The following is a 272,054-nucleotide window of genomic DNA, read 5'->3' on the forward strand; positions in this document are numbered from 1 at the left end:
GAACGTAAAATTGCAACTATGATACTACCAGGGAGAAAAAAAAAAAAAAAGTAGCTCTTGATTTGGATGTCCATAAACAGGAGTCTTGGACTAAAATGGGGGTGGGGTGGGGTGGCATTTGTAGCTTTGTCTCTTCCAGAAGCAGAATTTTCCTAACTCCGTAATAGTGGGCAAAGTGATGTAATGCTAATATTTAAAGAAGAGAATGAATCCCTTAGTTTCTCTCTTTTCAGCTTTCGGTCTTTCCCTAGTCTTCTGACTAAAGATAGGCCTCTTCCTATCCTAGTCATGTGTAACTTGCTAATCTCGCTTTCTAAGTAAGAAAGCTGTCTGTTTCAGCAGGATCTTATGACGTTTTGTTTTCACCGTAACTTTTATTAACTGCTACCTTCTAAGTATGGTTAGTGATTAACAAGTGAGTTACAATAAGACAAATTCTTAGATAAATAATAGTACAGTCGGTATGCAGATATGACAAAAATCCTGCCTGTCAACTGTCTGAAATTTGGGAAATTCTAAGAGTCATCAGAAGCCATTGATTAAATGAGACAATAAATATTTAGCACTTAGCACTTGCTTACCCCAGACAACCCCATTCACTCTTTCAGGCCTGTGTTGGACATTCGTGGAAGTGATATTCAAATGAGGGCACAGATGCTAATTAGAACATAAATGTACTCTTTCGGACGGTGAGCAGTGACCTAAGGAAGTTCAAGAAGATGGGTAAAGGAGCTGAGTGGCAGAATGGGGAGGTATTTTAGATCAGGTGGCCAAAGGCCACTCCAAGGAAGTGACATTTCAGCAAAAATCTGAAGAAAGAAAGGTTGGGCATCTGGGAGAAGAGCATCGCAGGCAGAAGAACAGCAAGTGCAAAGGCCCTGGGCTAGAACATGCTTGGCCTGTTCTCCAAGCAGGAAGGAGGCCACTGTGGATGAAGCGGAGGGGAGCCGGAGAGTGAAATGATCCAATGTGCATTTTGTAAGATCTGTGTAGCTGCTGTGTAGAATGGACTGTGGAGGCAAAGGCAGGGAGGAAGCCACTGCCCTGATGTAGGGGAGAGGTGATGGCTGCCACTCACATTAAGATGGGAGTCCTGAAGGTGGGGAGAGTGGAGTGGGATGGGAAGTCAAGTGGACAGCACCTGGGACTGGGTACCGTGCAAGGAAAGGAGAAAAGGTTATTCAAGGAGGCTCCCTCAATCCAGACGCTGGCAGGAAACAGCAAGAATTCTCTTTGGGTCCCATCAGGTTCAGGATACCTTAGTGCCCCACCAGGAGACATAGGGAGGGGGCTTGAACATAAAGTCTGGGGGCAGGGGGTAGGTCCAGGATGGAGAGGGAAATATGGGTGTCAGGGCAGAGCGGCATTTAGAGGCCTAAGACTGAATGAGACCACTACCAAGGGCTGAGTGTAGACAGAGCCCCTTGAGAAGTGTGCCCCCCCCCCCAGCCAGCAAGGGAAGAGTCAACCCTGTCAAGTCACTAGGTTGAGACCAAACTCCAGAGCTGAGGAGGGGAGGCTGACCCTCGCTCACAGTGAGCCACTGGAGGGAGGAACTATTTGTTCCAGCTCTCCAGGACGAATGAGCCCAGCGTCTGTGCACACGTGACATGTATGTCCGTAGGGCTGTAGGTGCTTCTAAATGGCGGCACTGTTCTCCCCCTGGGTTCCCACGATAATAAAATAACAACACTTCCGGTGTGCCAGGCATTCCCCAACCACTTTATACTTAGTCTCTCACTTCCTCTTCCTGATGAATCTGAGCGGTAGGGACTGCTAGTCTCCACAATTTATAGCGAAGGAAACTGAGGCCCAGAGAGACAAGGTGACTTGCCCAGTGCTGCACAGCCAGCAAACAGAGCTGGTAGACTGGCTCCAGAATCTGCGTTCTGACCCCACAACTCCGTCCTGTCCCCCTCCGGCCGTTTCTTCACTGGGGAGGGACCAGTTCGGTTGCATGATGAGCATGTAGGTTTTTTTCCAGTTTGGGCCTGTTTGGACAGTGCTAGTGAACGCTGTCCTGCAGCCTCCTGCAGCCCGCCTGAGGCTCCCTGGAGGATCCACTGGTCTAGGGATAGGTGACATTTTTTGTTTTCACAGCTATTGTCCCATCAATGACTGCCCCCACCCCCACTCCAGGGCCTATCCCAATAATCCAATGCCATGTAAAGGTGTGAAAACTGCAAACCTCATCAGAGTTGGTTATTGTGACAAATGTTGCCTATTCTGAAAGGTGAAATGGGGGTCTCGGGAAGGGGCGTATCTTAGAGAGGCTTGGGGGGGGGGAATCTCCTGTCTCCCACCGCATAACCTCCAGCCCTCAGACCGGAAACCGCCCCCCACCCTCCTACCCCCGGGAGGCAAGGGCGGGGACCAGCCAGGCAGCTTCCCGGGAGGAAGGAAGGGCCAGGACGTTCCTGCAACAGGATGCGCAGTGAGGGGGCCCCCTCCCCAGCCGCCAGGGACTTCCCGGGGCCGGCTAGGTTCTCGGGGGAGCTGCTCCCACGCGAACGCACTGAACTGCCACAGCGGGGGTGGAGCTCCTGTCCTCCCTCCGACGTCCCACTGGGGTGTTACGGGTCAGGACTCCAAGTGGGTGGCGCTAAAGTCTCCCATGTTTCCCAGGAAAGAATCCGGTGGCCGTGGAGGCGAGCGGAGCTAGATTCCCCAGGGAGCACCCTGCGGGAGGCGGGGAGTGGGGATCGGGGTGGGTGGAGGCGGCAGGAGGGGAGCCGGAGGCGGGCGTTCCGGGACCGGCCCGCCCTCCACCGCACCCTCCTCCTTCCACCCTAGGGCCTCGGGGTCAGGTCCCTCGGGGTCGCAGAAGCCTCGCGGCGCCGGAGCCAGCCGTCTGGAGGCGGGGCGGCAGCGTTCCCGGAGCCTCCCGCGGTCCTCACTGTCCGCACCTGCGGCTCCTTTGTCCTCCCAACAGCCACCCCGCCACCCGCCCTGGGGCAACGCCTTACAGGCCCTCTCTTAAATCAGCGGTGGGTGAATTATGAGCGTTTTGGGCTCTCGGGTGACTGAAACGGAGCTGGGTTGGACCCAAACCAAATAACTAGGGCTCTCACGGGTATTTCTAACTCTACAGCCGCCTCGAGGGAAGGCCCACTTCACAGATGAGGAAAACTGAGGCTGGGAACTCACCTTTCAGCCTGAGTCACACAGTTATACCAAGAGAGATCACAACAGGGGTGTAAAGAGCGCTCCAAAGCTCACAACCCCGCAACCCGTGCGGCCCCGGCCAAATAGGATTCAGTTGATCAAGCGGGGCGGGAGGGTGGGGATTAGATCTGCCATTCTTCCAAAGTCTCCGAAGGAGGCGTGGCCCTCCCAATTCGCCTGGGGCACTGAACCCAGCAATATCCACGCCCCCCCCCCCGCCTCAAATTCGGCAACCCCTCCCCCCGGAGTTGTAGAATGTCGAAGAAACTCCCAAATATGGGGGAGCTTAGGCAGTGGGAACACCAGGGCACCCGGCACGGAAACGCTCTGGCAAAGAAAAGGGGGCCCAGCCCCATCCCGCCCACTCTGCCCACGTGATAGCCGGTCAGACCGGTTTCTGGGGCCCCAGCAAGCCGCCACCAGCTCCTGACCCCTTAACCCTGCCCCTCCCCCACCAGGGAAGAAAACCAGACAGGCCGCACAGACTTTATTCAAATGGTCTTTATTTTATCTGGCGTTTCTAGCAGAAGACCAGATAGATGAAATTAAACAGAATCCACCACAGTAAAGGTAAACAGGCCTCAGGACGCCCTGGCAAGAATCTTCCCCTCCCCAAACTGGCCCAGTCCCACCAGGAACTGGTCCCAGCTCAGCGTTACAGAGCTCTGAACACCCGCACCGATTTTTGTGATTCAGACCAGGACCGTCTGGGTTGTGTCTGTGTCTGAGAGATGGTCACGCTTGAGACAGTGAACATATTCCCACCTCAAACACAACAGATGAGAAAACTGTAACCTGAAATTAGATCAGCACCCCCGCCCCCCGCCGCTATTCACCCGAAGATTCAGGGGCGCGGGGCACAAACCCGCAGTAAGCGGGGCGAGGTGACTCAGGAGGCCCTCCTCCCATTCCCCAGGGCGGTCCACACCCCAGACCCTCCTCCCAGGCCCCACACCCACGCAAGGCAACAGGAAGCTCCCCACATCTGCCCCATGACGCAACGATGACCGCTTGCACAAGTATGTCACTCGGTGGGGGAAGGGGAGCGCCTGCCTGGAATTATTTTCTGAGGTTGGAAATGCAAACACCAACTATTGAAAAACCTTGAAAGGGCAGCACAGCTCCCACTGAAAAATAAAGTCCGACCCTGAGGAGTTTAAAGAACCAAGCCTCCCTGCTCCCAGTCCCAGAAGGAGAGAGGGAAAGGTCCACGTCCCAGTCCGTTAAGACAGCACCTGTGGGCGCAGCAGGTCTCGGCGGAAGGCGCTCGCGCTCCCGGCTCGGGCTCCTCGGCGCCGCCGCTGCACACAGGCAGCGACGGCTCCCCGGGGGCAGAGTCCCTCTTCTGGCCTCTCCGCAGCCTGGGGGAGCAGCTCCTCTCCACGGTTTCGGCGGGCACTCCCCCGGGGATGGACCTCGCCTCGGGTCTGCGCTCTGCGGCCGACGGTTCGGCCCGCGCTCTGGGCTCCGGTGGCGCCGCTCAGGGACCCTCAGAAGGCCACTACGGCCCGCACGAGCACGTTCAGCATGCTGTCCGCGGGGCGGCAGGCCGGTTTCGCCTCGCACGCCGGCGGCGCCGTCGGGGGGGCGGCGGGGCTGCAGTTCAGGAGGCCGGAGAAGCGCCTCTGGAGGACACGCGCCAGGTTCGGGAAGGCGCCCTCGGCTTGCGCGGGAGGTGGCTGCAGGCGATCAGAGACCTCCGCAGAGGCTCCTTCCCCCTCTTCTTCTAGACGGGCTTTCTTGCTTGGGACCAGTCCGACGTCCCCGCCGTCACTCAGACTGCTGTTTCGCCGCTTTCGGCTGACTTTGGCGGGGCGTGGGGCACAGCGGGCCGGGGTCTCCTCGGCTGGCGGCGCCTCCCGCGTGTCCATGGGCTCCGGAGAGGGCTGCTCACCGTCGGGGGGCGCTGCCTCGGCGACAGCTTCCGCTTCCCGCGACTGGTGCAGGCGAGGATCAGGGGAGCGGACAGGCGGCAAGGGCACCTCGGGCTCGTGGGCTTCCACCTTGGCTGAGAGGTAGAGCTCTCGGGCGCTGCGCATGACCAGCGATAACTGCAGACTCCGGTGCAGCCGCAGGCCACCGCGCTGCATGCGGGAATGGTACATCTTCCACACCGACAGAGTCATGATGCGCTGCGCCTCCTTCTGCACTTCCATGGCGGCTCGACGGCGGGGGCGACGGCTGCGGGGACTCCCTGGCTGGGCAGGACAGGTAGCAGGTGCACTCCGGGCAACGCGCTCACTCACGCTCCTCCGCTCACACCAACCCACGCTGTGACACTGCTAGGACGCTCTGCCCCGGCGCCCGCCACCCGGGCCCTTTTGTACCCGGAGTGAAGTCACCGAGACGCCCCGCCCAATCAGAGAGCCGCATCCGGGCTTCCCAAGGCACCGCGGCGAGAGGCTCCTTAAAGCGACAGGGTGGGATTTACCGAATGGGGGAAAAGGGACGGGAGTAGGGGCGAGGAGGAGCGTCCCCCAGTCCAGGCGGAGCTCTCGGGGTGAGAAAGCTCAGGGCCCTCAATGCGCTAGCACGCAGGCCCCGAAGACGGGGGCCGCGGAAGCCGGGCACAGTCCACCCACGTGCTTGCGTCTGAAACCCCAGCTGGTTGTAGGCGGCAAGTTTCCCTTCGCGCCGGGGAAGACCGGGGTTCGAGCCGGTACATCCCCCGTGGGCACAGTTCCTAGCATCTATCAGGTGTCTAATGTTTTTTTGAATCAGTAACCGATTAATGTTTTTTTTTTTTCGATTAATGTTTTTTTAATAAATAACCGTGCTAACACTAGTAAGTCCTACCCGCCAGGCGCTGTTAAGGGTTTCCTTTACAAAATACCTCATTGATGCCTCCACCTCCACTCCGCAAAGGGTACTGTTATACCTGATTTCTTCAGGCGGGGCAATCGAGACACAGTGACTCGTTCAGTATTTGCTAAACGAACAAATAGACCACTGGGGTCTCCAGCTCCTGCGTCTCTCTAGCGTAAGCCAGCCCTCCTCAATCCCCTTGTAGGCAGCGAGGCGGCGGGCAGTGCTGTTGGCCCCAGGGCATAGCTGCCCACTCCACGGGCAGCGGATGTCTGCAGACGCCAGCGCAGCCCGCGCTGCCATTCCCGCGTTCCACACGGAACACCCCCCAGTTTCCCTCTACAAGAGCTCCACGGCTGGGCTGGGTACTCGCAAGACGAAGGACCCGGCAACAGGACGGGCCGGGAGAACACGTGGCAGCGCCCTTTGACTACACGGCCCTGCTCCGCCTTTGCCCCCCGGGACGCGAGGTTGGGGTAGGAGCTGTAAACTGAGCAACGCACAGAGCAGACAGATGGAAAACATCGGCCCCACCCTCCGCTACGCCCTATCCCTCCAAGAAAACCTATTTCCAGTTTCTCCAAAATAAGATGCAAAATTGTTCCTACAGCTCCATTCATTCGTGACAAGGGCCCTTTAAGGAAAGGCTCCTCTCTCTACCCCCCCGCCCCTCCCCCAGCCGCCGACGGGCGGGCAGAATCTTCCGGCCACTGGAAGCGCCAGACTTCCACGACTAAATTTGGATATAATGACGTACGGCAGGCGCGCGAGCCGCTTCCGGCTGCCCATATAAGGACAGGGGCCGGGATCTCCACTCTGAGATGTGGCGGCCTCCTTCCGGGCGGGCGGGGGCGGTGCCTTGGCCTCCGGGCACGCCCCTTCCCTCCTCCTCCCCCTCTCCCGGCCTCTAGGACTGGCTGTAGTCTCCGGCTTCCGGACCAGAGTCCAGCCTGGCGGGCTCCTTAGGCCAAGAAGGCGTGGCCGCCTCCGGGAAAACCCCCGTAGGCACCTAGGGGAGACCTAAGGGCTTCCACTGACAGCAACTCTGAGACCCTCCACAAAGACCTTGCCAACACAACGGGCGATTCGCTGAGGATCCCTTCATCTTTGTTCCGCCATAGAGACCCCACAAAAATTTCTCCCTACAAGGTTCTCTCCCAGGTATTCCTGCTCTCCCCGCCCCCGGGCAAACCACGCAACCTTGGAGAACCCTCACGCACCGCCATCCCCCTGGTCGCCCCCACCCCCGCACATGGGGACTCAGCAATTATTTGCTCTTAAAACTGTGCCTATTCAACGATCCTGCTACACTAGGGCGACCTGCTGAGGACGCCCCCATCTCCCCCTGCACCACCTCGGCGAATCCACAAGGACATCCCCGGCCCAGGCGCTATCTCAGACTCTGGGCAGCGAATCTGAAGCACAGGGGCACACAGACTCTCCAAGAACTTAAGACATCCCGCCCCGATCTCTCCAGAAACAGACCACGACCCCACTCAGGTGATGGCTCACCTCTGAAAAAAATGCATTTCCAGAGATCCCACACAGAGCGCCTTTGTCACGCAGGGGTCAACTCTGAGTCTGTCTCCAGGCATTCCTGGCCCCTCCCCAGATGGAGAACCCACACGCAGAGGACTTCCTTGTACCTACAACCCTCAGAACCACCACCACACCCCCTCCCGCGACTGCCATCTTCGCACCCAGAAAGACTTCACACACCCCAGGAGCATCTCTGGGGCCCCCACTCAGCCATTCCGCCCCAGGTCGATCTCGAGGCTCCCTTCCTCCGTAGGAAAAAAAAAGAGGAGGGAAGAGCCCAGTAGAGGAGTCCAAAAAGACTTCGCACCTCCATCCCCGCGGGAGAGTGGGGAGGACCATCATTTCCCTTCCCAATCCTAGACTGGGGAGATCTCCCAGGTCAGAATCAAGGTGCAGACTCAGCAAGTCTCTGAAGAGGATCTCTGAATCGAACGATCCCTTTCCCCAGCTATAATCTCTGATTTGAGGAAGGTTATTATTCACAATGCCCCAAAGGGAAACAGGTTGCGCAGCAACAATCCGAAGGGCTGGGTCTCGAACTGAGTGATCAGGAGCTCCGATCCCCCAAGCCAGCCAAACGTAACTGGGACATTGCCGGTGGCGGCGGGGTAAGCGAACGCGAAGTCATCTGTGCCCACAATAAAAATGGCCGAGAGAAGGGCGGAAGTTTCCGCACGTCGGGCCTCCGAAGCCTCTCTTTCTACTCTGGCGTACCCGCTCTCGATGGTGGTACGGATCACGTGACGGGGGCGGGGGTAGTGGCACGTTCCCGACTACTGGGAGGGAACCCGCTACCAAAGCCGGGAGGGGAGGGGGGGCTCGGCCTCGGGCGGGGGGAGGGGGTGTGACATGTCTCTCGAAGACCCATTTTTTGTTGTCCGAGGGTGAGTGACAGCAATGAAGGAGAGAGGAGGGTGCTCGGGCCTCGTGCTAGCTAGTGCCCGCGTGCCCGCCAGAGCGTGCTAGGCGGTCTGGGCACGGCCGTCAGGGTGCGCCGGCCAGAGGGTTCTAGTGGGAGGGTATGCAGGAGGGTATCAGGGTATCCTGAGACGCCCCACTGGTTCGGGGGCGCAGTGGCGGGCGGGAGGATCGCCGGCCCCCAGCCATGACCGCTGTGTGTGTTCCGGCCCGCAGTGAGGTGCAGAAGGCGGTGAACACGGCCCGCGGGCTGTACCAGCGCTGGTCCGAGCTCCTGCAAGAGGATGCGGCCGTCGGCCGCGAAGAGCTGGACTGGACGACCAATGAGCTGCGGAATGGCCTTCGCAGCATCGAGTGGGACCTCGAAGACCTGGAAGAGACCATCGATATCCTGGGGGGGCATTGCAGGGCGTCCTGGGAGAGCCCATTGCTGTGGCCGGGGGCGGCTGGACTCCTAGGAGGAGTTAAGGGCTTGAGGCAGGGACAGGGTTGTGTCTGGCTTTGGCCTTGACTCCTGACTCCGGGTTTACGCATAGTGGAAGCCAACCCAGGAAAGTTCAAGCTCCCAGCCGGAGACCTGCAGGAGAGAAAGGTGTTCGTGGAGCGGATGCGGGAGGCAGTCCAGGTGAGGAGAGTTTCCTGTGGCCTGAGTGCAGGGAGGTTGGGGTGTCTTTACTCACTCATGGAGTCCTCTCCCCAGGATATGAAGGACCATATGGTCAGCCCTGCAGCCATAGCCTTCATGGAGAGGAATAATAGAGAGGTAAGCCATCCAGACCCAATATCTTCACCAGAGCCTCTCAGAGAGACCCTCCCCTTTGAGAGTGATCCTGACCCTTCTGTGTTAGTTCACCTGTCCCCCTTGCATGGTCTATCCTCTCTACATGCACTTGTCTCCTGGCTGTCCACCTGCTAGCTCTTTCTGGTTGTGTACAACTGAGCCCTCTCTGTGTATATAGAGTCCTTCCTGCCTCCTGGTGTGGGTCTGGATGTCTGTTTCCTTTCTCTTTTTTTGCTTGGTGTGTTAGTGTTTCCAGGATGTATGCCTACTTTTCTGTGTATGTACCCAGGCATCTGAGCGGGAGAACTTGGCCTCTGAATTCCCCGCTGTGGTTGGCTTGCATACCATTTCCCCCCATGAGTGTGCCTGCTCATGCCTTTTGTGGCCACTCTCCCAGCCGCCTCTGTTGGCACACTTTTTCCTTCTGTGTCATGCAGCCATTCTTTGCATGTTATGAAACCCACCAGTCTCCATCCCATTGTGGGATCTGGGAGGGTGGGGGGCTGAGTTTGGAGCCACGTATCAGAGCCCACATGTTTTCCAGGTGTGCTGCCTGGAGGGTTAAGGTCTAAATTCTTAAATACATCTGTTTATATGACAAATGTTTTCCATGGAATAATTTGGTCAATCCTCATTCCAGCCCCAGGAATTTCCCCCATTTTACAGATGAGGAAACTGAGGCACAGGGAGGTCAAGTGATATGGCCTTGGGGTCACCTTGCTAGTAAGTGGTGGGTCAGGGAATCCAGGCTATCCCATTGCCAAGACTACCTTCCCAACAACCATCTAGATTTGCCACAGACCTGTGTCTGGCTCTGTTCTGAGTGGCTGCCTCTCCCTGAATCTGTGCCCTGTGCCACCATAGATGCTGACGGGCAAGCCAGCTGCCCAGAAGCCATCCAGAGATCTGCTGGACGCCAGCATGGCCTCAACTGCCTCCCGTTATATTGAGGAGCAGCAGGCCACACAGCAGGTTTGTGTGGGTGGTTGGGGAGCCCTGGGCAGGAAGAGCCTGGAAACGGCTCAGAACCCCTTGCTGATAGCAATTCTCATTCCTTCGGATCTGCAGCTGATCTTGGACCAACAGGATCAACAGCTAGAAATGGTGTCTGGGAGCATCCGGGTTCTGAAACACATGTCTGGCCGTGTTGGGGAGGAGCTGGATGAGCAGGGCATGTGAGGCCAGGATCCTGCTGGGGCGGGGGTGGGGCTGGGAGGGAGGCGGGGCTGGGAATCCTCAGTTGGCTGCACCAGTGTGCCCAGCACTTTTGGGGATTTACACCATCTTGGTCTCAACAGCATGCTGGATGCCTTTGCTCATGAGATGGATCACACCCAGTCCCGGATGGATGGGGTCCTCAGGAAGATGGCCAAAGTATCCCACATGACGAGTGGTAAGACCCCTTGGGGAGGCAGCTGGGCTGGGGGGTGGCAGGGGTGGTACCCCATCCCCCTGTAACCTCTGACCCTTTTGCCCCCAGACCGCCGACAGTGGTGTGCCATTGTGGTGCTGCTGGGGGTGCTTCTTCTGGTTCTTATCCTGCTCTTCTCTCTCTGACCCTGGCCCTCCCGAGGGCGCTGGTCCCTCTAGGTGGGAGAGCTGGCAAGGTCCTGCCCCCACCCTGGGAGAAGGTATTCCTTCCTGGGAAGCTGTCCCAGGGTTCTCATCCAGAGCCAGTGGGACCCTCAGGGCCACAGCCCCTGCCACTGGTCCTGTTTTAAGTGCGCTTAGGAGGTGGTACAGGTAGGGGAACCTCCGATACACCCCTCCCCCTTTCTACTCTGGTGCCCCAAAGCCATTTGCTCCTGTGCCTTCTGCATGTGCCAATTTGGAAATAAAAGCCCAGCCTTTTTTATACACGTTTGTATCCTATGGTGTTTTGATTTGTGGCTCACGAAGTGGGACTCCTGTTTTACACGCCCCACTTGCACACACTGTGGGGCCCAGGCGCATGCATGTGCATATGTGTGTGCATACATGCACACACGCCTTTGAGGTATTTCAGTGGTCAGGATTTGTGCGGAAAAGGCCATTCCAGTTTATTTCTGGGTTTCACCATGGATAACGTTGAGTAATGCCAACCCTGATTCTTCCTTGACTCAGTGAATCTTCTGCTTGTTCTGGGCCTACTGCAGGCCAGCCCCTTTGACACAGAGCTGAGCGGTCGCTTCTGAGGGGCCCCAGTAGCGCCGGGCTCCGTGGCTCACCTGGTCCCCAAGGCAGCGTTTGTCAGCTCTGGGGTTTCCGAGCTTGTCTGGGTGTAAAAGGATTCCTGTGAGCTGGGAAAACTTAGCCAGCGTGAACCTTAGCCAGCGTCTCAAGAGGTTCAAATCCCGTGCAGCGTGCGGTCAGACATCAGAACCACGCCTCTTGCTCGTTCATTTACACACCAGGAAATACTGCCTGTTACAAGAATGTCCTTACATCAGGCTCATCTGTCCGATCTTAAAAAGAACCGAATACGTACAGATTCCCTTTCTGATGCAAACCCATTGATGCTATGGCTTGGGTTTGCTTGATCTTTCTATAGTTAGTTCCAAGTCTTCCTGGGGTTCAAAGACAGGACTTCTGGAATCAGATGGTGCTTCCACTTACCTGGGGCAGCCTTCCTGTTACCTGAAGTGACTGGTCTTTCCATTGATACCACTGGCTCTCAAAACCCTACTTTCTGGCAGCTGGTTGGGGCGAGGGGGGGGGGGCTGGTTTTCTTGACACATCCAGGCCTCCTTGGGAACTGAAATCCTCTCTGATCATCTCCCCATGATGTCTGGATGTTCCCCTAATTGGGGAGTAGACAGGCCTGGCCAGGGCAGGGGAGGAAGCTCCTTTCCCAAATTATCTTCTGACTTGACAGGACCCCTAACATTGATGAATAACCTTCCCACGCTACTAGAAATATTTCTGAATCAGGGTACCTTACAGCCCATCTGTGTGTTTTCCATCAGACTTGAGAGGACATTTTGTCCTTCCCTATCCTCAGGACCCACAGCTGTCCAAGGTATTTTAAAGGACACTGGCCGAATCTGACTCACCATCCCCACTCATGTTCCTTCCGATGCTGGAGTGCACGGGCGCCCCGGCTCAGCCACAGTGAAGGGGGTGGGTGTGTTCAGGATGCAGAACTGGGACTAGGGGTGTCAAACGGCCACAGAAGGGGAGCGAGCCAGTCGGTCTGTCCTACAGCCAATTCAATAGAGGCCCTTCTTGGGGGTGATCCCATGGGACCCTGGCACAGGACTGAGAGCCCATGCATGTGCAGAAGAGCTCCAGGGCATCACGTCTATATACACTAGGGTAGCCAGAAAGGTGCTACTTAACAAGCCCCAACATGGGGCTTAAACTCACAATCCCGCAATCAAAAGTCCACACTTGCGAGCGAGCCGGCCAGGTGCCCCGTTCCAAGGGGCAGCTACTGGCAGCTTGGGTTTGAGCCTCTGAAGGAGGGAAACTGCCCCTCCCCCCACACACAGAGGTTCTGAGATGCAATGGCTACAACGGCAGTTCCCCAGCGCACACTGAGCCCGCAGCGAGCCCCACTGAGCCCGCGGCGAGCCCCTGTGTGCATCTGTCCCTCCCTGGGCCCCGCCCCCAGAGAGCGGCATGCGGCTGGGCTGTTACAAAGGCGTTTAGTTTATTCTCCTCATCAGTGTCACTGATATTCTCATGGTTCACATTTCCCAGTGCGGCTCCTCTCCTTACAGTAGTTAATGTGCAATCTCACTTACGGGCCCGGGGAGTGGGGGGTCGGCCCAGGGCGGGGAGGCCGTTGGCACTTCACACGGACAGGGCGGGCGGTCTGTCCTGCGTGAAAGAGGCGGGTGAGTGGGCGGCCAGGGGAGGTGAAGGGGGGGCCCCCACAGTCTCTCTCTCTTTTTTTTTTTTTTTGCGTTGGTTGGTGATTCTCCATTCGTGCTCCTCCCTGGGCTGCCCGGGGTTGGGGGGACCATGCAGCTCAGAGCAGGGCAGGGCAGGGGTGGGGAGAGAAGGAAAAGCAGCAGGCCGCCCAGGAGGTGGGGAGGGCAGGGCGGGAGGGACGCAGGGGTGGCTCCTGGGGTAAGGCACAACCCTGTCTTTGGCTCTCCTGGTGAGGAGTTTCCTCCCCTGCACCCCTGCCCACCCCCCTCCCCTCCCTTCCCCCCCAACACAGTCCCCGGGGCCAGGGGCACCTCCTGGGGTCCCTGAAATGAGGGGGCTCTCCCACCCCAGTGCTGCAGGGGCTCGGAGGAGGGACACAGGCAAGCCCCACCCGGGGAAAAGGCAGGGAGGGGCTGGGCAGGGGCCTATCCAGGACAAAGGGCTAGGGAGGGAGAAGACCCCAGTCCCAGAGAGCTGGCCCCTGCTAAGGCCTGGAAGGAGGGCAGCGCCTAGGACTCCTTCCTTGTGGGGTCTGGCTGGAGCCCCAGCCGGCCCCTCGGCCTTGGCCGGCCCGGCAGCTTGCCAAGTGACCAGGATATTGTGCTTTGGGATCGATGCTGGGGTAGGATGTCAAGGCCAGGACAAGGGCGTGGGGGAGGTGCGACTAAGGTGCTTGTGCTTTAGCTGGGGCGTCGACTCCCCCCATACACTGGGCCAGCTGAGGGCTAAGGTGCGGGGGCCAGGCCAGGAAAGCAGGGTGCCAGGACACTGGCCAGACCAGACACCCCCACATCCCCACAACAAGATGTCAGGAGCGACCCCCTTGCAGATCGGTGGGGGCTCCTGGGTGGTGGGGGAGGGCTCCAAGTCAGATTCCAAGGGTCCAGTCAGGGCTGGCCGCCATCCCCCTCTCCCCACCTCCTACAATCCCCCTGCCTCTGGAAAGGCCGCTGGGAGCAATGGGAGGAATGGGCCGGTCAGATCTGGGAAGAAACGAGAGGCAGTGGGGACAGGGCTAGAGAGGAAAAGGTGAAAATTGTGAAAAAAAAAGGACACCCAGTGTGGGGGAACAGGGAGTAAAAAAACAAAAGGAACCCTCCAAAGTTCACATGTAAAATTAAAAAAAAAAAAAAAAAAAAAAAAATCCCTCGCACTGGGCGAGGATAGAAAGAGGAATGGTTAGAGAAAATTCTGCAAACTGCTAAACAATGGAAGCGGGCCCTGCCTTGTCCCCAGAAGCTGGGCTCAGCCAACAGGCTAAGGCCAGGGCCACCCCTCAAATGGAACCCCGCTGGGGAGCAGCGGAGCAAGGGGGTCCTGGTCAGACCCACAGAGCCCAAGTAGAGGCCTGGCCGAGTCCCAGCCTCAGAACTGCGCACCCACACTCCATACACACGCACGCATTCACCCTGCCCCCAGCCCCCACCACGTCCTGCCTGTCACGTCCCCCAGGACCGAAGGGGACATCAGACACAGTCCTGTTGGTTTGAAAAATAAAAGGAATCTTATACTTCAATATTTCATTAGCTAAAAAAATGCTTTAAAAATTATGTACAGGGGCTGGGGCCGGGGGCTGGGGTGGGGGAGGGGGGCAAGGGCAGTAGCCCCCCAGCCTGCTCCCCTGACTTCCAGCCCTGGCCCTACTGCCTCTCATATCTTCATTTGTTTAAAAGCAAAAACGTCTACACACACACACACACACACACACACGCACACGCGCGCGTGCACACACGCACACACTTCTGCGAGCCCAGGAAACCTCTCATTCTATTCGCAGAGACCCCTGGCCTGCCTCCAAGAGCCCCCCACTTGGGACCTGCCCCTCTCAGGCCCCAGGGGACAGATGGGGGCAACAGAGGTGGGCGCAGGGTTGGGGGGGGAGAAGGGCGCCGGGCCCGCCACCGCCCACCACCTTAGGTCAACGGTGGAGTTCCTCTGAGCCTGGGTTCCCTCAGCTGTGAAATGGGCAGTCCCCTCCGCCTCGCCTACCCCAGCCCCCAGGTGCAGGGACAGACGAGGGAGTCAGGAAGGCGCTTTTGGAAACATGGAAGCACTGGGAGGTGGTGGCAGGAGGGGTCCTGAGAACCCTGGGGCCCCGGGCCTGGGGAAGGGGCCTTCCTGAGCCCCCCAGGCCGGCCCCTCCCCATACCTGGCCTGGTGAGTGGAGAGACCACTGCTGGAGGTTAGGGGAGGGGGAGCGCAGGCTCCCCAGCGGTGCCCGAGCATGCTAGAGAGGCAGCACAGAGCTCGCACCGGCTGCCGCCCTCTCCTAGCCCACTCGGATGGTGGTCGGAGGGTGGGATGAGGAGGCAGAGGGGCTGGGAGCATGCAGCGCCCCCCGCGGGTCCTGGGGAGGGACAGACAGTAGCTCGTGACCAAGATGGTGGGGGGGTGTGATGGGGCGGGTGGGGGGAGTGTGACGGCCCCGCGGGGAGGGTCCGGTGGTAGTTACTGGAGGGCCTCAGCCGAGGGGCCGGCCTCGCCGTCGTGGCTGGCCGTCTCGAAGCTGTGCTCCACGCCCATCATGTCCGGCTCTATCTTGCCCGTGTCGCTGATGAAGGTGGTGTAGGCGTCACCCTCGGCCATGAGCACCTTGAGCTTGGGGATCCAGCTCTTCCGCACGACACGGCGGGCATTGGTGCACATGTCAGCTGCGATGGCGTTCATCTCGCTCTCCTTGAAGTTGGGAGCGAAGTTCTGGCAGTAGTCTGTGAGGGCGGAGCGCACGGCTCAGGCAGAGCGTGGCACTGGCCTCTGACACGGACAACACTCAGCCACGTTGCACCTTAATCCCCCCCCGACATGCATGTGGCACCTCTGAACCCCCCTTCTGAGGTGAGAGAATGGAGGCCCCACAAGCCAGGACGCTAAACCGTACCAGTTGGCCCCATGCCTGAGATCGGCCAGGTGTGGGGTCAGAGAGGGTGCCCCAGTGCTCTTGAAAAACCTGGGTCATTTGCCAAAATTTAGGAATGGGAAGATTCCAGGTAAAAACCTAGACTTCTCTCCTGAACACGGCTGGGGAGGCTGCTTCATCGCTCCCATGACTACCCAAGGACCCTTGCCCTGCCCCCCACCATCTGACACAGGCTTACCTTCAGTGTCCACCCGCCCCCCAACAGTCCCTGCAACTGTGAAGAAATCTGTAACCTATTCCAGTCCTCTTCCTAACAAGTTCAGACTCAGCCTCAGAATCCTTCTTAACACCAATCCCCACCCATCAGGGTCAACAGCGAAGAGGACCACCTGCCTGCCCCAGACCCCACCCCAGCCTGACTCCAGAAGGCCAGACACTCACATTTGACAGCATGAAGGACGCGACTGTCCAGCGGTTTGCGACTGGGGTTGTTGGAGGAAGAGCGGATGCCGGTGCCACAGCTGTTAGCCAGCGTGTTCCTGAGGTGGGGAGCATGGGTGTGGGATGGAGTCAGGCCCTCTGCAGTGGGGGGCGGGGGCAGCCATCCTCCCCTCCATCTGGGCTCTGTGAGGGCCTCACCGGTCAAAGAAGGAAGCCAGGAGGCGCCGCAGCAGGACCTTGTGCCGCGTGCCCGCGCTGACGTGGCAGTTCATGAGCTGCGCCCTCGTGATGTACACATTGGTGCCTGGAGTGGGGAGCAGGAGGGTGGCCGGGGGGCCCCAGACTGCCCCGTTCCCCACTTGGCCAAGCCCTGGCCTGGGCCTGGCCAAGATGCCCCCTGACAACTCGCCCCCGCATGGCCTGGTCAGCGATCAGGAAAGGCCAGCTGGTGGTGCCACTGTCCACGGGGCACCTACAGCGTGCCGAGCCTGCTCGCGTTCGCATGGCTTCTGCCCACACAGCCACCTGGGCACCAGAAAGAACAGGCAAAGGAAGCTCACACCAAGGCAACCTGACACCAAGAGCCAAGATTCTTAACCACCGTGTTAGTCAACCCTCCAACGGCCCCACGGAGCCGCTCATCAGCCCGTGTGGCCAACAGTGCCAGTCAACGCTCATACCAGCCTCTGGTGTGGAAACCTGGAGGCCAGTCTCGGGCACATATAATGCAAAGAGGGGTCAGCTGCCCTAGGGCAGAGCAAGTGGTAGCAGGGGTGGGGTCGGACCCCAAGTCCAGCTCCTAACCACCATCCTACAAGCCACTAGCTCAGAGGACACAGAGGCCTGGGGTGAAGCAGGGAATCTGGGGAGGAAGTGATGCCGGCCCACCTGTCACCAGCTCCAGCTTCTCGGAGGGGTCACCCTCATCGTAGAGCTTGGGGTGACAGCGGTTGCCAATCTGGTTGATGAGCTCAGCCGGGAGAGACGCCAGGTCCTGCCGCACCCGGATGCGATTCCGGGACTCAGGGGCCACCTGCTCAGGGAGGGCCTCCACCTTCTCGGCTTTGGGGGCAGAGAGCAGCATGTGTTGCGGAAGGGGGCTGGCTGCGGGGGGGGAGGGGTGTAGGGGCAGGGCAGGGGTGGGGCGGGCAGGGCAGGCGCCTCACCTGTCTGGCCGACATTCATCATGCTGTACATGGTGTACATGTTACAGATCTGCCGGTACTGCTCGTCCGTGCCCTCCTCGCCAGCATCCTCCTCCTCGTCCTCCTCGTTGTGGTAGGAGCCAGGGCTGTCGCTGGTGTAGGCGCTTGAGGTGCCCGGGCTGGTCCGCTCTGACGTGCTGGGCCCGCTCACCACGCCCCCTGCTGCTGCTGCTGCTGCTGCGGCTGTGGCCCCCGCCCCCCCGGCTGGCTGCCCAGTGCTAGCCCCTGCAGCCGCTGCCACCGCCCCCCCGGCTGGCTGCGCCGCTGCCACCACTGGGGCCTGCTGGGGTGGCCGGTTGGCAGCCAGGTCCGGCGTGGAGAACTTGGCCATCTTGCGGCTGCCATTGCCACCGCCACTGCTGCCGCTGTCCCACAGCCGCTTGGCCACCGGCGTGCACTGCACGGAGTCCGACTCCTGCTGCTCCGTCTTGACGCGGGACACAAGGGGCAGCGGGGTGCCACAGGCCGGCCAGCTGGATGTCTGGGCCACGGGGCTCTGGGGCTCGGATGATGGGGCCTCCTCAGCGTGCAGGCCCTGCGAGTCGCAGCTGGGGGAGCTCACCTTGAGGAAGAATTCAGTGCCCTTCTCCATGATCTCCTGGATCTGTAGGAAGCCGGCCGTGTACATGAGCAGGAACTGGTCACCCACATTCATGCTCAACCGGCCCGTGTAGCAGAAGCTGAGGATCCGCTGGAAGGACTGGGGCTGCACGGCGGCCGGCAGCTCCACCACCGCGCTCCGGCTGCTGTTGAACAGGTCCCGGAAGTAGGAGCTGCTGGCGGCCAGCACTGCCCGGTGGGCTTTAAAGGCATGGCCCTTGACCACCACAGACACGTCACAGTACAGGCCCTGTAGCCGCTGCTCATTCAGACACTCCAGAATGCTGTTACCGAAGTTCGGGATCTCCATCTGCAGGGTCTGGGCCATGGCGGCAGCTGCACAGGGGACAGGGACAGAGAGACAGAGGGACAGGGTCAGGCAGCACACTCGGTGCCCCCCCGCCCCTCACGAAGCTCACGTGTGGCAGGGAGACACGTGGGAGCAGACATCCACATGGTGGGATTTGCCGTGGTGGGGAGAACTGCCGGCAGCCACCCACGCCCTTGGTCCCAGCACAGAATTGCCTCTGTGACAGACTGTCCAATCAGGCATGGCAGCTCCAGGGCCGGGTGGCCACAGCGGCCCCTTCCAGTGGGGGTGTGGGGGCAAAAGCGTACTTACACATGTGTGTTTGAATACTAAATGAGTCAACACAGTGAGAACTCTGTGAGTGTTAGCCATCGCTAGCACAGCACACACGGGGGAACTCTGAAGGGGACTGGCATCGAAACACCAAAGGGTCAGGGGCATCGGGGTCTTCGCACCGTGGCCGCAGTGCTGAGGACATGACCCCCGATCACGTTGGCTGAAGGACTAAGGGAGCACTCAGGGAATTCTGAGGCTGCCCGAGGACAGGACCCGTCGGCAGGGAAATGCAAATGCAAACCACAAGGAAACACCATTTCGTACCAGCTCGGCTGGAGAGAATCAAAAAGACAGACAACAAGTGTTGGCAAGGAGGAGATCGGAAGCCTCCTACACTGCGGCTGGGAATGTAAAATGGTGCAGTTGCTATGGAAAACAGTCTGGCAGGTCCTCAAGTGTTTAAACACGAAATTATCAGATGACCCAGCAATTCCATTCCTCAGAATTATACCCAGGAGAAACGAACACCTGTACCCACAGAAACACCTGTACGTGAGTGTCTATGGAACCACTCGCAAGCACCAGAAAGATGGGAACCCAAAGGACCATCAACTGATGAATGGCTTAAAACAAACAAACAAACAAACAAAACAAACAAAACAAACAAAAAACCCATGGTCTGGTCATATGATGGAATATTATTCACCCATATAAAGGAACGAAGCACTGATACACACCATTCTATGGGCAAACCTTGAAAACATGCTAAAGCAAGAAGGTGGACACAAGAACTGTGTATTATACGATCCCGTTTATGTAAGATGTCCAAAACAGGCAAATCCGGAGCCAAAAAAAGCAGGCTAGTGGCTGCCAGGGGCTAGGTGGGGTGTGGGGTGGCGAGCAGAAGGATGCGGGCATTTCTTCTGGCCGTAACTTAAAATGGTCTAAAATTGTGGTCACGTGCACACAACTCTGGATAATCGATTTCGAACACCACGGGCTGGAACTGTGTGGGTCCACTTATACACAGAATTTTTTTTCAATAGTACAGGACTGCAAATGTTATTTTCTCTTCCTTATGATTTTCTCCTCCCTCCCTCCCCTTTTCTTTAAAGGAATTTCTACACCCAAGGCGGGGCTCAGACTCACAACTCCAAGATCTAGAGTCGCCTGCTCTACTGACTGAACCCGCCAGCAAATCTTATTATTTTCTTAGTAACATTTTTTTTCTCTAGCTTAATCACATACAACACATACAAGATACAAAATATGTGTTAACGGTTATCAGTAAGGCTTCTGATCAAAAGTAGGCTGTTAAATTCGGGGTGGAGAGGACTTGAAAGTTGTATATGCACTTTTGACCTTGTGTGCGCACTGGTGGGCGGCGTTAGTGCCCCTAACCCACTCGTCATTCAAGGGTCAACTGTACTGAAAACCATTCAACTATACACTTTCAATGGAGACCATGCTACGTGCAACTCAATAAAGCCAAGGAAAGAGAAAAGAAAGAATCCACACTTGCCATGAATGCTGTGGTTCCTTTGAATTTTGAACCTAGTGATTCTACTGCTTATTTACAAAAAATAGATAATATTGGGGGATCCGGGTGGCTCAGTGTGTTAAAGCCTTTGCCTTTGGCTCAGGTCATGATCCCGGGGTCCTGGGATTGAGCCCCACATCGGGGTCTCTGCTCTGTGAGGAGCCTGCTTCCCCTTCTCTCTCTGTCTGCCTCTCTGCCTACTTGTGATCTCTGTCAAAATAAATAAATAAAATCTTCTAAAAAAAAAAAAAAGATAATATTTCCATGCTCAGAACAGAATCTGCTTGGGATTCTCTCTCCTTTCCCCCCTCCCCCACTCTCCCTTTCTCTAAAATACACAAGTATAAAATTAATCTTTAAAGGAAAAAAAAAAAAAAGGAGGGATGTCTGAGTAGCTCAGTCAGTTAAGCATCTGCCTTTGTCTCAGGTCACAATCGCAGGGTCCTGGGATGGGCCCCATGTCAGGCTCCCTGCTCAGTGGGGAGAGCCTGCTTCTCCCTCTCCCTCTAGAAGCCACTCCTCTGCTTGTGCTCTCTCTCAAATAAGTTAAAAATAATAATTTTTTAAAAAATAAAAATAAACTAAAAAAATAAAAAGGAACTGTCCGTGACCGTGCGCAGTGAGTGCAGGCACCTGTCAAATGTGAACTTCTGCTTCACAGCCTATTCCATCACTGCACATTCCAGCACATTCCAATCCAGAACTGGGCATGTCCAATAGTCTGAGTGCCCTCATAAAAGGGCTCTAAAGGACAATGTGGCTTTACGACTGTACCCATGGTAAAAGCGAGTCCCCTGCAGTTCTGTAAAATACAGGAGGCAGTGGTCCTGAATGGGCAGGATGGGTATGAGAAGAGTCGGGCTGGTGAGGAGAAAGGAGGAAAGCATGTGTGCAAAGGCCCTGGGGCAGGTACCAACTAGAGACCCCAGCAGTTTCCCCTCATTCCCAGATTAGCTTTCACGCGTCTTTCACATTTTCCACTCACTATTGAGTCCCTCCTGAGCCGCCTCCACAGGCTGAACACTGGGACACAGGGGCCCTACCTGGTATCACTGGACTCAAAATTATGCTGCACAGACTGATAGGCAAGTGCCGGCTCCAGAATCAACTCCCTCCTGGGAGCATGAACTCCAAACCTCTACTTCTCCATTTGGAAACAAATGTTGCTAAGACCAACCCTACCACACAAATTCAGTCTGTCCTCTCGAACTTGCTGCATGTGGTGGAACCCTGAGAGAGACACCAGCAAGCCCCACCCCTCCCAGCACCCATGCTTCCAAAGAGCTGACGGGTGCCCAGCAGGAAGTTCTCTGAACCCTCTTAGCAAACCTATGGGGCCAATTTCATACTCCCAGTTCTCAGATGGGAAAACTGAGGCCACAGGGAAGCCAAGAACTGTTCCAAGGGTCACTGGTAAGTAAGTAATACGGACAAGAGTCTGTGTAGGCACTGAAACTTGTGATTTCCCTTGGGTATGCCCTTTGCCTCCTTGTCATCATCAAAATCACGGTCACTGCCAGAAAAAACAATTTAGGGTCAACAGGGGCTAGGCGGAGACAGGGACTCTCCCATCAGAAGACAGCACACTTCTTTCAAGGGCTCAAACTCAGTGCCAGGTGGGCTCGGAGCTGACCCTGTGTGTGGAGACAGGAGAAACAGGCACTAAGATAAGGCAAAGAACAGAATCCAGAGAGCCTGCTCCAGGGGACTCGAAGCCCCAACCCAACTCCCAAGGCTGCCAAAATGAAGCTGCTCCAGGTACTGGAGCCCAAGTGACCAGAGTCAAGGAAGTCAAGGGAAAGGTTAGCTCCCATCCCTGAAAGAAACTTCTAGACCCCTCAAGCTTGGAAAGCTCATACTGGAAGGGGGAGGACCAAGGCAGGAGAGGCCAGCAGTGGAGTCAGAGCAAACCCCTACACCACACCTTGTTTCAGATGCCAATTCGTCCCCTCCGTGCCTTGGTTTGTTCATCTGTAAAATGGGGACTCATTTACCCAATCCACCCCAATAAACCACAAGGCACGGGGGACAAGCTTTAAAGAAAACTGGCTGTCCCCACATGCTGAGGTCTAGGGGGAGACACAGGGAGGGATACAACCAGGAAGAGTACGTCCCTGAGGGGCGGACTGGGAGTGAGGCGCAGCCTGGAGATTCCCAGGAGGCCGGTGTTGGCTTGAGGCTGGGAGTACAGGGGCAACGGGGCTGCTGGGAAGGGTATGGACAGGGGGTGCCTGGCCTGGTGAGGACAAATGTTTCTGAGGGAGCAGGGGGGAGCCTGAAGCAAGGGAGGTGCAGGCCCAGACCATCCTGGGGAAAATTCGCAGGAGCAGTGTGGAGAACGGAAACAGGTGAGACGCTGAGGGCTGGGCTCGTGGTGGCGGCAGGCGGCGGTGGCAGGGACGGGGAGAGAGAGAGAACACTCAGATCTGTGAGTGCGTGGCTATGAAGAGGGGGCACCACGATAGGAATAAGTGACTCCAGGGGCGCCTGGGTGGCTCATTCATTAGGCGTCTGCCTTCGGCTGGGGTTATGATCCCCGGGTCCTAGGACGGACTCCCTGCTTAGTGAGCCTGTTTTTCCCTGTCCCTCTGCTCCCCATGCTTGTGCGCTGTCAGAAAAACAAATAAATAAAAACTCTTCGGGCAGGGAGAGCGCAGTGGAAATGAACGACTCCAATTTGGGACCCAGCAGCTGGTGGGGGCTGCAGGGGCACTCTGAGGAGTGCTCCCAGCTGTGGTCCTCATGCCAGGTGCTGCTGCAGGAGCTGTCCTTGGGGTTCCCCGGGAGGGAGGGGAGCGGGTGCTAGTACTGCCCCACTGGATAGGTGGGGGCCGACAGCCAGCCTGCAGGGCCTGGCCCCTCACTGGGAAACTGGCACAGGCTGGCCACTCGGAGCAAGCTCAGCCGCAGGAACACTGATGTCCCTGTGGTAACAGGAGGGAACATGCACAGGAAGGGGCCCCCCGAGGGCGACAGCCACTCCACATTCAGGCTGGGATCCCCCAAGCCTTGTGAACCCCAGTCTCAGAGCCCAGCACCCAGGGCTTTCAAGCCTTTGGGAGGGGGAGGGAGACAACTGGTACAAAGAACTCAACCAGTCAGAGCCCAGGAACCCCCCGCCCTGCCCCCACAACAGTGCAGGGGAGTGGGGTGGCAGGTTTTGAGTTGCAGAAACCCTGCACGGCCCTGCTGCCCCTGCAAGGACAGGGGAAAGCAAGGCCTTGGCTGGTTTCAGAAGCACAGTGACAGGCCACCCCCAGGTTCCCCACCTTCCGCTCATCCCTGGGCAACTACCTCAATCCGGTCCTCTGGACTCCGAAGGAACAGCTGACCTGACTCTGCGCAAAGCCCCTATCCCACACCAGCCTGGGGTGGGGGGCTGGGAGGCAGGGAGACGACGACCACGGAGCCCTCATGGGCTCCCAGAAAAAGCAGGTCTAAAGTACCAGGTACCTGGCCTGGGTCAGGGTCACCTGCTACCGATGGAGCCAAGAGTTGGGGGTCTCTAAAGCATCCTACAATTCCGTGCCCAGCAAGCAACTGCATGGCTCTCCCACCCCAGCCAGGCCTTTGGCCAAGCTGTGCACGCTGCCCGGAGGCCCCCCCTAGCTCTCACTGCCCACATCCTCCTCTTCCACCCTCCGTCCCCCCGGCTCTGAGAATTCTCAAGACTAGAGACACCCCCCTCTGCACGCCCTCTGCACGCTCTCCCCACGGCCCATCCAGAGCCCTTATGCTTACCTCTGAGAACACTGAAACGCACTTGATTACAGACTCCCTTAGGGCACAACACCATTCAAATCCTCTCTCCTCAGAAGCTGGCATATTAGTCTGCCCATCTTCTGGGGTCCTCAGACCCCCCAAGGGAAGGAGCAGCAGCCAGTCCTAAACAGGGCCGAGTGGGCCCTCCTAGCATCGTTAGTGTCCTGGTCACAAATATAAGCAGGTCTCCCAGTGCGATGCAAGGGCCCAGCGCACGGTTTCCATGACCTCCCAAGTCACTCAACAAATATTTGCCAAGCGCCTGCCTGGGGCATGAAGAGCCTGGGAGCCTGGGGTAGGCCAGGACTGAGACAAGGCCAGCCTCCCAGGGCTCACGGTCCCATGGGGAACGTGGCCATACATTCAGAGTCACACAGATCAATGTGCTGCATACCCGGGCCTCTGACTGTGCCCAGAAGAGGTGACATTAGAGCTGGTATCTGCCGGGGGTCGGGGGATGAGCGAGGGAGATCTAACCACGCAGTGGTGGACTGGGAGCGCAGCCCTCAGTATACTGGCAAGTTGTGCAGAGCCCTGAGGGAGAAGCAGCCATGGTCCTTCCAGAAACTGAAGGTAAATAAAAGTGGACACTGAGCTCTATCCTTGGTCAACCTCTCTCCTCCCAGGGATCAAACCCAGACTCAGGGCCCTGCTCTGGACCAACCTGTGCCTCTCACCCCGATGCATATGTTGAAATGCTAACCCCCAATGTGTCTGTTATTTGGAAATACAGTCTTTGGGGGTAATTAAGATTAAACAACGACATAAAAGTGGGGCCCTCATCTGCTGGGACTGATGTCCATAGAGAAGAGAGACATTTCTCTCTCTGTGAGCATGCGCACCAAGGCCCTCTGGACCTGATCTCAGGCCTCCAGCCCCGACAACCTTGAACAGTGTCTGTTGCCTGAGCCATCCCGTCTGTGGGGTTTCTGTCATGGCAGGCGGACTCGAGAGGCTGGAAGTTCCATCCACTCACGTCCAACTCCCCCACGGAGCCCCGGACCTGGACTGCCTGTGGATGTCCTAGATACCAACTCCGCCCCGGTCCGCCAGCTGTAGCTTACAGCAGCTCCAGCCCTCCTTGCTCGGGGCAAGACCCTCAGACTCGACCCCAAACTCTTTTAAAACCAGTTTTCACCACCGGTTCTTAGACTTCCTAGCACACTGTCCTCGAGACGGCCGCAGCTCTTCATGTCCTCCCAAGCCATAACCTGGCTCGAGCTTCCCAAGACAACCTCTCCCAACCCCGACCCTGCACTTCTCTGGCTTGACCCTTCCTCGCTGGCACTGCCTACCGTCCAGCTACCCAGGTGTCTTCAGCTTTGTGTCACCTCCACCGGCGCCTGCCTCGCTGGTTCACACTGTGGTGACTGCTACCCCTAGACCAGATCAGCACACAACGGGTGCTTAATAGTTGTTTGCGGAATGAAGAATTACTGCAGTTACTACCAACCTCACTCCCTGTTTGGTTCCACTTTAACGTGACTCCAACAGTGGGCCTCAGCAGAGGTCTCTGAGCTTGGCCTGGAGTGCCATCCACACCACGGGGGGAATCCTCAGGGCCAGCGTGGAGGGGGCTGTGCAGACGGGTGCCCTCCTCTGGTGGCCGCACCAGCTGGGCGGCCTGCAGTCAGGGTCCTGCTCTGGGCTCAGCATGGATTCCCATCAACTGCTCACACTACTGTGGGATCGCGCTGGGGTACGGCAGGCTTGAACCAGAAGTGCTTTGTGTGGCTGGGTGATTCCTAGGAGTGGGGGTGGAAACTGCCAGTGGTTTGGAGAGGGAGCCCCACATTCCCGAGGCAACAGAAGCTAGCGGTACAGGTGTCTGCCACCATCACAGACCACCCTTCCCGCTGACCTTCCAGGGAACCAGTGAGCTGCCCGGGGACATGCAAGCCAATTAAGGGAAACCACCAACCCCAGCAGAAGGACCAAAAGCCCTTGGGAAGCCCCCCACTCCTTCATGTAGCTCAGCATGAGGTCAGAGTAAAGGAGGGGGTGGGGGACACACCCCCCTAGGCTGTTCAAGGAGCCTTCCTGGCCCAGAGCCATTTGGACCCTCTCTGGGAGCTGAACGAGAAGGCAGCTTAAGTAAACATTTGCTAGCGAAGAACAAAGCATTATCTGACTGTACAGATCCTTATGTCGGCATCTTTTTAAAAACTTTTTATGTGTTTTTTTGGGGGTAGTATTTACACCCAACGTGGAGCCCGAACTCACGACCCCAAGGTTAAGAGTCCTGAGACTCAGAGTCACATGCTCTTCCAAATGAGCCAGCCAGGGACCGCCCCCTTACAGTTGACATTTTTAAAGTATGTGTTCATTTAATTCATTCTCTTTTTCTCCAAAAAGCTGCCATTAAATCCACGGCAGGTGACAGGATTGTGACAGGGGGATAGGTGGCAATTAGCATCGCCCCTTCAATGCGTGGCACCTGGCAAGGGCTCCATGACACCTCTTGCTAGTTTCTGAGGTAGAAATGACTCTTCGCGCCATTTTCTGGGTTAGGACAGCAAGGCCCAGGATGGCACTGAGGTAGTGTCTGGCTCTTCTCCCAGAGTCTGGTGGTAACAGCAGCTGAGGCTTCCTGACCAAGGCCGGCCCATACCCACCTCTCACTCTACATGGTCCCATCACTCCAAGGCTTGCAGCCACTGTGACCAGATCCATTTTGTGGATGGGAAAACTGGGGCGCAAAGAGGCCAGAGTCAAGAAGGGAAGCCAAGACAGGCCAACGTGAGATGGGGCTCTTTGTCCTCACTGGATGTGTCCTCCCCAGAAATGGGGTGTTGGGTGCCCTCTGAGGGCCAGACAGGGTGCTGGTCCTTCTGCTGCTCTGGGAGAGGTCTTCTCCTCCGCCCAGCCTCCCGCAGCCACTCTCCGCCCTTCCTCCCTGCCCTGCCACCTCCCTGGAACCAGCAGTCCAGCCCAGTGCTTCTCCCTCTCGCCGCCCACTCTCTTGCAGCCCTGGGGAATCTGGCCTCTGTCTGCAGCAGCTCCTCAGAGAAGGAGATGGGCAGCAGCCCTCCCGCTCCCCACTGGCCCACCTTCCTGAGTTAACACCCTAATCCCCGCGTGAGCCTTCAGACTTGAAGGACCCGGTGGCAGCAGCCACACCAAGGGTGGTGAAGGGAGCATCAAGCGTGAAGGCCCCGAGGGGACACCTGCGCAGCCCAGGAAGGAGGCTGGCAGGGCTGCTGGGCACGTGGCTGCTGGGCTGGGGCTTGTTGACAGGTGCTGGGAGACCATGCCAGGGCCTCTCGGCAGGGCTTGAGAATCCGAATCCTTTTATCTTACCTGAAGTTCAAAGCTTCCTGCTTAAAATTGTGCTCCCCTTCCTCTACACTGACAGAAAACATTCACCCACAGCAGTACGTGCCCCCGACATCAGTGTTCCCAGCTATAAAATGGACTGAATGGCGGCACCTGCCACACAAGGCTGTTTCAAGGATTAAACCAGCAAGCAACATGGGTAGACTGATGCTTACCCTGAGACGGGTGCCCAGTAACACCAGCTGTGATTATTAGTTATGTCCCCTTCTGTTTGCCCCGGAAGCCCCTTACAGTCTCAGGCAGCAGCGGAGACATCCTACACCACTTGCTGGCTCCCGGAACCTCATGCCATTTCGTGATAAATGGGGCAGTACTTCCTGGGGGCTCCCCGCCCAGTGCCTTCCCAGTATCATCCAACACCCTGGACACCAAACTCTGCGTTCCTCCTGGTAACAACATAACAAGGATCCCCTGACCTTGGCCCTGCAGCCACTGGGACTGAGCATTCCTTGGGGAGGGGAACCGCCCTGTACATTTTTTATGCTGCCGAATGGCATCCCTGGGCTCTACACCCACCAGAGGCCAGGACCAGCCCCAGCTGTGACAAATAAAAATGTTTCCAGACATTGCCCAAGCATCCCTTAAGAGGAGGTAGAATCATCCCTGATTGAGAACCACTCTGGCAGACGTATGCCTGCCGGTTCCCACTATCAGAGGAGGAAATGGGAGATGCCAAGGTTACAACCTAGGCCCAGGGTGTCAGGGCCGAGCAAGCGGTGCTAATGGTGGGAGCAGACTGCCCATTAATACCATGTTTGCTCACCTTTACCCAACCCCTGCTTAGTTCAGAAAACAGAGTCGCTGTCCTCACAGAGGGCTCTCTCGGATCTCTCCAAGGATGCTGAGGCCTTCACCGAAGGAGGCAGCACAGCACAGATGGGGTGGCGACCACAGCCAAACACTGAGCCCAGTCTGCAACCACTACGAGACGGGTCCCACTTCACAGCCTCTGCAGCTCCAAAGTCTCCCCGGGGGAAGATGGAGGGATGGCATTCTCAGCCAGGAGATCCAGCAGCAGAGGCAGAAGATGGGCCTGCATGCTCCTGCCGGGCACAACAGACCCCAAAGGCCTGGGGCAGGGCGGAAGCGATCAGGGCGATGAGGAGCAGGAAGGACCCGAGACAGGGAACAAAGGCTGTTCAAGCACCGCCGACCTGTCTTCAAGCCTGGGAAAGAGGTTCATCGTCGCCTCCATCACTGGCTCCCTTCTCCATCACTAGCTCTGGCACCGAACCTGATGCACTCCGAGTCAGACCTGGCTGGAGCAACCCCCCACAGGTTCTCCAAGACCGACAGAAACTCAGCCGTCCTCACAGCCTGGCTCAGGCCCCAGACTTTAAAAAGCCTGGATGCAGGCCAAGGGGTATGGACTTTCATCTAGGGGCAGTGGGGAGATCCAGGAGACCCTGAGACTGGGCGCTTTCCTGAAAATGGCGCTAAGGGTCTTCATCTCCACACTAGGGTCACCCCTCACTCCTTCCTTATGAGGACAAGATATTTAGAGAACTTAGCAGAAAGCTGGCACAGGCTCAATAAAGGCTTTCAATGTGCTGTCCCCTCTGCCCAGAACGTTCGCTCCTCCCTGCCCCAGCTTCCCCCCACCAGGCTGACTCCTTCTTATTCAGGGCTCAGTTCTCCCACAAGCCGTCCCTGACCACCCAATTTGAAATTCTCCATCCCCCTCTCCCCACCAGGATGTTATTCAGGACTGCTCCCTTGGCCCCAGCAGGTAGCCGACACCCTAGGGATAGAAAACTGTCCCACAGGTCCTTTTACTTGTAGTACTTGCTATTCTGGCTTTCTCCAACGCCCCAGGTCTGTGTGCCTCTACATCCTCACAGAAAAGTAGCTTCTGAGTGCCTCCTCTAGCTCTAGACGCAGCTAGGAGCCACAGCCCTCCTCTGCCATCCACACACCCTGGTCAGCAACACCCAGCCCCAGCCTCTGTGACCAGAGGTAGCCACCCCCCCCCAGCCTCAGGACCCACTCCCGAGCCCCAGAAGCCAACCTAGGCCCAACCAAACAGGGAAAAAGCATCTTTAAGTGGGGCTGCAGCCCAGTTCCTCCCCCTCTCAGAGCCAGGAGGCCAGCCAGGGAGAGGAAGAGAGCAGGGCCCAGGTGGGGTCAGTTCTAGAACTACAGGGAGACTGGGGGGAGGCAAGGAATGAGGGTTACAAACCAGGCCTGGGTGATACCACTTTACCCAGCAGTCTGTGGCTCTTGTCTCAGGGGCTCAAGATCCAAAATCTGCACCCAGGACATGATGGTAACAATTAGCCCAGGGAGAAGGAAAGAAAACTGTGGTGGTCTGACCCAGGACCAAAGAAGGGAAAAGACAACCAGGCAACCAAAGCAAGATGCAGCTCTGGAGCCCAGCCTCATAACTGCCTCCCACTGCAGGCCTACAGTGACCCCTGACTTCCTGGCTCCCAGAAGACCGGGGTGGGGTGGGGGGGGCTGTGAAATGAGATGTGACCAAGCCTCTGAGAAAGAAGCTTCTGCTATTCCAGCCCTCTGGGACACACCAGAGTGTGTGGGACACCCCTTTGTCCACAAAGGTACAACCCTATCCCTTGGGATGGGCAAGAGAAAAGGCCTTGGGCACAGAATTCCCACCAGCCAATCCAGAACAGTAGGAGTTCCTCCGGTCATGCTCCTCAGAGGCCAGCCCAGGAGACTGTGGGTTTGAGCTGAGTGCCAGTCAATCCTGGTCTGCCAATGTCTAGCTGGGTGACCTGGGACAAGCCACCCGAGCCCTCACCTTCCTCCTATCAGGGAGACCTAAGCTGACCCAGTGGTGGTGAGCAATCAGTGAGCTCATCCTGGGGCCTGACCCAGGAAGAGCACCCCACAGGCAGAGCCCTGGGGCCAGTAGCCCCAAAGGCCTGGGCCAGGGTGTAAAATACTGGTTTTGATCTCCTCAGAGGCCTGCCTTCACCCCATCAGGAGCATCCAAATACAATGAACAGAGCTTTATAGGCTCATCTCTGGGATGCTGGTGCCTGGGAGGCCGTGGTATAAGATGGTGCCCGTGAGGTCCCATCCCTTAGGCTTGAGCCCCAAGGTTCTGCTCACAAAAAGTGAAGTATCCCAAGATACTCAGGTAAGGGCCGTTGGGTTGCCCCTCTGCAAATACATATGCCCCAGCTAGGTGTTCTAGACTTTCTCAAGCTGCCCACACAAACACCCACCGGGTGGGCCAGCACCTCGGAAAAGCCACCAGAGGCTTGCCCAAAGGGTAGGTCAGAGAGCCAGAGCCTGAGTGGGATGAAGAAAAGAGGAAAAGACCCCAGACCTGGTCCAGAAGTAACACCTGGTGGGGGAAGAGGGGGCATGTGCCTTTTGATCACACTAGTTTCTCGGGACGACCCGATTCGTGTTTCGCGGCCACCAACCCAGCGTAAAGGCGCTGCTTTCCCCCTCTCTCAAAGCTCCTACAGCAGTTCCTCAACCTACCCGATGGCCCCAGTATCTGGCCTCCCCCCCGCCCAACACCTCTCCAAGCCCTAACCTCATTTGACCCCTGCAAACATCTCTGGGATCTCCTATCAGCCCCCACCCGAACTAACTCCGCCCACACCCACCCTGCCCCACTTCCTGGGCTTCTCCTCAGCCGCCCCCAGGCTTGTAACCTGACCCACCCACCTCCTCCGGCGCCCGGACACTACCTGCGAGTCGGCCCCTCCCCGCCCCCCCTCCGGGCCGTTTCCCTCCGGCCGCGCCACTCTCCCCTCCTCCCCCACTCCGCCGACCCAAAGCCCGACTCCTCCTTCCCCTCCCCCCAACCCCCGGCCTCCCCGGGCGCCTCCTCACTTTTCCTCCTCGGGCCCTCCAACTTCCCAGGCCTCCGGCACCTGCCCCGGCCCAACCTTGCGCCTCCCCAACGCCGAAAGCGAAGTGGGGGGAGGTCTGGGCCCGATCCCACCACCACCCCCAAACCCCACGGCCCGGCCCGGGACTGGACGCTCAAGGCCGCTAGTAAGGGCCGAGCCTCTCCGCACTCGCCGGTCCGGGGACAGTGCAGGTTGCGGACCCGGCTCCTTTTCTGTCGGAGGAGAGCACCCCCAGCCCTCCCCGCTCAGCCCTCAACCGGCCCTCGGATGCCCTCGGGCCGCCCCGGCGAGACGAGGCCGGAACCGGGCCTGGGGCGAGCCGCCTCACCTGCGCCGTGGCCGCGCTCCGGGGGCTCCCGGCGGGCTCCGCAGCGGCGGCTGGGGCCGGGCCTGGGCCCGGGGCGCGCCCCCCTGCGCCGGGGCCTCGGCCTCCGCCTCCGCGGCCTCCGCGGCCTCCGCCTCAGCAGCAGCGGCAGCCGCGGCGGCCATTCATTGTGGGCCAGGCCGCCCCAGCCGAGCGCCGAGCGAGCGCAAGCCGCGCCGCCGCCGCCGCAACCCGGCCGGGGAGGAGCGGCCGCGGCCCCGCCTTCGCCCCGCCCCGGCCCCGCCCCCGAGGCGAGGCCAGCTGAGCGCCGAGAGGCTCCCTTCCTCCCATCTCCGTTTTCTCCCTCCATCTCCCGTTTTTTCCTCTTCGCCCTTCACGGTTTCCGCGAGTACCTTGGCTTTGCAGGAGAGTTCGACTCCCGACCCTGCCACTTTCTACTTCCGCGACCCTGGACAAGTCTCTCTGCTTTTCGGAACATTCATTTCCTGTAAAACGAAAACAACAATGAATTCTACTTACTGTGCCAGGCACCGTTTTAGACTCTTTATGGGAATTATCTCGTTTAAACTTAACACTAACATTTTTAGGTCGAAATCATTACACACACACACTTTATAGAAAGGGAGGCACAGAGATGGAAAAGACCTGCTCAAGATCACCAGTAGGTACATGGTGGCATGTGTCAGGAATCAAACCCCGGCTCCAGAATCTACAATAAAAGTTAACGATTTTATGTATATGCCAAGCCAGATTCCGTTCTAGGCATTTAACCTGCACTAACTCGTTTAAAACTCACAACCCCCCAGTAGCGAACGTTAAAAACTTCTGTCCATTTTGCAAATCGGCAAACTTAAGCATAGAGAGGGATAAGAACAAGTTGTAAGGCGAGCTGGGACTGAGAGACCCAGGCAGTGCAGACCACTACGCTCTCCTCCTACATCAGTTAGAACCTACCCAGCGGTTACTACGTAAGAGGGGCTGCTTTGCACAGTTTCCAGGCATTCTGTAGTTTGATCTTTGCTCTATATTGGAAGCCAGCATTCTTATTTAGCAGGTAAGGAAAGTGAGGCCCAGAGAGTTTAAGTAACTTCCCAAGACCATGTGGTAGGACTGGGATTCAAACTCATTAAATCTAACTTCAGAGCCTTAATTGTTCCGCAGAGTGCCCTGAAATAATGTGCTCACAGCACTCAATACACAGAAGCCGATCAGTAGGTGAATTTCTCCGCTTACCGCCCCCTTTCTGAGCCTCACCTTCCTCATCCGTAAAATGGGGCGAATGATGCGTCCCCTCCCGGGGGTGCCGAAGTGATTGAGGTTATCCACACTACTTTCCGAGCTTTCCGCCGTGCATTTTGATCCCGGCCACCCACTGTAGGTAGCATCACTGATTGGCTAACATCTATCATATGACCTGCCCTCCCACTGTGCCAACATGGCGACGCCCAGGTCCTAATCCGGGAAACGTGCACCCAGACTAATTCGGTCCTCTGCACCTCGAGAGAGGGTGAGAAAGGCGTGGGCGACGCGGGGAACGATACAGGTCGGGGTTGGGCCAGCTCGAAGGCTTCTGGCTTCTCAGAGGCCGGTCTCCCGAAAATGGGGTGTGGTGTCACCTTACCGAGGCCGCAGGGTCTTCTGAAACTTTATCGATGTATAGGCCACCTGGCTCGCAGACACGGCTCTCTGATGCTCTTCCTGTGCCCTCCCCCACCCCCCCGAAACAGGCTTGGCGGGCAGAGGCTTCCGCGGATGTCCCGTGCGAGAATCGTTCTGTGGCTAAGATTGACTCTTCGCCCCGCCTGCAGTCTCTATAGAGCCCGGTTTATGGAGGAACAGACGCAAGGGCTACGGAATCCGGGCGAAATGGAGAACGGGACCGAGCCTTGCGGAGAAGAGTGCGCATCCGAGGCTCAGGAGACCACGGTCACCGAGGGGGCCGCCAAGATAGCCTTCCCCAGCGCCAACGAAGTCTTCTACAATCCAGTGCAGGAGTTTAACCGGGACCTGACGTGAGCAAGGGCCTGGGGTCAGCTTGGCAGAGGGCAGTGGAACTGCAAGGATGAGGGGGTTGTGAGCTAACCTTCCATCTCCTGCAGATGTGCTGTGATCACCGAGTTCGCTCGCGTTCAGCTTGCGGCCAAAGGAATCCAGAGTGAGTCGAGGTCCAGTCTCCTGGTGGGCGGGGGTCACGCCCAGCTTTCTCCCTGCCCCGCCTCCTTTCCCTTAAAGTCCTGAAATGCTCCAGCCACACAGCAGGCCCTGGCCTCGTTTCCTTCAGGCTTTCCCCAGGGGCTTTGAGAAAGATTTTCTTCCCTGAATCTTCTGTTTCCTGAGAAATAGGGGGAGCTTTCTCAGGGGGAGCTTCACTATCCCCTGACTTGTGCTTCTGGGTGGCTGCAGTCAAGGTGCCAGGTGAGAAGGACGTGCAAAAGGTGGTCGTGGACTTGTCAGAGCAAGAGGAGGAAAACGCTGAACTGAAAGAGGGTGCAAACCTGGCCCCAGGAGACCAACCTCGAACAGCTGCCGTGGGGGAGATCTGCGAGGTGGGGCCTGAGCACAGGAGGTGGCACCCCCAGAGTCCTCCAGTAACAGAGCAAGGAAGGCTCCTGTGGTGGAAGAGCTGTAGGAAGTGGGTGGTGGGGGCTCCTTGGGGCCCAGCGGAGGATGGAGGGATCCATGTGAGCGGGGCTTCCTGGTTACTCCAACAGGAAGGCCTTCGAGTGCTGGAGGGTCTGGCAGCCTCGGGCCTCCGTTCCATTCGCTTTGCACGAGAGGTGCCTGGGCTCCAGTCTGTGGTTGCCAACGATGCCTCTGCCCGAGCCGTGGATCTCATACGCCGCAACGTGCAGCTCAACGGTGTGGCCCACCTGGTGCATCCCAGGCAGGCAGACGCCCGGTAGGTTTGGGGCAGCTGAGCCTGATGGCTGGCAGGCGCATGCTAGAACAAGGCTGCCTGGTCTCAAATCCTAAGTCTGTCATATTCTTCCTGTGTGACCTCGGGAGGATGCCTTAGTCTCTCTGAGCCCCAGTTTCCCAGTCTGTAAAATGAGAACGTTAGTATTACAGGAGTTGTAATACTAATGCTGTGGTGATTAAATGAGATAATGCTGTGTAGCCAGAAGTGTGGCATCATGGTTGCCGATTTAGACTCCCAACCTCTGGTATTTCTACTCATTCAGACACACTACGGGCACCAGTGCAGGCGCAGATATCCGGTCTACCCTGTGCCAGGCAGCAGGAAACAAAACGGACAAAATCCCTGACCTTGGGGCATTCATATTCTAATTCTGGGGCCCTTCAAACAACCGGCTGTGGGGACAGGTTTTTGTAGAGCCCACCAGCTAAGAATGATTTTGCATTTTTAAAGGGTTAAAAAGGGTACCAGTTGCAGCCCACAAAGCCTCAAATGTTTACTATCTGACCCTTTACAGAAAACAAAAAAGTCTTTGCTATGAAAATCATTTGCTTTCCTGGTTGTATTGAAACCTGATAGGAGGGTCGCCTGGGTTGGCTTAGGTCAATTAAGTGTTAAGTGCGGGGCCTCTGGATCCCAGGGTTTGGGGAAAGAGCCTTGCCTCGGGCTCCCTGCTCAGCGGGGAGTCTGCTTTTCTCTTCCCTCTGCCCGGCTCCAGCTGGGGTAGGGCAGAGAGGGCTGGAGGAAGGTGGTGGGTGGGCTACAGTTTTAGGCTACACAAGATGGGAGAGTTTGTCTTTGGTCACTTACAAAGGGAGCTATCATTCCAAATCCATATTTGATTACATGAGTTAATAGAGCTGTAAGCTGCTTGAAACGCGGCTGGCTGTCCTTACTGCCACTGCTACACAGGAGTCCACCAAGGCCCAAGGAGGAAGAGTCGTGAAGTTAGCAAATGGGCCAGCCAGGATCTGAACAGAGGCAGCTGGCCCCTCGGTCTGGGCCGGAACGGTCGCACCGAGTGAGAGAACACGCGTAGGGGACTGAGCAGGTCCCTGGGGCAGGGTGCTGAGGACCTGGCCTTCTCGCTCCCAGGATGCTGATGTACCAGCACCAGAAGGCGTCAGAGCGGTTTGATGTCATCGACCTGGACCCCTACGGCAGCCCTGCCCCCTTCTTGGATGCTGCCGTGCAGGCCGTGAGTGAAGGAGGTGAGGCCACGCTGCTGCAGGGGTGGAGAGCCTGGCTCGAGGTGCCACAAGAGTCCTCACGGCTCGGGCCCCCCTCACAGGGCTGCTGTGCGTGACGTGCACGGACATGGCAGTGCTGGCAGGCAACAGCGGGGAGACGTGCTACAGCAAGTACGGGGCCATGGCCCTCAAGAGTCGCGCCTGCCACGAGATGGTGAGGGTGCTCCCCGGCCTCTGCCACCCCCTGCAGCCGCTTAGCTTCCTCCCGATAGGTCCCAAGGCATGGATGACACGCATGTCTACAACCAGTGCAGCCCTAAAGAGCCAGGGCTGCCAGTTCTGGTCATCTCGGGGGGCTGGGGTGTTGCCCGGGGTAGGAACCGGTGCTTTGGTCATTTTTTCCCCCCAGTATCGTCTGTTTTTAACAATTTTCCAAAATTGCTTTTTAAGGCAGTTTTCAGGTCTGGGTCTGGCTTTGGGCTCACATCCTAACTTTGCCGGTGTCTTTGGACAACTAATCCCCTCTTTCCGAGCCTCGGTTTTTGCATCTGTGCAATGAGCACGATGGTGGGTGATGGGTTGGCGCGGGGATTCGAGAAGGCAGGGGCTGCCTGTGGGTGGCCATAGGCTGGAAAGGAGGATGTCTTGTCTTTGTTCCTTAAGGGATCTGTCATCAGGTCAGTCTGGGGAGCTGGAACACTGGTCTTTGGAGCACATCGTACAGCTCAGGGCCCGCGCGGTCAATGATAATCAGAATACACTGGGCTCAGGGGCCCGAGCACCCCTTAATTGTGTGGTACCAAAAGGGCCCTAAAGAGACACAGACTGTCCTGATTTTGTAGATGGGGGAACTGAGACATTCCCTTGGCAAGGGTCATGCTGCCAGGACATGGGGGACTGGGCTTGGGCCTGAGGGGGTCGTGAGCCTCCAGGGTAGCGGGGAGGCCATGGTGGGGGCGCAGCTGATGGCCGAAGCCCATTTCCCACCCCCCAGGCCCTGAGGATTGTCCTGCACAGCTTGGACCTCCGAGCCAACTGCTACCAACGCTTCGTGGTGCCGCTGCTCAGTGTCAGTGCTGACTTCTATGTGCGTGTTTTTGTCCGTGTCTTCACTGGCCAGGCCAAGGTCAAAGCCTCAGCCAGGTTAGTCTGGGGCAAGGAAGAGTGACGGATGGAAGAAGGCAACAGGACATTTTGGGGTATGGGGGGGGTCATGCTCCCGCCCCAAAAAAGGGGGTCTGATGGGGATGAAGTTAGCCTGAGGGAGGCGTCGGGGTGTGGTGATCATCCTGGGAACTTAGGGGTGCCCCTGCTCCCCAACAGCAAGCAGGCACTCGTATTCCAGTGCGTGGGCTGCGGGACCTTCCACCTTCAGCGCCTTGGCAAAGCGTCAGGAGCCTCTGGAGGCCGGTGAGCAAGAGGGAGCCGGGTAGGAAGGTGAAGACGGGGCATCCCAGGGTCACTGCCTGCCAACCACTCCGCTCTCTGCAGGGTCAAGTTCTCTGCAGCCTGCGGTCCCCCTGTCGCCCCCGAGTGTGAGCACTGTGGGCAGCGACACCAGGTGAGGCAGGGCAGGGAAACAAGGCGGGCACTGGGGTCGCGGCTGTCTTGACCCCTCCCCTCCGGCTGCTGTGTGTCTGTAGCTTGGCGGTCCCCTGTGGGCAGAGCCCATCCATGACCTGGACTTCGTGGGGCGTGTCCTAGAGGCTGTGAGCACCAACCCCGGCCGCTTCCACACCGCAGAGCGGATCCGGGGGGTCCTGAGCGTCATCACTGAGGTGGGGGCCAGGCCGGGGTGCGGATGGGGGTTCCCCGCCTATACCTGGCCATCCTTCCAACGTCTGCCCCATATCCACCCTGTTGTCACTCGCAGGAGCTCCCGGATGTGCCTCTCTACTACACGCTGGACCAGCTGAGCAGTACCATCCGCTGTAGCACGCCCAGACTCCTGCAGCTGCGGTGAGCATCCCCCGGGCATGGGGCCTGCGCCTGACCTCGGGGCCACTGGGCAGGTGCAGCCCCTCACAGACCAGGGTCTCCCGAGAAACAGAGACTCAGCATGCCTCTGTGCAGGTGCTGAGAGCAGGGCACGGGGGCCATCAGCCTTGGCAAGGGGGATGGGCTTATGGTTCAATAACCGGCCTCACACAAGCCACGTAGACACCGCGAACCATTCAGCTGCACCAGTCCCATCGAGGGGGCGCAGCTCCCCACCCGAACCTGCCCCCGCCCCCGGCCAACCGCGGCCCCTCTTGGTCTCCAGGTCGGCCCTTCTCCACGCTGGCTTCCGGGTCTCCCTCTCCCATGCCTGTAAGAACGCCGTGAAGACAGATGCCCCCTCTTCCGCCCTCTGGGACATCATGCGCTGCTGGGTGAGGGCTGGCCTGGCCGGAGTGGGGATGGGAGCGCCAGACAGTCAGGCCCAACGTCCCCTGATCTCTGAGCTTTTCCTCCCAGGAAAAGGAGTGTCCGGTGAAACGGGAGCGCCTGTCCGAGACCAGCCCGGCCTTCCGCATTCTCAGTGTGGAGCCCAGGTATGGGCTCTGCCAGGGCTGCCCGGAGGCAGGAGAAGCTCCCGTGTGCGCTGACAACACGGATGCCCCCCCCCCACCCCATGCTCATTCAAGTAGGATCCAGAATCTTCCCACTTGCCCTCCCCTTCTGCCCCCACCCTGGTCTGGCCGCATCACTGCCCACCTACCCCAGAGCTGTCGTCTCTGTCCCGGTCCCCTGGCCGCCCCGCTTGCCCCTGCCCCATGCCCAGCAGCCAAGATAGCACCTGTGAGCCCGAGTCCGCTCCCCCTGTGACTTCCACCGCACTCACTAGTGCACGCTCGGCACCACCTGGCTGCGATCTTCTCTGGCCTCCTTCGTCCCCTTCTCCCCACCCCCCTCCCTCTGGACCGGGCCTCCTCGCTCCGACTCTGCCAGGCACAGCGTTTACGAGAGCTCTTCTCTCTGCCTGCAGTGCCTGTCCCCAGGTCCCCTGATGGCGCTTCCCTCCCCCCCATTCACTCTGCCCTGCATGCCTTTCCCCGCCCCTACCCCTGGGTCCCCTGCTCTGCTTGTTTCAAAACTCTTGTACCCAAACACATTGTGATTTCCTTGTTTCTGGTTCGTACCGTTGTCTCATGCACTAGAACACTGGCTTTGCAAATGGCAGATTTTAGGCACACAGTAGGCCCTTGATAACTGTTTATTTTTTTTTTTAAAGATTTTATTTCTTTATTTGAAAGACAGAGATTACAAGTAGGCAGAGAGGCAGGCAGGGAGAGAGGAGGAAGCAGGCTCCCCGCTGAGCAGAGAGCCCGATGTAGGGCTCGATCCCAGGACCCTGGGACCATGACCTGAGCCGAAGGCAGATGCTTTAACCCACTGAGCCACCCAGGCACCCCTTGATAACTGTTTATTAAATGGCTGGGGCACCTGAGTCTTCCCGAGGCACGTGGCACCGCACCGAGGTTGGCGGGCCGTCTGTGCTCACCCGCGGGCACCTGCCCCTCAGCCCCGACTCCTGCCTTCCCAGGCTGCAGGCCAACTTCACCATCCGGGAGGATGCCAACCCCAGCTCCCGCCAGCGAGGACTCAAGCGCTTCCAGGCTAATCCTGAGGCCAACTGGGGCCCCCGGCCCCGCGCCCGGCCAGGGTGAGTGAGAGTGTTGTGACGGTGGGGCTTGTCCAGGGCAGGGGCAACGCAAAGGCCAAATGGGGTCCCAGCTCCTCCTCTCCCTGCACAGGGGCAAGGCAGCTGGCGGAGCTATGGAGGAGAGACGCAGGCTGCACCAGAATAAGAGAAAAGAGCCAGCAGAGGACCCAGTCCAGCGGGCTGCCCGGCTCAAGACATTTCCCTGTAAAAGATTCAAGGAGGTGAGGCACCCCTACTTCCCCCTGCAGCACCCAGGGATCCCCCTCCCAGCAAGAGGTCAAGGCCAAGGGGCAGGTGGGTCTGGGAGACCTGGGACAGGCGAGATGTGGAAGTGAGTTCCCCATCCACGAAAAGGACCCAGCAGAGGCTGCTGAGCTCTGAGCCAGGCTTCACATACCCCATCCTCCCACCAGGGCACCTGTCAACACGGGGACCAGTGCTGCTACTCCCACAGCTCCCCAGCACCCGAGGATACTGCTGACGAGGACCCCGGTGACCATCCAGAGACTCCTTGCCAGAACCCGCCTGGGCCTGGCATGGCCACTGGTCCAGGAGTAGACTGAGCTAATAAAGAGACGTCATCCCTTCGACTGTCATTTGTCTGAATGAGAAGGCCGCTTGGGGTCTGTCCATCTTGGGGGCCCTGCCCGTCTCTCCAACTGACACGTCTGGAGACTCTTCCTCTCTCTGTCTTTTTTTTAAGATTTTTTTTATTTATTTGACAGACGGAGATCACAAGTAGGCAGAGAGGCAGGCAGAGAGAGAGGAGGAAGCAGGCTCCCCGCTGAGCAGAGAGCCCAATATGGGGCTCAATCCCAGGACCCCAGGATCATGACTTGAGCGGAAAGCAGAGGCTTTAACCCACTGAGCCACCCAGGTGCCTCTCTGTCCGTCCTTTTTAACTGCCTGGAGAGCCCTGGGATTCTGGGGGTTTATCCCTGCCTGACTGAAGTGTCCGTGTTTCTCTCTGGGGCGCCTGGCCGGACTATCTGCAGCAGGAAGCCCTGGGCCACCCCATTGCTGGTCCCTGCAGTTCCCGATGCGGCCACGGGGCGGCAGCCGTGTGCTTGTGCCCTTGGAGCCTTTACCCCGCCCCCTCCACTACCCGCCCCCCGCCCCCCGCCCCACGCGCACACACACTGCCGGTCCCGTGGATGCAGACCGGCTCTCCAGTCACCCAACCCCTACCCTGACTCGCGTCGCCGCTTGGTTCTCTGGCGGAGCTCCCCACGGGGCCGCGGGGGCGGAAGCCGGACCGGAACCAGGCGCCTTGTGCATCCGCTCCAGGCCAGGTGCTTCCTGCTCTGCGGCCCCTCGGGCGAGCGCACTGAGGCCGGCAGGCCTGCTGCTTCCCCTCGCCTGCAGGACGGAGGGTTAGGAGGGTTAGAAGGGTTAGCAACGTTAACGGAGAGCACAGCCCCCACCCCCAAGTGGTAGCTGTGGGGCCTTCCCAGACACCTTTCTCTTTGCTTCAACCCCATCTGTAAAATGACCCTAATCCTAGAACCTTGCTTGCAGGGGATCATCAGTGAACGCACAGGCTCAGAGGAGCCCCTGGTGGGGCTGCTGGATCATTGGTGGTTCCCCGGCTCTACCAGATTCCTGGGAGGGCGGTGGTGTCATTGGGGCAGCTTCTGCTGTCACCCAGATACATCTGAGGCAAAAGCCTGACTGGCCCCAGTGGGAGAGCCCTGGAGGAGGGGACAGTCTCGTCCCTGCTAGGAAGCTAGCCGGGAAGCTAGCTAGTCCGGGAGGACCCCCCGCTTTGGTGAGGCCAGGCCGGTGAGGAGCTCCACCCCCACTCCCAGATACTTGCCCAACGCCTCTTTATCACTGTCCTCCCCTGCACCCCCAAAGTGGCCTATGATGGGGGAGGAGGGCCAGAGGCCACCAGGTTGGGGCTCTATGCTCCCTCCTGTGGCCTAGAAGATCTGCATCCTGTGGGGACACGTCAGGGACACCTATTGTGAACTTGGCCAGCCCTGGCACCCTAGGAAGTCTCTCCCAGAGGTGGTACTTCCTCTCATCCTCCTGGGCCTGAAAAGGTGGTGTGGACAGCTGGCCTGGGGGCCCAGGACACTGGCCGCCGCTGGACGCCCAAAGGCAGGCCGTAGGAACTGCCCTCCTGCCAGTGCCCCTAACCCGGGTGGGGGTGGTGCACAGCCCCAGAGGGGTGGCGTAAAAAGAGGAACCAAGCAGGGTGAGGAGAGGAGGGGCAGGAGAGGGCCCCTGGTCACGAGGCCCCCGCTCAGCCGGAAGGGGCTCTTCTCCACCCCCATCAGCACGGACACTTGGGCCAGGGCTGTTCAAAGCCGGAGGCAAAACCCGAGCGATACTGGAGGCCGCACCTTCCCTGCCTCAGTTTCCCCTCTGCGTGCAGCTGCGTACCTCACTCCCAGCTGTGTAGTGGGTCGGGGTCCTCAGAGGTCCCGGGGGACCGCTCCGTCCCTCGCCGGCCGGGGGCGGAGCTGTGAGGCCAGCGCTCGGAGATCCCCGCCCGCCGGTTTCCTCCGGGGTCAGCCCGGCTCCTTATCAGGCGCGGCCAGTCGGCCAGGCTCTTATCTGTGCCGGTCCAGCATCCTCCGGCGCGGCCGGGGGTGAGAGGGAGGAAACTGGGCCGCCGGGGGCGGGGAGAGGGCGGGCCGGCCGGGAGCTGCTCACTTTCCCTCGAGGGATCCACGCCGCCTTCGCCCCGGCCTTCGGGAGCCCGGGAAGAGGCGCGGCCCCGACGCCGCTGCCGGGAGGGGGCGGCAAGCTCCCAGCGGCCGTGAACGCAGAGGCCGGATCGGATCGGGGCCACGGAGCCTGGCCTGAAACCCAACCGCATCCCGACCCTGAAGGACAGAGCCAGGGCACTCACCAAACAGCAGGACCAGTGCGGGGGTAAGAGGAGAGTCCGCCTGAAGGTGGGGGATCCTGGGAGTGCCTGTATTCATTTGATCATTGGTTCATTCATTCATTCATTCATTCATGGGGGCACCTCCTTAGTGAGAGTTCAGGTCAGCTTCCCCAGGGCCTATCTACCTAGGAAGAGGGGGCAGGGGAGCCAGGAGTCCCAGAAGTTGCTGGATACTCCAAGCCATGGGGCCAAAACGTTTAAGCCAGGGTGCAAAGGCGTCGGTGGCGATGGGGATAGGAAATGGGGCGTGGGGGACATCAGGGAGGGCCAGAGAAGGGTTGGGACATGACTGTAGGTACTAGGCAGTGGGGTCAGGGTTTGGGGATCCTGGGTCAGCATTTTTTATCACAGCGTCAGCAGTGGGGTTACAGGACTAGTAAGGGGGATGTTTTCAGTGGGGGTGGGAGTCAATGGAGCAATTATGGGGGACTTTCAGGGTGTGATATGGAGGCAATGAGAAGAGCCCTCAGGGTCATAGCGGAGTCCCACATGGTCAGCTGAGGCGGGGTATCAGTGAAGGGTCAGAGTCCATTATAGAGGGATTCTAAGGTCACGTGGTATCAATGAGGGTCTCGAGATCAGATCTGAGGGTTACAGGGTCATCCTGGGGACACAGGCTCCATCCCAGCTTCCTTCCTCACCCCTCTCTCCAGACTCCAGCCGAGAAGGGATTCTGGAATAAGGGAAATTTGTTCAGAAGCTGGGCAACTGAGGTCCTCGTGGGTCACAAATAGCTCAGAGATTGGCCCTGCTGAGCTCAGGGCCGCCCAGAGACCCGCTAGTTACCTCCGGCCCTTGTGTCACATCCTCCTCGCATGTCCTGGTGGTTTCTGAGCCCACCTGCCTTCACGCACGGAACCACCCCCCACCACCACCACCCTTTCCCTCTCCTTTGAAGGCTCTGTTGGGCAAAGGGATGTGCTGGCATCTGATTCCTCCCTCCCCACTAGCTTCCTTCCCTCCCACAGGTGAGCACCCCCTCGGGGTCCATGTGCCCGCCCCAGGCCCAGGCAGAGGTGGGCCCCACCATGACTGAGAAGGCCGAAATGGTGTGTGCCCCCAGCCCAGCACCTGCTCCGCCCCCCAAGCCTGCCTCTCCTGGGCCACCGAAGGTGAAAGAGATGGGCCACCAAGGCTCCTCACCCCCAAGGCTGCCCCCTGGTGTGCCGGTGATCAGCCTGGGCCACACCAGGCCCCCAGGAGTAACCATGGCCACCACGGAGCTGAGCGCCCTGCGACCCCCACTGCTGCAGCTCTCTGCCCTGGGAACTGTCCCACCCCCCTTGGCCCTGCATTATCACCCTGACCCCTTCCTCAACAGGTCAGTGAAGGGCTGGGACCTGGGGGGAATCCAGGGCCAGGGTCCTTGCCCACAAGGCATTAGTGACCCACGACCCCTTACAGCCTCTACATTGGGCCGGCAGGAGCTTTCGGCCTCTTCCCCAGCAGCCGGCTGAAGCGGAGACCGAGCCACTGTGAACTGGAGCTGGCTGAGGGTGAGTATGACTTTGTGTGCACAGACAGCCACCTGCTGGGACTCCTGTCTGCCGCAGGGACACATGCAGGACAGCCCACACGAGGCCTCCAGTACTCAGGTTACACCCACGTGCAAAACCGCAGACCCGCGGCCAGCCCCACACAACCACAGCCACCCAACCAGCCACCAAGAGTCGTGGCAAAATGCACCATGGCATGGGGGCCACAAGATGACAGCCCCCACTAGAAGGCACAGCCACGCAGGAAACAGCCACAGGATAAGAACCACACAAGGAACAGCCACACAACCACAGTCACTTAGGACCATGGCCCCACAAGCGTCAGCCACAGAACCACAGCCACACGACCACAACCACCCGGCAACGATCAGACATGACCACAGCCGTTTAGGTATACCAGGAGTTCTCCCAAGACAGGACCACGCTGGCACCTAGGGGACCTCTCAGACCCACGTGCACCTCCAGCCACATATAGGGGCATGCTCCAGAATGAAGACCACAGGGACAGCTCCCCAGACTGACAGCCACAGGACACATGTCCCTCGGAATCTCAGCTGTTGACAGGAAGGTGTGGACAGAGATACAGAAGGCCTCAGTTGTCTGCAGCGGGGACCTGTGATGTCCTCATCTTGGCTGCGGGGGGGGGGGGGGTGAGGCGGGTGGTGGGAGCCGTGTTGCTCACTAGCAGGGGAGATATGCCTGGGTCCTGCCTGTGGATCCCTTGGATGGAGGGAGCCCCAGCCCACCGCCTATGTGGAAGTGCCCTCCCGAGGGCTCTGGGTGCCTGAAACGTGGGCAGGAGGGGGCGCCTCCTGGGCCACGGCGCCAACCCAACCCCTCCTGTTCGCAGGGCACCAGCCCCAGAAGGTGGCCAGGCGCGTGTTCACCAACAGCCGGGAGCGCTGGCGGCAGCAGAACGTGAATGGTGCCTTCGCAGAGCTCAGGAAGCTGCTGCCAACGCACCCGCCCGACCGGAAGCTGAGCAAGAACGAGGTGCTCCGCCTGGCCATGAAATACATCGGCTTCCTGGTGCGGCTGCTGCGCGACCAGGCGGCGGCTCTGGCTGCAGGCCCCGCCCCGTCCGGGCCCCGCAAAAGACCCGCGCATCGGGGCCCCATCGATGGCGCCCGCCGCGGGCCTTGTCGTAGGGCCGAGGCCGCGGTGCGCTCGCAGCCCGCGACCCCGGCCGGCCCCGACGGCAGTCCCGACGGGGCGGCCCGGCCCATCAAGACGGAACGAGCGGCCGTGAGCCCTGAGGTGCGGTGACCTCCGCAGCGTTGCTTCTGAGCCGAGGGTCACCGGGAACTCAGCCCAGGGCTGTCGAGGAAAGGGCGGATGATGCCTTGCGCCTGCTCTGGGGCGAACTTCCCCGAAGAGGGAACAGTGAGGACGTCCCCAACGGGGAAAAGGGTCCCAGGGGTCTGGAAGGGCGACTGTCGCCCCCAGGGGGCCCCCCAGCAGGCCACCTTCTTTTTTTTTTATTTTTAAATCACCCACCAACCGCTGGAAATAGCCTTTCCCGCGTCTCCCTCCCAGGGACGAGGTGCGGGAACCAACATGGCAGACAGCTCATCGGACTAAACTGGTGCCTCTTTTTTCCGGGCTGGGGTCACCGAGAGAGGTGGGGAGGGACGGGGGAGTCTTTGCCCTTCTCACTGGCGCCCCCTCCTGGAGACTCATGGATACACGCTCCTTGACCGCGTCCGCTGAGGCGCAGAACCGACGCGGCAACCCACCCACGGATCCCGAACCAGTCCCCGGACGAAGGCGTTAGCGAAGGCTCGGGCGCTCTTACTTTTGTTTTTCTTTATTTCTTTATTTCACATACACATTAGCCATTCAATGGAGAAGCCGGAGAGAGTCAGGCAAAGATGGTATAACAGAAGCGCAGTGACGGGGGCGGGGCGGGGCGGGGCGGGGCGGAGAGGGAACATACGGGCTGGCTGCCTACTTGCATTCCGCTAGGACACTGAAAACCCAGAAAACAAAACAGACAGTAAACTACCCTTGTTTCTTATGTATCTCAGTGCAGAGACGGGGGGTGGAGGGCAGAGAGAGGGGGAGACCAGGCTGAAGGAGGAGGAGCGGAGGGACAGGGGACGCTAAGGGGGAAGCACACCAAATCCATTAGTACTATATATAGAGATACTCGTATATACTGCGTTTCTTAGCCTAAGAAGAAACTTGTTTGACGGGACGGGCGGCCTTTGCGGTCCGCGATGCTGGTGCTGGTCGGGCGCACGGATCTCCCGGGAGGGGCCGAAGCGGGGCTGGCCCAGGCTGGCTTGGGGGGGAAGGGGGGCGCCCCGAGGGTGAGTGGGTGGGGGGAGCAGAGGCGGGGCTGGGGTGCCCCTCGGGCTCTCGATTGGGGGACGAAATTTCTCGTGACTTTATTGCTCCTTTATTTTCTCTCGTGTGGGGGGTCCGTTCAGCACGGTCGGGGTGAGGAAATGGTGGGTCGTCTGAGCCACCCGGCCCCTCTGGGACCCAGAGCGCGGCGTCCGCTCCGCCAGCACGGGGGTGAGAACAAGGCACTAGGTCGGCCGGCCAGCGCGGGGGCGGGTGTGTAAGGCAGTCGACGGGGCTGGTTGCAGGGTGGGGTGGGGCTGTGTGCGGGGCCGTGTGCGTGCGTGCGTGCGGGCGCGGGCCTGGGCGAATCGACCTGTCAGCTTGGCTGGTCCTGTCCTGGAGCTTCGAGCCTTCCTCGTGCTCCCCGGTGGGTGACGGGGGTAGGGGTAGGGGTGGAAGGAGTGATGTTGAGTCGGGGGCGCCGGGGAAAAGGGGGGGTAACTACCAACTTGCTGAGCGCGCTCCTGATAATGCTGGTGAGGGTCAAGTTGGCGTCTGGCTCAAAGAAGGGCGCTCGGGGCGGAGAGGGAGGGAGGGAGGGGACGTTTGTTCGTTGGCATTGACCTCTGCGGGGGAGGGGCTGGGGACCCCCCCGCCGCGCCCCCGTGCCCGGACGGGGATGAGGCGAGGAGGGGGCGCTGGGCCCTGGGGAGGGGGCGCCCGGGGAGACCCGCGGCCAGAGCAGCCCAGCCGCCGGGCGTATGCCGCTGTCCCGTTCCGTTAAACTCAACAAAGAAGGGATATGCGTGTTCCTAACAAGTGCAGGATATTTAATTGATTCATAAACTTATGTATAATAGTTTGTGGGTTTTTTTTAAAACGTACTTTATAATGTAAGAAGCACCAGGGTTTTTATGTTGAATTATCTTAAAAATAATTTTCTCTCGTCCTTTTCCTTTTTGATCTTGTGGTTTTTTTTTTTTTTTTTAATGTCCAGGTGTTTGTTTTTTTTTTTAAACTCTAAAATGTGAACGTTTCCTTCAGCCCTCCCACCGAAACCGAGAACGAACGACGAAACAAATAAAAACCCCAGATCATCCTCGTCAACGCAGGAAAACGACTTAAAAAAAAAAAAAAAAACTGAAAACGAACGAAAAAAAAAAAAAGGAAAAAACACTCAGCTTTCGTTATCCCCGCGCAGGGCGGGGCAGGCCCAGTTCTTTTAGCGTCCCCAGAGCCGCGAGGACATTACAACAAAAATAGAATTTTTCTTAACAATCTCTTAACATACAAAGATAGGAAAACTCTCTGATGCATTGCACTTGGTTCAATGAAAAAAAAAGTTCATTTCCCCCATATATATTTTTTGTGGGTTTTTTTTTTTTTCTCTTCTAACACGTCCCCACATCTCCTGTCGCCCTCGTCGCCCCTCGCCTGCCCCCTCACAACGACACTTGGGAAAGGAGCGGCCCCCACCCCCCTGCCCGCCCGGGCAGCCCCGCCGGGCGCGCTCCCGCCCCGGCCCAGCTGGCCTGCAGCTTCCGACCTCGCCCGGGCGGGCGCCCCGCAGACCCCGGCTCCCGCGGGCCCAGCGCGCCCGCGGCCCCGATTGTCTTCGAGGGAAGGGGCGCGTGCGGCCGGGCAGGGGGTCCCTTCCGCTCCCCTCTCAGCTCTGACCCTGTTTAGCCAACCAAACTGAAAAATCATTGCACTTTGACCGCGCGCGTCACGCCCGGCCCACCCGGCCCCCCACCACCCCCCCCCCCGCCCTACTCCCCACGCCCCCCCCACCCAGGCTCCCGCGGGATCCCCTATCCCCTGCTTCTCAGTCCCGGTCTTCCCCAGGGGCTGCACGCAGACGGGGGAGGGCCTTCGCTCAACTTCCAACAAAAGCCACTGCTGGGGCCAGCCACCTGGCGGCTTCCGGGTGACGAGACGCCACTCGCCGGCCCCTTCTGGCCCAGGTCAGGGCCCTCTTCGCCTCCCCAGCCAGCTGCCCCCCCTCCTTCCTTCCCTCCCTCCCTGCTGGGGCCACAGCCTCACAAACTAGATTCACAATAAATAAAGCCCACAACCCACCCCTACGGTGCAATGTTGGGTTGACTTTCAGAGGATCCTGACCTGTGCTTTGTGTTTTCATACAGTTAAGAAAGAGAGAGAGAGGCACGAGGACTCCAGAAGGGGGGCGAGGAAGGGAGATGCAGGGAGGGGGGAGTAAGGCACAGAAAGACAAGCCAGAGGGGCCAAGTCACACCCTGGAGGGGGGCTGGGCATGCTCTTGCTTCCCTCCCTCCCAGGGGGCTTCGGAAGACCCTCTGGACAGGTCCCCAACCATCCCTTGGTGGGGGAGGAAGGGGCTGCAGGGGGAGGGGGGGGAGAGCTACTTCCTGTGGTGTGTTACCAAATTGTCCCCAAGTTGCTCAAATGGAGGAGTTCCCAGTTGCGACGGCAAAAGACCCAAACAATGAATGCCCCACCCCTAAAGAAAGAGTAAAGACATTACAGCTGAAATCCAGAGAGAAGTGGCCAAGAGGCCCATATGGTGGAGAAAGGTGGGGTTGGGGGGGACAGAGAAAGCTCCAAAAAAACTTTTGAAAAAGGACAACACCCAACACCCTCCAAAGGAACTGAAAGTCGGCGACGATCAGGACGCCTACCTAGCGCAGGTGGGCGGCTTAGCCGGTGGCAGCGGCGGCTGCCTCGTCCTCCTCGCTCGGCTCCGGGGTCCCCTTTCTGCTCCACTCTCCGGCCCGGCCACAGCAGGGCTGTCTGCGTGAGGGGCAGGGGCAGGGACCGGTGGGGCGGAGCGAGGGCACCTGCATGCGGGGCTGGGGTGTGGGGGCGACCCTGGGGCCCACCTCCCCTCACTCGTGGCGCGGCGAGAGAGTGATTTTCCCGGCCTGCAGAGGGCGGGAAGAGGGGGCCTGTCCCAGGCTGGGACGGGCTGTTGTAGCATTCCGACTTTATCCTATGGACTGTACAGAGGGGTCTGGGGCCCTGAAACTAACCCCGAAGCTCAGGGTGGGGTGACAGGACACCCTCCATTGCAGGAGCAAGAAACTAGCTCCAGGGGCCTCTCCCTGCCCCCCCGCCCCAGGGGCTTGTAGCCCGAAGGTAGGGCAGGGAAACCAGGAAGGCACCGGCCTCACCTAGTCCAGAGCAGCTGGGGGAAGAAGCCAGAGGCCAAGGCAGTGGGGGCTGAGGGGGGGGGGCGGGTAGACAGGCAGGGAGGGGGCGGAGTCTGGAGGGAGAAACCCTCTGGATCTGCCCCCCATCATTTGTACAAGCTTGTCCCCCGGGCTCCCTAGTGAAGCTCCGGCCCAAGTTGGGGGTGGGGTTCCCCTAAAAAGGGTGAGAGTGGAGGACAGGCCCCTTTAGAACTGTGCTGGTTTCTTTGTTGGGTTGATTTTGTTCCTTCCCCGGAAGGTCGGGCGGGGTAGGGAGGGGAGAAAGGCAGTTCTGCTGCATCCTTTCTTTCTTTCTGTCCTCTACTTAACAGAGTCCGTTTGCATGTTTCTTTCTGCTTGGCTGCTGGTGCACAGCTCCCCCGAGACCTCTTCCGAGGGCTCTCCGAGAACTGGGCTGCTTCTGGGGGCCTGCAGGGCTCCCCGGGCTGGAGGAGAGAAGGGCTGAGTGGCTGACGACGTCTAATTTTTGCTTTTCGGTGGGGCTGGGCTGGGGGATTTTTCCACGTCTCAAAATTTCTTCTCCCCCCGTTTGAGGAACCTCTTCTTTACATTTTGTCATTTCTTTTTGTCGATCTTATCAGAGGAACCAGGACTGAAATGGGACAAAAAGAGGCCGTATTGAGAATAGCAGGGGCAAGTCTCTTCTGCGCCCACCTGGTCCGCAGACTGCAGGCTGGAGCTCAAGGCCCCTGGAGGGCTCACCTCCAGCAAAGCCAAGGACACCAACACCCCACGAAGAGGTACACCCCCCTTCTGTCGGTACCTCCTGTGGGAATCCTGTTGCCCCCAAGAGACCCTGCCCCCCAGTGCTAGGGTCCAGCTGGCCTTCCCGTGGGCACTGTGCCCAGCGGGTGGGACCCCCATGGCTGGAGCTGGCACAGGCACAGACCTGGGATCTGGCCATGTTTCCAATTGTTTAGGTTTTTGTATGGGTCCTGCAGGGTGGGGAGGATGCCAGGCTGGAGCTTTTGTCCCCAGAGGGGTTTGGGGAGTGGGGTGGGGGTGGCTCAGCTTCTTGCTGAGTTTTCTTTCTGTCTCTTTGGATTAAAAGCAGAAATTCCCGTCTGTACTCCCCAGCCAAGGTCCCACAGGCTGAAAGGCTGGGGAGGGGGGACAGCACATGGCTTCAGTCCCTAGCAGTCCCTGGCCTGGGGGAGGGGCCCCATAGCCCCCTGTGCTTGATCCTCTACCCTAGGGCACCTGGCGCAGGGGAAGGACCCCAGTCTCCCTGCGGCGGGAGGCGCTTCCCTCAGGGTGCCAGCAGGGGGAGCCGCCTTCCCACAAACCAGTCTCCGTGGCTCCTCATCACAAAATACACCTGACCCGGAGGCTGGGCGGCCTGGCAATGCCCTCCATCAAAGGCTCTGGCCCCACCTTGTGGCCAAGGGGCAGCGGGGGAGGGGAGGGAAGGGAGCTTTTCTCCTCTCTGGTCTACAGGACCTGTGCAGAACTACTAGTACCCTTGGGGCCAGAAAAGGGTCCCTGGAAATGTATATCGGGGCAACTCCCAGGCTCTGGGTCACAGATCTGAAATGCCGAGCAGGGCTAACCACAGAGCTGGCACTGGGTAGCAGCCCATCCTACCCGTGCTCCAAGCCCACACAGAGCCGGGTGGGGAGAGTGGGGCTGGCCTGCCCGAGGCTACATGGTCTGCCCACACAGCCCAGCCAGGACTCGCCAGGACTCGGACACAGGGGAAGGTTCCAAGTCGATGTTCCTACCCGCCACACGTGGCATGCTCTCAGGGAGCCCAGGGCCAAGGCTGCCACACTGGAGTGAGGCCCCCGGGGCAGCGAGATCAGCCAGCTTTTCAAAAGAAGCCAGAAGTCCGGACGGCATCCCATGTGAAAGCTGTCAGTGTTTAAAACCACTTGTTTGAGCCGCACAGATTATGCCCGCTGGCTGGACCCGCCCCTCAGGCTCTGGTCTGGGACCATGGGCAGTCTTCTACTGAGGGATGAACACATGGAGTTGTAGTGTTAAAAAGGGCCTGGAAGATTACCTAGAACCTTCTTCGACAATGGAAACGTTCCCTGTTTGCCCTATCCAGTGTGGTAGCCACGAGCCACATGTGGCGTCTCAGCAAGTGAAATGTGGCCGCCGTTACTGAGGACTAAAGTTTTCTCTAGTTGGTTATTTACATTTTTTTTTTTTTTTAAATTAGAGATAGAGCGTGTGCACAGGCAGAGGGAGAGGCAGAGGGGGAGGGAGAAGCAGACCCCCCACCACTCCCGCTGAGCAGGGAGCCTGATGTGAGACTTGATCCTAGGAACCTGGGATCGCGACCTGAGCCGAAGGCAGACGCTAAAGGGCTGAGCCACCCAGGTGCCCCTCTAGTTAGTTATTTAATTTGAACTTCAACAGCCACACGTGGCCGGCACCTGCCCCGCTGGATGGTGCAGATGGAGGACATTTGGAGGAATGGGGGCTTGGGGTTGTCACAATGACTGGTGCTGCTGGCATTTACTGGGTGGGCAGAGATGCCCAACTTCCTGCCACGTGCTGGCCCACACCCAGAGACCTGCCCTTCTGTGGCCGAGCTCCTGGAGGAACTGCCCAAGGTCCAACCCCATCAACTAACTACAGGTCTTTAAAGGGAGTCTCACGGGATACCTGGCACTGTGTAGGGGAAACCCAGGCCAAAGGCACCCCGAGTTCGGCAGAAGCTAAGTCAGCAGCCAGCCCCTAGGCTTCCAGTCCTGGCCTGAGAAGGGAGCCGCCTGGGGGAGCCCCTATCCCTGCGGTCTAAGGCCTCTGTGTTCTCTGGGACCCCGTTCGCAAGGGGAGACAACAGAGGAACCCTTACAGCGCTGCTGTGTAAGCCTGGCCCGCCCCCTCCCCGCAAGGGGAAGGAGGCAGGTGACAACGGGGACACGGAGAGCACGTTTGGCCCCTCTTTGTCGGACCAAGCCAAGGTGCCAGGCTGGTTCCCTGGGAGCTGCACAGGAGGGGGAAACCACCAGTGTTCAGATTGGGAAGCCCCTCCTGCCCTCCCCCTCCCCGCCCCGCAGACCAGGAAGACCCCAGTTCAAGGCCTGGAGTTGCAGACAAAGGTGGTTCCAGGATAGCTCCCCAGTGCCTCCCCATAGGTCCCAGGAAGGGGGGGGCATCTGCTGCCAAGCACAAAGTGGCTTTTTCTGCTCACCCTTTCTGCTTCCTGAGCCAGGTCCAAAATTGATTAAAACTAAGTAAAAAGCGCTGCCCAGGGAATGACAAAATTGCTAAAATTCTCTTTTCTTCCCTCATTCTATTGTTCTCTCTCCATCTGGTGCTCCAGAGATCAGCTAAAGTCACTGGTTACTGTGGAAACCGCCCCCCACGGTACCCCCTGCGCCCGCTGCAGCCGCCTGCCTGCCCCCAGGCCCAAGGGCTCTCGGCTGTTGTGGGCCTCGTCCGGCTCCAGTCGCCCCCACCGCCCCCACCGTCACCCCCAGACACACCTGCCTGCTGGGGCCCGGGGCTCAGGCTGCTTTGCAAAACAAGGGGGAGAAAAACTGTTTCCCAAACTTGCCTCCAAGTCTGCCTTGGCCCCAAAGTCCAAGCAAAGTGAGCAGAGAAAGTGAAGAGAAAGCACACGGAGGCAGGCGGAAACAGGGTGAGCGGGGCGGACTCACGGCAGTGGTCCCCAAGAGCAAGCAAGCAGCGGGGAGCTGGGGAGCTCGGAGTTACAGGCGCTGGGGCAGGGGGAGGGAGGGAGGGAGGGCGGGAGCGATGGAGCCCTGCCGCCTGGTGCCAGCCCAGCGCCAGGAGGGGAGGCCCGCCTGCTGTCCCTTCCTCTGGCACCCCCTCCCGCCCTCTGCCAGCAGGGCTCTCTCGGCCTCCCTGGCACAGAGCAGCGGAGGGGGCTGGCTCCAGCCCCTGCTCGGAGCCATTGTTTTTCTTCTCAACACCCCCAAGTTCAAGTTCATCTGGGTGTTACATCATGTCTGGTTGCTCCTGGAAACCAGACGGGTCAGACGTGACTCTGGGGAAAGGGGGTGGGAAGCTGGAGGGGGTTGAAGTTCCCCTCCCCTCCCCTCCTTGCCACTAGGGAGCTCTGAAGTTTGAAGTTTGACAAAGTTTTTTGGCTTTTTTTTTTTTTTTTTTTTTTTTTGGGGAGGGAAAGGAAAAGGGAAAAAAAACAAAACCTCAAACCACACACACAAAACTTGCATCCACCGACTTTCTCTGGACTCAGGCCTCAGAGCAGTAAAGGAGCCGGAGCAGCAAGAGGTGGCCCTGGGGCTCTGGGCTGGGGTGGATTTCCTGGGGTGGAGAAAGCCTCCAGGCCTTGGGCTCACAGGATGGTGTTTTGGTAAAATGCGCAAAAGAGAAAGAGTATTTGCATGTTCCTTCCCGAGAAGCCTGGGGCTTTGTTAAACGGGCCTCCACCCTGCTCCTGAGGTGGGTCCTCCCTGTACCCCAAGGCCCCGGGGCTCCAGCCTCTGGGGGACAGGCACAGGGAGGAGGGGGCCCACGTGCGTGCGAGAGCACAGAGGCCTGGACAAAACCAGATCCAGGGCATTCCAGCAGGAGGGCTGGAGTTTTCCTTGTGAGAACCGGGGACGGGCGGGCGGGAGCTGGACTGGAGATTCCAACAGCCCGGCCTCCCCTCTAACGGGATTCATGGGGACCTGAGGGAGGGGCCTCCAGGGTGGCAACAGGCCCTGCCCTACCCTGGGTGCCAGAGTCTCTGGGCAATCAGCCCACCAGGATGGCTCTGTCCCTCCTCCACCCCTTGCCCAGCCCACCCAAAGCCAAGGAAGAAGGGGAGGGCTGGGGGCCAGGGCTTCCAGCTGGAGAGGGAGCAGAGCAACAGGCAGACGCTGTCCTCTTCCTAACGGGGCCTCGGGCTACCACCAGGCCTGGCCCAGAGCGCCTCTAGCCTCAGGTCTTTGGCCGCCTTCCCCAGGGCCGGGGCTGTCAGAGCTAATTATCCAATTAGCTGATTAGCTAGGGGACCTGGGGGCTGCCTGGGGAGGCAGGCTCAGCTGGGCTTGCAAAAGCCTGGGCCCTCCAGCCCTGCCCTAGCCCCTTCTCCCGGATTGGCCTCAAGGAGCCAGCGCCTTCCCTCCCGCCCCGTGATGCCCCCGCCCCTGCCTCTTCCCCCTGTGCCCACATCCACCTCGCGGGTGGAGCCTCCTACCTGAGACTGCTGTGGGATGTTCAGAAAGTTGCCGTCCCGGGGTCCGATGCTGACAAACCGGTTGGCAGAGGAGGCGCCTGTCGTTGCGAATGCTGTGGGGAGCAGGGAAGAGAGGGAGAGACCCCGTGAGGCCTTGGGGCCTGCCCGGGCACTGCCCTTCGGGGCTGCTGAGAGAGGGAGAGACTGGATTAGACCACGCTGCCAGGGCTTAGGCTGGCCGTGGGAAGGACAGGCCAGAGGGGGTCCCATCACCCGCTCACTGACCAGGAGCACACACTGTCCCCCACCCCTAGCATTCCACCTCAGCCAGATGTCCTCTCTCCTGGCCCAGGGTGTGGGAGGGGCCCTGGAGGCTTTAGCTTGAGGCCCATAGACCCCGTTTTGTCCCCAAAGCAGGCACCAAGCAGGACTGAGGCTAGCCCTCGTTGAAGCAAGGCACCCGTGCTTTCCCACGGACTCTCTTGGGTCTTGGGAAGAGGGAGCCTGGGAGGGCGGGATGCTGGGGGCTCAGCCGGACCGGCCCCACCCTGCTCAGGGAAGGCGGGCTCAGCCAGGCCTCCTCTCCGACCAGGGCAGCTGGGCCGGTGCTGCATCACAGAACCACGCCGGGCAGTCCCAAGGATGGGGCTGATGGCTCAGGGAACTTGCAGGGGTCCAGTGGAGGGCTGAGATGGCTGGGACAGGGGCAGAGAGAGGACCTGGCTGCCAGCTTGGACCCAGCAGGCGTCCTCCTCCTCTGATGCATGAGCCAGAGCCTGTGGTCCCGCGGTCCCCAGGGCCTGACCCAGGCCGTAGCACAGGAGGAGGTGGCAGAGCCCCAGGGCTTGGGTGCCCATGAGCAGTTCTGGACCCTGAGGGGCAAACGGGCAGCCCAACACCCCTGAGCTCTTCTTGGGTTTTCTGGCTGGAACCCTATGGGAGGGAATGGGTTGTGCACCCCCAGCAGGGTGGATGTCCCCAGAAGGAACAAGAGTGTCACAGGCTGCCAGGGATTCCCCCCCAACACACACCCTCTACCAGATGATACACCCCAGGGACTGCATGCTCACCAGATACTGTCCAGGGCCCCCCCCCACCCCACCCCAGCCACTCTGCCGCCTAGTGCCTCCTCTCCCACCCTGCCCACCTCCAATGACCATGACCATGACTTCGTGTCTTATGGCGGATGCAGATGGGAAGATGGCATGAAGAGGATGGAGAGGGGGAAAGAACTCAAACCATGAGAAAGAAGGCAACAGAGAGCGCGAGACGGAGGAAAGTGAGATGGGCCGCCCCTCCCACTGCGGACCAGGCAGTCCTGGCCTGGGGTCTGCCGGCCCCCAGAGCGCCCGAAGCGCAGCCCACCCTCTGCCCACAGACGGCACACCGCCCACCCTCCACCTCTCCTGTCCTTCACACGTCGGGTCTACCTTGGGCCTCTCAACTCAGATTTTTTTTTTTTTCCCTTTAACAAAATTTGTCATTGGTTAAAAGAGAGAGAGAGAGGAAGAGAAAGAGATGAAGTAAGCCGAGGCCCAGAGCCCTCCCTTGTCCTTGGAACAGTCAACCTGGGAAAGGGAGAGGGATGAGAGGAGGAAAAAAAAAAGGAAAAAAAAAAGAAAAAAAAAGAGGAACAACGAGAAACCAAATGTGAGACTGAGGGGAGGAGGTCAGGGGCTGGCCTGCTGTACGGTTAGAGGCCCAAGGGCCCCGGAATGGAGGTGAGGGGGCAAGGCCAAAAGGGGATGGCAGTGGCGTCACCTTGTGGTCACATTGAATTTTTTTTGGTGTAGCGGGGCACAACGAAACAACAAAAATCAAAAAACAAAAAAAACGAAAAATGAAAAAAAAACAGCAATCAGGCATGAAGATGGCATGGCTGCGCCTCCCCGCCCCCCTCCCACCCTGGCCAGCACCCCTGGCCTGCGTGCCCCACTGTGCTCCCCCTCCCGCCCCCGGGAGGGGCCTGGGCCAGGGGCCCCCCGGCTAGGAGCCGCGGGTGGGCAGGGGGGCTCGTGGGGTGCTGGCTGGTGCAACTGAGGCCCTGGAGGCCATGACTGGGGGCTCAGCTCTGCTCTTGTCCGGGTGGGAGGCTCCATGGCGCTCTGGGTTGGGGGGCTCTGGCGGTGGGCGGGGCAGGGGTTTTTCTTTTTGCCGTGGAGACTGTTTGGATGGGCCAGGGATGCTGGGCGTTGTGGTTTCGGTTTCATCGTCCACTTACAAGGTGATGGAGGAGTCAAGGCGGCGCCGTCTGGGGCAGTGCTGGTGGATTTGGAATCAGGCATAGGAAGGGGCACAGGTCTGGCCACTGGAGGCGGCGGCGGTAGCAAAAATGACCCCGGGACTTTGCCCTGGCCGCTACCGTTGGGCTGCGAACAACATAAATAGAGTGACGCATGAAGGCACATCCCACACAGACACACGCTCCCCTGCGCGGCCACGCCAGCTCGCTCCTGAGAGCGGGCGCTCCCGGTGGAAGATGCAGGACGGGGTCGTCTCCTCCGGGGCACGGGGTGGGTGAGGGTGTGAGGCTTCTATTTGGTCTCTCAGGTGTTTCTCTCTCTCTTTTTTTTTTTTTTTTTTTTGTGGTCCTCTTTTGAAGTTGTGGGAGGGACGAAAGGGGGTGTCCGACGAGTGGTTTGTTATTTCTCAGGGAACATGTTTTAGGTATCAAAACATGCCACCTCGCCACCTAAGCAGCTGCCCCTAGCACGCTCGTGCTCTTGGAAGACCTGCCTCAGCAGGTAAGATGCGCCAGCTCACCCCCCACCGTCCCCCGAAAACAGACGCAGGCCGCCCTCTGCGGGCCCCTGGGGTGGGGCTGGCCGACCCAGCCAAGGACCACAGGCCCTCGGGCCTCTACCCCACATCACAGCCCAGGGAGACGCCGCGTGCTGGGGGTCTTGCCCCGGACTCCCGGCAGCCTGAGGATTGTGGGATGCCGGCCCATTTTCTACAGAACGGCCCAAGAGGAAAATCCATCACTGCCAGCCGCAGTCCCGAGGCTCTTAGAGAGGACTTCCCTGTACGGGGCTCTCAGAAGCCTGGGAACCTGGCCGCCAGCTCCATTGCTTGGCTCTATCCTGTCTTCTGCCTCAAACTTGAATCTCCTCCCTAAGCCTCATGTATGCCTTGTGCACATCAGCCTTTGGGATTCGGGGACGGAGGCCCCACAGGGAGGGGCAGAGGTCCCTGGCCTCCTGCAGGCACAGCTTTCTGGAGCTCTGGGCAGTGCTCTCGATGACCACCTGCAGCCTGGGCTCAGGGTGAGGGGGCTAGAGCTCAGAGTCCTAAATGGTCCCCTCTCCCGAGGGGCAGAGCTCTGCCCCCCCAGCCACCCAGGTGCAAGGCTCAGGGAGGCTCCCGTGCTGCCCCTTCTGTTGGTGGGCGAACCCCACGGAGTCCACCCCTTTGATGTCTCCAGCCGACCCAACTTCTATCCTCACTGGTTCCACTGGACTAGGACCACGAGACTTCCAAAGGGACTCCCCTGTGCTAACAGTGTCCTCTAAGGACACTCAGCGTCTCGGCGCCAGGCTCCGTACCGCATACTTTACCCAGGTGGTGGCCGATGCTCCCCCCACCCCACCCACCGTGAGGCAGCAGTTTTTGCCTGGGTCGGGGGTGACAGGGTGGATTCTGCCTCGGCAGGGGGCACTAACAATGTCTGGAGACATGTTGGGTAGCACCACTTCTGGGGGTGCTGCTGGCATCTGGGGTGGGGCGGAGTCTGGGGATGCTGCTAGACACCCCACAAGGCACGAGATGGCCCCCAGGATAAAGGCCCAACAAGCCAAACATTACTAGTGCCGTGGCTGGGAAACCCTTATTCAAGAGAAACTTGATTCTCCCCATTGCACAACTGGCAAAACTGAGGCTCTGCAGCAGAGTGGTTTATCCAGTCACCCAGCTGTGACTGGTGAGGCCGGAAATTCACAACCATGTCTCTCTCACTCCAGGGATCCTGGGGATTTTTTCCAGTGGGCTCATCCCAGCCCTCATCCTGAAATCCAAAAGCACTCAGGCTACTGCCCTCCCCTCCCACAGATGTGACTGCGTGTAACATCAAATAAGAGCCCCCTGGTTGGACCTTCAAGGCCCCTGTGGTGGAGCCCAGATGGGGTCTTCCACCACTCATGCCTCTACGGTCACCTCCTTCCAAGTACTTCCCATTGCAAACAAATTGGAGTTTCCAGAACATAGCCCAAGCAGTTGGGGGCTGCACCCATGCTCCCTGCAGAACCCTCTATCTACAACACCCCTTCCCATACCCCTTAAGTCCGGCTCAGAAAACACCATCCCCAACCTGGGACCAGCCAGATACCCTAAATCACCATCCGTTTCTCTCTCTGCCTTTTTTTTCTAGGGTGGTCGACCAAAGCCTTTGAAGCAGACTGCCTCCCAGGCTCCCCAGCAAGCCCGGGGACAGCCACCTCTGTGCGGCCCAGGCATGCTGCACTTTCAAACCATCGAGCCCCATGTCTGACCTGTGCCGGCCACACCCTTCTGAGCTCTGGCCACCACCTCCTATCACCTCTAAAGACCAGCGCCTAGGTCTGACATTGTCCCTCCAAATGGTTCCCTTGACTTGCTCTTTCCTGCCCACTCAGAGGTCCCCTGACAAAAGCAGGCAGGGGCTGCTGGTCTCTGCGTCCTGGGCCCTTTGTGCCAGGTGCCCTTTCAGAAGTAGGCAACTGCCTTCCTCCAGCAGGGCAGGAAACGCAAGTCTCGAGAGATCACAGCCTCACTCCTTTACTCTGTGCCATCCTGTGCTTGCCGCCCCCTCCCCCAGGGGCTGGGGCCCACGGCCCTCCAGGTAGCCCTGGCTCCTACAGGGCGCCCTGTGCCTCCTTCTAGTCCTCAAGACCCTGTCTCCCCTCAGGAGGACCTAAATCACTCATCGCTCTTGATGAAGCCAATCCCAGCCCAACACGGCCAGTCATCAAACACCGCTGGTTTACAACATTTAGTTTCTGGAAGCTACTTCCAACCAGGCTACGGTATCTCAGCTCTGATTGCAGTACAAGTTGAGGTTTTAAAAATCTCTCAAGGTCTTGTGATTTTGCGGTGCCTTGAAACCTCACGAGTTAAAAGCTAGAAGGAACCTGGAGATGGGATAGCTCTTCACTTTCAACAGACAGATGAAGACGAGGCCTGGCGGCTCCAGCGCTGATGCCTGAGGCTGACCTACAACCGGTCTTTCTGCCTCCCGGGGTCACACTATCCCATCGGGCCCTGTGACTTCTCCATCGGTTCACTTGGTGGCCTCTTCTCTCTGCCAGAAACACAGCTAACCAGGCATCTTCCTTCTGCCCTTTGTGTCTCCTCTGAGTGGCGTGTCCACTTGGCCTTGGCCTTTACTGATCTGGCTCTTCTCAAGTAGGGCCTCTTGCTGCAGTCCGAGGACGAGCACGGGGTGGTGCCTGGAAACCCTTTTGCAAATCGTAAAAATTTCATATGCGTACTTTTTTCTTTCTGCAAAGATGCTCTGTAACTTCACATTCTCAAAGAGGTTAGGAATTTACTCCTTCAGGCTTTAGATCAATGGTTCTCAAAGTGGGTCACCCGACCAGAAACAACATCGGCTGGGAACTTGGGGAGAAATGCAGATTCTCGGCCCCACCCAGGTCTGGGGAATCAGAATCAGGTGAGGCCCAGGCACCTGTGTGTTAGCGGGCCTTCCAGGTGACTCGTGCATGCTAAGGCTGAGAACCTTTGCTCTGGAGGCAGCCACGGACCCAGAGCAGCCTGGTACTGCCACTGGCGGTCACCAGGTCAGCTGCAGAGCCTGGGGCCTCTGGCTCCCTCCTCCAGAGCCTGCGGCCGAGCCCCAGAGAGCAGGCTCACTGAAGACACGCCCTTCTCCTCTCTGGGCACAACAGGCCAGGAGAGGAAACTCAGAGACTGCTCCCCAGCTGGGCTAAGCTCTTCTGTTCAACCAGATTGCCTGCTCGCCCTCCTGCCGGCAGTGTTTTATCCACGGTCTGCTCGGAGCAAGCATCTGCCTTCTGGACCAGATGAGCCCTTAATCTTGAACGCTCAAGTCAAGGGAGAGGCTCAGGACCCAGCCATCATCAGGAGGCTTAAGGACAGACTGACCCATACTCCCGAGAGTCCTGTGCATTAGCTTTGGCTCTTTGGGCTAAACTGGCCCCTCAGGTCAGTCTCATTTTGGTTCCAAACCCCAGCTGCCTCTGTGGGTGAGAAGGCATGCAAGGTGGGGTTCCTGGACTCTCGGATCCATATGCCAGACCCCAGGGCCCTTGGGCGCTGGGACATGGGCTTGTAGCTCCCGTAGACTCTGCTGTCATCTCTGATGGAACCGTAGTAGCTGTCAGGGGTCATGGCCACGTCCCCCTCCATGCCCCTAAAAGTGGACAGAGCTTGTCCAGAGAGGTAGGCAAGGCTCCGAGTGAGCTAAGGGGCTGCAGAGCCAGCGAGAGAGAAGCTCACAGGGAAAAGGAGACGAGGAAAGTAGAAGGAGGGAGAACAGGAGAGAGGGAAGAGGACCGGCTTCCGTTCTGGACAGCAAGAGCGAGGAGGCTGAGCCGTAACCCTGCCCCAAATCAATGCACCAGCACTCAGCAAATGCCCATTCTGTACAGGCCGCCCTGAGGCAGCACTGGGCTGTGTGGCCAAGGGCCGCCCACAGCTCTCCCTGGGCCACCTCTGGCATGGGGTTCCGAACGCCTCGCCCCACCACGGGCCTTTGAGCGACCTCCCCCCTGACTTCTCCCAACGGGTTTCCAGGCTGGACCAGCTGCGGAAAGAGGGGCTGGACCTTCTCACAGCGCCGTGTGCTGCTGGGACTCTAGAACCTTCCCAGAGGCCTAGAGACCTCCTTGTCCCAACCCGAGTGCTCAGGGACCCAGGGACTAAGAGAGGACCACTGTCCCACTGAAGGGTCACCTCTGACCCACCACTGTCTGGGATAAGCCCTTTGCTGAGTGGCCTGTGTTTCTGCTCATCAGGGCCTGGGCCCTAGGGCTTGCTGACAGAGAAGGGCGGTGGGGCAGCAGAACTCCATGGGCAACCAGCATCTCTCCTAGGCTGAGGAGCAGAAGGGCTTCCCTCCAGAACAAAAGCAGACCTTGGGAACCTCTTGCTGAGAGTTCTGCCAACGGGAGACTCCATGACCGCTTGAGGGGAAGGAGGGAGGGCCTTTGCTCCACCCAGGGCTTCTCACCAGGGAATGGTGATGCCCCCAGGGCACGCTGAACTCTGGAAATATCCTTGATCTTCGGGACTGGGAGTGATGGTGCCGCTGCCATTGAGTGGGTGGGGCCGCGGATGCTGCCCAGTACCCCACAGTGCCCAGGACGGCCCCGCAGAACACAGAATGGACAGCCCAGATGTCAATAGTGCCAAGGCGAGGAACTCTCCTTCTAGCACCTACACACTCCTTGTAGCCCTGAGGTTTTACGAGGGGTGCTATGAGGTCAGGAGCCCAGGCTGGGTTGGATAGATCACGGACACACTCTTGCGGGGGAACAGAGACTGAGGGGAGGGCAAGGAGCCCGAGCAAGAGCGAGGCGGGCCCGGCCACTGCCCTCGTCCCCAACTCTGGACGGTGACAGGCCCTGGCATTACACATGGACCCCTACCCCCAGATCCAGAAGACGGAGGTGTTTGGCACTACCGGCCCTCTGCTGCCCCAGCCCTAGGAGGGCTCCCGGCTTTTGGACCCTCTCCCTGTGAGCCCCGAGACAGACGGACAGATGCAGAGATGAGCTGTGGCAGGGCTCCGGGGGCCTGTGGACTCACCTGTCCGGTGGCCTGGCCCGAGCCGTCCGAGCACACGAACTGCACAAACTCCTTCAGCGAGTCCTGCCCGTGGTGGTGGTGGTAGCGGATGGTCGGGTGCGTGAAGTACGGGCTCGACTGCTGGATGATGGATGTGGAGGGGAAGTGCAGCGCCGACGCCGTGGCCCGGGGGCTCCCTGCGCGCATGTGGGCAGGAAGAAGAGGGCGTCAGGGCTTAGGAGGCAGAGGGGAGCGCAATGGAAGATGGGGTTGGTTGGGAGTTGGGATGCTGGTCAGACAGAGCCCTGAGGTGCCAGAGGAGAAGGGAGAATGGGGTTAAGATCAAGGCCAAGACCAGGCTGAGGAGAGTGAGGCACCGGCCTCCGGTGAGAAAGTTAAGGCAGCACCAGATAATTCGACAATCGACAATGGAGGTAAGCAATGTCTTAACACAGTACTTTCACAAGCTGGACCGGCGGAGCGCCCAGATGGCTCAGTCGGTGAAGCATCAGACTCTTGATTTCGGCTGAGGTCATGACCTCAGGGTGGTGATCTCAGGGTGGTGACCCTGAGCCCCACGCCTGGCGCTTCACTCAGCGAGGAGTCAGCTGGAGATTGTCTCTCTCCCTTGGCCCCTTCCCGCCAAACTAAGTAAATAAATCTTTTTTTTTTTTTTTTTTTTTTTTTACTACTTTTTTAAAATAAAAAGTCAAATTGGCAAACCAGGGCTGGTCAGCCAGCTGCTGGTCTTTGTAATCAAGTCTGATTAGAACCAGGGCTGGAGCTTGGGTGACGTGAACACAGCAAGGCTGGGCAAGTGCAAGGCCAGCCCCATCTTTTGTTTAAAATGCTGATAGCTGTTCCTCGCGTGTTGTTTGCAACGTTTCAATTATTACATTAAATATTATTTATCTTGATGACTAGGGTTTTGGGGCCTCCTGGGAGTGTCGTGGGGAGGGCCTCACTGGCTTCACCCTGGTCCAGGGCCTACGGGTGAGTCTGGGGGAGGGAGAGAAGGGACCAAGGGGTCCCAGGCTCTGGCTGGAGACAGGGCCCCGGCCCCTTTCCTGTGCAGGACGAGCCCCTGAAACACATAACAGCCGCTCCTGCACGCACAGGACGGTGGCTCTGGCCGCTGCTGCCCAGGCCGCGTTCCCGTGCGCTCAGCCCCGCGGTCCTTGCACACGCATCCTCCCCACACACAGCTCGCACCCCGGCGCCGGCCCCAGCTCTTCCCTGGGCCGAGTCCTCCCCCTCCGGTCTGTTTCCAATCAGCTCGCTCTTGCTCTCAGTTTCATTAGGGGCTGAGGAAACTTGGCTTCTCTCTGGAGTTCATAAAAGCTGAGCGGAGCTGGGCCTGCTGCCCTCCTGCTGCCTGCGCGGAGAGGGCCTGGGGTCCCCGCCCCCACCTTGCGGCCACCACGTCCTGCCCCAGCACAGGCTGCCTCTGGGCTCTCAGCCAGGAGGCCCCGAGGAGGAAGCCGGGAGGGTAAACCTCACTCTTCTCTGTGTCCTACAGACGAGCCCACAAGACGGCAGGCAGGCAGAGAAAAAGTCCAGGCCTCTTTCTGCCAGAAAGGTACCAGGGGAGGGAAAAAGCAAATGAGGGAATGGAGAGGCTGAGGACTCAGCTGCTACCACTTCCTGCCGGATGCTGTCCCCTCAGGAACACTGAGATGTCCCCCCTACCCTGCCCCCACCAAGCACCCGCTCCCGAGCAAAGCAAGAGAGCCCACCAAGGCAGTGGGCTTGCTCCTCTCCCTGGAGAACAACCCAGGTGCTACCAGCCCCTGGGCCCAGCCCTTGACTTTTGGCAAAAGGGCAGGGAGGGCCTGAGAAGGGAGCCCGGGCTCCCCTGAGTGCTCTTGTCAGCCTGTGCCCCACGGGGACCAACCCCGGTGCTGGGAAATCGGACCCCAGGCTCAGCCAGGAGCTCGGAGGGAAGGGGGAAAGAGTACAGAAGGAGAAGCCTTGTGCTTTCCCGCCCTCCCCTGGCAAGAGGCAAGGAGAGGCGGCAGGAGTGGATCTGAGGCCTCTGTCACCGAAGGCAGGTCGGGGAGGGCCTTGAAACAGACCCATGCTGCCCAGCACACACACATGCACCCATGCACACACGTGCACATGGGGAGTGAGAAGCAAGCGGGAGGCTGCTTGGGGACAAGGCGAGGAGGGGCTGCCGCAGAGGGAGGGCCCACTCCCGTGCCCACCCTCCGCCGGACCGCCGCCGCCGCCTACTCAGAGAGCTTGGGGCTGTCACTCGGGCTGTCACCCCAGCTCCTTCACCTGGCCAGCTGCCCCTAAGCGCTCCACCGCCTCCCCCACTGCCCCCACCCCCCCGGCCAGGCCCCCCATTTCTCACCTGGTCTGACTCCAGCAAGCACAGGCAGCGGGTGGTGAGTGAAAGCCATGCGCGGGGAGCTGCCCTGAGAGGAGAGGGCACTGCAGAAGTCCAGCTTTCCTGACTTCTTTAGAGAAGCCGGGCCTGGGGGGAGGAATCAGCAACACAGGGCAGGTTTAGCTGGGCCGGGGTGAGAGCAAGGGAAGGCGGGAAGCCAGCAGCCAGCTCCTCTCTCCTCTGCCCCCTCCCTCCTATCCCTCCCCCCACACACCCCCTTCCTGCCTCCTTTGCCCCATTCTGGCTCTGGTTCTTAGGCCCCGTGTGCCGCCTGGCCAGCTACAGGTGCTCTGACCCGAGAGCAAAACGAGACCCTCGGGTGCACAGGGTAGGAGATGAGCAAGGGGGCCCGTCTTGCTCCCTGATGAGCAGATGATGAGCTCGTAGGGCACAGGATGAAAAGGTGGGATGCGGGGGCGGGGGGCGGGGAAGGTGTGCAGGAGCAGCCCCGGGGAGCCAGCTTCAGAGTGAGGGGCAACCCAGAAGAGCGATGGGCTGGGGTCTGCTCTGTGGGGCCCTGGACTGGGGGAGGCTCTGGTAGGAAGAAGTCACAGCCCTTGGGAGGGACTGCAGGGGTGACATGCTATGTCACCCGACGAGAGAGCAGGAGGACCTGGAGGGACCGGAGGACCTGGGTGGCAGAGCAAGACAGCAAAGGAACCCCCTTCCAGGGGATCCAGAGGCTGGGCGGCTGCCTCTGCCTTATTTCAGGGCTTTGTTCTCCTCCTGGTGCCAGAGATGGGTGGCATTCACTGGGACAGGGGCACAGAGTCCCCCCCCCCCCCTCCGGCCTTGCAGCTCTGTCTGAAAGATCCTGATGCTGCCAACTGAGTCATCTCTGCACCCTGAGAGCATGATGTCCCATGGAGGCTCTGACACAGCAGGGGCCCTGGGCCAGGTCCTCCAGGCGAGCTTGTCCCCTGTCCTAGGCTGAGGCTGGAGGGCTCAGATGGAGTGGAGGGGATGCGCGGAGCGTCTTTCAGGCACAGACTCTGTCTGAGTGGGAGTGGGGGTGGGGGCTGCAGTCTTAACCGCGGAGGGAAGAGGTGGGGGAAGGGCGAACTCCCAGCCGCCAGCAGAGGTGTTATCTGGCGGCAGCTGTGTGCCACCTGATAGCTGGCACGGTGAGGGGGTGGGGAGCACCCCCACCAGCTGTGCACAGCTGTCCCCGTGGCCGCACAGCGCTTCCCCAGCTGTTCCCTGTCCTGCAGCTGGGCTGCTTAATTGGCGATTTGTCGCAGCACAGGGAAACAACACCGCGGGGGTGGGGGGCGGAGGAAAAGAGGGAAAGCAAGGGAGCTGGGGGTGCTGCAGGAGGATGCTGGGGGCCGTGCGTGGCAGGACAGCTGGAAAGAGCAGAAATGGCAGGCACCAGAGCAGACGGCTGAGAAAAAAGAGTGGGAGCCAGAGAGGGGACAGCTCCTTGGGCACCAGGTCAGGGCAGAGGGACGGGGAAGCTGAGCCCCAGGAGGCAGCTACAGATGCAGCTCTCAAGGCACTTGAGTCCTCCAGAGACAGTCACTTAACTGAGGCCCTGGCTGCGGAGTCTTCAAGGCCTTTTCAACCCCTTCTCTCTCTCCCAGAGAAGTATCTGGGCTGTGTCGACCCAGCTCCCTGCTTGCCACACAAAGCCCTGTGAGAGGCACCCAAAGACTGCCCGGAGAGCTGTTCCACAAAGGTGAGCTTTGCTCTTGGTCTATTCCCCCGGCCCAAGGTCTCGAGATGAGCTCTCCTCCACTCATCCCAGGGAGCTGAGAGAGGGTCCCTTGGACCACAGCAACGCAGAAGCCCTCCCCGCCCTTCTGCCTTGCTTTTCCTGAACCCCTGCCCGGCCCATTTGCTTGGCCCATCTCTGTAGAAGCACATCTGGAAAACACCAGGCAAAGCGACAGCAAGTCAGGCCTTCCTCTTCCTGCTTCCAGAGCAGAGCTCCCATCCCCAGGCCTGACCAGAGCGTACAAGCCCTGTGTACAAGCCCTGCACACGGGGCTGCGCTCCCCAGCACCGCGACTCGCACCTCAGGGACACACGCAGGTTGCACGAGCAGTGTGCCCGGCCGGAGTAGCCCACGGCCAGCCTCTTCATGCGTGTTATCGGGCATGCAGACACACAAGTGGGAGCATACATGCGCACTCCCCCTCCTTCCCATCTGGGTTCTCTGGGTCTGCTCAGGCCTCCGGTCAAGACTGGAAGTGAAGGTGGGTGGGTTCACGGAGAAAGGGGCAGCCGGAGGGTACTGGGAGGACTGACCCGGCTCCCTTTGCCCTTCCCTAGCTTTCCCGCTTGACTGGACAATGATTTGGTCATCCTTTCCTAGACTCTGCTCCTCTCTGGGATCCCGGGCCTTCAAACGAGCAGTTCTCAACTCAGGGCCTCTCCCCTATGCCAGAGGATATTCAGCGACATATCTGGGGACGTTTTTGGTCATTATACTTTGGGGAGGAGTGGGGAGTTGCTGCTGGCTGGTGGCTGGAGGCCAGGGCTGGTGCTCCACGCCCTCCAGTGCACAGGACGGCCCCGCCTCAGAAAATGATGTGGCCCCACATGTCCATGGTGCCCAGACTGAGAGAAACTGCTTCACACCAGGGGACCACAGAGCTGGGGTGTCCTCTCTAGAGAAACAGCAAGAGAAGGAGACCACGAGAGCTCGGGGCTTGGGGCCTCTGCTTTCCTTCCATCACACCCATGGCTCTGCTGCCCATGTAGGGACAGCCCAGCTCCTCGCCTCCACCCCCTCCTTCGGCCTGGTCTGCCCGCCTCTGGAAGGTCAGGAGGCCAGAAGACAGGTAGCGCCACCACAGCAGGGGAACCGGAGGGAGGCTCGCCGTGGAAGCTGAGCAGGAAGAAGAGGCTCCGGCTGCCCTGCTCTGCGTCGGCCCTGCAACGCCCATACCTGCATCCACATCGTTGGGCCAGCCACTGGACTGGCTGCTGCCGGCTGCTGGGGAGCGGCCTGTACCAGGATAGAAGACATCATCGACAGGGCTCTCCATCTCACTGTCATCGATGGACTTGGGGCGCTTGGTGGTGCTAGGAAAGAGGAGAGGGATCAGGTAGGCCAAGGGAAGACTGAGCTACAGCTACTCAAGCCGAGGCTCCCTGGCACTCACTACGTGCCCACCCCTGAGACTAGACCGGCCCTGGGAGTCCCTCAGGGCCCAGCCCACCTGTTCCTCCTCCTTAATCCCCTTCTCAGTCCATGAAACCCTCATCCACTGAGCTGCTTAGGTCAAAGAGGGGGCAAAAGCCTCCTCCCTTGCTTCCCTGGCCCCGCCTTCTATTTCCCATCAACCCCCAGGGCCACGGCAAGTTGAGAGGCACTTGCCAGGAACAAAAATCCCAAAGGGGTGCTGCAAAACTCAGACATCAAGATACTAGGTTATTTTATATGAAAATAGTACTACCACGAAGCTACTATAGTATTACAGCGTAATATTCTAACAAATTAAAGTGAATGCCAAAAACCTCACAATGAACCAGAAGTCCAAGTTTTTTTTTTAAAGCACAGGATCCCTTCCGGTCCTGAACAACTGGCCCTGACAAAGGCTGAATGTGTCCACCCCCCAACACCTCTCAGCTCCACCACCCCCCACGCCTCTCCCACACCCAGCTGAGGCCCCCCTCTACTCCAGCCTCTAACTGGCCGTCTGTCCTGCCCACACATGCTGTTGCAAGGGGCACTTTCTGGAACCCATATCCCCCGCATCTCCTGCTTCAAACCCTTCAGTAGGTTTTAAGTCTAAATATCTTCTAGAGCCTTCTTTGGGGGGGGGGGCGTCCCACCTGGCTGTCCACCCTTGGCTGGGATGGGGCTGCTCTACTTGGAGCCTCCATCCCAGGCCTGTCTGGGCTCAAATGTCACTTCCGCAACAGAGAGGCCTTCTCAGATCCCCACTGGGAGTGCCCTCAGGGCAGACCCATGCCTTGTTTAGGCTTATGTCCCTGGCACCAAATAGCCAGCGACAGCACAGCACGAAGCAGGAAGCTCAGGGGATTGGTAGTGTGGCAGGCCCTGGAGCTCCGGAGCCCACGCCCTCAACAAGGGGTGACCTTCTAAGGCTCCCAGGCCTTGGAGGTGCAGCTGGCTGCAGCACCTGAGATGGCCTGGGGCTGGGGGGGGGCAGGGTGCTGGGCTCACCTGGTGGAAGGAGGGGAGGTGATGGACCGCCGCCCCAGGGTCACCTGGTTTATGTTGTAGTAGCTGGGACTCTCCAGGTCGGCCAGTGAGAAGTTGGGCCCTGATGCTGTCGCAACAGGAGCTGGGAAAAGGCAAGAAGGTGATAAGGTTTGAGGGGTGGAAGCCCCAGCGGAGCCTTGTTTTATCGTCCTAAACAACTCCCCAAAAGCCTCCTCCTGGCTGGGGCGTCTTTGGGCAAGAGCCCTTGGTGGTGATTTTTCTCCTCCGAAGCAGTGGGGACTAGAGACTGGGCTCTCCAGGTGCCTCCGCTCCACCCGGCCCAGGACCAACGGGCAGAGCATCCCAGGAAACCCTGTCTGCCCCTTGGCCAAGACCCCACCAGCGGGGGGGGCCACACATGGGGTCCGTGTCCCACCTCCTTACACCCCCAGTCTGTTGAGCTCGGCCCTGGCTGGAAGAAAGAACTCACTTTGTGATACTCTCACCAGCTCTGTCACATTCCAGACCCCGGAAGTCACAAAACAGTCCTGGAAACTTAAGTGCCCTGAAGAGGGGAAAGAACAATTGAGTGAGTCAGGCAAGGTTGGAGGGTGCTGCCTGCCTGTGTCCCTGAAGCTCTCCCCACTGGGATTTGATTCCCTCCCCTCCATTCCAGACCCAGGCTGGCCCTCAGGGGCCCTCATGTCTACACAGAAGGGTGAGTAGGCTTCTGGTGAGCTCCTGCCCTTGGGGCATCAGCTGAAGTTCAGCTAAGGAATGGTTGAGTAAAGGGGAAGAAATGGAGGAGACGGGCTGCCAGTTTGGCCAGGGGGAGGGAAGGCAGGTAGGGGCAGGGCAAGCCACAGAGGCTAGACGTGGGCCCACAGGAGCGGGGTCGGAGGGGCACTGACCGTTGGGCAGTGGTTTGATGTCCGCATCTCCTTGCTGGTTTGAACTATCTGATTGTCCGGATTCTGCAGGAGACACAAAGGGGAAAAGGGGTCAAGATCAAAGTGTCCCCCACACACCATCCAAGCAGCTGCCCCTCCAGCCCTGTAAACACCTTCACAGCACCCTCTCCTCGGAGGGAAGCAGCCTAGGGACAACCTGAAGAGAGAAAGAAGGAAGTCCTATAGATACCAGAGCCAGCTCCTTCTCGGTGGCGGGGTGTCCTGGGCACTGTGGGGAGGTTGGCCGCAGCCCGGGTCTCCACACACCAGATCCCAGTAGCGCCCCAGTGCGACAGCCAGCACGGGCTGCGGACACTGCCCCATGTGCCTGGTGGCAGAGTCGGCCCCAGGAGAGTAGCAGCGGCTAAGGACCAGGGCGAGGACGATACCCATAAGAGAAGCCAGGGATCACCTCTTTGCACAGCTGGGATGAACCCAAGGGTCCCCCCTCCTCCACTCGGCTCCAGCTCCCAGGGGAGCAGCCCCTTCCTTCTCGCACTTCATTAATTACAGCCATTCCTACACCTCACCTTTATGCACACAGGCAGTGCCTGGCAACCCCGAGGGGGGAGGTCTGCCCTGACGCTGTCGCCCGCTCTGTGCCAGCCTGTCTGGGCTGTCTCATGCCCCAGTGCCACAGCTGCTCAGAGGGAGCCCCGAGACAAGGGCCCATTGTGCGGCGGGAGCTCACAGAGGGCTGGGGCAGGGTGGAGTGTGTGTGTGAATATTTTGCGGAGCTTGGGAAAGCCCCCCCACCCCCGCCCCCCAGGTCCTCAAAGCTTTGTGTGCCAGGGGCACAATAGGGACCTCCAGAATGCCTGCCCAGGCACGACAGCTGGCGAGAGGGTGGCAGAGGGGGGCCAGGGCAGGTTGGGGGGCAGGAGGAAGGCGAGGCATTTGGTAAAGAATCGACCGCTCAAGGGAAAAACATGGGGGGTGGCATCAGAAAACCGCACCCTGGTATCGGCCCAAGGCTCTGCCCAGCTCTCTGACCCGGCCTCCTGGGTCTCACCCACCACCCCACAGTCAGCCTGCCGGCCTGAGAGCCCCGCCACCTTACTGGCCTCACAGCCAAGCTGCTCACACTTGGGGGGTGACCAGCAAGGAAGTTCCTGAAGAACAAGGCCTAGGCCCAAGAGACTGCAGCAAGGTGGCCTGTGGCCGCTCGGCCACTCGGGTGGAAGGGAAGAGGGATGGCTGAGGGGGGCTGGTAAGAAGAACAGCATCCCCCTGGGAGCAAAGGCCCAGGCTTGGCTCAGGCCAAGTTCTTGTCCTCCTGCCTCAGTGTGACCAGCGGGAAAGGACAGGTTGCCTACAACAGGACAGTTCCAGTCCCCACTTGCCCCATTCTTTACCTTGTTCCGTTTTTTTAAGTCCAAAAAAAACCAAAAAACAAAACTCGTCACAAATCGAGAAAACAGAAATCTATAAGGAAAATGTTCATGAGGTCCCCTCAACCCCTCCAATTTGGGGCACATCCTGCTACACCGCCCTTTGTGCTCACGCCTGTGGTGTGTTTAGGGACGGGGAGTCCTACCCCAGGCCGCGTGTCTTTGCTAGTGGCACTCTCCACTCTGGAGAGAACCTACAGGACCTCCTCCCAGGCTCCCAGGAGGGCACCCTCTCTGTGCCACAGTCTTGCGGGTATCAATTTTGTCTTTCTCTCCTCCTGGCCTCTTTCTGGCTCTCTAGGTCTGATTCAACCCCCTCCCCCCCCCCCCCGCCAGTCCAGGAAGACTCAGGTGAGGGGCTGAGGGTGTGCGTGGTCCATTCTAGGACATCCCTAGACTGGGGGTGCCGCGAGCCTGCTTCATCTCCCACGGCTGCCCCGTGTGCCCCTCAAAGCTTCCGAAGGGCCAACCCACCAGCCCGGCGCCTGCCGCTCCCCTGCGGCCCCAGGGGGGCGCCTGCTACTGACCCCACCCATCCTGGGACCGACTCCGTCCCCACTAGCCTTCCAGGTCCGGGTCCGTGGCGTTGGGAGAGCCAGAGGCGTCCACTCAAGGGTGTGGTCCCGGGCCCCCCTGAACGCGGCCAGGTGGAGACAGAAAGCTGCGCGCATGCGCACATCCAGCCCAAGGACAGCAAGGCGAGAGAGAACCCGACAAAGAGATGGAGGTGGGCCAGCGACTACGGCAGAGACAAATGGGGCTCCAGGAGAGCGCGATAGACAGGAAATCCTTCTAAACCAGGACACTGTCCCGAAATGTTATTGCTGTTATTACTATTAGCTAGATGTAAAGGAGCAAGCGGGAGCGAGGATCCAGCGCGGGCGAGGCCCGCTGCCACGCGCCTCCAGGCGCTGCTGGCAGCCATCTTAGCCCTTGGCAGCCATCTTACGGCTGGCGGCCCAGCCAGCGTCCCCACAATGCCACCCCCGCCGGCCCCCGGCATGCTCAGCTCAGCTCCAGGACAAAAGGCAGAAACGCTGGAAATCTGGACCCAGCCAGCCCTGCAGCAGGGGCAGCTCCGGCCAGGGCCCCACCGGCCCGCTCGAGCAGCAGCCCCTGCACCCTGGCGGCCCGCACGCAGCAGGAGGGGAAGGGAGGGTTAAAGCAGGAGCCCTGGGGACACCATGGTCTGCTCAGAGGCAGCTGAAGCCCCTGCAGGCCAGCCCCAGGCCCAGGGGCTCAACTACGAACCCTGCCCAGACAGGACAGTAAGGGACGTAATGGGGCAGACCCTTGTCCACCCGGTGGGCAGACAGGGCAGGGGGGTGGGGGGTGCCGACAGGAGCCCATAGAGCAGCTGCAGGGCCAAAGAGCAGCGGGCCCTGGTGGACAGGCTCCTAGGGAGGGTGAGGAGACCACCCCCCACCCGCCCCCCCACCCCCAGAGCAGGGAGCCAGCAGGCTAGCTTTCTTGGGCTTTTCCAGGAGCCGTGCTTCAGCTCCGGGCCTACTCTAGACAGCCCTCTGGGATCAGAAGCCGCACCACAGGCCAGCACACCAGGGAGCGAGACACCCCAGCATCCTGACTCCTTTCCTTGTTGGGCTCCCCGGGGGAGGGGATAACCCCAGGCCTCAGGACACACAGGAGGAAGGTCCCTTTATGACACCCCTCCCCACGCCCCGCCTCATGGCTGCTCAGCTTTTATCTGGCAGAATGGGGCTTATCAGAGCCACCAGCTGAACAAACATACAAATCCACGGTTAGTGAGAAAAAACCCTCTGCCTGAACTCTTTATCTCCTGTTCACAGGCCCCACGCACTGCCCCCTGCCAACAGCGCAGGAGGAGACCTGACTGCTGCACAGCGGGGGCTCTTCTCTGCGCTGCCCCCCTTCTCCCCTTGCCTCGGACCCAGAGCGGAGCGGCTCTCCCCTGGCAGTCCCAGCCGGGCTGGTTTGCATGAGTGAGCTGCTGCCACGTGGGAGCCTCCCTCCAGTGTCTGCTTTCTCGCCAGGGATAATGGGCCAGCTGGTGGCCTGTGGGCCAGTGGAGGGGCAGGGACAGTATTGGCTAGCACAAGGCAGGCAGACAGGTGCCCAGCTCCATCTTTTATCCTCCCCCCAAACCCTCCCCGGGCCCACGCCCCCGAGGCTGTCACTCTGATTCTCCAGCCTTCCAGGGCCACATCCCCTAGGAGCCTCTCTGGCCTCGCCTCTCCTCTGCCTGGCTGCCAGAGCGGTGGGGCCCCTAAGTACACACCGCCAGTTTGGGGCCACCCTAAGGTCAGCAAAGCAGCCCTAAGCTCCCTGCCTGCACCTCTCATCAGAGGCTACTGCTGCCTTCACGCCCTAGCGACTGGAGATGGGAAGCAGCCGCCAGGGGCACCGCTTTGGCCCTGACCCAACTCAACCTTTCCCTCTATCCTGGCCTGGAGGACCAGAGGGCATCATCTCTGGTTTTAAGCTTCCTCGCATGAGGCCCGTCGAATATAGCCTCCTGAAAACAGTCCAAGCCTGTGTCCTATGCCTGGGCTTGATGCCCTGTGCAGACCGGCATCAGGATCCCTGAGCCCAGGCCAGGTTTGGGGTTGGAGAGAATCTCAGAGCCCACAGCTTATTCTCCACGCTGCCGGTGGTTAAGCCAGCCCACGCCACCCACGGAAGCATGCTCAGCTGACTGCCCTCTGCGTGGGACCTGTGCTACTCATGGGATCCACACCTCAAAGGCAGAGGCCACCTGCCCATAGTGCCTGAGGGCCCTGGCCACTGTGGAGGCTTCTGGAAGGGGGGACTATGCAGGGGGCAGGTAATGGATCTGGACTCTGTCTCAGCATGGCTCCTGGGTCTGGGGCGACTCCCTGTTTATCTGCACACATGTCATCAGTCAACCCCCTTGCAAAGATGGCCTTTGGCCTTCTGCAGTACCCAGACCCAGGCCAAGCTCAGCCAACAGCTGGCATGTGGGCCCCCCTTCCTTAGGTCCCTCCACAGCCCTGGAACAGCCACAAGGCCCCCCTCCCCAGGACTGCCTTTCTCTGAGCACCAGCTCTGCCTTCTCTGCCCTTGAAGGCCCCTTCCTTGCTTTACGGAGCTCTTCACCTTTTCCTCTGGAATCCCATTTCTAGTCTTATTTTTCTCTCGGCTCCACACTCCTCTCTCTGTCCTTCCTTCTCCTTCATGTTCCCTTTCTCCAACTTTCTTTCCTCTCCCAACCTTGCCTGTTTCTCTCTGTGTGTGTGTGTGTGTGTGTGTGTCCCCAGAAGGGCTCTGCCTCTTCGTGGGAGCCCTGGAGGGGAACCTGCAGCAGCCAGCAGGGGCCCAGTGTTGCACACGAACCCCGACTGACAGCACGTTATATATGTGTACGTGTGTTTCCAGTCACAGACAGACGGGCAGATATTTATGGCTCCCGTTAGGTAAAGGAGGAATTCCTGCTTGCTGCCGGGAACGCTCTGCCTCGGCTCCCACCCGAAACAAGCTCCCTCTGTGAAAGGGGCCACATGGAACTTGCTGGCCAGCTGCCTCCACGCACATCACTGACAGAGTGAGCGCTCAGGTGGCCAAGAGGAGGGAAAGACCCAGCTCAACCACACCCACACGGGCACACACTCAGGCAAGCACAAACACGCACGCACGTGCACACGCCACCAGCAATTTCCTGCCATCCCACAGGAGTAGGATGAGAGGAGGCACTGGGAACTGCGGGCCCACTGTGCACAGCATGCTGGGGGCTTAGCACCGGGCCGCAGAGGAGCCCACCTCTAGCTCTGCCGCTCCACTGACCTCTGGGCTGGAGCGGGCAGCCCCCAGAGTTCGCAGTTGGCTTGCCCTTCCCCAGGCTCTCCCAGGGGCTGAGATTCGAGAAGTAAGGCAGCGGTGTGCTCCGCTCCAGGGATGCTGTCCTCTGAAGGACTGATGCAATTCAGGAGCTGATCCTGGCCCTCCCCAGGGTGGCACTCCCCTCCCCCACCTGCCCCCCCCCCCACCTTTCTGTGATTCCGGAGCATCCAGGGCACTGGAAACCCAATCTCAAGGGGAACCAGAGGCCTGGCCCACAGCAATCAGAGCTGGAGAATGTAACTATTGTGCCTCTTGAAACCTAAGTCTGAGAATCTGAGACACCCTGAGGAGGGGAGCGGTGGACAGACGGGGGGCTAGGGAGATGGGTCACAGAGGGGTTCTCCCCATCTCTGCAAACAGGCGACTCAGGGACTGAGGAAGTCCTAGAGAGTGTAGGGCAGCCAGAGGGCGAAGAGAGGAGGGGCTCGGCCTCCACCAGGCCAGGCATAAGGAGCTTCTAGGATCTTTCCTTCCCTCTTTCCTCTCTGCAGACCACCCCCATGAGCCAACCAGCTTGTGCGTGTGCACACAGACCCTGGAGCCATCCCGCGGTAACCTAGAACTCCTAGGTAACCTAGAACACAGGAGCATGACCAGGAAGCACCGCCCTGAACATAGGGGCAAAGGGTGCGGCCAGGGACAAGATGCACACACGTGTCGTGTCACTCCCCTATTACCTTTCATCTCCCCTTTCCTCGCTTCCCTCCACCCACAGATCTGAAGGGGCTTGAGCCTGTGCCTTGAGTCACCTGTGCAGGGGAGGAAGGCTGAGGGCCAGGGAAGAGACTCAGTCACCCTTGCACGATCTAGACCTGTTCTGGCTGTCTGTGGGGCCTGCGCTCAAAAAGGCCCATGGGAGGAGGGTAAGGCAAGGCCAACAGCACGGGTCACAGGGAACACATGGGTGGGACCTTCCACTCTCAGTCCCTGGCCCTGGCAGCACTACCTCTCCCACCTCAACCCACACTGCCTCCACCAGCACCGCCTGTGGTCCTCGGGGAGCCAGGGCCAGATCTGTCTGCCGCAGGGCTCCCTGCCCAGCAGTGCGACCGCAGAAAGGGAGAAGGCAAGTCAGTGGGCTCCTCTGGCGCCCAGGAGACCAGCAGAAGGGGCCCCAAAGGCCAGACCCAGGCACATAACCCTGGTGCCTCCAGGGTGCTCCCGCGGTGTGAGCTGCTCAGCGTTCTCTGCCCTGCACCTGACGGGAGAACCTTCCTCGGCACTACCTCCAGCCCAGGAAGAACGAGAGATGGGGTATGGTCACTGAAGCCCGGGGGGAACCAGGGGCCCAGTTGTTCTTCCCCATGATATGACAGACAGTGGCCAAAATGGCGGAGAGAATGATGGTTGCACTGTGGTGCGGAGGCCAACACCCAGCAGGTGGATGGAGGAAAAAAAGCCCAGTCAGCCTGTTAGGGGCCTCTCCAAGCCCAGGCCAGCAGTTAAGCAGTTAATTCCCAGCAGTGAAGCCCTGGGAGATGTGAATTGACATTCAGGCTCCTCCTGGGTCTGCCCCTTTGCAGGAGACCCAGCACTGACCCCCAGCACCTCTGCCAGTGATCCACAGGCTCTCCGTGAGCAAGCAGACCCGGGACACCTTACATCTGGGGGGTTCCAGAGGTGCCCAGGGAGAGGAAGTCCTGTCAGAGCAGAACTCCCAGCAGACAGGGAGTGGAAGTGAAGTGGCTGCTACTGAAGGAAGCCAAAGGAGGGACCTGCGGAGAGCTGGAGGGAGGCAGGAGCTCCCCACCCCAGGCCTGCCCTTGGCCTACCCAGGAGATATCCTTGGTCTAGACCCCATGTCCACTCCAAGGGCGGGCCTCACCCCAGCACAGAGAGGGTAAAGGGGGCACACCAAGGGCAGTGGGGGATGGAGGTGGACAGCCAGCAGCGGTGGAAAGAGGCTTCCCTTGGTTCACATCCAGACTCCAGAACCTACCAGCCCAGTGACCTTGGTCAAGTTCTGAGCTGTTTCCTCCTCTGTAAAATGCAGATGCCACCTGCCTTCTAAGGCTCTTGGGCGAGGACTAAATGGGAAAACAGGTGTAAGGTGCTTAGCCCGGGGCCGACTCGTCAATGTCACCGTCCTTCGTCCTTCCACGTGGACCAGCATTAGCCGAAACTCCTCCTTCTCCCGCTCAGCTCAAAGGCTGCCTCAGGGAAGGAAGTATGGCTAACCTTCAGCTCCCCCTACCACAGAGGCGCATTATGACACGTTAAGAATGCCTTAGATTACTGGTTTTTGGTGTCTCGGCCTAGAGAATGCGACCAGGAAGCTGATGGGCTCCCTCAGGGCCTGGCCTGGCCCATAACCATCTCCAAAGAGGGGCAGAGAGGTTCCTCTGGACATAAAAGAGCAGGATGCCTTCTACGGGTGTGTCCCTCTCCGAAGTCAATCAGTGGTCTCAGGATGGTCCCCACACTGGAAACGGTCGGGGGAGAGGCAGTGAGAGGGAAGGCCAGGGGATGGGTAGGCCCACAGAGAAGGGGGAGAAAAGCTTTTGCCCCTGGACTCTGAGGGCGCTGGGCCCTGCCTCTCCTAGTCCAGCGCTAAGGATACAGAGGGCCGGGGACACCAGAAGTGTGGGTGCTGCCCCACGGGGTGGCCAGCCGCCTCTCCTGGGAGTGCCAGCTGGTACCACAGCTCGCCAGCAGCTGCAGCCACCGTTTCCAAGAGCGCCTGGGGCCGGGAGTCATGTAATAGCTGGGTCCATAAAAGTGCCTGCACCCCTAAAGCTTCTGTCCTCTCCTGCACCTGACAGAAGCAGACAGTGGAGAATGCCCATCTATATCGGCATGCCAAGAAAAGACTGGGCCCTGGGGAGGGGGCACCCCCATCCAGGCTAGGGGCATGCAGAGCTGCTCCCCAACCCTACCTGCTTTCTGTTTCCAGCACTGCCCTTTCTGACCCTTTGAGCTGCCCAAGCCAGGCCTGGCCAGACAACTGCCCCCACCTCCAGCTGCTCTTAGGACTATTAATAGTGTCCCCACCTCCCAGGGTCAGGCCTCACCCTCCCCCCATCCCCTAAATACACTTGCCCTTGGTCTAATTACTTGTAAAAGGTACAGAGTCCTCCAGGCACTAACTAACGCCAACCGGGGATGAAAAGGCGGGGGGAGGGGGGGTTGGTGCAGAAGTTCTGGAAGCCACCTGAGGGACATGCCTGGAACAAGCGGGAGTTTGGGGAAAGGAGGGAAGGAATCCGTGAACCCCAGAGCAAGAGAATGACAAAAAGACAAAAATAAAACTAAGAGAGAGGAAGGGACCAAGATAGAACATCAGAACCAGAGTAAAGTGGTTCAAAGCAAGAGGGCCGCAAAAGAGAGAAGTAGAAGGTTCCAAGAGGGAGGAAGAGAGTGGAGAGAGGAAGAAAGGAAGACAAAGGAGAAAGTGACTGCTTAACAAACAAACAAACAAAAGGAACACAAGGGGAGAAAACATTCCTAAGAACACTCAGCAGTGGCTTCCTAAGCGCAGCTCAGCTCGGCCCAAGCCAGCTGCCAGCACCTGATGGGGGGGCTCAGCGGGGTGAGGGACTGGAGTGGCCCCAAGCCAAGGAGCCTCTACCCACACACCTTTGCAATGTTCCAGGGAAGGGAGGTGGGGGGCAAAGGATCAGAAGAGGAGGCAGAAAAGGAACAACTGACCAGGAAAAGAAGGTGGGAGAGGTGAATCCCCTCAGAGAGTAAAGTCACGCCCAGCCCTGGGCGGAGGAAGGCTCCTACACACAGAGCCTCCTTGCTAACAGGGAGAGGGTCACGCTGGCCAGAAGATGGTGGGGATGGGAGAGCATCACGGCTCCCTGGGCTCCTCGCGTTCTAGGTTACCTCTCTCTTTCTGGCCATGAGCAGAGTCCTACCCCCGCCCTGCCTCCCACGGACCCTTTCCTTAGGAGAACCCAAAGGGTTTGGGGAAAGAGAGCCCACTAGGCCAGAGCAGGCCAAGGCCACCTGGCTCCCGTCCTCAGGTGCTCTGGTTTCCTCAGCTCCATAAGGCGCAGCACCTGACACCCAGGCTGGTCCCTCTAAAGGAGCCTCCTCTACCAGGGAGGCCTTCTGGGGAGACACATACTTGGGCTCATGGAAGAGCAGCAAACACAAGCACAAGCCATAATCAAAGGTCTAAGTGCAGAACTTCTGCCTGGAGGTTGGAAGCCAAGCAGCCTTTCCTTTAAATCCCATCTACAGGGGCGCCTGGGTGGCTCAGTGGGTTAAGCTGCTGCCTTCGGCTCAGGTCATGATCCCAGGGTCCTGGGATCGAGTCCCGCGTCGGGCTCTCTGCTCAGCGGGGAGCCTGCTTCCCTCTCTCTCTGCCTGCCTCTCCATCTACTTGTGATTTCTCTCTGTCAAATAAATAAATGAATAAAATCTTAAAAAAAAAATAAATCCCATCTACACTGGGAGCCTCTGGCTGGACCAGGGCTGGGGGACGGGGAGACTCTGGTTCTGGAAGGCTCAAGAGCCCCAAGGGGGCGTCTGGGTGGCTCAGTTGTTAAGCGTCTGTCGTGGGCTCAGGTCATGATCCCGGGATCCTGGGATTGAGCCCCGCATCGGGCTCCCTCCTTGGCAGGAAGCCGACTTCTCTCCCACTCCCCCTGCTTGTGTTCCCTCTCTTGCTGTGTCTCTCTCTGTCAAATAAATAAATAAAAATCTTAAAAAAAAAAAAAAAAAAGAGCCCCAAGGACTTAGCCACCAGGCCTCCCAGACCAAGGGTTCCCAGCTGGGAGCACCCCACCAAAGCATCAGTCCCCGGGGTCAAGGCCTGCCAGTGTTTTGTTCACTTGTGTATCCACCACACTTGGAAGTACAGTTGGAAAGAATAACGAAACTCTAAATAGATCCTTCTAGATCCTTCTTCCAACTTCTGACCACCCAGGGGATAGAAGCACCACGTGGCTAGCACCTTCCCTTCTAAAGAAGAGAACATTTTTCCTGCAGGTCCATCAACATTCAACACTCAAGGAATTGATGTGGAAACCTCAGTACCACTAATTCTCCTGCAAAGCCCAGCTGGGCCCGCGCCGCAGGACTGGTCACATGGACCCCCACACCTGACGGCTGTGGACTGACCAGAGAAAGGACGCAGAGTCTCCGTGTGGAGGGCAGGGAAGGGGAGCACACTTGCAAGCTTGCTCTGCTCCCTACCCTCCCCCACCCACAAAGACCTTATGGCAGCCACTGTCCAGAGCTACCCAGACAAGACCTGAAGAATTTGGACCTCTGACATCAAATCTCCAACTTACAGCATGGAAAGCCCAGGCTGGGTTGAATAACTGTGTAGGCAGGTGGCCTCCTGAGGGCATGAGATGGCTCTGGGTGTCAGAAAGAGTCTGGGATCCCAATCCTAGACCTGCTGTTTTCAGGTACCCAGTGTGTCTCCCAAGCCTCCTTTCCCTCCCTGAGCCTCACTCAGACAGCACAAAGTGAGCTGTGGGCAGGAATTTTTAGAGAAGAGCAGAGGGTAGTTTTATACGCTCTAAAGCGCCAAGCACACATAAGGAGGACATAGATGGGGCAAGGAGGCTGGCTTCCGGGACCCAATATTTCAGTTTTGCTGGGATCTTGAATAGCAGCTGAGGGTCGTCTTCCAGAAGCTTGGACCTGCACACAGTACCATGGCGGGCCACCTGGCAAGAGGCAGCTATCCAGACTCGGGGCTGGGACCGTCTAAGCTGCTGAAGAGACCGAAGGATACCGACCCTCCAGGTTGGCAGGTGCCAAACACCCCCGTGACAATGCCCTGAAGGGCCAAAAGGGGCTTTCCCCTAAGCGGAGCCACGGGGGGCAGCAGGGCTCAGGGGCCGCGCCCGCACGGACCGGCGCGCTGCACTCCCGGACGCCGTAGCTAGGTGGCGCAGCTAGTTAACACTAGCTGCCCTCCGCCGGCAGCCGCGGGGCCCGGGGCGGGGGCGGCCAACCTGCGCGCGGCCCGGCGGGGGCTCCAGGGGCCGGGGTTCCCTCTGCTCGCGCACGGGGCCTAAGTAGGAAGGAGGAGGCCCCGGCCAGACCCAGACGCTCGAACCCCGGGCTGTACTGCCCGAGGCGGCGACTCCCGTTGCTGCCGATACCGCTGCCAAGCACATCCCGTGATGTGATGTGAGGGCCGAGCTTCCCGTTCTCATTGATTAGGAACAGCTTGCGGTGCGGGGGCCGGATGGAAGGGGGCCGTGGAATGGGCGAGCGAGGAGCGGGGGGCGGGGGGGGGGAGCTGCCAGGTGCATGGCTGTGGGGGTAAACCAGTGAGCTCGGGCCCACCCTGCGCGACGCCACCGCGGCTCTCGGTCCCTACCTGCCTCCCCCAGGCAGCTGGGCTGCCCTGGGTGTGGGTGAGTCTGCTGCCGCGTGACCCCCAGGGCTGTTCCCAACACTCCCACGACGCCCCCACCTTTTGACAGCACAGACCTGCCCCTGCACTTGATAAACGCTTGAAGGGAAAGATTTCCTTCCGCCGCCCCTCTCAAAAAGTTAAAAATGGAGACTAAAGTCAGAGATCAGGAACCAAGGAGAGGGAGAAAAATGGAGAAAAGTCAAGAAGAAGAAGAAGAAAACAACAGCGCTCTCTGCAGTGGCGGCAGCCGTCGGGCAGGCACACCCTCCCAGGCGGGTGTGGAGAAAGGCCCCTTTGTTCGGCAGGGAGGTTAGCCGAGGTGAGGCCCGCTCCCCCCACCCCCCCTGACCCTGGGCCTTGCAGATCGCTTCTCAGGGCTCCGGACTGGGTCTGGCAGCTTCTCTGGCCCCCCAATCCTTCTCCCACTCCTCGGGCCAGCCAGCGGAGTAGCCCAGCAGTGGGGAGTGTGTGTGGGGGAGCACTGCTCCTTAACCCCGGGCCTTGTCCAAACACCAGTGGTCACACATGTGGGACACCATTGGGCTGGGTCCTCCAATGGGCCTTCTGGACGGGGCCACTACCAGCCACTAGCGATTTGCCCAGGCAGCTCTTAAGCTGCTGGGTTTTAGGGGGCAGATTCTGCATGCAGCAGTCCCCCAGAAAGACATGGCCAGAGAGGGTGGCACATGCTAGAAGATGGCACCCCAGGAGGCACAGGCTGGCTGACCACGCCCCTCCCGCCCACAATGAGGCCCTGGGCATCTCCTGTACCCATTCTAGACACAGGACCTTTCTAACAGCCCCGGTCTCTGGGCTAGAGGTGGCTCGTGTGGAGCTTCCTCAAAGTGAGGGCTGGGATCACCCTCAGATGAGAAGCAGGGCCTGAGCTCCTTCTGTTCCCCAAGCAGGGGCTAGAATGGGGTTGTAAAGGGGGACTGAGAATAGGCCCACCTCCAGAGCCTGCCAAAGCAGAGGCTGCAGAGGGAGCCTGGCAGCAGTGGGAGGGAAGAGACACTGAAAAGTGTCCCCTTTGCCCCGAAGTACACCCCATCCCTGGCTCAGGTTGGGGAAAGGACCTGAGGGATGGCAGGCCCCCAAGCGCTGTGTGTCCTCTGCCCATTAGGGCAGGGGTGCAGGCTCCCCGGAGCCCTCTGGCCTCTCAGGCAGAGCTGGAGGGCTTTAGGCTCAGCCAAGAAGTGCAACCCTTTTCCAATCAGCGGCACCCTCGACCTCCCAACCCATGCATGGGCAGCAGAAAACGGAATAAGGGACTGGCCTGGGCCAGACTGCTCCAGACCGTTCTCTGGCCTCCAATGTGGGGGATACCTATTTTTCAGGAGGCCCCAGCCTCCTAGCCGCAGTACCACAAAGCAAAGCAGTGAGAGCAGGGAGGAGGAGCCTTGTGTCGCTGGCCTGGCCCTTCCCAGGCCTCTGGCTTGGAAAGTGGGGGAAGGAGGGAGGGGAGAGGAGCAGCAGCAGCTGGACTCGCAGGGAGCCTGAACCATCCTGTCCAGGGCTGAAACAGCGGCAAGAAGCTGCAGCTCAGATACACAATGTCCTGCCAAACCCCAGTCCTTTAATTCAATTAAGCGCGGGACAGACTTCCCAGATTTTTCTGTGTGTGCGAGTGCATGTGAAAACCCTGATGCGTGTGAATCCCGGGAGCCGCGAGCATGTGTGCACGCATGTGGATGTGTGAATCCTGAGGGGAGAAGAGGAAGACGGAAAGATGCAAATGTTGGGGGAGGACAGAGGTGGGCCCGGATGGCTCCTGGGGAGAGTGGGCAGGTGTCTCAATCTTCTTGGAGGGCCGACCTCCAGACTGGGGTTCTCAGCCCCTGCCCCATGGACCGCTCTGTGGTGGGGCCGGCCTGTGTGCACTGCACTGCAGCACTAAGCATCTCTGGCCTCCACCCACTAGATGCCAGTAGCATCACGCCCCCTCAGTTGTGAGAACTAAAAATGTCTCCACCATTGCCAAATGTCCCCTGGGGGAAGAATCAGTCTGGTGGGACCCACCACTCTGGGGCACAAGATACAAACCGAGACTCAGACTCGAGACTGACTGTGTATTTACTACCGGTGCCTTGCCTCACCTCGCCCCCTTTGGGCGTAAATCCCAGTCGATTGGCTTCCCAAGTGTCTCAGGTTTGGCTCTTTTTTTTTTTTTTCTGAGATATTCTCCCCCACTTACACATCTGGCCAGAGCGACTCAGGCTCAGCAAGGGTTTTATCAGCAGCAAGGTGCTGGAAAATGACTTAGCCCCGGCCTCCAACAGGGAAAGGGAAAGCTGTCACGGCTAAAGTCAGGAGCCAAAGTCGTGCCCTGGGCCAGATCTGCAGCCTGAGCTCTACAAAGGCGGGGTGGGGGTGGGGTGGGGAGAAAGGCCGCAGGCAAGGTACCTTGCTTAGCCCCTGGAGGCCAACAGAAATCAGTGCACAACCCTCTCACCACCCTACCCTAGCTGAGCCCTAGGTCAGGCCTAACCCAGACCAACTCCCCTCCCCTGTTCCTGGGGTCACCTGTGGCTGTCCTGGCAGGAGTGGGGGGACTCCGTTCCAGCAGCCCTTCTCCCCACAGGCCCAGGGTGCTTGCCTCTCTCCCTAAGCCCTCCTGGAGCCTTGAACAGCCCCCTTCTGGGAGCAGAGCCAAAAAGACGGGAGAAGGATGTTTATAAGCTGCTAAAAGGGAAAAAGGAAAAAAGGGGGGGGGGTGGGGCAGAGAGGCCCAGGCCTCCAGGTAGTATAGACTGGGGACCCAGGTGAGGAGGGAAGTGGGGGGAACGCCTCCCCCAGTGAGCCAGACACCTAGCTAACCTGGCCGGGTGCTGCTTCCTGCACTGTCCTGCGGGACCACAACCCAGCATCACAGCCTCGGCTCACAGGGGCCTCTCACTCACCTGCCGAATGACAGTTTCCTGACACTCTTATCCCACCCCAAGGATGCTGAGACAGGACCGGTTTTAGCTCGCTTCTCCGGCTCAGCCTGAGAAAGGCAGAACCAGGGACGGGCGCAGGGCCCTGGGGGAGCCCGGGCTGGGGGTGTGGTGAAAAGAGCCAGGCTCGGCGGGAGCTGAAGCCGAGTCCCCAGCTCGTAGGGCTCGGCACACAGCTAATGGGAGGCTGGCAGCGGCAAATTGTTGTTTACTTTTAATTAAGTAAACAATGTCGGCTTTCCGCCTCCTCCCCTGCCATCCCAGCCAGTAATTTGGGGGATGACAATGGGGTTGTTTCCTTCCTCCTGCCTTCTTCCCTCCCTCCAAGCACTCCTGCTCACTCCCTGCTCCGCACAGTCTTTACAACGTGCCAGAGCCGGGTGAGGCCCCACCCAGGGGGGTGGGGGGACAGGAAGGTCCAGGGTGACCGGTGGCCTCTCTGGGGAGCAATCCCATGGTCAGGGTCACCTCAGGTGGCAAAGGCAGCTAAGCACCTGGATGTGGCCCATTCTCTCTCTGCCTCCTCCCTCCCCCACAATCTTCCTCCCTAACCACCAGAATCTAGGAAACAGGGGATCCAGAACCTCCAAGCGAAGTGGAAGTGGCAGCAGAGACCAGAGCCCCAAGTAAGAAAGTATTTTCCCAGGAGTGGGATGTGTCTTTCCCATAGGTAACCAGAAGGTGGACCTTCTGGTTCACTGGGGCAGGGCAAGGGCACGCCCGAGGCTGGTTAATCCGTGGGGCTGGAACTCACTGAGCCAACTGGCAGCAGAACAGTAGGTCCCAGCTTTCCTCAGAAGCGGGGCTGGTTTCGTGGCCTTGGTTTCTGCTATTCCTGTAGGTGGTTCTCCTGAAAGGCCAGAGTGAGTAACAGAAGCAAGCTAAGCTGGCCTTTCACCGACCGGGTCCCCTAGCCTGGGGCGCGGGCACTGGGCTCCTCCTGAGTGGAGAAGCAGGCAAGACGGGCCGGACCCTAAGTCTTCGGCTGGATTTCAAATTACTCCAGGTGGGCAAACTTGCGCACAGAACCTCTGTGGAAACACAGCGCCCCTCACACCCTTGCTCAGTCAGCCTGTAAATGGGTCCACCTCCCTGAGAACCCCTGCAGGCGGTGGGGGCCCCACAGATTCAGCGGAACTGAGCAGAAGGGAGAGAAGAATCTCCCAGTCCCCTCTCCTGCCTCTGCCTCCCAAGGATCAGGCAGCAGGGTCCGGAGCCAAGCCTGGCCCCGGAGCTCACTGGAGTCCCCCCTCCCCAAAAGGCAGAAGACTCTCTCCAAGGTGTTGGGGGGGGGGGGGGGGGGGGGGGGGGTGAGTCGTGTGCAGGCCCCGCTCCTCCCCCGGCCCCAGGCGGCTCCCCCACCTCCTTCCGAAGGGCGGGACTGCGGCCGCAGAGTTGGCTCGGCCTGGATGCAATTTCAGCCGCAGAGCAGGGCTCCCTGGCTGGAAGCAATTTTCTCATTAGGACCCCAGGCCTGCCTGCCCGTTGGTTCTCAGCCCTCACTCCCCTTCTGCGAAACCGCACCCCACAGGCCTCCCCACAGACCACTCACACGCACAGGGAGCCACACGTGTACCAGTCAGAGGGGCGATCATGGGGTCACCACAGTGGGGCCGCGTGCAGGAGAGAAGTGCTGGCTCAAAGCCATGGCCAGGGAGGCCCCAAGGGGAGGTCAGAACTCCTCACCCACCTCCTAGCCTTCTACTTCAGGCCCCCAAACCCAGACAGCTGGCCCCTCCTTGCTGCCAGAGGGAGAGAGGATACCAGACCCCGGACCGGGAAGGGAGGCTGGGAGACCCTGAGCCCAGTGGAGCCTCTGGGTTGGTCTCCTCGCGTAACACTCCCGAGAGAGAGACCCGAGCACTCAGCCGGCTCCAAGGCCCTTCTTGTTCAGCTGCGCCGGCAGCAGCGAGCAGATGGGCTCTCGGGAGGCGGACCCCCTCCCCCAGCCCCGGGGCTGCTCCGAGTGGAGGGTGGTCTCGGCGAGGGAGGGGAGCCGAGGCCCTGCGAGGGGCGGCTCCTTGCTCCGCAGACACATGTGGTTGGACTTAAAAAGCTATTAGGGAGCGAGGCGCTGGCGGGAGTGCGGCCGGCCCTCGCACCAGGGAGGGGGAGGGCAGATGCCGAGGCGGTGAGCTCAGCACCTCTCGCCTCCTCCCCCGAGGGGCCCCAGGACTCCAGGAGGACTCGGGGGACCCTCACTCAGCAGGAGAGTGGGGCAAGCCCTGGGGGAGCGCAGACAGGGCTGGGTCCTGGGGCAGATTCTGGGAAGAGCTGCTATCGGAGGACTGTAGGCCCGCACGTCGGAGACCTCCGCAGGCAGGGGAGGTGGTGCGGGGCCTTGGCTGGGGCCTAGGAGGGCACAGACAGGTCCTCAGCCTGCCTTCAGCTTTCTTGGGGTGACAGCTGGCTGTAGGTCGCCTAAATAGTGTGTGTGTGTTTGATGGGGCTGGGGAGGGGGGGATTATTAGGAGAGCACGAGAAGGGAAGGGAAAAGTGGGCCCCACCCATCACGAGGCCAGAAAGAACCCGACGGAAAGTTCCCTAGAGCCGCCAGCTTGTAAAAAGCTTCTTTTCTTTCCAAATTATGAACATTTTTTTTTTTAACAAGGGGGAGGGGGAACCCCAGAGCAGCAATCTAGGACTTCATTAGGACCGTGTGTGACCATGAGTAACTGGTGACTGGAGGTGACGGGATGTATCTGCCGACTTTTCAAAGTGGGCTATGCCTGAAAGCCCAGCTGTCCCTCCCCCTGGCTCCCTGCCGTCACCTTCCTCAGGTCCTCTTACTCAGAGATCTGGCCCCTGCCCTGCCCCATGTTTCGCCCAGATGGTGTCCCCCAGTGCTGTTCCAGCTTGAAGGTAGGTGCCAGGAGGGGCACGGGCACAGAGAGCAGGAGCGTGCCTAGAACTGGTGGACCAGGGTCTAGCTCTGTTCTGGGGTGGTGGGGGGGGGGAGGACTCCCCTAGGAGTGGGCCTTAGGTTCTGGGTCTCCCAAAGGACTGCAAGAAATGTCTTGCTCAAGGCTGTGGAGACCCTCTGAGCTCCTTAGCCATCCACCAAAGTCCCCACCAGCACCCCCGCCCACCCCGACCCCCACCCCGGGTGCATTGCCCAAGTGGGGAGCTCGAGTTACTTGGTGCAGCCACTGTGTGGCAGGCAGGAGCTGGGTGTTTGGGAGACAGTTAATCTGCCCCATAGTCCCATGGGGTAGTTATTTTCCCCATGTTCAGGGATGAGAACATCAAGGCTCAGTGGAACTGACTGGGATCGGTCAGAGCCGGGAGGGATGGAATGTCCACTTGCTTCTGATTGCTCCGCAGGCTCAGAAGGCTGAGCTCCTCAGGCTCAGGCTCTCCCTTCTCAGCCCAGATCTGTTGACAGGAGGGATCGGAGCTGTGGGAGGACCCTGGGCAGGGCAGCAGAGAGGGGACTGCTCTGAGCCCCGAGGAGTTGGGCCAATGGGGGAGGAGCTGACCACTGAGCTGGGATCCGTGCTCAGGAAACACGCAAAGAATGTGGCTGGCAGCGGGCCAGTGGGCCAGGACCACAAAGAGGCCTTTGTTTTAGGAGGTGTCCAGGGAGTGGATGGACAGAACGGCAGAGGTGGGGGCAACACCCCTTATGGGTGAGACCGGGGGAGGACAGTGGTGTCTGCACTGTCCCCACACACCACCCCCTCCTGCCTGTCCCCCTGCCCCTGGCTCCAGCAGTACTGGGTTCTCATATCAGGCACCAGACTATAGGGGAGGGAGCCCCTGGGGCCAGGTTACCCCTTTTCTCAGCTCCTGACCTCACTGAGCTTGGGGGTGCTCTGTCCCAAATCCAATCCTGAACCCCAGAAGTCACTTCCTTTGCAATGTGATGCTGCACTTCCTAGGAGCTCTTCGGACATGACCCTCTGCTTCTGCGTCCCCACACAGGCTGGGGGCTTTCAGTGAGGATGGGGGGGGGCTGTTGGGGATGGCAAAGCAGCCCCTGACTGACCTTCAGGTGGATTGTCTGAGGCACCAAAGTCACCCCATTCCCCTAGTTTCCCTCCTTTCCACAGCAAGGCAGTGGGGTGGGGAGGCCTTGAAACAAGCCGCACCCCTCACCCCAGCCCTGCAGTTGCAGGGTTTCTCTGGCCTCTTCTTGGCATCTGGAAAAGTTTGGGAAACTTAAAAAAAATTTTTTTGAAGAGTTTGTCTATTTCTCCCCAGCCTTGCCAGGGAGCCACAGCCAAGAGGAAAAAGGGAAGGAGGAGTCTGGGGGAGTGGGGCACAGAGTAGAAAGTCATGAGAGAGTAAGAGCACTAGGGAAAATGGGGCACCCCGTGGGTGACCCCAGCTGGATTTCTTGGACCTACCAGTATCTCAGCCAACAAGAAAGACCTCCACAAAATGTTGTCAAGCCCACCCATGCACACGAGGCCTTTGGTGGTCTCTCCCTCTGCTGGGGTCCCTCCAGCACCTCTGGGGTCCCCTGTTCAGCACATCCTGGGGCCATCCCCGTCACATGCATGGACACCCAGTGGGAGACACAGCCTGTGACTGTGGCCCCCACGGAAGGAGAGGTCGCGTTAAGATGGGCGACCAGGGGGCTCTTGGGTGGCTCAGTGGGTTAAAGCCTCTGTGTTTGGCTCCAGTCATAATCCCAAGGTCCTGGGATGAAGCCTCTATAGAGCCCTTGAGCCTGGCATTGGGCTCTCTGCTCAGCAGGGAGCCGGCTTCCCTCTCTCTCTCTGCCTGCCTCTCTGCCTACTTGTGATCTCTGTGTGTCAAATAAATAAATAAAATCTTTAAAAAAAAATGATGGGGCACTGGGGGCCATAACAGCATCTCAAAACAGGGATAAAGGGGGAAGGCAGAACTCTAGGCCTGTGGGATTTCTCCTTTCTGGGTTTCCATCTTGCTATGAGCAGGATGAGGGCAACATGGGAATCCTGACTTCCAGGTGCCAAGGCCATACTAGACAATGACAGAGGTCAACGTCCCTGAGCCCAGCTTTCTCCCTCCACCAGTTGTGTGTGTGTGTGTGTGTGTGTGTGTGTGAATTGGGGGGGGGTCCTCCCTACAGCACAGAGCAGTGGAGGCTGGGCTGAGATGGCCCATGGTTTCATCAAAAGGTAGGGGTAAGGGCACATTATAAGCAGAACTCTAGGCTCATTCCAAGAAAGGGGACCCATGTGTCAGATGCCTGTTTCTCCGAGAGGACCCAGATTGTCTTGTCTAACTTGTCTAAGTCAGGAGGGTGGCCCCTCACCCTGATGTGCCCCCCCCCACCGTCAGCGCCAGGGCAGGTTCCTTTGCGTGACTCCCAAGAACACATAGTGGGTCCCACATGGCAGTCCCTACAGTATCTTTTCCTTTCCTTTTTTTTTTTTAAGTAATCTTTACACTCAACATGGGGTTCAAACTCATGACCCCAAGATCAAGAATCGCATGCTCTATAGTCTGAGCCAGCCTAGCACCCCAGCTTCTGCACTGTCACCAGGTGACCCACGCCTGCTGCTCTGGAACACAGCAATGGCTCAGTGAGGGTTCGTGCCCCATCGGGAGGACTCCCCTCTGAGCATCCCGTCGAGGGGGCCAGAAGTTCGCCTCCTCAGTGTCCCAAGGATAGCTCCATCCCTGGAGACAAAGGTGCAGGCGAGCCTGGCGGGGAGTGGGCAGCCAGCGGAGGCTGGGGGCGGGGCAGCCCGGAGCACGCGGGAACCAGCGGGAAATGCAGATGCCCTGGGGCAGGCCCAGGGATCCGTGTCGCATCAAGCCCTCCTGGGGATTCTGATGGTGGCTCTGGTGTGAGACCCGCTAGCTAAGTGGGAGGATCCTGACTGGGATGGAAATTGGGAGTGAGGGGCGGGGGCACAAGGGCAGCCCTGCCCAGTCGGGAGGGGGCATCTGGTCCCGTATCCTAAAAAGCAGGGTAGAGAGCAAAGAAAAGGCAGAAGCAAAGTGGTGGCAGGGAGGAGGGGACCGTGGGCTGGAGGGGGTCTGTGGGGGAAGAAGAGAATCCCAGAGAGCAGGACAGGGGGAGCAGGAGGGCGGGGTGAAGTGGGGAGGAGGCGGGGCTGGGGACGCTCCTTTCCGCCCGCCGCACATCCAGGAGCCACCCTGCCCCCTCCAGGCACCTGCTAAGGAGGCAGCTCGCGCCGGTTGTGTTTCTTTAACCCCTGGGGCCTGTTGACACAGATTAGTATCGCTGGTCAGGGGTCAACAGGGAAGGCTCTTGAGGTCAAGACCTGAACAACTGGAGTTGTAATGAGCCACGTGGGGAAGAGGCCCAGGGAGAGGAGAGGGCTGAGGAGGGAGGCGGAGGAGGAGGAGGGCCAGGCTGCGCCTAAGAAGGCGGCGAGTTGCCAGGAGCTGGGCCACTAGGCGTCCAGCCTGCCTGGGGAACCTGCCTGTGTGTGGCTGGCTGACTAGAGCTAGACGCCCAGCTAGGAAAGGACCGGGTAGGATCCAGCCCCCGCGGGAGACCAGAGGTGAAGGGCGGCCTTACCTGACTGACTGATGCAGACCCCCCTCTGGTGCAGACAGCATCAACCCTGCTCTGGCCCTGAGTGACTGCACCCCTGCTCCTCCCTGGGCCTGCAGGGGGGTGGCTGCGGCGGTGCTGTGTCCCCTGAGCCGCCCACCCATCTGGGCTACCTGGCAGACCCTGGGTCGGGCCGGGTGCAGGGGCCACGCAGTGTCCTTTACACCTGCTGGGACCGCCTCATTCCCACCTTCTGTGCCAGGATCTGGGATCCAGCCACCCTGGGGCAGCTGCCTCCGGGCTCCTTGGCTCCACCCCTTCCCTGGCCTGGGGAAAGCCTGGGGCAAGAGTCTAGTCCACAACACTCAGCCAACAAAGGCCACTCTGGGATCACCTCCAGACAGGCTGGTTCAGACCAGAAGGAGAGAACAACCCCTCTGTGCTAAGAGGAAGAGGGGGGCACAGCAAGAAAGGGAGAGACCGGCTCACATGTGACTTGCTTGTTCACCTGTTTGGGCAAAAGGGGGCTGGGTTCCCTCTGAAGCTCCTGGCCTCCTGGCCTCCACACTTACTCTAATTGGTCCCAGGAGGCCCTGGAGAAGCAAATGTGAGGACACTAACACGCTGGGCCCCAGAGAGGGGAGGGAGGCACAGCGCAGGAGGACATTCATTCGTGTGTCCGCAGGGTCACGCAAGTGGCTCACCTGCAGGTCTGCGACAGGCTGGGAATGTGCACACCATGCCTTAATGTGACTCTAATCTGTCTGCTATGTTTGTTAAGCACCTATGACCTGCCAAATGCCCACGAGTACAGAACCCGAGAAGCTGCCCTGGGCAACGTCCCCTGCAGTTGGAAGGCGGTGCCTAATGAATGACGTGCAGAGCCTCCCAAAGAAGGAGCGCCAGGCTGTGGGGGTGAGAGGTGAGAGAGGAGAAGGCTGCACCAAGGCGGGGGGCGGGGGGGAGCTGAGCTGCCTGTGAAAGACAGTAGTGTTTGGACAAAGGGAGAAAGAGAAAGGACGATGGAGAGAAACAGGAACTGAAGCCCAGAGGCTTGGACCAATCCAGCACACTCAGGGCCCACAGAGGGGTCCGTCTGCTGGAACACAGCACGGGGAGGTGTGAGGGGAGATGATGCTGGAACAGTCAGCAGAGGCTAGAATGTGAGCGACTCTGGGAACCCAGCTAAGAAGGAGACACCTCTGGGAGATGGTATGACCAGCTGCCCGTTCAAGGGTGGCCGCAGAACTCTACAGGAGAGAGTTATTTCCCATCCTCGGTATACACTCAAGAGCATCAAAAACATATGTCCACGTAAACTCCTTGTACCCCCATGTTCACGGCGGCACTGTCCACACTCGCCCCACAGTGGAAACAACCCATCAACAGAAGAATGGATTAAAGACAGGGGGTAGATCCACGGTGGGATATTATTCAGCCAGAAAAAGGAATGAAGTCCTGAGCTCCTATGACAGGACCTTCAGTGAAAGAAGCTAGGGACAAAAGGCCACAACATGTCTGAGCCCCTGATAGGAAATGTCCAGAACAGGCAAACCATAGAGACGGCAAGCCGACCGGCGGTTGCCAGGGGCTGGGAGGCAGGAGTGGGGACAAACTGCTCACGGACATGGGGTTTGGGCGGGAGTGGTGAGAATGTTCTGGAACTAGACAGAGGTGGAAGCTGCACAACACTGAATGCACTAACTGCCACTGAATCGTATACTTTGCTTTTAAGGTTTTATTTTTACGTAACCTCTACACCCCACGCAGGGCTGGAACTCACAAGCCCTGAGATCAAGAACCGTATACTCTTCCGACCGAGCCAGCCAGGCGCCCCTGAAACGGACACTTCAAAATAGTGACTTTTATTATGTGACTTATATCCCCCTCAAACAAATCTGGAAGAGAGGGGAAGAAGCTGAATTTGGAAAGCAACAACGGTGGTGAAGAGACAGGGATTAGAGCCACCAGAGCGGCAGTGACTCGCTCCCGCGGGCTCCCAAGCTTGGGTGGCTGGGGACAACCCCCACCAAGCCAGGCATGGAATGGACAGAAAAGGGAGGAGCAGGGAGTGTCGTGAGGTCACTCTGGGTACTGTATCAACTGGCTGTTGGCCCAAGAGCTGGAAAAGAAGAGTTTGGAGAAATCAGTCCTGAGATGAGCCCAGGGATCAGCGGTGGGCGGTGGGGGGGAGTGGGGGGGGCGGGCGGATGTCCGATGTGCTCAGTGAGGGTGGCCTCCAGCAAGGTTCTTCTGTCCACGGGGCTCTCAGGCATAACTCGGGGCTTAGAACGGTGTGTAGTTCATGGGACTGTCGTGGGCTTCAGTGAGCTGGGGCTCAGTGACAGTGACAGCATCACCAATTATGAGGAGAGGAGAGGTGAGTGGGCAGACTCCGGGGAAACCAACCTTTACAAGGCAGATGGAGCCGGAGAACCTGGGCAAGGTAGCTGGAAAGAAAGAAGGCTGCATGGGGCGCCTGGGTGGCTCAGTGGGTTAAGCCGCTGCCTTCGGCTCAGGTCATGATCTCAGGGTCCTGGGATCGAGTCCCGCATCGGGCTCTCTGCTCAGCGGGGAGCCTGCTTCTCTCTCTCTCTCTCTCTCTGCCTGCCTCTCCATCTACTTGTGATCTTTCTCTGTCAAATAAATAAATAAAATCTTTAAAAAAAAATAAATAAAATAAAATAAAAAGAAAGAAGGCTGCATGCCGCAGGGCAGAGAGGGGGCCGGTCTTACTCTGGGTCCAGGGACCAAGCCGACCACAGGCAACTGCATATGGAAGCCAGGCCTGGGAGAACAGGCCAAGTGGCAAGTTCTTGGGTCCTTGACCAAGGAAGGACACACCAAGGATGTGTGGGCAGCAAGGCTCTCGCCCCCAGAGCCTCCTGAACCCATGCTTCCACCCTCCCTGCCTGGAGCAAGAGCCTTGCCCATGGTGCTGGGCCCCGGAGCTCAACACATGGCACCACTCTATGGTTTCTGGCACTGAAGAGGAATTTATTTCCTGGACGAAGCAGCCAAAATCGTTCTGCACCTTTGTTGGCGGGCATGGTACAGTCGGAGCCGACATTTTCTAACGGGGCCGGGGAAGAGCAACTCAAAATGGATTCAGGGAGGGCGTCGGCTGAGGAGCAGCTGAAAAGAGGGAGAGTTTTCCATGGTCTGGAAGGCTGATGGCGGGAAAACGGACGCAGCTGAGTCTGTAATGTCAAGCACACCAGGGCTTTTAGTGAGTTTGCTCTAAGTCAAATCCTGGGATACGTAAGCCACCTAAAGCTTAAAAGGGGCCAATCTACAGCAACAAGAAGTCTTAGTTAAAAAAATAAAAATAAAAAAGGCAGACCAGGGGGGCTGGCTTACCCCAGTCTGGAGAGCATGCGACTCTCAGTCTCAGGGTCATGAGTTTGAGCCTCAAGCGAGGGGTGGAGGCTACTTGAAAAAAAAAATTTTAAATCCATCAATCAATTAATTAACTTTAAACAAACAAACAAACAAAAAGAGTCCTGGGAGTGGTCTGCAGACAATTACCTAAGAGAGAGCCTCCTGTCCATTTATGGGTGGAAGACCGCCATTGTTCTGGAGAATCTAAAGTGACCCGCAAAGCCTGCGCAGGAGGGAGAGCTCCCTTCATGGCCCATCTCTCAGGGCCTCAGAGCGCCGGCTCCCTGGATTTACAGGCCCACTGCCCCATCCCAACTCTCTGAACAGCCAGCCCAGAACCATGGGGGCTTCTTTTCGGACGTTCTCCTTGGCCTTTAGAGGACTTGGGCCTCGGGCCCTCTCCTGATGAGGGCTCGTGATGTAGGCCAAGGCAATGTCCCAGGAGGAAGAGAACCAAGACCCCCAGAGGCCATCCCCCTCCTCTCTCCTCCTTCCTTCCTTCCCTTTCTCTCTGCTCTTGACATTCACACGCACGGAGACGTGCACAGACACAAAAAGACGCTCTAGTGCACAGGGATCCGTGTAGAATTAATGCCTCACAGCCTATTTACAGACATTTTACCAAACAAAACATCAACTCCCAATGTTTGACAGGAAGCCCCTCCCCTCTTGTCAGGAGCGATCCCTCCTAAAGGGGGTTCCCAGAGATGAGCAGCAAAAACCCCAGGAAGGGGAGAGGGAAGAAAAGGAGCGATTATGAGACGGGAGAAGGTAAAATTATAAGGTTGGAGCTGTCAAGGCAAAAGAAGGAGGGGGGGGGGTTAGGCAAAGTGACTCCACTATTAGAGACTCGGTGTGAAGCACAGAATTCACAACAGCCGAAAATCTTGGCGCTTTGTCTGTGGAATAACAGAGACTCGGCGGCCTGAGGGCTGAGAGGCGTCAGAAGCCGCCCCACACACAGCCCGGTCTGCTCACAAGCAGCGCACATCCCCTAAGACACATAGGACTCAGTAGCACCCACCACCCCCAGGGCCACCCCCACAGGCCACTTCCTACTGTACCTCTATCCCACCATCCTGTCCTCTCTCCCAAGGAGCACCTTGGAGGAGACCAAAGTTGGGAAGGAAAAGCGGAAACTGAAGTGGAAAGGGGAGCAGCAGTGTCCCCATCATGGACAGGAATGAATGGTGGAGGCAGGCTTCCTGGGCCCATCCGGAAAGGAACGCACTTGGGTTTACTGCTCATGCCTCTGCCTGCTCTGCTCTGTGCCTCAGAGGACCAGAGGTGCATTCTGGAGAAGCCAGGGTGTGGCTGGTGTCCCTGCAGGGGAGCAGGAGGGCACAAGTCCCTTTGTATCCCTGTACGCCCTCCTCCCAACTTCCCCCACCCAGAGGGGCCTGTCAGGCTCCAACGGCAGGAAAAGGTCTGAGTCCCTCATGCCCAGGCGCCTCGGTGGGCAGTGAGGACAAGGGCAGGGGGGGCAGTGAGAAAGGACAAGTGTCCCAATCCATGTCCAGCTCTTGCTGCCAGAAAAGGGAGGGAGGGGAATGCACAGAAATGTCCCCAGCCTGTGGTCCCTGACACCCACCAGTAGTCAACACACCGGGGTCGCTGGCTTGGGCTGCCTGTTCTCTCCCACTCCCGCCCAGGGACAGACTTGCTAAAGTCTCCAGTCCTAGCACCAGGGAGTCCTCGGGGCCTTCCTCTGGTCTGACTTGCCCACTGCCATCCCTTTCCTTTGCTCTGTCCAGGGTTCCCCACCCTGACACCTCTGCCATCGGGACAGGATCGTTCTCTGCTGTGGGGGGCCACAGTGTTCATTACAGGACACTTAGCAGCATCTCGGGCCTCAGCCCACTAGATGCCAGTAGTAACACTCCCCCTAGTAGTGATGACCAAAAATGTCTCCAGACATTGCCAGAAATCCCCTGGGGACAGAATCTTTTACACACACACACACACACACACACACACACACACCCCGCTGAGAACCGCTGTGCTCTAGGATCACCTGCGTCCTCTCCCAGGAGCAGGTCACACACGGCTCCGGGCTGGCACAGACCAGGTGCTTCTGTGTGTCCACACAAATCAATGGGGGGCTGGGGGCTGCAGAGTCCCTTCGGAAGAGAGCCACCACCCCGTCCGGACAAGTGCCACCATGTCTATACCCGCAAAGGCCTGTACCTTTAGGCATAGGGCCGCGGAAGGTCAGGGTGCCTGGGGGCCCTCCCTGTCCTCAGCCCTGTTGACCTCCCTTGTCATGCCAGCACCCACAGTGGGAACTCAGCCCCCGCCCCCCCAAACCTGCCCAGCTCCCGGGAAGGGCTGTTGTCCCTGTGCCATATCAAAACATGGGGCTTTTAATAGCAGCTTCCTGTGGGGCTGGACTCCCCCCACCCCTCGCCTCTCACTCAGCCCGGCTCCTGACGGTGCAGCCACAGCGCCCTGTAATTAGGGCAATTGTAATCTCTTTTACTAACAGGTAGATTAATAGCAAGGCAGGTTCACAAAGAGCCCTAGAAAGGAGCTGCTCACTGCGGAGCAGGCAGGGAAGGGCCTGACGCTTTGTGGCAAGTGCACTTCATGGCCCCACTTGCTCCATCTAAAGCGGCTCTGGGCCTGGAATCTGCTGGCTGTGCCCCTGGGCGACCCGGGTACTCACTGGGTGACAGGGGCTGGGAGTGGGGGGGCCGGGAACTGCGCTCTCCTTGGGCTTCTGTGGCCTCATGGGAGCACCAACAGTTGGAATCCAGTGACCCTCCAAGTTTCCCCTTCCGTCCCAAGGGTGTGATTCGCACTGACTTTTACACACACACACTCCAACCCACGCTCATACACAGACACCCACCTCCTGACGCTCCGACACACACGCACAGACACTCACAGGGTAACACATGCTGCACACTCACAGCGGAAAAGAACGGACGAAGTTTCATAAACACGCATCCCACCCACGATGGCACGGCCAAGGGCCCTGGAGGCAAAGGATGCCTGGCACTGCCACACGCAGCTGCCGCCGCAAGAAGAGGAGGGAAGAAAGGCTTCGGGGGACAGGCCTCTCCCCGTTCGTGGCTCTCACCACCGCTACACCTCCCAGGCCTCCTGCTGGGCCTCAGGGGTCACGGGGCGGCCCCCACCTCACGGGGTGCCATGGGACAGTCAGGCTCTGGGCAAGATTGGAGCACCGAGCAGAAGGGCTGGGGGACAAGAGGTCTGAGATGCTGCAGCCTCAACGGACCAAAGAGAAGTAGACAGTGACACGAGGCCTGCGTTCAAGGTGAGTGAACATGCGAGCGTGCACCGGCAGACGCAAGGGGGACCAAGCCCGAGGGAAGCACGCTCACACGCACGTGCCCCTGGAGACTTGCAGGAGGAGACCGTCCTGGCTCCGGGGTAGGGCACAGGGGGCTGTGTGTCCCAGCCTGCGTGGCCCTGGGGGATGCCACCTCTGGGGCACAGGATGGATGTGTTTGTGTGTGTCCCTAGCCCAGAGTGAGGGACTCGCCCTCCCTCGGCCTCCCCTTCAGTCACAGGAGGAACGCGTCTCCCCAGGCAGGCCGGGCTCCTGGCAGCCAACAGCGGGGCCGGCCTCAGCGGTCAGCAGCAGCTGCGTCCTCGCAAGCTCTCACGGCTTGCACCTCGGCAGTGGCGCAGGGAGGCGGCTGCCACGCAGATGATGTGTCCCACACCTGCTCACTGTCAGGCAGCCCCCGGGGCTCCCAAGGGAACGGACACCGCCATGCCAGAGCTCTGAGGACCCCTCCCCATCAGCAGGGCTAACAGAGAGAGGCCTAGAGTGACATCCAAGATTAGCCCTTACAGTGGACAACAGCATGTGTCCTTTGGGGATACGGAGCCAATGCAACACACATCCGTCGGTCGGGAGAGCATGCAAGTCTTGAATCTTGGGGCTGCGAGTTCAAGCCTCACGCTGCAGGGTAAATTGTACTTCAGTTTGTTTTGTTTTGAAGGGGCAGCCTGATGTAATATGTATGTGAAGTGTGTGTGATGTGTGTAAATGACCGGAGTGTCTTTCTGGGGCTCTGGGTAGCATGAACGGGGTACAGCTGAGGATGTGGACAGGAAAACCGTCCCACGTCATCTGCAGGAGCCAGATTTCCAGGCGGCAATTTAGCAATCCATATGAAGCATCTTCAGAAGAGTGTGCACCCTTTGCCTGGTGACTCAGCTGCCAGCAAGTCTTGTCTGAAGGTCAGACACAGAGCTACCGCGCTCGGTGCGTCAGGATGTCCATCCCAGCAGAATGCACGACATACGGGCTTCTTCCCAGAGAAGGGAGGGCATCAGCTCTGGCATGCTGAAGTCTCAGGCAACCATTTAAAAGGCATGTTTCTATTTTTTTTTAAAGTCCTATTTATTTAAGTAATTTCTATATCCTACGTGGGGCTTGAACTCACTCCCCCGAGATCAAGAGTCAGGCTCTTCCGACTAAGCCAGCTAGGCACCCCTGTATTTTATTTTTTAATAAGCATCTATTTCATTAATAACAAAAGGTAATTTCATTTACTTGTTTATTTATTTAGAGAGCGAGAATGAGTGGGGGTGGGGGCAGAGGGAGAGAGAGAATCCCAAGCAGTCTCTATGCCCAGTGCAAAGCCTGAAGTAGAGCTCAGTCTCATGACCTTGAGACCATGACCTGAACCAAAATCAAGAGTCACTTAACCAAATAAGCCTCCCAGGCGCCCCATAGAAGGTAGTTTCTCATTTCCAAAATGAAAAGGAAATAGAAGTCATTAGAAAAATGTTGAAAATTAGGGGAAATACAGCTAAGGAAAGATGCTAAACCACCAAAATTTAGTTTTTGAAAAATTGTGATGGGGTAGGGCACACGGTGGTGTTAAATTTTAAAAGCAGCACCCGGAAGTGTTTGTATCATAAACTCCAAATTTTAAAGAATAAAATATGTGCATGAATAGGTGCAAAAAATGCAACAAAAGGTGGTTATTTAACATTACATTCTGTAATGTTGACTTTTTACTGATCTCCCTCCGACTTCATGCTTCTCTGGTGTTTTTATGATGAATGGGCACTAATCTTATAATCAGAAAAATACCTTTTTAAAACAGAGGACCGATGAGCAATGGCGCACCTGCGACCATCGCCTCATCACAGAAGAACAACATGAGGCCACGGGAAACCACAGCCCCGTGGGTCCATCGGGATTCATGTGGAACTTTCCCGCTCAAGTGGACTCTACGCCAAATGACCCAGAGCAAGGAGGAGGGTGACAGCCCCAAAGCATGGTCACGCTGCAGCAGGCCACGCTCCTGCGACTGGGCCCCGGGGCCGCTCTCCTACTGGACACAGGGGACTTTGGAAAGGAAACTGGTCTCCAAGAAAGTAACAGGCGGGCACACGGGGCTGGAGAAAGCAGGTTCACGGCTGGGGAGGAGGAGGCTGGCTAGAGGAGCTTAGGGTGGAAAGGGAGAGCTGGGAGTCCCCTGAAAAACTAATGAGACCGACTCTGAGGGCTGAGATAATCAAAGGGGGCAGCAGCGGCCAGAACAGACTTGGGGATTGGCTCAGAAAAGTGACCGTGCGTGTGCCAGTGTGTGAGAAAAAAAATGTTCACATTTCTTTAATAATTTATTAAGAACTACACGCAGCCACCAGAGCCGGGTGCACGTGTACCCGCTGGGGGACAGCAGCCATCTTGGACGGGGGAGGCCAGGGCTAGAGGGGTCTCCAGGAAAGAGAGGCCTGGAGAGCCAGCCATGAGTCTACACCCACACAAGAGGACTGGAGGTGGGGGCTTCTGAGGAAAGAAGAGGGCGCAGGGTGTGGGGGGGGGGTGCCTCGGAGCTAGAGGCAAACCGTCCCGATGTCTGATGCTCCTGCAAAAGGCTCAGGGCTGCAGCCGGCCCGCGGGTGTCTCTGGAGAGGACGTGGGCTCCGGGGACCACGCATCCCTTCCGTCTCACAGGGCTGGCCAGAAAGACAAGAGCAAAGGCCTGGGAGTGGGGGCAGGGTGAACCAGGGCCAGTGGCCCACTCCGTGGTGGCCCCTGTAACAAAGGGCCAGCAGAAGGAGGGGGCCAGGAGGAGGGCTGCTCTTTCCCTATCTTCCTGACACCTCAACAGCCATAAAGCAGAAAAACACATTTTCTTTTTGAGAAAGGAAGTCTCTTTCACCCCATTAACCCACAGCTTCTCACTTGCCTGCCACATTCCTTCCAGCCCTCCAGAAGCTTCTGCCACTCCTCATCTGTCAGAATTCTCCCCTCCTGATGCCTGCTCCCCTGCCTTCACTCCCTTCCCTCATCAGCCCCTTTTCTGATTTTTACCCCATTCTGCGCCTTTGTGTCATTTCAGGGATGGGCACAGGATGCTTCCCAGCTGAAGGTAATTCGATATTCAAAATGGGTTTTGGGGTTGTACAACCCTAGTACGCTGGGCAAGAGACAGATGCGAGGGCAGATAAAACACAGTCCTAGTTCCAAGATTCCAGAAGCAGAAAAACCTATACAATTAAGTGCAAGTGTCACAGGGAAATGAAACTACCTAGCCACCAGCCGAGCCCCGGAGTCGAACTTGTGTTCAAACGGGGCCTCGCCCGGCTGACTGTTCACTTCTGCCGCAGACTCTCCAGAGGAGCCTGTCTCCTAATGAGACACAGAAAGGCAGGACTCGCCGCCTTGGGATCATGCAGCCTCTCCCAGAGAGGGTATGCCAAGGAGGCCAACACATGCCTCTGCCCACAGTCCACAAACCAGCGAGTGGGGCTCTGGCACACCAGGGGCATCCCTGCAGCCAGAGCTCTTTGTTGGAAAGGAACACAATTCAAGAGACCTTGCCAAGCCAGGCTGGCATCTGAGTAATTATATTAATGAATCTCTGAGTTAAAAAATCTAATATTAAATGGTGGCTTCGGGACCATCATCCTCGGTTACCGACCCACGTGGCCGAACAGTCCTGGGCAGCAGCATGGCTTAAACAGTCCGTGCGTGTGCATGTGCGTCTGTGTGCGTGTGTGTGTGTGTGTGTGTGTGTTGTTTAATTTAAAAGAAATGCTTGTATTTGAAACGGTGCCCAGAGATCTGTGTGCCGGGCCCACTTTATAAACCACAATACCATAAATAAGTGAGAGAAATCTGGCCCATCCTCAGGGCAGGGGCCTCTCATTTGGCCATACTCTCGGGCTGGCAATACCCTGAGGGTTACTAGTCCGCAGAGCAGCGGCCTTTGTGTTCGAAGCCAGCGCTGCTCCCCACAGAGTTCCCCTTGGCGCTGCAGGCAGGGCCTTGCTTGCAGACTTCTGGGCCCTGCCTCCCCAGTCCACGCTCGCTAGCATCTCGATCCCGAGTCCAACTCAAAAGTTGAGCTCCACACATACAAGGGACATACTGCAACCAGCTGATCCTCCGGTTCTGGCCAACTACCTGGTGCAGAGCAGACCAATGAGCCACCATACTGGCCGCCGTCTGTGGGTCCCCGCCCCCAGCAGAAACAATGACCCGAGTGGCCACACTATGCTTGTGGTCAGGGCCAGAGGGCACCGAGAAGACTACAGCCACGTGGTCCACTCAACAGGCACTAAACACAGGTGAGAAGAAGGTGCTGTGCTCTGCTGATTACCTTTCCCGTGCGCATGCAAAATGTAATCTGCTACAAGTGACATCGGGGAAACCCGATTTCTGTGACCTCCGTGTGTCGGCAGAGGCTGCAGCTCCCTCATCCTGTTCCACCGGTAAAGTCTCTTCTCAGTGGCAGAGTCCTGCCCTAGTTGCTGGGCCTAGGAGTGGGCTTCTCAGGAAACAAGTCCTGGCTCTGGACCCGGTACACTTGGGGGACCCGTTGGGCCGGCAGCCACAGCCACCTGCTCAGGTCTGCACAGGAAGTACTTGCCTGGAAGGTGAGGGAAGCAGGCAAGCTTTGCCTCTTGGAAACTCCTCGACAGGCAATAAGGAATTGCTGTTTAATGATTTCTCCATTATTATCATTTTGTAATAACAGGCAAAAGATCCACACCAGCACCAGGCTGCCTAGCAAGGCCTTACACTCGACACTGTCTTAGCCGCACAAGCCTCTGAGCTTTGAGGGGGAAAGACCCTCTCGGAAGCCTCATGATTCCCTAGAAAAAGTCTCCCAGCCCTAGAGCCCTACACATAACCAAGCAAAGCACAGGAAATAGAGCTGCAAGATATGCAGAACGGAGGCCGGGGGTGTGTGGGGGGGTGCCCTCTCCGATGCCAGAGGCAAGGGCTCTCTTGAGAAGCTCTGCTTACCCTCTCCCTCACGCCCCATGCCCCCAGGCAGGGCTTCTCAGCCTCACCACCTAGTGATGTTTGAGCCAGACGATTCCTTGTTGAGGGACTATCCTGGGCATGGGCTTCTACTCACTAGATGCCGACAGCATCCTCTCCCGGGTGTGCGAACCAAGCGTCTATAGACATGGCCAAATGTTCCCCAGAGGTCAAAGTCACCCCTGGTTGAAAACCACTGTTCTAGGGTGACCAACCATCCTGGCATGCAAAGGACAGAGGGATTTCCTGAGACAGTGGACTTGGAGAGCTGAAACCAGAAAACTACTGGTCATACTGTGACAACTTACTTGGTCACCCACCCTTCCTTCCTCCCAACTAACCTCCATCCTGCCACCTGCCAACAAACGGATTTCTTCCTCGGGAATGAGAAGAACACCTCTTCACCAGCCAACAGGAAACTACGTCTCATACACCAAAATAGAGGACAGCCCACCCCATAGCTTCTTCTGGGGCCAAAATATTATCCTCGCCTCCTGTGTCTTCCCAGGCGCCAACTCCCAGTGCCATGACTTCCAAAAGGCTCTCTGAGACGTGCTCCAAATTGCTCACATATTTCTTATATTACTAAGGCCAGAATTGGCCTAAAACCTCGAGTAGGGGAAGCTGTCCCGCCTTGGGGAGGACACGACTGGGGTGCAGGGTTCTGGTTTGCCCATGTTCAGCTCCCCTTAAGCTGGTGGCCCTAGAGCCATGGAGAGGTCACCGAGGACAGGGAAGAATGAAGAGAGACCATGGGCTCCCCCGTTCTCCCTAACAGGCAGCTGAGTCTCTCACAACCTGCTACACACGAGGAGGGACCCTGAGACCCTCTAAAGAAGAGATGAAAGAAAATGGAGTTTCTTGCCCTGGCACTGGTTGAACACCGAAGGGTAGATGGCCCGTCCTCACCCCACGGACCCCACCCTGCTCAGCCCCAGGCACGGTAACCACCCCTCTCCCAGCTTTCTAACCATTTGCCTCCTCCCTTTAAAGGCCTCTCTTTGCTTGGTCCCCCAGGGAGCGTTCTTATTACTATGGAAACAGTGATGTCAGGTGGCCGGGTGAGGCTGCAGGTCCCTCCCACCACCTCCTAAGTAGGTACCCTGTCTGCCTACGTCACCACTCAGAAATTTATAGCCCAGCGCCGGGTATTTATAAGGTGGCTCTGGTGTGACCACAGATTCAGTGCAGGGCTGGCAGCTATTTATAGTCAGAGAATATACACTTATTACACACACACATACACACACACACACCCCGTATTCTGGGCCACGTGTTATATAACTGCCATTATGCAATAACACCCATTATATAATAATTATGCGCTAATGGGGATATAATCTGCAGGCATAATAAGGACACACTCCTCAAAGGCCGCACTCAGTCAGCCTCCTGCAGGCCGCCTCCAGGGATCTCCTGATCTCTTGCATTTACTCCGCCCACTCCAGAAGAGTCACCAGGTGTCACCCTACTCCCGGCTGTCATCTGCAGCTTCCCCTAGACCAGCTGACCCAGCCGCAAAGCTCTCTCCAGATTTCCTTCTCCCAGTCTTATCCGTGCCCCTGGCCTGGAGGGAACACTCTTCTCTCTGCCATAGTTTTAAGCGCGACGCAAAGAATTATGATGTGATAAATCCTGGAAGGCTGAGGTACACTTCAGCCCCCCCCCCATTTAAAAAAATATTGTATTTATTTATTTATTTGAGGGACAGCGCGAGAGAGCGAAAGAGAGAGAGAGAACAAGCCAGCAGGGGTGGGGAGAGCAGAGGGAGAAGCAGACTCCCCGCCGAGCAGGGAGCCTGACCCAGGACTCAGTGTCTGGACTCCAGGATCATGACCGGAGCGGAAGGCAGATGCCTAACTAACTGAGCCACCCAGGCGCCCCCACCCCCATTTTAAGAAAGGAAAAAAGCAGTAGCCGCCTGTGACCCTGGAAGGAGCCTGGGATGCCAGGCTAGTTGACGAAGAGTCTACCCCACGCAGAGGTTCACTCTGGCCCTTCAGGAAAGAGCTGGGAAGCTGGCTCCAGAGAGGAGAGGCTGGGGCCAAGCAGGGCACAGCCAAGCAGGCCACTTCTCAACAGCCTCTCTTTCCCTCAGTGCCCCTGCCACACTGCCACTCCCATGATGGCTGAGCCTTTGGCGGGGGTCTCAGCACAGGCTGGGGCTCAGGCCCTGACTTCCACCATCCAGGTTACACAGCCGATAGAAATGCACACACACCCCCACACACACAGGATCTTGGCTGCTCAGACACTAACGCACATCCTGCTGGTCACCCAGCTCCCAGAAAGGACAAGCAGAAACTGTCACCTAGGGGGAAAAGAGGTCATGGACGTTGGCTCCACACCTAGGGTGACGGAAGACACGGGTAGAATGGGCAGGGAGTAGGAAAAGTCAAGACCGCAGTGGCACTCCATGGACCCAATCCAATTAGCCCAAACGTACCACTGGCTCTTAAGACAGTTATCTCCATATTTAAGTTATTTGATCTACGAATTGATAAAAAAAATATTAGAAGAGCCTACACAGATCAGGGAAGTGAGTTTCCCTCTGGCGCAGGAGGGTTGTTTGGGGAGCTTGTCTGTCTCTTTCATTTCTCTATTGTTTGAATTTTTTTTTTTAGAAAGAGTGTGTTTTACTACCGCAATAAAAAAAAAAAAAATTGAATCCATCATTTAAAAAGAGTAGCGCGGAGGCTCAGGTGACACTTCTGGTCTCTGCGTCCCACGTTGCAGAAACGAATGCCTGCTGTTCCTCGGGGTCTGGGACGGCACTGACAGTGTCACCAGCTTGTCATAAAGGCCTGCGTCGGCTGGATAGCAGACCCCCTGCTCTAGTCCCCAGATCAGCACCCCCAGGACACAGACCACGACGCAAGATACTAGGAGGAACATTCAATAGGACACTCCTAGATGGGCTCCTGATTCTTACAAGCGAGAGGAGCCGCCGGGCTGCTTGAGCCCAGGCTTCTGATGCCCAGGAAGGGAAAATGGCATACCACATGCAGAACAGAGGGGGCTCAGAGGTTCTGTTGCCACGAGACTGAGAGGAGAGGCAAGAAGTAAATGCGGACAAAGTTCTGAATCCCTCTCTTTCTTCCAGGCCAGAGGCTCTCTGCTGGGGAAATTCTCTCCCGATGGAAATGTCTGGAGCTACTTTGGTTGTCACACCTGGGGTGGGGTGCTGCAACTGACATCCAGCAGGTGGAGGCCAGAGATGATGTTAAGCACCCCACAGGGCACAGGACCGTCTCCAGGACAGAATGGTCTGGCCGGAAAGCCAGCAGTGTTGTGGTTGGGAGACTTGGCTCTACCTACGGGAGCTGTTGTTGGTGGCTGAGAGGGTATGTCTCCGTCTCACTAGCCACAGAAACAGGAACATGTCTAGCGGGCGCTAGCCTCTCACTACAACCCCACCTCCCCACATGCTGGGAGAGTGTTTATGCACACAGACCTGAAGTTTTCAAACTTTAAGGAAGAGGTAAGGCGAGAGTTTACGTGAGGGAGCATCAGAGACAATGTAGGGAAGATTACTGCAAGCGTCCAGCAATCATCTGGTTAATTAGGATAATTACATTCATTTTTATTTCAAACATTGATTCCAAGCAGACTCCCAGGAAAAGGGCGTGACAGAGCAAGGATCAGGGATCCCAAGATCCAGCCGAGCTGCCTGGCCCCAGGCCTGGACTTTCTGCCCACTCTACCTCCCCTGCCCCACACTCCAGGGAGGGGTGCCAAGAAGCCAAGCTGGCCACTGCAGGGTGAAGACATCCAGTGGACTCAACCCGACCCATATCATGCTGCCTCTCAGGTCGGAGGCAGGGGGCCAGCTGGTGGGGAGGCCAGTGTCAAGGACAGGCCAGGTGCCCGATCACTGTCTCCACCCCACGTGCTCAGCAGCTGGGGGAGCCCTTGAGCCGAGCCACAGGCTAGACTCCAGCCCCACGGTCTCAGCTCCTAGAGAGCAAGGGAGACCATGGGGACCCACACAGCTTTCTCCCGTGAGACTCTGCCAAGGCCAGCAATCCCCATGAAGTTCAAGGAGCAGTAAAGTCCACAGGTGGAAGTGCTCAGTGACCCGGATCCTGGGGTCCTTCTGCCGGCAACTCATCGCGTGATCCGAGTGCCACGACACCTCTGTACTTGGGTTCCCGTCTCTGTACGGGCCCAGGGATAATAATTCCTGCCCTGTCTATATCACTCAACCATTTTGAGAAGGGACTCAGCTTCTGGCGGCTGAAAAGGCTCAGCCAGCTGACAAAAATGAGCTAATTCCTCACTGTCTTTCAAGGTGTGGTTCAGACAGGTCATCTTCCAGAAGACTCCCAGGCCCCCCGGATCTGATTCACTGATCCCCCCGCACACAGAGACTGCTGTGTGTCACCTGAGCACAAATACATTCAGCCAGGAGCACAGATTTAAAACTAGAGTCGGTGTGAGAATCTGGGTGGTTAACACACACAGACAGGACTCAGCATGGTGCCGTAGTCAGAACTGGGCCTTTGAGGGAAAAAACGGAATTAAAGCGGGGAAGGGAGAGCAGGGGTGTGCCCCTTCCTCCATTGGACAGGGAACAAGAAGTTGTTGGGAGCCTGAACAAATGGATGCCCCTTAAGTTACTGGATGTCCCTCAGATAACAGCGAACAATGGTCCTGACCTGGGGCAGCCGCGTGCCAGGCCATCATTAAGACATCAAAAGTGAAGACAAGAGCCAGAACACCCCCCCTACACACACACACACACACACACACACACACACTCCCCAACAGACGGGCGCCACAGTGGCTGGTGGGGGGACACGTCACTTGGGAGACAAGCCCACAAAGAGCAACCCCAGAATATTTTTTTAATCCCCAAAGGGCCAGAAAATCAGTTAGTAGATATCCATCCGACAGAGTGAAAAACACAGGCACCCAGGAGGTGAGGCCCGTCCAGCCAAAGCTCCCTGTGCAGAGCAGCCCCTCCGCCCACTGGGACCCTCTTCTAATGCCAGCAACCCCTCGGCTCAAACATGCTTAAAATGGCGACGGCGGCCTGTGGGGCCGGCGTTTGTCGTGCTGTTTTCCACGGTGCCCTTGGTGCCAAGAAAAACCTATCATCAGAAATGCCATCAGCTATATTTATCTATCTCTCAGCCCCCCAGCCTCCTCCTCCCGTCTGCCAAGCAGGCCCCGCGGAGCCCCCTCACCCAGTGGGCACGCTTCCCTGTTGCTGACGCCCGTGACCACCTGCCCAAGCCTCACGCTCCAGCGTTCCCTTCCCGAGCCGTGGCACTGAGGCCTCCACACAGACACAGCCACCAACGGGCCGCCCCTCTCCTTACCGCATGCTGGGAGGCACCCACATGAGCTACAAGCAGGCACCGCGACAGGCACCGGTCCTGGTGTCTCTGGCCCCAAACCACTGGCGAGGGCAGCCCTCTGTCTCCTTTTGGCCTCAGCTCCCTGTCCTCAAAGTCCTCCAGGAGCCGGGGGCCGTGTCCTCTGGGAGGGGCACCATGGCTGCAGCGTCTCGCAAACCAGCCATCGTGGAGAGACAAGAGGTACGGGGTGGGGGTCTGGAGCAGGGGGGCAGTGAGAGAGTCAGCCTGGAAGGAACGGGGCTCGTCTCAGGCCAGGAGGCTACAGGACGCCAGGCTGCTGCGTAGACCTGTCACCCCTCCACTTCACTCCCTGACGGAGAGCAGGGAGACCCAGCCTGTATTTGAAGACACTTAGAATCTCCAAGGAATGTGCATGCTGGAAGGATCCTCATTCCCTTCCCATCCGAGAGAGGAACGGCATAATCTGGGACACTAAAGGGAAAACGGCAAAGTCAAGGTTCAGGACTACTCAAACCCTACAGCTGTGCCAAGGCCTCTACTAGGGACACACGGGACGTACGAGGCCAATACAGGACTGTCCCTGGGTGCCAGGCATGTCAGACCTTTCCCTACCCAAGCAGCGGGCTCTAACCTGACCTTTCCCACCCTGGGGCCTAGCACTGGATGTCTGAAGGTGAACCAACCACCATATCCTAAACCCCCACACCTCCTCCTCTCGCTTCGTGGGGGCAGCCCCCCCGTCCCTCGTCAGCCCTCTCCCCAGAAGACCGCCCATTGCCTCCAAGCCCCCAGCTCAGGAAGGAGTTCCAGGGAACAGACCCCTCTGAGAATGAAGCAACCCAAATAAAAATTTTAAAACCCAGAAGCTCTTTCTCTCCAGCCCCCTCCCCCTCCACTGGCAAATGAAAACAAACAAGAAATCAAAGAGGCCTTTTGTGCGAGCACCGCGCTGACACGGCTGGGGCCTTTGAAAGGACTTCTGAATCGGACACTGAAGGATAAAATAACTGAAGCGTGGCAGCTCCTGAGACAGGGGTGGGGGGTGGGACCGATGGGGCAAAGAGAGAAAGGGGTGGGGTGGGAGCCACCCTCTCTTCCTTGGGCAGAAAAGGGGATGCTCAGCTGGGCCCTACTCTGCGCAGCTGCTGCAGGACACCAGAACAGAGGGGGACCGTGGCGCTGCCCTCCGCCCCTCCGGCCCACCCTTCCCGGGCGCCCCAGGTCTCTGCAACACTAGAAAGTGGCAGAGATGAGCCCTGCCTCCCTCTTCACGGCCCCTGGTGAAGCCTTTGCGGGTCTTTCCTCCCCTCCAGCATGGATCACTGCACATTCACGCCTACGGGACAGCGCCTTCTAGAAGTCATCATGAGGCCCTCGCGCAAAACCTGCCAGCTGCAAGCAGGAGACTCTGTTCTTAGAAGGGCCTCGCTCACAGTAGGTTCACCAAGTGCGGATTTCATGAAAAAAGGAAATTCGACCACCCTGTGGCAGTGCCAAAAAGTAAACTGAATCCTCAGGAAGTAAGTCCTTCTGGGTGTCTGAAGCCCAGCCCTCCTGCTGCAGAGCGGCCCTGTTTCCTCTGGGTGGTGGAGTACATTTGGTCACCATGCTCAGGCATCCGGGTCCCCTCTGGCTTAATCACAGCCCAAGCTCTGCCGGTTCAAGCTCAGACAAGGGTGAGTCTTTCTTTTCCCTTGAGCTACAGCTTCCAACTGAGCCAGCAGAGTGAGCACTCCACCAAGAGCTCTGTGCATCATGGCCAGTGCGGACCCCTGACCAGCGGGGCAGACAGACAGGAGCAGATAGTCAAGGGAGTCCTAGAATGAGACCAAGCCAAAGGACTGGGTCTGGGTATTTCTGGTCTCCTCTTTGGGGTCACATCCCCTCTTGAGGCTAGCCTGACCCCCTATTACTCTTTCATCCCACCGAGCAAGACATCAGCATCCCCAGTCACATTGACAGAGCACAGGGGGCTTGGGTCAGCTTTACAGGTGTGCAACCCGGACAGTCACACATGCCCCATGCTTGGTTTTAATGCTATCACTGTTGTCACACTGCTATCCCTAAGCGTTTCGAACTAGGAGCCCCACACTTACATTTTGCACTGGGCCCCACAAATCACGGAGCTGGAAGGCCGGGCAAATCCTGTGGCTACCATGGGATCTGATCGTGCCCGGAGTTTGTGTGTTCTGTAATAAATGCTCCAGTTTAAGAGGGCCTCCAGGAAGCGGTAACCAAAATGGCAAGGGCTCGAGGAGCTGCGTCCAGTGCGGGCGGTGGGAGGGACTGGCAACGTTTGGCCTGGAGAAAGAACAGCCTCCTGGGGGGAACGGTGGAAAGGAACCCTGAGAGCGGGCTTCGGCCTCTAAGAGCCTGCCAATGTTACAGAAAACTTGGCTCTCACCTTGTGTCGTCCCTTACCAGAAATAAGGCTGGCAGGTGAAGGTGACAGGGAGGCAGTCTTGGGCTCACGAAGTCCTAACAGCAGTGACGGCGGCCGCCGTGAGCCATGGCCTGCTCTGTGCCCCGTGCCCGTCTCTGCACGTGTTAGCTGCTTTCATCCCCTTCACCAGTCTCTGGGTTGGACCAACAGAAGAATTTTACAACTGAACTTGACCTTTGCACGACACCAACGTCTCCTCCAGGGTGTTCTAAAGGGGACCTTACGTTGGGTTAAAAGATGATCCGCAAATCTTGCAAATCTTAGGAATCTGGTTCCCGGCCCCTGCAGTCTCCGCTCGCCCTGGTACCAGATGGTGCTGCCTCAACGACGCAGACCAGTGGCATTTCTGGGCCTTGAAAAAGGAGGCCGTGGGTGAGGTGGCACAGGGGCCACGCTAGGGGTCAGTCCCCCGGGGAGCATGGCGGGTGCTCCTCGGGCCCCTCCCACGCATGGACCCCAGAGCCTCCAGATGGGCCGAACGTCCAGCAAAGTCTTAGGGGCGTTGCTGGCATCGGCTGCATCTTGGCAGGGCTAACATGGCCAAATGATGCCCTCTCCCACCAGGGAAGGACCCAGATGAGCAGTCCTCCATCGGACCTGGAAACCAGTGCTCGCGGCAAAGCCCTGAGCTCTGACGCAGAGAGCAAAAACCAGGAGACTCCTACACCTGAGCAGGGTGACAACGCACTCGGAAAGGTTCTCTTAGACAATTTGTTAGGTGCTAATCCACTTTCCATGACAGGTGCGCTCCAGCCGTCCCGGGACCCGGAGGTGAGGAAGGAGGCAGCCTTTCAGAGCACTGCACCAACAGCCGAAGGGAGCGCCGGCTGCAGAGTCCAGACAGAGAAACCCTACAGGACAAATAACCCAGGCCCTTCGACAGCAACGACCCAAAAACTGCCAGAAAAGAAACCAAGATGGAAGAGGAGGACCACCTAGAGATTAGGAGTCTTGAAAGACCTATCGACCCACTGCACTGCCTGCACCTGATTTTTTGTTTGTTTTTAGAGCTCTAGGCCTAACATGGGGCTTGGACTCACGACCCTGAGATCAAGAGTCGTGTGCTCTGTCGACTGAGCCCGCCAGGCGCCCCTGCGTGCCCCTGGATCCCGATCCTGATCCTGACCCAGACAAACAAACAGAATTAGGAGATGATTAGGAAAATGTGAACACTGACTAGCCTGACCATACTAAAGAAACTCTTGATTATTTTTAGGTGTGACCGTGAAATCGCAGTTACGCTCTTCACAATTCCTTATCTTTGCAGATGTGCACAGATATATTTACAGCTGAACAGCTACAATGTGGGGCACCTGGGTGGCTCAGTCATTAAGCGTCTGCCTTCAGCTCAGGTCACGATCCCAGCGTCCTGGGGTCGAGCCCCACATCGGGCTCCCCGCTCCGAGGGAAGCCAACTTCTCTCTCTCCTGCTTCCCCTGCCTGTATTCCCACTCTCACTTTCTCTCCCTCTGCCAAATAAATAAATAAAATCTTAAAAAAAAAAAAAAGGAAAGAAAGAAAAGCTACAATGCTTGGATTTTCTTCTAAACAACACAGCGTGGGTGGGCAGTGGGGGTATGGATGAGTCGAGACTGGCCGTAAGTTGGCAAACTACTGGCCCCGGTGAAGGGGGTTCCTTCTACATGTGAAATTCTCCACAGTGAAAAGGCAGAGATAAAGGAAAGAGCCACCACCGGAATATCTGGACTCCACGGGCCTGCACTACCAGCCCGTCGGAGGAATCTGACAGCAAGAAGCTGCCATTTCCATTCAATAAAGCATTTTATCACTTACAGATTTTTTTTTTTAATTTTTAATCAATCTCTCCACCCAACGTGGGGCTCGAACTCACAACCCGAGATCGAAAGGCACATGCTCTACCGACAGAGCCAGCCAGGTGCCCCAGATTTTTCTATTTCCTAAGGCCGAAGCCTAGATCAGGGCAGGTCTGAAGATACCAGTCCACCCTCAGGGCCCCGTGGAGGGTTTGTAAAGAACTGAGCCCACCACCAGCCCAGCCCCGCCATCCTTCCCCACACAAGCAAGGGCCTCCAGGACCCACACTTCTGGCCCATCTGCGACCGCCCGCCTTAGGGCCACCTCTTTGGATGGCAGAACATCACCAGGGATACACCTCTCTTCCCCATGACAGTGTTCTCTGCTCTTCCTCAACATCCCCTCCTAAATGGAACAGACACATGGCGAGATTCCTTCCCAGCAGGAAGGCTAGCCCTCATGGAGGCCGGAACAGACTCTGGGTGGTCTTTGGGACCCCGCACACTGGGAGTGGAGCTCCCGACATCACACAGCCATGTCCTTGATTCCTTCCCCAACCACAGCTCCTCGTAAAGCTTCATGTGGGCAAAACAAGAGCACCAAGGGCCACGGATGACGACGGCACCTGCAGGTGAAGCGGCGCTCCCTAGCTGAGGACCGAGTCATACTCTTGCCATCAAACCGGGCACCACCGGCGCAGCCCAGACCGGGTCCTTTGGCCCAGTTTTAAGGAAAGAAAGGTACTTCCTTTAGAATCCACAGCAACTGTTGTCTGAGCCCTTGCGACCCCAGACCGCCTTCCCAGGTTCCGGTGGGAGGAACAAGTGGGGCGGGCTGCTGAGGGCATCGGAGCGCAGGGCATGGAGAGGGCTATGCTGTCCCATCGATGCTGTGTGGGGATTTAGTCAGAAGAAGACATCTTCTAGCAAACTGGGGTGGCCTGGGAGGAAATCCGTGCCTGCTCCTCGCATCCTCGAGACCATCTACCCCGGGCCCACTGTGGCCCGTGCTCCAACGACTCACCCCTGCTCCTGCAGTGAGGCACGTTTGAATTAAAGCCATTCCGGCAAGAAATCCTACCTTGATTGAAATTATCTGGAGTCCAGAGAGCCAGAGTAGGGATGAATTATTTTAAAATGTCCTCAGTTCTCCACTCAGCTTTTGTCCAGGAACTGGACCTCAGCCGGGACAGAAATGGCTGCGGCCACATTCGATGGGGCATGAATTCTCTCATATTCCTGGGCAAATGATCTCATTATGGCTTGGGGGGGCGGGCGGGGATGCCTCCCTTCTCCCGACACCTGCCTGGTTAGTCCAGGAGCCAGCAGGCTGGCCACAAACCGTCTCCTTCATCACACACACTTCATCCTAACTCAGCCCCATGCTGGCAGCAGTCAAGAATCTGGCCTACAATAAAAGAGGAAAGGGAAACAGCTCAGCTACAGAGATCTAGCTAGAGAGCAGGGCAGGGGGAAGCCAGAGAAAGAAGAGTCCTGATTTCCGTCTTAGAGGCCCCAGTGCTGAAGTCAGAAGGTACCCAATCCCCTCTAGAAGGTCTGCCTGGCAGACACAAACTCAAGGCTCCAGGCTCCCCCGAAGCTACAGCACCACCAGGCACACACCCTCCCCACTCTGACTTGCTGTGTAGACAGAGAATGAGAGGATAACTTTTCAAATCTTTCTTTAGTTTATTTTCCAGAAGGAAAAAAGGGCGAGGAGTGGAGAGGACTGGCGGTTGCGCATTCTTCACGAGGGGTCACGAGAGTCCCACAGGGCCAGGTGCAGGCCTAGAAAGATCCATGGAGGGGGCAATGGCTTCCTGCCAGGTCAAAGGTGAGGGGGTTTGTTCCCTGCTTCCAAACAACCACCAAAGCCACCTCTCATGAGAGAGAATGTGAACCAGCAGGGACAGAGGCCTCCGGCACCGCCTCTTCTTCCCCAGAGTTGTCCAGCACAGAAACCCTCAGCGCTCATTCTAGCCCAGGTTACCTTCCTGACGCAGTGCTAAAAGCTCCCCCAAATTTCATGTCTGGATTAAGTCATACCACTCCTCCCAACTTCCCAAACAGGCAAGTGAGTGACCACAGCAGAAAAGTGAGTTGCTTTTCTTTTTTATGAATGAACAGGAAGGAAGACACACACACACACACACACACACACACTCACTCACTCACACACTCACACACTCTTGCGGGGAAAGAACATTCACCAGAGTTGAAGTTAAGCCACATTCTGTTACATTTGCATAAAGAGAGAAAGAAGGGAAACAAGGGGGAAAAAAATACCGGAATGGTGGAAAGGAAAAACACACACACACACACACACAGAAAAAGGTTTGGTAGCCCTCTCATTACAAGTTGGTTGGGCATAATGTAAACACACTTCTGCCTTGCTTAATCACAGAGTGCCGCCCGTTTAGGTTTCAAAGGCGGCAGTAAATTGGGCGTAGCTGAGTGGAGGCTAAAAATTAACCAGCCATCTCTGTTTCAATTTGTAAGAAAACAAAAGCGGAAAGAAATTATAAAAAGGGAAAGGGTGGGGGGGGGGTTGGCGAAAGGACCGGAGGAAGAGAACGGCACCATCCCGACCCAAAATGCTGCGTCAAACTGGAAAAGCCAAGAGGAGAACTGGAACTACTCGGGACACAAAAGGAAAAGGAAAATTTGCAGAGTTTGGGGACTGTTTGTTTCTCGCAGACCACCGCTGCCCCTCCCTGCCATGCCGGTGCCTGGGAGAGCCTCTGTGCTTCCCAGCAGAGGGGTGGGGAGCCTTGGGGTCTCCCCACTGGAGCCAGACTGCGAAGGGACAGCGCAAGGAATCCTCTGCTCCTTTTCACTTTCTGTGAAGTCCAAGGACTTTCCTACTCTTCGGCAGCCAAATCCCAGCCATACCAGCTCCCGCCTGGGCATCTGGGCCCCAGAATCGGCCCGCCTCTGCCTTCTCTCCTCTTTTCTATTCATTCTGGCTCCTAACCGGGGGTTTTACACGCCCCTCTCTCCACCGAACTGCTGCCCACCCCGCTTGTGCCAAATCCCGCTTTTCCCCAGGACTTAGGAGGAAGCCGCAGGAAAGCCAGCACCTGGCTCCCGATACTTCTTCTGACTCATTTTAAATCTCTGCAACGAGTGATTTTTTTTTTTTTTTTTATGTGTGGTAATGTTCATCACCAACTCTCACCATCGTGGATAATTCTGGGGCAGCCTGGCCCCGGTCCTAAGACCTGCAGCGTCTTTTGGGTAAGACGAGTCCTCCAAAGCGGGAGACGCACGACAATCCGGTAGGTAGGGTGGCGAGGGAGCGAAGGAGGAAGAACCAGGAGGGTGGAGGGAAACAGAAGAAGGAGAAAAGGGGTCCTCCGCAGGGGCTTCGGCCCCAGGCAGGACGGGCGCGCTAGTTAGGCCCAGGGCATGGGTCCTTTGGAAAGAAGAGGCACCATACACAAAACCAATGCCGGCAGGTACACTAAAACGGGGAAGGGGCTTGAGAGTGACCTACCTGGAGTGTGGACAAAGTAAGCCAGATAAAGATCCAGTTCTTTGATTGTGACTCCAATGTGATGTGGCTGGACGCAGAGGCCGGGGTTCGAGCACTGGGGCGACTTGTAGAGCCGCTCCCCATCAGTACTTTCCAGGGGGATCCCCTTAAACAAAATCACCATGACCAGGTCCAGCCGCCACACCTTGTCGGCCTGGCGCAGGCAGTCAATCCGCCGGATCTTGCCCTTCTGGTCGGGGTTGGAGAGCACGCAGCAGGGGGGCTTCTTGCCGGTGATGGTCAGCACAAAGTCCTCTCGGAACTCGGGCCGGATGTCTTTGCGCAGCTTGGCCAGCAGCCGGGATGCCCACTTCTGCTTGATCTCGGGCTTCTCGCCCAGCAGCTCGTCCTTCACCGCCCGCTCCTCGTCCTTCGACATCCGCTTCTCGTGCTTCTTGAAGTACTTGCGCTTCCGCGCCTGCAGGTTGAACCAGGTGTAGGAGAAGGCGCGGACGTGAGGCAGCAGCGCCTCGATGAACGGGTGGAACTCATCCTGCAGGCGGCAAGCCGGGAGCATGCGGGGCGAGGGAGGACGGGAGGAGGGGAAGACGGGGTGAGGGGGAAAGAGAAAAGGAGAGAAGAAGCGTTAGAAGGGGGGCACCAGAAAAATCGCCGCCTCCTCCTCCGCCGCCGCGCCCCCCCCCCTCCCACGACAATGTTCTGTCGTGATTGTTCTACGAAAGTGTGGTCTGGAGCCGCCACCAGCCTGGCCAGCCGCTCGCTCCCATGTCAGCCTCGGCAGCCAGACAGAGGCACCCCGCGCCTGAGCACACACCTATTCTCTCTCTCTCCCCCTCACTCACTCACACACACGCGCGCACAGACAACGTTGCCGTCCACACACACACGCTGCTGGTATCCCCGCCAGGCTCTGTCGCGCCCATGACATCTCCATGTTCTGTCGCTGCCGCAAACTCCTGTCAGCTCGCCCCGACGCCGGGTCCCGGCTGCCCCGACTCCCGCGGACGCGCAGGCGAGGCGTGCGGGGGCCGCCTCGTGTCCCGACACCGGTCGGCTTTTGGCCACCCCCAAAAAGAGAGAACATGACATCCAGGAGCCGGGCGAGGAACCGGATTTGGCGTTCTCCTCCCCGAGCTGTTTGCATTCTCTTTTCTCCTGCTCCAATTGGAACATCCACCCCAGCATTTTTTTTTTTTTAATCAGATCTAAATCCTAAATATGTGATTTCAGCTTTGTTACCGACACCGATACTAATGTTAATCACAGTAATAAGGAACAAAACACTTCTTGTTAGCACAAATAAGGTGGTTGCCTCGGCCACATTAGGGTTAAAAGCTACGTGGGGCGTCCTGCAGCCCCTTCCCCACTGACCCCTTCACCCTCTTTCCCACTCAGTCAGGTGACAGAGGGCTGGGCTCCCGCTTTTTGTTTTTGTTTTTGTTTTTTTTTTTCTTTTTGCTTGTTTGCTTGTTTGAAGTTTAAATAATCATTGATTTCTGTTTACAAAAATAAAACTGGAAAAAATTAAATAATTACCATTGATCTGAAGCACCCGGCAAAGCCCAACGCCCGATTCTGAGCTTCTGGACTCAACAGAGTTGTGAGTTGGGGGCGGGTGGGGGGAGGGGGGAGGGGGAGGAGCAGGGGAGGAAGGTAAATGTTTTAAAGGGGGTTATTATTGGTGTTCTGGGGAATAGGGGCCGGGCTTGGGTGGATTCTCAAACCCTTCCCCCTCCTCCCCCCTCCACGCTCCATTGCACAGAAGGGGGAAATTAATATTTTTTTGAAAAGGAGCAAAAAGAAAGAAAGGTCAGGGATAGCAAGCAGAGAGAGGGAGCGAGCCGGTTGCCACACACGCCAGGTAAACAAAAGCCAACAAAAAAAAATGTTCAATTTCGCCTCCTGTGCATCCTCTTTCAGTTTAAAAAAGGGAGAGAGAGAGAGAGAGAGAGAGAGAAGGAAAATATGCAAAATTTAAAAATCAAAACCTACCTCCCAATCACCAACCCCAACACACAGCACACCCCACCCCACCCCCCACCCCACCCCACCCCCCACCCCACCCCCGTGCAAAACAAAACAAAAACAAAAACCAGGAGGGGGAAAGCAGCAGCTGAAGAAAAAGGCTTTCGGCTTTGGCAGCGGCACAGGGGTGTAAACTTCGCGCTGCCTCCCTCCGCCTCTGAGCCTGATCGCAGGCAAAGGGGGAGCTTGCAGATTCCCGGGGAAGAGGACGAGTTCGGACCGGCTGCAGACCGTCGCTGGCAGACGCGTGCAAAAAGAGAGGGAGTAAGGGAGGGAGGAAAGGAGAGAGAGAGGGAGAGATCGAGGGAGGACGTGGATGGGATGGTGGTGTGTGTGTGTGTGTGTGTGAGTGTGCGAGTGAGAGAGAGAGAGAGAGTGTGTGTGTGTGTGTGTGTGTGTGTGCGCGCTGGTTGGGTTTTGGATTTTTTTTTTTTTTTGCTTTTCTCTCTCAAACTCCCTCTCTCTCCCCTTTCATGCTCAATCCCCATCCATTTGCCTGTGCCAAAGCCAGTAAAAAGGGGGGGGGAGGAAGAGAGAGAGAGAGAGAGAGAAGGATCCACCTATTTGGCAGTGAGACATCCTCGAGCAGCCAATGGCTGTGTCCAAGGGGAGGAGGGAACCGGGCGAGCCGGGAGGGTGGGGAGAGCCCCCGGCAGTTGGAGACCAAAAACAATTTGCCCAATCGACAAGTTCACGTCTAATGAACAAGCAAAGTCCAGCAGTTATGAATTTTTCATTCCAAGCTCCCACTCGGGTCCATTGGGCAGCAGCAGCCAGCAAATCTGGGGAGGGGGGTAGGGCTGGGGGGACTAGGATTGAGGAAGACACGGATTTTTTTTTTCCTCCTTTTTTTTTTTTTTTTTTTTTTTTTAAGCCAGAAAAAGAAATAAATAAAGGCCTGGCTCGGGCGGGCGCCCCAGAAGGCCTTGGGGAGAGCAGCTGCGCCTTCTCTGTGTTTTGGTTTCAGTCTCTTTCTCTCAGGCCCTCACACTCTCTTTCTGGTTCTATTTCTTTTTTTATTTATGGAGCGCACAGGGGCGAGTGGAAGTTTTCCTCCCTGGCCATACACGCGAGCCTGCGGTGCTATGAATAGAAAGAGAAGAAAAAGAGCTCGGAAAGTGTCCATGCCAGCAGCACTTCCAGGGCAGGGACCTGGCGCCCAGGGTGCGGCCACCCCTTCCTCCCCGGGCCCGGCTGCCGCTGGCAGCAGAACTCCCAGACCAGACGGCCCCCCCCCACCCACCCCCAGGCCCCCAGCGAGCTCCACTGCCTCCCTCAGCCCACACCCAGCCACGCACGCTCCATTAGCGGTGACGAGGGATGCCAACGCAATGCAGCTCGGCTCGAGAAACTGCAACAGTTTATTAAAATAGCCTCCTGTCACAGCACTCCGCTGACAAGCACTACATGCAGCCACAAACACAACAGCCAATCCCAGGGAGAAGTGACAAAGGCAGGAAGACGGACACTACTTCCGAACAGTGACTGAGTCTTGCGCGAGGCCTCCCCCAAGCCCCAGCCACTCCATTCTTGGCTTTCTCCAGCTTCACCCTCTCCACTTGATCCGTGTTTAGTGTTTCTTGGTTGGAGGAGAGGCAATACTCACCTACCCCCCCCCCCAATTCAATTCCGAAGAAAGGGCCCAAATCCCTACGGAGGAGCAGGGTGCACCAGTGCAAAGAAACCCATACGAAAGGGAGACATCGAAGGCAGGAAACAGCAAAACGGAAAGGAAAGGGCTCTAGCTGGAAAAGCAGGACAACTTTGGGGAAACTGAGTCATGGGGAAGGGGCCTCCCTCCCAGCCAGGTGGGAGGGTGAGTCCGGGAGAGGGAGGCCTGGGGTGAGTGCCATCTCCATGGGGTTCTCTCTGCCTGCTTCGGGCCTTGCAGAAGCTGTAAGGAGGAGACAGTTATTAAAAGAAGGGCAGAGACCTGGAACAGACAGGGAGAGGCTGATCCCGCTCGGAGCTGTCTCCACAGCTGCCCTCTCCCCAGGCGAGGCTCAGCCCTCAGCTGGCATGGGGAGGGGGAAGAAAGGTCACTGCTCACTCCTGCCCCTTCCTTCCCCATCTGAAACCCTGTGCTCCGTGGCCTTTATGCTGGCAGAAAGGTTCCCGGAAGAACACCTGGGGTGTGAAGCAGCCCTGGGCTGGTGCTGAGCCCTGACAAAGGGAAAGACGCCGGCCAGCACCTGGGACCCGGGTCTGGGCTCCAGGTCCTGAGCTGAGTGGTCTGAAGTGAGCTCACAGCTGACACCAAGAGAAACAGAGGTGAGCCAGCAGAAGGCAGGTGTCATTGCGGACAGGCCTCTTAGAGTAGCGTTCAATAATTAACATCATGTTAATAACCAGCTTCAGTCCAATTAGCCAAAGATGTTAACTGAGTGACATAAGATACCAAACCCGGCCTCTCCACCTTGAGAGAAGCACTCTTACTTTCTAGAGTGGAGATGAGATGGTAAAAACCAGAAGTGAGTTTATATTCAGCACATGGGTGTTTTTCTGGCATTCTGATTTATACTAAATATTAGACACCAAACAGAAAATGGCCAACACGGGCCTCCTGGAGGATTCTGGCATATTCCGTCTCACAGACCACGGAGCCGGCTGGAAGAGATGCGCTCAGCATGGGTTGTACACCTGGGTGAGTGGTGGGGAGATGGCGGATGGGAGGGTCCATGCGGAAGTTAAGGAAACCGGACAAGATCCTCGATTCACTCTGGGGATGGAGGGAAGGGTCAAAGGTCGGGGGAGTGGCACAGAGATAGGACAGAGAAGCGACCCAGGAGGGCCAGTGGAGTTTCTCAATAGAGCCTCAGGGATCTACACAGAGCACAGTGCGCCCCCTCAAATGCTCCCTGAACAGGAGGAGCAACAGGCCCTTCCCAGGAGAGTAACACGGAAGGAGAACAATCGTCAATTGTCCTTCTCCTGCCAGTTGTCGTAACCTTGAAGGTGGGCAGAGTGGATTCCCAGGGAGCACTCTCCGCTCACCCTGTTCCCACAGGGGCCACTGTCTGGGGTGTGTGGGGGAGTTTTCTGGAAGAGAGGCCTGAGGCCAGGGTATTCCTAAGGCTTGGGAGGGAGGGGAGAAGGTCTCTCTCTCTTCTGTGGGCACACACAGAGAGGACTCACTCAGGTTCCATTAGAAACACTTGGTGTGCCCCTACCGCTGCAGCCTCCTCCTCCATGCCACTGGTGGTGGCTCTAGGCCCTGGACACGCCCCTCAGGAGCCCCAGACAAAAGGGGACTGTCCCCCTTTTGTTAAGAGAGTGCAGGCTCTGTTAGAAGATTACCTGTCCCAGACCCAGCCTCCTTCCCTTCTCCCCTCCCGCCTGGGTTGAGGGCTCAGAGGCTCCGCACCCTGCACGCGGACAAGAGCCAAGACACAAACCTTCAGACAATTCAAGGCTTCTCCAAGGGCTGAGTCACCCACAAGTGCAAGGGTTCAGGGGATGGAGGAAGCAAGGGGACAGGCAGGCCTCTGAGAAGGAGAGGGGAGGAGGGAAGAGAATGAGAGAAAAAAACCAGGGAGAGGGAGCCAGTGATATTGGTGACAGCAGGGAGCAAAGACGAAAACTAAATACAAGGGGGGAAAAATAATGTAAAAGCAGACAAATTGAGGGGAAAGGTATTTTCTTCACTTAAAAGAAAAATCAAGAAGCCAGAGATAAGACTTTTAAAATTAACATGGGGTTTTTAGTTTGTGGAAAGGAATTTTTCTGCCTTTGGGAGAGAAAGGCCTCTTTTACTGTCAAGTATATAGAATATGATTTTTTTTTTAAAGCAACAGTTTTCACTGAAACATTTCAGAAATACTCATGGCAGTTTCAGCCATCACTAGCAATAATGTGCCTCCAAAAGAAACAAACTGATCAGACCACAGAAAAAGAGGAAAAGAGCGAGTGAGCGAGAGAGAGAGAGAGAGAGAGAGAGAGAAAGAGGAAGAGAAAGAGAAGAAAGCCAAACCTGGAGAGAAAAAGCCAAGTTGGGCCCAAAACTGCAAAGAAAGAAAGGCAAAGATGGAGGGAGAGAAGACAGGACCAAAAAGGAAAAAGAAAAGAAAATTAAGAAAAGGAAAGGAAAGAAAAAAGAAAAAAAAAAGAAAACAAGGAACAAGGACAAAAGACAAGGGCTCTGGGTCAGGAGCAAAAAAGCAAAGCTAGCTAAGGAAAATGACTGCTTCTATCACAAGAAAGTAAAATGTGTGGTTTTCCAAAACTCCGCAAAACAAATGAAGTCTTGTGGATTACTTAAGGGAAAATAGGAAAATTCATACAGAACTTCACTCAGTATTCAAAAGTCTTCAAGGAAACAAACTAATTTTCCCAGCTTGAGACAGGTTTTGAAAGCGACCATACCTGCCAACAGTGAAATGTCCAGAAGCGTAAGTTATATCTTTAAAGACAGGGCCACTGTTCCTTATGTTTACAAAAATCCTATTTGTCCACAAACTACTTGCTTTGAGACCCAGATTTATTCTCTCAGACGACCCTGGACACATGCTACACATATAAATATATATATATATTTACGTATGTATGGCCATGCTCATTTGGATAACTATACACAGTGAGTGCAAATAAAACCTTCCTAGGACCAACCAGATATTTCAGTAACCATTTTACTACTGCCTATCTGCAGCCTGGGTGAAAAAAGAAGCAGGAAATTTTAAAAAGCCACAAATAGAGCCCTGATTACTCTGCCCAATTCTTGGGATTTTATAATTCATCCTTGGCCCCAACAGAAAGGGGTCAACTTTGTAACCCCAACATCTCCCCTCTTGTCCCACAGAAGAAGGGTCACAAGAAGGCAGGGAAGAAGGCAGTGTCCGGACTCTGGGGCAAAGGTGGAAAGAGAACTGTACGAAGCAAAAGGAAGGGGCCAGGCTGCTTATCCTAGAGGTAGGTGGGGCCTCCCCTCTCTGGGCAGGGGTGGGGGGAGGCGGGATGGGGCTCTGCAGCCAGAGTAAAATCATCCAAGAATCTGGAAATGCCAGGCATGGAAACCAGAAAATGCACATTGCGAGGAGGCTCACAGAATTTGGACAAAGCGGGTTTTTGGCTGACTTGGGCCTGTTTTCCTCTGCTCAGGAAAGGCAGCCCCACACGATTTTTCTAGCGTTCTCCGGCTTGCTGAATGGAACTGCCCCGCACCCCCATGCTGGGTCTAGGACACGGCCTGCATCAGAACCAGGCCGCACATTCCTCTCCTATAAAACCGCCTCCCTTTCCCTTCTTTTTCTCCTCCTGTCTACAAACTGGGAGCGGTGGCCTGGGATCGGGCCAACAGGCAGCCTCGTTCTGGCTCCAAACACTACCCTGCTCCAGGCACATCTCCCCTCACCCTCCTGGCACCAAATAAAATAGGGTAGGAATACAGGTCTTGGGAAGACCATCTATTCTCTTTAGTGCATCTGGGAATGGACTTTCATCCTCTACAGATACTAGAAAACAAAAACCCAAGTCCTTTAATTCACTATTTAGCTTGAAGCTTCCTTGTGTCACCAAATAGAAATAAAACCGGGAAGGCCAGAGCCCTGCCCTCCAGCTGGAGGGCTACGCGGGGATCCTCCTCCGCCGGGCGCGCTAGGCAGAGGACTGCCACGGGCTCTGAGGGGCAAGAGCAGGGCAGAGCCTGAGTCTCACCCACCTGGTGCGACTGGAAAGTGTCACTCCACGATGGCCAAGGCCGCCTGGAGGAAGGAAGAACCCCACAAGCCAGCTTTACAACTTTCGGGGCGAACTGAAAATACTGACAAAAGCATGGCAAGGGGAAACCAGCCCGTGAAGATGAGGTCGGTGCGGGATCCGCCATTCCCAGTAAAAATATCCAGAGGGCCAGAGAGAAGGCTAGAGCGAATGGCAAAATGTTGACTGTTTGCCCGAGGTCAGCTGTAACCCCGGACCCCACAAAAGGCTTGGGGATCCTCCAGGGAAGGTGTTCCTCTCCCTCCCCTGCCCCTCTGAGACCCTTCTCGTGGGCTTCCCAGGCCCTCTTCAGGAGCTCCGTCCCGATCCGAAGGGACACCCCCCTGCTCTACCTAGTCCACTCCGCCTCCCCAACTCCCGGCCACAGGACAGAAGGCAGAAGGGCCGCGGCAAGAGGAGAGTTTCTCCGATCCCCCGTCTCCTCCACCGGGCTGCACTGTCGCACCCTTGGCCCACAGAAAGCCTATTTCTTGCAGTTGCTGCGGCAACAGGCAGTGCCCAGAGCCGGGGGCAGAGAGCAGGGTGGCTAGGATAGAAACAGCCTGGGTTTTTCACTGCCTGAGGGCTCAGGGGAGCTGGGCTGGCCCTGTCTGGGCAAGCGGCTTCCCCAAAATGTACCATTTGAGGAGTTGGAAGGAAGACATTTTTCAATCCCTCAAAATGTGTTGCTCCCCCCAACTAATTTATTATCAGGATCATGGCCAAGAAAACTCGAGAATCCTCATTCCCCTGGTGGCTAGCCCCTGCGGAGGCTGGCACCAGGGTGCCGGGAGCTCAGGACCTGGCCACCCCTCGGCCACAATCCGTCCCTCTCCGGCTGGCTTTCTTTCTCACCCTCTCTCCCCCTCTGTGTCCTCCAGCTCCAACACAAACTGTTTGCACGGGAAGTCTCCCTCTATGACCCGATTCAGCACACACAAGAGAAAACTGTGGGCGACAGACCCAACGTCCTAACGAACTTGAGTTAATTAATGCTAAGGAAGAAAAGAGGCGCCCTCGCTCTGTTGAATCACGGTTCACTAGCCCTTTCAGTTTGCTGTGGGTGGAGGAAAAAAAAAAGAGGCTTTTTGGTTCAAATATTTTTGGGGGGCGAAGGGAAAACAAAAACACCGCAGAAGGGCCGTGGAGGGTGAAACTATAGTACCTGCCCAGAGGAGCAGAGGCGAGGGCAGCCGAGAGCGTTCTCCCCGAAGCTTCTGGCCTAAACAGTCCTGGGAAGGCCGAGAAGGGGAAAGAACAGGGAAGGGATTATCAACTAATAGACAGCCTGTTCAAATAGATTGCTCCAAAAATTATACTGTCATACTAGGAGAGACATATAGATATTTTTTTTTAAAGCCCAAACCCAACAACTCGATTTGAACAGACCCGTGAAGATGTTTTAACAGAGCAGAAAACCGAAATATGGATGGCATGCATACAAAAATTTAAGTGTGCAGAAAAAAAGAAGAGGTGGTAAGGGGGGGGCAGGGTGAACAGCTGCAATTTTGCTTTCCAGATGTTGACAGCAAAATGTAATTGGCAAGTAACTTCTTCCTTACCACTTTTCATCCTTTGGTCCTGAGATGTTCAAAATCCTACAGCTAGACCTGAGTCTGCCGGCAGTTTCCTGGCACTCGGTACACGCACGGATGGGTCTGGAAGCCTCGTGGGCCACACGCCTGCGAGCTTTTTTATCAGCCCACTAATTTTTACAAGCCCTCCCACCATTCTTTAGCGGGAGACCTAAGCAAAGCCGGCTGGAGGACATTCTTATTTAAATCATCATTTATTATCATTATTATTTTGTTAGGGAAGGCCTTTTCTTTTGAGACTGGGTCTTCCTTTTTTTTTTTTTTTTTTTTTTCTTTTTAAATAAACGTCTTAACTGAAATGCCTAAAAAGTAGAGAAGATCGCACACTTCTAAGCCTGGCGCTCGATACATTTTCACAAAGTGAACACACCTGTGTGACCCCACCCAGATTAAGAAATAGAACATTTTCAGCACCGCTGAACAGGACTTTAGCTTTTAACTTTAGAGTTCTCGGAGTTTCTAGGCCTTAGAAACAGCTCCTGCCCCCACCAGTAATGTCAAGTTCGAGCACCTATGTATACACATGTGTTAACAGAGCAGCATACGCTACTCATGTGACCACCAAACAAACAAACAAACAAACAAACTGCGGTGAAGAGAAGCCCCTCCAATTCTGCAGCGGGGTTTCGTGCCTCTCTGTCTCTGTCTCTCTCTGTGCCTGCCCGGCTCTGATCCCATCAACAGGGCAACCAACTGTGCAGCGGGGTAACAGACCAGCCGGGCGTGTGTGTCGTGGACAAACAGGGCCCACCGAGCTGAAAGCCAAGAGTCATAGTGACCAAGGGGGAGTGAGAGACTCCCCGTGCACCCCGCCCCGAAGGCAGAGACCTGGGCCCTCAGGGGTGTGGAGCATAATGGGTGAAAAAGTGGCTCTGCAGAGCCAGGGATTCCCGGAGGGTAAATGAGCACCCCATCCAGGCAGGCTGCCCTCATTCCAGTCCCCAAAAGTCTATCAGGGAGAGGAGTGAGGGGTTCCTGGGGCAGAGCTGCCCTGGAAGGGAGGCCCAACCCTGCTGCATCTGCCTCCCCCTTTCCCTGGCTCCAGCCCCAGCTGGCTCCCCCCTCACTTTCACTCGCACTAAATTTACTTTATAATTTTAAAATTAAATTTTAAAAAAAGCAGGAAAGAGAAAGCACTGAAGGCAAAGTACCTCCCACAATATCTCTCCAAGGAGGGGGGGGGTTCTGCTTATGTAAAAAGACAAAATGCAAGGGATCGTGGAAAAGTCTAAGCACCAAATAACAAGGAAAATCAAAGAGAAACACATTTAATTAAAAACACCTGAAGCAAATAAATAACTCCTTTGCAACTCGAAGCAGTGCCTGTGGGCACTAGTCCCTACCCCCATTTCTTGCTCACTTTTCCCTTTCCTTTCTCACAGGGAGCTGCGACTTCCCCAAGCACTACAGAAACCCCCTTTTCTGAGCCCATCCACCCCACAACTGGGGGAAGGGCCAGGGCAGCCACTTTGCATCCCACCAGCCCGAAGGAAACCTCCGAAGCCCTGATGAAGCGCCCTTTCCTCAATTCCCACATCTTCCCAAGCGATGCCCACCACTGGCCCTATACTCCGCTCTCCGGCCTCAAACCTAGGCCCGGTAGGTGGTGGTAGCACTGTCCTGGGGCTGGACGCCAGGCCCAGCCCAAGTGGGCAGTTCTCTCCCCTACCACGGGCTGCGGGGCTGCCAAGTCGGGCTCAAGGACCGAATTTTCACTTCCTATTGCGTATGGGGCCGAGAAGAAAGAACTGTTCAGCTTGATTTTAAAATATGACAAGGGATCTGAGCCCTCTCTAATCCTTCGATCTTTAGAAATACTTGATTCTTTTTTGTAGGGGGGAGTGCAGAGTAGGCATCAAGACTGCCTCTGAGACCCCCACACCCCCCACCCGGTTTGACTTTCCCACCAGCCCGCCGCCTGGGAAACGCGCCCTCGGCTGGCACAGGGGTACCAGAGCCCGGCTCCTTTCTTCCTTTCTTTCTTTTTTAAATCGCTCTAGCGCAAACCAGGCAGTGGGTCAGGGCCCAGAGGCGGGGGAGGGAAGAGGCGAGGGTTGTCTCTGAAAGAGGGGAAAAAAAGGAAAGCGAGGCTCCAACTCCAGGAGAAGAACGGCCGCCGCAAGTTTCCCGGCTTGTGCCAGTTTGGGGATTTGCGAATCAGACCGGAGCGGAGGGACAGGCGGGCGAGAAAAAAAAGCCCGCATTAAAACTAACCAGCTCTGCCTAAAAGCCCGCTTTTCACCCTTAAATAAGACAATGACGAGGGGAGAGAAGAGACGAGTTATTTCTCACTCTTTAATTATTCCAATGCTTAGCATTATTTAAAAAAAAAAAAACCACACACATTAGCCAATGATACATTCTAACCCTCAACAAAGCTGGTATTTTTCTCTGATTACAGACTTTGCCGCGGCAAACCCGGGCTCCGACGACAGAGGCAGCGCAGAAGCGCGCTCCTAAATGAGACACAATTTTATTAAAATCATAATAATTCCTTGCATTTCTATAGTGCCTTTTCAGCAGTGGATACCCCAGGTGCCCATGCCCGGTTCTACGAGGGAACTGGCGACCAAAAACTCAGTCGTGAGGCAGGCGAGGCTCGCCAGCTCCACAGAGTGCCACCGGCATGTATTTCCTTCTTTTTTTAACAGCCCGTTTCCATCAGCCTCTGTCTCACGCTTAAAAAAAAAAAAAAAAGTAACAAAACTCTTAAAATCTTAAAAATATATATATATTTTTTTTTAAAGGAGGGAAAAGATGACCTGTAATATAAGGGGAGGAGGGAGCCAAGTGTGGTCTGGGAGCCTGGGGCCAGGGAGGTGCTGCTGGGATGGGCCGCCTCTGGGTTCAGGGTGCAGGGTCAGCCGCTGCCCAGGTCACCTCCCCAGGCGCAGCTGGAGTAGGCTGAGTCATCTGCACATGGAAAAGTAAAAGGACCTAACACCACCAAAGCGCATTTAAGTAATTTGGACAATGAGAAGTCAGCGTTAATGACTGGTTTCCGATGGGCCGGTGGGAGGGCCCCCAGGGCACTTTCACTGAAGGCTGGGGTGCTGCTTGAGTTCCAGAGGGGCCGCTGGGTGACTTCCTCGGGACACCAGCCTTCTCCGACGGGTTAAGTCGGGCCCACTCTGCGCACGCGATCCTTTCCCGCTTTTCCATCCCTTACCCCCACAAGCCAGCCCACGTTGTGCTGCAGAATGCCTGGGAGAAATGGGAAAGGGGGGGACTTAGCACCCCAAATTCAAGAAGTCATCCGTGAGAGGAAAGGCAGTATTGACCGGAGGGGATCTGAGGGGAATTTTTTTTTTTTTTTTTTTTGGAACGTTGTTGGAGACTGCGCAACTCCCGCGGCCTGAAGGCAGGGGAGAGGGGAAGAGAAAGCACATTTTCTGCCACTTAGTCACATTTCTTCCCGGTGCCTGCTGGAGGCCAAACGCCCCCAAACCCAGCCAACCCTCGAAACAAACAAAAATCTCCCCTGCTAAATTTCCCCTCCCTTACTCCCCCCCCCCCCCCAAGGAGCAGCGGCTGGGAGAGAAATGGAAGGGAGGCCTGGGGTCTGGAGGCAGCGACGCGCGCACGATGAGGGGGGCAGAGAAGGGACCCTCTCCAGATTGGCGCCCTAAGGTTGCCTGCAGATTCTGGGGGCATTTCGCCCCAAAAGTCCTCCGCGCGACTAAAGAATTACAGGAATTATCAGCATCGCGCTCATTGCAAAGCCTTCGCGCGCGTTAGCCCCTGTCGGGGATCCGGATGGGCACGGAAGAGGGAACTTAAGCAAAGGCGGCCCACGGCCCCACCCGGAGCGCCCGGGGACCCGACGGGCCAAAACGCCGCCATTTGAGCCCCTTCTGGCGGAGGCCTCTGCTGCTGCAAATGGCTAGGGCCCCGGAACGTGAAGCCGGCAGGCCCTCGACGCCACGCGGGGTCACTTTGGGGTGGTCGCCGCGAGGGGTTAGGCCGTGCGCGGGTGGAAGGGAGCCCTGCCAGCTGGGCGCGGGGCAGGGGAGGCGAGGACCCCCGCAGCGACCGGGCCTGAGGCCCCGCAGAGGCGTCGTTCTCCGCTCTACTCCTTCACACCTGTTCCCGGTCTCCCGTCACCTGCCCGCGGAGGCAGTGGTCCTCAGTCCTCGCTCAGCGCCTGGCGCGGTTCCGCCCAAGTGACCCAGCCGTCGTGCGCACAGGCGCACAGACTCTCGTCTGGTCGCATGACGACGACGACGGCTTCCCGCCTTTTTGCCTCTGCGCGCACGCGCACGCCCAACTTTGCGCCCGGCCAACGGTCCTCTGGTGCCCCAGGGCCGGGGTCATCCGCACCATCGACGGGTATGTTGTCCCTGTCGTTTCCACCCCGTGGTGTGCAGTGCAGGTGACCGTGACTGTCAGCACCCGTGTCCTGCCTGCCGCGTGGAAAGAACACAGCCCTCCCTCTGCCTGAGGCCAGGAGAAGGCCTCCCCCACGACCTCCATCCTCCTGTGCCCCCACCCCCATTCCCAGCGTGAGCTAATTGTAGCAGGTCCGGGAATGCCACGAGGATAAAGAACACCTTTTGCACCTGGCAAGGGGCATATGCATGTGCTGGGGCTAGTGCATGGCCCTGGGGGCAACTTTCTGCAGGGGTTTGCAAAGGCACATGATGGGATGCACCCACTTAAGGTGGGGGGTGCCAGATATCTTCTGGGTGATGTTGGGGCATCAAAGTGCTACCGTTGGGCACTGGGACCATCTAGGGAGTCCTGATACAACCCCTGCCCCACCTCTGCTCAGCAATGTACTTCTATTTTAAGATACCTCCCACCCCTCCAAAATGCACCCACTGGCTCCTGCGGTCCCTGGTGGGGTGTCCAAGGGGAATCTGCCTCTGCCCCAGGCGCACCTGAGGGGAAGGCCAGGAGGCCAGGGCAGGGTCTGAGCTACCAAGCTGGACTCAGGGGGGCAAATGGAAGTTTCGCCCGAGGAGGGGGCATTAAATGGCCTCTTTGTGGAGAGGAATTGTGGGCCGTCACTCAGGATTAATTTAAGCAGCAACAGCAAACACACACCAAAAAGCAACGTCTGGCCGCCAGCACCCACCCCCGCGATTGTGTTTCGGGGAGTGCTGCAGGATTTGTTGGTGTGGCCCGGCCTTTAAAAAACGTGGGGCGTCCACAGAGGGAGGGGGGAAGGCTGATGCTGCCTGGCCCCATGTCCCTGCTTGGTGAAAAAGGGTTTGCAGGTTTGGGACCAAGCCGAGTGGGGGGATGGTAAAAATCCAACTGCAAACGTGGAGCAGCAATGGGGGGAGGTTCTATGTAAACTATATATATAAAGTACAAATTTCCAATATATATATATGTCACATGCAGGGGTGCCACTGAGTAGCAGCTCTGGGGCTCTCGCCTTCACCCCAGGGACATTTGGGAAGGCGGGTGTTCTAAGAGAAATCCGGCAGGGCGGTGGGGGGAATTAGGCCTCCGCTTCCCGGTCTCCTCCCCCAACAACCTGAATGCCGCTTTGGAGCCAGGTGCCCTGGGCGGCCTGGCAGGTGTGCAGCTCACGTGAAACACACGCGTGTGCAGGCTGGGGAGGTGTGTACCTGCGTGGGCCTGGAGCCACGTGTGCGGGCATCAGCAGTCCTGTAGGCTTGCCGACTCACCGGAGCCTAGCACACCCATGGGGGCACAGGGCAGTCAGTACCAGTGCTCAGAGCCAGGTCTGGGCAAAAGGCGGGGGAGAGCATGTGGTATGTGTGCGGGGTGTGTGTGTGTGTGTGTGTGTGTGTGTGTGAGGGGGACCCCATCTGATGTCGGGCAAGGGCGAGTTTATGGGCTTGTGTGCTCCTCGCAGTCTCACTAGGGGTTAGGCCTATGCGTGCATATGAACTGGTGGTGCCTGGGATCCCCCTGGGGGACCACGGCTAAGCCTCTGTGAGAGAGCCCGCCTGCATGGCCTGCTGGGTTGTCAGACACGGGCATTCGAGTGCCAGAGGGCAGCGGGATGCTGCCCCGGGGGGCCGCCCCCTTGGGTTTTCAAGCCCCCTAGGAGCAGCCATGTGTGCTGGGGCCACCGTTGAGGCCAGCAGAGCCTGGATGTAACCCCTGAGCAGGCCAGGGGGCAGGGCCAGCTGCCCAGCCAGCCTCAGCGGCGGGAAGTCACTGGAGGCGTGTTGGTTTTGGCCAACGCAGCTCAAACGGGGGAAGCCCCGGGGAGCAGCAGGGGTGGAACAAAGAAGGGGAAAGTGAGGGAAGCCGGCAGCAGGGGAGGAGGAGATTCGTCCTGGAATGCAGAGAGCCTTGGGGAGCAGGGGTGCTGGGCAGCCCTAGACTCTGGGCCCTGGCTTGGGGTGAGGGTCGTCGCCAGTGCCCACAGCTGCCAACTTCCCACTCTCCCACTCATTGTCCCCCTCCCCCAGCCCATGGACTGAGACCCTGGCCCCAGTCAAATGCTCCCGCACCGGGAATCCTGCAACCCCATGCACGGGTGAGGAGCCAAATAGCATTTGGGGTGGAGAGCAGGGCTCAAATTTCCGCAGCAGAGGGCAGACAGTTTGAGGCCCCTTCCCTGTTTCTTGGCTGGACTGCTTAGAACCTCAGTTCTGCCCATCCGGGGAATGGGAAGGGAACTCCCACAGGGAGGGCCAAGAGGGGGAGTCTCCGCTGAATAGGAGTGAGTTGAAAAGTAGGGTGACCTGTTTAAGCCTTGCTTGCCCCTGGGGGCCTGACTGAGTAATTTCTCCCTCCCCCACTTCCAGCCCCATGACCTTGGCACTTGACCTTGTGGCCTCTGTTGCCTCATCTGTAAAACAGGTTACTCATACCTGCCTCACATTGGGAGGGTTACAGGAGGTCATGTGCGCGCACATGCGCACACACACACACAAGCACACACGCGCGCGCGCGCGCGCACACACACACACACTCCGCCTGCTGCCCAGGCATAACTGCTGTGGAGTTGGTAGCTGTTATTTTTATTGTGAGGAGTCTATGGCTGTGACAAGCTGTGACGCTTGGTGTGATCGCGTGAGGCTGGCTGTGCGTGCGACTGTGCCGCTGTGTGTGTGTGCGTGTGTGTGACAGGTTGTGTGTGAGACTGTGCGTGGACGACAGATTGTGCCGGTGTGCGCACTGCCTGTGACAGGCTGTCACTGCGCGACAGACTGCGGGTGGCGGGGTGTTGCGGGTACCGACTGTGAGTGGAGATGAGGCGGTGTGTGGGGCTGGGGCTGGGGGACTCCCGAAAACCTCCCTCAGTGAGGCTCTGGCTGACAGTGGAAGGGGGAGGCTCTCAGGGTCCAGTGGCCCCTCAGGCCTTGACCTTTCTGTCGTGTCCAGTGGGACTCCACTTGCTTGCAAACCTTAGTAGGTGACCGGTCAGAGGGGCCCTATGATAAAGCTGCCCCTGCACCCGCTATTGTCAACTCAGGTCCCCCGGCCCCCCCGCTTCTTGCTTGAGTTCGGAAGACCCCGGGATTGGTCATCAGGGATCTCGGGGTGTGAAGGACCCCAGGTCTGGCTGGCTTCAGTGGGGGGCCTACACCCCAAGCCTATTTCCCACACTTTCCCTGAGCTCCAGGCCTGGACAGGGATGGTGGAGACCAAGAGAAAGGAGGGATATGGGGAAAGCTCCAGAAAAGCCAGGGGGAAAAATGGAGGGAGAAGGTGAGAAGACCGGAGACTTGCCTGGGACCTGGAGAACCTGGAGCTGCTTGAGGCTGGGGCCTCCAGTCGGGCTGGACACACATCAGGTTGTGTGGGTGGGAGGTCAGGACTGGCAGAAACACCCACTGATGCGGAAGGGCACTGTGTCCCAGGTTCCGCGCTCAGACCCCTGATCTTAGGGACGCTGCATATCAACCCAGCCAGAGGGGGAGAAAAGCCGGGGATTCTCCTAATTTGTGTGGGATTCTATTTCTTTTACCACCCCGGCCCACCTCTTCCCTTTACAGCTGGGGAAACTGAGGCTGAGTGAGGGGAAGGGACTTGCCCGAGCACCAGCTTGCGCCCAGGAGACCTGAGGATAGAGGACTTCGGGTTTGGAGAAACCTCGCAGCTGGAAAAATCCCAGGCCCTGTGGGCTGGGGGCAGCCCCCTGTGAACCCCGCCCGCCTCCTGGTGTGTCAGGATGTGTAGGTTTTGTGCGTGATGGCATGGGCTGTGGTCCACGGCTGTCGTGTGTCTGGTGTGCAAGCCACAGAATGATGTATGTGTCCCTCTGTCGGTACGGGCCTCTGTGCGTCTGTGTGTCCATTCAGGGCCAGCCCCTGCCACAGAGTGGGGAGAGGCATCGAAGCAGCCCCCCCCCCCCGAAAGTGTGTCTTTGATACTTGCAGCCTCGGCAGCGAAAAACAAGTTTCCACAGGGCCGCCTTGGGCTGAGGCCAGGCCGTCCTCAAATAACATTTGAAGTTACTTAGCAAACTTTGTTTAGTGCCGAGAGAGGCAGAGAGGCCCGGGCAGCGGGCTTGGGGTGGGGTGGGGGGAGTAAACCGGTTCCTCCGAAGTCCCTTGCCCCTCTTGGGGCACGAGTGCCCAACATGGGGCTTAGTTCCCCTCCCCAAAGCTCCAGAGAGAAGGAGCAGGAATCCTGAAGGCCCCGGGCGACCCGGGGGGTGGGGGGAAGATCTGGGCACCCCACAGAGAAAAGCCTTGCTTTTGCCAGTCCAGGCCCTGGACTTTGGCAAGAATGCCCACCCTGGTCTCCGGGTGGCCCAGAGACTGATTGTCCCTGGGTCTGGTTAGAAATGGAAGGGTCTACACTCTTCTGTGCTGCCCCCTTTCCAGAGCCCAGCTCTGCCAGCCTTGAGGCAGGTTGTACAAGCTGGCTCAGGGCCTGTGTCCCCCTCCAGACATGCATACACACACACACACACGCACGCACGCACGCACCCAGAAAGCCCCTGGTGCCCACAGAGCCAGCCTTCCCAAACCCTCATTTCCAGGGTCCTGGCCCCAGGCAGCAGAGAAGGCCTGAGAGCCAGCAATGGCGGGTTTGGAAGTGAGGTTGGTGCCTATGGGAGGGGGAGGAGGAGGAGATGCCAAAAATGGTGAGCCATTACAGGCAAGCAAGCAAGCAAGGGAAGAAACGAGCAGGGAAGATGGAAGCCAGGCGGGCATCCTTGCGGAGCTCTGGGCTGCAAAAGGGGAGCGAGAAAAGCAGTCTTGGGCCTTCCGGGGAGCAGGCATGGGGGGACAAGCCCCAGGTGGCACGGGACAGGCAGGGGGCCGGGAGGCGCCCAACGCTCCCCCACCCCCACCCCAAGCTTTGAAATGGAGACTGGCAGCAGCAGCCGCTGGGCTCTGCCCGGGCATGGGGTGGGGGTGGCGGGCGGGCAGGGCGCCAAGCCAAATGCCACCAGGCTGGGCACGGTGGTTGCCAGCCGGCAGCGCTGACCCCACCAGCTCCAGCCCAGAGCCCTCACATCTAGAACTTTGGGGGTGGAGGAATATGGGGGTCCCGCAGAAATCAGAGGTCCAACGGACAAAGCCAGGTCCCCTCGAGCCCGTGGGCAGGTCCCCAAGACCCTACAAAGATGGCGCGGCCTGGCACTGCCAAAGTGACGGGCTGGGGTAAAAATAAACTGGGCCCGCCCCGGGGGAGCTAAATCGAGGGGCCCAGGTGGAAGTGCCACTCCGGGCCACCAGCTGCCCCTGCCCCACCCCCAGCTCAGAGCAGCAGGGCAGGGCTGAGAACACCGGGTGCCCATCGAGGCCCAATTTCTGTACAGGAGAAACCCCAGCCATCTTGTCTCCCCGTCTTGGGCGGGCAGCATACGGTATATCCACAAACACGGATAATGGATGATCTCAGGCTGCACCAACAACAGGCCACGCACGGAGGCAGGCGGTGGGGGCAACCAGGTTAAGCCTCATACCCTTGACCTCCGGACTGCCCCCTCTCGAGAGGGAAAAGGGCCTGTGAGGCCATGCTTGAGCTGTGGTAGAGCTACGCTGAGTGGCAGGTCAGCGACAGGCCACGATGCCTCTCAGACCGCCTCTGCTAAAACAGCAGCTGCCCAGCTCTTCCGAGGGCCCTACCTGTCCTCCTCCTCGCACCTATCACTGTCTCAAGGACTGGACACTCCCTTGTTTTTCAGGTTCACTGTCTGCCCTCCCACCGGGGCTGGCACCTCTGCTGATTTTGCTCTCTGCTGAGCCCCCAGGGCCTAGAACAGGGCCTGGCACCGGGGAGGTGCTGAGTAGATATTTGTTGAAGGAATGCACAGGCCCCCAGCAGCACCCCCAGCACTCGGGCTCCAGCTGGGTGCCCAGCAAGGTGTGGGAGAAGACATCACGCCCCGTCGGGGGAGTGAAGGCAAGCCGGGCCAGTGGTGGTGCAGAGTGGGTGAGCCGACCACCCACTCTCACTCTGAGTCCTGGAAGGAAGAAGATCTGAAGGTCAGGGTGGTAAGGAGGGTTCCAGTGCTGACAGCTGGGGCAAGCTTCACATGGTGGGGGTGGGGGTGGGGAATGTACAGGCTCACTCTGAAATTTGGTAAAGGCCAGAAAAGAAGCTGCGATTCTGTCCCCATCAGGAGGATTTGGAGTGGTGGCAATCAGAGAAGAGGCTCAGGCTCTATCACCTCCGAGCCCTTGACCCTGGCGCTAGATATCTCTTCTCTTAGCTTCTCATCTATAAAACCAAGCACTTACTTCGCATTAAGCACTACTTTAAAGCACTTCCTATAAGCCAACTCCTGTCATCCTTACCATAACCCTGTGAGAGGAAACTAGAGGCACAGAGAGGTTCAGTGAGTTGCCCAAGGTCACACAGCTAATGAATGAACCAGGATTCAAACCCAGGAAGTTGGCTCAGAGCCCCCGCTCTCCTAATAACGTCCAAGTGTCCCAAATGCCAACAGTGCCAAACTGAAGAAACCCTGCCTTATTATACTGTCATCCGCACACAGAGTAGCGCACACACAGCCACAGCTAACCCCTGCCACGCCTGCCTCACATGGAAGGATTCTGGGGACAAGCTGGGAAGGCACTTAGCACAGGGTACAACACAGCAAGCATACAGCACGCTTTAGCTATCACTACAGTTTTTAGGACATCTCATTATAATCCCATAAAATGCTTTCTCCCTGTGCGAATCTGCCAGCCCTCGCTTTTCTTTCTCCAGAGTCAGAAATGAAGAGTCCATGGCCAGAGGATTAAGGAGACAGCCTCACGGAGGACAAGAGTTTCAGAAATTAGCCTCGCCTCCCTCCCGGACTGTCTTGATGGCTTCCAGAAGCAGGACAGTTAGAGTGGGGCCGCTGGGCCAGAGGACTGGGGTGTCTTGGGCCAGCCCAGGCATGTGGGTTCGCACGCTTTTTCCCCTCAGGTGTGACAAACCAGCACAGGGATTCAGAGTCCCAAATTCTATCTGGAGAGGTCAAGGTAGTGGAATTAGAGGCTCAAAGACAGCCAGAGGGCAGGCAGGCAGAGGGGAGGCCCGAGGAGGGCAGGTTCCAGCGCTCAGCCACCATTTCCAAACAGAGCCAGGTGTAACCCCGGCGTGAACGCCTGTGTGGTTGTGATGCTCATCCACACGCACTGGGGCAACTCCGGACTGTAACTCCACACCGTCTGTGCCTGGGCTTATGTATGGGGATGAGGTCGCATTTGTGACAACACCTGGGTCCCGACGAGCAAGACTGTGTGTGCGGCACTGACAGCATCTTGTCCGTGTGTGTGTGCACACACACATGCACCTGCGTGTGTGATGAGTATCCATTGTGCCCATGTGTGTGTCTGAGAGGATTCGGGCTGAATGTCGCCGCTTCAGCACTGTTGACATCAGGGGACTGGATCACCGTTGGTGGTGGTGGGGGCGTCTCGTGCGCTGGAGCGGGCGGGACAGAGTCCCTGGCTTCCCCTCGGAAGGTGCCAGTAGCCAGCTCCCCTCCAAGTGTGATGACCAAATATGTTCCCAGACATTGCCAAGCGTGTGTGTATCGCTGTGTGTCTGTGAGTGTGTGGCTGTGTGCATGTGCTCCTCTGTGATGGTGGGCGGGAGTGCATCCGTGCTCGTGTGTATGTTTCTGGGAGTCTGACAGTGTTAATTCGTGCACGTGCCATGTGCTTCTCGCCGAGTGTCTGTGGGTCCGTGCGACACTCCGTGGTCCTGTGTGTTGGGCCACAGCGAGGCATGTGTCTGTGCTGTGCAGCTCGTGACCTGTGATTGAAGGACCCCGTGTACCCATGTGCACGTCCCCGCAAAGGTAGCCCACGCTGACGTGTTCGGGTGGGGCGGGCATCTCTAGGTGTTTGTGTGGAAAGGCAAGTCCCTTTGTGTGGGGCCGCCCGTGTCTGTGCGCTCCTGATTTAGGAAGGTGTGCTATGCCCGCGCGTGCCGGTGACAGTGTACGACTTTGTGTGAGACGGACCCAGAATAAACCCCTAAGATGATTCTGCAGAAGCCAGTATGGGGGTGAAATCTCCGGATGCTTTGCCCCCCACCCCTTGGTCCCAACTGTCCCGGGACTGAGAGCCGCTTCCCCAGGCCAAGGGGGTAGGGTGCACCTCTGAGTTGCCCCTTTTTCCGTCTTGGCTCCCACAGATTCAGGTGGGGACGGACCCCTGCCCATGCCCGATCTGTGCCAGGGAGGCTGGCACAGAGCTTTCTGCCGGGGGGGGCAGGGTCCTCAGCAGTGATGGTGGCACTGCCCCCTGCCCACTGCTGGCTACCACCCCCAGCTCCCCTCAGGGTGGGGCCCCAGTAGGGGGAAAGCTCCCCAGTGCAACCCTGGCTTCCGATTGGCTACGGATCGCCGCAGTGCCCGCCACCCGCCTCCCCCCTCCCCGGCTGGCGCAGCCACATCGGTAGTGGTGGCAAACACAGCTCCGAGTTCTGGGCACAGCTGCGCCTCACAGAGGCCTGCCAGCCCCACCAGAAGCCAGACACCCCAGCTCCATGCCCCCGACCCCTCCCCACCTGCCCGCCCGGCCAGCCAGGCAGCACGGTCACCCTGGCTGCTGGCCCCCCTCAGGCTGCCAGGCCCCCTCCACCCAGCCCCCTCACCCATCAGGCCTGTGCCCCCTTGGCCAAGCCCACTTGGGGGGCCCAGGCCCCTACACACGGCCACTCCCGCTCTCGGAGGGGCTCCTCAGGAGGGGGGAGGCGGCGAGGAGGGGGGGCAGGGAAGGGGGGAGCTAGCCCTTCTTTTAGTGAACGCGCCCAGAGCTGGAGCCAAAAATCGAGGAGGAGAGATATTCAGACGGAGCCAAGACGCGTTTGGCAGGAGGAGAGAGAGAGGGAGAGAGGGAGCGGGAGGAGGGGAGGAGAGAGGGAGGAAAGAGAGAGAGAGAGAGGAGAGAAAGAGAGAGAAAGAAGGGGGGCCTCGGTTTCCAAATCTGAGCTCTCAGAGCCTCGGAGGGACAGCGGGTGGCATGGGAGGTGTGGGACCCAGGGCAGGCTTGATGGCGGGGGCAGCGGGGGCGGAGGGCTCAGGCCCACAGAGACAGCCGGACACCCCAGCTGGCCAGGCCAGGACGGACATAGGCAGAAGCCAAGATCAATGCGCACCCGGCAGACAGAGGGAGGCCTGTGGGCGGCCCAAACACACACCCGCACCTCGCCACACAACGGGCTTCTGTCCATGCCGGGCCAGGGGCACGGGCGGGGCCCACAGCGGGGCCACCGCGGCTGCCCGACCTCATGGGAAGCCATGGAGAGGCCGGCCTGCTCCCAGCCGCTAGCCTGGCCGCCATAGCAGGCATTTCACACGCTGCCAGGAAGCCAAAGGGGGCCAAGGAGAGGCGGCCCTCGTGGTGAGATACGCTTTGGTGGCCACAGGGACAAGCCCAGCACGCAAAATGCCACAGGCAGGTGACACCCGGAGACCCAGGCATTGATACGTTCGCCAACATAGGTCGACGTGCATGGGAAGCCACACCAATACAACCTTGGCTGTGACCGTCAGACAGCCAGAGAATACACTTAGTGGCACACTGACATGCTACAGGGGCACCATGACACAAAGACGACACTAGGCACCCGATAAACACAGGGACACGCACCCGCAACTCTATGGTTCCCAGATACGGAGAGATGGAGCTTGGGAAGACCCCTGGAGACACAGGCAGGCGGCACCCAATTACGGACTCTTGGAGACCTGGAGAAACTGGCAGACGGACCCGTGCTGACGCTTGCGCCACATGGCCACCTACAGCAAAATGGTGGCTCTCAAGCCCGACACACCAGTGAACACACGCAGATCCAGAAGAAGCCAGTTAGCCATTCATGGCCCTCCTCCTGGCTCCTTTGCCTCCACATCTGGGGCTTCGGGGATGGGAAAATGAACACACACCCTTCTTTCCCTACCCCAGCTCAGTGGGCGGGGGGGGGGTGCAGGAGCCCATCCTCTGCACTTTGTTGGAGGAAAACACAGGTGTCTATGCATCCTCTGCCTCTCTTGGTCCAGCTGGAGGGAAGTGAGAGACCCCAAATTTGTGCTTCAAGGGCAGATATAACAAGGACCAAGATGAAAAAAAAAAAAAAAAAAAGGCCAGGCTCCCAGCAGGTTGCAGATGGAAGCCAGCGATCAGACACTCGCTACCAGGGGAGTTACACTGGCGGCCACAGCTGTGTGCCCATCCCCTATGCACACCGCCAGTGGCTGCCTGACCCTGCCAGGTACCCACATAGGATCCCCCATATGCGTCCTAGCCCTATGGTGGACTCAGGTGATACCACTCATGTCCAAATGCAGAAGCAGCTCTGGAGCCATGCAGACGTCCCTGAAGTCATCAAGACCCACCCCCAACTCCAGGCTCTTTGCCCCTCTCACGTTTGGATGCTCCTACATGCTCCAGAACAAGGCCTCAGAGCCCAGCCTCAAAGTGGGCCTGGTTGAGGCTAGGGTCTAGACTAGGGAAAGGGTCAGGGTAACCAGTGGCCCCCAAAAAGGTATCTGGTCCCTGCGGGGCATTACAGGGCTCGTCCCTCCCTTCCTGTCCCCTGCCCACCCCTAACATCCCCTCTCCCTGCTTGAACCCCTGCTGCCCTCTGCCTGGCTGATAGGACTCCACCCAAGGGAAAGAGCTGGGCCATGAACCGGCTTCCCTCCTCCCAAACTCGTTTCTGGCTTCCTCCTCCAGGCAGTCTTCTAGAACTTCTATGGTTGGGAGGTGCTCCTCCCTGCCTTCCACCCGCCTAGAAGTACTCTTCCTTCAGTTGGGAAGGCCTAGGGGAAACCTAATGATGATAACCAAGATGACAAGTCATTCCATTTCCTGAACATGTGCTACAGGCCAGGCTCTGCGCTAAAGCCTAATCACAGTCCAAGAGTTAGGGGCTCTTATTACCCATTCTACGGACCAGGAAAATCTGCAGTTCAAGTCACAGGATTAGAAGATGTAGACCCAGAGTTCAAACCCTGTGCCATCTAACAACAAAGCCCAATTCTTGACTTCTGCACCCACAGCCTCCATCGGGGACCCTTGAAGCCTCACAAGACATTCCTGGCTCAGCAAAAACCCTTGACTCCAGCACCCAGCAAGAAGAGAGCATCCTGCCCGCCCCCCACCATTAACCCAGCAGAGCCCTTGGCCCCAAGCATGGCCTGCCTGGTCCAGCCTCAAAACATCGGAGTCCAAGCTAGCCCCCAGCACGGCCTGCCCCATCCCCGCTCATGCCTACACACACCTCCTATCCCAGAAGCGGGCATGAAGCAGGTAGGGCCAGAGCCAGGGGGAAAAGGCACCATTAAAAGGGGGCGCTACACTGTGCCAGGACAGGGAGCAATAGCATTGTGGGGACAGAAACGTGGCCACGGTGCCCCAAGGAGAGAGCTGAGTTGGGGGCATCGGGGAGGCCCCAGCCCACAGCCCCTGCCCTGGAAGGATTGTGTGTGCGGCTTCACAAAAACAGGGGTGTGTGAACATTCTGCTGCTCACGTGGCTGTGTGGCCCGAAATGTCTCCTCTGTGCACGGGTCCGTGCACACCCAGGTGAGCCAAGAGGGTTACGTCTTATATAAAAGCATGTGTCTGTCCATCTATCTGTCCTTGAGTCTGTGTGAGCAAGCGCAGGGGTGAACACACACTTGAGTCGGCGTGTATCCGAGTGTATCCGGGAGATACGGCTGTGTCTTCGTAAGCCTATGTCGATACACATATATCCCATCTCAAGGGGGGCGCGCCTGTGTGTTTGTGTGTGTGTGTTGGGGGTGGGAGCGAACACAGGTCCACCGTTTCCTGTGTCTGCAGGCTCCTCCATGGCCGTGTGTCTGGATGATCAGCCTGAGCGGGTCATTCATGTCCCCATTTTGGGGGTGGCGGTGATGTAATGTATGTCCTCATTCTAGTGTGTGTCTGTTTGCTGGGGAAGGGGTCCCATCCATCCACCCCCTCCTGTCTGCCGAGGACTCAGGCCTAGGGCCGCAGTGGGCTCAAGCAGCGCCAGCAAGCGCCCCGCCCAGCCGCCCTGGATTTCGATGCTTTTTCCAGAAGGAGATTCCCCCCCCAACCCCCCGCCCTTCCCCCTCGCCCACAGTGCCTTTCCCCGCCAGGGCCCCGCTGCTCCAAGCTCGTTCCTGCTCAATCATTTATTGACTTTAAAATCGAAGCCAATTCTGGTTTGAAAAAAAGGGGGAGAGAGAGCGAGAGAGCGAGAGAGAGAGAGAGGCCAGAGAGACAGAGAGAGTCCGAGACTCATGGCGGGGGGTGGGGGGAAGCAGAGACGGGGACAGAACCAAAGTCAGAGACAGAGACAGGGAGAGACAGGGACAGTCAGAGATATGGAAGGACAGAGGCTAAGAAAGAGAGACAGAGAAAGAGAGAGAGACAGAAAAGGGGCAGAGCAAACAGATATAGAGACAGAGACAGAGAAAAAGACAGAGACTGGCTGGGCAAATTACGGAAGCAGAAAGATTTGTAAAAACAGAGACTCTGGATCCAAGAGATGTGACTGTCGGGAGGGGCAGACAGACCCTGCTGACCAGCTGACAGCCGCCGCCTGCTAGGAGCTGAAAGGTGCCACCCAGAGAGACCATGCGCTCCTTCCTCCCCATCCACCTTGACACACTCAGGCCTGTGACACAGAGCTGAGCCCTTGCTCTGGGGTGTCACAGACTCAAGCCTTGGTCATGCCCCTGAGTCCGGTTGCTACCCCAGACCCTTCCTGGTCTTATCACCAGTGGACTGGCTGGCATTTTCTTTCCCAGGGTACCAAGTCTTACCCAGGGCTCAGGGGGCAGGCCAGGCTGCTGGGCGGGTAGCTGGTGGGGAAGGGGCGACTCAAGCATGGGGTCTTGACCCCACTAGGCCCCCGAAACACCAGCACGTAGTCCAGCCAAGCATAGCCCCAAAGGCAGCCACAGCTCAGACCCCGCTGGGTGGGCAGGGTTGTCATGGGACCCAAGATAGAGTGATTGGTCCATCAGAGGCATAGATCGGCGGGGGGGGGGGGTCCCCCAGGCTGCCACAGTGGCCAGAGTGCCTGCTTACACCTCCATGCATACTGTGATACATACATGTACCTTTGTATCCTCACCAACACTCACACCCAGTTTTGCACAGGAAAACCTGCTCCCTGGGCCACACACATGTCGGTACCATGCAGGCCTGCCCCCCCTCCCCCCGCCAACTCATAGAAGCCACATGCAGACCCCAAGATTGACACACACATACGCACTTGCATCTGTGGATCTAGGAGTGTGGTGCGGCCACGGCTGACACACAACCCCGACCAACTCGCTCGCCCCTCGCCACCCTCTGCCACCTGGTAGCAGCCGTATTCACTTGGACTCCCACTCCCATCTGTGGGCACACTTGGCAGAAGGCTGGCAGGACTCAGGCTGGGCAGAGGAGACAATTAGGACCCCAGGCCTGGCCTAAAGATTCTCCTTACACACGCAGGCCCTACTGGCAAGCAGGGCTAGGCAGTCCCCAGGTGTCCCCTCTTCTGAGTCCGCAATGCCCAGCAGTAGCCTGGCCCCCCGCAGGCAGCACTGCCAGGGCCACTGTGGGGCTCTGGACAGTTCTTGTGCCCTCTCAGAGCCTGGGTATCATCATGGCCCAGGGAAGGTGGAGTGCCAGGGCAGGCATCCCCCGCGCTTTTGCCGCCGCTGAGCGCCGCTCCGGGAAGTTCGCTGGAGGCGGGACGCGCTCTGCTCGCGCAGCGCGCCAAGGTCGGCTCTGTTGTGCCGGTGGCTGACCCGACGGCGTGGCCGCAGCACGGTCGGCGGCATCCACGGCTGTCTCCCGCCCCTCCCGCCTCCGGGCGGCGGGACGGGATTCCCCCGGCCCGCCCGGTCCACCGCGCCGCAGCCAGGGTAGCTGGGGCCGGAAAGTTTGCGCCGAGGAAAGTTTGGGGCGGTGGGGGGGCCGCGGCTGCGACGTCCAGGGTCGGCCGAGAGGCGCGGCCCCGGCTGGCAGCGCGCCCGTCCCTCCCTCCCCTCCCCTAACCCTCCGAAATTTGGGAGCCCCGCCATTTTCTTAGCCCCGCTCCCATGTGAGGCCTGAACAAAGACTTTGGGGCGACGCCCGGGCCGCTCGGCCGGCCCCGGGCACCCCGGCTGCACGCAGGGGCCGCCGCCACGCATACCGGCCGCTGCCACCCTCGGAAAAGCTGCGCCCGCCCCACAGAGCGCCGCGGGACCCAGTCCCAGCTCCGAGCCCTCGGGACCACCCCCTGCCACTCTGTCACCCCTGCAACCACTGCCAGTGGCCACGCTGCCCGGGTGCACGCCACAGTCGCCCACCGGTCGGCGGGAGTCCACCGCACCCCAGTCGAGCGCGCGCGCACACGCACGCACCACACACACACACACACACATACACACACACGCACTCCCGCTCCTCGCTCCGGGGGCAGCGCCACGCACGCAGCCGGCCACCCCCCAGAGCCCCCACCAGGAGTCCTCCGGGTGGCCAGGGTCGCACGCGCACCCTGACGCCCGCCTGCGTGCAGGGACTGCCCACAGCACGGCTTGCACCCCTCGGCCGCCCGCAGTCTCACTCCCCCCCCACCGGGCCGCCGCGCGCCCCCTCCGTCCGTCCTCCCGCCCGCCCGCCGGCCTCCTGCGCCCGCTCCCCTCCCCGGTCGCCCAGGGGCGGCGGCCGGTACCTGGGTGAGGCAGTACGGGGAGTACATAGCTGGGCGCCCAGGCGGGAGCGCGGCGGCCGGCCGCGGCGAGGGGAGGCCCGGCAGGCGGCGGCCGCGCTCGGGCTCCGGCTCCGGCTCGGCTCCTCCGGCCTCCGCCGCGCTGCGCCCGCCCGGCCCGCGGCCCCGCGCTCGCCGCTCGCAGGCTCGGCCCCGCCGGCTCCCGGGCCGCCGCCGCCGCCGCCGCCGCCGCCGCCGCCGCGCTCGCCGCTGCCTCTCGCGTCCGCTGCTGCCGCCGCCGCTGCGCGTCTACTCCATGCCGCCGCCGCTCGGCCGGTCACCCTCGCCCGCCGCCGCCGCCAACGCCGCCGCCGCCGCCGCGCTGTGAAAGTGAAAGTTTAGACAAAGTTTGGAAGCGGCGCACTCCGGGGAGAGGGAGCGGGCGGGCGGCGCGGGCGGGAGGAGGGGCGCGGGGAGGGGCGGGCAGGGCGGGGGAGCGGCGGCCGGCGCGCACACACACACACACACATGCACACACACATGCACACACGCGCGCGGGGGCGCACACCGACACAGCCACCCCGACACGTGCTGGCCCGCGTTCCATCGCAGACACACGCTGACACACAGCAGGGTTCGGACCCCGCCACACATGTCACGTACAGAACGCATTGCCACACGTTCCACGTTCCAACAACGAAGCACACACAGACACCTACACATACACAGCATAGACACACGCCCTGGTGCACCAGTCCGCGACCCACACGCTGACAGGCACACAGGCCCACCATCACACGATGATAACCTATACACATACATTCCAGCAATGAACCATGCTTAGACAGGCGAACATGGGCCTTCCACGGACACACACTGATACACACCAAGAGACACATACACCCTTGCGTGCTGACACGTACGGTTCACGCTGACACACTGACAGGCATGATCACACAACCACACTGTGACGCACTCCAGACATACAACTCCTATATATAGACACCCACAGGCACACACAAAGCCACACCGAAACATCCTGGCAGTAGCCAGCCGGGCACACAGAATGACACTAATAAAATGAAGATGTGCTAACACACTGTCAAACAAACATAAGCCATCAGATACCGGCATGGCATGCACATGCCCAATGACACAGGGAAGGAGCACACTGACCCTGATACAAAGAGATACAAAGTGTCACTGATACAAACTGACATTGGCAGTCACAACAACACAAGGACATACACAGGACACACCTGGTGCCCTGGGCCTTGGGTACATTGACCAGTAGTCCAGGGGATCACCCAGCCATGCACACAGGTATGACACACATACACCCAGGCCCTTCCCACACCCCAGCCTTATGGCCCTCATGCAAATACACACACACACACACACACACACACACGCACTTGTACTTGGCCCCGATCGTGGACATACACAGATCTAGCAGGCACCACAGAGTCCTGCAGGGACAGAATGGGCATGGAGGCCTCAGGTTCACGTACACTCTTGCCCCACCTCCACCCCTGTGAGACTCCAGTCTCTCATGCAAGCTCCTGAGCCCTCAGAAAGGAACGGGGGCAGAAGTGGGTACTGAGGACCCTGGTGTGGGGCAGGGGGAGCCCTTAGGTGACCCCCTGAGGTGGGCGGGGAGGCGTTGCCTGGAGCCCCTGGGCAGCTCCTGCCGAGACAAAGCTCTCTCCTGCTGCCAGGTACAGCCAACACCTTCTCACCCTCCCGGGGCCAAGAAGCTGTGGCAATGCTAAGCCCTGCATTGTCTGTGGGAGGGGTGCGGGTGCCCAGGTGTGTGCGTGTGCACGCGCGCTCGTGCTGGGCTGGCTGTGCAGGGCTGCCAAGGCTATACTCCTTGGGTCCCTGCAAGCAGACACAGGGGTGTGTGTGTGTGTGTGTGTGTGTGTGTGGTCATATTACATCACTGAGGCAGGATGACTGGAGTTGTGTCCTCGGGTGTCTGTGTGGGTCTGGGTGTACACTGAAACACAGGTCAGTGTACACCCAGGAGTCTCTTTGTGGGGACCAGCATTGTGTCGTGGTGGGTCTCTCTATGGGCTTGGGAGTGTCTGTGAATCAGAGATGGTAAGCACCTGCCAGGCCCCATGTCAAGCACTGGGCTCACAGGAAGAAACAAGACAAAAGATTCTGCCCTCCAAGAGCTGACATTCTAGTGGGAGTCACGTGTGGATGGGGCCTGGGCTTGGCAGGAAGTCCTGGAGACGGGGGTGCATGGGGGGAATGAACGTGTGTGCTTCAAGCTGACCACAGCGTGCACGGCGGCTCCGAGGGTCTTTCTGTCCGAAAGTGTCGTGGGCGTGTGACAACCTTGTGTATGTGTGGCAGGGATATGGGTCTGTGTGTCCCAGAGGCCGAGTGACCAAGGGGGCAAGTGGGCAAGAGTCCCGTTGAGTCTGTCTGTGATAGGGGTCTGGGTGGCAGAAAGTGTCCATGGGTGTTACTAGGAGTGTGTTCCTGTGGGGTGGTCTTTGTGGGTCGGGAGCAGTGATGAGGATCTCTGTGTGTGTGCGTGTGCCAGGGAGGGGGTCTCTGTGTGCCTGAGGGTATGTTTGGGTCCCTGTGTTGTCATTCAGCGCTTCATAGGTTCTGTCCCTAGAATGTTGTGGGTCCCACACGGCCTCCCCCACTATGCCACAGCCGCTCCCGATCCAAGGCCGTGGCAGAGGGAATCGATACGTCCTTAAAAATTCAAGGGCTTCTCGTAAACAGAAACTTTTAACACCGTTTAAAGTTTCAGGGCCTTTGCTGCTGCTCCTCCCCAGCATCGCTGCAGGAGGAAGATTGGGGAGGGGGGGGCAATTGTGAGAAATGGTTTGGAGAGAAGGGGCCAGGCTGCATGCGGGTGGGGGACCAGGGTGGGGGGGCACCCTGAGGGGCTGAAAGAAGGAACAGGAAAGGGATTTAGAGATCAAGGAGGACTGGGGGCTGGATAGCTCAGGAAGAAATGGAGAGGGCTGAGTATCTGGCACCTTTAGTATAGCTGGAAGGATTGGGAGAGATCTCGAGAGCCAGGCCGACCCCCCGCCGCCAGACCTCCTCTGCAAATGGGCATGAAGGGCAGCGCCCCTCGGAAGCCCCTCGCCAACTTGGGTCCGGTCCTCCCCCAACTAGACAGCCTGCGCTCCCAGCCCCGTCAGCCAGTCACGCCAGACCCTGGGGCTGGGGTGTCCCCACTCGCTGATCTCCCTCCTGGTCCTGCATCTGTCCCCAAACCTAGGCTCTGCTGGAACCAGCTTCCTGTACCCACTCACACCCGCACTCACACCACCATTCCATTTGCACATGCACGCACACCATCCATCCTTTGTTCACATACACACTCACACCGCAACATTCCTCCCTCTGCTCATACTCACACACACATGTGCACGCACACACACACAGGCAACACCTATCCTTCCATTCAGACAGACACACACACATACAACATCTATATACACACACAGAACATGCTTCCATTGACAACACACAGAGGCAACACCCATTCAGACACACACACAGAAACAGGATACCCATCCGTCCGTTCAGACACATTCACACAAAAAAGGACACGCATCCTTCCATTTACACAGACACACGATACAACATCCATACACGCATCCACAGGACATCCATTCTTCCATTTACACACACACACAGAGTCACACTACATCCAGATACACACACGACACCCCTCCTTCCATTCATAAACACACAATATCCATTCTTCCACTTACACACTCTCACACCACTGTGTGCATATACACACTCCCTTCCTTATATAGTCGCAAACTACATCCATTCATGTTCGCGCAAACAAAACACTTGACCCCAAGTTCATGCACATATCTGCACTCAGAATTCTCTGCATGCTGAACCACCTCCCCCTACCCACCCTGTATGCACGTATGCATGTGCGCGCGCACACACACACACACACACGCATCCACTCGGCTCCCCTCACTACAGCTGCCAGCTGGGAGGATTTTTATGAGGCAAAGGGGTGCTCTAAAAAAAGGGGGGCTGTCCTAGAGGACACCCATGCCTCCACCCCTCCCCACACAGAACTCAGGTCTTAGGGCACACCTGGCCTTCGAGAAACCGAGGGGGAGGAGGGCGCTGCCAGGAGGCTGGGCACAGCTGGGATGCCACAGCTGGAATCCCCCACATTCCTCCCTGCCGGGACTGCCCACCTGGCTGCAGCTGGCAGCAGGTGTGTTCTTACCATGCAGGTGCGCGGGGGAATGAGGAGGAGGGAGGATCGGGAACCAGGCCCATGGCATTACCTGGCCAGGATGCTGGGGGTTGGTAGAGGAGAGGGCACTGAAACATCTGGGCTCTGGCAGCCCAGGGCTACTGAGGATGGGGCCAGGCGTCACTGGGTTCTGGGGCAGCCAGGGAGGCCTCTTGGGGCTGTGGGTAAACATCTGGCAGGGTAGGCCAAGAGCCAGCCTGTGGATTGCGGCAGGATCAGGGAGAGGGGTGCTCTAGGCCTTCCTGACAAGTCTGGGAGTCCTCACTCTCCATGAGGGCCTAATGCCTCCCCTGCCCCCCGGCAGGGATGGTCTGTGCCCCAAACTTGGGGTCCTAGCTTGGTGCTTGCTGCCCTCACCCCAAGCTGGGAGTCCCTAAGGGGGTCTGAGCCCAAGGTATTTCGGGCCCTGTCTCCCGGGGCACACCCGGTCAGGCACCTGGGACCACGTTTCACACACAAGAGAATCCCGAGGACACACAGGCACACTTGGACACATGACCTCCTCTGGGGGTCGTCATATGAAGAGCCATCACCACATCCCGTCACAGGCTCACACTCTTCCAGAATAGCGCGGGCACGCGCGCACGCACGCACACACACACACACACAATCCCACACAGACCTTCCCAGATCCATCCACAGAGTAACACCAATAACACCCCAGGGACATACAAAGACCCTCACCGACACATAGACCCCCAAAGAGACTCAAACATACACTGACAGACAAAGACACACTCAGACCTTCCAAGACATAGTTACACAGGTTCCTGGAATCACCCTGAGCCTAGTTGCCTAGTTATACAGATACACACAAGGCCACTCAAAGTCACACAGGTACACACGCAAAATCTCATATGGGACAAGTCCGTGTGGTCCCACACACAGATGCTTCCCAAATCATCTAGACATGTGGCACACACAAAGTCACACAAAGATATACAGATCACACACACACACACACACACACACACACAAGGTTACCTACGATCACAAATGTTCAAACATAGAAAGAGTTGGTCACAGAAGAGTTGGTCACACCAACACCCAAAGACACACATAAACATCCCCAAATCACAAAGGGGACTGTGAGGCCAGCCCCCAGCCGCAGACAAGGCCCACAGGCACACATTCCCACGTGCTGCGTGTGGCACAGCCTGGCTAGGGCCGAGGGTAGGCCGGCAGCAAGGCCTCCCGCAGCCAGCACTCATCTGGAGGCAAAGGGAAGGAATTGGGAAAATGTTTCATTTGCAGGCAGCAGGAGACCCGCCCCCCCGCCCCCACCCCCGCCCTGGAAACCTAGCCTGAGCTCCTGAATGGGGCCTCTGTATGCTGCCACTACCCAGCTGACCCAGGGAGTAGGTATCAGGGGGGTGAGGCTGGCTGTGTCATGTCCCCAGCCAAGCCTCAGGGGCCACCCAGCCACATACCAGGGCCCAGGCCAGAGTCCCCCAGACCACGGGAGCCCTCCCCACACCCATCCCCACGGCATCTGGAGGCCACTCCCAAAACCCAGCCCACAGGCAGAAGACAGATCAACTAGGGATTGGCTCTCCAGGTGTCCCTGCCTCAGGCCCACGTGTGTCCCCAGGTTGGGCAGCTGGCAGTCTCGTGCCGTGAGGCCCCTTGCTCCAGCATGAACGTATGACAGCAAGGCTGTATGTGGCAGCATGGCTGAGGAGGTGACAGTGTAGTTGTGTGTGACAGTGTAGCAGGGCTCCCTGTGCAGCCTGGGGATGGGGGTGGGGCAGGCATAGCCCCTTGGCTCATGTCATCACACACACTGTCACACACATAGTGTCACTGTCACACCTTCTATCACACAGCCACGCACATAGCCACACTATCTCATCCTCAGTCACACTGTCACACACAACCACACTGTCACACATGCTGTCACACATAGTTACGCTGTCACACCTTCAACCACACACAGAGCCACACTGTCACACCTTCAACCAGCGACACTGTCTGTCACACCCTCAGCCACGCTGTTACACACAGAAATACCATCACACCCTCAACAATTCTGGTCACACACGCCTTCGGCCACATGGTTTCTGGTGTCCTCACAGCTAGCCTGACACGCTGACCCTCGCACTGCTTCAGCGTCACACTGACCAGCAGAGGCACACTGACACGCCCGGTCCGGGTGCCCCTGCAGCTGTGGTTGCCACGTGGCCACACAGAGTCACTGCTCACCCCCCCACCCCCGGTCACAAGGAGGGGAAGCAGATCTGATCACTTCATCCCCAGGCTGTGGCATACAGCTGTCCCTCAGTCAACATTTGAACCAGACCAGTCACTCCAGCAACACAACGACATACCCTCTCTGTCATGGTGTCACAGAGCAGGCAGCCAGCAGGTACAGGCCACTGCAGAAGTGCGCAAAGACACTCTGAAGACACACACTTACGGACATATACGCTATTGCAGGTGACAGGCACACATCTCACACTGCCGCACAACACCCAGAGTCCCTGGACAGAGCTACAAAGAAACAGTGGATGACAGCCGCCACCGCTGTTACAAGAACATCCTGTCACACAACAGTCGCTCTCCCCAGCGCCTGTCACAACATTGAGACAGCCCCTTAGCTGTCCCCACAAGCAGCCAAGCATTCTGACATGGCCCCCACAATAGTCACTAGGATACCCCCCAGCCTCCCAAGTCATGGAGACAGGGACAGAACCGTTCTGACACCACCCCCCCCGTGGCCCGCCCGCTGCAGTCAGTGTGCGGAGAGCCAGGGGGCTAATGGACTCGCAGCTGTAGGCAGTGGGTGCCAGCCCCCCCAACTCATGAATATTCATCAGCTGGGGCGCTCTTGAACCTGTGGGGAGTCGGAGGTCCCAGGCAGCTGGGCACCCCCTTCTGTGCCAGGAGGCCCTCAGGTGAGGGGGGGCTCAGCCAAGCCCGAGCAGTCCTCAGAGCCCACCCCTAGTTCCACACATAAATACACACGAATCTGTGAACACGGACCTCCAGACACACAAACAACAGTCCTACAAAGTCAAAACCACACCCAACAACATAGCCATCCACCGCGTGTACACACACACACACCTCAGACTTGCAAATAAAGGTGCATACACAATCACATGAACTCACAACCACACATAATCATACCAAAACCACAGACACAAAACACACGTGTGCACACACACACGACATGAAAAAGCAGAGGTAAACAAACACTCAGTCACACGACCACAAACACGCAGATACACCATCGCACCGAAACTACATAGACAGTATCACACACAGGCATGAAAACGTACACACACACACACACACACACACAGAGGCATACGATCACCTCCAAACTACAAGTTAATTCTCATGAAACACCCACATAAGTGTGCAAACATGCACCATCATGTTCATACATACAGTTCCACTGACTCTCAAACTCACAGACACACAACAATCCCCAAAAAGTGACCTCATGGACCATCTCTGTGTCTCTCTCACTTTCTCTTGCTCTCTCTCTCTCTCGCACACAAGCACGCACCCACCACAATCTAATTCGGCCCACCCCTGATGTTTTACAGGATGGGAAACTGAGGCACGGAGTCCCTGAAGGCCGGGTGAAGGGACAGTCTCTCCCAACTCCAGGCAGAGGCTGCGGCCGGGCGCCCCCTGCTGGCCCGGCCCCTTCTAGAGCGCGCGGGGCGGCGGCGCGCGGGGCGGGCACGCGCCTGACGTAACCATGGCATCCTCTTGGCACGCGCGGCCCGCGCGGGGAGGGCGGGGCGGGCGCGTTGCCATGGCGCCGACGGGCCGCGTGAATGGGGCATTGTTCGTCGCGGCGCCCGGGCCAGGCTGTCCAGGACCCACCCGGACCCACCCGGGCCGGCAGAGACCGGGAGATGGGGCTGGGGAGAGACGGGAAGACAGGGAGAGACAGGAGGAAGGGAGAGACCGAAAGAGCCGTAGATGCGAAAAGGAAGATACTTAGAAGACAAGGGGAAGAGCGAGCGGGGGAAAGACAGAGAGATGGGGGAGGCCTGTGAGATGGAGGAAAATGCCCAAACGAGGAAAGCCTGACAGAGGAGGAGGGCTAAGGAGAGGCAGAGCAGGGGATCAAGACGGAAGATGAGGGCTGAGGGGAAACAGAGGCCCACTGTGCCCGGCGCTGCGCCTGGCAACGGGAGGAGGCAGAAGACCAGGACCCGGAGACAAAGTCAGAGATGCTAGGAGGTGGGGGGAGCCCAGCCAGATGGAGGGTCAGGGAGACCCAGGAAGGAAATGAAGGGAAAGCTCCGTGGGTCTCTGGTCCCACCCACCTCAGTCCCTTCTCCACTCCCCTCATGTTTCTGTCCACTCCCCTTTCCACGACTCGCCTCCCCCGGTTGACACTCTCAGAAGACAAACCTCAGTCCTACACATCTCCACACACCCGCTATAGGGACCGTCGACACAGAAATCTGGTCCTTGGGGACACGACACGGACACAGTGACACCTACTGATCCATCCACAGACACCCAGAGACACTTACAGTCATGGCTACAGGCAGGCACACCCACGACAGGGACTCCTACCCCACACCAGAGCCCCACAGATGCACCATTACATGAGGACCCTGCCAGACATGTGGTCCTGGTCACACACGGTCACACATCACCACACAGGCTCACCCTCTAGGGAACACTGTCATACGTCCCCCGCCCAGATACAGAATGCTGTCATCTGCACACCTCTCCCTACATTCAGTGACACCTTCTATGACACACATGCGCTGTCCCCCTGGTCTGACCCATTGACTGGCTTCCTGTCCCCTAGTCCAGATTGGGGGTTCTGTGGGTCTGCAGGGTCAGTCCCCATGTCTCACATACAGACACTGTCGTTGGTGGAGATTGGGAAGGGAACGGAAGGAAGTGAAACCCCACCTCACTCTGCTTCAAAGAGCTGGGTCAAGCCAGGCCAGGGTGTTCCCCTAACTTCTGGCTGTCTGGGTCAACTTGGCCCAAACCTGGACCAAGGGTGTCCCCTGGTGGCCATGTATGGTCCCTGCACCCATCACGTGGGGAGATGGTGGCAGCCCAGTGACCCAGCCTGAATAGAAGGGCAGAGAGGACAGGCCCAGGCTTAGTACAGAGACCTGGAGAGACTTAAAGCCTGGATCCAGAAGCGAGAACCCAGACCCAGAATTCAGAGCTTGAAATGCAGATCCCAGAATTCAGAATCAGAGTTCAGAATCCAGAATCTGAATCTAGATGCCCGGATGCCAAGATCTAGAATCTAGATCCTAGAACTCAGGTCCCAGAATTTAAAATCCAGGTCCAAATGTCTAGGATCTAGAATCCAGACATTTACATCCTGTCTCCCAGAACCTAAAACCAAGGACCCAGAGCCCAAAACCCTCCTCGGAACCAGGTCCCAATATTCTCCAAGCCTCCCACGTTAGACCCTAGGCAGCAGGGGTTGGTCCCAGCTGCTGTCCCTGTGTATTTACACACACACACTTCAACAGGATCTTACAGACCCACACCCCAAAACCTACAGCCTGTGACCATCACACGTACAACGTCATACACTACAGATACACATGGACAATCACACACACACACACACACACATTTACAGCCTAGCAACACAGCATCACCTAAAGAAACCCAGAACTGCCATATGCTCCTCTCCCAGCACATGGACCCATGTTCTTCTGTGCACCCATGCAGTCTCAGAGCTCCCCCCCCGCACCCCCAACCCATCCCACCAAGCTCAGGCACACAGCCACCATACCCAGAGACACAAAACCCAGGACACCCCAGGTTCTGTGCCCTGCATCCAAACACACTCACAGGATTGTGAAGGCTGGCACAGGCATACACACATACACACGCACACACACACACACACACACACACACACACACAAACTCCCCCAAGCATGGAGAAGCCCCGCACCTTGGCAGCTATGCAGCCCCTGGGAACAGGACCCCTGGGACAGGGCTTGCCGTGCACCCCCGTGCCCACCCCAGCCCTCCCCTGCCTGGCCGGCTGGCGGGCTTTAATACAGATGCCAAACTCATAATTGTAACTGAGGGTGACAGGGTCACCTTGAGCCCCAGATGCTCGCGCGGTGACAGATGGCGTTGGCAAACCTGATTAGCGGCCCCCGTGCCAGCGCCTGTGGCACCTGCATCCCTTGCCCCTCCCCCGCTCCCCCAGCACTCATTACCCACCCATTACTGGGCCTGGGGGGCGGGGGTGGGGGCCGGCTGGCACTGCCCAGGAGGGGGCAGGGACTCCGGGGGCCCCCTGGCACTAAGGTTCCCAGCTGGCTCCCCGGCTGGCAGGAGGTGGGCACAGCTGAAGGGGGGTAGCAGGCGCCTCGTGCCTGCCAGAGAGAGGGGTACCTACAGTGCCAGGGCTGAGCTGCCCACTCGGACCCTGCCCGGGCTTTGGCCCAGAACCCTGGAGGGAGGAGGGATAGTGCGCCCCCTGTGGGCCCGTGCGACCCTCCCCCACCCAGGGCCCTTGAAGCCAGGCTTTGGGAGCTGGCGGCCTGGCCTGTTCCCACCCCGCTGTGCAGGCCTGTAGGGTCAGAGGTCACAGGCTGCCACGCCCTGCTGGCCCATCTGTTTCCTCGGGTCCCCTCCTTCTGCTCCCCTCACCTGGGGCCTTCCTTCCTGAGGCAGGAAGAGGGCTGAGAGGGGCCTGGCCACCCCCCCCAACCCACCCCACGCTCCGGGGGGCATTTGGAGGCAACCTTGACAGCGCCACATGTCCCTGCGTCTGTGCCAGACGGGCCCATCTGCTAGGGCCCTGGTTCCAGCCGCCCAGAGCCAGGCTGCCCTCCTGCGCCGCAGACCCTGTACCAGGCTACGGAGGGAGCACCCCTGCTGCCTACACCCCTGCCCAGGGCCACCGCTCCCAGGGAACCCTGGTTGGAGGAACACACACACACACGCACGGACACAGACACACACACACGCACAACTGGGCTTGGCCAACCTTCACGGTTCCTGTTTAATTCCACACTGTGCATGGGGCTGTATGGAGACTTAAGGGGCTGGGGCTGAAGGGGCAGCTGGGATCACATGGTCCTGCCCCTGACTTGGGGAGCACACGTTTCCCCCCGCGGCTCCGTGGGCCTCCCCGCCTTGGTTTCTTGAGGTCCCAAGAATGGGTCATCCCTGTGTCGCCTGCTCTGCGCAGGAGCATCCGTCCTCCTGGTAGCTGGGAGCGTGTCTTCCATTCGATGAGATGGGGTCCGGCCTGGTGGTTAAAATTCGTTGCCACGCGGCCTAGGATTCGAATGCCGGATCTGTCACTTATTGCTGTGTGACCTGAGCAAGTGACTTTGCCTCCTAGAGTCTCAGTTTCCTTCTCTGGGAAATGGGATGATACCAACCCGCATCTCCTTGGGCTGTTCCGAGGAGGACGTGAAGTAGTGGGTGTCAAACACTCAGCGCGGGACGGGGCAAACAGAGTGCTCCAAAAATGTGTGCTATGACTGTGAGTGGTCCACACCCCCACCTCCCCAGTGAGGATACATCTGGTGTCCCTGGAGCCCTGTCTGGCTGTCCCTGTGTCCCCGGTCTCTTGACCCAGTGCTCATGATCCAGGTCAGCGTCTTCTGGGCACGTCCCCCCCACTCCCGCATCTCCCCAAGGAGTTTGCGTCTGTGTGTCTGTCCATCAAGCGCAGATCACGCCTTCGGGCTGCACTGACAGCCTTCAACCAGCACAGTAGATGTCTTCATCCGTCGACGGGAGTCTGGGCGACTCGCCCGACACCACAGGAGGACAGGGGTCCGGCGCTTGCGAGCGGGCACACAGCTGTTGCAGAGGACGAGCGGGGTGGGCTGCGAGCTGGGGATGTAGAGGGAGGAGCAGCGGCCAAAGCAGAGGTGATTGCGGAGGTGAACTGACGAGCAGCCGGGCCGGGAGAGCACCTGGGGCCGGGAAATGGGTCAAGGGCAGTGGAGTCTGGGGCCCGAATGGGGAGAATCATCATCTACCCCCACCTCTACAGGCCCGGGCTCTGGTCCTGAATGCTACCTCCTGGCTGTGTGACTCGGAGCAAGCTACTTAACCTCTCTGGTCCTGTTTCCTCACCTGTGAAACGGTGGAAGTTCAGCCAGGCAAGAAAGAAATCAGTCTTGCCCTTTCAACAGGAGTACTACAGGGAAGGGCTGATTCTTCCGAGAAGGAGATGATGAGGAGGTCACTTGGGGATTGGCATCGGGAGGAGTCTGCTGCGCCTCCGGGGAGGAGGGATGGCAGGAAGGGGTGGTATTATAGGAGCCTGGGGGGATTTAACAGAAAGCCTTTAGCCCCTTGCTGGGCACACAGTTGGCCTTCAATAAACCTTCTGGGGTCCCCTCCAACTTCGTGGCTTTATCAACTCGTCCCCAGATCATGGTCCTTCTCTGTTTAAACCCTGCATTCCTGCCACCCTGCGACCCCCCCAATCAACCCCCCTCCCTTCACTCTGCCCCAGCGGCCCCAGCCTCCTCACTGCTCCTCTGGTACCCCAAACACAAGCCCACCGCTGGCCCGTTGCCCCTGCAGAGCCCTGCACCTGAGCTCATCCCGATTGAGATCATCCCGACTGCTCCTTCCTCAAAAGCACCCCCACAGGAAGTGTCTCCCCCTGGTCTCTATCCCTGTGGCCAGTCTCTTTCTTCACGGGCTGCTAGTAATTTATAGTTCTGTCTCTTTGGATGTTCCTCTCCTAGAATATAAGATACCTGGACACAGGGACGTTCTCTGCTTTATTTAGGCGGGCGGCTCAGCTGGCCCATCGTGCGGAAAGCTGACATTGCTGAGCCCTAACACCAGGCCAGGGCCCGCACTGCTCACCTTCGGTGAACTCACTCCTCCCACAATGCTCCAGGCCGGAACCTTGGAATCCTCATTTATATATGAGGAGACCAGAGGCTCTGAGCAGTCCCTCCCTTAATGAAGGGACTGCGAACCCTTAGAAATTCTTTGTGTCATCCTGGGGCAGTTATAGCTCTGGGAGAGGGTACACAGCTGGATCCCAAGCCAGGGGTTCCCTCTGCGGGGTGCAGTGTGCCTGCCTGGCTGCCTGGGGCAACTGGGGCAGGATTCAGGGCAAGGTAGCTGGTCCAAGGCCACGCAGTCACCCGCATGTCCCCTGGATTCAGCGAAAATTTGCTGAATGAATAACAAGCCAGGGGGTGCTGGGAACGGATGCCTTGCAGGGCATGGCTCCAAACACCTTGCGTAAATTCATGTCTATTGTTAAGTCTGTTGTTGCAAAGATAGGAAATGAGGCTCAGAGAAGGGAAGCCACTTCCCCCGGGTCACACAGAAATCATTAGTTAAGGCATAACTTGAAGCCAGGTACACCGGGCACCAAAGCTCGTGTTCTAAACACATGGTCTGAGTTCTCACAACACTTACAGAGCAGTGACTGGGTGCCCATACCCATACCTGTCTCGTTCAACTGCCCAGTAGCCCTTAAAGGGCAGATACTATCATTCATTCATTCATTTATTCATTCAACAAACACTGAGGGGTTATCGTGTGCCTGGCTCTGCTCCCAGGCCTGGAGATGGGGCTACGGAAGCAAACAAGGCATAACATAATCCCTGCGCTATTGGAGCAGACATCCTAGTGAGGGAGACACAATAAATGCAATTTCAAAATCAGTTTTAGATGTTAGGTGATGTGTTCCGCAGTGAGAAAAAAAGCAGGAAACAGGCAACAGGGTGGCAGGTGCTGCATTTTTAAATGATGCCTGAGTAAAAACCTGAAGGAGGTGAGAGAAGGAGCCACAGAATGCTCGGGGAGTTGGGAGGGAACGGTAGATGCAAAAGGGAACAGCCAGTGCAAAGGCCCTGAGGTAGCTGTGACATTGAATGTGTCCAGATAAAAAGCCAGGTGGCTGGTATGACAGGAGTGAAGTGGGTGAGGGGGAGAGAGAGGAGGCAAGGGTGAGGAAGTGAGAGGCAGAGTGTGCAGGGCCCTGTGGACCTCGGGAAGGACATGGCTTTTGCTCTGGATGAAGTGGGAGCCATGGAGGGTTCTGAGTTGGGGAAGAAGGGAATGTGACTCAGGTATGCGCAGGTGCCCTCTGGCTGTTAAGTGGAAAAATAGACTTGGGTGGGAGACCAGGTAAATCTCCTAGTTGGGTAGGAGGAAACTGAGGATAGGAGAAATGCAGATGGATGCCGGGCTTGACCCCAGATCTGTGCAGGACCCCAGCCTGTGCCCTCGGCCCATGCTGAAACTCCACCCTCCCCTCCCCCCACCCATCCTCACCTGAGTGTAGGGCACAGCCTTGCACATCTCCTGGGCCACTTCCTGCGGGTCCAGTGGCAGAGACACGGTCGGGGCCACCTCCTGCCCATGGTGCTGGCTACCTCTCCCCAGCGGCCCAGTTTTCTGCAGGCCCAAGAAGGCCTTCCAGCTGCTGAGGGCAGAGAACTGTCCCTGGGAACCTAGGGTCCCTTGGCCCAGGGCCCGGGTCTGATTGGTGGCATCCCAGAGCTGAGGTGGGGGCCCCAGGAGTCCAGGCCTCCAGGAGCCCGTGTGTAACTGGGTCCCACTGAGCAGGCTCAGGAGAGTGGTCAGCTGGCCGAGGAACATCCGTCCGTCTGTCAGTCAGTCTGGGACTGGGCTCAGGGTCCTGGGCAGTCAACCCTGCTGTCTGGTGAGTGGAGTCTCGGCCTTTCAGACCTGCTTTTAATGGCCTGCCCCCAAACTGGGCAGCTCTGGCGGGAGACACCACAGTGGGGAGGAAAATAAACCAAGGCCTGCTGGTTTCCCACCCCTCCCCCTCAGCCTGCCAGGGTTCTGGGTGGGGGCTGGGTCTGTGGGTGGGTGGGCTGTGGGGTCAGGGAAAGGCACCACCCGAAACACAGGGGCTCTGGGGCACAATGCCTGGAGGTTGGGCAGGGGAGAAGGGAGCTTCTTCTCCGGTCCAGGGCACCCTCCCTCCAGAGGGCAAAACCAGTCATCCCAGCCAGGCCTCCCAGTGGCAGCCTCAGCACTGCGACTTTCTGGCTGTGCAACCCCCTCAGCCATGCTGGGCCCCAGCTTCCTCTACTGTTACAGAGATCCTGTGTTCTTAACACTTCCTACCTGGGCACGTGGGATCCTTCAGGTAAACAGCTTAGAGCAGAGGCTGATACACTGTAGAACTACGAGTAAACTATGATGAACATCTCTAGAGCTGCTTTTTCTTTAGCACCTATTAGAGGCCAGGCATAATTCTGAGCCCTGGAGATCCGGGGGTGAGGGGGTGGAGGACAAGACAGAAATGGGTCCTCACTGTGCATTTGACATTTCAGTGCAGAAAACAAGTTCAGAAAACAGACAAAGATTCCAGAGGCTCCGGTGTAAAGAAGTTATTTAAATAGGATGTGCCTTACAGGTGTCAGGGCGGGGCCTTCTGCCCCCAGGGTGGTCAGAGAAGGCCTCCCCGAGGAGGTGACATTTTTGCAGAGCCTTGAGCTGCTGTTGGAAGTGGTGGGAACAGCCTGGTGGGGGGTGGAGGCTGGAGGGCTGGAAACGCAGAAAGAGGCTGGGAGCCGCGTCCCAGGCTTTGGAGCCCGGGGGATGCCTGGGGGTGGGGTCGGGGACTCCGAGACAGGCCCTGGCACCTCCGTGGCCCGCATTTCGCACCCAGGCGAGGAGCTGCCCGCGGCAGGGCCGTGAGAAGCGGCAAACCCGGTCCTTCCCGCGCCCCGCGGAGCTGCGGAGGGCGATGGGGCGCGCTCGCCCTCTGGCGGCAGCTCCAGGGACTGCGCGGTGGCCGCGCCCAGGCTGTCTACCTTCTGGATGCCCCCACCTGGCCACAGGTGCGAGGGGGCTTCCCGCTCACCCCGCTACATGCGAGCTCCTCAGCGTCCCCCCAGCCGCCCTCTCGCTGTCCTCCAGACCCAGCTGATGGCAGCTCCTGCCAGGTGCCAAGGACCCAAACTTTGGAGCCCTGCTGACCCCTCTTTCTCTGACGCCCCCATCCCCTCCATCTGATATGACGGCAAGTCCCGTCCGCCTTCAGAGTCTACCTAGAATCCATCTACTTCTCACTCCTCTCTCGTTCCCCCACCCGGACACAGCCATTATGTCCCACTTGAACCAATACTGTCCCTCCACAGTGGTGCTCCAGCTACACGCGCCCCCACGCCTCTCCCCCAAGTCTGTTGCCTCCACAGCAACCAGAAGGCGCCGGTGAATACTTGTGTCCAGGCATTTCTCTCCTCTGCTCAGAACCTTCCAGGGCTCCCACTTCACCCAGGGGAACAGCCCAAGTCCTCAGGGCAGTCCAGCGATGTCTTTCTGTCCCTTCCTATCACCACTATCTCAACCTCAGCTTTCCAATCCTCACCCCCTTTCTCCCTCCAGCCACAGGGGGCCTCCTCGCTGTTCCCCAGACTCACCAGGCATAATCCCATAATACTACCCAGTGGTACAGGGCTAAGGAAGCTCCTTTGTGCCTGAAAATATAACCAAGAAAAATTCAGTTAAAAAAAAATCAGAACTGGATGTCTAGTTGTGCCTGGATGGCTCAGTCCTTAAGTGTCTGCCTTCTGCTCAGGTCATGATCCTAGGATCCTGGGATTGAGCTCCAAGTCGGGGGTCCCTGCTCAGTGGAGAGCCTGCTTCTGCCTCTACGTGGTGCTCTGCCTACTTGTGCTCTCTATCTGTCAAATGAACAGATCTTTAAAAACAAACAAAAACTAGGTATCTATTGTATGCTGACCTTTTGAGAGAGAGGGACAAGAATTTACAGCTATGCGTTACTTGTGTTTGCATTTGAATTTCCATGTTGAAAAGAGCAGCAATTTTTGTTTTGGGGAAGGGCTTCACTTTAGAGTTTAAACATTGCTTTGGGGATGTCTGTGTGGCTCAGTTGGTTCGACTTCCCACTCTTGATCTCAGCTCAGGTCTTGACCTCAGGGTCTTGAGTTCAAGTCCACCATGGGCTACACACTGGGTGTGGAGACTACTTAAAAAAAAAAAAAAAGTTGTTTTGGGACCCCTGGATGGCTCAGTCAGTTAAGCTTCTGCATTTGGCTCAGGTCATGATCTCCCCAGGGTCCTGGGATAGAGCCCCACAACTGGCTCCTGGCTCAGGGGGGAGCCTGCTTCTCCTTCTCCCTCTGCCTCCCTCCCCTGCCCCTGCTCATGCTCTCTCTCTCTCTGTATCTGTCTCAAATGAATAAATAAAATCTTTTTAAAAATTTTTAAGTATACAAAAGGAAACAGAAGAAAAAAGTACAAATGAAAGCAATCTGTACGATTGGTCTGCTCCCTTGCTTTATAAGTGAACTATTTCAGGCATTCAAATAAGTATAGATAAAAATATAGGGCTCCTGAGTGGCTCAGTGGGTTAAGCCTCTGCCTTCAGCTCAGGTCTTGATCTCAGGGTCCTGGGATCGAGCCCTGCATCTGGCTCTCTTCAGCAGGAAGCCTGCTTCTCCCTCTCTCTCTCTGCCTGCCTCTCTGCCCACTTGTGATCTCTCTCTCTGTGTCGAATAAATAAATAATATTTTTAAAAATACGTATATATATATAACAAACACCCCTGTACTCATTACCCCAATTAAAAATTAAAAATTATGGGCGCCTGGGTGGCTCAGTGGGTTAAGCCACTGCCTTCGGCTCAGGTCATGATCTCAGGGTCCTGGGATCGAGTCCCGCATCGGGCTCTCTGCTCGGCAGGGAGCCTGCTTCCCTCTCTCTCTCTCTGCCTGCCTCTCCATCTACTTGTGATTTCTGTCAAATAAATAAATAAAATCTTTAAAAAAAAATTAAAAATTATAGATATGAGAGAAACTGGTGCTATACTTGTTCCTAATTCCTGAATTGATCAATTGTAATTCCAATGCCTGTATTCATAGTTCTACTACATATGTATCCATTCGGATACATAAAATTGTTTTGTTGTTTTAAATTTAATATACATGGTATTATACACACACACACACACACACACACATCCTTTTAACTTTCATCTACCCACTTCATATTGCTTCATTTCTACTCTGAAGAGTATTCTGCTGCACACCTATCTCCCAAATTTATTTCTCCATTGCCCATCACAATGAATCCTGCAAGGAACAATCTGGAATATGACTCTGCCCATTAAAGTCAGTTCTAATTGGGTGATTCCCAATTACAGTGGAATCTCTGGGGATGGGATCCAGGCACTGGTGTTTTTAAAAACCATGTTGGGGCTGCTATGAACCCCTAGTGTGTACGGTCATATACAGGAGGGAATCTGGTACCTCAGCAATGCTTCCGTGTCTCCTGGAAGGCTCATGGGAGAGTATCTGATTCTGGGATGGAGGTTAAGAACCTGCATTTCTTACAGGTTTCCAGGTCAGTGGGGGGTTGCTGCTGGTCTGGGGACCAAACTCTGAGAACCATGATCTATAGAGCACCTTTATTCTTTCTACTTCCTTTCCTTCTTTTAGAGAGAGAGCACAAGCAGAGGGGGAAGGAGCAGAAGCAGAGGGAGAAGCAGACTCCCCGCTGAACAAGGAGCCCAATGCGGGGCTTAATCCCAGGACCCTGAGATCACAACCTGAGCCAAAGGCAGACATTTAACCAACTGAGGCACCCAGGCACCCCAAGAGGACCTTTATTCTTTTTTAACATCTGCATAGTATTCCATCCTTTGGATATTTAGTAGTTTCGTTAACCAGCTCTCTAGTCTTGGACATTTATGTTTTTTTCCATCTTGTTACTCCAGAAAGAAAAGCTCCCTACTATGGAATATCATTCAGCCATAGAAAAGAATGAGGTACATATTAATTTGCTCGGGCTGCCATCCCAGAGGACCACAGACTAGGGAGCTTCCTCAACAGAAATTTATTTTCTCACAGTTCTGGAGCCTAGGAATCTGAGATCGAGGGGTCACCCTAGCTCATTTTTATTCTGAACATATAAAGCCTCTCTCCTTAGCTTGTGGATGACCATCATCTCCCTGTGTCTTCATGTGGTTCTCCTTCCGTGTGAGTCTGTGTCCAGATTTCCTTTTCTTTCCTTTTTTTTTAATGATTTTATTTATTTATTTGACAGAGATCACAAGGAGGCAGAGAGACAGGCACAGAAGGGGGAGAAGCAGGCTCCCTGCCGAGAAGAGAGCCCGACATGGGGCTTGATCCAAGGATTCTGAGATCATGACCTGAGCGGAAGGCAGAGGCTTCACCACTGAGCCACCCAGGTGCCCCAGGATTTCCTTTCCTTTTCTTTTCTTTCTTTCTTTTTTTTTTTTTAAAGATTTTATTTATTTATTTGACAAAGATCACAAGTAGGCAGAGAGGCAGGCAGAGAGAGGAGGAAGCAGGCTCCCCACCAAGCAGAGAGCCCAATGCGGGGCTCTATCCCCTGACCCTAAGATCATGTCCTGAGCGGAAGGCAAAGGCTTTAACCCACTGAGCCACCCAGGTCACATTCTGAGGTACTGGGAACCAGCACTTTAACATATGAATTGTTGAGGGGGGATGCAACTCAGTCCGACAGTACTGATACTGATACGTGTTACAGTACGGATGAACCTCGAAAACGTGGTGAGTAAAAGAATCCAGGGGCGCCTGGGTGGCTCAGTGGGCTAAAGCCTCTGCTTTCGGCTCAGGTCATGATCTCAGGGTCCTGGGATCGAGCCCCGCATGGGGCTCTCTGCTCAGCAGGGAGCCTGCTTCCTCCTCTCTCTCTCTCTCTCTGTCTGCCTCTATGCCTACTTGTGATCTCTCTCTCTGTCAAATAAATAAATAAAATCTTAAAAAAAAAAAAGAATCCAGACACAAATGGTCACAAATGACTCCGTTTATAGGAAATATGCAGAATTAGGCAAATTGGTAGAGACAAAGTAGACTACTGGTTACCAGGATCTAAGGGGAGGGGGTAAGCGGGAGTGACTTTAACAGGGATAGAATTTCCTTTTGGGGCGATGGAAATGCTCCAGAACTACAGAGGCGGTAGTTTCACAGCACTATGGATGTGCTAAAGCCACTGCATAGTTCATTTTATTTTATTTATTTTTAAAAGATTTTATTTATTTATTTGACAGAAACCCAGCGAGAGAGGGAAAACAAGCAGGGAAAGTGGGAGAGGGAGAAGCAGGCTTCCCGCTGAGCAGGGAGCCCGATGCGGGGCTCCATCCCAGGACCCCAGGATCATGACCTGAGCCAAAGGTAGAGGCTTAACAACTGAGCCACCCAGACGCCCCCATTTTATTTTTAAATAGTTTTTATTTATTTATTTATTTGAGAGAGAAAGAACACGTGTGGGAGGGGAAGGAAGAGGGAATGAAAATCCCAAGCAAACTTCCCGCTGAAGTAGAGCCCGGTGCGGGGCTTGATCTCATGACCCCAAGATCATGAAACCAAGAATCGGACACCTAACTGACTGTGCCACCCAGGCACCCAGGACTGCTAACGTTATTTATATATTTATATACTATATATATATATATTTATGAGGGAGAGAGATTTTGAAGCAGACTCTACCCTGAGCAAGGAGCCAACATGGGGCTCGATCTCAGGACACTGGGATTAGGACCTCAGCCAACACCCAGAGTCCCATGCTCAACTGATTGAGCCACCCAGGCCCCCCTGGATTGTTCACTTTAAAATGATTAACTTTAGGGGTTGTGGGATAGAGCTCTGTGTCAGCCGGGAGTTCAGCAAGAAGTCTGCTAAACTTTCTCTCTCCCTCTCCCCCTGCCCTTCCCTGCGCTCTGTCTCTCTCTCTCTCAAATAAATAAATAAATAAATAAAAACAAATCTTTAAAACAATTAATTTTATGCTACATAAATTCTAATTTTAATTTAAATAAAACTTCAATTTAAGGGAAGCAGGCCCCCTGCTAAGCAGAGAGCCCGATGAAGGGCTTGATCCCAGGACCCTGAGATCATGACCTGATCTGAAGGCAGAGGCTTTAACTCACTGAGCCACCCAGGTGCCCCTGAAACTTTTTTTTAACTATTATTTTTTATAAATAACTGCAGTGAGAAATACACTTTATGCTATGAACCAGAGGTGGCAGAATGTACTTTCCAAAGAGACCTCAACAGTATGCCCCACCCCCACACACAATTCTTTGTATGTGACTTTGAAAATCCTCTGACTGGGGGCACCTGGATTGCTCAGTTGGTTAAGCGTCTGTCTTCAACTCGGGTCATAATCTCAGGTCCTGGGATGGAGTCCCTCATCAGGGCTCCCTGCTCAGTGCCCCACCCCCCTTCTGCTGCTCCCTCTGCTTGTGGTCTCTCACTCTCTCTGTCAAATAAATAAATAAAATCCAAAAAAAAGAGAGAGAGAGAGAGAACTTAAAAAAGGGAGAAAACCCTTTGATTGCATGACAATCTTTGACCCCGCCTCCTGAATCTGGACAAACCTGATGACTGACTCCGCCAACAGCATAAAGCAGAAATGATGTCATGTGACCCCTGCGATTCAGTCATCAAAATGCCATGCCCTTCAGCCTAGAGCCCTTGGGACCCAGCTGCCATGTTGTAAGGAAGTTCAAGTTGGCTCACTTTCTTGAGGATATTCAGCCAACAGCCTATCTGAGACTTCAGCCAGCATCAACAACAAGACATGAATGAAGGGAGATGCCTTCTGATGATTCTGGTAGCCAGGCATCAATTCATTCAACTTCAAATTCTTCCTAGCTGAAGATGCAGAAAGCATAGAGTAGAGAGGAGCCATCCATCCCCACTGCACACTTCCCAAATCCCCCCTCCTTTTTTTTTTTTTTTTTTGCAAAACTGTATTTAAATCCTTGTTAGTTAACATACAGTACAATATTGATTTCAGGAGTAGAATTCAGTGGTTCATTGCTTACATACAACACCCAGCGCTCATCACAACAAGCCCTCCTTAATTCCCATCACCCATATAGCCCATACCCCCCTACCTCTCTCCATCCACCCACAATTCGTTCTCTATAGTTATGAGTTTCAGGGTTTTTTTTAAAGATTTTATTTATTTATTTGACAGACAGAGATCACAAGGAGGCAAAGAGACAGGCAGAGAGAGAGGAGGAAGCAGGCTCCCTGCCAAGCACATGGCCTGATGCGGGACTTGATCCCAGAACCCTAGGATTGTGGCCTGAGCCAAAGGCAGAGGTTTTAACCCACTGAGCCACCCAGGCGCCCCTAGTTATGAGTTCCTTATGGTTTGTTTTCTTCTCTCTTTTTTCCTCCCTTCCTATGTGTTCATCTGTTTTGTTTCTCCAATTCCACATAGGAGTGAAATCATACGGTATTTGTCCTTCCCTGACAGACTTATTTTGCTTAGCTTAAGACCCTCTATCTAGCTCCATCCACCTCACTGCAAAAGGCAAGATTTCGTTCTTTTTGATGGCTGAGTCATAGTCCATTGCAGAGACACACACCACATCTTCTTTATCCAGCCATCATCAGATGGGCACCGCGCTTGGGCTCTTTCCATAGTTTGGCTTTTGTTGATGTCCAAAATTTTTTTCTTTTTTAAGATTTTATTTATTTATTTGACAGACAGAGATCACAAGTAGGCAGAGAAGCAGGCAGAGAGAGAGGAGGAAGCAGGCCCCCTGCTGAGCCGAGAGCCCGATGCGGGGCTTGATCCCAGGACTCTGGGATCATGACCTGAGCCGAAGGCAGAGGCTGAACCCACTGAGCCACCCAGGCATCCCTGATATCCAAATTCTTGACCTACACGCTCTATGAGCAAAATCAAAATGGTTGTTTGGGGCAAAGTTTGTTAGCGCCATTTGCAACTGGAACACTAGCATATATATACATATGTATATATATATACACAGTATATGTGATAGAATACAAGTTTTACCGAAGGATATTTACCCTTACTACATGTGATACAATCTGATATTTTTATTTTATTCTATTTTTTCTATATAAATAACCACTATACACCCAAGGTCATGGGAACATTATTCACAACAGTTAAAAGGCGCAAGCAGCTCACGTATCCATCAGCGGATGAATGAATTAACAAAATGTGGTAAATACATATGATGGAATGTCATTCAGTCTTAGAAAGGAAGGAAATTATTTTTTTTTAAGATTTTTATTTATTTATTTGACACAGAGATCACAAGTAGGCAGAGAAGCAGAGGGGGCCAAGCAGAGAGCCCAATGCAGGGTTTGACACAGGGCTCGATCCCAGGACCCTGAGACAATGACCTGAGCTGAAGGCAGAAGCTCAACCCAGGTGCCACCCAGGTGCCCCGAAAGGAAGGAAACTTTTAACACAGGCTGCAATGGGGACATTATTGAGGACGTTATGCTAAGGGAAATAAGCCAGTCACAATTAGGCAAATACAGTATCCTTCTCCTTATAGGAAGTCCCTAGAGTCGTCAGATTCATACGAACAGAAATAGAATGGTGGGTGCCAGGCACTGGGGGAGGGAGGAATGTGGACTTAGTGTTTAACAGGGACAGTTTCTGTTTTGCAAGACGACAAAGTTTTAGAGCTCAATGGTGGTAATGATTGCACAACAGTGTGGGTGTGCTGATTGCCACTGACTAGCACACTTTAAAATGCTGGCTCCCTGCTGAGCAGAGAGCCAGATGCGGGATTCGATCCCAGGACCCTGGGATCATGACCGGAGCTGAAGGCAGAGGCTTTTAACCCACTGAGCCACCCAGGCGTCCCTAAATAAATCATTTTTTAAAATAAAGAGTTTTCTATGGGAGAAAAAAAAAAAAGAGTTTTCTATGAACCATTCTCCCCTTAATTATAAACCTGGAAGTAAATAAATAAATGCTAAGTTGTAACCCAGCTCATTGATTTCCTGAGTCAATAATGGGCCCCCTGACCCACAGGGTGAAAAACAGCTACACAGCATGTACAAGAAATCTCCAGGGAGTCGTGCCTGGGTGAATCAGTCATTATGCATGTGCCTTTGGCTCAGGTTATGATCCCAGGGTCTTGGGATCCAGCCCTGAATCAGGCTCTCTGCTCAGCAGGGAGTCTGCTTCTCTCTTCCCCTCTACCCCCAAACCCGCTTGCGTGCGTGCACTCTCTCTCTCTCCCTCTCTCTTGCTCTCTTTCTCTCAAATAAATAAAATCTTGTAAAAAAATAAAAATACATATTGCATAGTGTTTTCAAGATTCCAGATAAGTAGCAAATGCATAAAGTTTGGTCTGGTCCTGGAAGAATAAGCTAATTTCAAAATAATTGTTACTCCTGAGAAGGGTGGGGTTAGGAAAGGGGTGGTATTTGTCGGTGGAGGCCTTACTGCCTGTCATTGGAGACTTCCACAGTAGGGGGCAGGTTTTATTAAAAAGAGTTTTTTAAAAAAGGATCTGAAGGTGGGTACCTGAGGGGAGGGGGGTAGATGGGGGTAGAGCGGGGTGGAGGGGTAGAGGGATGGGCAAAATAAGTGAAGGGGGTTGAGAGGTACAAATTTCTAGTAACAAAATAAAGTCACAGGGATGACAAGTACAGCATAGGGAACATAGTCAATAATATTGTAGTAACATTGTATGGTGACAGATGGTGACTACACTTACCGTGGTGAGCATTTTGTAATGTGTGCAATTGTCAAAGCACTACATTGAACACCTGAAACTAACATAATATTGTATGTCAACTACACTTCCATTTAAAAAAAGATCTGAAGCGATCTAGTCAAAGTGTTAATATCTGCTAGCTCTGGGTGATGACATATGTGACTGTACTCATCTGTCCTTGCGAAGTAATTCGTTAACACTGTAAATGACAATGTCTAAAGCACTGCTCTAGGATACACAAGAAACTAACACAAGTCAGGAGAGGAGCTCAGGCGGGGGTCGGGGGGTATAGAAGACAGGTGGGCATATGATTTCTCACTGTAATCCTTTTTGTTGGTTGTATTTTTTTTTTCACTTACAAAGTATAATAAATCTACAGGAAAGTATGCAGCCCACACATACACAGCTTACAGAATAATTATAACTCAGGCCATCCTGTAGCCCAGATCAAGAAATAACATGAGGGACCCCTGGGTGGCTCAGTCGGTTAAGCATCGGCCTTCGGCTCAGGTCATGATCCCAGGATCCTGAAATCAAGCCCCACATTGGGCTATTTGCTCAGGGCAGAGACTGCTTCTCTCCCTACCCCTCCCCCTGCTGGTGCTGGCTTGCCCTCTCTGATAAAATCTTAAAAACCAAACAAACATTTAGTACAGTCCAAAAGCAAACAGAACAGGAATGTCCAGCTCAAGGACCGGTTACCCAGTGACCCTCTCCCCCCACCAACATGACCACTTCTCCAATAGCCCCTCACACCCATTTTGATTTCCAGAGTGATTGCTGCCTTGCCTTTACCCCTAAGGGTTTGCATCCATAACTATACCAGGATTTTTCCACTTTACATAAAAAGGACAATTTGTGTAAACTTTACACAGTGAAAAACATTCCCTCATGAAAAGGAATCCCTTGGGCCCTGCATCCTTTGTTGCAAATGCTGTCCCTGAGGATTACCCACTTTGAGATTACACCCAGATGTCATTTCTACTCTTGTATTCCTGCGCAGTATTCTGTTGGTTGAAACATCAAAATTTAGGTCTCCATTCTGCTGTGAACCGACTCAGGTGCCCGCTGTTTCCAGCTTGGGATTGACATAAATGATATATATGCTGAGGTTATAAATTCTGGACATTCTTCTCCAGGCTTGCTAGTTCACCCGGGGAACCGCAATTCGTGTGTGTGTGTGTGTGTGTGTGTGTGTGAGAGAGAGAGAAAGAGAGAGAGAGAGAGATAAAATATATATAACATAAAACGTACCATTTTCATCATTTTCAATGTACTGTTCAGTGCTATTAAGCACGTCATGCATTTCCAGAACCTTTTCATCTTCTCAAACAGGAACTCTGTCTCCATTAAACGCGAACTCCCATTCTTTGTCTCCTCTGTCCCTGCCAACCACCATTCATTGTACTTTCTGTGTCTATGAATTTGGCTACTCCAAAGTCCTCATATAAGTGGAATCACATGATGTATGTTCTTTTGTGACTGGTTTATTTCACTCAGCATAATGTCTTCCAGGTTCATCCATGTTGCAGCATGAGACAGAATTTCCTTCCTTTTTAAGGCTAAAATCCCGTTCTGAAAAGATACTGTTTAATTGCTGCATTTTGATCAAACATTTTAAATATTGTTAAATATAAAAAATTGAAAGGCAAAAAGTAATAACATGTTCACAATAAAACTTAAAATAAAATTTCTACATATATACCTTAATCGTACTTTTATATTTTAAGTAGAAATTTAAATATTTAAAATTGTCTAGGTACGGTTTTAAACAATTCTTTAAAATAAAAATCTTGAGGGACGCCTGGGTGGCTCAGTTGGTTAAGCGGCTGCCTTCGGCTCAGGTCGTGATCCCAGTGTCCTGGGATCGAGTCCCACATCGGGCTCCTTGCTCGGCAGGGAGCCTGCTTCTCCCTCTGACTCTGCCTGCCACTCTGTCTGCCTGTGCTTGCTCTCCCTCTCTCTCTCTCGGACAAATAAATAAATAAAATCTTAAAAAAAAAAAAAAAAAAAAAAATAAAATAAAATAAAATAAAAATCTTGAGATATTAAAAATAAAATTTAAAAGCATAAAATAAAGCATAAAAAATGAATACTTAATGTTATAAAAAATATTCAGGTTTTAAAATGAAATTTAAATATTTAAACGAACATCTTAAAAAGATTCTAAATATTTAAAATATAAAGTAACTTAAAAATAAAATTTAATATAAAGTAATACGTAGATTAAACTTCAAACTGAGATAATATTTAAAATTTTAAAAAAATAGTTAAAATTCAGACACTTAAATTTTTGAAATAAAAAATCAAATGCTACCTTAAATGTATAAAGTTAAAACTTAGTGAGATTTTAATAAATAACTGCTAAAATAAAAATTTTAATTCTACTTAAAGATGTATAGGACATTTGTTACTCCCTCCTCTCCCCTGCCCGGAACTTAGGCCGCGGGGACGCCCCTCGCCCCGCCCAGGCTGCCTTCGGACCTCGCGCGCAGGCAGTGCTGTGGCCACCCCGGCCGGCCCGCGAGGACCCCGCACAGCCAAGATGGCGGCGCCCGTGTGGCGAACGCGGACCCTGCTAGAGCTGCCGGCGATTCTGGGCCGGGGCTCCCGTGACTACCGGGCGCCTCCGCCCCCGCGCCGCTCGCCAGGGCCCTGGTGGCCGGACCCGGACGACCCGCTGACCCCGCGCTGGCAGCTGGGGCCGCGCTACGCGGCCAAGCAGTTTGCGCGGCACGGCGCCGCCTCCGGGGTGGCCGCCGGTTCGCTGTGGCCGTCGCGGGAGCAGCTGCGCGAACTGGAGGCTGAGGAGCGCGAATGGTTCCCGAGCCTGGCGACCATGCAGGAGTCGCTGCGGGTGCAGCAGCTGGCGGAGGAGCAGAAGCGCCAGGCCAGGTGTGTGCGGTCGGGCAGGCGGGGGTGGTGGGCCGAGGACCTCCTGTGTGCAAGGCCTTGTCCCAGGTGCTGAGCACATAGCAGAGAACAAGATAATTTTAAATGGCGACAGGGAACCATTAGGAAGATAAAACTGAAAAATGTGTGTGCCAGAGAACGACTTTGGTTTGAGACCTCGAACCTCTCCAAGTTGATCCTTAGAGACCTGAATGACTAGACATAGCAACGGGGAGATCCTAGGGAGTGTTCCTGGTAAAAGGTGCAAAGACCCCGAGGTAGGAATATGCTTTAAGGAGCTGCCAGGAGGTCATTGTGGCTGGGGAAGGGTGGTGGGGCCTGGAGTCAAGGGCAGAGGTCAGACTTCAGGAGACAGGTCTGAAGGATTAGACTTGAAGAATACAAGACCAGGAACATCAGGATGGTGTTGCTTCTTGGAGGGCAGGCAAATTGGTGAAGGCCAAGCGTGTTCCTGCTTTTTATTGTTCTCGTCCTCACAGTAGCTCTAAGAGGAAGAGGGCATCACCCTCATTGTAGAGATGAAAAACCAAAGCCTGGGAGTTTGTGGAATCACCCAGGCAGTAAAAGGTGAAGCTAGAATGTGAACCCCAGTCTCCACCCCATCCCAGCTAGATAACTCTGCCATGGGGGCTTTAGATCTTTCAGCTTCACCTTTCTAATCCTTAAAAATGGGACTGTGACTGGGACCTACAAAGTCGTAGGATTGGAGAGAAAGGTCCAATCCATTTCTTGCCTTTACAACAGGGCCTGGCATACAGTAGGCGCTCAGTGATGTCTGCAGGATCAGAGTCTGTGCTGTGGGAGTGGCGATATGGTGTTCAGCTCTCTGGCTAAGGCAGCTCAGTAAAATGCCGAGCTGACGGGGTCTCCTCAGGGTGTTGACTCTCCTGTGCTCAGGGTCACACACAAATTAATTCATCCCTCCTGCCTGTTACTCCACTTGTCTGGGACTTTTCCTGTTTTAATGACCACCATAAGTCTTCCCAGTTTTTCATCGGGGTGGGGGTGCTGTGGGTGGATGGATGCTCCTGGGTGTTGCCATCTTCGTCACTCTACCCTCCCCTGCAGGGAGCAGCTCATTGCAGAGAGAATGGCCAAGATGCCACAGATGATTGAGAACTGGCGGCGGCAGCAGCAGGAGCGCAGGGAAAAGGAGCAGGCCGACAAGGAGCGGCGGGCCCGACTGCAGGCTGAGGCCCAGGAACGCCTGGGCTACCATGTGGACCCGAGGAGTGCCCGCTTCCAGGAGCTGCTGCAGGACCTGGAGAAGCAGCAGCGCAAACGCCTCAAGGAGGAGAAACAAAGACAGAAGAAGGAGGCACGAGCTGCTGCACTGGCTGCTGCTGCGGCCCAAGACTCCGAAGCCTCGGTGGCACCCAGTTCCTGAGCTAGCCTCTCCCAATAAAATCTGCTGCCCGACAGCCCCAGCCCTGGAGAGCTGTGTCTTCTCTCACCATGCCCCTTCCTGGCCCCCGCAAACACTTGGGGCCAGGGACTCCCCCACCCTTCCTGGCTCTGCTCACTCAGGGACTCTAGGCCATGCCGACTAACTGGGGCTTCAGGGGGAGAAAGGGGGATGCAATGGGGAAATAATGGAGGAGCAGATGGCAGAGAAGAAGGAGGCTTCTGTTTACCAACATTAATCTCCAGTAATTAGCCAATTACTAGTGGGGGAAGTGTAGCCAAAACAGACTGTAGTGGTGATGGCGGGGGGTAGGGAGAAACAGCCCTTCCGAGGCTAAGTTGGGGCTGGGGCCCACTGCCTGGGAATGAGATAGCCTCAAGGGGGTGGGAGACACTGGGAGCCCCAATCTGCAGAGGCTGACAGACCACTCTGCCCCTTCTCAGCATAGGCATTATCACCTGTGCCCAACTAGCCCCCAGACCCAGACAAGCTGGAGTAGGAAGCCCCAGTAGGCACACACCACAGGACTGGCTTTTAAAACTTTATTCACTTCAAAACCTTTATCAGAGACACGGTTCTGTCCTGGGGTCAAGGGGGTGGCTTTAACCTCCAGAACAGCTCTGATGTTACTGCCTCCCCAGGCAGGACAAACCAGGCCTCAACCTCTCCAGCAAAGGGATACAGGCCAGAGACCAAGGCCAAACTGGGGAGGGGGTCCTTGGGCCTCTTGAGTTTACCCCAGATGGAAAGGTTGGGGCACTCCAATGGAGGATCAAAGTTTAGGGCTCCAGCTTCCCCTCACCCTGGAAGAAGGGAGGGAGGTCTCAGGGGCTCTTCAGGGGAGGGGGAAGCAAGCAGCCGCCTCTCCATCTGGCTGCAGGGAGCTGGGACAGAGGCCAAGAGGGGCCCATCTGTCGCCTCCAGTCCTGCCAGTTTCTTAGAGCAGGCAGGGCTGGGGCGGGGGATGGGAGACAGCTGTCTGGCCTAGGTCTTCTCAGGCCAAGATGGGAACGGGGGCCACTGGAGGAGGATGGGAAATAGGTTTTTTTTTTTTTTAAGGTTTTTGATTTTTTTCCACTTCTTAAATAAACATGAATATATATATATTTTTTCTTTTATAAAACTTTTGTGGAGTTGGGGGGTGGGGAGGTTGGGGGGGCGGCCTGGCCTCCCTGCATCACTCGTCATCAAAGTTCTGACTCAGGAGGAAGTTGGCAGCCAAGTTCTCGTTTTTTTCGCAAGCAAAGTAGGCCTGGATCACCAGGCTCTCCGGGAAGCCCAGGGCTTTCAACTGCAGGAAGACGGGTGGGTATGAGCAGGGGCTGGGGGCCCTGCCCACCAGGAAGGTCACCCCCCAAGCCAGGCCTCTTACCCTCTCTATAGCTTCTTTCTCCTGTGGTGTCACCTGGATGTAGTTCATCTGCGGGGCCTCCTCACCTATGGCGCCCCCCTCACCCTCCACATCGGAGATGTCTGCCAGCTCCCCGGGGGGCTCATTCAGCATCTGGATGAACTGCTCCTGGTGCCGGCTAATTTGCTGTGGGAGACAGAGGGAAAGGGACTGTGAGCCCCCGCACCTGATGCCCACCAGGGTCCTGATCACCGCCCTGCTTTTTCATCCCCTCAGCACAGATTCAGAGGCGGCCTATTCTGGCCAAAGAGCAACACGATAGTGGATACAGGCCTGTCCCGGTGGAGCTGATGCTCCAGAGGAGGGAGAGAGGCTGTAAGCAAATAAATGGGTCATTATTTACAATGGAAATAGGGGGCCTGGCATACAGTAGGGCCAACACTGGACTCTACAGAAAAAAATCCACAGGGCAGGAAAGAAAGGCCTGTGATCTGCAAGATGGGAAGTTTCCTCCAGATAGAACAGTAAGTGCAAAGGCTTGGAGATTGAAATGCACTTAACAAATCCCAGAAACAGAAGATTATGTGGCAGGAACGAAGGAAACAAACAGCAAAAAAGGGACAAAACAAAGAGATGAAAACAAAGACCCGACCTACTTGCTTCTAGTGTCTTCTAGAATGAAAGGACACCCCAGTGAAAAGAGAAAGACGTGATCTGTGTACATGTCAAAAAGACCTAATTCATCTGGGTGTTGCATACCTGCAGGTTCCGCAACTCTCTACAGTTCTGTTTTGATATATGTCTGACTTTAACTTCACCTCGAAAGGGTTTTTTCAAGAGTCTGGCTCCTGGTGGAGAATGCACTGTGTGGGCGGTGCCCCTCAGGGAGCAGCGGGGAACTGGGCGGGGAGCCGAGATGGCCGCTGTAGGGGCTAAGTGCAGGGCCGGACAGAGTGAGATGTTCTGAGAAGACAGGGGATGGCGGACCCCAGCAGGCACAGGGCTGAGGCTCAAGCCTTCTGGGGATGGGGAGGGCTGGGAGGAGGATCTGCTCTCAAGTCTTAGACGTCTACAAGGCCCTTTCATGTTTGCGTCAAGTCAGCCATCGGTTAAGTGTGGCATTTGGAGGTTCCGGTTGGTTACATCGATTTGGAGGCGTATCACTGCTCAAGATGGTAATATAGGGAACACTAAACAGAAATGAGGATAAAGGCGTTGCAGCCCGTGCCCTGTAACACCTGGAGAAGGTAAGCAGGAGGAGGCAGCAAAAGGGACTGAGTGAAGGAGCAGCAGTAGATGACAGGCCCTAAACCAGGCCTTTACAGATGATCCAGAAAACCCTGTCACCTCCAGGGTCCACTGCCCCTCTGCTTAGGAGCCTTCAAGGGCAGGATGGAACCTTGCTGAGTACCGTGGTCCCAGAGCTAACTGGGACACACCAGTTCTCGATGGTGCCATACAACCTTGTAGGCACTTAGGATGCACTAACTGTATGTGAGGCCAAGCCAGAACAGAAAGACACAGAAGGTAGAGCAAAGGACCCAGAGGCAAACACACACCACACTAGCTGCCACACTGCTCCAGACTCCTGGTATCTTCCTCCGTGAGATGATAAGAACAGCACCCACACCTCGTAAGGTGTTTGAGAAAATTACATGAAACCAGGAGGATCATTAGATCAAGAGCAGCAGGGGGCTGTCACTAGTCCTGATTTCCAAACACAGAGAGGGCTCCTACATACCACACTAGGCGAAGCTAGCTTTCTGGGGCTGTGGTACCCACAGGGGAGTGGAGGTGGTGCCTACCCTGGCTCTCTCCACCCCCAGGGCCGCACCTGCAAAAGCTGAGGATTCTCTTGGCCCAGCTGCTGAAGCAGGGCAGGCAGCAGAGCTGGGTTCTGCTGAATCACCTGCCGCATGTTCTGGAACTAGGGCTGGTCCCGCAGGAACTCCAGGGGGTTCTCTCCTGCTAGCAGAAGAAAGATGTATAATCAGACAGCATGCTGGACTCCCAAAAGCTTGGGGGCCAGTGTGGGGAGGGCGGAGTCTGACACCTTGACAGCAGACACCCAACATACACATCTCCCAGTCCACTTACCTCCTTCTGTGGCTGGCTGCTCCGACACCTGGCTCTCCTGGACAGAACCATGTTCTGGCTCGGGGCTCCCAGGAATTCCCTGTCAGGGGTCCTATTTAGTTCTAATGCACATCAGAACTGCCTCCCTTCTGCATACTCAGCCCTGGCCGAAGACAGGTGAGACCTCGGCCTTGCCCTCCATAGACCCACCCCATCACTCATGTCCAGGCTCCTGCACGAAGCCTTTCCTGGCTGGAACCACAACCCAAAGCCTTCAGAGGGCAGGTTTTGCCTCTCTGACCACCCGTCAGGGCACGTAAGCCCATGTACTCCCTTGAGGCCTCCCCAGGAGGGAGCAGCCCCACCTCACCGTGAGTAGATACTCCACGGCTCGGTGGGGGTTGTTGTAGCTGGCTCTCAGGGCGGCCACGACCCGCTCCCGCTCATAGCCCATGGACATGATCTCTGTCAGCATCGTCTCATACTCAGAACCAGTCACTGTGGAGGGAGCAGCAAGGCCTGGGTCACTAAGGAGGGAGAAGGGTAGCTCCCAGACCCTCCCACACCCACACAAGGCCCAGCTGCTGGCTGGGGCACCCAACTGCTTCTGCCCTGGGGACCACCCACCCACCTAGCGTGGATGCTGCGTCTTCCTCTCGCCCGCTGCTACCTGAAGAGGGAACAGAGCTGCAAATTCAAGAGAGAGAAATCGGACCCTGGCTTCTGGCGGCTTGCCCTCCCCCAGGTTAAGCAGGAACACGTATGTACTGGAATGTGCTGGGAGGACAGGGCCCAAGGTGGGGCTTCTGCTCCCTGGCCTTACCCTGACACGGACTCCGGGGATGTCGTGGGGACTGATTCCTCCGATGGGCTCTTGTCCTCTCTGGCAGTAGGTGGGGGATGGGACATGCCTGAGGCAGGGGCCGGAGGGAAGGATGTGGAGGACTCCGGGGCAGCAGTGGGTGAGGCCTCTGGGGGTACTGAGGTGCCTGGGCTAGTTTTGGCCTGTGACACCCAGAAAAAGGAGCAGGCATCAATTTCCCTATCTAGCCCCAACATCCCATCCCGTCTCAGCCCCGCCCTATTCATAGCTAATCTCTCCCGGGCACACTGGCTCTTTGTCAGCTCCCCAGCTAATTCACCCACCCTCCCAAGCAGCACACTTCACCTACCTTGGTCACCATAACAACCACAAAGTTCTTCTCATCAATGCGATAGTCCCTGATGGGAACGTCATCACTCAGGATCTTGCCAGCATAAATGAGTTTCTGTCCAGCCACAGGGAAGGCATCACGACCCTTCTCAGCTTCTATCTTTTCCTTTAGCACCTTCACCTGGAAGGAGAGGAACACTCATTGCAAACCTCAAGATTCTTTCTTGAGTGGGGAAGGGGGAGGAGGGGAAGAGACCACAAGCCTCAATGGCAGAGAAAGTAAGCTTCGTAGTCAACCATGCCAGATTCCAATTTGTTCGCCTATTCCACCAATCAATGGAGTGTTCACCAAACACTACACACCAGGTGCTACTCTAAGTATTGAGTACATAATATAACACGGAACAAAACTCAGCACAAGTCCCCACTTCCCCAAAAGTAACACTAATGCGAGGAAAAGAGAAAACAAATGACTTCACATAACGTAAAGTATGATGAAAAATAGAGAGGGGCTCCTGAGTGGCTCAGTGAGTTAAGCCTCTGCCTTCAGCTTGAGTCATGGTCTCAGGGTCCTGGGATGGAGCCCTGCATCCAGGGCTCTCTGCTCAGCAGGGAGCTGGCTACCCACACCCCCACTCTCTGCCCACTTGTGATCTGTCAAATAAATAAAATCTTAAAAAAAAAAAAAGAGAGAATAAAAGAGAGGTAAGATTCTTCATTCCACACTGCTGACAGTGCTCAGTGCCAAAAGCATCTTATGGGGATAATACTAAGTGTACAGTATCACTTTTAAAGCCTCACCACTGCATGAACTAGCTATTGATCCCATTTTATGTTTGAGAAACAGAGACACAGAAAGATTAAATAGCTTGCCCAAAGTCAAATAGTTGGGACTAATCGGAAAACGGGAGTGCTTCCATTTCTACAACACGTAGACTTCAGGGTCTCCTTCGTGAGGTAGTTGTTCCAAAAGTGCCAAACACATAGTTAGACGTTCAGTAGGTCTGTTAGCTCCTACACCTCTTTTCAGCTAAAAACCAAATATGAACCCCCGTTCTGCCATCACTTGCTTTATGTGACTGTAGCAAAGTTCCCTAATTCTTAAACTCCCACATCTGTAAAATGGAGTGAAATTGTCAAAATGGCTCAAATAAGTTTGTTTTGCATTTTTAGTAAAATAATACTAAATCGCTCAGCAGGTGGTAAAGAACAAATCGTCAACAAACACAGACGACTGACACTCAGGCCGTTTATTATCATTATCGACACTGCCGTCACCACTCGGGATCTCCTGATCACTACTCCCAAATTCAGCCACCAACGTCCCGAGGAGATGCTGCAAAGCTGGGAACTCGGAGCCCCCGTCCCAGAGAGCGTGGCCCGGCCGGGAATCTGAGCCTGCGGCTCCCGCGACCCGCGAGGGCGCTGACATTGAAGCTGGGGCCTGATGGGTGCCCCGGAGGTGGGGCCTCGTCCGGAGACCGGCCCATAAGTGCCATCAGCACGAGTCGCCGGGGGCTGGGCCGAGAACCAAACGGAGGTTCGGCAAAGTCAGGCAGGCTGGGAGGGGTGGGCAGAATCCCGCCCGCGCCGTCCTCCCCGCCCCTCCTGTCGGGATCCCTTCCTCCCCGCCCCCACTCCCCCACCCCCACCCCCGGCACCCGTCGTTCCCACTCCCGGGCTTCGGTCCAGCTCCCACCGTCTCGTCAGGCTCCATGCGGATTTTGAAGGTCTGCTGCTGCAGCGTTTTGAGCGTGATGGTGACGGCCATGGCGGGGCCGGAGCGACGCGGCGGCCCCGGGATCCTCACACAACATGCAACTCACGCCGCCGCCATCTTAGCGCCCAGCCGCACCGCGAGCCGACCGCTTCCGGGGCAGGCGGTGCGCGCGCCGACCACCAAAACACGTGACCTGCGCGCGCGCCCCCCCCCTTAGCCTTGCTGAGCATGCGCAAAAAAGAGGCCTTTGGCCAGGCATGCGCAGACTAAACTCGGCTCCCGGAGCAGCTTCTCATTCAGCACGCATACGCATCACGTGGCTTCCTGAGTGACGCCATGCCCGTTAGCGGTGACGTCATAGGGCCACAAAATGGCTCCGACAAGCTCCCTTTTCATGTCCTTAGGAGTTTGTTGATTACATTGAACAAAATTTTTCGTGTACTTGTAAATATTTTTATTTCTATTTCATTTTTTTGTTTCCCAAATGAGTTTTGTTCTGGTTTGGCCGCCCTCACAGGAACCCACACTCAGGACTGGAAAGATACTCGAAAGGTCACCAACTAAAAAAATGAAAATTCTAAAAACACTTGTCCGTTGAAGCAGGGACAGGGGGCCAATTTGGGGCCTCATTCATTCCTGAGGGAGAACTGGATTTTGGAATGAACCTGTAGTACTAGCTCCTGGGTGTCCCACCTCTCTGCTGCTCCTCCCCCAACCACTTTGTTCACCCCATTATCCCCAGTCTGACCCCGCAAGTATTTAAGGAAACTGTCACCTTTCCAGGATTCCTTACACTAAAAAGACAGAATCCTATCCGGAGACTTTCCCCGGATGCATCAATTCTGGAGGATACCCAGAGGGGTGGAGCTAGGGCCATTGGACCCAGGTGGGAAGCATGGAGGCGCATCCATGAACAAGGTATTGAAGGATTAGTTGGCCAAAGGCTAAGATCATCTCCCAGTTACTGGGTGGAGGTCTTCCCACCCTCAACTGACCATTACCTGCCTCCAAACCTGCGTTTGGTTTGTTTCCATTCAAGCACTCAAGTCCAAAACAAAGCAGTTACGGGACACCTCACCCATGGCCCAACTGTAGCCAGGTCACGTTGCTTCTTCCCTTCATGGCTTACAGAGTCTAGACATTTCCACCACAGTGGGCCAGGCTGTTTAGCGCTTCTTGCCTCTCTCCCTCAACAAGGGACATAAGCCCCAGACCACCTACTGAACTTCACGGGCAGCCTCCTGGACCCAAAGTGATGAGCTAAGCCTCAGGGGTCCTAGACCTTGTTGGTCTGTCATCTCTGCACCCTCCTTGGGGCCATCTCTTTCCTCTGAGAATTCAAAGACCACTGGTGGTGCTATTTATTTACCATCTCTGTACCTGTATTATAGCTAATGAGTAGTATTAAGAAAATGTTTAAAATGGTCCAATCGTTCTATGTAGTCTTGCTTGTTAAGAGGTATACATGGTTCACTGGGAATGGATGGCATGAAATGGTGCCACAGTGTGGGTTCATAGCCCTGCCCTACTCAAATTCTGGAGCTCAACCTCCTCATCCAACTGAATTGGTACTAGAAACCACCATCACCAGTCTGGTGCAAAAACTCAAGGAGTTAGTATGTAGAGTATTTGTAATGGCACTTCTATCACTATTTTCTCACTGTTTTGAGGTTGTGAGGGGGAAACAGCCCCTTGAACCTTATGGGGACATTCAACCAAAACTTGAGCTGCTGCAAAATGAGCCTTACTCAAGAGTCACCTCCCCCAGAAGGAGACACAGGAGGAAGACACAAAACTTAATTTAATAGAAATTTTGTTTGTAGTTCTTACATTCTCAGTGTGAGCCAAGCTGGAACCCACTGCCCCACCTATAAGTGGCCCAGTCCTGGGAGCAGGGGAAAAAGGGAAGTGGTCAGTGGGGGTCAGAGCTCAGGCCCTAGGAGCCCTGTTCTTCCTCAGTGCTGGGGGCTGGGGATGCCACCCTCTTCTCCTGCCCCCCTCTGGGATCACGAAGGAAAGCAGATGGAAATCTTGGGCCTGGGGCTTCTCTTCCACACTCCCCTGCCCCTTTCAGGTTGGAGGGGAACTAAGGGAACTGGGGAGAGAAGGGGACAGAGGAAGGCAAAGATGTCAATCAAGAAAGAGGAGGATCAGGAATAAGGACTAAAGGAGAATCAAAGACAAAACACCAGTTAAAAAAAAAAAAAAAAAAGAGGGGAGGAAACAAAACCAAAATCCACCCCAAATCAGAACCCGCCTGGAAAAAAAATGAAAGTTCTCCAGTCTCATAGAGACATTATTTGGCGCAGCCGGCTCTGCGGCGGGAGCGCTCAGGCCTCAGTCCAGCCCTGGAGGCAGCGGCATGGCCCCTACAGCTCATCCTTGGCCTGGCCAGCGGCAGCATCTTCCTCTTCCTCTTCCTCCTTGTCATCTTCATCCTCCTCATCCTCATCTTTGTCTTCCTCATCTTCCTTGTCTGCCTCCTCCTCTTCCTTGCGTTTCTTGTCCTCCTCCTCCTCCTTTAGCCTCTGCTCCTCATCCTGCTTGTCCTTCATCTGCTTTTCTGCCGCCTATACACAGACCACATACCTCAGGGCCTCGCCCTCACCCACCAGGCCTGCCTACCCCCCCAAGTCCAGGACCAGACCCTGGGCCCACCTTCGTGACACCCCAGGTCTCGTTTCCAAACTCCTCTGCATATGCTTCATCGTTGGTGATGAGAAAATTGTCAAAGATGGTGCCAGACTTGACCTGGGGGACAGGAGGATGGATGGAGAAGTGGTCAGAGGGGACATCGGATGTCCCTGGCCTTGGACAAGTCCCACCCCAGCACCCTCCATATTCCCATGACAACTACACAATGCCCTTCTGATTTTTTTCATCCATAAAATGGCATTTCTCAGTCTCTTCAAATATTTTTCTAGTACCTACTACATGCCAGGCACCATTCTAAGCATAAAATGTTTATTACTTAAGAAAACTGACAAAAATTTGATCCCTTCAAAATGGAATTTTCTCAAAAATTTTTTTCTCATAGTCACATTCTTTTTTTCTCCCAGTAGGCTCTGTTCCCCATGTTGGACTTGAACTCATGCCTGAGATCAAAAGTTGCATGCTCTACCGAGTCAGACAAGCACCTCTGAAACTAATTTCCTAACGAGATTAACCAATTTCTAGTTGTTAAGGACAGTTAAATTTGTTTGCATAAAGGATCTTAGAAGGGTATCTGGCACATAATAAGCAGAGCCTCAAAGTGGCTGCTGTGAGAACTCCGTAACAACAGACCAGGAAATTCTTCAGGAAAAGCACCACTTTGGGCTCAGATCTGCCCGAGGTTGAATGTTACCATCCCTTTCCTCCTGGATGACCCTGAACATTTAAATACTTCAGGAATCCCTTATGTGTCTCACCTGCCAGAGATCTAAGCCCAGAACAGCAAAGTTTTCATAGGCATAGATGTTGCTATCAGGAGAGTACTCAGGGTTGTCAATCTCTGGGTGGATCCAAGTGCCCTTGTAATCTGGGTTGTCAATCTGCCGGGGCTTCCACTCGCCCTGCGGAAGGGGAAAAGGGAACCAGTGGTTGAGTGATGGTCGGTGTGCTACCCACTGTGCACCCCCACCCTGCTCAGAGCCCCAGGTCACCTTGTACTCGGGGTTCTGAATCACAGGTGGTTCCCACTCTCCATCCATTTCTTCATCCCAGTCCTCTGGCTTTTTAGCATCAGGGTCAGGGATGTGCTCGGGCTTATCCCAGTCCTGAGGATACATAAAAAAGTCAGTCAACCCAGCTGTCCTCTGCACCCTCCACATGGGGAGCCTCTGCCCAAGCACCAACCTCAGGCTTGGAGTCTGTGGGGTCATCAATCTTGGCCCGCTCATCCCAGTCTTCAGGCTTTGAAGCATCGGGATCCTTTATCTTCTTGGGAGGGAGGAAGTCCCAATCATCCTCCAAGGAGCCTGATTCCACCTGGCTGTTGTCAATCTTCACCTCATAGGTATTATCCGGCCGTACAATCAGGGTATACAGGTGTGTGAATTCATCATCCTGAAGAGGGGGGGGAGATGAGTGGCCCCGCCCACCATGCTGGCCTGAAACTCCCCTATCGCCATTTGTCACCACCCCCAGTCACACCTTGCAACGGATGTCCTTGTTGATCAGGACGTTCTTGCCCTTGTAGTTGAAGATGACGTGAACTTTCTTGGTGCCGGGGCCACAGATATCGGGGCCTAGGTGGAAAGTGGGTGCAGTCAGAGCAAGAAGATGCCTGCCATTGCAAAGCTCCCCTTTACAAAGGAAGACTTGCTTCTTAAGTTCAGGTCTGTGAAGGGTCACAGGACAGGAATCAGACCCTCACTGGTACTAAGGAGTAAATGTGTGGCCTTTTAAAAAGGAAAAGAAAAGAAAAAACCAAAACAAAACAACAAAAAAATCAAAAACCGGCTCTTAATGAATTTAATGCCCTTACTTGTAACATCAGGAAACAGCTACAAAAAATCCCCATACACTACCAGTTTCAGACCAACAACAACAATGCAACATTCTCAGCCTCCTTTCCAAAAACAAGCCTTAACTACGTAAGTACTTCTCATGTTCTCAAAACTACCTGTCGGGGGCTTTAAAGAACCCATGAGATTTCAGTCTCCCTTTAACGAATCAAAGGTCAGGACCAGGGTGGGGCCCCTTACCGAACATGATGTTGTATTCAGAGTCTCCGTGCATGTCAGTCTGGTCCAGACCATCTGGAAAAAGCTTCACGTAACCGCCCCCACAGTCGATGTTCTGCTCGTGTTTCACGGTGAACTGCACCACCAGTGTCTGGCCCTTGTTGCTGAAGGGCTCAAATCTGGCCGACAAAGCGTAAAAGCGGGCATCCTGGCTCGTCTGCAGCCCTAGCAGGAGACCATAGTGAGGTCATGGCTCAGTCCCAACCTCCCCGGACCCTAAGCATTGGAGACACAGAGGGCTGCCCCTTCCTCCCCCTGCCCTGCTCATGGGGGATTAACCAGGCTGTGAAGTGCAGGGCTTCCTCCAGGAAGTCCTCCTGAATCCGAACCCCCACCAGCCCAAGGATCTTACCTTTATCCTTCTCCTGGTCACCGTAGAACTTGCCGGAACTGAGGACAAATTTACCAAAATCTGACTTGTGTTTGGATTCGATCCAGCGGTTGGTCCACCCGTCTAGGGGATCAAAGGGGCAGGTCAGTGGGGCCCTACTGATCTCTTCCCGCTAAATATCTCCCAGTAGCCTCAAACACTGGGAAACAGACACCCCTTGACTGACCCCACCCCAACCTCTGGTTTGACACTTCAATGGCTTAAAGGCTTCTCCAGCAAATCCTAACTCCCGCCGCGGGAGTCTGCAGCACCCTCGACGCTCCCCAGGGACATGGAAGGGAGGCTCGCCGGCGGCTCTCGTACCCGGAGCCCACCGTATTGGTCCTCTAAGCAGTAATTACACGGAAACAACGCAAATCTAGGCTGACCGGCCGCCCTCGACGTCCGGCCGGCCTCGAGTCGGGACCAGGCCTTACCTCCGTCCAGAAACTGCTCCTTAAAGTAGATGGCGGGTTCGGCAGCGGCCAGGCCAAGGAGGCCGAGCAGCAGCGGTACGGGTAGCAGCATGGCGGGCCGAGGGGGCGGCGGCGCGCGGGCCCTTTAAATCTCTCCTCTGGCGGCGGCTCTGCAGTAGGGACAGACGCTGCCGCCGGCCGCGAGCTTTTATACCCTACCGCCCCTCAAACCAACCTGGCCCGGCCTCTTGTCCCGCCCTCCGCGCCTTATTATTGGTCTTTGGATACGGCCCTGGCTTTCCATTGGACTCTTGTCGTCTGAGCAAGTTAGGGTGTGCCTCGGAACGCAGGGTTCCCAGATGGCCGATTTCTATTGGCCACACAACTGGCCAATGAAGGTCGACCACGCGTTGTGGGGGCCGCCCACCGGTGTGGTGGGGGCCTCGAGCCCCTTCTGCCCAGGTCATGTGACCAGACCTCGACCCAACCCCGCCCTAGCCCGCGCGCTTAGCTCCGGGTCTGGGCGTTTAAAGAACGCGCGCTGGTGCCCGTGTCACCGCGCGGGACCTGGATCCTGCCCGAGCTCGCTCTCTTTCATCCCTCTGCGGGGAGCTGTGGGCACGTTTTTCCTAACCACTTTCTACTCTGAAGCTGGGAAGCCCCCACTCGGACGCGCTCGCTCTAGCTCTCCCCCGCCCCTGGCTAAGATGGGGCAAAGGGCACCGGAGCTTAGAGGCTGGGGACCTGGGTCCCTAACTTCACCCCAGTGCCACAGTCTGCAGGCTAGCAAGTAAAGTGCCAGCTCTCTCCTCTCTGCTCCCTCGTCTTCTCTAGTGCCCTGACAGCCTGTCAGACTGCTGCTCTGTGACTGGGACGAGTCACCTAGCCTCTGAAGTCACAGGAGCCTCTAAGAGGATAGGAGGAGCAACCTCAGCCAGGTGCCGCCCTATAGAATCGCTTTCAAAGCTGTTAGGGTTGTCTTGGGACAGAGAAGGAAGGTTAGAAGATGTAACTATTGGCCGTGGCTCCCAGAGTTTGATAGGGTTGTTCCTCTAATCGCAGCCTCTCCTTTAAACCCTCCCTCAGCCGGTAAAGGGGTCGCTGCCTGTGGTCTCCCACAAACGGCCTGGCTTTTGCAACTAAACGGCTAAAGAGGAGAGGAGAGGGGTTCCGTTGGGGAAGAAAAAAAAATGAGACAGATGGTGGGGAAGATAAAGTCCAAAGGAGATGGGCAGGACCCCTGAGTCTAGAGTGTTCTGAAGCCAGAGGCACGTGACTGACAGTGACTGACACTGTCTCCCTGCCCCCAAGCTGCAGGAAGCAGGAAGGAGGTCTGGGGGTTTCCCAAACTCTGAGCAACAGTCCTGGACCTTGGAACATAGAAGTGGACTGCGGAAGGGGGGAATCCTAACAAAAGACTGGGGAAGGAGTCCTTCCGTGATAGTGGTGGAGACTCAGAAAGAGGAGGAATTGGGAATCTTGGAGAAGTTGGGTTTCTGCAGGCATGTCCAGTATCACCCAACCTGCACCCCCTCATGAGGATCCCCATTTGGGATGATCATTCCTGGCCTGCCAGTGACCCTCCCACCTTCCCTCCCTTCCACCGTATGTCATGCACACATGAGTTTGGTGCTTCCTGCTTGAGAGTAGACCCTGTGACTGTCTTATTCACTTCACCATCCCTCAGTGTCTCTTGCAACACCTGGCACAAAAGAGACTTTAAACCTACTTGCTGTGTGACGGAAAGAAGGAAAGACTCTTGGAAGAATTAAATGTACAAAAACAAGGGAAGTGCTTTGAAGCTGAGGAGGGACTTGGAGATCCACATACTGAATTTTTATCAGGACTTCACTGTGGGGTCAGGATTGGGTGATCAGGCTCACATAGTAATAGTGATGGTAAAACCATCACAGTAAAGTAAAGGTGTTCTTCTTATGATAGTGCTTGTCACATGGTCCACACTCAATTTAGTATCAGCAGTATGAGTACATGTGTGAGCAGTATTTCACTTAAATCTGTGATATAAGCCCATAACCTCATCTCTATCCAGGAAAGGAAATGGGCACAGAAAGACTAAGCAACTTGGCTGAGTGGTATAAATGGAATTAGAATCTACTCGCACTAATCTCCACTGGCCACCTGTAACTATCAAACCATTTGAAATGTAGGTGGTTCCCAACTGAGATGTGCCTTAGGTATAAAACACACACCGGATTTTAGAGACTTACTATGAAAAAAGAACATAAAATATTCCATTAGTAATTTTATAGTATTGAAATGATAATTTGGACAAGTTTGGTAGATTTTTCAGATTAATTTCATCCACTTTGTTTTTAACACTGCCACTAGAAAATTTAAAATTAGATTTGCATCTTGCATTATATTTCTAGAGGCCAGTACTGATTAGGGTATCCATTATTGCCCTGACATTGATCTTCTCAAATGAGCATACACTGACTGGAATGCCATCTGAAGTGTTTATAGTTTCCGACACCATCTCTACCAACTGCTTGTGGAATCGTGGGGAAGTCGTATCACCCTCTGAGCCACCATTTTCACAACTGTGAAAGGGGGGTTATATTAATATCTATGTCAAAGTTTTGGGGAAAATGAAATAACACACCCAAAGCACTGGGCAGAGGACATGAGATGTCTCTACAGGTTAGCTGCTATCTTGACTATAACTATTATTAGGTGAGACCCTCTCTCCTTTAGAAATAGGGATGGTCTCTGTCTACCTACCCTCCTTTTAAAAACTTAAAAGTCAGTGATATCAGAGGAATGACTGTCTCTGGAGCCACCACCTACAATCTTCCTGCAGACCAAGAGAGAATCCTACAAGGGCAGAGGGCTCCTAAAGTCAGAGAGAGGGAAGTCCAAGGTCACGCCGCGTGCTGGAAGTGTGGCTGGGTGAAACTGAAAACAACGCTGCGGTTCTGTCCTTGAGGTCTTCAATTTGGCCTCCCTGATCAACCAGACACTACCAGTCTAGCTAGGGCGGAGGCGGGCACTAAGTCTCTCCCACCCTCTAGGGTTCAGTTGCCGCACTGAAGATGGCGGCGTCCTGAGCCTGGCCACAGTCCGCCACACTCAAGATGGCGATACACTCCCGGCGCCGGTTCCGGTTCCGGTTGTTCAGGCCCCGTCCGGGACACGCCGAGCACGCTGGCAGCAGCCATGGCGGACGGCCCAGTGGCGGAGGTGCTGCTCCGGCAGCTAGAGGCGGCCGATGGCGGCCTGGACAGCGCGGAGCTGGCAGCTAAGCTGGGCGTGGACCACCAGGTCGTAGTGGGCGCCGTGAAGAGCTTGCAAGCGCTGGGCGAGGTGAGTCGTGCGGGTGATGCCGGGCCTCCTCGCTTTTGCGCCTGAAGGCCCTGTCTGCAGAAGAATCCTTCGGGAGTTCTGCCTGCGCGCCGCAGGCAACAAGTGAGAGCCCAGAAGCACTGACGTTGTGCACTAGTAAATGCCCATTGAGACGTGGTAGGCGTTAGGGAGTGCACGATGGTGGAAAAGGAGCCGCGGTCGCTGCCCCTCACGGAGGTTGCCGTCTAATGAGGGAGACGCTCAGGTGACTCTCAGAGCGATGGAGGAAGTACAGGGAACCCAGAGGTGACAACTGGCCCTGGCTTGGGAGTCCAGGAGAATATCCCCGTGGAGGTGATGGCTGAGTCAGGCCTCTGCACTGAGGAGGAAAGCTCCAGGGATCAATGGCAGGGATGGGAAATAGATGTAGAAAGGCCTTAGTAGAGGCAAGATTTGCAAAGCCTTGTAGGTCTTTATCTCCTGGGGGTACTGGAGAACCATGGCAGGAGCTGGAGCCAGTCAGATGTGTGTCCTATCTGCATCTCTCTGAGGAAGGATTGGCAGGGGCAGGACTGGTGGTGAGGGGAGGAAGGCAGAGGCTGGCACCTCCCCAAGCTAGAGGGCATGGTGTCTGGTTTTAGGGAGGCAGGTGGAATGGAGAGAGGATTCAGGAGAGGGAGCGAAAGGAGATCCATGGCAAGGCAGGAAGAGCATGGATGAAGCCCAGCCTTTTTGACTCGGACAAGTAAAAAAAGGGATAAAGTCATAGGAGGAAGATTTGGAGAGGCCCGTGGGCCACCTAGGAGGCTGGATCCTTGGGGCTACAAATCAGAAAACATAACTGAGCTGCATATTCATCAAGCTCATGTTCTGTGCCCCACGTTGGTCTTGGCGTTATTTATCATCTAGTTCTTGTCATTACCCAAGGATAGTAGTACTGATCTCTCCATTTTACAGACTGGACACCTGAGCACTGGTCAGTAACTTGATCAGTGTCACTGGAAGGAACAGGCAAACCTGGATTTGAAATTAACCGTTCAGGGGCGCCTGGGTGGCTCAGTCGTTAAGCGTCTGCCTTCGCCTCGGATCATGATCCCAGGGTCCTGGGGTTGAGTCCCACATCGGGTTCCCTGCTCTGCTGGAGGCCTGCTTCTCCCTCTCCCATTCCCTCTGCTTGTGTTCCATCTCTCGTTGTGTCTCTCTCTCTGTTAAACAAATAAATAAAATCTTTAAAAAAAAAAAAATTAAGCGTTCAGGGTCTAGAGCCTGAGGTCATCAGTGCAGAGGGCAGGTGTGTGGAGCCTCAGTACCTTGATTAATGTGAAATTGACTTGTGTTGGTCCCAGAAGGTTAAATAGTGGCTGTTTATCATGTCTCAGTCTAACACAGTGATGGTAACAAAACATTCTAGGTCCTTCCCATAGGTTAATTCAGTAGATGGGGTAGAACCCATCATACCTTTCTCTTGCTGGTAAGAAAATTAGCTCAGGGAAGTTAAGCAACTTTACCAAGGTCACACAGGGAGTGAGGAGCAGAGCTGGGAATTAGAGTGGAGAGGGAGTTGGGTCGTGTGGGCTCCACCTAGCCTTGCTCCTCTGCGCTGGATCTGAACCCATCCTCATCATGGAGCCTTGCATTTCTGTGTGTAATGTGGACCTGGGGGCCTTTTTCTGACACTCTGGGCACTGAAATGGCCAACATGTTAAATGTGGAGATAAATCAGTTCACCTGGGGGTGAACTGGGGCCTTAAAAATCTTTCTGAGATTCAAAAGTAATAGAACTGATTTTCTAGTAGATACCATTCTTAATATTTTACTTTTTCCTGAGAGGCGTGCGCCGTCTCTGTCATTATCTTCGTGTCACAGAAGGAAAACGGAGGTTCAGCAAGGGGTGCTCACTCTGCTGGAATGTGGTGCCACTCAGTTGTGAAGCTGTCTTCAGGCACTGTGCAACCCAGGTGCTGTGGTGAGGGCGTGCCTGGCTCTGAACCCTGTCTCTGTGGGTCTTCACTCTGCCATTTCCCTGCAGGTCATTGAGGCTGAGCTGCGCTCCACCAAGCGCTGGGAGCTTACTGCCGAGGGCGAGGAGATCGCCCGGGAGGGCAGCCATGAGGCCCGGGTGTTTCACAGCATCCCCCAGGAGGGCCTGGCCCAGAGTGAGCTCATGGTAAGGTCCTAAGAGCGAGGCCTAGGGAAGTGATGGGGTGAGGTGGCCCTCGTGCCCCATTCACTGTGGCTTTGCTCCCCCAGCGGCTGCCCAGCGGCAAGGTGGGCTTCAGCAAGGCCATGTCCAACAAGTGGATCCGCGTGGACAAGAGTGCAGCTGACGGGCCCCGGGTGTTCCGAGTGGTGAGTCCCTGCGTGCAGGGGGGCAGACGGGCAGGTGGGCCCCTGGCCTTCTCAGTCTCTCACACCCATCATCACGGCAGGTGGACAGTGTGGACGACGAGGTGCAGCGGCGGCTCCAGCTGGTCCAGGGCGGGCAGGCTGAGAAGCTGGGTGAGAAGGAGAGGAGTGAGCTCAAGAAGAGGAAGCTGCTGACTGAAGTGTGAGTGGGTGCCCCCTCCCTTCCATCCCGTGTCACCTACTTGGTCCTGGGGATTGGTGGGGGACGGAGTCACCATGCCCAGACTGGGCCACAGTGCTCTCAGTGTCCTCCCAGCTCTGCTTTACCACGTGGTTGTCAAGAATTTGTGCCAGGCTCATGCCACCTCAGGGCCTTTGCTTATGCCATGACTTCTGCCGAGAATGGTCTTCCCTTAAGCCAGGCTTGGTCATCAAACCTCTGCCATCCTGACACCCCTGTCTCCCTTTGAGTTCCATAAAAGTTCCTCACTTCTACTTTCCATACCAGTGCCATGTTTCCTTCCGTTACAGCTCTGATTCCAGGGTCCGGAATTTATTGACTGCCATCCTAGACAGGCCTAGGGCTCTGCTCTCCCAGGGCTGATGTACCCTTTGAGATATCGAGTGGCATAGCATTTGTGGGGACACAGGCTGGAGGAGAGCTGCCTGATCCTGGTCCTGGCTCTGGCACTTATTAGTTGTGTGACCTTGGTCAAGTCACCTGATCTTTCTGGCCCTCCGTTTCCTCTTCTGTAAAATGGCCTCTTTTTCACAAGGTAGTGGGATGACTTCAGTGGAGTCGAACATGCCAGCACAGAATAAACGCTCAAGAGTTGTACCTGTTACTCTTGCTCAGCTGTATGCTCAGTACTTTGAGTAGACCCTCGCACATAGTAGATTCTCATTAAGTATTTGTTGAGTGAGTAAGTGAGCGACAGACCGATGTAGGTGTGGGCTGAGTAAGAGGATCTCGGGTGATGATGAATGTCAAGAGAAAAATAAAACAGTGAGGTGGTGGTTGGTGTTGGGGTCAGCACCAGCTGGGAGATCTAAGGAAGCCTCCCAAAGGAGGTGACAGTGGCGTCCCCTCCTCCTCTCTGGCCGCAGGACCCTGAAGACCTATTGGGTGAGCAAAGGCAATGCCTTCAGCACCAGCATCTCCAAGCAGGAGACAGAGCTGAGCCCAGAGATGATCTCCAGGTAGGTGACCCCAGGAACTGAGGCAGGTCGGAGAGGGAGGACAGCACTCACCAGACCCACGTACCTTGCATGCCTCAACAGTGGCTCCTGGCGGGACCGACCCTTCAAGCCATACAACTTCTTGGCCCATGGCGTCCTCCCCGACGGTGGCCACTTGCATCCTCTGCTCAAGGTCCGCACGCAGTTCCGACAGATCTTCCTGGAGATGGGGTGAGCACGGGGCCAGGGGTGGGGCCAGGGGCGGCCCGGCCACTGGGCACAGGCAGGGCAGTCAGGTCACATCTCCCTCCAGGTTCACAGAGATGCCGACTGACAACTTCATTGAGAGCTCTTTCTGGAACTTTGATGCCCTTTTCCAGCCCCAGCAGCACCCAGCGCGTGACCAACATGACACCTTCTTCCTCCGAGGTGGGTGGAAGTGGCCACGCCATCAGAGGCACCAGGCCCGGGGAAGAGCTTTCCAGAGTGGCGTACTCATTTTACAGAATAAACTCTATCCTTGGCGTGGCCAGCTGGGGCGGTGTGAGCTGGTCCCAGTGACTTCCTCCCACGTCCCCTCCTGCCCAGTTCATGGCTCCTGCCTGCTCTGCTGGGCAGTTCTCTGCTGACGGGGGTCACATCATAGAGGTGCCAGCTTGACATGCCCTGTCCCCCTGAATTCTAAAAGTCTCTCATTTCTAGTCTACTAAGTTCTCACCGTACACCAGTCTCTGTTCTGATTCTCCTGCCAACTGTAGGAGGTAGCAGTGTTGGCTCTCTTTTACGAAGGAGGAATCTGGGCTTAGGGAAGGAACATCACTTGCCCACAGTCATACAGGTTAAACGTGGTGGAGCTGGGATTTGATCTCAAGCTTTTTGGGTGCGCCAAAATCAATGTTTCTGGAAAGGGTTCTTAAGAATTCACACATTCATGCAACAAATGTTTGCCAAGCCCCTCCTGTGTGCCAAGGTCTGTGTTAAACATCTGGGTTATAGCTATGAATGAAACATGAAGTTCTTGCCCTGGTGAGACCTGTGTCCTGGTGGGATAGATACTTACTAAATCCTGAGTGGTACGTAAGTGCAGTAATACAAGATGGCAGTAAACACAGTGGAAACTGGCGTGAAGGGGTCAGGGCTGTCAGCTTAAAATGAAGTCTTTGTTTAAGTAAAAGCCAAAGGAGATAAGGGAGAGAACCATATATGGGAAGGAAAGTTCAAGAGGGAAAGGCCTATGCAAAGGTCCTGAGGCTGAAATGTGGCTGGTATGCTCACAGATCAGCTGGGAGGCCCTGTGACTGGAGGGAATGAACAACTAGAAAGTGGCAGTGACAGGACAGGATAGCCAAAGAGAGAGCTTTGTCCCACCTCCCACCCCCACACCCCAGGAAATGGGAAGGTTCTGGGCAGAGGTGGGGATGAGACTGACTTGGGTGTTCCTGGCACCCTCTGGCTGCTGTGAGTGGCAAGGATGGAAGCTGCACATGTTGCTGTCTGTCCTCTGTGCAGTGGCTGTTTGAGAAATGCTCCTTGACTGACCAGATGATGCTCTGTCCTGCCCAGATCCAGCTGAAGCCCTGCAGCTCCCAATGGACTACGTCCATCGGGTCAAGCGGACCCACTCTCAGGGTGGCTACGGCTCACAGGGGTGAGACAGGACCAAGACTTCAGGGTGTCGGTGTCGGGGACAAGGTTTGGGGGGTCTGAGTGCCACAATGCAGACTTCCCATTTGTCCTCCTGAAGGTACAAATACACGTGGAAACTGGAGGAGGCCCGGAAAAACCTGCTGCGCACGCACACCACTTCGGCCAGCGCCCGTGCCCTCTACCGCTTGGCCCAGAAGGTGCAGCTCATCCTGGGCAGTGGGGGAGGCGGGGGGCTGTCCTATCAACCTTCTGACCTCCTCCCGGGCCCGGCCTGCCTGTCACCCGCAGAAGCCCTTTGCGCCGGCCAAGTACTTCTCCATCGATCGTGTGTTCCGAAATGAAACCCTAGACGCCACACACCTAGCCGAGTTCCACCAGATCGAGGGCGTGGTGGCTGACCATGGCCTCACCCTAGGCCACCTCATGGGCGTCCTGCGGGAGTTCTTCACCAAGCTGGGTAGGCAGGCAGGCTGTGGTGGGCGGTGGCAGGGGAGCCATGGGAAGATCCCATGCTGCCAAGCTTACCCCCCAGCCCTCTGCTCCCCCGTCTCCCCCGCCCAGGTATCACCCAACTGCGCTTCAAGCCGGCCTACAACCCTTACACGGAGCCCAGCATGGAGGTGTTCAGCTACCATCAAGGTCAGGAGGGATCCTGATACTGAGGTGGGGAGGGATTTCTCAGGCTGCCCACAGCTCAGCCTGGGTCCCTGTCACTGCCAAGCCCACTGCCAAGATCACTGCCAGAGCCAGCGTCATCCATACAACCTGCCGTTCTTTCTCCCACCCCTATAGGCCTGAAGAAGTGGGTGGAAGTCGGGAATTCTGGGCTCTTCCGCCCTGAGATGCTGCTGCCCATGGGGCTCCCCGAAAATGTGTCAGTCATTGCTTGGGGCCTCTCCCTGGAGCGGTGAGTGCCTAAACCACTCAGGGTGTCTGGCTGCCACACAGGTGCCTTGCGGGGCCTGGGGACCTGCAGACTTCGGCCCCATCCGTTTGTTACTCATTCGACAAGCCTTTAGTGAGTGGCTGCTGTGTGCTTGGTCCTATACTAGGAGTAGGACAGCACACATCCCTGCCTCTGCAAAGCTGGGCTTGTAGTGCAGTGAGAAAGGCGGCAGTTAGCAAGATAAATACGTAAATTGAACAAATAAAGCTCAGAGTGTGTCTGAAGCCAGCATGTGCTGTCGAGAGAACACAGTAGGGAAGGCTAAGCAGACAGGGTTGTCAGAGAAGGCTCCAAAGAGGAGGCAGTATCCGAACAAAGACCAGAGGCAGGTGAAAGGGTAAGCTGGGGGTACATCTGGGGAAGAGTGTTCCAGGCAGTTGGAACAGCCAGTGCAAAGACCCAGAGGCAGGAATGTATGTGTTATATTTGGAGATCATTGAGGAGGCCAGTGTAGCCAGAGGGAGGGAGGAGGTAGAGGAGGGTGAGGAAGAGACCGGATAGATGACTCAGGGCCTTGAGAGTCTTGGGAACAGCATGGGCTTTTAAGGAGGTGGGAACCATCAGAGAGAGCCTGATCAGAGGAGATCATGACCTGATATTGCGTTAAAACTGTTTTCTTACCTTCCTCCCCACCCCAAGCCCAACAATGATCAAATACAGCATCAACAATATCCGGGAGCTGGTGGGCCACAAGGTGAACCTGCAGATGGTGTATGACAGTCCCCTGTGCCGCCTGGATGCTGAACCGGGGCCCCCACGGACACAGGGCGCCGCGTGACATGGGCCACCCTGGATAGCCTTCCTTTCCCTGAGCCCCAGCTGTCCAGCCCCGTAGCATCCCTGCCAGAGACCTCCTTGTATTTATAAGGCCTCTGTGAGGCCATCCACCCCCCACTCCCACCCCTGGTATCTCCTCTTCGGCACCTGCCGCAAGGGAGCAGGTAGCAGGTTCGACCTAGAAAGGTGGGCCCTAGGGAGCCCTGCAGGCCATCCGCTGGCTAATAAACTGGGCAGTTGTCCTCATATGATGCCTTTCCTTAGGGATGGAGGAGTGCTGGACGCCTGGGTGTGAGGAGCGGTGGGTTGGGGGCCCTGGATCCTCAGGAGCTCCTGGCTTGCCTGGGCTAGATGCCGTTGGGAAAGACTAGCTCCGTCAAGCATTTACCGATCACCTGGTGGTGCCAGGCTCTACCCTAGAAGAACAGAAGTCCTTCCACCCCTGGGGAAGGGGCATATAAGAGGGGAAGGCCAAGGCAGGTGCCACAATTCCCTCTGGCAGCCAGGCATGGTGAGGTGACGGGGTGGAGGCAGCTTTAAAAAAAACATTCTTTTTTATCCCCGAAAGCATTTCTTTAAGGTTGCCTCCTCTCCCCGCCCCCCTTTTTTAAAAAAAGAGCAGTTTCTGGTTCACAGCAAAATTGAGTGGAAAGTATAGAAATTTCTCATCTACTCTCTGCCCTCACACGTGCACAGCCTCCCCACCATCAACATCCCCACCAGAGCTGTGCCTTTCATAACAATGAATGAACTCCAGAGACTTCCTGACCGCCCCCACTTAATGGTTCGTGTACTTCACGCTTTGTGTTGTACATTCTCTGGGCGTGGACAGATGTGATGCTGCATGTCCATTGTTAGGGTAACACAGCATTTTCAGTGCCCTGAAAGTCCTTTGTGTTCCGCCCGTTTATCCCTCTGTCCTCCCCCTAAAAAGCTACTCTTTTTTAAAAACACGGTCTCCTAAGAATTTCATAGGAGCTCCTTAGGAAGATGAGTAGGATAGGGCTTCCTGAATCTACACTGAGCCGTGAATGGGTTCTCTGTTTCTGTGGAAGTATTTTAAAACAAATCTCAAAGTCTCCAGGTTCCTCACCCCCACGTCCTCAGGATCGGCATGCTTTTGGAAATGGGAACGGTACTTCTGGAATCTTGGGGCCGCCATTACAGCCGGCACAGTTGGCAGCTGAGGCTGTGGGCTTCTCTGGTTCTTGGGTGTGTGTACATACCAATCTCCCAGGGGCTACTCGGTCGATTTTTTTTTTCTTTATTTCAAATTAAATAAGTCAGTCATACAGGAAAATACTCATTCCTGCAACAAGTGTGCACCTTCTGACTGCCAGCTGTGTCTTGAGCTGAGGACTCAGCAAACGGGAGAGCTGACTGGTCCCTGCCCTGGGGAGCTGAGCTGGGGGAAAGGGAACACGAGATATAAACAGATAAATACGGAACTGGAGGGAGGGGTAAAACCACAGAAAAGTGAAGGTGGGTGGGCAAGGTGAAGTGTACAGAACATAAACCATAAAGCCTAATACAGCAAGCACTTAGGAGTCCGCCTCCCAGTTGGATCAAATCTGACCATGGACTATATTTGTTTTGGGTCTTCCGCATCTTAGATCTGTGACTAATGGTTCGAAGACCCTGTGGGCTTGTCCTAGGTCCTTTTGCCAGCACCTCACTGAGATTGCTCCCTCCTGAATTTGGCGTTTCTCCTTCTCATGTGTTTTTAAAACTTTTGCTACTATATATGTTACTTAAACAAGACAGGTTTGATTTTGCTTATTTTCAGAAGTTACACAGACCTTGCACCATAAAAAATTCGTCCTGCTTATTGTGTGTTGCTTTTCTTTTCAATGAGTGCGTGCACATGAGCATGTTTACCAGTGAATCTTTTGAGATTTTTCTCCTAGATAATCCGCAAATCTTCAAATCTGGTGCTGCAGGAATGTACGTTTTGTTTACGTTGTGGCTTTGCCACAAGATACTAATGTTAGCCGCTGTTCATTAAACTGTGTTCCAGAAGTTCCAACCCTTAAAATAGTGTTTTAGATTTTATTGCCTTAGTTACAGGCAAAAATGGATTTTGAGAATGAGTGGCAGTTGTATGCCCCACTCCCCAGCCCCTCTCACTGGTAAGGGACCAGATTCAAACCACATTGTCCATAATGTAGGTGTCAACATGGGTGCCCTAGGCATTGCGTGACCGGCGACAGAGCCCTGCACAGGATTCCTGCTGCCTCTCACACATGGACAGTGACAGGTGTCCTAGAGCGCAGCTGCACCTTACCAGTGAATTGGAGCAAAACCCCAACCCCTTGCTTTGGCCCCAAGTCCAGCCCTTGCCCAACTTTGATCCCTCACTCACAGCCTCCCCCATTTCCTCTTCTCCCTCCCTGCCAGGCCTAGCTGTTCCTCAAGCACACTGAGTCTGCTCCCACTTCAGGACTTTTGCACATGCCTATTCAAATATTCTGCCCATTTTTAAGGTGAGTTGTCTTACTATTGAGTTGTAAGAGCTCTTTGTAAATGCTGGCTGTAAGTTCTCAAATCCATGTTTAGCAATATTTTCTCCCAGTCTGTGGCTCCTCAGGTGCCAATCATTATTGTTACTATTAAGGCGTTGTTATTACTACTATTATTAGTAAGGGATATGGGCCCAACTCTAAAGGCCAGACCTGCCATGCTTTTAAGGAGTTTACAGTTTCAGAGCGCACAGGTCAATGATTCAAGGGGATACTGCATAAATACTTCACTGAAGACAACAGGTCATCCACGGTCAGGATTTTTTATTGCAAAGACTTCTTGGGGGGGTCAGTGCAGATGAACTGAAATCTGAGAATTAACATAGAGACTGCTCGGTTCCCTCAACCCATGCACGGCCCGGGATCCTTCAACGTGGGAACACAGACCACCTCCTCCTCCCGGCGGCGCCGGCTGCGCGCGAAGCCTCTAGCGCAGCCCAACCGCCGGTTAACGGCCGGCTCCGCCCCGCTGCTCCCGCAAGTTCTCAAAAAGAGGCGGAACCAGGAGCACGTGATGCAGCACGTGCGCGGGGGCCTGGCGAGACGGGGGGCGGAGCTAGCGCGTGCGCAGAGGGTACGAAGGAGAAGGCGGGAAAAGACAGGATGGAGCGACAGGGAGTAAGCGACGCTTGTTTTCCTTCGCGCGGAGGGTGGGCTAGCGGGCGGACGGGCGGGAACGGCCGCGATCTCGGGCTCCCCTGGCGGACCCGAACCTGGCCGCTTGTCTCCTGGCATCGGGGCTACCCCTCTCCTGGCCGGGTCCGATTTCCTGACTGACTGACCAGGCCCTGACTGACAGACGGGACTGTGTGACCGACACGCTGACAGCCCGGGCCAGAAGGACAGACTCCCACGCATGGCGCGTGGCAGGAGCAGGGTAGAGAAAGGCTCAGATATCCACGCGCCGCACCCCTTTCTTGTCTTCTTTTTCTCCTACCTCTTCTCCTTCCTCGGAGGACTCGAGCCGACGCACACACCAGTTAGGAGCCCGGCGCCCCTCCCGGCGCCCCTGCCCTCACCCCAACCCCTCCAGGTCTCCCCGCCACTGTTCTCCGGCGCTCCAACCGCAGGGCCCTCCACCACACGTCCCCGACCTCGTGGTGCCCGTCCCCGCCCCGCGCGCCCATCCTGGGGGTCCCCGGCCTTTCGCAGCGGCACACGGAGGTGCCCGGGGTCAAAAGGGCGGTAGGAGGAGACCTGACCCCTTCTCGCCCTTCCCCCTCTGGCCTCTCAAGCGCTGGCTGTGCTCACAGGTGGACATGCCCCACGTAGAATGCAAGGACCAGGATCCACAGGATCTCCCCGCGCTGGGGGAGAGCAAGGAGCGGCAGCAGGGCGACGAGAGCTGCGAAGACGAAGCCGGTCGGGGGTCAGCTAGGTGAGGAAGCACCCTGCCCGACGGGTCCACATAGACCCCTGCGTCCTTCTCATTCACCCAGTTCTTCCACGAGACCCTGCCAGTGTCTGCTGTGGGTGCATTTGCTCTGTGTACTGGTCAGACATCTGCCATGTGCGTGGCATGGTTCCAAGGGCCGGGGCACAGCAGTGAGCTGATACTCTGGAGGAGGAGACGAACTAAACTAGGGAATATATAGTCAGGAGATAGGAGAGAGTGCCAGTTTAGATCAGAAGGTTAGGGAAGACTTCCTGGAGGAGGTGACAAGTGAATCAGGAGGGTAGGCAGAGGAACAGCACCTGCAATGTCTCGGAGGAGGACTGTGCTGGAGGAGCCAAAGAGGATGATAGTAAGAGAGAGAATCAGGCAGGTAATGGGACTTTGGGTGTTAATCACCCATGAAAAGGTCTGGAATAGAGTGACATGGCAAGGGCTATTGTTAATAAACTTTTATTGAAATGTAGCCACACTTGTCGTGGCTGCTTCTGAAGAGACAGATTTTTGCAACTGAGACTACAGAACCCACAAAGCTGAAAAGATTCACTATCTGGCCCTTTCTAGAAGTTTGAAGTCCTCTGGACTAAGGTATTAAAAACCTCTCTCTGGCATCCATGTAGAGAATAGGTTTTTGAGGGCAGGAGTAGAAGCTGGGAGACCAGTGAGGAGGCGATTGGAATCCTCTAGGGGCAAGGTGACTCCAATTTGGCCCATGGTGGGTCTATTGAGGTGATGAGAAGTCAGATTCTGGATATATTTAAGAAGGTAGGAGCACCTGGGTGGCTCAGTGGGTTAAAGCCTCTGCCTTCGGCTCAGGTCATGATCCCAGGGTCCTGGGATCGAGCCCCACGTCGGGCTCTCTGCTTAGCGGGGAGCCTGCTTCCTCCTCTCTCTCTCTCTGCCTGCCTCTCTGCCTACTTGTGATCTCTGTCAAATAAATAAATAAAATTTAAAAAAAAAAAAAAAGAAGGTAGAATTGACAGAAATTGCTAATGGATTAGTTGTTGGAGCTGAAAGAGCAGCATCAAGGATGACCAAAAAAGTTTTTTTCTTGTACATTTATCTATTCACCGAATATTTCTTGAGAGTCTGTTTTGGCCAGACACTGATGCTGAGTATGCAGCAGTGAACAAATCACAATTTCTGCTCTCTTGGAGCTTTCTTTCACTTAGCACCTTTCTTCCACCTTCACCTAAGGTTTCTCTGTATCTTTTCATGGCTTGATAGCTCATTTCTTTTTAGTGCCGAATAATATTCCATTGTCTGGATGTCCCACAGTTTGTTTATCCATTCACCTACTGAAGAACATCTTGGTTGCTTCCAAGTTTGGGCAGTTCTGAATAGAGCTTCTATAAATATTCATGTGCAGGTCTTCATGTGGACTTAAATTTTTCAATTCCTTTGGGTAAATACCAAGGGGCACCATGGCTTGATCATATGATAAGAATATACTTAGTTTTGTAAGAAATTGCCAAACTGGCTTCAAAAGTGGCTGTGCCATTTTCCATTCCTGTCATCAATGAAAGTGAGTTCCTGTTGCTCCACATCCTCTTCAGCACTTGATGTTGTCACTGTTCTGGATTTTCACCATTTTGATAAGTCTAGCAGTATCTCACTGTTGTTTTAATTTGCAGTTTCCTGAAGAGATGACGTTACACACCTTTTCATATGCTTATTTATCATCCATATGTCTTCTTGGGGGAGGTGTCTGGATTTTTTGCCCTTTCTTTAATCACGTTGTTTCCTTATTGTTTTTTGTTGTGCTTTTTTTGAAAAAAGATTTTGTTTATTTATTTGACAGACAGAGATCACAAGTAGGCAGAGAGGCAGGCAGAGAGAGAAAGGAGGAAGCAGGCGTCCCACTGAGCAGAGAGCCCGATGCGGGGCTTGATCCCAGGATCCTGGGATCATGACCTGACCTGAAGCCAGAGGCTTTAACCCACTGAACCACCCAGGTGCCCCTTTTAAGAGTTCTTTATATATTTTGATACTTGTCCTTTATCATGCATGTGTCTCACAAAGATTTCCTCCCAGTTTGTGGCTTATCTTTTCATTCTGTTAACAGCGTCTTTTGCAGAGCAGAAGTTTTTTAATTTTAATGAAGTCCAACTTACCAATTTCTTTCTCTTGATAGTACATCTTAAGACGGTCCTCTAGATTTTTCTTATGATATCTTCCGGGAGTTTGACAGTGTTTGATATTTAGGTCTGTGCTACATTTTGAGTTAGTTTGTGTGAAAATAGGAAGTCCGTGTCTCTTTTTTTTTGCCCACGGCTGTCCAGTTTTTCCAGCATTGTTTGTTGAAAAGTCTCCTTTCTCCATTGAATTTTCTTTGCTCTTTTGTCAAAAATCAGTTGGCTATATATGTGCAGGTCTATTTCTAGTCTCTCCATTCTGTTCCATTGATTTATTATCTATTCCTATACCAGTACCACACTATTTGGATCACCGTAGGTTTATAGTAACTCTTGAGGTCAAAGAGCATCAGTACTCCAACTTTGTTCTTCTACTTCAATATTAGGTTGGCTATTCTGGGTCTATTGCCAAGCTGATTTTTTTTTAAGATTTTATTTATTTGACAGACAGAGATCACAAGCAGGCAGAGAGAGAGAGGAGGAAGCAGGCTCCCCGCTGAGCAGAGAGCCCGATGCGGAGCTCAATCTCAGAACCCTGGGACCATGACCTGAGCCAAAGGCAGAGGCTTTAACCCACTGAGCCACCCAGAAAATCACCCAAGCTAATTTTCTGAAAAAAAGAGAGAGAGAGAGAATAATAATAAAATAATGTGATTTCAACTGGCGGCATGTGCTATGAAGAAACAAAACAAGAGTAAGGAGCAACTAGAGTGATAGGGAGTTTAGAGTAGTTAGAAAAGAGTTCTAAGGAGGTTACATGACAAGGAGCAGCCAGGAGGCCTCGGAGGGCCCAGATGTGCCAGGCAGAGTAGAAGTCTCTGAGGTATGAATAAGCTTGGTGTGCTCACAAAGCAGTCGCAAGATCAGCATATCAGCATTGTGATTGGCAGCAGGGGGATACCCTGAGTCCACCGGACAGAGGCACTCCTACCCTCCTGGTGCTTCCATCTGACCGAGAGGCAGATACTGAACAAGCACTGACATGGGAGAGAATGGGGTGCTGGGAAAACACTTCTCCTGGGGGCAGCCAGCCCCGAATGGGGACCAGAGACCGCACCCTTGAAGAAGCAATACTGAATCTAAAGGTAAGGGAAAATGAACGTTGAGTGGCCATGAGGGTGGGAGGAGGAGCTGAGAAGAGTTTGTGCAAGGGCCCTGTGGTGTTCAGGGAAGTGAGGGCAGGCCAGTGAGGCTGGGTATGGTTGTGAGTGCGAGAGGAGCACTGGATGGCTTGGCAGAGGCCAGGTAATACGTTTTGTCAGCTACGGACTTTATTCAGAGAACTTTTTTGGTAATAGCTTGAGATATAATTCACATACTACAATTCCCCAACCTAAAATGTACAACTCCACTGTTTTTAGTACATTCACAGAGCTGTGAATCACCACAGTCAACTTTATAACATTTTCTTTGCCCCAAGAAGAAACTTTGCACCCCTAACCATTATTCCCTGGTTTCTGGATCTCCCCCAGCCCCGTGGTAAACACTACTTTCTGCCACTCTGGAAATGGATTTGCTTCTGCTGGACGTTTCATGTAAGCAGACTCATACACTTATGCGGTCCTTTGTGACTGGCTTCTTTCACTGAGCATAAAGTCTTCAGGGTTTATCCACATTGTAACACATATCAGAACTCCATTTGTCCATATGGCTGAATGGTATTCTACATTGTGGACTCACCGTAGTTTACTTATCCATTCATTGGTTGATGGGTTGATGGATGTTTGAGTTGTTTCTGGTTTTTGGTTCTTGTGAGTAATGCTGCTATGAATATCCAGGCACAAATTTTGGTGTGGGCGTCCATTTCCATTTCTCTTGGGTAGATACCTAGGAGGGCAATCACTGTGTCAGAGAAGTGCCATGTTCTGGTTCCTGTTCTTAAAAGACACTGGCTGCTTTGTGGAGAATGGGTGGGAGCAGGCAGGAATGGACGTGGTGAGATCAGGGGGGAGGTTCCTGTGGGGGTAGCATCTAGCAGGGCAGATGGAGAGAAACTCTTACGGGGGTGGAAGGAGCATTTAGTGCGGCATGAGGAAGGGGTGAGCCGAGGATCTCTCCCAGCTGGTATGCTAGCAAACGGTGAAAAGGCCGGTGTGTCAGGCATTGTGACTGGCAGCGGGGATAGCCTGCTGGCTTGTGCTGGAGCAGGCTCCTCCCAGTCCACAAGAGCCAGTTCTACACATCTCTTCCCAATATAGCATTTAGCCCTTTTATGTTGGTAGCTTGAAATTGGCTATACTGGGAGTCTGCACCATGGAAATTGGCAAAGAGTACAAATCAGGCCTTTTTTCTCCCCCACCAAGAGCCACTTGCTAAATGTTTACTAGCACACAGCTTTCTCCCCACTTTGGACTGGTTTCCAGCTGGTAATGGTTTCCGTGGCAGAGGCAGGAACATAAGTTCCATTTTGCCCTTATTGAGCTGGAGGCGACGTGGGACACGCACATGAACACGTCCAGCTTACAGTCGGATTTGCTGACCTGGAACTCGGGGTTGACAAGGGGCTGGAGATGGCACCGTGGGAGCCACTGTTTCAGTGGCAGCTGTGGGGTGAATGAGCTCACCTGGGGAAGGAGTGCGACAAGGCCAGGCTCAGGACAGGGCCCTGAGGACTTTAGGTATAAAGCCAGGTTCCCCTTCCCTCCAGATTGCTCATCTGTAAAGCAGGCTACAACGGGGAGTGGTTTCTAGGTGTGTATTATCAACTGGAGACCAGAAAAAAGAAGGACATGACTGCAGTCATTTGTTTGATAACATCTTCCTGCAAATACGGTGTTTCGACCTGGATCGAAGTGGCAAAGAGACACAGACAACTGCATATCAGAGACTTCAGGGAGTTCCACTAGAGCTTTGGGCTGAAAAAAACAGATGGACTAGAACCAGTGCAAGGGCCAATTATTAGATCCAGCAGCAGACACTCAGCGACATGATTAAAATGTGAACACATTTCGGGAAAGAAAAGCAGAGGGTCAGGAATGGGCTCAGTAGCTTTGATTCAAACCTTCCCCCTTCCTGGCTGCACTTCAGCAAAACCTCATTTCGCCCAAGCACCAGAGATTCTGTTGTGTTCCTCCCTGAATGTTTGATTAGCTTGTCTCCCCTCCTGGGACTGCCGCCTGCGGTGGTCATAAGTGGCTGGCGGATTGTTTACTTGTATATCTGTTAGAGGCCACGGAGGGAGGGCCCCGGCTCTGGCTCATACGCCTGCCAATCAGAGCTTTACCTGGAGCGAACAGATGGTCTCTTCACTTAGACCCATTTCCTCACCGTTCCCGGGCCCCCTGCCAGCGTGGGCCCTGCTCGGAAACTATGTCCTAATCCTTGCAGCTGAATTAAGGACTCCTTAGAAGGACAGACCATAATAGATGAGCGTGGTGAAGTGTTCACAGCCCCCGCCCCAAGTCCCCCCTGCCCGACCCCAGCCTGCTTTGTTGGGCCTACTTCCATTCGCTGGCCTCCATCCAGGGTTGGGCAACAGAAGCAGGCCTGGGAATGGGGGAAACCAGTGAAGAGGACATCGTGCATTTTGTTTATTAAAGTTAATTGGTGAATGCAGGCCCAGGGAAGCCTATGATTCATTAGCATCCTGATGAATATGCAGCTGCTGAGTATTAAGAAAAATGAAATGGAAAGAAATAAATCCCCAAAGGAGAGGTTGGAAAAAATCAAGAAGCTCTCTGCAGACATGCGATGCAGGCCTTTGTCCCACAACAAAATTTGAATGAGACGAATTCAAGTGATTTTTCACCATTTGCATAGCTGCCACGAAAACCATTCCATCCTCATCCCTGGAGCCTGATAAAGGAGTGACTTTGAACTGCTAGCAGCGCAGGCCAGTTGTGAGCAGTTGTGTAAAAAAGAAGCACCTGTTTTTATAATTGATTTTAATTTCAGATCCTTGCTCTGTCGGGACATGGCGACTGTGGGCAAAGAGGTTTGTGAGCGGGAATGTTACATGGGGCTCTGGAAGAAGTTCATTCCTTCACGTATTCAGTGACTATTTGTGCCGCCTTTGGGTTCTATAGAATGCTGTCCCCTCCCTGAGTGTGCACAGTGTCCTGGAAGGAACCAATGTGTGTAAACCGTGGCAGTGTTGCGATTAGTAAGCGGAGGTGCTGAGGGGGTGCACTAGCAGAAACTCTGAATGGTGAAATTGTAGGAAGGGAAAGTCATTTCAGGCAAAGGCCGGTGGGTTTGGTGAAGTTGTGGAACGTTCCAAATGGCTCAGAGTGGAGGGTGGCAAGGGAAGGTGGCAGCCTGGGCCCTGGAAGGCCTTGTGTGCTGTGCGAGGGAGTTTACTTGATCCTGTAGCACGTGGGGGCTCTCAGGCTGTCAAGCAGGAGTAAGACATCAGATTGCAGTTTGGAAGGTCCCTAAAGACCAGGTGAGAAATGATAGGTGTGGAGTTCGAAATGATTAGGTAGAGGGGAGAGGATAGGTTTGTGGAAGGGAGGATTTTCTGACAGGATGTGGAGGACAGAGAGTAGCTGGACTCTAGGCTGACTTTGAAGTTTCTGGCATGGGAACCACGTGGCTTTTGGTTTCATTCATAGAAGGGGGAAGAGAATGGCGATGTTGGTGCGCAAATTTGGGAGTCTGAGATGCCTCCAGGACAGCCGAGTGGAGAGGGTCTGGAGGTAGTCAAATACATTGTTGGGAGCTCAGGAGACAGGGGTGAGCAGAGGATGAACTTGGGGGTTGTAGAAGGTGGATGGTAATGAAAGCCCTCACTAGCCATTTCATTCATTTATTCCACGCCTCCTTATTACTCCTATCATGAGACGTAGGTATTATGGACATGAAGACGAGTGACACATGGCCCGGTCCTCCCAGAGACGACGGGGGAAGCTGAGGGGCAGGCCCTGTCACTGTGGCTGCTGTGTGCATGTAACTCAGCCAGGGAAGACTTTCTAGAAGAGGCAGGATGGATATAGGCAGGGAAAAGGACTGGCTACAAGGGTGCCTTTGGGGAATGACAGGTTGTACATTGTGAGGTGGTGGGTGGGGATTAGCAGGAAAGACCAGCCGGGAGGAAGGTTGGGGGTCCCGGCTTCAGAGCAAGGGTGTGAACAATGGTGAGAACAATGGTGTGAAGAGAGCGAGGCCCGCAACAGAGTCTGGGGACGTGATGTGTCGGGAATGGCAGGGAAGGGTGGTCAGTAGCACGAGCTGCAGCCAGTAGGTCAAGGGAATTATGGCCTGAGGCATCTGCCAGGTGCGACAGGGGCCCTTGGCAGGAAACGCTTCATTTGAGAACTGGGGCAGGAACCAGTGGGCCGAGAAGAGAGAGGTGAGAAAACGCACTCAGACAGTGCGGGCAGCTCTTTCTAGATGAGCTACGTGGTTGTGAAGGGAAGGAAGGAGGAGGAGGTGGCTGGCTGAGGGCTACCTGGTGTGGGAGGGGAGGGGTGCGCATATGTGTGCTGTTCTAAGATGTGAACCTGGGGATGACATGTCCCGGAATGGGCCAGCCCAAGGGAGAGGTCAAAGGTACAAGAAGAGGGTGAGGTACAGAGGGAAAGGGGATTGGGAGGCCTGCAGAGGCGTGGAACCCTTCTCCTGCCTGCCATGTGGGGAATCTGGAGAGAAGAGGGTGGTTGTGGATCCATTTATGGGGGGTGGGCAGTGGAGGAAGTTACTGGCCTGTTTGTGAATACACTGTGTGTGTATCTGCTCAGGGTGAGGGGAAGCAAGTGTTCGGCCAGGAGCGGGAGAGCTGTGAAGGTCTGGAATGGCTGGTAAGAATGAGAGAGGGAGGTGACAAGAGCACAGACAGGGTGCCCAGTGACCTTGAGGACCCCCCAGAAACTAGACAGCCAGACTCTGCAGTGACCTTGTTCACAGGATCATTATTTCCTCCAGTGTCATTCAAGTTCCTAAGTCTAAAAAAAGATACAACACGTGGTTATGGACAGCCAGGGTGGGGTTTTGGTGTGGGTGTGACACAGGGGTGAAGGGAAGAGGGTCTAAGAACCCCAGATGAAGATTGTAGTGACAGAGCCCCTGGTTTAGGCTGAACAGGGGGCAGTCAGTGCTTGAGGTCTCAAGGAAGTCAAACACTGGGCTTTCTGGAACCCATATCCACAATGCATTCCCTCATCATCATGCAAAGCATGGCTGTCTTTTTAAGAGCCATCCACTATTTTTTCACATGCATCCAAGTGTTATAAAAGTCTGAATGTTGAACTGTCGGTGTCTGGGGTTAGGGGGTCTGGCTGGCTTAGTCAGAAGAGCATGGGACTCTTGGTCTTGGGGTTGTGAGTTTGAGCCCCACTTCAGGTGTAGGGATTGCTTAAAAATAAAATCATAAAAAAAAGGAAAAAAGTAAAATGTGTGCCCCAGCTCTGAATTAATCTCCTTCTGGCTCACTTCCCCGCAGGAAAGCAGTAATCGCAAGCTAGGAGGCCATAAACTCTTTACTGAACCTTTTTCCTGCAGTACAATGTCTTTTTACAAGAATGCTCAGGAATGCTTTAGTTCGTTTATTTTCTGACGGACATAAGTCTCTGCTATAGTTTATCTGCCTCAGAGACATACTTTCCCATCTTGATAAATGCACTGACCACACACACGTGTCTTGCCTTGGAGGCTGATGAACTTGCATGCTTTATATGAGGCCAGAGGAGGGCAGAATAGATCAGACAGTTGGAAGGCGTCCTTCATTCATTCAACAAACAATGAAGATTTACTAAGCGGTGAGTGCTGGGAATTCAGAGATAAATAGGACACAGCCTTTTGGGGAGACAGGAATGGAAGCTGTGACAGGCACATGCAGTGACAGAGACAGGCACAGGGTCGTGGACAGTTTATCAAAGGAGGCATTGGTGTGGGCTAGGTCTCACAGGTCAAGTCAGAGAACAAGCACAAAGCCACAGAGGTAAGAAGCCATCTGGCAAGAAGTACTCAAGGACCAGGACACAGCTGAGGTCTAGGGCCCGAGAGCTTTCATGCAGGCAAGAACTCTGGCCACCCAGGCTCTTGTGCTCAGGGGTTTCACTGTGCTTCTGTCCTCCTGTGCCCAAAGGAAGAGCTTAGGCAGTCAAGAAACCACCAAGAAAAAGTTTTATGGAGAAAGCATCCAAAAATCAAGATGTAATTTTCTAAGTAATCAGTGCCTGGCTTGTGGTCTCGGCCAACTCTATGTCTGCTTGTGAACTGGTGTATTCAGGAACTGCTCTGTTGGCACCTCTGAGTCAGCCATTAAGAGCTGGAAGGACCTGAGACGGCAAAGAAACAGAGGACCCTGGGGCAGCAGGACATGGGCTGGGGAGTCAGGCCAGCTGGGTGCCACACTCATCTCCACCACACACTGGCCGGTGACCCTGGGCCGGTGACACACTGACTCTGCATCCTCAGTTAGGAGGCAGGTAAAGACCATGGGTGGACCAACCCTAAAGCATGGTCAAGAGGATAGAGCAAGGGGCACCTGGGTGGCTCAGAGGGTTAAGCCTCTGCCTTCAGCTCGGGTCATGATCCCAGGGTCCTGGGATCGAGCCCCACATCGGGCTCTCTGCTCTGCAGGGAGCCTGCTTCCTCCTCTCTCTCTGCCTGCCTCTCTGCCTACTTGTGATCTCTGTCAGATAAATAAAGGAAAAATCTTAAAAAAAAAAAAAAAAAAGAGGATGGAGCAAGACAAGGTGTGCAGTTAGGAGGGTGCCTGACGGAAAGTGCTTACAGATCAGATAAAGCAGAGATACAGAACAAAAAAAAAGATAAAAGATAAAAGAGAAGGAAGGAGTCCTACCGTAAACATTTTTTTTTAAAGATTTTATTTATTTATTTGACAGATAGAGACCACAAGCAGGCAGAGAGGCAGGCAGAGAGAGAGAAGGAAGCAGGCTCCCTGCCAAGCAGAGAGCCTGATGTGGGGCTTGATCCCAAGACCCTGGGATCATGACCTGAGCTGAAAGCAGAGGCTTTAACCCACTGAGCCACCCAGGCGCCCCCTACCGTAAACATTTTAATCTTAATTTAGAACACCAAGGGGTCTGCTAATCAGATGGCAACTTTTTTTTTTTTTGCATAAACTTCATTCTTAATGCATTACCCACAATTTCCACTTCATTTTTAAATATTTTATTTATTTAAAGTAGGTTCTACATCTAACGTGGGGCTTGAACTCAGGACCCCAAGATCAAGAGTTGCATATTCCACTGACTGAGCCTACCAAGCACTCCTCCAGTTCTTTGTTTTTAAACCAGAGTGAAAAGTCGTAGGTCTTGACAAAGCAGTCTATATGCAGTATCCTTCTAAATGTTTACAAGCTTTGCCCCAAACTACAGTTGTTGATATACTATTGTAGAAATGACACTCATTTCAATGCAACAAGTTGGTGTAATAACATGACAGTGGGCTCTGAAGCCCAGGAGATCTCCATTCTGGAACTTCCGGTGGGTTTTGTTTGCACCTCTGTTTCTATTTCCTTAGTTATAAAATGGAGAGATGCTGTCCCTGCCTCGCAGGGCAGTGTGTGAGTAAGCAAGCGTCGCCCACAGGAGACACACAACACTGGTTCCCCTCCCAGCACCAAGCTAATTGAGATCAGCGCTCTGGAGAGAATTTAGTGTTGACCTCAGTTTCCTGTACTTACAGAAGTCAGGTTTCTAGCCCCTCTATCGCCACCTCCAGTGCCAACCGCCAGCTGATGATGCTAGAAGGGAAGTCAGGATCCTACTTTTCTTCTCTGGACTCAAGCATCGACATCCTGAAGAAGAGGGCCCAGGAGCTGATTGAAAACATCAACGAGAGCAGACAGAAGGACCACGCACTCATGACCAACTTCAGGGACAGCCTCAAGATCAAGGTGAGAGATTCTCCCCCACACTGCAAAGCCCCAGAGGGAAGGGGGAAGGCGTCCTCTGTAAGGGTGAAAGGGGAGGGGATGAGCTACTGCGACTGAGTGTCTTTGAGGTTCTAGGCCTGATGCTAAGCAAGCTGCAGACAGTACCTCATTTCCTCCTACAACAATCTGGCCAAGAGCTCAGACCTGTTTTATAGATGGTAAAGTAAGGTTCGGACATACTTTGCCCAAATGAAAGAGCCAGGATGAGGAACAAAGGCCCATCTGCCCCCACAGTCCACCCCTCTTATTTCATGCTAGGGCTGATGGCCATGGGAGTAGGGGCTGAGGCATAGCCTTCTTTGTCACACACATCTGTCCTCCAGAAGTTGAATGGCTTGTGGGGTGCCCGGCTGGCACGCAACTCTTGATCTTAGGGTTGTGAGTTTGAGCCTCACATGGGGTGTAGTAATTACTTACAAATCTTCCCCCCACAAAAAAAGAATGGAATGGTTTGTGATGGGAGGTAGGATTCCCTTGACATGGCTGGGCCTTAAAGTGTCTAACAAAGCCTGATGTTATTATGTTCAGGTCCAACATTCATGATTGTCCCGGAAGCTTCTTCAGAATGCATCATGAGTTCTGTGAGTGGGACAGCTTGTTGGTCACATAGGGGACACATGTCATGCACCTCTCAAAGACAGGCTGAGAGGGCGCCTGGATGGCTCAGTGGATTAAGCCGCTGCCTTCGGCTCAGGTCATGATCTCAGGGTCCTGGGATCGAGTCCCGCATCGGGCTCTCTGCTTGGCAGGGAGCCTGCTTCCCTCTCTCTCTCTCTCTGCCTGCCTCTCTGTCTACTTGTGATTTCTGTCAAATAAATAAATAAAATCTTTAAAAAAAAAAAGACAGGCTGACTTTTTCCCTTCTCCCTCCTCCCATCCCTACCAGTACACACCCTGATACATCAGAGAAAACTTAGAAGGTAGAGAAGAGTATAACTTAGCAGAAAAAATAGAAAACATTCCTATGATCTCACTAAGCAGACACTACTTGGTCGCATGTTTTCTTCTAGTTTCCACTGCATATTTTCTTCCTAATCTGTCTGAGCCTGTACTATATACATAATTTTGCATCTTCCTTTAAAAAAATTTTTTTTAAATATACAGGCAATTTCATTTCCAGTCACTGGAATTGTTGTTACCATTTTTATAAGATAAATTGCAGAAATCTTACCGAGACGCTTAAAAACAAACATCTTGTGATGCCTCTTGTTTGATTTTCTAAAAACATGCTTTATTTTTTAAAAAGGTTTCAGACCTGACAGAGAAGCTCGAGGAGAGGATGTATCAGATTTATAATCACCACAACAAGATCATTCAGGACAAGCTCCAAGAGTTCACCCAGAAAATGGCAAAGATCAGCCATTTGGAAACAGAGCTCAAACAAGTGTGCCACACCGTGGAGACAGTGTACAAGGACCTGTGCATCCAGCCTGAGGTATGACTAATGGCACGCCTGTGGGTGCCACCGACGAAGGCTAAGATGAAGTAAATGTCAACACAAACCAAGGGCATTAGCACAGAGCCCAGCCCCAAACGCCACAGGGGCCACTATCCCAGCAAAACCCCTGATACTCTGGCCCCTTCCCCCATGGCCCCAGGCTCCCTGAGGTGCTATGTCTGAGCTGAGAAGCTAGACGGTTGTTACTCGCCACCACTGCGTGGTCAGCTCTGTGGTGACAGAAAGGACAGCGGCCCTTCTGTCTACAGTCCTGAGCCCGGGTCAGTGCCTAACCAGGGTTATTACAGCAGAGTCCAAAACTTGGACACGGGCCATACCACTTGAGGGGGAAATCCCTGAATGTCAAACACCTCACAGTCCCCACACTTTTCCTGTGACTGAAATGACTTGGTCATTTGGATCTTGGGTGGTTTGGATCAGGATCTTGGGTGGTTACAATTAAATGTGGCCCAATACCTTGGGGTCACACATGCCGACTTTATTAGTCTTTTACTCTCTTTCTGCCCCAACATCAAGCATTAGGCATTCACCCACAAGATGGGAGGGTTGGAGGGCACACAGTGGACTCCCGGTGTGCGGGGCCTTTGCCCAGTCAGACACCACAGGCTGCCTCCATGCCACTCTCCTTCCCTCTTCCGGCTCCCATCAAGAGAAGCTTCTGTTTCAAGATGAGTGGAATCCATTCCCGTCCATGGTTAAAAGTGGGTTGAGAAACTTGGTACAGAGAGTCCCATCTTCTTTTTAAGGAACACATTTGAATGACTTCAAAGGGAAAATTTTGACAATTAAGAATCAGTGTCTCTCACTTCCCACTATAAAAATTGGCTCCATCTGCCACCCCCTGAGTAAGCTCAGAGCACAGCACTTCCCTGGGAAGGAGCTTGAGACCATCTGGGCTCCCGGGTGAAGTATGTTCACTTGCTGGCCGTGAACGCCTGGATCCCTGTGATCGCCCTTCCAAGGATCAGAGCGTGAATGTCGTGAGTGCCTGGACAAGATAAATGCAGAGTCGGTGTGGAGTCCGAACGGCTCCCAACCTCGCTTTAACGTCAGTCTTCATGTCCCTTCTCCCCCTAGGCTACTACTTCGGAAGAACAGGCCCACAAAGATGGCGAATTCTGAGAGCTACTGGGAGCATCCCCTCTTGGTGACAGCCACCAAGAGAAGGCTGAGGCCACCACTGGCACCATGCTGAAAATTTTTTTTTCACAGTTCTGCAATGCATCTTGGCAAAAATAAAAAAAATTAAAAAATTAAAAAAAAAAACAACCCAACAAGGGTCCTTGTGCTAGACCCAGAACTTCAAGTCCAGCCCTGGCTGTGGGCCCAGCTTTGGGACTCCCCACACTTGGCAGATTCATCCCACCCAACCCTGCACAGTTGGTTCAATGTTTAATTTTCAACCCATTCCTGCTTCTTTCCCTGTGGGATAGGACAGGCCCTTTCTTATCCACAGAAGAGATGGGGAAGCAAAAATCAGAAACACCGCTTGTCCAGCTGATCTCCGCCATCCTAGAGCCACCGTGCCGTATCCCATATCCCCCTCTCCAGGCTGGGTAACATGTCCGAGCCCTGAGGGCTCTCCTTTGCTCTTTCTCAGTTTAAATGGGTGAAGAGATACCTCTGCCCTTTCATGGAGCCAAATAATTATGTTTACTTCCCAAAGGGCCAATCTGACCCCATCCCTCCCCTGCGTACAACTCCCTGGAGGCCCCCCTCTGCTCGTCCTCAGGGTCATCCCCACACCGGTAGTATCCCCCCAACCCTCCGTCTTGCTGTTTCTGGAATGGCCCATCGAGAATAGCACCCAAAAGCTGTTTTGCTGTCCCAGGGAGCTACGCTTCCTTTCAGGCCTAACATGGTCCCACTTTCTCCCCAAGATGAGCACTTGTACCCCTTTATACTTCTGTCTGTTTCTGCCTGGCTCATACGAGATGGTACTATTTTTTCCTTTTTTTTTTTTTTTAGTTTTAAATGATCTTTTTCCATGTCAGTTTTCCCATGAGGAAAGGGATTTTGGGCCCCATGCAAGTTAACAACCAGTCACCAGGTCCAGACACCCCAGCCTGACTGTGATTTGTCTTTTTTCTCTTAACGTAAAATGGGGTGGTGATTCCTGTGTGTAGCTGCACGTTTGCTCCCGGGCACCCACCAGTTCACCAGGCGTCGTGCCTCAGGCTGGGGGTGCCCGAGGAGGTTGCAAAGCCCTAGGCAGCACCATGGAAAAAGGCCGAGAGCATGTCACTGCCACAGTCCCTGTGTGAGCCAATCCAGATGAAGAACACAGTGGGACTTGCCCCAGGTCACACTGCTAGTGATGACAGCTGGGAGGAGGACTCAGGCCTGCTGTCCCCACCCTTCTCCTCTAGACAGTGAGGCCCCTGGGACACTCACCGCCCCACCCCGAGACCCAGCACCTACCTTCATAGGTGTTCACGGCCTCCAGGTTCATGGCATGGCGGATGACGTGATACTCATCAGAAATCCCATTCCCCCCTAGTATGTCTCGGGCCTGGCGGGCGATATCCAGAGCCTTCCCACAGTTATTCCTCTTCAGCAGGGAGACCATTTCTGGAGTGGCCCTGGGAATGGCCCAGACATGTCACAAGTCTGGAATCACAAAGAACTGATCCCAGAAGTCCCTAAGCCCTGGGCCAACCCAGCCGGGGGGAGAAGATTCCCCAAGTTCTAGTCACAGCAGCAGACATTGAGCTCCCAGTAAGGGACAGGCAGGCAGTCCTGTCCTATTAAGGCCAAGAGGGAGAGAAGGGACAGGTCCCCAGGGGCCCCCAGGGAGGAAAGACCCTTCTCCCCAGTTCCAGCCACCACCACGTCCAGCTGGGGCACAGGGTCCCCTCTTTGCTGCCTACCCCCTGCTCCCCCAACACAAAGCCCCTACTTGTCTTGATCCTTCAAGCGGCCAAGCTGCAGGCAGGCGTGAAGGCCCAGCGTGATCTCAGTAAGCATGTCTGCCAGCTTCTTCTGAATCAGCTGGTTCCTGGCCAGTGGGACGCCAAACTGGATCCTGAGCGGGGAAGTTCAGGGCTAAGTGTGGGCATGCTCACTCCCCAGTCCAGGAAGCCTTCCCAGGCTGCCTCGGCCCTCACTGAGTTCACCTTGGCCCTGTCACTGCTCAGCCTCACCAACGTCACTGAGCAGTCGGCCCCTCTCTGCTCAGAAGGATTTCCCAGACCATTTCACCCAGTGGGGAACTTAAGTCTGATAGGCAGGAGATGAGGAATCACTGGTAGGGTAAGGGGTGGAGCCCGTGCCCCCCCCACCCCCATCATGCCCCCCAGGAGATCTCACGGCAGCCCCACACACCTGTCCAGGCTGTACTGCCGGGCTGTGTGCAAACAGAATTCGGCGGCTCCGAGCACACCCCAGGCGATGCCAAACCGGGCATTGTTCAGGCAGCCGAAGGGCCCCTGTGGGGTTGAGAGGGAGGCCTCAACCCTACCCAGGAGCTCCGAGGCCCCAGGAAGAACTAACTTACGTAGGGAGAAGCCCCCTCCCCAGATGTGCAGTCACCGAAAACAGAGGCATTCAGGGCAGCTATTTCAATCACACACGGTCCCAGCACCAAAGGTCACGCACGCACAGTTTCTACCCAGCCCAGGACCTGCGTCCCAGATGCCCAGATCTAGGGGATGATGTAAGGAGACAGAAAAGAGCACACGTATCAAAGGATTAAACTGGTTCAGGCTAGTAAGTGTCCTTGGCAGAGCCAGTATAAGCCAAATGGTCACCCCCAAAGGGCAACTTCCAAACATCAGTGAGCCAGGCAGAAGCTCTCAGAATCACTCGTGTGTGGGGTCCTCAAGCACAGGGACTGTGTCTGGTCCCCAGCTGGGTCCCCAGCATGGGGCCTGCCCAAGGAAGCTGCACCAGTTCCCAAGGTGGCCGCTGCTCACCGCCAGACCAGATACATCAGGCAGCACATTCTCCTCTGGCACCTCCACACTGTCCATGACGATCATGCCCGTGGACGAGGCCCGCAGGGAGAACTTGCCCTCAATCTTGGGGGCTGAGAGGCCCCGCATCCCCTTCTCCAGCAGGAAGCCCCGAATGCAGCTGTCTTCACACCGAGCCCATACTACAAACAGGTCGGCCACAGGTGAATTGGTGATCCTGGGGGAGGGATAGGCAGTGAGGGTCTGGCCACCTCCCTCCTGCCCCTGCCCACCTGCCTGAGACACCCAGGCCCCTTACCAGGTCTTGGTCCCAGTGAGGGTGTAGCTCCTGTTAGATGGGTTGTGGCGGGCTCTGGTCTCCATGCTGCCAGGGTCACTCCCATGGTTGGGCTCTGTGAGTCCAAAGCAGCCCAGGAGCTCCCCCTTGGCTGCAGGGACAAGATAGGGTCACAAGTCTCCTGTCCCCCAACTCCTCTAATGAAAATTGTCAGCCTCCCCATCAAGCCAGGCCAAAGGGAGACCCAACTCTGCCCCCATGGCACTCTCAAGTGGGGTCAGTGTGTGGGGATAGCCTCCCACCCACCCCAGGCCACAGGAACAATGCCATGATCGGGTGGGAGGGGCCCCACAGGAGCCAGGAAAGAACGAACCTGTCTTGAAGGCAGTGAAAAGGAGTTAAGCAGGAGGAGGAAGGGTGAAGAGGAGCAGTTCCACTGAGGGTACAGATATGCAAAGGCCCAGTGGTACAGTGGAGAATGCCAGCTGAGTCTGGCTGAGGAGAAGCAGTCGAATGGCCAGAGATGAGGTGGCATGGTCAGCAGAGGCCTGCCTATTCATGAGGGGCCTGGTGGACCCAGTCAGGAAATTAAGCCTTTAAACTTTGGGCTGGGATGGGGACACACAGCGAATCGGGAGGGAGATGATGGTGGTAAGTGGGCAGACTGAAGAGAGACCCAGGAGAAAATATTCATGATCAAATGTAGGGGTGAGGCCCACAGTCTGGCAGGGGATCTGGGTAGCCGTTGGAGCTATCCTTGAGGTGGGGACAGAAGGCAGGCTCTGGGGACAGTCCCATTCCTAAGTTCCAGACCACTGAGATGGTCTTCCTTCCACCAGGCTCTACGGTCAACTGCTCACCCAGCCGGGGAAGGTACTTCTCTTGCTGTTCCTTGCTGCCGTAGGCGTAGATGGGGTGCATGACCAGGGAAGACTGGACACTCATTGCTGACCTGTAGCCACTATCCACCCGCTCCAGCTCTCGGGCCAGGAGCCCATAGGCCACAGATGACACTCCAGCACAGCCATACCCTGGTGGAGGGGAGGGAGAGGGAAGACAGGGCAATGGGAGACAAAAGTCCCGCCCAGCTGGGACCAGTGTGATTCCTGGGGCCCAAGAGACAGGGCTATATAGGGGCGCCCCAGGAGGGGGCACCAAGCTGGTCCTAGTTAGAAAGTTTATTCATGTTTCCCCACAGCCACTTTCAGATGGAGGAATAACAGCCTCGATTTGCAGACCGGGAAACTCAGGCTCAGGAATAAGAAGGGGCTTTCCAAGGCACAGTGGGGGCTGCAGAGTGTGGAAATAAATCTGTCCCTACCTTTGATGGTGGGCCCCAGCACACCAAGCTCCCCCATTTCTGAGATGATCTCTCGGTGAAAAACTGCAAAACACAAGATGCTCAAACTCAGGCCCAGCCCTAGCCCACTGGAGCCCCCATCCCAGGGACGGAGGGGGCCCGGGGGGCCCTGCTAAAGCAAGCAGAGCTGGTGTGCACAGGGGAGGGTGCCCACCCGCACACCGCAGCACCTTCGTTGCGATTGGCCAGCAGGATTCGGGGCATGAGGCGCTCCTGGCAATAGGTGCGGAAGGTGTCCCTGATGAGGATCTCATCCGCTGTCAGCTGCTCCTCCAGCACCAGCGGGTCCCTCCAGTCAAATAAAGGACGCGAGGCTGGGAGAGGGAGCAGAGAGTGGGAGAGGGCTTGACTCTCCTCTCCTGGAAGGCTCAGCCCCACTCCAACGCTCCCAACTGGCTCCTGGTGATGTGGGCAGTTAAAGACCACTTGCAAGACGGCGTTTCTCCGGGAAACTCACTGTCTCTGGCCCCGGCCACGCCCTGCCTCCCCTCTGGGGCAGCCCTCGGATTCTGGGACAGAGCCCACCCTGCGCAGACAGCTGGACAGGGGCCGCAGACGTCCGGCGCAAGGAGGGGTCCTTACCCTTAGTCGCTCGGTTCTGTGTCTTCCCGCCCTTTTCTGCAAACACAGGACGAAAAAGTCATTCCGAAAAGTCCCCCGAGCCTCCAGGTCCACCCTCTCCACACTGCCCCCGACGGGCACTGACCAGTCTGCGCCGCCGCCGACCCCCACCCGCGCAGGAAGCTCAGGCCTGGTCCCCGGCTCAGCAGCCGCTCGGAGAACCTTCTCAGAGCCATTTGGGCAGCGGGTGGGCAAGCAGAGCAACCACGGCCAACCTGGAGGAGCAGGGGCGTCAGGGCGGAGTGGCTTCCACAGGCAGGCGCGGCCCTGGCGCCACTGGCCCCTCTCGCCCCCCTCACCAACGCTTACCTGGCGCCTCTCGCCTCACCCTACAGTCCACAGTACCACAGGCAAAATCGTCTGACCTCTGGAGGGGGTGGGAGGGGCGGATGCCGAATGGGGCTTCTCATTGGTCTGTGCTAGGACCCCCGCTCCGCCGCGGCTCTGCCTTTTAAAAGGGCCACGGCAGCCTGGCGGTGGAATCGTGAACGTCCGGGCCAAGAGGCGTTAGCGGCTTTAAGAAGCAGAACAGGGAAGGGGCGGAAGGTGAGTGCGCCAAGCCAATTGGCCAGCTGTGTTCCTGTTCTGATTGGCCCTAGGAGGGGGCTCGGCCCACTCTTGATTGGTCAGTTGCAGGGGCCGTGTGCCGAAGGGTTCTGGGATTAAACGAGGAAACCGAGGCACCAGAAAAATGAGTCCTGGGAGCCAGGAGAGCAGACCTTGATGTCTCTCCTCTAATGGCTGCTGTGGGGAGCAGGTGGAGAGGCGGGCTCCTGTGGGCGATCGCAGCCCAACCTACCTGCCAGTCCGTCCTAGGAAGCACGTGTAGCCATGAGCGATCGTGTGTGTGACTTGGGGTGATTTCCGTGAGCTGTTGCTTCTTGTATCTCCGTGTGTGATGGTGCCGGACTGGCTATGTATCTGTATGCGGGTGTACCTACGCCGTTGTGGGGCGGTTGACTGTGGCCGGTTGTATGCCACTGTAACTGGCTGTGGCTGTGTGCCTGAATGTCTTTGTGGTTTCTTGTAGTTGTGTGTAGTTGTAAGCTTGTGTATTGGTATTCCGTGTGATCATCTGTCTGTATGTATGACTCTGTGCTCTGATGGTTTTCTCTCTAGGTGTGGCTATTATTTTTGTGACAACATGATTGGATATTTGTGTGTATGTCTGTGTGGTTGTGTGCCTCCTTGTATCAGTGTGATTTGGTCTATGTGCACTTGGACTGGACTGTGAGTGTGATGAGTATATGCCTGAGTGAGTGGCTAGGCTCACCTAGGTCACTTTGACGAGCATTTGTGTGATGTGCATTTGAATCTGGGTGCTCTGTGCTTGACCATCTCCATATCTAAAAGGCACATATCTAGCATGACATGGCCTTTTCCCAGGTGGGGACAGTAAGGCCCAGAAAGCAGAATGATCTTGCTCAAGGTTTCAGTAGGCCAAGTGCGGAGCAGGGATGAGTATTGGGATCTAGCCTGGTTTCCAGGCCGAGCCAGTCCCTGCCCACCAGGAACTCGTCTCCCCATATCAACATTCTGACTAACTGTGTATATCATGTTCTACCTCACACACCATCTCTGAATGAGTGTGATGGGAGTAACAGTGGGATTGTCTTCTGAATGTGGTCACTGGGCTGCCTGTCCCCAAGTGCCTGGGGCCTGGGTATCCCTAGATCCTCCCACTTGCTGGGCCCTTCTTGCCCTTAACCTTCATAAAAACCCGTTTGGGCCCTCCTCCTCACCCCACAGGGAGTCCATCAACACCCTGAAATGCCCCTGATTCTGCATGGCTCTCATTCTTCTGGTCACCTCTCTTCTCCCGTAGCCAGTGGCCTCTCTCCCCCACCCCCTTCCTTTCCCCAAATCTCCCCACCCTGAAGCTGGTGTAAGTGTCAGAGCGTGATGTCGGTATCTGTACCAGGAAACCCAAACTGGGGTTCGGGCCTTGACACCCCGGGATGTCTGTCATGCCTCCAGACCACAGGCTCCTAGGGGACAAATGCTTCCAGCCAAATGCCTCCCTCTCTCTGGACTCTTATCTTCTTGCCTCCCATTTTAGAGCCACACAGGCCTGTTTAGTGCCTCGTCGTCCCAAACCAAGGAGATCTCTCCCCAAGAGAGACTGTGCTTTCTTCTCTAGCAACCCACTAATTCCAGTCATTTTATTTTACTGGGGCAAAATTCACAAAACATAAACGAACCATTTTAAAGTGAACAATTCACAGGCATTTAGCATTCACAATGCTGAGCAACCACCACCTCTATCTAGTTCCAGAACATTTTTCTCACCCCAAAAGGAGACCCTGTACCCATTAGCGGTCACTCCCCATTCCTCCTCCCCCTGCTTCTGGCAACCACTAATCTTTTGGTCTGCATGGATTTGCCCGGATATTAAATGGACTCATATGTGTGATTGTTTGTGACGGACTTCTTCCACTTAGCATGTTTTTGAGGTTCACCCACATGATTATATATTGAATGTCTGCTGCTGCCGCTCGGAACAATTTGTTACTTAAACTGTAACCCCTGGAGGATTTTACTAGTTGCCAAGCACATTTAGATATGGCCTTAAGAAATACATATACTGAAAACAGGTCTTTGGGGAGAAGGACGATGTACGACCGTGAAGCTGGGCAGCTGGGGATGCCCGGCCTGCCCAGGGCGGAACGCCGCCTGCTTCAGGGAAGCCGAGCACCAGGAACACCCCAGTCAGCTCAGGGTGGAACGAAAACCGCCTGCTTCCCTTTTTCGATATCGCTCCTTTCTCTTCCCAGAAGTGCTCGTTGTTAGTTAGATGAGTCCTTTGAATGTGCTTGATTAACTTTATCCTCCTTCTTGTGTGCAAGACGGGATTAACGTTTGACCTTCATCAGTCCTTCTGTTGGCTACTGTTTCTATCCAATAAAAGTGAGACTGTAGAGTTGCTCGGGGCTGCAGTCCTTTTCGACTGTTGTCCCCTGCTCCCAGTCTTTTGCAGCTGACTTGTTTGTGCCTAATTCTTCTCTCGTCGCCGACTGGAAGCGGCAAATGTCATTCCTTTTTATGGCTGAAAGATATTTCACTGTATGGACAGACCACATTTTGTTTATCCATTTATCTGTTTGTGGACATCTGGGGTGTTTCTACATCTTAACTATTGTAACTAATGCTGCTTTGAACATAGTGTACAAGTATTCATTTGAATGCCTTTTTTAAAAAGATTTTATCTATTTATTGATCAGAGAGAGAGCGCACAAGCAGGGGAGTGGCAGGCAGAGGGAGAGGAAGAAGCAGGATCCCCCCTGAGCAGGGAGCCCAATGTGGGACTCCATCCCAGTACCCCGGGATCATGACCTGACCCAAGGTAGTCACTAAACCGACTGAGCCCCCCAGGCATCCCCTGAATACCATTTTCAATTATTTGATGTATATACCTAAGAGTGCAATTGCTGGGTCATATGGTAACTCTCGTCCAACTTTTTGGTTATTTAACTTTTGGAAGAATCATCAGACTTTCCCGCAGTAGCTACATTTTCCATTCCCCCCAGCAGTTTACGGGGTTCCACTTTCTCTCTCTGTGGCTCTCATAGTTGGTGCGTGAGCTGGCTTCTGTATTACTTGCTTCCCCCTCCCCTTGTGGCCCATGATAATATTTTGCCTTTTTGTGAAATGTGCAACTTTTGCGATGCACCAACTCTGATTGTGCGTCTGTGATGACATGTGCCTGTGCAGGGTTGTGTGTTTTTCACTATTGGAGTGTTTGATTCCGTGTTGGCAGGGTTGTCTGTCTTTGACTGGCTCTGCCCCCTACGGTTGGGCATTGGTAACTATGCAATCGTGTGACCAGTGACAAACTGTGACAGTGACAGGGGGCGTGAATATGTCAGGTTGTAGGTTTCATATGGTTCCGTGAATGGTTGTGTCTGATGTGTAGCTGTGTGTGTGTGAGTGGTTGTATGTTGCTGTGTGTTTCTGGAGCAGTGTGTGATTGTGTCAGTATCCATCTGTGTGATTGTGAATTTTATGTCTGAGAGACTGTGTGACTATATCACTGTGTAACCAATGTGGTGTATAGCTTTGTTTTTGTGTCTGGAAATTGGGTATCTGTGCCTGGTCTACATGATATGCAGACACGGAATTCCATGTACAGGGACTATATGGTCTGTGTGACTGGGGGACCAGGAATCTGGGTCACTGTGTAACCACCAGTTGTGTGTGGATGTGACCGTGAACTAGGTGTCTATGATGTGTCCATAGCATCCACCTGGACTCCCAGGGCACAACAGTGGAGGTCCCTATGTAGAGGCTTGGATTCCTCCCCCGTGCGGGGCAGCAATCAAACAGCAGCCAGACCCAGAGCAGGGGTTGCTAAGGGTCTCCTGCTTATCATCAGGTACTTCCTGTGGCCTGATCCCACCATCTTATTTCACCCAGCAGAGGGGGTCACTTCCCCTGCCCCAGCCCCATCACATTGGAGCAACTGTGGTCATGGCAGCCTCCCCCTCCACAGGGCCTGACTCCTCCCAGCACCACCCAGAGGGTCCATGGTCAACAGCAGCAGCGGATTGGGAGGGGCTCCTCCCGGTGCTGGACTCAGACCCTGGGAACTCACAATCCAGGCAATTTCAAACCAACCCAATGTGAAGCCCCAGCCCCCAACCCTCCCACTCACCGGGAACAGAGCTTCGGCTGTTCTGGGCCCCCACCTGATAGCAGCCTCCAACATCTGGGGCGTCTGATAATGCTTGGCTTGGCAGGGACTTCATGCCAAGTCCCGCCATCAACATGGTCGCTGCTGTTTACTGGGGAGGGGGAGAGCTACAGGGCGCCAGTCACAGCAAATGGGGTCTCCAAGTCCCTTCCCAGGATCCCCATTCTGTCTATCACCCCTTCTATAGGAAGGTAACTAAGAGGACCCCCTTAGTCTCTCCTTTCGTGGAGACTTAGTGCCTCACTTTACCCAACACCTGAACCCTCAACTTCTGAGCCCCCAGCCCCTGAACTTGACTTGGCTTTAGATCCAGGGTCAGTCCTTAAGGCCCAGCCCCTAAACAGGCTGAGATGAGGTCTCTTCCCCAGAAACAGTGACCCCCGCCTTGCCTGCCTCTTATCAGGGGCTTCAGCCAATCAGCTGAGGGCAGAGAGGAGCCCTCCAAGGGGCCATTGGTGTCTCAGAGCCCACGAGGCCACGGAGGGAGAGGAGGCCTGAGGCCCAGGGTCGGCCCCAGCCAGCCATGGCCGCAGCTGAGACCGCCTTGCCCTCCATCAGCACCCTGACCACCCTGGGCCCCTTCCCCGACACACAGGAGGACTTTCTCAAGGTGGGTCCAGGTCGGGTGTAGGTGGGTGGGCTGGGGTCCTGGGCTGTGGTTAGAGCTTGGGAGGGGCCAGGTGGGCTGTAGGTGGGTGGGCTGGGTCCTGGGCTGTGGTTAGAGCTTGCAGGGTCTAGTCTCCCTCTTGCTCTGAATCTTAGCTAAGACTGGGGGTCCTCAGTCCAGGCCAGGGCTCTGAACTTGGTCTAAGGACCTATTTTTGTCATATAAAACTGAGGCTTGGAGGGGCACCTGACTGGCTGAGTAGGTAGAATGTGCAACTCTTGATCTCAGGGTTGTGAGTTCAAGCCCCATGTTGGGCATAGAGCTTACTTAGAAAGAAAGAAAGAAAGAAAGAAAGAAAGAAAGAAAGAAAAAGAACCCTGAGCTTTGAAGCTGAACAGTGCAGCAGTCCACAGTAAGACAACCCCAGATACCGGGGGGAAACAGCATTGCAGGAATTTAATCTTGGGAATTAATTTGGGGGGGGGGTCAGGGAAGGAGAGGGAGGGTCTGGGGGAAACTGAGGCAAGGCTGCCCCTCACCCAGCCTTCCATGCCTAACTCTGCCACCCTTTCCCCCATGCCTGAGTGTGGCTCCAGATAATGTCAGTCTTATCTTGGGTCTCCAGCCAGACCCATAGACCTCTGTCCCTGGACTTGGAGGAGGGCTGGAGGGAGTGTGCAGTGTAAGGGAGGGGGACAGAATGACATGACAGACAAGCAAACAAGACCCCTTCCCAGAGCCTCTGGCCAGCCTGCCCCTATCAGGGCATCCAGCCCTCTCCATCTCTGGACAGGGTACCCTGGTGTCCCCCGAAGCCTCACGCTACCGGCTCCCTCCCCAGTGGTGGCGCTCTGAGGAGGTGCAGGACTTGGGTCCCGGACCCCCTGATCCCACCGGGCTGCCCCTCCACGTGAGGCCAGAGTCGCAGGACGCACCCAGGGAGGACGAAGACCACGAGAGGGACTCGGCCACCGCCTGGGATCTGGATCTCCTTCTCACCAATTTCTCGTGCCCAGAGCCCGGCGGCGCGCCCCAAACCTGCTCTTTGGCCCCAGGCGAGTGCTCCGGGGTGCAATTCCCTCCGCCGCCGCTGCCACCCGAGACTCCCAGCCCTTACGTGGGCGGCCCAGGGCTGGTGGCTGGGCTCTTGGGTCCCGAGGAGCACCCGGGCTGGGCACGCCCGGCCCCAAGAGCCCCGGCCCCGGATGCCTTCGTGGGCTCAGCCCTGGGCCCAGCTCCCGAGCCCAAGGCACTCCCGCTGCAGCCGGTGTACCCCGGGCCAGGTGCGGGCTCCGCCAGTAGCTACTTCTCGCGGACCGGGCTTTCAATGCCCACGGCGCCAGGCGCCCCCTACGGGCTGCTGTCCGGGTACCCAGCGCTGTACCCGGTGCCGCAGTACCAAGGGCACTTCCAGCTCTTCCGCGGGCTCCCGGCGCCCGCGCCCGGTCCCACATCACCCCCTTCTTTCTTGAGTTGTCTGGGACCCGGGACGGCGGGTGCGGGACTCCGGGGAACGGCAGGAGACCCGGGAGGGATCGCGGACGCCGCGCCCTCCAAACGCAGCCGGCGATCGTGGGCTCGCAAGAGGCAGGCGGCGCACACGTGCACGCACCCGGGCTGTGGGAAGAGCTACACCAAGAGCTCACACCTAAAGGCTCATCTGCGTACGCACACAGGTGAGGGAGCGGGACACGGGGGCTGGAGGATGGGTCTCAGGAGCCGCGAGTGGCTGGGGAGCTGGGAAACCCGAGCAGGTGGCTGAACTAAAGCAGAATTTCGGAGCCACGGGCAGAGCAGAGGGAGCTGGGAGCCAGTCTAGGACCTCGGGAGCCCGAAAGGCAGCATTGCGGGAGGAGGGTGGGGGCAAAGAGACAGCCTGGGGAACCTAAGGAGCGTTTCAGGGAACAGACGGGCTAAGACCTGGGCAGCCGAAGGGCTAAAGAGCAGAAAGCCTGACCGGTGACAGAGGGGGCGGGCTAGAGGAGGGACTGCGGAGCTTATAATGCTAAGCGCGGAGTCAAAGACAGAGGGTTCAGGTGCGGGGCAAGTGGAAAGCCGAATTAGGGGCCAAGAGTATAAAGCATGGGTTGCTTGCCAGGGAGGCGGAGCCAGACTGTTGGGGGGCGTGGCGGCACGCAGGAGGAGAGGCAGGGCCAGAGTCAGTTTCCCGAGCCCAGATGCGGAGGCAGGTCCAGAAGGATAGAGGGAATATCTGGGAAAGGAGGGTGGGCATGGGAGGAGAAGCCGGGTCCCAGGGATCCTAAGACGGGGGCGGGGCTGTGGAATAAAGGTTGCGGGGAGGAGGAAGGGTGAGTCCTAAATTTAGGAGAGCCCAGAGAGGGTAGAGCCTTGTGTGCAGTGCCGTGCAGAGACGCAGGTGGAGAGGCCAGGAGTAGCATAGGGAGAGAACAATTACCTTGGATATGGCCTGGATTTCGAGGCTCTAGGGCCAAGGCCAGGGCAGGTTGAGGGGCGGGGGGCAGAACTGGGCAGCAGCTGGAGGGTCCTACAAGGGAGGGGCTGGAACACAGGGAGCCAAACCAAAGGACGAAGGTGAAAATGGCTTTAGGACTCAGAGGCAGGATAATAGGGAACAGGAAATGAAGCCGATGGAGTAGGGAACATGACTTGGGTCCAGGAAATGAGAATGGGTTTGGCGCCAAGTGCAGGTACAGAAGAAGGGTCGAGGTCGCAGAGGCCGGACGTGGGTGCAGAATCAGGGCCTTGCCCTGAGAGTGAGCGCCTCCCTTGCCTCATCCTAGAACCGACCAAGGCTGAGCAAAGAAGTGCACCAGAGGCAGAGGCAGCCGGGGGAGGGGTGGGGCAGACAGGGATGCTCAAGGCTTCCACATCCCCCATCCACCCTCCCCAGGGGAGAAGCCCTACGCCTGCACGTGGGACGGCTGTGGCTGGAGGTTCGCGCGCTCAGACGAACTGACCCGCCACTACCGGAAGCACACTGGACAGCGCCCTTTCCGCTGCCAGCTCTGCCCGCGCGCTTTTTCACGCTCGGATCACCTGGCCCTGCACATGAAGCGTCATCTTTGAGACCCACCCCAACATGTGGACCCTTCCTGGGGGTTGGGGATGGAACAAGAGCAGATCCACGCAGGGTGGTTTTCCCTCAGATGGACCCTCTCCTGGATTTGCGCGACCCCACAGATCCACCCAAAGATCAAGGACTGGCTCATAGACAGACCTGGGGGAGCCTCCAACCAAAGGTCCCACACGTCCTCAGTCGCAGGAGCTACACGGAGACATCCAATGGTCCCACAGATACAGCGAGACAGAGACAGATCTTCAAATAAACGACTCAGTTGGACACTCAGACATTTCGGACAGAGAGATGGACCCTCAGAGAGCTGGACCCTCAGACCAGCTTACAAGAAGCCCTGGGCAGTGGGAGTGGTTGTGGGGTGAAGGTTCCCGGAGACTCTGGGCCTAGTAGGGGGGGCTTCACAACGTGGCTAATGAAGCCCGGGATAGTGGCTGGATCTGCTGTGAATGGTTATGGGTCCTGTACCAATGCCGCTTCCAGATAAAGGCTTTCAGCGATGGCCTGACTTTGTGGGTTTTGGATGCTGGAGGTTGGGAGGAAGTTTTACTCTCAGGGGTGAGATTGGGGGCCATACACACTTTCACAAAATTATGTAAACTTCAGAGACCCCTCTTAGCACTGGAGGCTTTGCCTCCCCTCCCCACCATACCCCAAGTTTAGCCTAAATAGACCTTGTCTCCTGCCTTGAACCCCAGGTACATTCATTGGGACCGTCTTCCTCCCCTAAGCCTTCAGCCCGGCCCCAGAGCCCCATCACCCTCCACCGTGACCCGATCCAAAATACTCCCTTGAATACAGGTGCTGCCGAAGCAAGCACAAACTATACCCTCGCATAGCTAGCTCAGGCGGGCCCCAGGAAAACATGTGGAATGAAAATGGGGAGGACCAGGAGCACAAGCGCCCTTAAAAGAGCAAAGATCACAAGAGGTAGACCTCAGGTTGTAAGACAGAAAAGGAAAAAAAAAAATCCAAGACCGCTTTTGACCCAGGAGCCGGAGCTGCGCCGTACTGGCGGCGAAGAGCGGTTTGAGACTAACCACAGTAGAAAGAGACGGAGGCGGGGCCTAGCAGAGGGATATGAGCTATGATTGGCCGGGAAAGGAGTCGAAGGCGGGGGGTGGGGAGAACCATGTGGCCGTGGAAGGCGTGGCCTGAGGTGACCGGTGGGTGGAGTATATCAAGAGTTGAGTCTCCCGGAAGCGGGAGGCGGTGCCTAAGGGGACCATCCGAAAGGAAGCCCCGCCTCCGGAGACCCAGAACTGAGTCAAATCTCAGCTTCTCTGTCTCGCGGGCAGTCTCCATCCTCGTGAGGTTCCGGCTGGGGTTCCCACGCCTGTCTGAGGAACTGAAAGTCGTCTAGGGGCCGGCCCGGCCCAGCTCGTGACCTGGCGTTCCGGGCCTTAACAGAGATTCCTCTACCCAAGGGCATGGCCATGCTGAGCCCGCTGCTCCTGGCCGCGCTGCTATGGGTCCCTGCAAGGACCCTGACCTGCTATGGGGACTCGGGGCAGCCTGTAGACTGGTAAGTGCACAGGCGCCGACCGTCGCCCGGGGTGGGCCTGGGGACTGCTCCGCAATTGCGTGGAGCCTGGGGTTCCCCGTCTTCCCCTCCTTCCATTTCTCCCATTCCTCAACTCTAAGGTTCGTTGTCTACAAGCTGCCAGCCCAGAGCGGGCCCGGGGATGCAGCGCAGAGCGGACTGCGATACAAGTACATGGATAAGGATTCAGGGGGCTGGCGCGACGGCGCGGGGTTCATCAACAGCTCGGCGGGGGCCGTGGGCCGCAGCTTGCTGCCGCTGTACCGGAACGCCAGCCAGGTGAAGGAGGGCCTGGGCTGAACCTGGAATAAGACCCAGCTTGGGGGGAAATTTCAAGTTGCCCCATCCATCTCCCCTCAGCTCGCCTTCCTGCTATACAATGACCAGCCACCTAACTCCAGCAAGGCTCAGAACTGGTCTAGCCGAGGGCACACAAAGGGTGAGTCCCGGGTTGGGGCTGGGGAAGGGCTCTGGTGTTCCTATGCATTTTCCCCAGCTAACCCCTGCCCTGCCCAGGGATGGGGTGGTGGAGGGGGTGCTCTGTCAGACTCTGAACATCTGTTTCCTTATTATATTGTTTTTCTTCTTGACTGCAAGAATTAACAGCTGCAGAAACTAAGCTCAGCAGTGGTTTTGACACTGCCCACACCTTCTCCAGGTCCCCTGCAAACGGAGGGTGTTCCTGGTGGCACACGTGCTTTTGGGGATGCAAAAGCAGTCTTCCTGACCCCTGTCTTCTGGTTCAGGTGTGCTGCTCCTGGACCAAGAAGGGGGCTTCTGGCTGGTCCACAGTGTTCCTCACTTCCCACCACCTGCCTGCTCTGCTGCATACAGCTGGCCTTCTAGCGCCCGAACCTACGGGCAGACCCTGCTCTGTGTGTCTTTTCCCCTCACTCAGTTTGGGAAGATTGGTGAGTGTGGAGAGGGAGGCAAAGTGAATCCCTGATTCCGAGGCCAGAATGTGGAACAGTCCCTTATTTTCTCTACCTTTGCCCTCCAGGCAGACAGCTGACCTACACCTACCCTCTAGTGTATGACCACAAGCTAGATGCCACCTTCGCTCAGAAAGTCCCCTATCTGGAAGATGTGGTCAAGGGCCACCACGTTCCCCACGGCCCCTGGAACAGCAGTGTAACGCTCACATCCAAGGCAGGGGACACATTTCAGAGCTTTGCCAAATTTGGAAAATTTGGAGATGGTGAGTCCTGAAGTTGAGGATTGCAAAGCTCTTTTTCTTCAGAGGGGGTGCCTGGTGTGTCCATGGCTAAGGGCAGGTTAGGAATAATAAGGACTAGGACTCTGACGGCCAAAATCAATGAGAGGTAGACAACTAACAGACCTGGGTTCACATATTGGTTTCTGGCTATGTGATGTGTGATTTAACCAGAGCCCTAGTTTAACCCATCTGAGAAATGGGGACACTGGTATCTACTTTAACAGATTGTTATGAAGTGATGCCTATAAAGCATTTGGTAAGGGCTGTTTTAATGTTGTCATTCCTTGTGTCTCCAGGAATTGACAACTGAAGAAACTGAGCTCAGAAAGGGGAAGTGGTCCTAGCAATGACCCTGACCCTGTCCATGCCCTTTTTCCATCCTCCACAGACCTGTATTCTGGCTGGTTGGCAGAAGCCCTTGGCAGTAACTTGCAGGTCCAATTCTGGCAAAACTCTCCTGGCATCCTACCCTCCAACTGCTCCAGGCTCCAGCAGGTGTTCGATGTGACCCAGATAGCTTTCCCTGGGCCAGCTGGGCCAGCCTTCAATGCCACAGAAGACCACTCCAAGTGGTGTGTAGCCCCAGCAGTACCCTGGACCTGTGTGGGTGACATGAATCGTAACCTCAGAGAGGAGAAGCGGGGTGGTGGCACATTATGTGCCCAGCTGCCAGCCCTGTGGAAGGCCTTCCAGCCTCTGGTGAAGGCCTACAAGCCCTGTGGGGAGAAGAAAACCTTTCTCTCCAGGAATCTGAGCAGAGCACATAAGAGCTAAGGCTCAGAAGCCTCTTGGGACTTCAGCTTGATCCCCAGTTTAATGTCTAACTGTGTGAGTTTAATTATGTGCCTTAACTTGTGACTCTATTTACTCATCTGCCAAATGAGAATCACAATACGTGATTCAGGACTGTTAGGACTGTTGAAAAATAAAAGGAAATTTGTGGACGGGGCTACTAACCTTTTTCATCAAGTGGGGACTGGGACTCCAGACAACATTACAGCCCTTCTTCTCTCCCTGAAGGTCTGGGGACAGCTGGTGCATAAGTGAGACCCAAAGTAGGACCACAGGAAGGGTATACCCAAGACTCACCTCCCTTCTCCATGGTATTCAGGCCTCAAGACACACACAGGCAAGGGGGCAGAAACACAATGTCTTGCCCCGCCAGGGGTGGGGTGAGCCCCAGAAAGCTCACACAGCACAGACACACTTTATTTATATGTGTACATATGTATACAGGTGGCTGTACAGAGCAGGGCCAGCGGCCCCCTCGGCTACGGGCCTGGAGGCGTGGGACAGGGGGCACCTTTTTTGGTCAGGCCTGCTGGGGGTATAGTTTCAGCAGGGCACCGGGAGGTCAGCCCCACCTCAGGCTTGGTGGCTGGGACCAAGAGGGAAGTGGGTGGGACTGGGGGCCCTGCACTGCTGGGCGCATTCTTTGTGGGGGCTGGGGAGGAGGCTTGGGGTTCTGGAGAGAGTTTGGGGGAGGTGGGCTTGGACCGAGGCCCGCTCAGCGTGGTCCGCTCCTCCACCACCTCCAGCACCCAGCACTCCCGACCCCGGGGGACCTCAGGAACAGAAGGTGCCAGGGATGTGGATTCCTGCAACCCTTTGGAGTCTGCACCAGGAGGCTGGGGTGCCACGGCTTTGGACCCCGGACGCACAGGCTCTACGACAATTGGCACCGGGGGTGTGCCTGCCTCACCCGAACTGCTGCGCCTGCCGGTCTCGTGTTCCTGCACTGGGCTCAGCGCAGCCTTTGCCACAGCCCTGGCCACCCCACCCACTCCATCCTCTGTCTGCACACTCTGGTGCCGTGTGCCGCTGGGGTCCCGCTCCAGGGTCCGGCCCCCAGGGGTCGTCGCACGGGGTGGGGTGCAGGCCTCAGCACCACCCGGAGACTCCTTCTCCTTACTGGACACCGGTGGCCTGGGAGCGCCTTCAGGCAGCAGTTGGTCCGCGCCCAAGCTCAGGGGCGACTCTTGGCGGCCCAGGCGACGAACTGCGACCTGCCTAGGTGTGCCAGGGCCCTCGACGGGGGGCGTCTCGCCGTCAGATTCGGCGAGGCTATGCAGTGCCAGCTCGCCGTGGAAGTCCTTGCGGAAATCCGGGTGGCCCACCTCGAGGCTGTGTTTGCGCAGTGCGCCCTTCTTGTCGGCGCCCAGCGAGGCTCCCAGCTTCTCTGCTGACTGCACGCGTTTGAGGAGCGGCGACCGCGGGGGCTCGGCACTCTTGGGGCGCGGGCGCACCACCGGCGGTGACGAGTGCAGCTTCGCAGGGAAGCTCTGCGTCGTGTGCGAGCTGCCCACCGTGTGGCCTGGCAGCGGCGGCGGCGATGCCTGTGTCGGGGATGGCGTGTGTGCCAGCGGCGACAGGGGGATGTTGCCAGCCGACTTGCAGCGCGCAGAGCGGTACTGGCGGTGCAATTTCGGCGACAGGCCGTGCAGCGTGCTGGGCCGGATGTGGTGCGACGCCGACGATGCTGGCGAGTTGGGCGTGCTCGAGGCCGGCGAGCTGCTCTGGGAGGAGGCGCCTGCGGGTGGGCGAGAGGGGCTGTCGCGCGCTGCGGGCACAGCCAGGGCACAGCCCCGCCACCCTGCGCCGCTCGGCCCGCCGCGCGCAGGCGCAGAGCGTACCTAGGTAGGCGGAGTCGGGCGTGGAGCGGTAGCTGTGGGTAGGCGAGCGTGCAGGCAGCCCGTGCGTGGGCGAGCCCGGGAGGCTGTCGCTGGACGACAGCGACCGGTTCAGCGACGACAGCGAGCGGCTAGTGTGCAGCAGGTTTGACTGCTTTGTGATCTTGCGGAAGAGGGAGCTGCGCTTCTTGCTGGGGGACAAAGAGGGGGCCACCTACCCTTCACCAAGTTCCAGAACTCCTGGCTTCCTTCCATTTTAGGGCCGCACGTAGGCCCCTGGGGACCGCCCACCCCTCCTAGCCCCTCCCTCTCCAGCTGCCACCCACCTATCAAAACCGAAAGAACTTCCCTTAAGGCTGGTCCCATGTGGCTCCTCCCAGCTCAGGCCCCCATTCCTTTCAGGCAACCCCTAGCCCAAACCCGGAAAACACCCATCCACGCAGGACCATCCTTTTCTGGCCCCGCCCACCTCTCTAGCCCCTCCCCACCAGCGGCCACCTACCTAAGGAGGGCTGGAAGAAATTCACCTGACTCAAGTTTTGCCTGGCTCCTCTCACTCAAATCCCCACTCAACGACTTTCCAGGCCAAACCGCCAAACCCCAGATCAAAACACAAGTCTCCTGGCCCCACCCACCTCTCTTCGCTCCTCCTACCTCAAAGGGAAGAAACGTTTTCAGTTGGCTGGGTCTTGCCTAGTGTGCTCATTTCACATGGAAATACCTTCTCCCAGTCCTCCAAGTCTTTATCTATCCGACAGGTCAGTACTGGCTCCCGAACAGCACCCTCTTTAACTGACAAGTGCTGGCCCTGCCCATCTCCCAAGACACCTCCCACAAGGTTTTTCGCCCAGCCTAGAAACCTGGCACAGCTTCCTTTCCTGACTTCTCCCACTTCCCTAGCCTTTCTCTCTCTATCCTCTTGTTTTTGCTTAATGGCCCGGCCGGCCACTTATCCTGGGCGCTTTCCTTCGCAGGTTCTCACCACCTCCCACCTTAGACCCGCCCACTGGTCGTACGACACAACCACCACAAAAACACAAGCGTTCCCTCAGTCTGCTGATTATAGGCCTGCCAACTGCATTTGGCCCCACTCACCTCTCCTGACCCTCCTTGGCAGAGGGCCGCTTGTTCCTCCTAGCCATTTTGGCTTTGTAGCTGCTGCGCCGTGCAGGGCCAATGCGAATGGAGGTATTTTCAAAGGGCGTTGTAGTCACTGCTACCTTATTGCCACTCTAGGGGAAGAAAGGAGAGAAATGCTCTGCTGGAGGCTGCTCAGGCAGCTCCAGTTCCCCAGGATGTCTCCAACCCTCCCTGGCCCTCCCCGCAGGGTGCGCCCTCCCCTGCACGCACCTTAAGGATCAGCTCGACGACTTCAGGATGCACCATGCCGTGCACAGGCTCCCCGTTCACGTGTGTAATGAGGTCACCAGCACAAAGCCCGGCCTCCTGGGCTGGGCCCCCCTCTTCCACGTGCTGGGGACAAGACACCCCACAGGGGTAGGGTCAGAGTTATAGTAACGAAAAATTCTCCCTGCGCTTCTTTGCCAGACGCCGAGCTCTGTATGCACAGCAACCCTCTTAACACCTTATGAACCAGTAATCATTCTCCCCAATTGACAAATGAGGAAACTGAGGCTCAGAAATGGAAGTGAGAGCACAGCTCACAGAGGACTCTTATCTAGGTCCTGGATCTACAGTTTGAGCTGTCCCTCATCCCGGGGGGAGGGGCTTCTTCCCCTCTTGTCCACCCACCCACCCCTCACCTCGGGACATAGACTCCAAGCATGTGTGCTCACCCAGACAATGTGATGGACACTGTAGACATCCGAATCACCCATGTAGACCCGAATGGCACGCAGTGTGAAGCCGTACTTCTTGCCAGAGCGTTGGATGGTGATAGGGGAGCGGAGCCCACTGACAGCCGGTGAGTAGTCCCGGCTGGGTGAGGAGTCCCGTGAGGATGGGTTAGAGGAAAGAGATCGTGGGGACATGGGACTGGCCAGGGGTGAGCTTCCATGGGGGTCCACTGCAGACACAGAATCATGGTCAGAGATGGGGCCAACAAGATAAACCTCTCCCTGTAGCTGCTTCTCATTCCTCCCGAGTCAAAGTCCCAGGGTTCTCATTGGTCCATCCCAGAGCCAATCATTGTGAAAAGGGAAAATACGGTGTTCTCATTGGCCTATCCTGGCACAAATGGAGACAGCCCCTCCCCTGCTACGTGGAGCCCGGCGTCACCTGCAGGAATCATGACAGACAAAGCAGTGGCAGAAGCTGACTTGATGACTTTGCCCCCGGTTCGAGAAGGTCTCTTCTCTACTGCTGGGTCTCCTGACAGCTGCTGGTGCCGCGCCCGGCGCAGAACCAGGTCATTGGTGGCCCTTGGACTGGATGAGTCCCCATCCTTCGAGGTTGGACAGAGGTCACCTGGGCGTGAGCGGTCAGCTGCAACAGAGCAGGTGGGTTAGGGGTCAGTCCAAGGCCACGGACTTCCTGCATGCTGTTCCCTCTGCCTGGAATGCTCTTCCCGCTTCTCTTACTTGTGAGTTTCACGAAAGCAGGTAACGTATCCATCTAGCACAACTCCTGATACAGAGGAGTGCTCTAATACATTTGTTGACTGAGCGGGGAATATGGGGTGTTCCCCATGTTGATGAGAATCCCCAGGCTGGAGTGTGAAGAGTGGGTGAGCTCTTGCATAAACAGCACCACGCTCACTTAAGTGCTCACTACATGGCCACTGCGGAATTGGGGGAAGGCGGCAGTAGGGGGCACTCACTGGCGTCGAGGTCCCCAGCGCTGGGGGTGCCATCCCCTTGAGCTGCCTCTTTCGGGGCCCGCGCATCCAGCGAGCCTGGGGGGTCAGAGCTGGGCCGGGGAGGCCTGCGCAACCGGCCTTCATCCTCGTCCTCTTGGGGGGCGCTGAAGCGGCTGGGTTCCAGCAGCGCGGAGAAACGGCGGCGCGCGCCCAGCGGGGGACTGGCCTCCCCCTCCAGGAAACTGGCCTCGGAAGCGGAGAAACGCTTGCTGCAAGAAGGGGTCGTGGTCAGAAGAGACACGCCCCTTTGGGCCCCGCCCCCAAACCCAGTCCTGAACCTGCTCACATCTCCGGGGAGCCCCCTCTCCAGGTTTTCTCGCGCAGGGTCAGGCCTCCCAGGCCCTCCCGCTTGCCGGCCGCCTTCTCCTCTGGGCCTTTGGCGCTCGGCTCCCGCTTGCTGGCCCCCGCTGCCGCCACCGGGGTCTTGGGCTCGTGCTGCGACAGTTGCTCCATGCTGCTATACACCTGAACCAGCCCGCAGGTGGTGGCGGTGCGAGGCAAGCTCGGCCCCAGTTCCCGCCTTCGCTCGCGAACCAATCCGCTCCCCACTGCTGGGCCCGCCCAAACTACGCTCCACCCCCAAGGCCGGGCCCCGCCCAATTCTGAGAAGTACCCCGACCACCTACAATTCTTCAACTCAGGCCCCTCTCCACAACCGCCCATGCCCTCAAGAATATGGCCTCCTTCGTGCCCCACCTCCGCAGGCTTCACCCAGTTATGTCTACTCTCGCCCCGGCTAGGCCCTGAACCCCCTTGCGCACTGTTCCTCAAAGCTAGACTTCGCCCAGCCTTGCCAAGCCTTGCCCCAGGCCCCCTGACCCCGCCCCGTCCAGAACTAGCTCGCCCCACCGTGGGCCTCCTTTCCACATCTGTCCAGGGTCCCGGCAGATTCCACTCAATGCCACAGGCCAGTCCCAAGACCCCCAGGCTGCCTCCCCCGCAGGCCTTATCTCCCCAGATCTCTTATCCCCTCAGTAATTCCCCCGCGTGAGACCTCACGCCTGGGACCCTGCTCTCCGGTCTCCTCAGCCCCGCCCCCTGCGGACCCACCACCCTCCGCCTCCTCAAGCGGTGGTTGGGGGGAAGCAAAGACCCGCCTCCGCCCAGGCCCCGCCCTCCCTGGGTCTCCCCCCACCCCTAGCGCAGGCTTGTCCCACCTTGCTGAAGCGCGGGGAGCAAGAGGAGAACTGGCGTATTTCCACAGGCTCCTCTTCGGTCGTGTCATCCTCATCATAGGAGTTCACGTGGTGATACCTGTCTGAGCGGGCTGAGAGATTGGGGGGTGGGCCATAACCGCGGGCACGGGTCCAGCCTCAGATCACACCCCCACCGGAACCGGATCCTCGTTCCAGCCGGGCCCGCAGGTCCCGCCACGCCGCGGCTAGGCCCCGGCCTTATCTCGGGTCAGATTCAGGCCCCGCCCCCAGGCTAGGTCCCCGCCCCACTTTCGGAGACTCCAGGAAAGCCACACCTCCAGATCCCACCTAGGGCGCTCCATGCCAGGCCACGCATCTGAGCAATCCACGCGCCGACCACAACCTCAGCCCTCTCCTCTGGCTGGAACTGGGACGTCCCCTGTTCAGCTGGGGTACCATCCTAGGCCTAACCAAGGGCCCCTCTCACCGGATCCCGCCCCCTGTCCCTGCTCACTGTCGAAGTAGCTCGTGTCGTCCTCGGACTCCAGGTGGGGGATGAACTCGGCCTTCTGCCTCAGCAGTCCTGTCCAGTCCAGGTCTCGAAAGAAACTGTGCTGCTTCACCTCAAAAGCACCCCCTGGAGAGGGAGTGGGGGAGGGAGGAGGGGAGGACAGGACTCGATTCCAGAGACCCCCGAAGGCCAGCCCCGCAGATAGCCTCAGACCACTTGGACTTGGAGTTCTGCTCTCTGGCAATAGCTCCCAGTCCTTAGTTTCTCTAAAAATCAGACCCCTTACCTGCGCCTAGCCGGACCAGGGGGTTGGTCTGCAGGAGGCTGGATATCAGGAGCTGGGCATCGGTGGGCAGGGCCTCGTCCCCCTCTGGCCACAGGATGTCATCTGCAGAAAAGGCAGGGCTGGGGGTCACTCTTGGAGTCTACAAAACTTTGGGCTGGCCCAGGTCCCCGGGCCCCCACCTGCCCCCCCATAGAGGCACGCACCACTGATGACCTGTCCAAACAGTTCTTCAGGTGTGTCGCCAAAGAAGGGTACGCAGCCCACCAGGAACTCATAGAGAATGATGCCCATGGCCCACCAGTCCACCGGCTTGCCGTATCCCTGGCGCAAGATGACCTCGGGTGCGATGTACTCTGGGGTCCCGCACACCTGGGGGCAGGCCGTCAGCCTGCGCCCTGGCCGCAGGAGGGGCCTCGAGGGAGAGCCGAGCCCCCCACTAGGCCCTGGGGCCCGCGGTTCTGTCAGGGCACTCCACCCACAGTGACCCCCGTGCCCGCACACACACCTGTTTGTCCAGGAACTCCCGGGCGTCCTTCTCAATGTGGCCTTCGTACAGGTTGGTGGTGAGGCTCATAAGTCCCATCTTGGAAAGGCCAAAATCCGTGAGCTTGATGTGGCCCATAGAGGTGATGAGCAGGCTGCAAGGAGTGTGTGTGGTGGGAGGTGGGCCTCAGAAGTGAGGCCCACGTCCACTTCCCTCCTGGTCCTCTCAGGCCGGGGCCGCCCGAGGCGTGGGAAGGAGGTGATGGGAAGGGCTCACTTGTCAGGCTTGAGGTCCCGGTGCACGATGCCGTAGTTGTGCAAGTACTCCAGGGCCAGCACCGTCTCCGCGAAGTACATGCGGGCCATCTCCACGGGCAGTGCCCCGATGTTCTTCAGCAGGGTGGCGCAGTCCCCCCCTGTGGGGGAAGGAGTTGGCCCACGTGAAGAGGGAGGCACCCTCGGCCCAGAGCTGGGCACTCACCATGCACCATGTCCTCGCTTCACATGCCTCTCATTTTATAGCTAAGGAAAACTGATGCTCGGAGAGGGGCCTCCTCTCCCCGGGCCCCCTGGGGAGTGCCCTCTACCAGGCTTCTCTCTTCCTCTTAGCCATTCCCACCAAGTTAATCTAATCAGCCAATGTCACCCAGGAGGGGATTGAGACTCAGAGAGAGGTTGTTGGATCATGCAGGGAGTTGATGGTGGAGGTGAGATCTGGTCAAGATAAAAGCCTACCTACTTACTGACCGAGTCTGGGAGCATGGCCCTTGATCTCCTGGAGTCTGAATCTTGAGGGTCTGGGGCCTTAAAATGTAGGTTCCTGACCCCTACCGGGTTTATGATAAACAGCATTTGTATTTTGGTCTCCTAAGACCCATTCCTAACTTCTCTTACAAGGGCCGGATTTTCTTCCAGGTGCAGCGGCTGGGTCAGCATGTAACCCAGGTCGCTTCAGTGAATCAGCCCTCAGACTTTCCCTTCTATTTTCACAAAGATGGCTGAACTCATAGGATGTAAATTACCATCTGCTGGATGGCAACTCTGCTATGTCAGGGCCTGTCTAGAGGAAAGTCCACACATGCAAAAGCAAAGTCAAGAAATGAAGAGATTCCTGGTGACATTGGTTTGAGCACCCAGATACAACCATTCCTGAAAGCGACATGATTTTTTTAATGATGTCAATTTCTTTTCTTTTTTTCTTTTCTTTCTTCCTTCCTTCCCCTCTCTCTCTTTCTTAACCTCTTTCTTTCTTTCTGCTTCAGCCAGATTTAGCTCAGTGTCAGAAACTGACAAAATCAGACAGACTCTCTAGGGGTGGGGCTCAGGAATCTGCATTTGGCCACAATCCTAGGCAATCCTGACACACACTTATGATGAGAACCAAGCTGGATTGACTTCCAAATGAGACTTTGAGGCTGGGCCACACTCAGGAGGCACATGACCTTAAACGTGTGCTGTCACCTCCGTCTTGGTCTCCTGGTCTCTTTGCTTCTGACCTCACTGCAGCAGCCGAACGGATATCCTCAAAACAGAAATCAGATCATATCGGCTGCGCTTAAAACATTACAGCTGATGTCTGTTGCACCAGGAGTAAAATCCGATGCCATTCGGGGCTCCAGAAGGCTCAGCCTGCTCAGCCCCATCACCTCTCCATCTTCACCTCCCCCCACCGTCCCTCTGGCTTGCTCACTTGGCTCTGGCTTTATTGGCCTCCTCACTGCTCCTCCAAATCCAGACACCTTCTCACTTAAGAGACTTTGCGCCTGGGATTCCTCTCCCTGAAAATGCCGTGCTCATATATGACATCACCTGGTCTCCTTTGGCTTGTTTATTGTCTGACTACACAGATCAGAATGTAACCTCCACGAGGGAGAGGTGTGTCTGTCTGGGTCCCAACTGTGCCGTCAGTGCCTAGCGCAGCACGTGGCACGAAGAAAACCATGAGGGGACATCTGTTGAGTGAATAGATGGTTGACTAAAGGCTTGGAAGCAGCATAGTGTGACTCCATAAGACCACGTGTGTCTTAACCACAGTACGGGTGTTTGGGGCAATGGATGAATTAATATTTGGGTGAACATAAGCATGGATGGGGATGGGTGGATAAACAGATGAAAAAAAATGTACATTGGCAGCTGGCTAGCTGGCTAGTAGATGGATGGATGGATAGGCTGATGGATAAATTGGAGACGAATGGAGGGAGACTCTGTTCTCTGCTAGAGACAGAGTTGTGGACGGAGGAATCAAAATATGGAGAGTAAATAGAAGGGTGGGTGCTGGACTGATAAATGGATACATGGTTGTTGATGGATGGATGAATGCTGAGTAGGTGGGTGAACACATGGATGGGTGACTAAATGGCTAGATACATGAGATGGGTAGAGAGGGGGCGTCTGGATGGCTCAGTGGGTTAAGCTTCTGCCTTCAGCTCAGGTCATGATCCCAGGGTCCTGGGATCGAGCCCTGCATCAGGCTCTCTGCTCAGTGGGGAGCCTCCTTCCCCCTCTCTCTCTGCCTACTTGTGATCTCTCTCTCTAACAAATAAAAAAATAAATAATCTTTTTAAAAAAATAGATGTGCAAAGCAAAGAGTGAACCCTACTGTAGGGACTTCAGTTAATGATCATGTATCTATATTGGTTTGATTATAACAAATGTTCGATTATAACAAACACAACATGTCAAGGATAGAGGAAACTGTGAGGAAAGGGGATATGTGGGAACTCAGTGTACTTTCCAGTCAATTTTTTTGGTAAATCTAAAATACTCTAAAAAACAAAGTCTATTAATTTTTTAAAATAAATGGATAATGGATAACAGATCATCTGAATGGACAGAGGGATGGATAATCAAATGATTGGATGGATGGATGGGGTGGATGGCTGGACAGATGGATGAATAGGATGGAAAGGATGGATGGATGGGTGGATGGATGGATGGATGGATGGGTGGATGGGTGGATGGATGGATGAATGGATGGAGAGGTGGATGGATGGGTGGATGGGTGGATGGATGGATGGATGGATGGGTGGATGGATGGGTAGATGGATGGATGGATGGGTGGGTGGATGGGTGGATGGATGGGTGGGTGGATGGGTGGATGGATGGGTGGATGGATGGGTGGATGGGTGGATGGATGGATGGATGGATGGGTAGATGGATGGATGGATGGATGGGTGGGTGGATGGATGGGTGGATGGATGGGTAGATGGATGGATGGATGGATGGGTAGATGGATGGATGGATGGATGGGTGGATGGGTGGATGGATGGATGGGTGGATGGGTGGATGGATGGATGGATGGGTGGATGGATGGGTGGATGGGTGGATGGGTGGACGGATGGGTGGATAGATGGATGGATAGGACGGATGAGTAGATGGATGGATGAGTGGATAGAAAAACTTATAGATTAGCAAATGAATGGGTGGAGGACGGATGGGTGGGTATTTGATGGATGTCCTATATTGAATGAAATGAAAAAAGATAGATAAATCAATAGACGGCTAGGTTATAAACAGATGAGACGATAATCAATGACTGAATAATTAAATAGGTAGATAAACATACAGGTGGATAGTCAATATGGTGACTAGGGCTCAGAGAGGCTGCTGAGCCAGCATGACCAGCATGCATCCCCCCATCTTCCCTGCGGTCCTGTAGGCAGTCACACCTTCCACGTATTCCATGACCATGCAGAGGTGGCGCCGGGTCTCAAAGGAGCAGAACATGCCCACCACAAAGGGGTTCTCGGCAAAGGTGAGTATATCACGCTCCACAAAGGCCTGCTGGATCTGGTTGCGCAAGATCAGGTTCTGTTTGTTGATCTTCTTCATGGCAAAGCGCTGTCTTGTGTCACGGTGCCGCACGAGGTAGACAGCGCTGCAGGGGGAGAGAGCGAGGACCGGCCATCACCTCCGAGACACCCGGCCTCCGCCACCCTCCCCCCGCCAGAGCCCCGGGTGGCTCACCCGTAGGCACCATTGCTTATGAGCTTGATGGTCTCAAAGTCATTCTCTCCAGGCGGTTTCTTAGCCTTGGTGGTGGTGCTGCGGCCCTGCAGGGGAAAAGTAGAGACGACCACCACCATCATCATAAGATTGGAACTCTTGTTATTCCATTTACATGTGAGGAATCTTAGGCACAGGGAGGAGGTAGATGGGTCCTTCACCCAAGTGCCACAGTAAGGGAGTAACCAAGTCAGGACTCGAACCCATACTGCCTGACTCTGAAGCCATATTCCTAACTTCTTCCATTAGGAAAGAAGCCTAGAAAATAATCACCTTAATATATAAAGAGCTTCCAGAAATCAATAACAAAAAGCCTAACAATTGAAGAGAAAATATAGGCAAGATACATGAACAATTAGAGCTCTTAACCATAGGAAAATATGCTGAACCTCATATATAGTGGCAGAAGAGCAAATTAAACTACCCCAAGACACAATTTTTCACCTAGGAGATTGGCAAAAAAATCCAAAGGGCTTACACACTCTGAGTAAAGCTGTGGAGGAACAGGTAGTCCTATAACTTGCTGTTGGGAGTATAAATTGCTGCCAACCCCCTTGGAAGGTACTTTGGCATTCAAAAGAACTCCAAGTGCATGTTCCCTTTGATTCAGTAATTTCATTTTTGAATTAATGCTACAGATTTGCATGTGAAAAATGACATATGTATTAATTACCTTGCCCATTGCAAGATTGGAAATAAACCATATGTTCATCTATAGGAAATTGGTTAAATAAACAAACGAGCGGCATCTGTGTAAAGGAATATTGTGCCACTGTTAAAAAAAAAAATGAGGAATCTCTCAGTACCTTGATTCAGAAGGCCCTCCAAAGTATTTTATTATGCTGGGGGGTTGGGGGAGCAAGGAACGGTATGTACTGTATGTTTTTATGGCAAAACAGAGCTGTCTAATCATATTTGGGGGTAGTCAGTAGCACATATACTAATAATATTTGGGGGGATATAGGTCAGTGGGCGACAAGGGTGGGTATAGGATACTTCACTGTATACCTTTTTTGAAAATTATGTTTATTTTTCTTTAGGATGAAGTGATTCATTCCATAAACATTACACAAAAATGTTTGATATAAAAATATTAAATGTCTCTGCTCCTTAGAATGTAGCCTAAAAACATCCAACACCAAAAAATTGATAGAATTACAGGAAGAAATTGCTCAAAACCAGGATTTAACAGTACTTCTCAGAAACTTAGATAACCAGGCAAAAAAGAAAAAAGAATAGGGAGATGGAAGAATTGAATCACTCAATTAACAAGTTTGACTGAATGGAATGAGTAGAATCCTACAAACAATAATTAAAGATAAATACCTTTTTAGAGTTTTAGAGTTTTGAGTGATGTCATTCCATTACCTATTCAAAAAATTAAACAAATGGCATGGGTAGTGAGATTCTATTAAATATATATATATATATAAAGGAAAGAGTGTGTGTATATGAGAATTCATAGATAAGAGTTTGAAACAAAGGATCCAAGTTCAAATGCCTTCTGGGGCCAGGCAGGCCAGGTGGGAGTCACCGGGTGGCAGAGAGGCAGGTACCCCTTATCATAGGGTAGCCCCGTCTTAGTACCAGCTGGGTCCACAACGGTGTTATCAGAACCTCTGATTTTTTCAAAAGAAGGCCCCAATCTAGATTTTGAGTCAAAATCTTCTCTTTTCTATATTTTGCTTCAAGTTTTTAAAAAATGCTGCGCAGTTCAGCAAAAACACATGTGTGGCCAATACCTGACATGGGGAACATCTGTCAGAGTGTGGCTGACAGGGAGGTGGGACTATGGCAATTTTTACTATGCTGAGCTGTTAACACAGACAATCCAACCTACTCAAAACCCCATGCAGGCCTCCCACAATTACCAGTATGACCAGCAATTCTGCTCTTGGTTATATACTCAAAAGAGTTGAAACAGTTGTCCAAACACTTGTACACAGATATTCACAGCAGCACTATTCATACAACTGCCAAAGGATAGAAACATTCCAAATTTCCATCCATGGGTGATGGACAAACAAATATGGCGGATCCCAATAATGGAATATTATTCAGCCACGAAAAGGAATGAAGCACTGATTCATGTTACAACATGGATGAACCTTGAAAATGTTATGCCAGAGGCAAAAGGCCACAGAGTGAACGTGAATTTATATAAAATACCTGGAAATTTACAGGAAATATACAATTAGGTAAAATTTAAAAATATATGAAATATTCAGAATAGACAAATCTATGCAGATCAGTGGTTGCCAGAGGCTGATGGGGGGGAAGGGTGAATGGGAACTAATGGCTTAATGAGGACACAGTTTTCTTTGGGGGTAATGAAAATGTTCCAGAACTAGATAGAGGTGATGGCCGTACAACATTGTGATTGTACTAAAACCCAGTGAATTGTTCATTTAAAAATGGTTAAAATGGGGGTTCGTGGGTGATTCAGTCTGTTAAGCATCCAACTCTTGGTTTCAGCTGGGGTCATGATCTCAGGGTGGTGAGATCAAGCCCTGCATTGGGCTACACACTCAGCGCCAAGTCTGCTTGTCCCTCTCCCTCTGCTTCTAGCCCCACATCTCTCTCACTCTCTTGAATAAATTTTTAAAAATTTTATTTTAAAATTTTATTTATTTATTTATTTATTTATTTATTTATTTATTTAAGAGAGAGACAGAGTGAGAGAGGGAACACAAGCAGGGGGAGTGGGAGAGGGAGAAGCAGGTTTCCCTCTGAGCAGGGAGCCCAATGCAGGACTCTGGGATCATGACCCAAGCAGAAGGCAGACACTTAAGGACTGAGCCACCCAGCTGCCCCTCGAATAAATACAAAATCTTTTTAAAATGTTTTTAAATGGTCAAAATGGCACATCTTATGTACCATGTGTACACGGGTGTATATTATGTGTATTTTACCACAAAGAGAAAAAAGCCCATGGAGGAACAGCTATTATTATTAACCCAATCCTCAGACGGGGAAACTGAGCCTGGGAGCAAGGACCAAGAGATCCACTTGGGCTGAAGGCAGAGAGCCAGGTGGCAAGGGCCTCTCCGGGCAGAGCAAGAGCGCTACCAGCTGGACCGCCGGGCCTTACCTCGGACAGGTCGTCCTGCTCAGGGGTGTTGGAGCCGCCGCTATCCTGTTCCTCCAGGTGCACCACGTCTGGGAAGAGACCGACAGTGAGCGGAGGCTGGAGTCCGGGCGGGTCCACCCACAGCCCGCTGCGCCCACCAGCCGGCACCTGGAAAGGGGTCACGGGTGAGGCCCAGCTGGCGGATGATGTAGCGCGGGATGTCGGTCTTGACAAGGTGGCCCTCCTTGGCGTGGCCCTCCGCGGCCTCCAGCAGGTGGTAGAACTCCTCCGGGTTGAATTCCTGAGGCAGGGCAGGGACTGGCTGGCAGCGGGCTCCAAGACCGCCTCCCCCTGCCCCACTCCCTACCCCTACCCTAGGGGCCTCACCAGGCACTCCAGCAGCCTCGCGGGGCGCGAGATGATGATAAGCAGCTTCTTGACCAGCTGAGTGACGAAGGCCACCTCCATGCTCTCCGAGCGTTCATAGGCCTGGGGTGGCGGGCACAGTGGGGGTGGGGGTCACAGGCGCCCTGCTTCAGCCCGGCCCCTGTCCCAACCCCACCGGGTACACAGTGCTGCTGTTGTCCCATTTTACGGGTGAGAAAACTGAGGACCAGGCCACACTGTAAAAATTATGATGATGGGGGCACCTGAGTGGCCCAGTTGCTTGAGCCTCAGACTCTTGGTTTGGGCTCAGCGGCCTGATCTGATGGGTCTTGAGATCGAGCCCCACAATGGGCTCCACGCTTAGCACGGAGTTGGCTTGACGATTGATTCTCTCCCTCTGCCCCTCCCCCCACTCACGTGCACGCTCTCTCTCTCTCTACCTCTCTCAAATATAAATCAATCCTTAAAAAAAAAATAATGAGGGCGACTGGGTGGCTCAGTTGGTTAAGCGGCTGCCTTCAGCTCAGGTCATGATTCCAGGGTCCTGGGATCAAGCCCCGCATGGGGCTCCCTGCTCAGCAGAGGGCCTGCTTCTCTCTCTCCCTCTCCCTGCTGCTCTGCTTACTTGTGCTCTCTATCTCTCTGTCAAATAAATAACTAAAATCTTTTAAAATAATAAAAATTTAAATTTAAATTTAAAAAAATAATAATGATAGGGACACCTGTGTGGCTCAGGCAGTTAACTGTCTGCCTTCAGCTCAGGTCATGATCCCCAAGGTCCTGGGACCAAGTCGGTCATCAGGCTCCTTCCTCAGTGGGGAGCCTGCTTCTCCCTCTGCCTGTTGCTCCCCCTGCCTGTGTGCATTCTCTCTCTCTCTCTCTCTGATAAATAAATAAATAAATAAATGAAATCTTTTTTAAAAAAGATGATGATTAGAGTCAGCACTGTCCTAAAACTTTCACTCATTCATCTTCCAAAACAACCCTATATTCCAGGCCAAGTTCGACTCCCTCTGCCTGGCACGCTCTCCTCTCCAGTCCCTGGGCAGCTTCCTACTTCTGCTCCACTGGGTCTCTGCTCCATTGTCACCTCGCCATGGAGGCCTCCCTTGACCCCACTGCCCCACTCTAAAGTCGCACCCCATGGGATGCCTGGGTGGCTCAGTCTGTTAAGCATCTGCCTTCAGCTCAGGTCATGATCCTGGAGTCCCGGGATCGAGTCCCACATTGGGCTTTTGCTCAGCGGGGAGCCCGCTTCTCTCCCTCTCGCTGCTGCTTCCCGTGTTTGTGCTCTCTCTCTCACAAATAACTAAAATCTTTAAAAGAATAAAAAATAAAATAAAATCACACCCCAGCTCCTGACTGGGTCCTCAATCACCATTACCCTACTACACTTCGGTTTCCTACTCCATGAAGCCCCTTCTAACAAGCCGTATATGAATTTCTCTATCATGCCTCTCAGGGCCAAGACCAGGGTGAGGCAGTGAGACACTCACCTTGATGCCAAAAATCTCAGTCTTCGAGATAACTGATATTTTAAGTAGTATTTGAAAGAAATAATGCAAAAACCTCTGACAAGCAAAATAACAAAATTTAAACAAGGATAGGAACCCAGGAGGGCTGTGTCAAGCCATACTGGAGGTTGAAGCAAAAGGAAAAGTGTATGGCAATCGATACGTGGTTTTTCGATGATTAACGTTTTTGGTTTTTTTTAAAGATTTATTTATTTATTTGAGAGAGAGTGTTGGAGGAGGGTTAGTGGGAGAAGGAGAGAGAGAATATCAAACAGACTCCCCAGTGAGCACGGAGCCCAACACGGGGCTTGATCTTACAACCCTGAGATCATGACCTGAGCTGAAACCAAGAGCCCATTGCTTAACTGACTGAGCCACCCAGGTACCCCTCAGTGATCAAGTTTTAATGAAAATATTATTGATGAGTTTGTTTTCATTAAAACCAGGGAAGTAAAATTCTAACAAATTCTGGTTATAAATAAAATACTTAAAATAATGTTAAGTATTAATACACCTACTTTTCAACAATTACTTTCATGTTTCGGAGGGCGGGGAATCACTTGTCTCATCCTAGTCCCAGCCCTGATGCCTATTTTATTTTTTAATTTTTTTTTAAGATTTTATTTATTTATTTGACAGGCAGAAATCGCAAGTAGGCAGAGAGGCAGGCTGAGAGAGAGGGGGAAGCAGGCTCCCCGCTGAGCATGGAGCCCGATGTGGGGCTCGATCCCAAGACCCTGACATCATGACCTGAGCCGAAGGCGGAGGCTTAACCCACTGAGCCACCCAGGCACCCCAGCCCTGATGCCTATTAATTATCTTCTGACTCTTCTTTCTTTATTTTTTTTTAGAGATTTTATTTATTTATTTGACAGAGAGAGATCACAAGTAGGCAGAGAGGCAGGCAGAGAGAGGAGGAAGCAGGCTCCCCACCGAGCAGAGAGCCCGATGCGGGGCTCGATCCCAGGACACTGGGATCAGGACTGAAGCCAAAGGCAGAGGCTTTAACCCACTGAGCCACCCAGGCGCCCTGCTTCTGACTCTTCTTAACTAGAATGTCAGCTTCCTGAGGGCAAGACTTTTTGTTTGTTTTATTTCCAGATAATTTTCCAGCTTCTAGGTCAGGGGGAGGCCCAGAATAGGTGCTTGATGAATGGAATTATCAAGGAATTAATGAATGAGCAAATTCCCTTTTTATATATAATATAAAAAATATATATGAATGCGGGGCACCTGGGTGGCTCAGTGGGTTAAAGCCTCTGCCTTCGGCTTGGGTAATGATCTCAGGGTCCTGAGATTGAGCCCCGCATCGGGCTCTCTGCTTGGCAGGGAGCCTGCCTCCCCCTCTCTCTGCCTGCCTTTCTGCCTACTTGTGATCTCTCTTTGTGTCAAATAAATAAATAAAATCTTAAAAAAATACATATTTATGAATGAGTGGAATTCATATAATGAATGAGTGGAATGAAAGAATGAGCAAATTCCCTTTTTATAGCAGAAGAATTGAGGCACAGAGAGGTTAAGTAAATTTGCAAAGGCTGCACAGTAAGTAAGTGATGAGCTAGATATGAATCCAGGCCATTGGGTATCTATGCCCTCAACTCCTATGAGCCTAGTGGCAGAATCTCGACTCAGACCAGGTCTGATGCCAAAACCCATAAAGAGGGGCACCTGGGTGGCTCAGGCATTAAGCGTCTGCCTTTGGCTCAGGTCATGATCCCAGGGTCGTGGGATCGAGCCCCACACTGGGCTCCCTGCTCAGCAGGAAGCTTGTTTCTCCCTCTCCCACTCCCCCTGCTTGTGTTCCCTCTCTCACTGTGTCCCTCTCTGTCAAATTAAAACAAAACAAAACAAAAAAAACTTCAAAACGTATAAAGAGGGGCACCTGGGTGGCTCAGATGGTTAAGTGTCTACCTTCAGCTTAGGTCATGATCTCTAGGTCCTGAGATTGAGCCCCACATCGGGCCTCCCAGCTCAGTGGGGAGTCTGCTTCCTCCCTCTCCCTCTGCCTCTCTCCTTGCCTGTGCTCTTTCTGTCTCTCAAATGAATAAATAAAATCCTAAAAAGAAAAGAAAAGAAAAAAAAAAAAAAGAATAGGGCACTTGGGTGGCTCAGGCATCTGCCTTTGGCTCAGGCCATGATCCTGGGATCCTGGGACGGAGCCCCGCATCACACACCATGCCCACGGGGAGCTTCCTTCTCCCTCTCCCTGCCATTTCCCCTGATTGCGCTCTCTCTCTTTCTGTCAAATAAATAAATAAAATCAAAAGAATAATAATAATAATTTTAAAAAATAAAAAGATTAAACCCATAATGACACCAATACTGCCCTTCAGGTCTGAATGGGGGCCTGCAGCCCAAAGCTCCATATTCTGGTCCGTGTGCACTTATCCAACTTCATTTCAGGAGACAGCACGGTCACTTGGGTTCTGTGCTCCTGAAACTTCCCAAACTCCCTTCTCACCTCAGGCTGTTCCCCCTGCTCGGCACACATTCCCCCTCCCCCGCCAGGCATTTCTCATAACTGTCACGTCCTCATTATTCCTGCCCCAATTTCAATGTCACCTCCTCCAGGGAGGCCTCCTGGACATTACAAGGGAGCCCCTGACACTCTGTCTGGGTGCCCTGCTCTATTCGCTTCATAGCCCTGAGCATCAGGTGAAATCATGGAATTCCTTGATTTGTCTGTTTCCTATACTCCTCCCACATTAGCCCCAAGGGGGCACCCGAATGGCTTAGTCAGGTAAGCGTTGAACTCTTGATTTCATTTTGGTTCAGGTCATGATCTCTGCGTCATGAGATCAAACCCCGAGTCCAGTTTCCTGCTCAGTAGGGAGTCTGCTTGTTCCTTTCCCTCTATTCTTCCCCCTGCTCTCTCTCTCTCTCTCTCTCAAATTGATAAATAAATATAATTTTTTTAAAAAGAGAGAGAGGCACCTGGGTGGCTCAATTTGGTAAAGCATCAGACTCTTGATTTTGGCTCAGGTCATGATCTCAGAGTTGTGAGATCGAGCCCCACATGAGGATTGCTGCTCAGAGGGGAGTCTGCTTGAGGTTCTCTCTCTCCCTCCCTCTGCCCCTCCCCCACTCACTCTCTTTTGCAGTCTCTCCTTCTCAAATAAATACATAAAATCTTTAAAAAAAAAAAAAAAAGAGGGGAGGCTGGGTGGCTCAGTGGGTTAAAGCCTCTGCCTTTGGCTCAGGTCATGATCTCAGGGTCCTGGGATCAAGTCCTAGGACTTGATCTGCTCAGCGGGGAGCCTGCATCCCTGTTTCTTTCTGCCTGCCTCTCTGCCTATTTCCGATTTCTCTCTCTGTCAAATAAATAAATAAAATCTTTAAAAAAAAAAGGGGGGGGGGAAGGAAGGAAGAAAAAGAATATCAGCCCCCAAGAGGGGAGGAATATTTCTCTGGTTTGTCTATTGTTGTGCTTCCAGTGCCCCAGCACACAGTAGTTACTTAATAATTTGAGTAAGTGAGGGGCGCCTGGCTGGCTCAGTTGGTTAAGTGTCTGCCTTCCGCTCAGGTCATGATCCCCAGGTCCTGGGATCGAGCCCTGCATCGGGCTCCCTGGTCAGTGGAAAGCCTGCTTCTCCCTCTCCCACTCCCCCCCCCCCCCCCCGCCCCCGGCTGGTGTTCCCTCTCTCACTGTCTCTCTGTCAAATAAATAAATAAAATCTTTTTTTAAAAAATCGAGTAAGTGAGACAAGAAATAAGACAAAAATAAAGATCATGGGGCGCCTCCGTGGCTTAGTGGGTTAAAGCCTCTGCCTTCATCTGGTGTTATGATCCCAGGGTCCTGGGATTGAGCCCCGCATAGGGCTCTCTGCTCAGCGGGGAGCCTGCTTCCTCCTCTCACTCTCTGCCTGCCTCTCTGCCTACTTCTGATCTCTGTCTGTCAAATAAATAAATAAAATCTTTAAATATATATATAGATAGATAGATAGATCATGCCAGATGGTGCTAAGTGCCAAGGAGAAGAAAACTAAAGAGACAGTAGGTGGTGAGTTGGAGCAGAGGTTGACATTTTAAGTAAGAGGGTCTAGAGGCCACCTGAAAAGGTGACATTTGAGTCAAGACGGGAAGAAGGTGAGGGAGGTTCAATTCTCGCCGCCCCCATCAGACCTAGATGAGGACCACAGCCTTCTCTTGAGGACCACGTCCTTCCTGTCCAGCCCTGGAATCTCAACTCCACACCGGCACCTGGTACGTGGTAGGCGCCCTCCGAACGGAAGTGGGGTGAGGGAAGGCATCTGGCACGAATGAGGCCAGCGGCCCCGTGCACTCACGTCCTGCAGCAGCTTCTCCAGGTTCTCCTGCAATTCGTAGAAGTAGACGGTGGTGATGAGGCCGTCGCGGGACTTGGTCAGGCAGTCCCGGGCCAGCTCGATGATCTGGTGGTGGATGAAGCTGAGCACGCCGTCGGCCAGCGGCAGCACGCTGTCTGGTTCGTAGGCGCGGGCGAAGTCGCGCAGCTTCTCCTCCATCTGCGCGGTAGCCTGCGGGAGGGACAGAGGCGGGGCGGGGGTGCCGGCGCCGGGGATGCGCCTGGAGGCTGTGGCCGCCAGGAGCCTGCGCTGCGCGCGCCGGCCACCAGGGGGCGCGCGGAGCTAAGGCGAGCGAGGGCTCCCGCCGCCCGGCCTCCCAGCGGCCGCCCCTGCCCCGTCTCACCTTCGGGAATCTCTCCTTGTAGACATGGTTCATCATCACGATCTCGTTGTCGTAGGAAGAGGGGGAGCGCCCGGGGCTGCGGGGAGAGAAACCCATCCTGTCCAGCCCCCTGCTTCTGAAAACAGCCAGGCATCAGATCCCCTCCACCCCCAACCCCGGTAAAACCTCACCCATCGTGTTGCAACCCGTTTAATCATGCGGACAGAGGTCTCGCAGTACACAGTCCCTCAGATCATCAACTTGGGTGAGGGTGGGGGGTGTTTGCCCACCTAAGGCTCCGCGAGCGAGGCCGCACGGCAGGAGAGCGGCGGCCACCATCTTCGTCAGTGATGCTCTCGGTGCTGCCAAAGTGCTTGGAGAGGAAGTGGAGCTCATCCACGGTGGGCTGGTAGGGCAGCTGGTGCAGGCGCTCCTGGGAGGAGCAGGAAGACTGGGGGGAGGAGCGGGGCCCGGGTCAGAGCCACCGCGGTCCCCCCACATCTCGCGACCCTGGGCTGGGATTCCTGGGGCTTGATGGGCCACTGGGCAGGGTCGGGATCAGGACCTGTTTTATGATCCTTGGATCCCAGGGTCCAGGTTGGGACTCCTGGAGACAGATGGGGGACAGGGACAGACACAGATGAGAATTGTGACACTCACACAGATGTGGCCAGTGGGAGCCTGTTAAAACCTGAGTCAAGTCACATCCCTCAGAACCCTCCATGGCTCCCACCTTACTCAAGGTGGGCGCTGAAGTCCTTACCAGGACTCACAACATCTTACAAGATTCAGTCCTGTCTCTCTGCCATCACCTCCTTCCACTCTCCCCATCATTTACTCTGCTCCAGCTGCACAGTCCTCCTTGATGGTCTCCACAAACGCCCCTGCCTCAGGGCCTTTGCACTAACTCTTCCCTCTGCCCGGAGCATTTCTACTACTGATCACTTCTCCTTCACACCTTTGCTTAAATATCACCCCTCTGGGTGGCATTCATCCCTCTGAACACATATCCATCACTCACTATCCCTGCCCTATCTTGTTTCTTCTTGCTACATTTATCTTCTGACTTACTATATCTTTATTACTAATTTTTATTGCTATCTGCTTGAGGCAAGGATCTTGGTTCTGCTTGGGCCCTAATCAGGGCCTGGCATACACAACAGACCCACAGATATCAGTGGAGAAAACAAGGATAGCTATTCAATTCTACAGGCAGAAGGATCTTTTGAAATATTACATTACTGGGGTACCTGGCTAGCTCAGTGTATTAAAGCCTCTGCCTTTGGCTCAGGTCATGATCCCAGAGTCCTGGGATCGAGCCCTGCACCAGACTCTCTGCTCAGCAGGAAGCCTGCTTCCTCCTCCTCTCTCTCTGCCTACTTGTGATCTCTGTCTGTCAAATAAATAAATCAAATAAAAAAAAAAGAAATATTACATTACTCATTCCCCATCCCATCAGTTATCTACTAAAATAATTTCTTCAATGCACATAACCTATAATCTACAGAACCACAATCTCAAACAGCTCAGGCTGAAATTTTAGTATAATTTAATATACAGCAAAAAAGCCTTTGTATGGTTTCCCACCACATTAAGAATAAGATCCACTTCTTGGCCCTCACTGAGAAGCCCCAGTACGACCAAGGGCACTCGCTGCCTGCCTCACCCTAGTTCCTCCACTTCCAACCCTGAGCACCAGCCACTCAGAGCTATTTTCAGCTTTCCAAAGGCAACAAGTTGTCTGTTGCCTCCGGGACTTAGCACATGCTGTTCCCTCATCCCCTTCCTGAAATACACTTCCTTTCCTTCTCCCACCTGCCAAATGCCTGCTGATCTTTTGTCTTGGCTTCAATTCCACCCCTTTCAGGAAGTCTTCCTTGACCTCCCCCGCAGCTAAATCAAGTCCCCTCCCCCCCTGCCACACTACTATCACCTCGCCTGGTATTACTCCCAAAACAGCTCCAACCACCCCATGTTGAGATGACTTCTTACTGATCTGTCTCCACTCGTGAGGCCCTCGACAGTCCATGGATCCTGGCCCAGCTTCTAGAGCCCACCCACCATATGACAGTGACATGTCTGCTGAACATCATACCAATAGATGGATGAGTGAACCAGAGACACAGGTAAAAAAAGGGGCAGGTGGAGAGAGAGAGACTTAGAGTAGCACGGTGCAGAGCAAATGTGTTCTAGGTGAAGGCTGTGCCGACCTTGGTCAGCTGAACCCCTTGGGCAAGCAGCCCAACACATGAGCCTGAATATCTTTATCTGTAAAATAAGTCGGTGATGAGTAGGACCCCCAAGAAGATATGTTGAGGGTGGAGAGCAGGGCTTTCAAGGGGACCTGTAACTTGCCAATAGATGGATGGGTGACACCTTGGAAAACAAGAGAAGCCCCAAACTCTCCTTAAGGTCAGCCCGACTACTGGCCTGGGTGTGGGCCTCTAGGCTGGAGGGCTCCCTGGCAGCTCCCACCCACTCGCCCACCTGCCAACTCACCGAGACGGTGGAGCTGGGTGTGTTGGTGCCATAGCCAGACGAAGGAAGCGAAGCCAGAGACCAACGACGTCCGTCCGCCCTGGAACCCAGCCGAGATGCTCAGAGGCTCCGAGGCCCCACTGGTCCCCCCACTCCTCAGGATGTGGTAGAAGCCACTGGCCACCACCGGGGTAGGGAATGGGAGGGGATATATCTGTGCTCCGTCTGAGATTTCCAAAGGGCCTCAGAGCCAAGGGGGTAAAAAGGAAGTCTTCCAGGCAGGTACCGGGGAATCTCAACAGTTACCCCCCATGAGAAAGCACTCAGAGTGAGACCACTTGAGTCTTCTCAGAGAAGAAAGGCCCCTCCCTCAAACACACACACACACACACACACACACACACACCATCACTCTCATGGCCACAGGTACCAGTGTTACTGCGACGAGGGCGGTCAGGTTCACACACTGACAGTCACACACACTCACACAGGACTCCTCAACACACACACTCACACACACTCACTGACCCATATATGGACCCAAATACCACACTTTCCCACATTTACTCCCCCCACGCAGGCAAAATCAGATACACACTCACACCCAAACACATGTACTTAGAGACCCAGTACTCACACTCTGACACAAAGACACGCCACTCCCTCACGCCCATTCTACACTTCCGTGTTCGCACAGACGCATTCAAGAACCCTCACGCACTCAGTCACACATTCGAACTCCCACACAGCCACACATTCATTCACACGCCCACCAGATTGCACACTCACAGGGAGACATTCATGGAAGGGCACGCTCCCTCACATATTCACACACGTTTAACAAAGTACAGATAAACCCTCACACCCATGTCCACATCCATGTTCACCGACGCACACCCCCATGGACACATGTGTAGGCACACGCTGCCTCACATTTGCACAGTCTCACAAATTCATACTCACACATCCACATGGGCACACGGATTGCACATCACGGGGACACGCACTCCCGAGCGCGAGACTCGTCCCTTATTCCTCCCTCCAGGGAGTGCCCTCCCACCCAGCCCAGGCAACTGCATCAGCCCCAATCTTAGAGCCATTTTCTGGTTCCCTATTGCCCTCAGCTGGATCCCACAGCCAAGGGGGTCTTCCCCCACCCACCCCAGGGAGCTATCCTCTGTCCCCCACAGTCCTGTGTGAGTCCCACACGACAGCCTTCACCAGCCTTTGCGGTGACCCAGGTTTTCTGGAGTGCCACCCCAACTCAACCCCAAAGACAGAGACGGGGAGTCATTCACCTCTTATGCTCAATTCCCAGATCACAGCACGTGTTCAGACAACGTTTTTAGAATGAATAAAGTTCAAAGAAAACGAGAGCCGCCCAAACATCCTGGTGACTCCCAGAAGTTTCTCCAAAACACATTGGATGAATCTTTCTGCTTCCCCCAATTTCGCCAAAAGCCCGAGGAAATTCATTAGCGACACTCCAGAAACCCTCAAAGACCCCAGTTAGGAAAACCCAAGATTCCTCCTCTTCGGCCCTCGAGAAATTGCCCCAGGTGCCCTTCCTCTTGTTGGAGACCGAGTCCCTCGGTGGGCATCATGCAGGCTGCGCTTGCGCACCTCATCTCCGCTCCCTGTCCTGTTGCTATGGTAACGCTCGGCCTGGAACTAGAGGCTAGGGAGACTGAGACCCTGGGCTCAGAGCGCAGGCGCTTTCTCTCCACTGCAAAGGAAGTCCCACTCCTCCTCTGATTCCGGATGGGCGGTTGGCCCCGCCTTCTCATAGGCCCCGCCCCTACGGCCAGGCGCTTTTTCCCGCTGGGACGTGGGGGCACTCTGCGGGTCCCTCGGGCCCTGGCTCAGGTGCAATTACGCGGGGAACAGATGGTGGCCCAGACGATGGGTCGGGAGGATCCGGCCAGGGTTCTAGGGCCCTGGGGAGAGGGACTCACCTTCGGGAGGAGGCAAACGAGAAGTGGGCGGGGGTGTTGGGGGAGAAGTTGCGGGGGCTGTCCAGGGGACTGCTACCTGTGGCGGAAAGAGGGGGATCTTAAGGCTTGGTGTGGGAGACAATCCCACCAGGCCTTCCAATCCTCAAAGAGGGTTGCCAACAATAGCTCCTCCCCTCTTTAGTCTAGTCACACCTTACATGAGTGGATCACGCCCCCTTAGCTGTGGTCCTGCCTCTCTAAGCTGTTTTGGTTACCAAGTCAGCCCAAACCCCCTCCAGTCCGGTTCCGTCTTCATCTGAGATGGCCTCGGTCCTCGGGCATGGTTCCTCCCTTCAGCCCCATCCCTTTTTCAATCTAGCCCCGTTTGGGCCTCTGCCCACCAATGCCGGTTCCTCAGCCGACTGACCAAGGCCACACAAAGATGGTCCCGCCCTTTGCCCAATCCGGGTCCTCCTCTGTCCAGACTGGGCCCAGTCCTGCGGCATGGACACACCCATTGCCTGTGCCCCCTCCCCTCCCCTGTGGCCACGCCCCTAACCGGTGGCCACACCCCCTCTGGTCTGGTCCACACCCACCACCTGTCTCACCCAGGTGTCCAGGCAGTGGGGAGTGGGGTCGCGGCAGCGTGGGCGAAGTGCTGGTCAGGATGAGGCTTTTCCGGTTACTGGTGCGGCAGCTGCAGAGATGGCGAGGCAAGGGGACCGGGCCAGAGCACAGCCCAGTGAGTTTGTGAACCCCACCTTCCCATCTCAGATCCCCACCTGTGTCCTATCTGTGGGTGCTTGGAGGTGCCTCCAGAAGATGGCTCAGAGGACATGCTAGAGATCCCAGCATGTATGACCATGTGGGCACAGTGTCAGTCATGGAATAACAGACATGTTGCCCATGCGACACCATTAGAGATCCCGAGTGCCTGTGTGAGACTCTTTGGGGCTGCACATGACGTTCTCTGTAGGTATCCACATGTGGTACGGAGGGTGTGAGCTCAGCACTGGGTTGAATTTATCTCATAAGATACAACCTGTACCTTCGTGCGTCTGTGTGACACAGTGTGTAATGCCACTTGTCCGTGGCTAGATGTGCCATCGTGGGCTGTACCCCATACGAGCATGATTTTTGCTACATGTGTCTACGGCTTTGTTCGGCATTCTAAGTCTATGTGATATCCTGTCCTTGTGTATGTGACATTCACCACGTGTAACCACGTATGGCATCTATTGTGTCCGAGTTTCATACCTTGTGATACTGGGCATGTTTGAACCTGCCACCATGTGTGGCATTCCCTAAATTAGTCTCCCATGAGATAACGTGCGACACTGTGTCTCTCTATCTCTGCAAGATTCCCTGTGCCATGTATTCTGCATTCGTGTAATACCGCATGTGACATGCTTAGGTGATATGATGTGCTGTGACATTGTTAGGTGCATGGATGTCTTTGCCATACATATGTCTGTGTGCATCTTGGATGCCCAAATCGTGCATGTGTGTGTGTATGTGTGTGTGTGTGTATGTATCACCACGCATGTGACATGTTTCTGGATGTACACAGCACTGTACCTGTGGGCTTATTCGTCTGTGTGTGACACTGGTGGTCCCCCTGTGTGTCTGGGCATGACTCAGACCTATGGCCACTGCATGTGTGATGGCTCCAGGGTGTATCTGGGCCACTGGGGCTGTAGTGTGTGTATGTGTGTGACATCATGTCCTACGTGACGCTGTGTGTCACTATTTTCCTTATGAAGCTGTATTCTTGGTGGGGGTAGTTTGTGCTTTGATAAAGCCCCCCCTTCCCCTCTGCCCCTCAGGGTCCCAGCTTCTGAAGACGGAGCCCCCAGACCCTCCACTTCCCTCACCCTCCCCACCACAGTGACGGAGCATATTAGCGAGGCCAGGAACACGCGGCATGGGGGGCGGGGGGGAAGCCAGGCTGCGGCTATTGTTCCGAGGGTGCCAATTCCCCCACCCTCCCCTTCTTTCCCTACCCCCACTGGGTTGCCGGAGCCCGCAGCGCCAGTAGACAAAGGCGCCGCAACCCCCCACCCGGCACAGCCTCCTCCCCCCCCCACCCCGCGGCCGTCCTCTCCGGCATACAGGCCCCCCAGTCTCGGCCCACACAGTCCCCAATTCAGCCCCCTCCCCCGTAGGAAGGAGCAGCACGGGCACCTCTGGCGCTGCTGGACCGGGTGCAGCATCCCGGGCCCCGCCCTGCGGCAGCGGCCAGAGGGACGGCTTTGGTGGGGAGGGCCGGGTCAAGGTCTGAGGGATGGGGGTTCTACCTCTTGGTGCGGCGGAACATACTGCCGCCAGGGAAGGAGGGCATCGAGAAATTGGAAAGCGCGGTCCAGAGAGAGTCAGACATGACCCGGCGGCGGCGACATGGTGGCAGGTGCGGCAGTGGCGGCGGCAGCGCGGGGAGCGAGCGCGCGGGGCGGAGGCTGGAGCCGCAGCGAGTAGGGGAGGGCGGGGGAAGGGAGGGCCGTGCCACTGCCGCCCGCCGGAAGGGGGCGCTCCTGTGCACCAGTGGGCCAGGCCCCGCCCGCGCGCGCCCCTGGCGCCCCCACCCGGGCTCGCGAAGGGACCGCCAGCCCTGTGCATCTTTCCCCAAGGCTCACCTGCTGCTTTTCCGGGGCAGAGGCAAATCCTTCTAGAAGGCAAAGGGGCAAAAGAATGAGGTCAGCGAGGACCAGCAGCTGCTGTCTGCAAACCCTGTCACCCCCTGGAGGAGCAAATGTTGGGTGGGACGAGCCCCTCATCAGCAGCCTCACCTGCACCCTTCCTTATCCCCGGAAAGCAGGGCTCTTTGGAGGAGAAGGTGCCAGAGTGATTTCTCTCCCGACCCCAGAGACCAGCCTGTACAAAGCCCCAAACAGGACTCCTGAGTTGACATCTCAATATGCATTTGTGCAAAGGAAACAAGAGCCTATTTGAAAATATTTCTTGAACGCCTCTTGTATGCCAGGCCCTGTCCTAGGCACTGTGGACACAGCAGCGAATGAGAGAAAAATTCCTGTCTTTTCGGGACTGCCATTTAGAGAAGGGAAGCATACAATACACAAGACTAATATAGACGTGAACAAGCTAAGTTTAAGTATTCATAAGTATCATGAATAAAACTAACATGATGTGAGGGTTAAATGCAAGGAGAAGGACAAGATGGTCAGAGGGTTGCTCTGGGGAAATGACCTTTAAGACAGTTGTTGAAAAAAAATAAATGCCAGCCATGGAAGGATTTGTGGAAAGAGCATTCCAGATAAAGGGAACTGCAAAGGTCCCAAGGGAGACAGGAATTAACTTGGCATGCTCAAGCATGAAAGGCTGAATGAATGAATGACTCCACACCCCACCCCTAGGGTTCTATCCCACTCCCAGCCAGATTCAGTGTTGAAGGTGATGTAGTTAGGATGGCTCAAAAATAAAACTGGAAATGGGAATTAGATGATGGCCAAGAGGTCTTTTTGATCTGGTGTGATGATAATAATTGCTAAATATTAACATTTTTTAAAAGATTCTACCCATTTATTTGACAGAGATCACAAGCAGGCAGAGAAGTGGGGGGGGGGGTGGTCAGGCTACCCGCCAAGCAGAGAGCCTGATGCAGGGCTCAATCCCAGGACCCAGGGATCATGACCTGAGCCGAAGACAGAGGCTCAATCCACTGAGCCACCCAGGCGCCCCGCTAAATATTAACAGTATGTGTCCACACCAGAGGAAGGTTGTGTTCTGTTTGTCAAGCACTCAGGAAGCCACTACAGGGATCAGAAGTTATGGAATTCGGTGCCCTTTCCCAGGAGAGCAGTGGGAAAAGGGAGTGTTACCTTCCAGTCTGTTTTCTGTCCACAGGTGAAAGTGAATAAAGGAGGTTGGGTGGAGCCACAGAAGGAAAGATTCTAGTGAGGGTTTCAAAGCATTTTGGTGGGCACTCCAACATGGGTAAAATAAGGGACATTCTAGATCCTTTCTAGGATCTCTGACAGCAGAAAGCCCTGGGTTCAAATCCCTGCTTTGCCTCTTATAACCTTGGCAAATGACCTCCCAACAGTCCATTTCTCCTAGAGGATTCTGTGAACTGATTCAGGTGCCTGGCACCTTATCATGATGCCTGGTACACAGTAAGCACTCAATAAATATTAGGTCATAGGAACAGGAGTTATTGTGAATGGACATGCTCCATGAAAGAGGATGGGCCAAAGGGACCTCCCACTCCCACGTACAGAGGATACACATACGGTTGGAGTCAAAGAGAATGCTGTCCAGTTGGGCAGCCCTGCCTTCCTGAGCCACGGATGACCAAAAATCCATTCCAGGTTTTCCCTCTGTTTTTGCAGGATCAGTTTGAATGAGCCTCGGCTGGCCGGCTGGGCGGGACGACCGCAATGGCCCAAGCGAAATCTAGACCTGGATTTTCCGGCCACGGAGCCCAGGATTCCAGATCCGGGTACACTCAGCCTTCGAGGGTGAGCTCTGAGGTTCCTTTAAACACCTCCCGGAGAAGTCCTGGAACCTAGCTCCATTTGCTAGCGCCCCTAAACATCCTAGAGTCTAAGAAAAGGGCAAACTGGAGCTGTAGAGGATTTGGATCCTCAGCGTCAGAGTAAAGAGACGCCACCTCCATCACGAGCTGCAGAGCCGCTCAGCCAAGCGGATTCTGCTTCTCCCTGGGATTGATGGACGGCTCTGTGGACAGGGCTTTCGAACTCAGGATGCTGTAAGTATATACGATCCCACCTGCACACAGTTGGGGGCCCTCGGGCGCTCCGCAGTTGTGGAACAGCTCCTAAAGGGTTGCATCAGTGTGTGAGGATGTATCCAAGGCAGTGAAGTGGTTAACCCTGCCAGAGGGGAAGGGGTAGGGGCAGGACTGCGGAGGGTAGCCTGGCCCAAAGGATGCCTCAGGAAGGAAGGGTGGGGGAGTGGGCGGATCCCGGGCTGGGGGCGGAGCCTTGAGGAAGAGATGGAAGGCCCGCGTGGCGCTGAGCCAATGGGAGTCGGCGCCGGCCTGGAGGGCGGGAACACACCCCCTTTCAGGCCCCGCCCCTTTCCGCCCTTTTCCAGGGGACCCGACCGCGCGGACCCAGACTGGCTGCTTCAGCACCTGCTTTGGCTTTGCCGCTGCTCCTTCCCTTTTGTCAGAACCTCTTCTCCCACTAAGATGTCAGAACCTCTTCTCCCCAGCACTAAGATGAGGTGGGAATCCTGAGGAGATTTCGAGAGCCCAAGGCTCTTAGATGGAGACATCTGGCTGAAAGCAAATTAGTTTCCCAACCCAGCTCTGGCTCCCGCATCATGCAGACTACCTGGGAAGTCCTTCCTATCATCTGACTCAGATTTTTCCTGCTGCAATGACCGATCAGTTAACCTTGGTCTCCAACCTCAGGGATAGTGTGGGTTAGAGGAATCCTGAAATGGACATGGCCCTGGGGGAGGGTTTGAATCTTCCCCTTTTTTTTCAAGCGCCAGGCTAGGTATGTAGCTTGAGTCTGGGGCCACCTAGGCTTTATCTAAACTCTTCCAGATTATTTAGCGTGGGTCTGAGCTCCAAGAAGCCTCACAAGGACCAGACCCCAGGCAGGCCTTGGGATGAAGCTTTGATCAGTTTCCTTGCTGGGGTCAATTTAAGAGCAACATCGAACCTTCCTATTAACCCTTAGAAGCGCACGAGGAAGATAGTAGAGGAGGACCCTTTTCAGCCTGAGTCCCCACCCAACTTGAAGGTGGCAGTTCCAGCGGCCTGGATTTCCCCACACTCCACAATCCTCAGTGTCCCACTCTGTGCAGTGGACTCACTCCCGCGCCTGCGCAGCCTAGAGACCAGTATCTTCTAAGGCTGCAAGGAGCTAAAAATCGCTCCCGCCCACCCACAAGCTGGGCTGGACTTGAGGATCTCGAGGCGGGCGGGGGGGGGGCGGATGGGTAGTGAAAGGAGGGGGAATGAAGAGTGAGGAGGGAGGCTGTCTAGGGTGTCTGTCCAATTAGGGCAGTAGGAAGAATCCTGGTGGCCGGGCTGATGCATGGAGGTCGCAGGGGTTCCCCACGCCTCAGAAAGGGGTTCCTAGGGTAGTAAGGGGAGACGCTGCAGCATAAACATGTTTACGGCCTCTGCAGCGCCGGTGGCCCCGAGGGGCGCGAGCCCTGGGGCAATAACTTTGCTCTGCGGCCCCTCACCCCTAGCCTGGCTTTGCGCCAGGGCGATGACTTCGGTCCCAGCCCCCTCCGGAGGAGGAGGACCAGGTGCCCCTCAGGGCTATCCTCGAGGGGGAGCGCTAGGCTGCACCCCTCCGTCAGCTCCCTGGATCCCCGGGCGGCGCCTGAGGGGCGGGGTCGCCAGCGCGGCGGGACGCGCGGCTACCGTGTTCCCCTCTGGTAGCATCCCGAGGCCGTGGGAGGGGGCGGCCGGGCCGGCCCGGGCGCAAGTTCTCCCGCCCCCTGCCGGGCCCCGCCTCAGGGCGCCGACCCCTTCCCCACCACCCGGGACCCGGGCCGCCACGTACCTGCAGCCTCCGGCGGCGGATCAGGCCCGAATCGTCCATGGCGGCGGCGGCTTCGGCCCCGGGGAGGGAGGAGGGAGGTGGCGGCAGCGGCGGCGGCGGGAGGAGGGAAGAGGGAGGGAGTGAGAAGCCGCGGGGACCGCGGCGGCGGCGGCGGCGGCGACGGGGGGGGGGTGTTGAGGGGTGGCGGGGGCGGAGCAAAGTGGGGCGGACCCGGCGCCGTCACTGCGTCTGGGCGCCCGAGCCTGGCCTCGGCCAAGGCTGCCCGCGCGGCGGGGTGGGAGGGGGCAAGCGAGGGAGGAGCTTCCCTATGTCCCCAAGGGAGTCAAGCTACGGAGATACCCCTATAAGTAGAGCCACCCCAGGGGAGAGACATGCCCATGGGCAGACCTCCAACCCAAGAAACACCCAAGGGAGACATTCTCACTAAAATTATTCCTTATGCAGATACCAACCCCTCCCCGCAGCGACCCCCTCAGGGAGACACATTCCCACGGGTTGATAGTCTCCACCGGAGGTCCTCTTCAATCAAAAACTCCCCCCTCACCCTGAAAATCATTCCTAAGGCAGATGGTCTCTGAGAGGTAGCGCTTCCTCTCAAAGCCCCCTGCCGCCCCCAAGAAGAGACACTTCCGCAGAGAAAAATCCCCACGGGTGACATTTTCCTTGGAGAGCCTGGTAAAGATACCCCCAAAGAAAGACCCCCACATATTCTCTGTGGGAAATTGTTCCCACCCACGAGACCCTCACATCCTGAGGAGATACATTCTTACAGAGTGACATTTGCATTGAGGACACCCATCCTCAAGGGAGTTGTTCCCACAGACAAACATTTTGCCTGCATATACCGCTCCCCCTTCCCAATCAGAGCCTTCTCGGGGAACGTAGCAGCCCCTCTAACGACCCCCTCCCTCACCGTCAGGATTAAGTAGTCAGGTCAGGCTGGGCTGTATTTATAGGACCGATTAGTGGTAGTTTGGGAGGGGGGGCAGCTGACGCGATTTTCACACACACACACAACCCCGCAGTGTTCCTATAGCTGAGACCAAGCCGACCATGCTTCCCAGAGTTGGTATGGAAAGCATCGGTGACCTCCCCACTCTAGGCATTAGGGGACAGGGTGGGGAGGGGGCGACCGGAAAGCCCTGGAGGGCGCGGTCACTGGGCGGGAGCGACCCCTGCCGGCCAATAAGTGCGACGACAAGGTCTGGGTCCAGGTGTTCCCCAGACATTTGTTTCCTCATCTCTGAGCCTTTGCCTGAGTTATCTCAGTGTTTCTCTCTGTCTCTGTTTGTCGGCACGTTTGTTTGCCATCCCGCTAAGTCTGTTCCTCGCACTTCTCTGTCAAAGTCCCAGACTCCGCTCTTGTCGCCCCTTCTAAAGCAAGCTGTCTCGGGAGCTCTCCGTGGTGCTGATCTCACGCGCTCCTGTCCGCGGTGCTGAATTCCGAGGGCAGGTTTGGGGGCTGAGGTCGGGGGAGGGGATGGGTTGGCAGGAGGCACAGTCCAAAGACTGGAAAGATATGACACACGAGCACCCTGGACTACCCAAAATGGACTAGGGGAAGGCTAGATCCATTAGGTCTTTGTTGCTGATGCCTATAGGACATCACTGTGTGGGTACCCCTGGAGGGGCCAGGAGATAGGACCTTCTTTTTTTTTTTTTTTTTTTTAAAGGTTTTTTTTTTTATTTATTTCACACACAGAGAGAGATCACAAGTAGGCAGAGAGAGAGAGAGGAGGAAGCAGGCTCCCCGCTGAGCAGAGAGCCCGATGCGGGGCTTGATCCCAGGACCCCGGGATCCTGACCTGAGCCGAAGGCAGAGGCTTTAGCCCACTGAGCCACCCTGGTGCCCCGAGATAGGGCCTTCTGATTCGTTAATTTACTCAACAAGTACTGAGCACCTACTGTGTACAAAGTAGTGTTTTGAGATCTAGGAGTTCCTCAGTGAAAGAGACAAAACAAAAATTCTGCATTAGCCTGAAAAGGGAGAGAGAATTGTAGTAGTGGTCATTGCTCACAAAAACACATATGCACACACTACAAGCACAGGTACACACACACACACTGCAAAAATACACACAAACACAAACACGAACATACCAACACATGCTCAGGGAACAGACTCACATACACATAGTCACACACTGCAAATATGTACTCCTCAAAAATACACAAACATACACATTCTCAGCAAACACAGACTCACACACAAACACACATACACGTTTCCAAATATGCACTTAGCAAACTCAGACACACTGAATCGTATGCAAACACAAAAACACAGAATACAGACAAATGATCAGCAAACACAGGCACACAAAAACACATATACACATAAACTCATGCTCTGCAAAGACACACACATGCAAGCACCTACTGAGAAAACAGACATACACACACTCAGCAAATGCAGACACACACAAGTAACATGTACACTCAACAGACACAAGCACACACACATAATACAAAAACCAAGAGAAGCTCAGCTACACACAAACTCTCATCCAACACACAGACACAGTATCCTATCCTCACAACACATGGACACACATATACTCACATATACACTACAGGACTGCTCTTCTCGCCAGGGTCTCCCACTAGAATGTAAGTTCTCGGAATGTGAATTTTTTAGAAGATTTTATTTGAGCACCTGGGTGGTTCCATTGGTTAAACAACTGCCTTCCACTCAGGTCATGATCCCAAAGTCTTGGGATTGAGTCCTGCATCAGGCTCCCAGCTCCACCAGGAGTCTGTTTCTCCTTCTGATCTTCTCCCCTCTCATGTTCTCTCTCTCATATAAATAAATAAAATCTTTTTTAAAAAATTAGGGGGTGCCTGGGTGGCTCAGTGGGTTAAAACCTCTGCCTTTGGCTCAGGTCATGATCCCAGCATCCTGGGATCGAGCCCAGCGCTGGGCTCTCTGCTCAGCGGGGAGCCTGCTTCCCTTCCTCTCTCTGCCTGCCTCTCTGCCTACTTGTGATCTCTGTCTGTCAAATAAATAAAGTCTTTTTAAAAAGATTTTTAAAAAGATTTTATTTATTTATTTGTCAGAGAGAGAGTGAGTGCACACAAGTGAGGAGTGGCAGGCAGAGGGAGAAGCAGGATCCCTGCTGAGCAAGGAGCCTTATGCAGGACTTGATCCCAGAACCCTGGCATCATGATCTGAGCCAAAAACAGATGCTTAACTGACTGAACCACCCAGGCATCCCAAGGTTGAGGTTTTCATTTTTTGATCACTACTGCATACCCTGAACCTGACACAAAATAGGTGCTCCATAAACATTGTTGAATGAATGGATGAATTGAGAAAATGTTTGCAAAAAACCCACATTCACAGAAACTGCAGAGGAACACACACACACACACACGTTTCAGATACAGACACACCCTCTCCACACAGGTCAACACCCCCTTGTTCACTAATGGACACCATTCATGGTCAACAGCATTTCTCCACTGACTCATCCACAATATTCTCACAGGATGGCCATCCTGACCCTACATACCCCCCTCACATTTATTATATCTTACCCAATTGGACACACTTGGCTTGGAACACATAAAGACTTCCTCACCCAGATTTTGAATACACACACACACACACACACACACACATACAACTAGTCAACGAAGAGACACACATACTATACCCTCACACAACAAACATACACTCTCTCCACACACACAGCCATACAAACACACTTTCATCCAACACACATACACATAGAGTTTAAGCCATCATCTCAACATAAAGGTCAATGCAAAGATATACACAACGCAGTCCCAGGTCCCCTGGCCTTTGGTCAGTTGGAGCAGGGGGTGGAGCAATGGGAAACTCCTCCTCTGCATCAAACCACACCCCTTTGGCCACTGCTCTTTCCTGCACTTGACCCTGCCGTGTCTCAGCAGCGCCCTAGACACCCGTCCAGTTAACAGGTGAGGGGTGGCCAGAGGGGACAGAGGAGGGGAGGGAGTTGTCTTGTCTCCACAGACCCTCAGCTTCCCCTACCGTACAGCTTTAGTACCCCAGCGGCAAAACTAGAGTCCTGCCACGGTCAAGCTTGGCTCCGAAGGACCAGCCCTGGTGGCAGCCCCTAAGCCGATTGTGGGCCGAGAGAAGGTGACCATGAGAGGGGCCAGCACGGATCAAGAGGGAGGGAGGAGACTGGGCAGAAGAGAGAGAGAGGAATTACTGAACAGAAGAGAGAGAGAGAAAAAGCTGGGGAGTCCCCTTAGTTCTGAAGACAGAGGGGATCACCTAAGGGCCAACAGGGTGGAAGACCCTGCTGGGTGTGAGGGGGAGGGGCACCACGGTCCAACTAGAGGAGGGGACCCTTGGGCTTAAAGGGAGGGGACATGAGTCTGATGGGTGAGAAGGGACTCCTGGATCAGAGGCAGGACTTGATGATCCCCTGGGATTTGAAGGTTCTTGATCATTGCCTCCCCATCAACTGCTCATTCTCTGCTCTCCCTGGCACTGTCTCCTGGGTTGGCATCAGGAGGGTACAACCCTGAGCTCCCGGATACAGTCAGCCAAACCTTACCCCATACCCCAGCTGATTCTTGTCTCAGGTGGACATGGCCTGCAGGGGCCACACTCGACCCAAGGGCCTGACCTGGGCCCTAGGACTGACCCTGGCTTGGATCCTGCTGGGAGCCTGTGGAGGAAGCCGCCCACTCCCAGCTATGTCCCGGAGACACCACAGGCTGGCAGCCGATCTTGGCACAAGCCAGCTGCACCTTGCAGGTGAGCACTCCAGACCCTGCCTAACCGCCAACACCTAAGAAATCCCATTTCACCATAGCAATACCAGAATCTCCTTATGAGAGGGGCTTGGGGTGACACATGTGTGGGGGAAGATGGGGAGTCAGGGCTTGTGCTAAAGAATAGTAGTTAAAGGGGCACCTGGATGGTGCAGTCAGTTAAGCTTCTGCCTTCAGCTCAGGTCATGATCCCAGGGTCCTGCTTCTCCCTCTCCCTCTGCCTGCCATTCCCCTTGTTTGTGCTCTCTCTCTGTATGTCAAATAAATAAACAAAATCTTAAAAAAAAAAAAAAAAGAATGGTAGTGGGGCACCTGTGTAGCTCAGTCCTTAAGTGTCTGCCTTCGGCTCAGGTCATGATTCCAGCATCCTGGGATCTAGCCCCTCATCGGGCTCCCTGCTCAGCGGGGAGCCTGTTTCTCCTTCTCCAGCTTCCTCCTGCTTGTGTTCCCTCTCTTGATACCTCCCTCTGTCATAAACAAATAAAAATCTAAAAAAAAAAAAGGAATGTTCGTTAAAGTGCACAGATTCTGGAGTCAGATTTCCTGGATTCAAATCCCAAACCCAGGTCTACCACTTCATAACTGGTTGATTCTGAGCAAGTCACTTACCTCTCTGGGCTTCTTGTAGACCCTTAAAAAGGGGGCGGGGGGGGGGAATAGACCTATCTCATAGGGGTATTGTAAAGCAGTATATGTAAGTATATGAAAACATACCATTAATTAAGCTGATTATGATAAACTATTATTATTATTCGAAATTGCTTTTGTGTCCCAAGAGAAGTGTCTTTATTTAAGTTTAATGTATGGGCGGCACTGACGTAACTGGGGTTATGTTCAGGGGACCCCCATGCCTTGCTTCCCCAATCCTGAGGATACAAGATCCTAACTCACAGGAGTCCCCTTCTCCATGCTTCTATTGTCCTGTTGTCAGAGATGGACACATCAGAGCCACTGGACCCTGGGATGGCCCCAGAACGCTGTGGGGACCCGAGCCCCGGGTGAGTACGGTACTCGCCAGTCTTTCCTTGTGTTCATTGCTCCAGTTAACACTGCCAGGGACTACCGCCCCTGCGCATCCTGACCCAAATGATCCTATCTTTCCCGATGTTCAGGTGCGAATCCTTTCTGGGACATCTCCAAGTTGCCCTCCACAGTCGCTTCCGCCTGCTGTTACTGGGAGCACGCCATGCACAGCCGCTCTGTTCCGAGCTCTGCGATGTCTGGTATGGGAGGCGGGGCGCGAGGGGCGTGTCCTATGGTTTGGGCGGGACCAAAGGCCGGTTGGGCAGTTTGCTCCGCCTAGTGTTTGAAGGGGTGTGGCCTGCCTCCCACAAGACCACGGTCTAAATTGGAGGCCTCGTGTTTGGAGGCCAGGTGGAAAGGGGCGGGGCCTGTAAAGGACCTGGCTTTTGAGGTTGGCGGTACGTAGGCGAGACCTTTCAGAGACCTGGGCTTTTAAGGGGCGGGGCCTCCTGATAGGAAAGAGACGCTAAGAAGGTGGGGAATGCAAGGGGCTGGCCGAAGTCTGTCGGGATGAGGTCAGCTGTGCCAGGGCCCGTGGAGAATGTAGGGCAGGGTGATCTGGGGGCGGGACATACACGAAGCGAAGACTTGGAGGGCTGGAAACCCGCTAGGACACGACTGCGGAGACTTTACCCACTTTCTCTCTACACACCATCCACAGGTTTGCCACATGTGAAAGCGATATTATTTGCGGCCCGACTTGGCTCCCGATCCTAGAAAAGAGGGGCTGTGAGCCTGGCTGCCCTACCTATGAGCAGGTGAGCTTGAGATAGAGGTGCGGGAGAGAGACCTCCACTTACTATGTTCTATCTTAAGCCGCCTAGGCCCCAGGGTCCTCACTGACACTCCCAAGGCCCCTGCTCCCACCCTTCCCCCGTCCGCACCACAACCTCCATAATGGGATAAGTCTGTAAGCTCTGGATTTGGCCGCCCCAAGGGGCCGTCTCTGCTCTAGGCCCATCCACAATTCCCCCTGAAAGACCCAGAAGCTCAGATCACCTTCCCTAAGGCCTCAGCCTTAATCTGGCCCTCCCCGACCCCAACCATGGGACCCAGTAAAAATAACTCGCCCTCCCAGGACTCGGTTCCTGTTATGGCCCCGCCCCCACACTCTCCGTAGGACCCAAAGCCGGTACTTGCCCACCCCTAGACCGCACCTCTACACTGGCCCCTACTTGCAAAGTCCGGGATTTTCCTTTTCCAAGGCCATGCCCCTCAGCCCTCCCTCCGCTCAGCCCGAAGGCCACGCCCCCAGAGAACCTGGACTCCGCCCACTCGGACCCTAAGTCCACCTCCTCCCCCAGACCTTCGCTGACGGGGCGGAACTTTGCCGCTGGGTTCTGGGCTACGCGATGCCGGTGGCAGCTCCTGGCGCCGGTCACTGCATCAACATTTCCACCTCGGTACTGCCGGGTTCCAGACAGGAAGGGAAGGCCCGAGAAATCACCTTCCTGCGTTCCCGCCGCTCACGCACCTGGATCCTGGATGCCGCGGGCAGCGGGAGTGGCAGTGGAAGCGGCAGCGGCCCCTAGGGGGCGCCGGGCCTTGGATGGGAGATGGGAGTCCCTTTCCCCGACCCGGCACCTCAAGATACCCAAAGCTCCACCTCTCTCCTGCTCTGCCTTCTAGTTTCGAGTCCTGTCTCTCCTTCCTGGAGTCCCAGAGACTCGCCCTTCTCCAGGTGACTAGACCAAAGAATCCAATTCTAGCTCATCTTCCCCTCTCCTCCCTGAATAAAGTCTTCAACTAGAGCATTGTGATGTGGCTGCTTCTTGGGGAACTAGGTGGCAAAATAGCAGGCAGAAAGTGATCGGTGTCTAACCTCAGATTCTCAGGTCCCACAGTTAGCAAGTGATACACACCAGCATGTAAATGACAGCCTGTATTCTGAGCACTTTCACAACTCGGAATATCCAGGTGTCAGAAATGGAGAGGGGTCCAAAAGAGGGGCTGACAAGGGTAAGAGTTATGCTCCCCACTGTGTGCCATCAGGCCCGTGAGGAAGCTCCTTGACTTGTATAGACCTCAAGACAGACTTCATGGCCCTCCCCTCTGATAAGCCGACCCAGCAGTTGCTGGCATGATCTCCCCATCATTATTTCTTCCTCCCTTTTCTTCCAAATTCCAGTTCCCCACGTAAGACAAAGAACTTGACTCAGATTTCAAATTTGGGATGTAAGTGCTACTCCTGATCCTGCTCTTATCCAAAAGCCTTAGGACAGCCCATTTCCTCACCAGGGAAACAGGGGCAAGGTGCCTTTTAGTTCCATTCAATAGAATAATATTGATGGATGGTTCCTGTACCCAGACACAGAATAGATCAGGTCCATTCTCTGTCCTCAGGCAAGGTGGAAATGCGTAAGAGAAGAGCCTCACTGGGAGAATAGCAGAGAGGCCTCTTTCAACTGCAAGAGACAAACTCAGTTCAAAGCACCTTTAGCCATCAGTGAGAAGTTTCAGGAATGGCTATATCTAGGTCCTTAAATGATGTTAGGAATCTACTTGTATCTTTCTCTCTCTCTCTTTTTAAAAGATTTTATTTATTTATTTGACAGACAGAGATCACAAGTAGGCAGAGAGGAAGGCAGGGTGAGGAAGGGGGAAGCAGGCTTCCCGCTGAGCAGAGAGCCCGATGTGGGGCTCAATCCCAGAACCTTGAGATCCTGACCTGAGTCAAAGGCAGAGGCTTAAGCCACTGGGCCACCCAGGCACCCTTTATCTTTCTCTTGACTATACTTCTGGACAGGACCTCCTCGCAACAGCAAAGATGGGACCAGCAACTACATGATTCCGTGGTTAAAATAGGCCTATTTCTCTGTAAAGCCAGCAACATTTCCAGTGCTGGCACTCAGTGACCCTGCCTCAGCATGAGCTCATCACCAAACCAATCACTGTCCCCAGAGGAATGCTGTGCTCTCGCTGGCCTGATGTGGGTTATGGGCTTGTGCCTGAAGGCCCAAAGTAGGGTCAGTTCCATCTGAACTGCATGGACTTAGGATGGTGGAGAGCTGCTCCCAAAGGAAAATCAGGTGCTGGGACCCGAAGGGAAAGGAGTGCTGGGGAGGGAATCAAGATATATGGGCCAGAAAGAGGTGGCTATGACCTGACTCTGGAGTAGGTCCACCTGGGTTCACATCCCAGTTCTACCAGTTACTCATGCCACAACTTTGTGAATGTTCCCCAGTCACTCTGTTTCTTTATCAAATGGGGAGAATCATTCCTTTCCTAGGGTTGTTTGGATTAAATTAATTAAATTAAAATTAATTAAATGAGCGAATGCAAATTGTTCTGGTTATACATTGCTGTGTAGCAACTCCAAACTTAGTGGTAAAAAACAACAATCTTTTTTTCTGTGTTTTTTTTTTTTAAGATTTTATTTATTTATTTGACAGAGATCACAAGGAGGCAGAGAGGTAGGCAAAGACAGAAGGGGAAGCAGAGAGAGAGGCAGGCAGAGAGAGAGGGGGAGGCTTATCTACTTTCTTCCTTGAATGCTTATCCTTGTCACAATAATAGAGTATATAGCAGCAAGAGTGATAACAGATGATGTCTACATTTATTGAGTATTAATTATGTGCCAGGCACTTCCTAAATATTTTATGTGACCTCCCTCCCATGAGGAGGTGGAGTCTAGATGCTTCCCCTTAAATACAAGCCGGCTCTAGTGACACATCAGCAAAGAGAGGGCAGACGATGCTGGTTTCCAAGGCTAGGGAGTCAGAGAGGAGACTGCTTCAACCAGACTTGGAACTCTTGTCCTTGGAGCCCAGATGCCATACTGTGCGGAAGCCCAAGCCACAGGGACGGGCAACGTGTAGCAATTCTGGTCAGTAGCCCCAGCTGAGGTTCAAGGCAAGAGTCAGTGTCAACCACTGGATGTGCGAATGAAGACGCCTTTAAGTGGATTCCTAGCCCCAGCCAGCATTTAGGTGAACCAGAACCATCCTCAGAACTCAGAAAGAGGGGCACCTGGGTGGCTCAGTGGGTTAAACCTTGGCCTTCGGTTCGGGTCATGATCTCAGGGTCCTGGATCAAGCCCCGAATCAGGCTCTCTGCTCAGCGGGGAGCCTACTTCTCCTTCTCACTCTGACGCTCTCTCGTTCTCTGGCAAAATAAAATCTTTCAAAAAAAAAAAATCACATTTGCAAATTACATCTTTAGGTTGCTGACTAGCTTCTGCTTATGGCCAGCTGTGAAGAAAGGGGGAGAGTTGATCTTGTTCTGGTAAATTCCATCAGCAGTCAGAAGAGCCTATAAATTCAAGATAAACTGTAATTATAACAATTTGGGAGGGGAAAAAATGGAAATCCAAAACTGAAAGCCCAAATGTGTGAAAGCATACATTTACAAATTTACAGCACGGAAAAGGACAGGGCAGAATTATTAATGGACTCTGGATGGGTAAACATTTTGCAACTGCAGTGATAATCAGAGGCTGTGGCTTGAATAGAAGGGTCCCCTCAGGTGGGAAAACAGGGAGGCCACAGTTCCCCCCCATCAAGGTCTGCCTTCACTATCCCCACCCTCAGGGGAGCCCTCTTCCCCCTCCTGCTCTGTTCCACCCCTCACCCTTCAGATCTCCGCCATTCAGCTCCTTGGGCTTTGGAAGTCAGGGCTGCCATCCCCACCATGCACTCAAGGTCCCCTGGACCTCGGTGCATACTCAGAGACCTTTTGTAGCTGGGTCAGTGCTGGCTTCCTGGTGACCAGCACGGGACCTCCATGGAGTGGAGAGGGAACCAGTTATGGGGCTGAATTGTATCCCACTTCCCAAATTCATGTCCTAACCCCAGTCCCTCAGAATGTGATTATATTTGGATAGAGTCTTTAAAGAATAATTAAAGTAAACTCACGTCATACCGATGGGCCATAATCCAATTACTGGAGTCCTTAAAAGAAGGGATTAGGGGCACCGTAGGAGATTCAGTTGGTTAAGCCTCTGCCTTCAGCTCAGGTCATGATCTCAGGGTCCTGGGATCGAGCCCCATGTTGGGCTCCAGCCCTATGTTGGGCTCCCTACTCAGCGGGGAACCTGCTTCTCCCTCTCCCTGTGCCCCTCCCCACCACTCATGATCTCTCTCTCTCAAATAAAGAAGTAGGAGGAGAAAGAGAAGTGGACACAGACATGTACAAAGGAAAGATCTTGTGAAACACAGTTGGAGAAGATGGCCATCTACAAATCAAGGGAAGAGGCCTCAGAAGGAATCAACCCTGAGATGCCTCGGTTAAGTATCTGCCTTCAGCTCAGGTCATGATCCTGGGGTCCTGGGATCAAGCTCCATATTGGGCTCCTTGCTCAGCAGGGAGTCTGCTTCTCCCCTTCCCTCCTGTTCGTGCTCTCCTTGCTACGTCTCAAATAATTTTTTTTTTTAGATTTTATTTATTTATTTATTTGACAGAGGGAGATCACAAGTGGGCAGAGAGGCAGGCAGAGAGAGAGAGGAGGAAGCAGGCTCCCTGCTGAGCAGAGAACCTGATGCGGGACTCGATCCCAGGACCCTGGGATCATGACCTGAGCCGAAGTCAGGGGCTTAACCCACTGAGCCACCCAGGAGCCCAATAAATAATCTTAAAAAAAAAAAAAATGAGGGAATGAAGTGGTGGTGGGGGGGGGGCTACTGGGTCTCTTCCACCTCCAGGTACCAGTCCTTTTTTTTTTTTTTTTTTTAAGATTATTTACTTGTCAGAGAGATAGAGAACACAAGCAGGGGGAGCTGCAGGCA

The 272,054-nt window shown here is 55.7% G+C and overlaps 17 protein-coding genes and 1 long non-coding RNA gene across 41 annotated transcripts; 9 read left to right on the plus strand and 9 right to left on the minus strand.

Annotated features, from left to right (window-relative positions):
* Nucleotides 1-3,651: 3,651 nt before the first annotated feature.
* IER2 (immediate early response 2) lies at nucleotides 3,652-5,483 on the minus strand. The gene has a single exon (XM_004748294.3). The coding sequence runs from the start codon at nucleotides 5,319-5,321 to the stop codon at nucleotides 4,656-4,658; it is 666 nt and encodes a 221-aa protein (XP_004748351.1). The 5' UTR covers nucleotides 5,322-5,483; the 3' UTR covers nucleotides 3,652-4,655.
* A 2,773-nt stretch (nucleotides 5,484-8,256) lies between these two features.
* Nucleotides 8,257-11,067, plus strand: STX10 (syntaxin 10). 2 transcript variants are annotated; one of them, XM_004748295.3, is made up of 8 exons: nucleotides 8,257-8,393; nucleotides 8,644-8,813; nucleotides 8,958-9,052; nucleotides 9,128-9,190; nucleotides 10,073-10,180; nucleotides 10,277-10,383; nucleotides 10,507-10,601; nucleotides 10,689-11,067. In XM_004748295.3, exons 1-8 carry the CDS (start codon nucleotides 8,359-8,361, stop codon nucleotides 10,763-10,765), a joined length of 750 nt encoding a protein of 249 aa, XP_004748352.1. In that variant the 5' UTR covers nucleotides 8,257-8,358; the 3' UTR covers nucleotides 10,766-11,067. The 2 variants fall into 2 exon arrangements, with proteins under 2 accessions (XP_004748352.1, XP_004748353.1); XM_004748296.3 differs by having other exon boundaries at nucleotides 10,277-10,379.
* Nucleotides 11,068-12,820: 1,753 nt separating this feature from the next.
* On the minus strand, nucleotides 12,821-32,927 carry NACC1 (nucleus accumbens associated 1). 4 transcript variants are annotated; one of them, XM_004748299.3, is made up of 8 exons: nucleotides 32,803-32,927; nucleotides 31,941-32,033; nucleotides 17,528-18,502; nucleotides 17,250-17,423; nucleotides 16,560-16,665; nucleotides 16,362-16,459; nucleotides 15,516-15,771; nucleotides 12,821-13,009 (listed from the first exon to the last, which is right to left on the minus strand). In XM_004748299.3, the coding sequence occupies exons 3-8, from the start codon at nucleotides 18,492-18,494 to the stop codon at nucleotides 12,913-12,915; spliced, it is 1,698 nt and encodes a 565-aa protein (XP_004748356.1). In that variant the 5' UTR covers nucleotides 18,495-18,502; nucleotides 31,941-32,033; nucleotides 32,803-32,927; the 3' UTR covers nucleotides 12,821-12,912. The 4 variants fall into 4 exon arrangements, with proteins under 4 accessions (XP_004748356.1, XP_044939289.1, XP_004748355.1 ...); XM_045083354.1 differs by lacking the exons at nucleotides 31,941-32,033; nucleotides 32,803-32,927 and adding an exon at nucleotides 31,552-31,769; XM_004748298.3 differs by lacking the exons at nucleotides 31,941-32,033; nucleotides 32,803-32,927 and adding an exon at nucleotides 24,034-24,356.
* Nucleotides 32,928-32,961: 34 nt separating this feature from the next.
* On the plus strand, nucleotides 32,962-39,891 carry TRMT1 (tRNA methyltransferase 1). 3 transcript variants are annotated; one of them, XM_045083343.1, is made up of 17 exons: nucleotides 32,962-33,055; nucleotides 33,357-33,560; nucleotides 33,648-33,703; nucleotides 33,892-34,094; nucleotides 34,260-34,447; nucleotides 35,561-35,676; nucleotides 35,757-35,869; nucleotides 36,650-36,798; nucleotides 36,979-37,065; nucleotides 37,147-37,216; nucleotides 37,299-37,433; nucleotides 37,529-37,614; nucleotides 37,919-38,027; nucleotides 38,113-38,189; nucleotides 39,182-39,301; nucleotides 39,393-39,522; nucleotides 39,715-39,891. In XM_045083343.1, the coding sequence occupies exons 2-17, from the start codon at nucleotides 33,376-33,378 to the stop codon at nucleotides 39,862-39,864; spliced, it is 1,974 nt and encodes a 657-aa protein (XP_044939278.1). In that variant the 5' UTR covers nucleotides 32,962-33,055; nucleotides 33,357-33,375; the 3' UTR covers nucleotides 39,865-39,891. The 3 variants fall into 3 exon arrangements, with proteins under 3 accessions (XP_044939278.1, XP_044939275.1, XP_004748362.1); XM_045083340.1 differs by having other exon boundaries at nucleotides 32,969-33,055; nucleotides 33,276-33,560; XM_004748305.3 differs by having other exon boundaries at nucleotides 32,969-33,055; nucleotides 33,276-33,560; nucleotides 33,952-34,094.
* On the minus strand, nucleotides 39,374-41,886 carry LOC106005429. The gene is made up of 3 exons (XR_001178770.2): nucleotides 41,690-41,886; nucleotides 40,490-40,660; nucleotides 39,374-39,503 (listed from the first exon to the last, which is right to left on the minus strand). It is a non-coding gene; the product is annotated as an uncharacterized LOC106005429 (long non-coding RNA).
* A 163-nt stretch (nucleotides 41,887-42,049) lies between these two features.
* Nucleotides 42,050-45,278, plus strand: LYL1 (LYL1 basic helix-loop-helix family member). Of its 2 annotated transcripts, none has more exons than XM_004748308.2 (4): nucleotides 42,050-42,184; nucleotides 43,151-43,521; nucleotides 43,605-43,696; nucleotides 44,547-45,278. In XM_004748308.2, exons 2-4 carry the CDS (start codon nucleotides 43,190-43,192, stop codon nucleotides 44,960-44,962), a joined length of 840 nt encoding a protein of 279 aa, XP_004748365.1. In that variant the 5' UTR covers nucleotides 42,050-42,184; nucleotides 43,151-43,189; the 3' UTR covers nucleotides 44,963-45,278. The 2 variants fall into 2 exon arrangements, with proteins under 2 accessions (XP_004748365.1, XP_004748364.1); XM_004748307.3 differs by having other exon boundaries at nucleotides 42,064-42,184; nucleotides 43,169-43,521.
* A 209-nt stretch (nucleotides 45,279-45,487) lies between these two features.
* Nucleotides 45,488-143,615, minus strand: NFIX (nuclear factor I X). Of its 6 annotated transcripts, none has more exons than XM_045083378.1 (11): nucleotides 143,465-143,615; nucleotides 115,120-115,651; nucleotides 69,444-69,506; nucleotides 69,023-69,097; nucleotides 68,554-68,674; nucleotides 67,309-67,445; nucleotides 64,380-64,502; nucleotides 62,042-62,217; nucleotides 56,499-56,646; nucleotides 54,299-54,390; nucleotides 45,488-49,765 (listed from the first exon to the last, which is right to left on the minus strand). In XM_045083378.1, exons 1-11 carry the CDS (start codon nucleotides 143,489-143,491, stop codon nucleotides 49,751-49,753), a joined length of 1,509 nt encoding a protein of 502 aa, XP_044939313.1. In that variant the 5' UTR covers nucleotides 143,492-143,615; the 3' UTR covers nucleotides 45,488-49,750. The 6 variants fall into 6 exon arrangements, with proteins under 6 accessions (XP_044939313.1, XP_004748372.2, XP_044939329.1 ...); XM_004748315.3 differs by lacking the exon at nucleotides 143,465-143,615 and adding an exon at nucleotides 116,656-117,056; XM_045083394.1 differs by lacking the exon at nucleotides 143,465-143,615 and adding an exon at nucleotides 115,968-116,042.
* Nucleotides 143,616-154,667: 11,052 nt separating this feature from the next.
* Nucleotides 154,668-158,359, minus strand: DAND5 (DAN domain BMP antagonist family member 5). The gene is made up of 2 exons (XM_004748318.2): nucleotides 157,955-158,359; nucleotides 154,668-155,616 (listed from the first exon to the last, which is right to left on the minus strand). The coding sequence occupies exons 1-2, from the start codon at nucleotides 158,279-158,281 to the stop codon at nucleotides 155,371-155,373; spliced, it is 573 nt and encodes a 190-aa protein (XP_004748375.1). The 5' UTR covers nucleotides 158,282-158,359; the 3' UTR covers nucleotides 154,668-155,370.
* Nucleotides 158,360-170,667: 12,308 nt separating this feature from the next.
* GADD45GIP1 (GADD45G interacting protein 1) lies at nucleotides 170,668-172,510 on the plus strand. Its single transcript, XM_004748319.3, has 2 exons — nucleotides 170,668-171,065; nucleotides 172,152-172,510. The coding sequence occupies exons 1-2, from the start codon at nucleotides 170,716-170,718 to the stop codon at nucleotides 172,468-172,470; spliced, it is 669 nt and encodes a 222-aa protein (XP_004748376.1). The 5' UTR covers nucleotides 170,668-170,715; the 3' UTR covers nucleotides 172,471-172,510.
* A 506-nt stretch (nucleotides 172,511-173,016) lies between these two features.
* RAD23A (RAD23 homolog A, nucleotide excision repair protein) lies at nucleotides 173,017-178,955 on the minus strand. Its single transcript, XM_004748321.3, is given in 9 exon segments — nucleotides 173,017-173,779; nucleotides 173,861-174,025; nucleotides 175,674-175,807; nucleotides 175,937-176,015; nucleotides 176,286-176,413; nucleotides 176,547-176,602; nucleotides 176,739-176,920; nucleotides 177,088-177,249; nucleotides 178,768-178,955. Coding segments are annotated over 9 exon segments (1,092 nt in total). The 5' UTR covers nucleotides 178,840-178,955; the 3' UTR covers nucleotides 173,017-173,665.
* A 1,616-nt stretch (nucleotides 178,956-180,571) lies between these two features.
* CALR (calreticulin) lies at nucleotides 180,572-184,502 on the minus strand. Its single transcript, XM_004748325.1, has 9 exons — nucleotides 184,323-184,502; nucleotides 183,868-183,969; nucleotides 183,477-183,680; nucleotides 182,923-183,017; nucleotides 182,626-182,835; nucleotides 182,433-182,546; nucleotides 182,199-182,342; nucleotides 181,447-181,539; nucleotides 180,572-181,358 (listed from the first exon to the last, which is right to left on the minus strand). The coding sequence occupies exons 1-9, from the start codon at nucleotides 184,411-184,413 to the stop codon at nucleotides 181,158-181,160; spliced, it is 1,254 nt and encodes a 417-aa protein (XP_004748382.1). The 5' UTR covers nucleotides 184,414-184,502; the 3' UTR covers nucleotides 180,572-181,157.
* Nucleotides 184,503-187,435: 2,933 nt separating this feature from the next.
* On the plus strand, nucleotides 187,436-194,745 carry FARSA (phenylalanyl-tRNA synthetase subunit alpha). The gene is made up of 13 exons (XM_004748335.3): nucleotides 187,436-187,625; nucleotides 189,634-189,771; nucleotides 189,855-189,953; nucleotides 190,034-190,152; nucleotides 191,058-191,150; nucleotides 191,232-191,360; nucleotides 191,443-191,558; nucleotides 192,693-192,777; nucleotides 192,874-192,973; nucleotides 193,065-193,233; nucleotides 193,338-193,415; nucleotides 193,569-193,683; nucleotides 194,362-194,745. Exons 1-13 carry the CDS (start codon nucleotides 187,479-187,481, stop codon nucleotides 194,498-194,500), a joined length of 1,527 nt encoding a protein of 508 aa, XP_004748392.1. The 5' UTR covers nucleotides 187,436-187,478; the 3' UTR covers nucleotides 194,501-194,745.
* Nucleotides 194,746-194,887: 142 nt separating this feature from the next.
* SYCE2 (synaptonemal complex central element protein 2) lies at nucleotides 194,888-212,126 on the plus strand. 9 transcript variants are annotated; one of them, XM_045083450.1, is made up of 5 exons: nucleotides 194,888-196,982; nucleotides 198,254-198,396; nucleotides 209,139-209,349; nucleotides 210,635-210,823; nucleotides 211,925-212,122. In XM_045083450.1, exons 2-5 carry the CDS (start codon nucleotides 198,278-198,280, stop codon nucleotides 211,967-211,969), a joined length of 564 nt encoding a protein of 187 aa, XP_044939385.1. In that variant the 5' UTR covers nucleotides 194,888-196,982; nucleotides 198,254-198,277; the 3' UTR covers nucleotides 211,970-212,122. The 9 variants fall into 9 exon arrangements, with proteins under 9 accessions (XP_044939385.1, XP_044939386.1, XP_004748389.1 ...); XM_045083451.1 differs by having other exon boundaries at nucleotides 198,272-198,396; XM_004748332.3 differs by lacking the exon at nucleotides 194,888-196,982 and adding an exon at nucleotides 197,532-197,636.
* Nucleotides 210,598-217,439, minus strand: GCDH (glutaryl-CoA dehydrogenase). Its single transcript, XM_004748327.3, has 12 exons — nucleotides 217,329-217,439; nucleotides 217,105-217,234; nucleotides 216,981-217,016; nucleotides 216,569-216,712; nucleotides 216,360-216,422; nucleotides 215,899-216,069; nucleotides 215,060-215,189; nucleotides 214,762-214,978; nucleotides 214,172-214,275; nucleotides 213,747-213,872; nucleotides 213,269-213,429; nucleotides 210,598-211,835 (listed from the first exon to the last, which is right to left on the minus strand). Exons 2-12 carry the CDS (start codon nucleotides 217,193-217,195, stop codon nucleotides 211,762-211,764), a joined length of 1,317 nt encoding a protein of 438 aa, XP_004748384.1. The 5' UTR covers nucleotides 217,196-217,234; nucleotides 217,329-217,439; the 3' UTR covers nucleotides 210,598-211,761.
* A 4,707-nt stretch (nucleotides 217,440-222,146) lies between these two features.
* Nucleotides 222,147-225,879, plus strand: KLF1 (Kruppel like factor 1). 2 transcript variants are annotated; one of them, XM_004748337.3, is made up of 3 exons: nucleotides 222,147-222,319; nucleotides 223,110-223,992; nucleotides 225,189-225,879. In XM_004748337.3, the coding sequence occupies exons 1-3, from the start codon at nucleotides 222,233-222,235 to the stop codon at nucleotides 225,362-225,364; spliced, it is 1,146 nt and encodes a 381-aa protein (XP_004748394.1). In that variant the 5' UTR covers nucleotides 222,147-222,232; the 3' UTR covers nucleotides 225,365-225,879. The 2 variants fall into 2 exon arrangements, with proteins under 2 accessions (XP_004748394.1, XP_004748395.1); XM_004748338.3 differs by having other exon boundaries at nucleotides 223,158-223,992.
* Nucleotides 225,880-226,564: 685 nt separating this feature from the next.
* Nucleotides 226,565-229,074, plus strand: DNASE2 (deoxyribonuclease 2, lysosomal). Its single transcript, XM_004748336.3, has 6 exons — nucleotides 226,565-226,896; nucleotides 227,016-227,193; nucleotides 227,275-227,353; nucleotides 227,661-227,825; nucleotides 227,915-228,112; nucleotides 228,519-229,074. Exons 1-6 carry the CDS (start codon nucleotides 226,802-226,804, stop codon nucleotides 228,902-228,904), a joined length of 1,101 nt encoding a protein of 366 aa, XP_004748393.1. The 5' UTR covers nucleotides 226,565-226,801; the 3' UTR covers nucleotides 228,905-229,074.
* Nucleotides 229,075-229,283: 209 nt separating this feature from the next.
* Nucleotides 229,284-260,676, minus strand: MAST1 (microtubule associated serine/threonine kinase 1). 3 transcript variants are annotated; one of them, XM_004748342.2, is made up of 27 exons: nucleotides 260,539-260,676; nucleotides 256,663-256,694; nucleotides 254,638-254,726; nucleotides 254,051-254,126; nucleotides 252,117-252,195; nucleotides 249,908-250,068; nucleotides 249,639-249,714; nucleotides 249,257-249,466; nucleotides 243,457-243,558; nucleotides 243,238-243,370; nucleotides 243,091-243,158; nucleotides 239,961-240,046; nucleotides 239,663-239,871; nucleotides 236,272-236,410; nucleotides 236,017-236,149; nucleotides 235,715-235,880; nucleotides 235,512-235,613; nucleotides 235,229-235,351; nucleotides 234,736-234,845; nucleotides 233,865-234,043; nucleotides 233,540-233,787; nucleotides 232,999-233,205; nucleotides 232,557-232,786; nucleotides 232,111-232,233; nucleotides 231,856-231,992; nucleotides 230,764-230,951; nucleotides 229,284-230,660 (listed from the first exon to the last, which is right to left on the minus strand). In XM_004748342.2, the coding sequence occupies exons 1-27, from the start codon at nucleotides 260,575-260,577 to the stop codon at nucleotides 229,402-229,404; spliced, it is 4,704 nt and encodes a 1,567-aa protein (XP_004748399.1). In that variant the 5' UTR covers nucleotides 260,578-260,676; the 3' UTR covers nucleotides 229,284-229,401. The 3 variants fall into 3 exon arrangements, with proteins under 3 accessions (XP_004748399.1, XP_004748398.1, XP_012909568.1); XM_004748341.2 differs by lacking the exons at nucleotides 256,663-256,694; nucleotides 260,539-260,676 and adding an exon at nucleotides 256,327-256,506; XM_013054114.2 differs by lacking the exons at nucleotides 230,764-230,951; nucleotides 256,663-256,694; nucleotides 260,539-260,676 and adding an exon at nucleotides 256,327-256,505 and having other exon boundaries at nucleotides 230,066-230,660.
* Nucleotides 260,677-263,737: 3,061 nt separating this feature from the next.
* Nucleotides 263,738-268,076, plus strand: RTBDN (retbindin). Its single transcript, XM_013054115.2, has 5 exons — nucleotides 263,738-265,291; nucleotides 266,240-266,306; nucleotides 266,421-266,531; nucleotides 266,993-267,089; nucleotides 267,636-268,076. Exons 1-5 carry the CDS (start codon nucleotides 265,123-265,125, stop codon nucleotides 267,861-267,863), a joined length of 672 nt encoding a protein of 223 aa, XP_012909569.1. The 5' UTR covers nucleotides 263,738-265,122; the 3' UTR covers nucleotides 267,864-268,076.
* The last annotated feature ends 3,978 nt before the right edge of the window (nucleotides 268,077-272,054 follow it).

Source organism: Mustela putorius, unplaced genomic scaffold, assembly GCF_011764305.1.
Source record: "Mustela putorius furo isolate JIRA1106 unplaced genomic scaffold, ASM1176430v1.1 tig00000095_pilon_pilon_pilon, whole genome shotgun sequence".
NCBI lineage: Eukaryota > Metazoa > Chordata > Mammalia > Carnivora > Mustelidae > Mustela > Mustela putorius.

Coding starts and splice junctions, on each gene's coding strand:
- IER2 (XM_004748294.3), bottom strand. CDS start 5,321: ATGGAAGTGCAGAAGGAGGCGCAGCGCATCATGACTCTGTCGGTGTGG.
- STX10 (XM_004748295.3), top strand. CDS start 8,359: ATGTCTCTCGAAGACCCATTTTTTGTTGTCCGAGG. Junction 9,053..9,127: donor GGATGCGGGAGGCAGTCCAG/GTGAGGAGAGTT, acceptor TCCTCTCCCCAG/GATATGAAGGACCATATGGT. Junction 10,602..10,688: donor AGTATCCCACATGACGAGTG/GTAAGACCCCTT, acceptor TTTTGCCCCCAG/ACCGCCGACAGTGGTGTGCC.
- NACC1 (XM_004748298.3), bottom strand. CDS start 24,088: ATGGTGTTGTGCCCTAAGGGAGTCTGTAATCAAGTGCGTTTCAGTGTT. Junction 18,503..24,033: donor GCGTTTCAGTGTTCTCAGAG/GTAAGCATAAGG, acceptor TCCCCTGTGCAG/CTGCCGCCATGGCCCAGACC. Junction 16,460..16,559: donor CTGGCTTCCTTCTTTGACCG/GTGAGGCCCTCA, acceptor TCCCCACCTCAG/GAACACGCTGGCTAACAGCT.
- TRMT1 (XM_045083340.1), top strand. CDS start 33,301: ATGTCCCGTGCGAGAATCGTTCTGTGGCTAAGATTGACTCTTCGCCCC. Junction 34,448..35,560: donor CCCAGGCAGGCAGACGCCCG/GTAGGTTTGGGG, acceptor TCTCGCTCCCAG/GATGCTGATGTACCAGCACC. Junction 38,028..38,112: donor GGGACATCATGCGCTGCTGG/GTGAGGGCTGGC, acceptor TTTTCCTCCCAG/GAAAAGGAGTGTCCGGTGAA.
- LYL1 (XM_004748308.2), top strand. CDS start 43,190: ATGTGCCCGCCCCAGGCCCAGGCAGAGGTGGGCCCCACCATGACTGAG. Junction 43,522..43,604: donor CCTGACCCCTTCCTCAACAG/GTCAGTGAAGGG, acceptor GACCCCTTACAG/CCTCTACATTGGGCCGGCAG. Junction 43,697..44,546: donor TGAACTGGAGCTGGCTGAGG/GTGAGTATGACT, acceptor TCCTGTTCGCAG/GGCACCAGCCCCAGAAGGTG.
- NFIX (XM_045083394.1), bottom strand. CDS start 116,042: ATGGGCGCGACAGAGCCTGGCGGGGATACCAGCAGCGTGTGTGTGTGG. Junction 115,652..115,967: donor CGTTGTCTGTGCGCGCGTGT/GTGTGAGTGAGT, acceptor TGCCGCCTGCAG/GATGAGTTCCACCCGTTCAT. Junction 69,098..69,443: donor CATCAAACCACTGCCCAACG/GTCAGTGCCCCT, acceptor TCCCCTCTTCAG/GGCACTTAAGTTTCCAGGAC.
- DAND5 (XM_004748318.2), bottom strand. CDS start 158,281: ATGTTCCTCGGCCAGCTGACCACTCTCCTGAGCCTGCTCAGTGGGACC. Junction 155,617..157,954: donor AGGCTGTGCCCTACACTCAG/GTGAGGATGGGT, acceptor TCCCGGCCCCAG/GTGCTCTCCCGGCCCGGCTG.
- GADD45GIP1 (XM_004748319.3), top strand. CDS start 170,716: ATGGCGGCGCCCGTGTGGCGAACGCGGACCCTGCTAGAGCTGCCGGCG. Junction 171,066..172,151: donor GAGCAGAAGCGCCAGGCCAG/GTGTGTGCGGTC, acceptor CCTCCCCTGCAG/GGAGCAGCTCATTGCAGAGA.
- CALR (XM_004748325.1), bottom strand. CDS start 184,413: ATGCTGCTACCCGTACCGCTGCTGCTCGGCCTCCTTGGCCTGGCCGCT. Junction 182,836..182,922: donor ACAAGGACATCCGTTGCAAG/GTGTGACTGGGG, acceptor CCCCCTCTTCAG/GATGATGAATTCACACACCT. Junction 181,359..181,446: donor AGACCTGGGGTGTCACGAAG/GTGGGCCCAGGG, acceptor GTCTGTGTATAG/GCGGCAGAAAAGCAGATGAA.
- FARSA (XM_004748335.3), top strand. CDS start 187,479: ATGGCGGACGGCCCAGTGGCGGAGGTGCTGCTCCGGCAGCTAGAGGCG. Junction 191,361..191,442: donor CAGATCTTCCTGGAGATGGG/GTGAGCACGGGG, acceptor ATCTCCCTCCAG/GTTCACAGAGATGCCGACTG. Junction 192,778..192,873: donor GGTGGCTACGGCTCACAGGG/GTGAGACAGGAC, acceptor GTCCTCCTGAAG/GTACAAATACACGTGGAAAC.
- SYCE2 (XM_004748328.3), top strand. CDS start 197,875: ATGGCGCGTGGCAGGAGCAGGGTAGAGAAAGGCTCAGATATCCACGCG. Junction 198,052..198,271: donor CCTCACCCCAACCCCTCCAG/GTCTCCCCGCCA, acceptor CTGTGCTCACAG/GTGGACATGCCCCACGTAGA. Junction 198,397..209,138: donor GCCGGTCGGGGGTCAGCTAG/GTGAGGAAGCAC, acceptor CTGTACTTACAG/AAGTCAGGTTTCTAGCCCCT.
- GCDH (XM_004748327.3), bottom strand. CDS start 217,195: ATGGCTCTGAGAAGGTTCTCCGAGCGGCTGCTGAGCCGGGGACCAGGC. Junction 216,423..216,568: donor GCTGGCCAATCGCAACGAAG/GTGCTGCGGTGT, acceptor TGTGTTTTGCAG/TTTTTCACCGAGAGATCATC. Junction 214,979..215,059: donor CTCACTGGGACCAAGACCTG/GTAAGGGGCCTG, acceptor TCCCTCCCCCAG/GATCACCAATTCACCTGTGG.
- KLF1 (XM_004748337.3), top strand. CDS start 222,233: ATGGCCGCAGCTGAGACCGCCTTGCCCTCCATCAGCACCCTGACCACC. Junction 222,320..223,109: donor CACAGGAGGACTTTCTCAAG/GTGGGTCCAGGT, acceptor ATCTCTGGACAG/GGTACCCTGGTGTCCCCCGA. Junction 223,993..225,188: donor TCATCTGCGTACGCACACAG/GTGAGGGAGCGG, acceptor CACCCTCCCCAG/GGGAGAAGCCCTACGCCTGC.
- DNASE2 (XM_004748336.3), top strand. CDS start 226,802: ATGGCCATGCTGAGCCCGCTGCTCCTGGCCGCGCTGCTATGGGTCCCT. Junction 227,354..227,660: donor TAGCCGAGGGCACACAAAGG/GTGAGTCCCGGG, acceptor CTTCTGGTTCAG/GTGTGCTGCTCCTGGACCAA. Junction 228,113..228,518: donor ATTTGGAAAATTTGGAGATG/GTGAGTCCTGAA, acceptor CATCCTCCACAG/ACCTGTATTCTGGCTGGTTG.
- MAST1 (XM_004748341.2), bottom strand. CDS start 256,409: ATGTCTGACTCTCTCTGGACCGCGCTTTCCAATTTCTCGATGCCCTCC. Junction 236,150..236,271: donor CGGGACCTCAAGCCTGACAA/GTGAGCCCTTCC, acceptor CACTCCTTGCAG/CCTGCTCATCACCTCTATGG. Junction 235,352..235,511: donor CCTGGTCCGGCTAGGCGCAG/GTAAGGGGTCTG, acceptor CTCCCTCTCCAG/GGGGTGCTTTTGAGGTGAAG.
- RTBDN (XM_013054115.2), top strand. CDS start 265,123: ATGGCCTGCAGGGGCCACACTCGACCCAAGGGCCTGACCTGGGCCCTA. Junction 266,307..266,420: donor TGTGGGGACCCGAGCCCCGG/GTGAGTACGGTA, acceptor CCCGATGTTCAG/GTGCGAATCCTTTCTGGGAC. Junction 266,532..266,992: donor TCCGAGCTCTGCGATGTCTG/GTATGGGAGGCG, acceptor CACCATCCACAG/GTTTGCCACATGTGAAAGCG.